At 45.3% G+C, this 265,289-nt stretch overlaps 2 protein-coding genes, 1 non-coding gene and 1 pseudogene across 9 annotated transcripts; 2 read left to right on the forward strand and 2 right to left on the reverse strand.

Annotated features, from left to right (window-relative positions):
- Positions 1-15,330: 15,330 nt before the first annotated feature.
- TRNAI-UAU (transfer RNA isoleucine (anticodon UAU)) lies at positions 15,331-15,423 on the reverse strand. The gene is given in 2 exon segments: positions 15,331-15,366; positions 15,386-15,423. It is a non-coding gene; the product is annotated as a tRNA-Ile (tRNA).
- Positions 15,424-36,178: 20,755 nt separating this feature from the next.
- HAAO (3-hydroxyanthranilate 3,4-dioxygenase) lies at positions 36,179-47,297 on the forward strand. Its single transcript, XM_004582766.3, has 10 exons — positions 36,179-36,332; positions 38,579-38,657; positions 42,616-42,699; positions 42,979-43,085; positions 44,948-45,037; positions 45,299-45,342; positions 45,602-45,747; positions 46,491-46,559; positions 46,705-46,787; positions 46,883-47,297. Exons 1-10 carry the CDS (start codon positions 36,253-36,255, stop codon positions 46,959-46,961), a joined length of 861 nt encoding a protein of 286 aa, XP_004582823.2. The 5' UTR covers positions 36,179-36,252; the 3' UTR covers positions 46,962-47,297.
- An 8,429-nt stretch (positions 47,298-55,726) lies between these two features.
- Positions 55,727-209,572, reverse strand: MTA3 (metastasis associated 1 family member 3). 7 transcript variants are annotated; one of them, XM_058668016.1, is made up of 17 exons: positions 209,442-209,572; positions 207,261-207,328; positions 199,576-199,669; positions 163,465-163,591; positions 142,463-142,526; positions 136,670-136,787; positions 128,575-128,677; positions 122,886-122,985; positions 105,313-105,501; positions 95,183-95,257; positions 91,070-91,128; positions 86,177-86,301; positions 81,282-81,430; positions 80,258-80,480; positions 72,931-73,017; positions 69,932-70,078; positions 55,727-56,627 (listed from the first exon to the last, which is right to left on the reverse strand). In XM_058668016.1, the coding sequence occupies exons 3-17, from the start codon at positions 199,595-199,597 to the stop codon at positions 56,602-56,604; spliced, it is 1,614 nt and encodes a 537-aa protein (XP_058523999.1). In that variant the 5' UTR covers positions 199,598-199,669; positions 207,261-207,328; positions 209,442-209,572; the 3' UTR covers positions 55,727-56,601. The 7 variants fall into 7 exon arrangements, with proteins under 7 accessions (XP_058523999.1, XP_058524000.1, XP_058524001.1 ...); XM_058668017.1 differs by lacking the exon at positions 209,442-209,572 and adding an exon at positions 208,278-208,409 and having other exon boundaries at positions 55,728-56,627; XM_058668018.1 differs by lacking the exon at positions 209,442-209,572 and adding an exon at positions 207,652-207,711 and having other exon boundaries at positions 55,729-56,627.
- Positions 173,652-174,038, forward strand: LOC105941675 (small ribosomal subunit protein uS19-like; annotated as a pseudogene).
- Positions 209,573-265,289: the final 55,717 nt, after the last annotated feature.

The raw sequence follows: 265,289 nt of genomic DNA on the forward strand, positions 1-265,289 counted from the left end.
TCCAAGCTACTTCCATGCCACTTGATGATGCCAGAAGCCCAGGGACCACTGGGAACTAGACACTCATTGCCTTGGGCAACCAGGCCAAGCCCAGGCAGACACCTTCTGGGGACAAATCTGGGGTCCTGCATCCCCTTCCATGAGAAGGCTGCACCCTGTGGGAGCAAGGTACAGAGGACTCACTCATAATGCAAAACCACAGTCCACAAGCTCCACTTCCTTCGTCTCAAGCTGGAAGCACAGAGCAGGATCGTCCACAAGCCTGATTATTTTCCAGGTGTGAGAGGTACCTCACTCTTGCTCTCACATCAACCAGAACCCTGGAAGCCATCCCTGCCATCCCCTTGCCATGCAACAAGTCCCAACTGACCTGCTGAGAGAGAGGACACCCACTGCCCTAGCACATGGCCCTGCCCTGTGCAACCCCAAACCCAGGCCCAGGAGGCCTCCGTGGGACCTGGGCTCTGTATGCTGCCTTAGACAAACAACAGGTCCCAGAGGGTGCACATCTAGCTCTCAGCAGCAAAAACTCCACTTTTCAGACTTTAGTGTAGGGTGTGAGCCCTCAGGGCAGCTGGCTCTGGGCTGAGACCAGGAGGTCACCACACACCACTTCATCAAGAACCACAGCACCCCCACTATTCTCAGTAGTGGAGCAGCAAAGAAGCCACAGGAAACCAGCAAATGTGTCCCGCTTGGCCGACACCAAGTTTGAGGATGGAAATGGTTACCAACAGGCCATAGTAGGCGGCTGTGCATATCAGTTCAGATCAGAAAATGGGTCCCCTGCTGCCTACCCCAGAGCCCTGCAGTTCTCCTGCTAAGAAGAGGCATGTCCCCAGTGCACGGAAGCTCAGTCCCCATCTCTCCCCCATTACACGCCCAACTGCAGAGTAAGACCTTACAGATCAACTTTCATCTGCCAGGTCCCTCCTGTCATCAAGTTACTTCCCTGGTTTCTGTGAGCACTGGAGTGTGTGAGTCCCCATTTGAGGACCTGAGAACAGCAAATATGGCTCCTGGCTGTGTATAGGCAGTGGACTCTTCCTCTCCCCAGCTTCCAGCGGTCAAGCTGAGTGGCAAGACCTTGGGATTGGGTGGGACAGCAAGATCTTGGGTGCAAAGAAGGCAGCTGTGTGTGGTAACTTACTGTGAAGCCTCACAGCAGCTGGGTAAGGCTGAGAGCCAGTAGCAAGGCTGGGGGCCAGTATTGGGGCATACTGAGTAAGGTGCTGCTGCTACATACCATGCTGCCATTCCAGATGGGCACCGGTTCAAGTCCCAGCTTCCCCATTTCTGATCTAGCTCTCTGTTAATGTGCACCTGAGGCAGACCCAAGTCCCTGCATCCACATAGGAGACTAAGATGAAGTTCCTGACTTTGGCCCAACCCCAACCATTTGGAGCCTGAACCATTGCATCAGAGAGCTCTTCTCTCTCTTTCTGTAATTGTGTTTCAAATAAATATGTTTTTTAAAAATATTTATTTATTTTTATTACAAAGTCAGATATACAAAGAGGAGGAGAGACAGAGAGGAAGATCTTCCATCTGATGATTCACTCCCCAAGTGACTGCAACGGCTGGTGCTGTGCTGATCCGAAGCAAGGAGCCAGGAACTTCCTCCAGGTCCCCCACACGTGTGTAGGGTCCCAAGGCTTTGGGCCGTCCTCGCCTGCTTTCCCAGGCCACAAGCAGGGAGCTGGATGGGAAGTGGAGCTGCCGGGATTAAAACCAATGCCCATATGGGATCCTGGAGCATTCAAGGCGAGGACTTTAACTGGTAGGCCACGGCGCCAGGCCCTCAAATAAATATTTTAAACAGAAAGAAAGTAGAGCTAGTATGTGACACAGCTGGTTAAGCCACCATTTGTAGTGCTGGCATCCCAATGAGCATCCATTTCTGTGCCAGCTACTCCACTTTGATCCTGCTCCCTGCTAATGTGCCTGGGAAGGCAATGGAGGATGACCCAAATTCTTGGACTCCTGCACCCATGTGGGCGATCCGGGAAAAGTCCCTGGGTCTGGTTTTGGCCTATCCAGCTCTGGCTGTTGTGGCCACTTGGGGAAGGTAAGTGGAAGATCTTTCCTTCCCTGTGTCTCCCTCTCTATTAATCTATCTTTCAAATAAATAAAAATAAACCTTTAAGAAAGAAAGCCAGACTGGTTAAGCTCAAAGAGGTAAGAACTGAGTTGGCAAGAGCTGGAGACTAGAATTTAACCCTTGCTGCAGGGGGTACCAGCCCTTTACTCTAGCGCCCTTGGCGCGCAGAGGGGATGCATGCCAGGAGACTCTGGCACCCTGGGAGCCACTGGCAGCTTCCTTTGAGGGACAACAGAGCTGCAAAGAAGCTTCCTGACAGCGGCTCTTGCACAAAAATAAACACAAGTGCAGCAAAGCGCAGTGAGAGGGCAAGCCGCACATTCTTGCTGTGAAGGCAGCGCCCATCAGGCCAGAGAGGCAGCAGCCAGAGCCACTCACATGCCACCACTTGGCAATGTCATGTAAACATCTGTGCATTCCCATAAACACACCCCCTTCCAGCTTGGCCCACCCATCCTCTGGGAAGGAGCAAGCGGGGTAGCGAGGGTCCCAAGCCCTCTGTTCCCCCAACCCCTGGGAGTCGCCAAGCACCCAGCAGCCATGGCCATCAGGCCCCTCTCATTCTCCATTAGCAGATGGAATGTGTTATGAGGAACTACAAACATGGTCCTAGACAGCAACACTGAAGGCGCTGGCCAGGACATAGCCTCGGGACAGAACACAATGCAGCCGGCACTTAATGCACTCACTGTTTTCACTTCCAACTTTGCTTTTATAGACATTATTTCATAGGCTGCAGCTGAAACCCAGATGGGAAAGATTCTGGCTTGGTAAGAAGAGGTGGCTCTGCCAAGCAGCGCTCTACTTTGTTGCAGTAAAGGCACGCCGTCAAGTCTGTAAGTGGGGCTGGCAGATGCTCTTATTATGTTTGCCCTTGAATCCAATGGTTCTGTGGACACTCCCAGCAGAGGAAGTGACAAACGCCCTGGTGGGTAAGGGATGGAGGGGGGACGGGCCAGCCTGGAAATGCTCTGCGGGCTATGGTGGACAGGCCATGCCCTGCAGCTTCTAAGAGACTTGACCCTGAGCCTTGGGCCTAGATTCGAGGGCAGGGTTGAAGGGAAGGGAACATGGTGGGGTTATACGACGGCATGGGGTCATCTATGCGGCTTTGTGCTGTGTGATTTGCATCATCCTTTTCCAAGAGCAGGGACATGGGATAGTTAGAAACCCGGCTCGTACCACCTCTGGTCCCTTCTGAGCTGCTGTTGTCCACAGATGAGGCAATGTCACAGGCAGCTTCATGTCCAGTATGCTCTTAGAAACATCATCATGGACCAGCACTGTGGCAAAGCACGTTAAGCTACAATACCAGCACCCCTATCAGAGTGCTGGTTCAAGTCCTGGCTACTCCACTTCCCATTCAGCTTCCTTCTGATGTACCTGGAAAGATAGTAGAGGGGAATCTCAACTGAACTTGAGCTGTGGTTATGCAACAAGGTGGAGGAATCCACCATGGTGGGAGGGTTTGGGGAGGGGTGGGGAGAACCCAAGTACCTATGAAACTGTGTCACATAATACAATGTAATTAATGAATTAAAAATAATAAATAATAAAAAAAGAAAGATAGTAGAGAATGACCCAACTTCCCAATTTAAAAAAAAGAGAGAGACAGAATGGCCCAAGTATTTGGGTCCCTGCCACCTACATGGGAAAACAGCAGAATCCCAAGTTCCTGGCTGTGATCTGTTCCAGACCTGGCTTTTGCAATCATTTGGAGAGAACCAATAGATAGAAAATCTCTGTTTTCCCTCTCTCTCTCTGCTTTTCTCTCCCTCATTTTGCCTTTTGAATAAATAGAAAAATAATAGAAAACTAAATTTAAGAATATTTTAAATAAACAAACAACCAAAAAAAAAAAAAAAAACCCCACACTCAGACATAACAGTGCTCAGTCGGATATTCCAAGCTTTGCACAACTAGCTTCATTTATAGGGCTTCACAGGGAATGAAGACTATGAGAAAACTGTATATGAACTTCAATTCTTGCTGGTGCCAAAGTAAAACTTCTTATTTCCCCTTTATTTTGAAGAGCTCTCATAGGTCAGAAAGAACAAGAGGAAAAAGAACAGAGAAGGGGAAAGGAGGAAGAGACAAGAGGGACATAGGACAAAGACAGAAGGCTGGGGAAGCCTCTCTGGATCAGAGCTGGGGTTGAGCCCCAGGGGAGAGGGCCCCACCTCGTGGGGCTGTCTTAATTCCATGTGTGGTCCCCCTACAGCGTGTAGACCCCCTGACCCAGCAGGCCTAGTGCAGCCTGGACAAGCAGCCGTGGGCTGGCCTCAGCAGACGGAGCAGCGTCAGCCATGTGCCCTGGGGACACAGGCAGAGGAGGGCACCACCGCCTCCAGCAGGTGAGTCCGTGGAGAGGAGAGGAGCTGCCCAGCTCTGAGGGTTGTTCCAGAGGTCTCCCTTCCCCCCTCGAGGACGTGGGACTCAGGAACGAATGCCCTGCCCACTGCCTGGCAGGCATTTGGCTGCACAGACATCTCAACATGGCACAGCTGCAGGGAAACTGCCTTAAAAGGTGAATTGGGGAAGGGGGAGAGTGGAGGTGGTCCTTGAATGTCTTAATAGATCCAAGGATTGGGAAACCTGTGCCCAGAAAGTCTCTGCCCTCCTGGGGGCCCAGCTGCATCTGTCATTCATCTCCTCTGCCTGTGAGTTGCCACACCTACTCCGGGGCCATGGGTGGCTGAAGCTTGAAACCCATGTGGGTGAGGACTCGACCCCCGACAGCGGATAGCTCTGGAAAGCTGCTGCCCAACATCTGAGCTTCTGGAGTAACCTGACCCGTGTCCAGCCCAAAAGGCTCAGGAGCTGAGTTCCTGGAGGTGTCACGGCCAGGTGTGGAGGACATGCTGCTTTCTGCCCACCTCCCTTCCTCAAGGGAGCCCCAGCGTCCCCTCCAGGAGTCTCAGGGGACCTCTGTCAGTCACAGCTGAACCTCAGATTTCTCCCCTTGCACTTCCCAGTGGCAGGAGCCAATGTGTTGCCATTTTTGCTCAAACCTCTGTAAAGTGGTCTTCTGTCACTTGCAGCTACAATCACCCCAACATCAAGCCAACAACTGAGACATACTGTCTGTTTCCAGCCAGAACCAAAGCGGCCTTGCAAGAGGAGAGAAGGACCAGAGATCTCTACCCAGGACTGTCGGAAGCTCCCCTGGCCTAGCATAGGCCAGAGAGACCTCTGCATTTCACACCTACCTTGCACACATTTGCACACGCATAGCTGCAAGGACGCACATGCTCAGCTCCAGCGTAGTGAGCCCTCAGACCCATGAAGCCAGGCTTTAGGCCCCAGGGCCATGCTGCACAGCTTTGTGTCCTGGATCCAAGGCTGGGAGCACCTGCGGAGCCTGCTCTGAAGTGTGAAAGAGACTGAATGGTGCTAGCCATGAGGCCAGGGAAAAGGCAGACCCACATACCAACCCCGTCCACGGCAGCCAGAACGCAATGCAAGCCTCGGCCTCTCCTTAGAGGTGGCAAGCATACCTCTCCTTAGTTCCCTTTGTGATGTGCACAGCTTTTGCTCCAGTTGCATATGGTAGCCTGGGAGTATTTTCCAGTGTAAACAATTCCCCATTCTCCTACGGCTCAGGACGTAACATACATGAAGCGTGATCCAGAGTCGTTGCATTGGCAACGAGACAGACATGGAACGATGCTGCGACTCTCAGCTGCTTGGTTTTTATAAACATATTTTTAACCTTTCATGAAACTTCCAAGACAGAAACTCAGATTTATTTACATATTTTATATAAATGTTTGCAATATCTTAAATGTATCACATTATTTGTTACATCCACCTTCTAAATTTAATAGGTATTTTTGAAGATTGTTAAGAAAAGTAAATTTTTTGAAGATTTATTTATTTTTCTTGGAAAATCAGATTTACAGAGAGAAGGAGAGACAAAAATCTTCCATCTGATGGTTCACTCCCCAAGTGACTGCAACAGCTGGAGCTGAGCTGATCCGATGCCAGAAGCCAGGAGCTTCCTCCAGGTCTCCCACGTGGGTGCAGGGTCCCAAAGCTTTGGGCCATCCTTGACTGCTTTCCCAGGCCACAAGCAGGGAGCTGGATGGGAAGTGGAGCTGTTGGGTTACGAACCGGCACCCATATGGGATCCTGGCGCATGTAAGGCGAGGACTTGAGCCACTAGGCTACTGAGCTGGACCCAAGAAAAATAATTTTTAAAAAATTCATGAGAAATAATGTGAAGAGGTGGGGTTTAGTACAGTGGTTAAGTCGCCATTTGGAACAGCTCATCCCATCTCAGAGTGCCTGGGTTGGAGTCAGTTCCACTCAGATTCTACCTAATGCACATCTGGAGGGTAACATCTGGAGGGTAGCAGGTGATGGACCAAGCCCTTAGGCCCCTGCCACCCACGCAGGAGACCCAGCTGGAGTCCAGGAGCCTGACAGAGCCTGACAGAGCCTGACAGAGCCTGGGCAGTTGGAGGCATTTAAGAAGTAACTCAGTGGATGTAAGATCTGTATGTATGTTTCTGCCTTTCAAATAAAATGAAAATAAATCTTAAGAAATAATAATTTTGATATTTTACTATTAAATCAGCATTTTTCTATCAAACATAATTTCATATTGGTTGTTTATCTATTATTGCAAACCAACCCCCCACAATCTAGTGGCTAATACATTATTATATAGTGGCTATACATTATTTTATCACTTACACTTCTCAGGCCTTGGGCATGGCGAGAGCCAGTCACGTGGCTGCAGTCCGGTGGCAGCCTGGGCTACAGTCAGATGGCGCCTCAGCTGGACTACCCAACCCAGATGGCGGCATCTTTGCTCACACCTGCTGCCATGGCTGGAGCAAGTGGCAAGTGACTGGAAACACGTGGCCTTTCCACATGGCTTCCTGGCAGCATGCCGGTCTCAGAGGAACTGGATGTATCATGCTGCAGCTGGTTTATCCAAGAACAAGCATTGTAAGAGACTCAAGCAGGTGCCAGAAGCTTCCCTGTGACCTATCCTCCAAGGTCATGTGGCCTTTAGTCACTGCCTTCCACGGGTCACAACCAAGTCCAGACTTACAGGGGGGGACCACTCAAGTGCAGGTACCTCGTCTTCCGGGACTAAATACCACAAAGTCAGGGCCCAGCACCGTGGCCTAGCGGCTAAAGTCCTTACCTTGAATGTGCCGGAATCCCATATGGGCGCCGGTTCTAATCCCGGCAGCTCCACTTCCCATCCAGCTCCCTGCTTGTGGCCTGGGAAAGCAGACGAGGACGGCCCAAAGCCTTGGGACCCTACACCTGCGTGGGAGACCTAGAAGAAGTTCCTGGCTTCTGGCTTTAGATCAGCTCAGCACCAGCCATTGCAGTCACTTGGGGAGTGAATCATCAGATGGAAGATCTTCCTCTCTGTCTCTCCTCCTTTCTGTATATCTGACTTTGCAATAAGAATAAATAAATCTTAATAAATAAATAAATAAATACCACAAAGCCTGCCACAGATCCCATGCCTTCCCAGACCTACCCCAAGGTCCCGGCCACTGAGTCACCAGGAAAGAAGGAAAGAAGGGTGAGGAGAAAGAGCTCAAGTTGGGGAGGCACCAAGAAAGGCAGACACACCCTTGTGGGCACTGTGCTGCACTCACGAGTAAAAATGGGTCAGCAGAGGCCAGAGTCCTGAGGACCCAGAGCAAAGCTGACACTTGATTTATTCACCAGACATGAAGACAGGACTGACTTCTGCCCCCAAACCCCTGTGGAGTGCAGGCTGCAACCCAGTGTCTCCTCTCTGCCGTGACGTCTGGGACCGGAGCCCCCACGTGGATGCCCTAAACAGGACAAGCAGAAGAGCCGCCGGCTGCCACGCTGGCACGAACGCCAACAGCCTTGGGGTAAATTCCAGGTTTCCAAATTATTCACTGGGTGACCTGGAGTTGCCCCCTGTCAGAGGACAAAATGACAACAATGTCAAGCTCTTTAATTGGCTTTGTTTTCCATTCTGGAGGCAGGCTACACTTCATTCCATAAAACAGAATCAATGAACCAACCAGAAGTAGATTTTATAGGCAGAAAAGGAATAGGGGAGGGGATGCAGAAAGCACAGGGAAAAAAACACACAAAAGGCAGGTCGGTCATTGCAAAGTGACTTTCCTTACAAGGCAGGGACAGACACAAAACAATGGGAAATAGCTGGTAGCTTAGGACCCGGCCACTCCAGGGTGCCTCTCCTTGTAGAAGGTTTTGGGAAGGGGCAATATAGGTAGGCCACCTGAAGCCAGCCTGTTGTGTTCAATTGGCTGTTGGCTCTTGAATCCTGACTTCTTGGATGGCACACTCCTTTCTGACTTTGCTCTGACTGGGGCCCAGTGCAGGAGGTAAGCCCAAAGCAGCAGCCTTCTAGAATGTTCATCTCACTCCTCCATGGCACTCAGTTCACCCGCGCCTGGTGGGTGGGGTGAATCATGACACCTGACTGGTTTGCGTGACGTCACAGCTGAAGCACTGCTTGGGATGCCCACATCCCATATCAGAGTTCCTGGGTGTGAATAATCACTCCACTCCCAATGCACCTTCCAGCTGGTGCACACATGGGAGGCAGTGCTGATGGCTCGAGGACATACATCCCTGCCACTTGCGTGGGGGAACCAGAGTGTCAACCCTCACTGTCATGGAAATTTGGGAAGTGACCCAGTGAATGGAAGACCTTTCTCTCTCTCTCTCTCTCTCTCTCTCTCTCTCTCTCCTCTCTCTCCTCTCTCCCTCCTTCCTGCCCTCCCCCTCTCACTGTCACTCTGCCTTTCAAATAGTTAAAAATGATACATACATAGATTTTCATAACACCTGCCATTTATTCTATGCGTTAGGCAAAGCTTTAAGAGTTTTACAATTCACTGTGTGTGTATACAAAGACAGCTGTGAGCACCTTTGAGTGTGTTCAGCCACATGTACTACTGAACACCCTTGAGTGTGCCCACCTACCTCAGATCTGTCCAGAGAGACCCCCGTCCTGGTAAGCTGTGTGAGAAAGAACTCTCCCACCATGGGCTACCTACGCTCTCCACCACCTGCCCTGACCCGCCCCCTGCACCTGTCCCCAGCCCTGGGGGAGACAATGAATTGTACTCACCACCCGCCCCTCCAATGGGAAAGAGCAAATGAGGGTGCCAGGACCAGAGTCACCAATCATAGCCTTCCCCTTGGTGTGTGACCGCCTCCTCTCACCTGGGCCAAGAGCCTTCAGCTTCAGGCAGTATCCCTCCTGGGCCAGACCATCTTCTCAGCCATTATTTATTTATGAGAGAGAGAGAGTCTTCCACCTGCTGTTAACTCTCCAAATGGTTGCACTGCCTATGGCTGGGCCAGATCAAAGGACCCAGAATTTCACTTAGGTCTCCCACATGGATGTCAACAACTCAAGCCCTTGACCATCTTCTATTGTTTCTCCAGAAACATTAGCAGGGAGCTGGATTGGAAGTGGAGCAGCCCGGACTTGAATATACAGGATGCACATGTCACAAGCAGTGGCTTAACGCACTACATCACAGTGCCAGCCCGTAGCGTATGTTTAACCCCACTCCAGGTGGCACCTGCCTTTGTATATTCATCTATTTTGTTTATTTGAAAGGCAGAGAAAGAAAATAGAGTGAACTCCTCTATCTACTGGTTAGCTCTACCAAAATGGCCACAGCAGCCAGGACTGAAGTCAGGACCCCAGAGCTCTTTCCTTGTCTCCGTGTGGGGGCCATCTTTCACTGCTTTCCCAGCTACTTTAGAAGGGAGCTGGGTCAGAAGCAGAGCAGGTGGAACGGCCATTGGCACCAGGAGATGGGATGCGCCATCCCAAGCAGCCGCTTAACCCACTGCACAGCACTGCACTCACGGTGCATGCTCCTAGCAAAAGCAGGGTGCCACAGCAGCAGCAGAGCACCGGCTCCCTGGGGGTGAAGCCTCCCCATTCTAGCTGGTAGGGGTTTCCTGGGGTTCCTCTCCAGCATTTCCAGCACATGGGGTCACCACGTGAAAACATATGTGTACACGTTTCTCTTCTGCCAGGCCAAACCCAGGACTCTCATCTTCCTAGACTCTCAGCCCAGGGAGAGGCTACATTTGATGCAGATGCCATTACGCATAAGGAGAACGGCCGGGCGGTATGTGAAGGCTGACTTGCAAAATCAGAAACCCTGTAAGAGGCTTTCCTCCCAAGGCAGGGGTCCTTCCTGGGAGCAAGCGGCATCCCGGCCTGCCCCAAATCTCGGCCAAGCCTGGAGCTAGAATGTTCCAGGGTGAGGCAGGTGGTTCAGACTTGACACGCCCCCTTCAGCTCCCACAGGATTGACTGGTGGGTTGTGAGAAAAGAGAGAGCACAGGGCCAGGGGAGACTGCTAGGGGAGGTGGGCACAGTGCAGCAAGGCCGGCCTGCAGGGGACCCAGAGAGGTGACCACCAGACCTGGGCCGGCTGCACTGTGAGTTACGCAGACTCAGCCACGAATCCACCAGAGCCTATGGAAGGCAGGGAGCTCTTGGCAGAAGCCAAAGGAAACCACAGCTGGGATGCCATTTTCTTCCTCCCACCGGATGTTCCACAGCGGCCCTGGCCCGTGCACGCAGCCCTGGGGAGCTGGGGAGGCTCTGTGAGAGCCAAGCACTTGGATCAGACAGAAAATACAGTCACATCACAACAACGTGCCCTTGTTTTTCTCACTGCTCATTAGGTAGGGGCAAGGAGAAAGACCAGATTGGTTACAGACTCAAAAACAAGGAAACAACTTTTTTTTCTCTGTGCAGTGCAGTCATGGAGGAGCTAAATTTCCAAACCTGGAGGCAGGCACTTAGCCTCGAGGATCAGATGCCCGCATCACAGGTCAGAGTCCCAGGGTTCAATTCCCAGCACTCGCTCCTCACTCCAGCTTCCTGCTAATGCAGACCCCAGGAAGCAGCCAGGACACCCAAGGCGCTGGGCTCCTGCCACCCTTGGAACATGTGGATTGAGGTTTCCCCACTTCAGCTTGGCCAAGTCCCAGGCTGGAATAGTTGAGGGACACAGGGGAATGAACCATAAGATGGAAACTCTTTCTCCCCAGGGAGAATTTTTTTTTAAATTATAGCTTCATATACACAACTAGAGGCCCATGATTGCCCTATATCCAACTAAGGACAATGACTCCAAGAGACCAACCCTGGCCTCTAGATGCCAAACTGCCTCCTCTGGATGCTGGGTGCTGGGTGCTGGGTGGTGACAGTGCAGAACAAGGTCTTCCTTAGCCTGGGCACTCAGACGCACCTGGCTCTTACCCCGTCTTCCACTGTGCTTTTTTTTTTTTTTTAAAGGGAGGAACAAGCCTTTTTTTTTTTGTAAGGAGTGAACTCTTTCCAGATCTTTCCATGCAGGAGTCACTTTCCCTGTTGCATGCCACTTGAAACCTGGGGCAGGTGTTGGAAACGAGCACACGCAGAGGACAATGCTGCCACCTGCTGGCCCCACACGGATAAACAACCAGGTGGGCAACCAAGTCGTCTTGATCTTGACCAGGCTGCATTGGGTCACTCGCACCTGTGGGCTTCACCATCTCAAGGGCTCCCTTAGTCACCTGGTGTGCAGGTAGCCTGATATGCCACCGCGTCGGCCTCTAAACTCTTTGAATTTTGCCCGTGTGAGTGCATTGCATTTTGATTTCTAAGTGACATTTTTGGTAGAAGTCAAATAAGATATTTTAACTCAACAACAGGCAGGTTTGAAGTTTTAATACTAAAAAACAAAAGCAGAGAAAGGAGATTCTGACAGGGTCCTCACCCCAGAGAGGAGGAGACGGCAAGACTGGAAGGTTGACTCAGTCTGTGCCTTAAGCAGCCCCCTTCTCCACGCCCGGAGATCCCTGCCTGCTGAGGAACAGGCCCGGAGCTGTCGCTGTGTGCACACCACGTGTGCCGTCTACACTGTGGGCAGTCAGTCTCCGCGCGGTACGAGAGTGGGCAAGAAGGAGGCTTCAAGCTGCCTTGTGGTGGCTTGTGCAAGGGGTGAGCCCCCCCAAGCAGAACAGGTGCTAAAGAGCCGCCCACTTGGAGTTGTTCCCTCACTCCACCCCGTGGCAGATACAGATGGAGGAGTGCCAGGTGTCTCCTGTGGTGGGGAGGACGCTTTGTGGCCAGCAGGCCGGCGGACGGACACCTGATGTCCCCAGCGTCATCTAGTCTCTGGTGGAGCACCCAGGACCCTGCTCTCCTTAAAGCCTTCACTTGGCAGAAACATTTTGCAAGGCAAAGCAAAAACAAAAAAAACCACAAAAATGCTTCTAGTCCCCTCTGTCCCCTGTGCCTATGTCTACAACAGGGGTGCCCCCACCCCCTTTTCCAGGCGCGTATTGTGTGTGCTGTGGGCTGCACAGGGGCTCCGGGGAGGCAGAGCCGCAGCGCCACCGCGTGGTAGACGGCTGACTTGCAGTCACGTGCAGTGACAAGACTGGCCCAAAGAAAGCTCAAGTAGCTTCCGGTGGCCGCCATCGCTGCTCTGGATAGAACGGTGTGGGGTTTTAGGGAAGCAGCTTTTGTCTTTCATCACTTTCATGCAGATTATGAGCTGGGCGATTCTGATTTGTAGCTTTATGGAGCCGGGAAAAAATGGAAATAATGTTGGGGAATAAATGCTGTAAGAAAGGCCACAGCGCGGTGGCTGGCCCCGTGGCAGGTGCTCTGGAGACCACTGTTCCTGTCCCTGCCGCTCGCTCTGGGATCCCCAGGAGAACTAGACTGACAATGAAAGCTGAAGACAAGAAACTTCTCCACCTCGGCTCCTGCAGGAAACCACAGCTGGCCACTGTGGCAGCAAGCATTTGCCTCTCCGAGCCTGTCTGGGGTATGTGACAGACATTGGTTGGCCAGGCATCCAGGAACTTCCTAGCCCTTGGTGCTAAGGTCAGGGGTGTCCAGGAAACAGCCAGCCCTCCATCTCCCTCACAATCCAGCTCTGGAAGCTGGTACACACAGCCTGGGTGACAGGAGTTAGCTCCCCGCCGCCGCCCAGGAATATGCACTCTGTGCAGGTGCCTGGAGACCAGCATGTGCCGGTCATGTCTCTGAGACTCAAGTCATAGTTGCTTGTCAGCATTTAGTGTGAGCCTGACTCTCTCGCTAACAGCAAGCCATCTAACAGGCGAGGTGTGGCACATGCTCAGTGGCAAGACCTCAGAGTGTGCACAACTTCCGGGGCTCCCGGCTCTGCACCTGTTGAGTCTGCACTCAGCTTCAGGGTTCTTTCCCCTGTGCCACTTCTCCGTCGCCTTCGCATCCATCTACTTAGGGTCTGCTGGGGGCACTCTGGGGCAACACAGTGGGGAGCTATAGCTTTGCGATGAGACAACCAACACCACGGAGACACGGCAAGTCTGGATGATAGTGACTCCTCTGAGGACGTGATGTCCCCATGTGGGTTCTGAAGGAAGGAGTCCCGGAAGGAATGATCATTGCAAAGGCCCTGAGGCAGAAGCCCAGAACAGAGGGGAGTGTGACAGTGGTGAACACACCTACACCCGCACAGGAGAGCCTGGGCTCAGGGCGGGCCTGCAGCTTCCTGTCCCTGCACACGCTGGGAGGCAGAGGTCATAGTTCAAGTAACTGTGTGCCTGCCCTGTCTGGGTTTATGAAGACACACCCCGTCATAAGCTGGGACATCTGCATAGCTTTTACGATTCTAAACAAATAAGACTCTTCACATCCCTCCTGATAGAAAAATCAGGCCTGGTACAATAGCTCAGTGGCTAAATTCTCACCTTACATGTGCTGGGATCCCATATAGGTGCTGGTTCTAATCCCAGCTGCTCCATTTCCCCTCCAGCTCCCTGTTTATGGCCTGGGAAAGCAGTAGAGGACGGCCCAAAGCCTTGAGACCCTGCACCTGCATGGGAGACCCAGAAGAAGCTCCTGGCTCCTGGTTTTGGATTGGCTCGGCTCCAGCCGTTCTGCCTACTTGGGGAGTGAACTAGGGGATGGAAGATCTTTCTGTAAATCTGCTTTTCCAACAAAAATAAATAATTTTTAATAAAAAATATAAACTTAATAAATTGCTCTGATCAGGTCCCACGGCCATCTCTGAACCAATCAGTGTGCAGTGTGGCCAGGGCATGCAGGTCCTATGCTGGCCCTAGACTGACCGATGTGTTCCTGTAGCCAGAGCTGTGCATTTTATCAGCAGAGGAAACGGAAAGAGGGACTGGGGAGAGAAGAACCAAGCATGCTACATAGAATACCATTAGCTAAAAACCAACCTAAGGCACAGGTGCTTGGCCTAGCAGGTAAGACCCACGCAAGAAGCCCTGGCAGTTAAGTCCCAATGTGGAAAACGTGGGTTTGAGGCCCAGCTCCAGCGCCTGATTGCAGCTTCTTGCTCATGCGCAGTAGGTAAGGACTAAAGTAATTGGGTCTCTGCCACCTGTTGCCTACAAAGGAATCATAGTTCAGTGCCTGGTTCAGCTTCTAGCTCTGGGCTTGGGCAGCCTTCACAGCTGTGTGGGCATCTGGGGAGCGAACCAGTGCATGGAAGATCTCTCTCTCTCTCTCTCTCTCTCTCTCTCTTTCTCTCTCTCTTTCTCTCTCCCTCTCTCCCTCTCTCCCTCTCTCCCTCTCTCCCTCCCTCCCTCCCTCCCTCCCTCCCTCTCCCTTCCTCCCCCCTTCCTCTCCTGCCCCTCCAGCAAATGATTTTAAAATCCTAATGCAGTGAAGAGTCTAGCTTGCTCACTAATTTCCTAAAAGGAGATTTCTGAATTAAACAAGGAAAAATTAGTTTAGCTTCCTTCCTTCCTGAACCATCCTTTTACCACAAAGAAAAAACGATAGTTCCTAAAGTCAGCACCATGGAAACGGAAGTGCACAGCACCCGGGAGCGGGTCTACCGGGCTGGGACCTGAGCTCGGACGGCAGAAAGGCGGAGGACCATACCGGGGGCTGAGGCTCACCCTGTAGATGGAAGATCCAGCCAGGTTCCCTACCTGCACGGTGCAGCGCCCCGGGACCTTCGAGTGCCACCCTGGTGCTGTGGCCCCATGTGGGACCAGTGAAGACTCCGAGGGTTCCAGCAGGTGAATGACGCGCGCGAACACCAGTAACTCGCAAAAGGAGCGGTCACAGCGCCTGTGGCTGAGCGGGGAGGAGGGCGGGTGAGAGAAATGCACGTAGGTGATTAGGAGGGAAGAAACGCTTATCTTTCCACCTCAGAGACAAAAGGGGAAGAGGGGAGCCGCGGCACCCAAAATAACTATGCTCCAGGTGAGGCTCGAACTCACAACCTCGGCATCGCTCTGCATGTACTGCTGTATAAGTACCGCGCGCTAACCGATTGCGCCACTGGAGCTCCGCTCAGCCGGCTGCGCGCCGGTTCTCACAGGGTTCACACGGCCCCACTGTGGGCCTCGGCTGAGCATGCGCGTCTGCGCCCGGCGGGTCCGTGTTCTCAGCCGCTTCCGGCTGGCTGCCGGTCCCGGGCTCGCGGAGCCGCCGGTCGACGTGCGCCCGGCCGCAGCTGAGGGGAAGGTGGCCGGTGGCCGGGACCGTGACGGGCGCGCCCCAAGGCCGCGGCTGAGGGGAAGGTGGCCGGGGCCCCAAGCCCGCGGCTCCCCCCGCCGCCGCCGCCCTGGCCTCGGTGGGGCCTGAGGAGCCGACCGGACGGCCCCTTCGCTGACGCGGGCCCCGGGTGCGGCTGAGCCGGGCGGCCCCGCGTGAGGAGCCCGCGGGAGCTGGGATAGCCTTGGCGGAGCCCTGGAGAGATGGCGGCCTCGGAGCCGGGCGTGGGGCCCGGGATGCCCGGCCTCCATCCGTGCCGCCGGCCCTGCGAATCACCGACTGAGCCCCGTGGAATATGAGGGGGGTCACAGAGAGTCCTAACAGACTTCCAATATGTAAAACAAAGACATCTGAACATTAAAAAAAAAAAAAAAATTCTAAACACCTGAATGATGATTGCCCTGGCCATGGGCACTTTTGTCTTCACTGGCACCTTTCCTCCATTAACAAAATAAAAATTTAAAAACCTTAAAAAGGTATAAAAGGCATATAATTCACGTTGGATGTCTAGTTATTCATTACCATATTTGTGGTCTTTTTCTTCCCTTTTTTGGTAAGATTAATTTTTATTGCAAAGTCAGATATATATATAGAGAGAAGAGAGACAGAGAGGAAGATATTCCCTCCAATGATCCACTCCCCAAGCGGCCACAACAGCCAGAGCTGAAGCAGTCCGAAGCCAGGAGCCAGGTTCTCTTCCAGGTCTCCTACACAGGTACAGGGTCCCAAGGCTGTGGGCTATCCTTCACTGCTTTCCCAGGCCACAAGCAGGGAGCTGGATTAGAACCGGCACGCATAGGGGATCCCAGCGCATTCAAGGTGAAAACTATAGCCTCTGGGCCCATTTTTTTATCTTTTATAATTATAATAAAGCTGGATGCTGTGGTGGGGTGGGGCCTGTGTTTGCAGTACCTTCCTGACTTGGCCCGGAACTGGGAGGGTAACCACAGCCACCTGCTCCAGATGCCCCCTGCCACCCCTGTCCCTTCCTCCAGGCTTGGCTCCCCCCATGGCATGGTAGCCACCTCTCTGGGTGACCAGTTCTAGAAGATCCAGGGGAGCAAACGGCAGACTGAGGCTGGAGATGGCGGGAGAGCCACCTAACCCGCAGGTGCAGGCCATGAGGTCTGAAGGAAGGAAGGTCATTGTGTGGTTTCCTAGCCAGTGACTAACCACAGGAACTGGTCCCCAGTGCCAAGCAGTAGGATGATACCAGGGTGTTGAGGCCTTGAAATCATTCCAAGTGGAGTTAGGTGACCCCATGGGCAATGATGAGACAATGACTGTCTCTCAGGGCCTGGGGGGAGGGAAGGGGTTCTAGGACGCTCACTAGCTTGAGCAGGCTGGATTAAACAGCTGGAGAGAGGAGCCAGGTGAGCCACCTCAAGGTGTGGCCATAAGCCACACGCAAGGAGAGCAGGACCCCAGACAAGAAGAGCAAATAACTGACCCCATCAGGCCCTGGCAGGGGACCATGTAGAGCTGTGTAGTGCCTGTTTGAGTTTGTGGTAACTGAAGAGCCTAAAAGAGTAACTTTAACTGAGCGATGTTGAATTTGATGAACATAGTTTTATAGTGGAAGACAGCAGAGAGCAACAGCCCACCTGTGTGCCAGAGGAAAGTAGCCCCTCACCGGCTGAACAGGTGTCGGAAATCCTGGCTCTAAAGGGAAGACCCTGGGTAATCCTGAAGCCTTGAGGTTTGGCTCAGCACAGCGGCTGCCAGATGTGTCCACAGCCAGGAGACCTCTCCTGTGAACTGTATCCCTTGGCCTCCCTGGGCTGTGCCTGCAGAGCCCTGAGCTAGCTGGGGTCCTTGAGGGTTATCCAAATTGGAACCCTTCCTCTCCCTGCACCTCGGTTTCCTCCTCCACAAACAGGAACCTATACCAGTGGAGAGCTTCCCAGCCTGTTTCTACTGGAGAACCCCTTTCACCATGCAACTCTTGCCAGTGCCTTGAAATTAATTCTCTAATAATCAGTATCAGAATTATAACAAACCATTTTTTCAAATAAAGCCTGTTTTAGAGCCATGCATAATTCAAAAATGGCAATACCTATAACACAAAAGACAAATTTCAATTCCTGTTTGCCAAGTAAAACAACGTGTTTAATTTATTTTTAATTATGTAAGGGAAAAGTATGCTTTGTTAACAAATAATTTTTAGAATAGCATATTTGGTATTGGGACAAATGTACTGTATATTAAAATGGATGAAACTTAATGACTCATTGGAGTGTCAGAAATAGACAGAAACTGCTCTCCTAAACGAATGTTTGGAAGTTATCCCTTTTGCACTTTAAAAAAGAACAGGGTTATTTTTACTACTTTCATGTTTTTGTGTCGAAATGATGAGATAAAACAGAAGGGTTCAGACTGCAGTATGCAAATATTCTGCAAAGAACACAAGGTGGGTGTGGCTGGTCTTAGTCCCTAATGGCAAGAGGCCAAGTTGGGCACCACAGGCAAGCCTTAAGATGCAAGCGTTGTTCTTAAAATAAGGGCAGGGAAGCCGCAGGTCAGTAGGGAAGGGTCACCAGCAGCCGCAGAAGGACTCAGGCAGACCAGCACCAGGCATCTGTGAAGGGACGCCCTGGTGCCCTGACAAGGCCCTGGTGGGTGAGGCGGAGCCCCAGGCAGCACACACTCCTCAGGTCACTGGGCACGTGTTCTGCTCACCTCCTCTTTCTGGGCATGCGACCCTCCAACCAAGGATGGGTGATTAGTCAAGTAAGAAAAGACTCACAGGTAAATGCAATTGACATGAAATATGGCTGTCCAAACAAGAAAAGCTGGTGGGACAGGCACGGAGCTGTTCCTCTGTCCTCTGGCTGCTGCTTTCAACAACTTCTATTTTGTCTGTTTCTCTTTCTTTTTAACCTTAAGATCTATTTATTTTTATTGATATACAAACAGAAGGAGAGACAGAGAGAAAGATCTTCTGTCCACTGGTTCACTCGCCAAGTAGCTGCAACAGCCAGAGCTTGGAGCCTGGAGCTTCTTTCTGGGTCTCCCACGTGGATGTAGGGTCCCAAGGCTTTGGGCCATCCTCCACTGCTTTCTCAGGCCACAAGCAGGGAGCTAGATGGGAAGTTGGGCAGCCGGGACATGAACTGGCGCCAATATGGGATCCTGGTACGTGCAAGGTGAGAATTTTAACCACGATGCTACTGTGCTGCCCATCCCACCCTTTTTAAAAGATTTATTTATTTTTATTGGAGAGGCAGATTTCCGGAGAGAATGAGAGACAGAGAAAGATATTCTATCCCCTGGTTCACTCCCCAGGCAGTCACAAGGACCAGAGCTGATCTGATCCGAAACTAGGAGCTTCTTCTGAGTCTCCCACATGGGTGCAGGGTCCAAAGGCTTTGGGCCATCCACAACTGCTTCCCCAGGCTATAAACAGAGAGCTGGATAGGAAGTGGAGCAGCCGGGACACAAACTGGCACCCATATGGGATCCCAGCACTTGAAGGGAGAGGATCGGCTAAGTGAGCCGTTGTGCTGAACCCATCTCTGTCTCTTTTCTCGTTACTACCCTCCCCCTTCAAACCCCTGGTTCAGGCTGCGTGGATCACAGCCCTGGGTGTGCTGAGGTCTCTGATAGATGATCACCATGAACCGGATGCAGTATGTGGGCTGGCGACTGGAGAGCTTCCGGATTCCTGTTTGCAAAGCGATCCTGCAATGGTCCTTGCTGACTTCTCCAACGAGTTTTTTATGTTACGTTTTTAGCCAGCATCTCTTGTTGGCTAGTTATTAAGCAGAACACGCCTTAAACAGGAATGTTGTTGTGGAGGAGTCCAAAATCCACATGAAGGGCCACCAGCTGTCATAGCAACACACATGGTGGCTGGGGATTGCTTGTGTGTTCTGGTCAACGTGCATGCAGGAGCTCTTAAGACGGCTCCATTTCAATCCGGAGGGGAGAACCCTAATCATTCTTTACTAAGACTTAGGACTCTAGAGCTGCCACCTTTCACAGTGCATCAAAAACTCCTTCAGGAACTGCCTGTGTCTGGCAGAGTCTGAGGTCCCGGCCTGGTCTCCCCAGCACCACGTGGAGAGATGACCTTTTCTCTTGCCTTCAGAGGAGACAGCTGTGGGGGAGCACCCACGGCCCCAGCTCCAGGGCAGTGGGACACAGACATGAGTGGATCGCACATGAAGTGGAACAGGGTGACAATTCGAAGAAGCAAAGATACCTTCACTCTGGTTGCAGGCAAAATAAGATGGCAAGAGCCGGTCAGATGCGATCAAGCAGAAAAGTTTGAAAGCAGCCAATGTGGATGAGAGGGGGAGGAAATAGACCCTGCTGGGACTGAACTTGTCTTTGAGACAGCTGATCAGAATCTAAGTTTTAAGTGCATATATCCTTCCACCCAGCAGTTCCTATGGGATCCCCTTCCACAGAAACACTCATATTTTGTCAAATCCATGGTGCCTTATATTGTTCAACAAACCATTCTTTTATGCAGCTCTAAGGAAAAATAGGCTACCATTTTAACTGTGACACAGTACTGTCATACCACTTAGAATTTTTATTTTGCACTTTAATTAAAATAGCTCTTTTAGACGGATGAGTCTTTTTAATCATATATTTCTCTTGAGAGCTGCTGCTTGCCACTCGGCTTTCCAGACTCGGTTTTTTCCACTTAGGAGGACAGATGCTCAGAGGCGAGCTCACCCCATGCATGGCTCTTCTCCCTGCAGTCTTGGCACCTGAGCTGGCTCTGGACAACCTCGGCAACTTCTTACTGCCTTCAGATTGGTGTGTGCACGTGTGCGTGTGTGTGTGTGTGTGTGCAGACTGTCCATATTGGGAACATCAATAGCTAGTGCAGCCACATAATTTATCCTCTAAACAGTCCATGTTGGTCCACTACTAGTAATCTTGGAACAAATGTGAACTATGTCTGTGCTGTCAGATAATCCTGGCCTTCCTAGGTATAGCTCACTTTTGTACCATTTTAAATACTTGAAACATCTGGGACATCCCTATTGTATTCATTAATTAATTAATGCATGTATTTATTTGAAAGGCAGAGAGAGATCTCCTACTTGCTCCCCCAAAGCCTGCAAAAAGCATGGCTGGGCCAAGGTGAAGTCAGAAGCCAGGAACCCTGGGTCTCCCTCGTGGGGGGAAAGGACTCAATTACTTGAGCCATCACTTCCCTGGGGGCTGCATTAACAGGAAGCTGGAGGAGGACCTAGACACTCTAATATGGGATGAGGGTGTCCCAAGCAGTGTCATAACTCTCACCATGCAGCAGTCCCTAACTACCAGAACATAAGTGAAGTGTATTGTCAACATGATGCTTCTCTTCTCCAGATACACCTGCTTTCCCCACTTTGCAATCCTGGGGCTGGACCCTGAAACCCATCTTTCTGATGCCATGGTTTGGAGGTGCTGGTTGCACTGCACGCTACAAAGCCTTCCCTGCCTAGAGCTGTTACCGGCTTCTGGCTCCTGCAGTACAGCTACCTGCCGCTAGGCGGCCTTCCCCGGAAGTTTTAGCAGCCCCCATTAGACAGCCCTAATGGCAGCTCCTCAGCTAGTGAGCTACAGGCACACCCTTGCCTAGGAGCTCCACATTTCAACCTTGGGCAAGGGAGTTTATCACTTGCTTGAGTTCCTCGTGACAGCCTTAGTGATTGGTCCTTGTTTGTGTCACTTCTGTGTTCTTTAGAGTATGCCATTTATTTCCGCTAGCAGTTAGCCCCCATTTACTACTTAACGATTCTGTTTTCATTTTTAATTCAGAAGTAGAGTTCCCACCCGCACGTTCACTTCCCAAATACCTGCAATAGCTGGGTCTGAGGCCACAGCCTGGGAATTTATCCAGGCCTCCCCTGTGAGCCACCCACCCTGCCTCTCACTAACAAGGAAGTGGCGTCAGGCCAGAGCTTGGAATTGAACCCAGGTACTGTGATGGCGGACACAGCCTCTCAATCACTGAGCTAGAGGCCCACTCCAAGTTAATAATTCTTCACACTTAAATTTTCCTGTTCAAATGAGGGGTGTGCTTACTGCATCCTGACTGGTCCTGGGGAAGGCAGGATGCATCATTGTTCCTTACTGCTCAACTGAGAAAAAAAAATCCTTAGAAGAATGTGAAGAACCTAGGCGTAGTTGGGCAAAGATCACACCTGTCTATAGTCATTACCATTTTCCAGGCACGACCTCTAGCCTTCTTGTCCACTGAATCCACACAGCAACTAGGGACCCAGGAGGACTGTCGCTGCCTTTCGGGCACAGTGGGGCTGTGGGATTACTGAAGACATCAGAAAGCAAAGATGCACAAGCTGACTGTACGCCCACAGGGCAACTTGCAAAGCCAAGGTTGCTCACTGCTCAGCCGGGAGAAGGAGGCAGGAAGGGTGCCTGGCACTGCGGACTGTGTTCAAGGGAATCAGATGGGCAAAGGGAAGATCAGCAACAGCAGCACCCCTGGAATACCTGTGGAAAGGAGGCCCAGCGCCCAGGGGTGCTGGGGGGTCCCAGTGCCCCAAGTCCTTACTGTGAACCAGTTGAGCTGGATCCTCTGTCTGCCGTGGCAATGACTGGATCCTTGGCCAGGAGGCTGACGCAGGCAAGCGGGTCCTTGGGATCACAGCACAGATAGCGCTGGGCACATCCCTTTAGGAATGGGGAAGGAAGCAGCCTAATGATATGGGGGAACCAGGCAGGAAAATTGGGTGGGAATAAATAAGCTGGAAGGCTTTCCCACCATGTCTGCACTGTCAGTGTACCCCTTCACGCGCGCTTTCCCAGCATGCCTGTCTCTCATCTGGGACCAGGAAGGAGGCGACATCATGTGGAAGCCCCATGACACCCACTAAAGCCTCTCCTACACTGACCCCATCCGCATCCTCTCCCACTGGTACATTCAGTTAGGGCATCCCATCCTATAAGAGGGGCTGTCACGTAGGGAATGGCCTTGGTCCCTTTGGTTTCTTGCTCTTGTTTGGTCCTTCTCTGGCCTCCTCCCAGACTCTGCCCTGTGGCAACGTGTGTGTCTGCTTATGTGTGGGGCTGTCCACGCTCTTGTGTGAAAGGACAGTCACTCTCTCTTTAAATGCGCCCTGCTCTCACACATGCACTGTGTGTCTGCCTCAGCTTGAAATGAGAGTGGAGAGACAGAGCTGAAAATGTTGACAGAGGCAGCCACACGGCTCCAGAGCGCACCCAATGCTCACAGTGGCCTGTAGCCTCAGATTAGAGGGGTGAGAAGGAAAACTCACTTTGTAGGGCTGCAGGCGAGGAACTGGGGTGAAGCAACCTACATTCACGTCAATGCTAGGTGAGTGACTACTTGAATGACTGCAGCAGATTGGGCCAGCACTGTGGTGTAACAGTTAAAGCTGTTGTCCATTATGTTTCTATGGATGCTGGTTCGAGTTCCAGCTGCTCCACTTCCAATCCAGCTCCCTGATAATGGCCTCAGAGAAGTGGTGGGAGATGGCCTGAGTACTTGAGGTCCTGCCAGCCACACAGGAGACCTAGGAGATACTCCTGCCGTCTGACTTCAGCCTGGCTCAGCCCTGGTTGTATGACCACCTGGGGAGTGAACCAGTGGATGGAAGATTCTCTCCCTCACTCTCTCTCTCTTTCTCATTTTCTCTCATTATCTCTGTAGCTCTGCCTTTCAAATAAATAAATAATTTCTTTTAAAAAATAATAATTTCCCATTGTACACAAATACTGCAGTTTGGACATTACTTTGATAGACATTTTGGGCTGTTTTTTGTTTGTGAGACATTTCGTTTTCATTTCTCTTGGGAAACCACAGGAATGGACTTCCTGTGTCATAAGGTTGATTTACGTGTAGTTTTCTGAGGTTTTTGTTTTGTGTATGTGGCATATTGTTTTTGTGGTAAATTATGCATAACTTGAAATTTTTCATGCTGACCAATTAGAAAGTGTTCAGTTCGATGACAATCTGACACATGTACAATGTTATACACCCACCACCACTACCTTCTTAGTTTTGTGTTGATGCTGAGACCTGGATAAAATCATTTTTGTATTATGATAAATTATGCATACTTACCATTATAGTCTTTTTTTCTTCAAAAAAAGTGTATATATATATATATATATATGTATGTATATTTATCTATTTATTTATTGAAAAGGTAGACTTACAGAGAGAAAGAGACACACAGAGAAAGATATTTTTCATCTGCTGGTCCACTTTCCAAATGACCTTAACAAAATGACCTTAACAGGCGGAGCTTAGCTGATCTGAAGCCAGGAACCAGGAGTCTCTTCCAAGTCTCCCATGTTGGGACGTGAGCACTTGGGGTGTGCTCTGCTGCCTTCTCAAACCATAAGCAGGAAGCTGGGTCAGAAGTGCAGCAGCTGAGACCACAGGTGGAGGCTTAACCAGCTATGCCATGGTGGCATGCCTTTCTTTCTTTTTTTTTTTTTTTTTGAATTTTTATTTTTCATGATACAGTTTCCTAGGCTCAGGGATTCCCCCTCCCACCCTTCCTGTTCTCCCCCTCCCCCACTGTTTTCCCTATATTATTACAATAGTGTAGTCCTTCAACAACAATCACAAGCCCATGATTCTGCTGTTTAAGTGTATCATGACATTGTAGGTACAGACAATGGTAGAAAATCTAGTATCTATAGTCAAGTTTCGATGTTTTAGTCATTTTTTAAAAGATTTATTTATCTTTATTGGAAAGTCAGATATACAGAGAGGAGGAAAGGCAGAGAGGAAGATCTTCCATCCACTGATTCACTCCTGAAGTCACTGCAATGGCCAGAGCTGAGCTGATCTGAAACCAGGAGCCCAGAGCCTCTTCCAGGTCTCCCACATGGGTCCAGGGTTCCAAGGCTTTGGGCCATCCTCAACTCCTTTCCCAGTCCACAAGCAGGGAGCTGGATGGGAAGCAGGGCTGTCAGGATTAGAACCGATGGCCTATGTGTGATCCTGGCATTTGCGGGGTGAGGACTTTAACTGCTAGGTTATCATGCCAAGCCCTGTTTTAGCCATTTTTGAGTGTATTACCCAGTGGCATGAAATGTATTTCCATTGTTGGGCAGCCCTAACCACTAACTTAGTCTATTATCTGTTGCTCTTGACACAATCCCCAGAACTGGGTAAATTTTAAACACAAAGAAGTTTGTTTGGGTCTGTAGTTCTGGGGACCCAAAGCCAAGGAGCCTTTTCTTGTCCTTGTCTTGTCTCTCAAAACCCCTAGTGTCCAGGTGTGGGGGCTCCACCCTGGTAACGTAAGCACTTCCCAAAGGCTCCGTCTCTAAACATGATCGTGTGACTGATTGTCCACCCCTCCCAACCCCAGCTCACAGTAGAGATGAAACACCAATATGAATTTTGGAGAGGACAAACTCTCTTCAGACTATAGTACTCCACCCCTGGTTTCTCAAAAATGTATGTCCCTCTCACATACGACTCTGAGACTTCTATTCATATGGTCCCAAAACCTTAACTCAGTCCAACAGATGTCCAAAGACACAGGGCAAACTCCTTCCAGCCATCAGCCTAGAAAATTAAGACAAATGTACTCCCACCAGGCAGTGGGAGGGTGGGTACAGAGTATATGTTCCCACTATGACAGACAAAAAGGAGTGAGTGGCTCAAAGCAAGACCAAACCCAATAGGGTATATGGTAAATTTAAAGGCACATATCCAGCACCCTGTGCATACCTGGGGAGAGGGGCAGGCTACAGGGCAGAATAGCCCAGCCCTTAAGGCTCCGCTGGGCATGGACCACATTGTTAATCTCTCGGGGTGCCTTTGCACCTGCCCTACAGTGCTCCCCAACAGGTGTTGCCCGTGGCTGGTACCTGGAGTCCCCGTTGTAGTCCCACTGGCTTGGCTTCCCTTGGCATCACCTTCCTGGGGACTCTTGCAGAGGCTCCAGCCATTTTGCAAATATCTGCCTTGCCTCTCAGGCTGGCCTTGAGTGGAGGCTCCCACGACTCCTTCACTATTGTTGCATGCACTTGCAAAACCTGCTCCACATGTACACCACCACGGTCTGTCCCTTGGGCTTGCTTGAACCAGGCTGCAGCCATGGAGCACTTGGCTGGGAAAACAAGGAGCTGAATATGAGGTGGTGGCCTGGCTGTGGCCATGGCAATGAGCCTATGGACAGTCCCCTTCCTGGAGGACCTCTGGTCTTAGTGGGCAGGGCTGCCCTCCAGGTCTCACTCATTACGGCAATGCAGAGCCACTGGCTCCCTTTTGTCTGTGCCAATCTCTCCAGCAGCTTTTCCCTCACTCCTTCCCTGGCCAGACTATAAATTTCCCAAAGCTTTCTTTTGGAGAGAGGCTCTCAGACCCTGCTGAAAGCAGCCAAAGGCACCCACACAGCTACTTCTATATTTTGTTTAGGAATTTCTTCTGCCAGTTTTGCATCATCCTTAAATGTGGGCTTCCAGAAAGCCCTGGGCAGGGACAGACACTGCTGAGCTAGAATTTTCATGCTTGGGTAACCAGCGTGGCCTTTCTCCCATTTCCTCTCCCCCTTGGGTCCCACAAGTCTCCTCCTCGGAGCCCTCACCAGAATCAGGTGTCAAAGCTCCTAGAACAGTCTTCTAGACTTTTCTCTTGAGTGCTTCCACACTCTCCTGCCCTCCAGCCTTTTCCAAAGCCACTTAAGGGCCCGGCGGCGTGGCCTAGCGGCGAAAGTCCTCGCCTTGAAAGCCCCGGGATCCCATATGGGCGCCGGTTCTAATCCTGGCAGCTCCACTTCCCATCCAGCTCCCTGCTTGTGGCCTGGGAAAGCAGTTGAGGACGGCCCAATGCATAGGGACCCTGCATCCGCGTGGGAGACCTGGAAGAGGTTCCTGGTTCCCAGCTTCGGATCGGCGCGCACCAGCCCGTTGCGGCTCACTTGGGGAGTGAATCATCGGATGGAAGATCTTCCTCTTTGTCTCTCCTCCTCTCTGTATATCTGATTTTGTAATAAAAATAAATCTTAAAAAAAAAAAAAAAACAAAGCCCCTTGTACCTTCCCAAGCACTCCCTATGCAGTAGCAGTTCTCAGTAGGCGTCTGCTTTCAGTTACTGTGACAAAGCCCCTGGCATTGGTGCTTATTAAGAAAGGAGGTTTGTCTATCTCACAGTTTCAGAGGCTGAAAGTCTAGCCAGGGCCCTCCTCATGAAAGAAGGCCTCATGGTGGGAGTATGAGCAAGAGGAACGCACAGACAGGAAGCTGAAGCATGGGAAGGAGCCTTCATGACAACTTGCCCTCACAAGAACTGACTTGGGGCTAGCTTTTTGTGGCATAGTGGGCAAAGTTGCTGCCTGTGATGCCAACATCCCATATGGGTGCTAGTATGAATCCAGGCTGCTCTACTTCTAATCCAGCTCCCTGCTAGTGGCCTAGAAAAAGCAGCAGAAAATGGCCCAAGTGCTTGGGCCCTTGCCACCCACATGGGAGACCCAAATGAAGCTCCAAGCTCCAGGCTTTGGATTGGTCCAGTCTTAGGTATAACAGCCATATGGGGAGTGAACCAACAGTTGAAAGATCTCTCTTTCTCTCTTTGTAGCTCTGACTTTCAAATGAGTAAGTAAACATTTATTTATGTAAAAAAAAAAAAAACAGAAAGAAAGAAATAACTCAGGGTCCTACTAGAACCACCCTAGTCTTTCTAAGGACAGCACCATAATTGACCCAGCCAACTCCCATTGGGATCTGCTTCTGTAGGTTACACCATTGGTCACATGCCATACTGGGGACCACACTTCCAACACAGAAAACTTTGGGGGGCTCTCTCAAACCATATCTAAACTATAGCAGTCATTGCCACAGGAACCCCAAAAAGTGAATGGAGGAGTTTTTATAGGACCACAAATCCAGCCTGCTTGCCCAGTTCGTGGCAAGCCAATCACTGACACCAGGATGGTAGTAAAAGGTAGGAATACATTCTTTACCCAGCGCAGAGCAAGGTGTTAGAGAGCTAAGGCTTCAGGCCTGGACCCCCTGAGGGATCAAAGGCAGTCAACCTCATAGCTCAGAGCAGTGTGTGATCATGATGGGCTCACTGTGGGTATACATCCTGTGGATTGGTAAGGGTCTGTCTGGTCTAAGGATGGACTGTGCACTACTTGGAAGTGCACCTGAGAGCACCGGCAGAGCTCTCAGAAAAGAGGCCAGCATTGAAGGTGGTAACTACAAGAGCAAATTATGCATCAGTGTCCCTTGTCTTTGTGTCATTCCCTTACCTTAAAGAGTTAGTCTTTACAGAGGAGCTCCGGGCTGAGGGAGCCATGCTGAGCCTTGACAAAGCAAACAGCAACGACGCTGCAGGCAGGGCCCATCACTACCCACTTCTACAACCTGCTTGTCATCCCAAGCAGAATCTCTGCACCCATCAAGCGACAGCTTCCCAGTCCTCCTTCACCAGCCCTTCATTATCACCATCCTGCGACCTGAATGCAGACTTGACTACTCCAGCCAAGAGTTCATGTAAGAATCACATGCTACTTGTTCTTTTGTGGCTGGCTTATTTGTTCAGCATAATATTTTTTTCGAAGATTCATTTATTTTGCTTGGAAAGGCAGATATACAGAGAAAAGGAGAGACAGAAAGAAAGATCTTCCATCCACTGGCTTATTTCCCCAAGTGGCTACAATGGCCAGAGCTGAGCCGATCCAAAGTCAGGAGCCTCTTTCAGGTCTCCCACGCGGGTGTGGGGTCCCAAGGCTTTAGACCAAACTCTAATGCTTTCCCAGGCCACAAGCAGGATATGGATGGGAAGTGGAGCAGCTGGGATGTGAACCAGTGCCCATGTGGGATCCCGGCATTCAAAGGGAGAGGATTAGCCAATTGAGCCTTTGTGCTACGCCTCAGCATAATGTTTTTAAGATCGATCTATGTGGCAGCAAAAGATCAGTAAAGCCAAATAACATTCTACTATATGTATATACCATTTCTTCTTTGTACTGTAATCTGTTGGACATTTGAGCTGTTTCCATCTTTGGGCCACAGTGAATGCCACAGTGTAGAGCTGGTGTACGCAGACTGTACGACACTCTCTCTTCCATTCTTTTCGGTACGTAAGTGGAGACGGAAGTGCTGCGAGGTGCTTTCATTCTGTTTAACATTTTGATGAGTCACCATCTTGTCTTCCACGGTGGCTGCGCCATTTGGAGTTCCCCTGACGATGCCCTGGAGTTCCAGTTCCTCTGCAACTTGCTCGGCACTTGTCATTTCTGTTTTATTTTGTTGTTCTTGTTTGTTGCTATTGTTCCTTATAATAGCCATGCAAAGTAGTCTGTCACTGGGGTTGTGATTTGCATTCTCTCAATCTAAGTACTTATTGGCCTTTGGTAAATGTTCTTTGAGGCAATATCTGCTCGAATCCTCTATTTCTCAAAATTGGGCTATTTGCTTTTTGGTTTCTGTTTTATTTCCTTTCTTCCTTTTTTTTTTTTTAAAGACAGATTTATTTTACTTGATGTCAGAATTACACAGAGAGGGTCTGGCACAATAGCCTAGTAGCTAAAGTCCTCACCTCGCAAGTACCAGGATCCCATATGGATGTCAGTTCTAATCCTGGCAGCCCTGCTTCCCAGCTCGCTGCTTGTGGCCTGGAAACGTAGTCAAGGATGGCCCAAAGCCTTGGGACACTGCACCTGTGTGGGAGACCTAGAAGAGGCTCTGGGCTCCTAGCTTCAGACTGGCTCAGCTTCAGCTGTTGTGGCTGCTTGTGAAGTGAATCAACGGATGGAAGATCTTCCTCTCTGTTTCTCCTCCTCCTCTGTATATCTGACTTTCCAATAAAAATAAATAAGTCTTTAAAAAAAAAGAATTAGAAAGAGATCTTTCATCTACTGGTTCACTCCCTAAATGGCCACAGTAAATAGAGTCAAGCTGGGCTGATCTGAAATGGGAATCCAGGGGCTTCTTCCTAGGTTCTCACACGGGTTCAGGGTCCCAAGTACTTGGGGCGTCCTCTGCTGTTTTCCCAGACACATTAGCACTGAGCTAGATTAGAAGTGGAGCAGCTGGGACATGAACTGGTACCCATAGAAGATACTGGTTTTAACAAACAGAGGATTAGTGTGCTATGCCGCCACACCAGCCCCACGTTTCTTTCTTTAATATTCTAAATATTACACCTTATCAGATACATGATTTACAAATATTTTCTTCCATCTTGTAGGTTTGGCATTTTTCTGTGTTAGTAGTGTTCTTCAGTGCATAAACTCTTAATTTTGACAACATCCTCTTGAAAATAGGAGGTATGACTTTCTTCATGACACTAAGGCTACCAAAAAAAGAAGAGCCATCCGTAGCCATTGCTCAGAGTGCCCTGGACTTGAGACCAAGCCTGTACCTAATGCTGTGGCTGTAGACTTAATCAGGCCTCAGCATCTGTGGTGGGAGGCTCTGGTAGGATGGCAAGGGGGATTGGCAAGCGGGAGCTGTAGCTGTCTCACCAGCAGGGAGGGTGTTGGGAGCATACTGGCCCTGCAGTAGGAGGAAGCAAAAATGTGGCCAATCTAGATGCTGAAGTGTAAGCTCAGCAGAGAGCTGGCCTGTAACGGTCTCCTGGGACCTTCTGCCATGAACTAAAAGGGACATATAGACAGCCTGTCTACTGCACATAGCCTGGAGGAGATGACCTGGTCTGACCCTGTCACACAGCTGAGCAGAAGGCTCTCAGCGGCCTGCCCCTGCCAGGAGGGTCTTAGCTGGGCTAGTAGGCTCCACCCCAAGGCCAACAACAATTGTCAACCACAGGGGGGCAGTGCATGGGAAGACACATCAGCTTTAATGCTTAATGTCCTGATCATAGAATCAAACCCACCTCCCCTATCAAGACACTCCCCTAAATAAAAATCTTAATAGAGAAGATTCAACTTATAAACATATGTCAAGAGGCAGAAATCATGCCGGTTATTTAACAGAGAGACTGTAAGAGAATTGCTAACCAAACAGGTGACTGAAAAGTTCAAAATATGGGCAAGTTGCTCACCAGGCCTGTTTGACCTTGTCCCTGGAGTACTCCCAGGCTTCCATGAGTTCGACCCAATGACAGACATACCTTGGGCCACTCTGTGACACTGAGCACCTCACTCTCTCTTCTCTCTGACACCTGAGTGTCCGTATCCAAGGTGATGGCATAAGTGACACACCATGAGGAAGACCTTTCTCAACACCCGTCCAATCCAAGCCCCACATGGCTTGGGTGGAGCAGTGCTGCTTGCATTGGTCTTTACAGGAATGAGAAGTGAACTTTCCTTGTTTCAATAGAGGGTGGGGTGTTCAGCTGTGGGTTGTTATGTTTTGCCCTGTTACAACACCCAGTGTTACCTTCAGGAATACAAAGTTTGCTGTTAAAATATTTATTTATTTATTTATTTATTTATTTATTTATTTATTTATTTATTTATTTATTTAACAGTGACAGAGAGAGAGAGAGATCTTCCATTTATTCCCCAAATGGCCACAACAACCAGAGCTAGACCAGACTGAAGCCAGGAGCCGAGAATTCCATCTGCATCTCGCACATGATTCGTAGAGGCCAGAGTACTCGGGCCATCACTCATTGCTTTCCCAGATGCATTAGCAGGGAGCTGGGTCAGAAAGAGCGTCCAGCCCAGATGGCTGTGCCCGTTCTGGCTCTTGTGCTTACCAGTGGGAACTACAACCCAGCCAGGGTATCTTCTTACCTCCCCAATCAGGCCAGTTCCCAGCCACAGATATTATGTGTGCTGTACCAAATTAAAAAGATCTCTGCCGTTTGTAGGCAGCCACGGTACAAGACATAGAACGGTCCCCACACACAAACAATTTATACCCTGACCAATATCAGAAGTGGAGAAGCTCTAGTTCCGGGGGTATCTGTGAGTAGTCGACTTGGTCTTGCTCAGTGAGTGTCAGTCAGGAAACTGCCAGCCCTGGTGACTCCTGGGGACCAGCCCTTGACCGCTCCAGGATTCATCCCTGAGATGAAGTGGACATGGCGGAGGGCCAACAGTGACGGCACTGGGGAATGACGCATCTCCCTCTGGACATCTGGTTACGAGAGCCTTCAAACCTCCTGTTGATGATGTCGTTCTTGACCTGCAGTCTTGTTCCTTGCAGCCCTGAGCATTTTCCTAGATTAGAATGGAGAGGAAAGCAGATTTAAGAAGAGATGTGTGATAAACAAAATAATACTACCCCCTCCCCCCCGCCCCGTCCACCACGATTCTCCATGTTCTAATCACCAACACCCATGAGTGTAACACTTTACATAATAAAGGAGGGCAGGTACTGTGATACAGCGAGTAAGGCCACGCACATAGGTGCTGGTTCAAGTCATGTCTGCTCCACTTCCGATCCAGCCCCCTGATAATGTACCTGGGAGAGCAGCAAAAGAGACCCGAGTGCTTTGATCCCTGTTACCCACATGGGAGACCCTGGCTCCTGCCTTTGGCCTGACCTGGCCCAGCTGTTACAGCCATTTGGGAAATGAACTAGTGGATAAAGCTCTTGCTGTCTCTCCCTGTTTCTCTATAATTCTGCCTTTCAAACAGATAGAAAATAAATTTTTTAAAAGCAAATAAATAAACCAAAGGAGGGGTTCACAAGTGTGGTTAATTGAAGGCATTGGAGAAGGGAGATTATCTTGAATTATCTGGGCAATGCAGCGCAGGGATTCTCATTAGGGAAAAGGGAAGCAGGAGAGTCAGAGATGTGAGGCAAGAAAAGCAAAAGATGAAATGATGTGCTTAAATGAAGGAGCAAGGGACCCTGGACCGAGGCACACAGGGGGCTTATGTAAGATAGAAGAACTTAGGAAACAGTTTCTTTGGGCCCAGCACAGTAGCCTAGAGGCTAAAGTCCTCACCTTGCCATATGGGCACTGGTTCAAGTCCTGGCAGCCCCACTTCCCATCCAGCTCCCTGCCTATGGCCTGGGAAAGCAGTTGAGGACGGCCCAAAGCCTTGGTTCCCTGCACCTGCGTGGGAGACCTGGAGGAAGTTCCTGGCTCCTGGCTTCAGATCGGCACAGCACTGGCCCGTTGCGGTCACTTGGGGAGTGAATCATTGGAAGAAAGATCTTCCTCTCTGTCTTTCCTCCTCTCTGTATATCTGACTTTCCAATAAAAACAAATCTTTAAAAAAGAAAAAGAAACAGTTTCTTTCCTAGAGCCGCTCTGATTTCAGCCTTGGAGGTTTACTTGGACTCAGACCTCTAGATTTTAAGATAATACATTTGTGTTTCAAGCCATTATGTTGGTAATCATTTATCATAGCAGCAAGGGGAAACTAACACTGCCTGGTATTTAGAAAAACTCAAAATCAGAAACAAGTAAAATATGTAAGGAACCATGGGTTTGGAGTAGGTAGTTACACTGGGCCCAACAGACTAAATCAATACAGGGTTAAGTGCAGTAATCTAGCTGGCATTGGTTGCAGGAAGCCTTTCAACCAGTTAGCTAAAAAAGCAATAATCAGTTGCCTGAATCCTCACCAAGTGGTAGCTTCATTCCCTTCGGTCTACAAATGTCAGATCCTGTTGTTACTAGAGTGTTTAGGTTCACTTTAGTCCTAGGAACTGCTCCCTGTACAAATTGTTTTTGTTCTGTTTCCTTTCTTTTACTTTGTTTTCTTTCTTCTGAAATAAACTCCACCTGATCCAATTGACCTAAAGGTTCTTTTTGCTTTTGATATATACTTTTTAATTTTTATTTTTATTTTAATATATACTTTTAACAAATATATCAATAATTAAATACATTTTTTTAAAAATGGAACAATACAGAGAAAGAGAGAATGTTCTGTCTGCTGGTTCGCTTCCCAAATGCCACAACACCTGGGATTGGGCCAGACCAAAGCCAGGAGCCCCCAACTCCACCCACTTCTTCCATGTGGGTGGCAGGGATCCAATTATTTTAGTCATCACCTGTTGCCTCCCAGGATGGGTAGGAGCTGGAAGTTGAATCAGAATCAGAGCAGGGACTCAGTTCCAGGTACTTGGATATGCTCTGCAGGTGTCCCAGGTGTTAACCACTGCACCCAACGCCCACCCCTAAACACATCTTCATATTTATTTCATGTTCCTTTCATGGATTGTCCAGCTGCTAGCTAACACAGGCTGCACACTGGATTTTCAAAAGCCCCAACTACGTGCCATTCATGAGGGTGTATCTCAAACAGTGACACAGAAAGCTTAGGGGAACGCTCCTATTCCTGCTATTGTCTGGTACAATGGAACAGATCACCCCTCAGATGTAGCAATGGAAAAGTAACAACTGCTGTATTTGTTCCTGGTTCAGTGGATCCATCTGCTTGTGTCCTCTGGCAGCTGTAGTTCATGTTACACAACTGTGCTGGCTGGTAGCAGGGCTGACCCTCCACATGGCACTCCCCCTGGGAGGCACACGGTGGCAGCAGCATTCCAGGTGATGAGATCAGCAGCTCTGAGACCTTCCAAGGTCCTAGGTCAGCTCTGCTGGCTTCTGAATTCAAAGCAGGACATAGTGCCGGCCAGGATTCAGTGGACCAGAAAAGCAGTTGGCTTCTACATGGGAGAGCAGCCATGCACAAGGCAAGGGCAGTGGGTTGGGAAGGAAACGAGTTACTCTGGCATCTTTTCAATCCATTTGTCACATCTGGAAAACACCAATGCACAAATCAGGTGTGCCATATTAGTTGAAGTCAAGGTGAAAAGAAACTAAGAGGAAATCATTCTTAATGCTAAAAGGATATGGTGGAACTCTCTTCATCTAACAACATAGAGTCAAAATGTGTAAAGTAAAACCTGTGAAATATGGGAGAAACTGAACAAAGTCTACAGAAGGATAGTTTAAGATGCGTCATTCAGAAATAAAAATATCGGGCCCGGCGGCATGGCCTAGCGGTTAAAGTCCTCGCCTTGAACGCCCCAGGATCCCATATGGGCGCCGGTTCTAATCCCGGCAGCTCCACTTCCCATCCAGCTCCCTGCTTGTGGCCTGGGAAAGCAGTTGAGGACGGCCCAATGCATTGGGACACTGCACCCGCGTCGGAGACCCGGAAGAGGTTCCAGGTTCCCGGCTTCGGATCAGCACGCACATTGGCCCGTTGCGGCTCACTTGGGGAGTGAATCATTGGACGGAAGATCTTCCTCTCTGTCTCTCCTCCTCTCTGTATATCTGGCTGTAATAAAAAATGAATAAATCTTTTAAAAAAAAGAAATAAAAATACCAAGCACTTAACTCTAATTGTCTTTTTATTTTTTTTAAAAAAGATGTGTTTTATTTGAAAGGCAGAATTACAGAAAAAGGAGAGACAGGGAGAGATCATCCATACGCTGGTTTACTCCCCAAAGTGGCTGCAGTGGTCAGGGCTGGGCTAGGCTGAAGCCTGGAGCCAGTGATTCATCATGGTCACCCACGTGCATGGTAGGGAACCAGAGACTTGAACCATCTCCTGCTGCTTTCTCAGGTGCACTGGCAGGGTTGAGAAGTGGAGCAACAGGGACTCAAACCAGTGCCCATATTGGAATGCTGGTGTCACTGCCACTGTAGATGACAGCTTTACTCAGTATGCTACAAAACCAGCCTCTATTTGAAAACCTTTTAGATAGAGAATGCATTCACAAAAATTGACCCTAGGCTAAGCTGCTAAGAAAAATCTTAATGCAGCCTTCCACCCAAAAAAATGATGCATAGGCTAGCCCTACTCACTGTAGTGCAACAAATTAGGAATGATAAACAAGAGACCATCTGCTTGGGACGACCCACATCCTGTAGCAGAGTGCCTGGGTTTGAGTCTCGGCTCCCTTTCCATTCCAAGTTTCTGCTAATGCACACCCCAGGAGGCAGCAGGTTATTGCTCAAGTGTGTGGTTCCCTAATACCTAAATGGGAAAGCCAGATTGAGCTATGGGCTCCGGCTTCAGCCTAGTGCAGCCCAGGCTATTGTGGGCATTTGGGGAGTAAACTAGTGAACCAGATGATGGAAGGTCTGAAATAAACAAAAACAAATTAAAAATTCAATTAAAACAGTCTGCCTTCCCCTGTTCTTTCTGCATCGCCAGACTTGGTTCTCACTCTCCCAACCAGCCGACTCCACAGCCTCCCATTTGTCCATTCGACTCCAGATCCCGCGGCCAGGATCCCAAGGGCTGGTGTCTCCACCTGTCCCGCTCCAACTGCTTCCTTCGCACAGACCAGGGGGCTGCACCCCATCCCTCTGGGGAAACGGCCATGCCTCCTTCCAATCAGGAGTGTACAGGCCACTAATATGAATCTACGCATCCCATTTTCCATGTGGGACAACTGAGGTTTAAACCCAGGGCCAGCACCACTCGTGTTCTTACCCACTATCTCCACTCCCTGCTGCTACACTCCCCGCTGCTACCACACAGCCTCCAGCGACTTTCCCTGGGTCCTTCTCCGAGACCCCGACAAACGACCAGAAAGGGTCGGGATGGTGTGGTTCACGCTTGGAGTCCCTAGGAGGTGAGGTGGCTCTGTGGGGGCGGGCCTGGGACTCCCGAGTCTGGGAGGGGCCAACCGGCCTTTGATACTGGGTCGGTGTGGCTGGTGAGCAAGGCGGCAGACCGAAGTGGAGCGGAGCGCATCTCTCTGACCACAGGGCAGAAGGCTGCGGTGTGGGGGAAGACGACTCCCGCAGGGTGCGCGGGCGACAGGCATGGAGCGCCCAGTGCCAGTGCGGACCTGGGTGCAGGAGAATCAGGCCTCCTTCCAGCCCCCGGTTTGCAACAAGCTCATGTGAGTCCTCTGTGCCGCACATCCCGCGCGTCCTGTGCGCTCTGCCACCTCTGTCTGCACCAGCAAAAGTGTTTGATCTTACAGATGGGGGAGGGGGCGCTACTCTCGCAGGGCCGTCGGGGAACAGAAGGAGCTGCTGTTCCGGCTTCCGCCAGTCCAAGTGTTCCTCTTTCTGCTACCGCTGCGGTGGCTCGCCCTTGTTAGGACTCCTGGGCTGCGACAGCAGGTGCATTTGTGCCCCACACCACCCTGAGACGCCGGGAAGGAGCTGCTGCGAAGCAGCTATCCCACCCCAAGCTGCTCCCACACATTTGGGGGAATCTAAGTTTTCAGTGGCTTAGAATGACAACAGAACATAAGTGTGGGAAGGAGCAGGCAAAGGATACTCATTGGGGATCTTCTGGTGCATTGCCGGCTCCATGGCCCCTCTTTGCAGACACACACAGGCAAGTCCCAGCACCATATTCTGCCCTAAGCCAGCAGCACCCCATGGACCTGCCCCTGCCACTGCATCTGTCCAGCGTGCCTATCAGGTCCTCCCCGGGCTCTGTTGACTGTATCTCCTCCCTCATCCCTGTAGCTGGGCCTCCAGTGTTCCCCAGATCCAAGCTCCCATCTGCTCCGGAGGATGGGGGCACCTTAGCTACACATCCCCCTCAGAGCCCATGCCCAGCATTCTGCAGCACCACCTTTAATCCTCACTATCCCCTATAAGGGGGACTTCATAAAGTACCTTCCCTAGACTTAAGCCCATGGAACAGTTTGACTCCAAAGTCCTCGTACGCTGTTGGTCACTGTGAAAGAGGGCCATGGTCGATGATCAGCATTTCCCCAGAATGAGATTTTAGTGAGTCTGAGCAAAACAAATGAGCTTCTGAAGCTCCCGACACCCGTCAGGCCAAGGGCAAAGTCCCTGGCTGGCGTCCCTCCTGATCCAGCCTTCTCCATCATAGCTTCCAAGACTAGCCCCACACCACCAGGGTTGGCCTCTGCACCCTAGGTACCTGGCGGCCTCCCTCTGCTCCTGTAAGCCCTGGGCAGCAGCGGGAGCCCTTCCCATTTCAGCCTGCCTGAGGGACCCTCTCCTCCCATCTCCTGATCTCATCTGTGTTTTCAAACACAGGGCAGGATGTGGCTTGCTCACTGAAGAAGGAAAAGAGACCATATCTCCCCTTGGTCCCCAATCCCCCTCCCAACAAAAGGACACCAGGTTGGAGGGAGAGGAAGGGCACAGTCCAGGCCCTCCCTCTACCATGTCCCATCATCACCAACACAGGCAGCCCCCACAGCCAGTGACCCAAGCCCACAGATGGTCTCTGTACCCAGCCCCAGTGTCTTCCCTGCTCCTTGGAAAGCCCTTGCCCTCCTAGTAGTGATGGGGTCACCTGATAAGCACCCCTGGGCACGTCCCACTGCCTACCAGTCCACTGGAGGAGACCCCATGTAGAGTGAGGCAGCAGGGAGTAGGGCACTGGGGGAAGTTCTTAGGAAAGGTGACAGGACCCAGCAGTAGGTGGGCTGGCTCTGTGCACCATGGATAGGGCGCTGGCTTGGGGCCAAGGAGGCTGGAGGCCGGCGCAGGGTCTGTCGTTACCTGGCGACATCAGCCTCTCTGGACTCAGCCACCTGTCAGAGAGCTGAGTTAGCTTTATTTTATCCAATGCTCAAATAGCTTTTGCCGACTACCAGTCAGGCCCTGTTGTGCAAGCTTCCAAATGTTAACTCATGTCTTCCATTTAACTCTACAAAATAACAGGTGAGAAGACCGAGGCCCACCCAGGTGAAGGAGTGTGCTCAAGGTTAAGGGTAGAGCCAGATCGAATGCTGGGCCAGGGCTGGCTCAGAAGCCTGGGATTTTAGCTGTGTGCCACACTGACTCACCGCCATCTGGGGCCTCTGCTGGGTGTCCTAGCCCATGAGTGTTCTGCAGAGTACAGGGGCTGAGTCAGCCAGCTGCCCGACAGGCCTCAGGGACCATCCTGTAACAAGATCCTGAGCACAGTCCCAGGGCCCCTAGGTGCTGGTGACAGATCCTCCAGCAAGCCACCCCCCGTGTTGGGTCACAAGACATAGGGGACCCATGTGTGGATGGTCAGAGGCACAGTGTGCACTCGGGGGGTCCGGGAGTGGGGTCAGGGACAGTGACACTGAAGCAGGTGCCCTCTTGGCCCACCTCATGCCCTGCATGTCCTTCTTCCCTCAGCCTCAGGAGCTGGGTCAGGACTCTCACTGTTGGCTCATTGCAGGCACCAGGAACAGCTCAAGATCATGTTTGTGGGGGGTCCCAACACCAGGAAGGACTACCACATCGAGGAGGGCGAGGAGGTAGGATCACCCCTCCCTGGCCTAACCCATGGGCTGGGCTGGCTGCTCCTGGTTGCAGGGGACACTCCCTGTGAATGGGCCAGAGCGCGCAGCCTGGAGACAGGGAGACCTAGTCAGTGGGGTGGGATGGTGGCTGGGGTAGCACAGGGCACTGGTCCAGGGCCTGAGCAAGGGAGCTCTGCTGGGGGAGCCCTGGGAAAGAGCCCGGCCCCCACGCAGTGAAATTGGCTCCTGCTGCCTCTGCTCTAAACCAGATGTCCTGATTCGTCCCGCCCCAATGCCAGGGGTACCTAGGTGCTCTTCAGATCCAGGACACACAATGTAGGGGTGGGCTGGGCTGAGGGGAGTGGGATGAGGAGAGGAGGCTGAGAGAAGCAAGATGCCAAAGGAGAGGGTGGGGAGGGGGAGGAGCAGAGGGAGGGACTGGAGCTGGGTGAGAGCCAGGAGCTGTGTGACTTGGCAGGGGGAGGGGAGGATTTGCACCAAGCACTCTTTTGTACCTTGACTTTTGAACCGTGTCTCCTCCACCTACCTAAAAGTGAGTAAGTAAAAACAAAATTAAAGCAGAAGTGTAGGAGCGACATAGCTGTGAGAGTCCCGAGAGGGGAAGGACCAGTAGCAGGACCCCGTCTGTCCATCTCTTGTTCCCTGGTTCCGAGGCTGGAGGTCCAGAGTGCAGTGCCGTCAGCCCGTAGCCCCCCCTCCCCACCCCCCCCCCGCCCCCGTTCAGCTGTCACCAGCCCAGACCTGCAGCCAGTAGCATGGCTCAGTAGCATGGCTCTTGCAACAGCTGCTCTGTGAGCACCGAGTGTGTGCGTGGGTTCCCCCGGGGGCAGTGTGGGCAGAGCCTCGGCAGAACTGGCCATTTCCTCTTATTGCTCCAGACCCCAGTGTCCTCTGTGGAAAAGCCACCAGAGGTGTGGGCAGAGAGGACAGACTGCGGCAGCACGCAGGGGGCGTGGGAAGGGGACCAGCCTCCCTAGTCGCTTCCCCTGGCCCCAGGGCCCACCCCTCCTGTCTACCTCTCGCCTTCCTACACTTCTTGCTCCTACCACCTTTGCCCTCTGCCCATCTCATGATTCCTGCATGCCACACAGGGGCCAGGTGTCCACTGAGGGACCAGCCAGCCCATGCCCTGGCTCAGCTGGTGGCCATCAAGCCTCTTACCTACGGAGACAGACATTTCCCATTGCAACAGCCCCCCAGTGGCTGGGCTTCGCTTCCCAACCCCTACACCACACATACTGCCCTGCCCTACCCCTTTTCCTGGGGGCACACAGGTGCGAGGGGCCCCTGGTTGGGAGATAGATGAGCCAGCCACTCACTGTTCGTATGATAGTTTAGGTGAACCACTGACTGTGTAATCTTTTTATTTTTTTGAGATTTATGGATGAATGTATGTAAAAGACAAAGCAACAAGGAGGGGATGGGAGAGGAAGAGAAATTTTCCATCACTGGTTCCCTTCCCAGATGGTTACAACAGCTAGGTCTGGACCAGGCCAAACAAGAGCCCCATTCTGGTCTGTCATGTAAGTGGCAGGGGCTGAAGGACTCATGCCATCATCCTCTGTCTGCCCAGGCCCATTAGTCTGGGCATTAGATGGGCAGCTCAGCATCCTGGTCTTGAACTAGTCTTCTTTTATGGGATGCCAGCCTCTCAAGTGGCAGCTTAGCTCACTGTATCCCAAGGTGGGCCACAATCATGTGTTTCAGACAGGCCATGTCACAGCCCCCATCTGAACCTTTCCTAGCAGTACCTGGGCCAGCATCCCCAGCCTGGTGGATGGGGTCGCTGTGTGGAGTAGGTACCTCCCATGCTTTGCTTGCCTGTGTGTCCTGCTGCCTGCAGGGCTCAGCAGCCAGATTCAATTCAATAACCGCCAGAGCGGTACAGTTAATCTTCCTGCTCGCCCAGGGCCCCAAATGTCACCAGTCCCAAACAAGCATAATTCCTTTTGGATTGCCCACGGCTGTTGGGGATTTTCTGCTCTTCTCCCATCTGTGTGTCTGCTCCCAGCCAGGCCTGGCCTTCACTACAAGGAAAGCCTCTGGGCAGCAAACAGGAGAATTCAGTTTCCATCTTATATTTTTGTTTCAGGGTCATGAGCACTTGGTAGCCTGCCCAGAATGGCTTGAATCTCGGCCACTCCAGACTCCCTCGACTTCCCTTGGTCATGGCCCCTTACCAGAACTCTTTCCACCACACCCCAAAAAGACCCAGGCCACACATGTGTACACACGCATACACACAACTGTGGGGAGGGGCTGGGGACATGCTGACTTGCTTTCTATAGGGAAACCTGCTAGGTTTTATTTTCTTATTTGTATTAAATAATGTGGCTGAGGTTTTAATACTAGAAGGAAATATTGTTCATTAGAGAAAACATGAGAAATATAGAAAAACATGTTTGTACCACTCACATTCCCACCCATCGGGTGCACCCCTATGAACACATGACCCGTGTCAGTCCGTACAGTTAGGACCCTGTGGATAGGGTCACGACTCTCACTTTAACATCGTCATGTCAGCATTTTTCATTATCATTAGCAGTCAAAGTAGCTTCTCATGGTTCCATTGCATTTCATATTTTTACTCTATTATTAAATATGTACATTTCCCTTGGCATTAAGTGCCACCATCACTCAGGCATTAGCTAGAGGCTCACAAGGACCTTCTAAGCAGATGCTGTCTTGCTGTAGGTGAGTAAACAGGCACGGAAAAGCTGGCCTTGTAGCAGCACCAGTTAAGCCACCAGCTGCAACGCCAGCATCCTATTGGAGCATCAGCTGGTGCCCTGGCTGTTCCATGTCCCATCCAGTTCCCTGATAGTGTATCTGAGAAAGCAACGGGGGATGGGCCAAATGGCTGGTCCCTTGTCACCCTGTGGGAGACCCAGGTGAAGGTGCTAGCTCCTGGTTTCCACCCTTGCAGCGATCTGGGGAGTCTGCCTTTCCAGTATATAATCCTTTAAAAAGGGCAAGAAGGTCTAACTGAATTGATCAAGGGCCCACAGTGGCCTAGCAGGGCTTGGGGAGAATAGCGTTGTCTTTGGTGTCCTGACAAGAATCTCTAATTCCTCTGAGTCCTTACAGAATAATAACCACAGATACTGTTGGGAACACTCTTTCAGCCCTGTGGGTGGGCCATTAACACCTCTGCGATGTGTGACCCGCAGGGAGTGTCCATGTCTGCCAGGACGTGCAGGAAACCAATAACCACACCCATCTTGCCATGCAGAAAGGCGCCTGGGAATCAGTGAAGTTGGGGTCAGAGCACAGCTAGGTTAAACCAGGTAGACATTGAGAAGTGTGGAGGAAAGGGTGGGGAAAGCCGTAGCAGATCATACGTTCACACAGGTTGCATTGCGTGCTCCAGGATGGTGGCTGCGTGGTCAAGGGAGAATGTATGGTTTCATGTGGTTAAGAGTCCCGGGGAGCTGTCTGGCGTGGTGTAGTTGGTCATAATTTTGGCTGCAGCTGGTTCTGATCCTAAAAAGACAGCTCAGCAGACATTTTAGCAAAGACAGTATTAGGGGCTAGCATGTTACCATGCTACAGACAGACACATGACCCACAGACAGTGTGTGTTAGGCAATGAAGGAAGCAAGCAGAGGGACACGCCTGATTGCCCGATCAGTCTCTGCAAACGCATTCGCTAGGGACCTTGGCTGGCACAGGAAACAGGCAGGCAGAGCTCCTTGGATCAAGCACAGTCCCCAGTCCACCCTGGACTAGACTCCTAGTCTAGGCTTCACCATGAGCCTCCGTTGTCCTTTCTGCAGAATGGGCTTCATATTACCTTTGGAGGTTGTATCAGGATTTCTGATCACATACATGGAAGTACCTGGCACAGAGGATGGGCGAGTCTCTCACCCACCGGGGGCCTCTACTTGTACTCACATGAGTGTTTGAGACAGGGTCTCTGTGTGAGGGGCTAAGGCTTTTTGCTGTCCCACAGGTGTTTTACCAGATGCAAGGAGACATGGTTCTCCGAGTCCTGGAGCGAGGGCAGCACCGGGACGTGGTCATTCGGCAGGGAGAGGTGAGGTCGGGAGCCCAGACATGCAGAGAATCAAGAACAGCCAGAAGGAATGGGCCCCACCTTGGCACCCAGCCTGGTTTCCGCAGATCTTGTCCCTGTTCTTCCCTTTCCTGCCCAACCTCGGGAGCCCTCCTTCAGGGTGGCCCTTCCTCAGCACAACCTGATGTTACCTTGGGTTCCCTGGTGAGAGGCAGGGCAGAGCATCAGGCCTGGGGGACGGGCAGTGCTGCTGTGGGTCAGCCTAGAGGAGCCTATGGGTATCAGGTTCTCCTCTTGCAGATATTTCTCCTGCCCGCGCGTGTGCCCCACTCCCCACAGAGGTTTGCCAACACTGTGGGGCTGGTAGTTGAACGGAGGCGGCTGGAGACGGAGCTTGATGGGCTCAGGTGAGTGCGACCTGCCTGGGGGGCTGGGGCAGGGAGCAGGCAAGCAGCAGAGCGGTGCAGCCCACACCTACAGCAGCTGGAGGCGGCATGCCCTGGAAAGTTCTTGCTGGTCACCAGGAGGGTGGGGACAGTGAAGGTCCTGTGTTTGTCCACCGGTGGGAGAGTGGGATTCCATGTCGGGCTTGGGGGTGGAGGGCAAGAATATCCTCTGGGACCCTCTGGGAGCTTGTCAACCCTCCAAGCTGGACTTAAAACCTGTGCTTTCTGTCTGGGGTTTGTGGGGTGAGGTGGGACACAGAAAAGGAAGTAGGTGCAGAATGCCACAGTCAATACCCCCTGTTCAACCCCAGCCTCTGCCTGCTACTGTTGGCAGCCCAGTTCATGCCAGCAGGAGGGGGAGAGCACGGCTCAGCTGCCGCCTCTGGTGTCCATGACAGTGTTTCCTATCTGACAGCATTCTTCCACAAAGAAGACACAGTTGGTAGATCCAGAGAGCAAAGACTTTCCCATGCACTAACCTGGTTTTTGAACTTTTTTTTTTCACTGAGACAGATGTCCCCTCAGGTCACTAAGATCAGGGAACCCTGGCTCACATCTTGGGCTCTTAGACACATGTACTCTCAAAGTGAAAATGGGTTCTCCATGAAAGGCCAAACTTTTATATGATGTGAGCATCTCAAGGAAACAAAATAATAATTACCGAGGCCAGCAAGCTGCCCTGCCGCCGTTTAAGCTCAGGAAGCACCTACGCTGTCACTTTGGCTGTTTCCTGTGTAGATCTGCCTACTGTCATGCAGGCCGGCTGCGTGAACGTTTGGGCTTTTTAATGACCTAGAGAAACTCATGAGTATTTATGAGTGAATCTTGAAAAGAGAAAGACAACTTGGCTAATGGTCGCATGATCATCAATGGCATGTCAGTGTGTCATGGAAATGGAGACCTCGTGTTAAATTCTAAGCGATCTCTTTTTTACCAGAGCCTTTCTTGGGGTGTCTTCTGTGAGGGGAAGGTCAGTGTCCTCAATAACATTTTACAGCAAATTCAAAACAAGCTTCCATCTGGCTGTTTTGACCTTTAATAAAAGCCAGGGACCTGACATGAAAATGCCACTCCAATGGCAGTTCCTGAGAGTGTTGCTGCCCAGGCAGGATGCTTTCGGTGGCGATGGAATTTAGGGTGCCTGCTGGGTGGTTCACGACTCGCGCTAGCAGGGACCATTGTGGTTTTCAATAGGAGCTGGATCTGAGGGGTGGGCACACAGGTTACAGCCATTCGTAGCACCTGCTGTATTGCCAAACATTCCCACCCCCACACTCATCCAGATCAACAGAGCAGCCGCTGAGCCAGGCAGGGGGTTGGGTGGGTTTCAGAGTGTGTGATGATTATGTGCCTTTCCCCAGGGCAGGGGCCCAAAGCTTTGCAGTCATGACCCTGAATCAAAAGGACTGCCACCTCTCTTCGTCCCCATTGAGGGTCCAGCCTCCACATGTTGACTTCTGACCCAAGTGCCACAGGCAGGCCCAGCACCTGGCCACTGCTAGTCCTGGGTTCAGGCTTCGCCTCAGCTCCCTCATTGGGAAAAACAGACACTCAGATTACTGTGTGCTCAGCTTCAGTCTTAACTCTGGCCCACTACTACCAAGGCAGATAGTTCCTGCCAGCTACCCCGCTTCCCTGAGCCTTGGGGAGGGATTTACTTGCTCTGTCAGTGGTCCAGAGGGCATAGGTGTGCTTCTGAAAGAGCCTGGTAGAGGGATCAGGGCTGGCCCCTCACGTGCAGGGTCCAGTCCAGGTGCCCACAGGTGGAGCAGTGCCTGAGGCACCCAGATGGGGAGCAAGTTTGCCATCCTTTGCTCTGGCAGGTATTACGTGGACAATACCACGGACGTCCTGTATGAGAAGTGGTTCTACTGCGAGGACCTCGGCACACAGCTGGCTCCCATCATCCAGGAGTGAGCCTCCAGCTCCCCACCCCCTGCCATGTCTGGAGGCTTCACCTTCTGGCCTGCAGCTGTTATGCCTGGGAATTAGGGAGAACATCTTCTGGGGAGGAAGAGGAGCACCCACTGGGGAGGGGAGATTGGTGTTCCTGGGGTGGGTATACAGTAAGCTGTGTGTGGGTGTGGGCACCGTGAATGTGTGTGATCGCCTGTGTCATGCTGGCAGCTCTCACAGGGATGCCCATCATTCCTGTCCAACGCTTGTCCCTATAGGTTCTTCCGCTCGGAGCAGCACAGAACAGGAAAGCCCATCCCTGGTGAGGCCACTGGGACCTGCATTGTCCCTCCCTGCTTCCCCAGACCACAATGGGTCCCAGCCCCGGGTCCTGTCCTGAGCACTTTGTACAGATTTTAGTTATTGAGGAGATGGCATCAAATAGCTACTTGGTCATCGAGCTGGGCCCAGACCCTGTTCTGGTAGTTGGGAGCAGCGGCCCCTGGGAGCTGGGCCTGCTCGGGCTGTACGGGCTGGGTGGGCTGGGCCCAGAAGACGCTGACCATCCTTGTCACGTGCAGAGCAGCTGCTCAAGGAGCCGCCATTCCCTCTGAGCACACGGCCTGTCATGGAGCCCATGTCCCTGGAGGCCTGGCTGGACAGCCACCGCAGCAAGCTGCAGGCAGGCACATCCCTCAGCCTGTTTGGGGACTCCTATGAGACCCAGGTAATGGAGTTCTGGCCACACATAGCATCTATCCAACGGCCCTCAGGAAATATGCCAGTGGGCTTTGCTTGCATGCTGTGTGCACACTCACACAGAAACTCAAATACATGCTCATGCTCACACACTTATATATATGCTCACCCTCACATATGCATGCTACACTCACACACACAGGTGCACATGCACATCCCATCCCGGAGGCTGGGGGACTGCGCACAGCCCAACTTGCTTCCTCCCTGACTCAGGCAGTGGCGACTATGCTGTAGTTTGTGGAGGCCATGTGGTCCCAAACCATCCTTTGTTTGCTTTCAGAGTAGGGCTGTTGCCCCATTCAACGACAGCTCCTTGGAGGTCTGAGATTTACCTTGTTAAGAATCCCTGGGTCTTTGATCAGTCTCAGTCTTGGAAGCCAGAATGGAGAGATCTGATGAGTGTATGTCCCTAGTGTGCCCTGGTGGGCGTACCTTCACGGGAGCACGTGTCAGAAGGAGCCCAGATGCATGCATATGTGAAAGGAGATATAGCAGATAGGCAGCACCTGCTTGCCCTGGCAGGTGGCAAGGAAGCCTGCAGCCCTGCAGCTTTCCTCTCTGAGTGCTGCTCTTTGCTCAGCATGCAGTGACAGGCTGTGCTACAGGCCTTGCCCCTGCCTCACTCGGGGCTGCTGTGTGAGAGCCAGGTTCAAGACCCTGGGTCTGTGTGGGGCAGGGAGCACCAAAAAAAACCATTTCATCTCCCCCCAGGTTATCGCCCATGGACAGGGCAGCAGCCGAGGTCCAAGACTGCATGTGGATGTGTGGCTGTGGCAGCTGGCAAGTGGGGCCCTGGACAGGGAGGGTGACACAACGTCCTGTGTGTGGGGGTCAGGCTACCCAGGGGCCCTGACCAAGGCCGACTGGGAGTTGTTCAGGTTGTGCCTAGAGCCTCCAGCCTCCTGATGTCCTGCTCCTCTCCCAGGAGGGCTCTTCAGTGGTGATCATGGGAGGCCAACGCCTGAGTCTGAGCCCCGATGATAGTCTGCTGGTGCCGGCTGGGTCCACGTGAGTCCTCAAAGAGGAACGCCTCTACCTGCCTTGTGGGAACACCCTCCCCACCTTGCCATGGGATCCTTGTGGGCCCATCTGCATCTCTACAGGTACAGCTGGGAACGAGCCCAGGACTCCATAGCATTGTCTGTGACCCAGGACCCTGCCTGCAAAAAGGCCTTGGGGTGACCCAGTCTCTGTAGGCACTGAGTAAGCACCGTCCCACATGCCAAGGACTTCTCTTCTGCTACCAAGCACCACACCCCTCCCCTGCCCTGACACCAAGTCCCCAACCTTGTCCTCCTCCCTGCTACATTCTTAGCCCAGGGTGCAATACATCCTCTTCTCTAACACCCCCACCCAATGCTCCTATGATCAGCTGTGCCCACAACCCCAACCCAACAGGCTCAGCACAGCACTCAATAAAGCCCTTCCTGATGAATGACCCCACTGTGAGCCCATGCACACAAGTGTCACGCACACACATGTGCTCCTATGACCACGTCAGAGCACAAGGTGATCATGTTCCTACGTGCACAGGTGTACCCTGCCACATGGGAACCCAGCCCACCCCTGCCCCCATGCTGCAGTTCAGCTGAAGTTCTCCCTCAGCCTCTTTCTCCACTCACATTTGGTCTTTCTTATGTAACTTTCAATAAGTCGCACCTGTCTTCTTTCCCAGTAACAGAAGTCATCTTGTGTTAACAGCAGAAAACTGCAAAATCTTCACAACCAGAGTTCCTGTTAACAGCCAAAGGCTGCTTAGCCAAAAGGGGGCACAAGATTTTCAAGAGCATGGTGGCAGGGCAAAGGGTGTTATGAGTCCCCAGGCTACCACCCCCTGGGGCTGCAAAGACCCAAGAGTGCTCCCTGGGCCTGCAGGGGAAATCCCAGAAGCTTGGGAGTGGCTGCCTCTGGCCAGAGCAGGTGCCTACTCCTGCTCAAAGCTGCTGCAGAAGTGAGACTGGGAGCCTAGCCTGGAGGCTCACTGCTTTCAGGTACAGAGAGAGCCCTGTCCAGGCTGGAAGGGCTTTCAGCCCTAAGGGTGGTGTAGACCTTCACCCACCTCTGCAACCTACAGGTTCTTCCTGCCCTGTGAGCAAAGAAGAAATGTCACCAGCTTCTTCCACCACTGTGGGCCCCAGGAAGCTTCATGCGCTGCTGTAGCGCGTGGCCCAAGGAGGCCCTGAGGTCAGAAGATGAGGCCGTGAGCAGGAGCTTATTCCTAGAGCCAGAGCTATGCCTTGTCCTGGCCAGAAGCAGCAATCAGATCTGCTGGCTTTTTGAGCGGGAGCAAGTTTTTACATGAATGATCCCATTTTATCTTCCCAGCTTTCCAGGGAGCTGGCGGCACTCAGCTCTGCAGGTGATGCTCGCGCCTGTCTGAGCAGTCACAGCCTGTTTGTCCTTGGCCTTTGCTGCACAGAAGCCCAGGGCAGGGGACAGGGTTGGAGGATCCATGGGAATGGGACCCCATAGCCACAGGTCCTGGAATTCGGAGGCCTGAGCAGCACACAACAGACTAGTCCACAGCTAGCTGGGACCTGAGACCTCTGCCTCCTTCAGCCCTGCCATGCTGATCAGCAGCCCATGGCCTTGTTTTGACCAATAGCTGGCCCTCTGCCATGAGTGCTGGGCACCCAGGGTGGTAGGGTTGGGGTGGGGAGGGTGGTGGGCAGGGAAAAAGGGTGGTTGTGTTTGGTCACCATGATAGTGGGAAGTTGGCAAGGCTGTCCTCTGCCTCTGGGACAGACATGATTATGCACGTGGATTGGGACCATGCAAGACTTCAGAACAGTGGGGAAGATTGAGGAGCAGGCCTAGGGGCACGGGGCTCCTGGCAGAGCACCAACAGGCCATGGGCAGGAAGGTCAGCCTCAACAGACCCCGCTCCTATCTCTCTATAGCCCCTGCAGTCACAGCACGTGGATGAGGGCATCTCAGAAGCCTCCACGGAAAATGAGAATTAAATACAAGTTTGTTTCCTGTCAACATGGACTCTTCCCAGGACTCATCCTGCCCACTCCCAGGCAGCTTGAACCTGAACACTTTTCTTGGTTCTTGTTTGTGTGTTGCTTTGGGTGAGACCTTTTCACGAGAAAGTTCACTGTCAGGCAGACAAGCTGGAGGTCACTGCCTCCTGCAGTCCTTGCATGATGGACGCTGGCCCTGCCTGAGTTGCACTCTCATAGCTCTTTGTGGTCTCAAGCCAGCGCTGTGCATCGTTCTTCCCTCCACCCAGCACATACCTGTGCTGCAAGACCCAGGGGGTTCCTCTCCCTGTCCACCCACCTGGGTCTGACCTCAGCCTTGCCTCTGGCCTGCGGATACTCTTTGTCCAGTTGGTTGAGTGACCTTGTTCCTCCAGGCAGATCCCAGCAATCCTCAGCCCGTGGCACTGCTGCCCTGTGGCAGAGCCTTTGCATTGGGTAGGACAGACCTTGCCCTGGGTAGAACAGACGTTGCTGGCACCTTCTCTGCAGTCCCATGTTTGTCCAGGTATGTGCCCTCCTGGGCCAGAGCAGCTGCAGGTGGGGCCCCATGTGCTTCTCCATGTGCTGTGCACAGAGCTGTGCACAGGGCTGACAGGAGCCCTCCTAGTTCCACAGGAGGCCCACTGAGGCCGACAGGCTGCACAGAGTGAGGTCCAAGGTGCCGTTGAAGTAAGTGGAAGCCAGGGGGCTGCGGAAAAGTCACAAGCAGATGTGCAAGAGGCAGCAGGGGCCATGGCAGCAAACTGGGAAAGGGTAGGCGAGGCCCGCAGCAGCCTTTTCGCATGGAGCGCTGTCCTTGCCCAGAGCTTTCGGGAGTCCTCAGTTTCCCTGAAGATGGAGTCGTTTCCTTGGGAGGGCCTCAGGCCACACAGGCTCTGGGTTCAAGGTCCAGGGCCCAGGGCCTGATGACCAGCCAGAAATCAACAGTGTCTCCCTACTCACCTTTGGCATTGTGATGCACCTGCTCTGAACCCCTCACAGTGTGGCCAGGGATGGTGCTCGTCCTTCAGAAGCTCCCAGGAATGGGAGCAAAGGCCCAGAAGTGCTGCCCATGGTACAGAGGGAGGTATGTTGGGGTGGAAGGAAGCAGGCCTGGGTGTTGTGGGCTGGCTGGATTTCTGCAGACTGGCCCCAGACTGCTTTCCTGGAGATTTCCCCCTCTCAGGAACCCAGAGATAAAAAGAAGGCAAGGGAAGCACTGACCAGGCCTGTGCCACCTGGACATCCTCCACGGTTGCTCCTCACCTGTTGCCCATGACGCCTCTCTCACTGCTGGCAGCTCACCAGGCCATCTACCACCACAGATAGCAGAAGGCCAAGCCAACCTGGGCAGGGAAGTCACTGCTTCCTCACTGGGAACACAGCACCTCTTTCTCGGGGCACCCCCTGCCCTGGTTGCTGGCACCTTCTCTGCAGTCCCATGTCTGCCCAGGTATGTGCCCTCCTGGGCCAGAGCAGCTGCAGGTAGGGCCCCATGTGCTTCTCCTCAGTCTCCCCTGGCCCCTCAGTGGCAGGCCTCCTTCTCCCCTGACCCCGTAGGACCTTGGAGAAATGCGCAGGTATCCTGCCTCCCCAAGGCCCATGCCTGTACTCTCATTATCCCCCACACACAGCAGCTCCTGGGCATTGGTCACGGTGCTAGGGGCACTACTGACCTGCCCTGGACTCTCACTGGCTCTCGCTCCCCTGACCTTGCACAACCCCTTCACAGCGCCTTCTCTAAAGGGGGATCTGAGGACTTCCAGCTGCCTCCACTTCCCCTGGCCCAGACTCCCTTTTAGGTTCTCCATCTGTGAAATGGGTACAGAGATCCTGGCCTGTGTCTGCCTCGGGGGTTGCAGGCAGCAAGAACTAGATGGCAGAGTGTGAGCAAGGCAGGCAGGAAAGGAGGTAGAAGAAAATGGTTGCAGTGTGGGGTGCAGGGTTTTCTCCAGACAGCAGAGTAGCCACCCCTTGGCGGCATGAGGCACACTGGGGGCGGACTGGGCAGACACCCCATCTCTTACATGCCAGTTCCAAACAGCATTTTGGTTCCTGGGGTGGGTGGCACTGTTCGGTGTGAAAGCTGGGCAGAGCTTGCCATCTTCCCTTTCTTGTCTTGCGGTCACCTAATGTAACCTGCTACCACTGAGAGGAGGACCCAATGGCATCCAGCATGTGACTGCAGGGGGTGTAGGGGAGGAATTGCAGGGTTGGCTGACAGGCCCACATCACTGACTTCCACCTGGACGACCCAGAACTACCATGGTACACGACCCTGCTCCAACCAGAACACTCCAGCTTGAACCCAGCAGGGACTCAGACGGATCCACTGCAGCCAGCCTAGGACACACGAAGGTCTTTTGGGTGGTAACACATCCAGAACGTAGGGGTGGGAGGCACTAACCCTACCTGGGACGCCAGGGGCGGGAGGCCTGTGCCCACGCAGAAGGGGGAGAAGGGAAAGGTGTGAACAGGTCATAGAGCTTCAAGAAAACACAGTGTGCAAGAGAGAAAGGAAGAGGCCAGAGAGAGAGGGGAGAAGACCTGGCACCATCAAGGAATGCATAAAGCCGAGTTGGGGGTTGGTCCTGCAGAGAGCCGAAGGCAACAGAGAAAGGCGAGTCCAGGAGGTTTTCAAGTGGAGGATATTTTCAAGTGGAAGATGGTGCTTGCTTGTGCATTTTTGCTTGGCTGCTCTGGTAATAGTGTTGGGGAGACCATCTGCGTAGGACAGGGTGTACACTCCCAGCAAAGACGCAAAGAAGGCCAGGTGCAGAGGTCAGCACAGAAATGCCCAGCTGAGGCAAACGAGGGCAGCAGCCTTGTGGGGAGCATGTGGCGGTGACCCAGTGGGGATGCAGGTGCGGGCATGGGTGAGAAGGGCCTCTAGGTAGACCTGCACAGGCATGCTCTTAGGGTTTCAGGAGAGCTGAGGCTCCAGGGCGATGGGCTCACCTGCTGTGAAGCAAGCAAGATCTGCCTTGAAAAAAAACCCTGTAAGCAGGGGGTGCCCAAAGACAGCGTTGGCCAAATGTTTCAGAAAAACCCTCAGGCAGGGGGAAAAAACAGGACCGAGGCAGGGGATGGCATGGGAGAAGTCACAGCAAGCTCTCTGCCCAAGGAAAGGGACGTCCACTCAAAGGAACAGAAAAAAAAAGCAGCCAGCTTTCATGAAGGTAAAAGTCACCCTTAAATTACCCGGACCGCTTGCAAAGTGCCTCACACGAAGACAGAGGAGCACTCTGCCAAGTGTCTCCCTCCAAGCTGCACGCTGAAGAAAGCGGATCTGAGAAGCACAGTGCGTGTGGACGCTGAGGACTCAAGCACCTCGGACAGATGCCTGGATGAACTGTGCAGCGTCCAGCACTGCTGCTTTTTTTCCTTTTTTAAAGGCTTTTAAGAAGCAACAGGCTGACATTTGTATAAAGTTTGACATGTGAAACACATACATGTGCATTAATCATATAAAATTTTACCCTGGCTGATAAACATGAAATTAAAGGGGCATCATCCTCTGAGAAGGAGGGAAATGGAGGCCGGTGCACAGGTGACTCTGTGGCAAAAGTCCTCTGTGTACGGAGATGTGCACAGGGAAGCATGCGTAGTACCTGGCTGGCACTCCTACTGTCCTGAGAACAAAGGGGTGAGTGCAACGCATGACAAGGATCTGGGGACCACGGCTTCCAGTGCTCATGAGGCCCCAGCCAGGGGTCGAAGGACAGTGGGGGACTGGTGATTACAGGGTTATTAATGACTGTGACCAGCCATTCCAGAGAGTGATTGGGGCAGGTGCAGGTTGGGAGGAGTCACTGCAAACTGCTGGGTGAGGAGGAGTGTCAGTGGACACCACGCTTCTCCCTTTTAACACAGTTGCCAGCAAAGAGCAATGAGGCAACAGCTGTGGAGGTGTAGCTGGGTAGGGGGACCATAGCTCAGATGTCTCGTGGACTGTACGAGGGGAGAGTTAGAGATGGTGGAGAAGGAGGGAGATGAGTGAGGGGGTTAGAAAGCAAAGATGGAATAGCAAGCAGTCTGGATGTACCAGTGTTGTCCTAAGCATTACACACGTGACTTCCTCAGTCTTGTAATGTAGATATTGTGATCCCAGTTTACAGAAGGAAACACCGAGGCACAGAAAAATTGAGTAACTTGCCCAAGGTCTTACATAAGCAGTAAGTGGCAGTCTGGCCTGAGCCAGGACAGTCTACCACAGGGTCCTAAGGGAAGACAGAGAGTCACAATGTTCCCTGTCACAGCTTGGGCATAGCAACTGAAGCAGTCTATACAACCAGGCAGACCATGATGCAGGCTGCAGCTGGGGTACAGTGGCCCCTCTCTGGGCACTATTGCAAGTACTGGGCACATGTCCCCAAGACAAGTACTACTGCAGTGCAGAGGCATCTTTGAGGGCTATTCATGGGGAATGCCTGCCAAGTGCTCCACAGACCTTGAATTCTCCATGTCCTTGGCCTGTGGCTTAGGAGGTAATAGGAGAAGACCTATCTCCTCAGATGCAGGAGAAGGGCCACTGGGTGGCTGCAGGGGAGACCACCTGGCCTGGCCTCTCACCTCCCCAGACCCTCAGCACCTGAAACGACACCTGCCTCAGGCCAGGAGTCTCACAGCTGAGCCACAGTCTCAGGCAAGGGCAGCACGGAACCAGGCATCATTTCCAGAATTTATTTGAAACATGAAACAAACCAATGCATGGATGGTGTGTCCTTGCCGTGCACACTGCTGTCACACTGGGAAAGGACCAGCCTGCAGGATGCACTTGAGCACGCAGCCATGCTCGGGGGTGTTCTCTGGCAGAGCCATGGTGGAGAGGGCCAGGAGTCAGAGGAGGGGTGCAAAACTGGGTCGCAATGTCCTTGCAGATGTTGGCAGGGGGGAAGATGGGGCGATGAGGGTGCTAAATGGGTAAATTCTCCCAAAGGAAAATGGAACGACTGTGGAAACAAAGGTTTTCCCTGCCCTCCAAGAACAAACTGCTTCTCTGGACTGATGGAGCCCACAGCAGCCCAAGACAGCTCTGACAAGGACCATGCCTCTGCCTGCATGGCTGTGCACTCTGCGGTCCCCTGTCCTGCCCAGCGGCCCTGGCCCCTGCCTACAGGCTCTCTGCTGTTGTTCCCCATCTCTGGGTTGTCCCTCACTCCAGTTTCACTGTTCAGCTCTTCTTATTTCTGTGTTAAATCTCTGGATTAAAACCCCTGGGTGTTTGTTTTTCAATTATTTATTTCTTTGAGAAGCAGAGAGACCTGCCATCTGCTGATTCACTTTCCAAATGACCACAACACCCAGGGTGGTGAAGTTGCAGGCCAGGAATGCAGCCCAGATCTCCCAATCAGGAGAGCAAGAGCCCAGTTGGGAGCAGGAGCCCAATCACTTGAGTATCCAACCTGGGGACTGAGAGAGGGCACAGGTGTCTTATTTAGCCTCCTCCTCACCAGGTCAAATGCTCACCCTGAACTCTTCTGCTGTATGTGCTTGGAGTGCTCTCTGCTTCTCTTAGGTGGCGGCAACTGGTCTGTGGATGCGGCAGCACTGTGAGAGGCCTGCTGTGAAGTCCCAGCACCACCCCCTCCAAGTCCTTTCTTATGCACATTTAGGAAACCTGGGCGGGCAGGGGAGGGCACAGCACCATGGCACGGCCCCATGGGCTGTGCAGGCTCACCCTGGCTCCTTCATGCTTGCTGAGAAACAGGGCCGCAGAGAGCAGCATCTGGGAACCCTTGGAGCAGTTGTGGCTCAGGGCAGAGGCTCCCTGGCATGTATCCCCCACTCCCTGAAGGACAGCCATGGGAACAGTGGGGTCTTATGGAGATGAGCCAAGCACACAGAACCCTAGTTCCCCAGGCAGCATCTTGGTGGGAGGAGGAGACTGCGGAACCTGGAGGGCTCAAGAACAGGGGGATAAAGAACCTACTTGGTACATGTGGCTCCAAACAAGCCACACTTGTCCCAAAGCCTCCTGTGACCTGGAGGAGGGGAGGAGGCAGACTCCCTGCTCCCCTTTGCACTCCCTTCGGGCTTCCTTCTCCAAATCTCTGGGACGTGGGGAGAGGGTATCTCCCAAAAGGCAGAGAGGATGAGCCTGGTGGCAGCGGAGCAGGCAGCTCACTGTGCCAGTCACCCTTTGGTACTGGTTAGCAGAGGGACGATGTGCAAAGGCCAGAGTGGGGGGGTGGCAGAATCTTCTTTCCCCTTCTTGTCTGTGAGCCATAATCAGGCCAGGGCAGGACTTAGACAGCTCTGCTGTGTCTTTCTCTTTAGAGAAGAAGGTACCACGTGACTTGTGGCATGCAATGCCAGCTGCCTTCTCTCCCCAGGGCTTAGCTGAAGGGGCCCTTGTGGGCACTGCTGGGGGATGCCTGCCGCCTGCTGAGCATCACCATTTCACTGAGCACCCTTCACACAAGCCCCACCCCCGGGGCCCCACGCCAAGACCCAGTATAGCTCCATGAGTTGGCAGTGGCGGGAACATCCCCCGGGCATCCTCACACAAACCTAAGATGAGAACCAACTCCTCCTTAGGAGAGAAGCTGGGAGACTTTACAGACCTGCAGAGGAGTCAGGCAGCCAGACCTGAGCTCCGGAGCATGACCCTTAGCCCTTGCACAGCACAGCTCTGAGGTCAGCATCACCTTCCTGGTTAGGTCCAGTCAGTCACAGCCATATGTCCTGCAACAAGCTAGCCAGCTGTGGCATCACCTTCGGTCCAGTTCCCTCCCAACTGCATGCTTAGGACACCTGGAGGGGCCATCTCCCTTGTCCTTCATGGTGCTGTAGTCCCATGCCCTGTGGCCTGCATCCTGCCACTGCTAACATCAGAGGGCAAGGAAGTGGCCAGTCCCATGCCTGCTTGCTAAGTTGATCGGGCACTGACTTGTTCCTATCCCTGTGATTTGGCTGTGATGATGTTGAGGGTGGAAGGACTGAGCACCAGCTGGAGGGGCAGACACACATACCTGAGCAACCCGTACCAGGCTCAGCAGCCACCCGGCTGTGGTTCCTCCTCAGCCAGTCTGCAAATGGCTCACCACTGTGCCACTCAGGCTAGGAATGGCTCACACCAGCTATTGCTGCAGCAGCCTGGAGCTGAGCAGAGCCTGGCACAACACCAGTGCTCTCCCACGACAAACATGGGTGATGAGAAGAGTTTGCAGGCTTACCACAGATGACCACTGCAGCTTCCTCAGGGAGTCAGTCCTCAGGGAATTCTGTACCTCGGAAAGGCAGGGGTGGAGGTGTGGGGAAAGGTCCAATACCAGATGGAGGGGGAAACGTGGAGTTTCCCTGCTTAAGAAAAATAGAGAAACCTACTGAGAAAAAGCCAAGCGACATTAATAGTGAGGCCAGGGAGACATCATCAACTGCATAAACACTGGCACATTCTTAAGAAAACTCCATTAGAATGAAGCCATGGCCCTTCTGTACAGAATTACAGAGCAGAAAACAGAGCGGAGCTGACACATGCAGGCAGCGGTTCTGAGCCCCCAGCAGCCTCCATGGCCCCCAAGGAGCCGTGGTTCCTGCTGCCAAGTGGAGGGGTGAGTGTGGGGGGTGGTTTCCTCACCCCGCACTCTGTTCCTCAGGCAGGTCCTGCATTGAGACAGCGAGGTCTCTGGGAGGAAAGCAAGGTGCCACTGATGCACACATGGAGATGCAGCCTGTGGGGTGCGCACTCCCCCAGCTTCTTCCCCTGCCTCCACTGCATCTTCAGGAGGCAGCGCACGAGTTCTCCCCCAAAATGTACTGCGGATGGGGCTGCCTTTGTCCCAGGCATGGGCTGTGGACAGCAGTGCAGGGCAGGGCAGCGAGTCTTGGATTGCTGGATGAGATAGGGAGGCTCAGTCTGACACGCAGCATGTGAGTTCTGGAATAGGGGAAAAAAAAAAAAAAGAAAAATGCATCCTGAGGGAGAGGCGGAAGTCTGTGGTCCCACCCATATCATAATATTTGGGGCAAGGAGAATCGGCACGAATTCAAACAGGAACTCACAAGGCAGTTTAGAGTTGGACCCAAGGGAAAGCCCAGTGGTGGCTGAGACACCATATGACTGATGTTGAAGTATCTTACAAGCTGAGTCTTGGATGCTGCCAGACAGCAGGCTCTCAGAACTTCCCTGATCTGTGCAAAGGGACTAGGGACATTCCTGCTGGGAGCAGGCAACTCTCCTCTGAAGCTGTCATCCTTCATTATCATCATGTGGCCATCAATACCCTGTTTTGTAGGAGGGGAAGGATGGGGAGTGAACCTCGATCCCCCTGACCCCTGTCATGGGGTCAGAAACAGCTTTGGTGCCCCTTCCTCTTACCCCTTTCCCAAAAACCTCAACTCTCCTGGGTCCAAGAAATGCCACCACACCAGCTCACCTGTACCTTGCTCTGCTAAGCCCTTCCTTGGGTTCCTAAGGAGAGTGCTGGGGAAGGGCAGTGGGGATGGGACAAGATGCTCAGACCTCCTCTATCCTTAGGCAGGCTGCTCTGCAGCCTGAACGGATGTGGGGCCGCTTACCTCCACAGCCTTGTAGCATCTTGGGGGAAGGCTGCAGGATAAAGCAGAGTTGTGCTGTGCTTGGTCTTTCTAGAACAGGGAAATTCCATGGGCACAGCCTCGTATTGGATACGGGCTCAGCAATTATGTGTTGAATTCAGGGAAGTTCAGTTTTGGGATCAGGCTAACCTTTGCTCTACTGAACTTCCTGTTGGTTACAGAACTGCCTTTTCTCACCTTTACTAGAACTCTGGAAGAATCAGAAAGGTGTGGGATTCAATCAAGGTCATAAAGCAAATTAAGTTGAGGAGTCAGGATTTGAACCCAGATCTTGGTTCAGGTTTTTCCTACTAGACCAAGTTGCCTACACTCCATCCAGTGCCATGGCTGTTAACAGCCTAATACAACCGTGCTGTCCTCATCAATGTCTAACTTAAAGGTTATATATTTGCCAGTATCTCTCAGAAGCCTTTCTCTCTTTTATTTGTTTGTCTAAAACCCCATGGCATGAAATCACCTGCTAAAAGAGCCACCTGTAATAGTCTGTAAAGTTTCTGACTCACCATGGTAAATTGTGCTAAACTTACCTGCCCCAGTTTTAAGTACAATCCTTTCCTACTAATGGCCCAGGATCTGGTTTGTCTAGGCTCATACGAGCCTGGTCTATAGCTTACCATGGCTTGAAGCTGAAATATGTCCCTTGTCCATGTTCCAGGCTAAAAAATGTCAGGGCTACCATCTGTCCTTCCTTAGGCTATCATGTCTTTCCCCCTGCTCAGGGTCTTCACAATCCCACAACAGCCACAGGGCTTGAGAACACTAGCACTAGCACAGGACCGCAGGGAGAGAGAACCTCAGTTCCCAGGTCTCCTTCTGGACCAGCATGTCATCCAGATCATTTCCTCCCTCCCCTCTCTCTGGTTATCTATCTATCTATCTACCTCTCCCCCCTCCCAAACACAAGACTCTACACTGGTCACTTTTATATCTACTTCTGAATAATCCTGATTCACACTTACTTACTTTGTTTTTATGTAAAATTTTCCCTATTGGTTTAGCCATCAAGAAGTACCTGAAGTTCATGGACTTTGAGATTTTGCATTCTCATTGACTGACGCTTTGAAATAAACCCCTTTAAGGTTTCTAGCTGCTAACTCCTGAGTCAGTGAATCTCCATTGTGAAAATCAGAAAAGAAATTACCATCACACTTTTAGAGGTCAGAAAGTAGACCAATGAATGACAATAGATCAGACACTCAGAAAACCAAGGAGAAAGCCAGGTTGTCCAAAGAATCCCCTCAGGGCTTACAAAATGATGCCACTGTGCTCAAGGCCCATGTATCTGAAACCCTGTACATGAATGTTGTGGGACTGAGAAGGCTCAGAAAGTGGATGCATGAGTGTCCAGCCACCTCCCATGGATCCCCCAGAATCCAGGTACCCAAATCTTTTTTTTTTTTTCAAAACAACATATTGTTTATTTTTATATAGTTTTTAAAAAAGATTTATTTATTTTTATTGCAAAGTAAGATATATATATATATATATATATATATATATATAGAGAGAGAGAGAGAGAGAGAGAGAGAGAGAGAGAGAGAAGAGAGACAGACAGAGAGAAAGATCTTCCCTCCAATGATTCACTCCACAAGCGGCCACAACAGCCAGAGATGAGCCAGTCCGAAGCCAGGAGCCAGGATCTCCTCTGGGTCTCCCATGCGGGTGCAGGCTTTGGGCTGTCCTCAACTACTTTCCCAGGCCACAAGCAGGGAGCTGGATGGGAGGCTGGGCTGCCGGGATTATAACCAGTGCCCATATGGGATCCCAGTGCATTCAAGGCGAGGACTTTAGCCACTAGGCCACTGCGCCAGGCCCCCAGGTACCCAAATCTTTACCATCTAGGAAAGAAACATCTGTGGGGAATCTGACCTGTAGACACTGGCATGTGGGGCATTCATCCAACTCTAACATAAATATTAGAGACCAAAACAAATAAGCAGAAGGGTGCCAGTTCAATTGTTGATGGAGAAGACTACTTAAAAAATCAAAAATCACTATCACTAATATCCTTGGTGATACAAGAGTATCAACAGTATATTATGTTTTTCTCCATTCCTCTCCCTCTTTTTTAAACATTTATTTATTTTTATTGGAAAGTCAGATTTACAGAGAGGAGAAACACAGAGAAAATATTCCATCCACTGGTTTACTCCTTAAGTGGCCACAACACCCAGAGCTGAGCCAATCCAAAGTCAGCAGCCAGGAGCTTCTTCCAGATCTCCCATGCGCATGCAGAGTCCTAAAGCTCTGGGCCATTCTCTCCCATTTTCCTGGGCCACAGCAAAGAGTTGGATGGGAACTGGAGCAGCTGGGACATAGGGGTCCTGGTGCTTTCAAGGCAAGGATTTACCCAGTGAGCCATCACACTGGGCCCTCTCTCTCCCTTTTTTAAAGGTATTTTTATTTATTTGAAAGGCAAGGTCACAGAAGAGAAACAGAGTTCTTTCATCTGCTAGTTTACTCTCCAAATGGTTGCAATAGAGATGGGGCCAAATCAAAACCAGGAGCCTGGAACCCCATCTAGTTCTGCCAAGCGGGTGGCAGAGGACCAAGCACTCAGGCCATCTTCTGCTGCTTCCAGACACATTATTGGGGAGTCGGATCAGAAGTGGAGCCGCCAGACTCAAACAGGTGCTCAAATAGGATGCCAGTGACGCAAGTGGCAGCTTAATTCACTGTGCCATCATGTCAGCTCCACATGATTTTTTTTTTAATTGAGAGAACTAAGGTGGAGGGTGGGAGAGAAGCCCATCCAAGGACCGAGGAGTTCTGCTTCTATAATTATTAGTTAATTTATATCAACTAAACACTACAGCCATAAACAATGACAAATTCTGGACAAAAATACTAAGAGCAACCGTTTGAAGGTACTGAAGAGTAACCCAAAACTGGCAAAATCTGGAAACGTGATGACCCTAGACCAAAGCAAAACAAGGCGAGAGCTGCTCTCGGCTGCCTTTCCCTGTGAAAACTTCCAGGCAGCAGAGGAAAAAACATGGCTCAGGCAGAAAGCTAGGGTCTAACTGGACCAAGGAATCAGTTGTGAGAGTGGGAAGCCACCAGGACACAGGTGGGAACTGAGGGAGAAGATTGCAGAAAGGAGTGAAACACACATGCAAACTCGCCTCAAATGATGGGTTGCTTTGTGCATCAAGCAAATAGCAGGATGAGCCTCCGGGGAAACATCGTTGGAAGGCTCAGACATTTGGGCAGTAACTTCAGCCGCTGTCCAGTGCAAGGGAGACGGGGTTTGGAGTTCAAGCTCTGCCAAGTTAACAACCTGGTCTTTCTATGACATCCGATAATATTAAGGATAAAATCAAAACCAGTGAGCTTTAACAAACCTTTACAACAAGATTCCACAGAACCTGCTAGAACAAAACATTCTGCGCAAGAAGACAATGGAATCCAGAGTCTCTATGACTTGTCATTCCCGGTGACCAGTAAAGAATTATTAGGCACAGGAAGCAGGACAATTCAAACCATAATCAGAAGAAAAAAAACGAACGACCAAGATGTTAGAATTGGCAGCTGTCAGTTGCAAATATAACCACAACTATGCTAAATAATCTGTAAGACAAGATGGCTACAATAAGTGACAAGATGATGTATTTTATAAGTACAAAGGAACTAAACAGAAATGCAAAAACTAAAAAAAAAACCACAAAATCTAAAACAAAAAATTTTTCATATGGGATTCACTACAGATTTGATCCTGCAGAACAATCAGTGACATTGAAGATAGGAATCTCAAAATTACTCAAATGCAGAGCACATAGTGTATGGCCCCATTTACATAAAATTATAGAAAATATAAACAAATTCACAGTGACAAAAATCACATGGCTAGTCCCTTAGGGAACAAGGTAGAGGACGGAAAGAAGAAGGACAGAAGACCACAAAAGGGTATGAGAAAATATTTGGAGGTAATGGATCAACTTACTATCTTGATTTTCCTGAAGGTTCCCTAGTGCATACATACATATGTTGCAACTTACCCAATCACACATTTTTAATATTTACATTCACTAAAAGATAATTACACTGTGTCCTAGGTGTTTTAAAAAGCACTGGAAATGGAAGCTATCTTTATGGGGTTTTAAAAATCTGCACTAGAACAACACGTGCCGGCTCTAGGGAGGCCTAAGAGTCATTCCATTTCAGGTTTAATAAAACTAGGGGAAAAGTTCATTAAAAAACAAAAAACAAAAGCAAAGTTACCTGGTATGACAACAATAATATTAAACAAAATAAATTCAAAACAAGGAGTAATACCAGATAAAGAGGATCAATTCACAATGACTGTATATATATGCCCAATAACAAAATTTGAATTAAAAGTTAGCAGAGAAATCTGGTTGGAAGGTAAAGATAAGAAAAGTCTTCTAGAAATTAAGAAGACACAGAGGTGGAAATGGAGAGAAAAAGTGAAGTCAGAGGGAGAGTCCAGGAGGCCCACACCATCCTGGGTCCCTGCTTTCACTGGGGGCTTTGTCACTGACTGCCCCAGGGAGACCCTCTCAGCGAATCAGCAAGCAGAATATCAGGAAGGGGTTTTCTCAGAGATCTCCATCTCTCACGCTCCCTGCCAAGTGTGCACTTCAATTTCACATGAACCACTTCTTCATTCATTCATATGTGGAACGTTGCTGATAAAAATAAGTATTTCATTGAGGGAGGAAAATGAATACATTATAACCCAGGTGTTTCCTGAGCATAAGGAGTACTCTGTCATTTGCAAGGGAAAACTGGCAATAAAGGAAGAAAATAACAATGAGCTGGTTTGGGAAGCTTTAAATGAGCCCTGGGTGTTCCCAAACCAACTGTGACTGTGACAGACAGTCCATTTCCATTGCCGTGAGCTCACTGAATCAGAGGGCTTCTCTTTACTCTGGTACACAGACACAGGACACAGGGACCACTAAGGTGGGTGCCCAGTCGATGGGCTTGTAAGGCTGGTCTTTATTCTCCTGGGGCATCAAGATCCAGGTATTGAATACCCTCCCTTTCTTTCCCCACCCAATCACCTTTTAAAAGAGACGGAGAGAGAACATGCTTTCATCTTTTAGTTCACTCAAATATGCATAACCACAGGTTCTGGGTCATGATGAATGCAGTAATCAGAAACTCCACCCAGGTCTCCCACATGGACAGAAGGGACCCAACTACCTGAACCCCATCTGCTACTTCCCAGATTACACGTTAGCCAGAAGCTGAAGGGGAAGTGGAGTTAGGATTTGGAGGCAAACACTCTCATAAAAGGATGTGGGCCTCCCAGCTGATGCCAAAATCATGAGGCCAAAAGCCAGCCCCATTGTTCTTATTCTTCTGATGGATGAATTAAACCTCTTCAACCCTCTGCTCAGGGACCTGCTCCCCTTTCTCTGCTGGTTTGTTCCCTTTTCTTTCCCAAACATCTTTCTCTGCAAAAACTAGAGACCCATATGATATTCTGCCAGCTCCACTTTCAGACCACGAATGGTCTCCAAATGAACTTATCTAGACAATAAGATGCTGGACTCTACGCATGGTACATGCCCACAACGAAGGAATCATGACTGGATATGAACTGTACTACTGCAACAATGTGGACGAATCCAACATGGGGGGAGGACCTGGGGAGGGGTTGGGGGAATCCCAGAGCCTATGAAACTGTGTCACAAAATGAAATTTAGAAATATATAAAAAATTAAAAATACAAAAAAACCCCAAAAAACAAACAAACAAAAAACTAGCGACCCAGGTCTTAAGTAAAAGGTTCACTTTCCTTCTCAGAGACCATCCTGAGGTGAGAGAACACGTATGGGACACACCACTGCTGCAGGTGGTGGCTTAACTTGTACGCCACAACATTGGCCCCATGGGGAAACGTTTCCTGGCTCATTTGGCATCCTTCCAGAATATTCCAAAAGTCCAAGTTATAGATGATTCATGCTTTGTTCCTCTACTGTTCTCCTGCATATGGTGTCATAAGCTGAGGGGACCTCAAACACCCTGTGACAATGCTTCAGTTGTCCTAGACCCTCTTGATGGGCTAGGTACTCTCCTATGCTGCTTCACAGTCAATAAACCCTGAAGTCATAATGATTCTTCATGAAATAACTTCCTAAAACTCTCAAAAGTTTGACTCTCAACCAGGTCATGACATTCCAAGCTGAGATAAAGAGACTGGAGGTGAGTCTAAGGACACCTGATGATACTCTTCTATAAACAATATTTCAGAAGATTTGAAAAACACTGCAATTTTTGGAAAGGACAGAACATTTCTAACAGAAGGCAGCCTGGGCCTGAGCATGCCTAACAGTGCCATCAGCTGTCCTTGTCAGTCTATTTTTACTGGAATTTGCAAAGACAGCAGGTGCATGCCCAGAGCTTGCTTACTGATACAATGGCCTTCACCATCTCCCATTTCCTGTGGTGGGAAGCTGACAGTTGGAAGTGCTGTGTCACCAATTTCGGAAACAAATCATCAAAAGGACACTCTCCACACCATAATATTGCACCTACAGGGGCATCCACATTAGATATCCTCTTCCCGGGGCAGCCAGAAAAATGACATTATTGAATGCAGAAAATAAATTTTTAAAAACTAGATTTCCAGTGTACTCAGAAGCCTCAGGGGAAATAAGTCAGAGGAGAGCAGATTAAAGTTTACTGGACAATCCATCACCTTCCCCAGCTCACATGCCCTGGTTCTGTCCCACTGCAAACTCATCTCTCTTCTTCGTGCCTCTTTACTTGGTTTTCCCAGCATGCTCTGTCCTCTCAGGACCTCCAGGATGAGAGCTGCATCACCCTGGAAAGAGCATATGAACCAATGCTCTGTTGATCCCTGTCACTCTACAAGCAGCAGTGCCTCTAGAGGTCCCGGCCCCCCCGGCCACCATGTAATAAAGACAGACTCAACAGGCATTTGCCTGTGCTTGCGCCATGGCATGGAAGGATTCCTGACCCACCCAAGCTCAGGCAGTCGACACTGCAGGAGGAACCAAGGGTGCCTTTGGAGGGAGTGAGGATCACACAAGAGGCTTCCATAGTCCACCTGCCCCTCTCTTTGCTAGAATTCCTTCTGATTCCGCCTGCATTCTGAAAAAACTGTTTTATTTCAAGGTCATGGTGTTCCATCCCCCATGCTTTCAGTTTTCTAAATACATGAGCTAAGGAAGCTAAGCAGGCCTGTTTTAGTTAGTTAGTTAGTTAGTTAGTTAGTTAGTTAGTTAGTTTTGCTTTTGTTATTGCTGTTGTTTTAAAGATAAAAATGTCTTTCATTTACTGATTAATTCCCCAAATAGCTACAATGGCCAGAGCTGGGTCAATTCGAAGACAAAAGCTTTCTCCAAGTCTCCCATACGGGTGCAGGGGCCCGAGGACTTGAATCATTACCCACTGTTTTTCCAGGCCATTAGCAGGAAGCTGGATTGGAAGTGGAGCAGGTGATACATGAACTGACACCCATATGGAATGCCAACACTTGCAGGCAAATGATTGTCCTACTCTGCCACCATACCAGCCCCCACATGCTGTCTTTGATGCTCCTCAAAATAACTCACACGGGGCAACTTCTCTGTATACCTCCTGGGCCCTTATGATGCACAAATACATACTAGCATACCCCTGGCTCACCTTTAAGCAAGTTGTGACTCGGTTTTTGAAAATCAGACTTTTAGGTAAGACACAAATACAGTTATAAGGAAGGTATTGACATCTTATTTATAAACAATTCACACATAAAAAATGGCTGATATCTTAGTAATTTTCCAAATAAAATGTAATAGCAGTTGCTCTTTTAAAATGTAGATAAAATTCTGACATTTAACGAATATCTACAACCTATGCTGGGAATAGTATAGGATTTGACTCAAACATGTTTTTGAATTTCTCCTTTCTTTCCCCCTCCTCCTAATGCTAATCTAGTTCCCAGGCCCCAGCTGCCAGAGTGAGGAGCAGTTTGATACGGCAGAGCAGCTTGGCAGAGCAGCTTGACAGAGCAGGAAGGGAGGTGAAGGGTTTTCATTCCACAGTGATAGGGGTCAGCACTTTGGCTTGGGGGTCAGGAGAGGTAAGTCACCTCTTGCAATGACGGCATCTGATGTTGAAGCTCCTGGTTCCAGTCCTGGTACTCTGCTTTGGATCAAGCTCCCTGCTAATGTGCCTGGGAATATAGTAGAAACTGACCAAGTGCTTGTGCCCCTGCTGCCCATGTGGGATACCCTGATGGAGTTCCTGGCTATTTCAGACTATTAGGGGAGTGAAACAGCAGATGAAATATCAGTATCAATCTCTCTGTTTAAAGTAAATAAATAAGCTTTTAAAATAAAAATAAAAACAATTTTAAAAAGTAAAAACTATTATACTTATTAAATCAAGTAATAAAAATACCCACCACATTTCTCTAAAGATTTGCAAAAACACACCCACCTCCCAAGCACAGAGACCATAAATGTAGTCCCTGCTGTGCTCCACACACAGACTGGGGCCTTACTCATTCAGCAGGGAAAGCAGTAGATTTGGAGTTGAAAGCTCTTCTCTGTTCCTTATGTGTCTGGTAAATCCCATAACCTCTCTGAAATTTGGCTTTCTACTTGACTAGCATTCAAAATGTTAATCACTGCAAAAAAATTCTGAAAGGCAAATGTGATCTGCACTTAGCAGATTTACAGAGGAGAAAGCAGGTGCAAAGGGATCCACCCATGCTTACTCAGGAAGTAATCAGGGACATCAGCAATCAGTCCTCTCTGACTCCAAACACTCAGACATCGTCCTTCCATGCCTCCTGCTCATAGCACAGACAAGTCTTGCCTCCCTGTTGCCCAAGTATTGGGGTCTCACACATGGAACAGTTCCCCAGGATGGATTCTTATGTCCCTGCTGAGGGACTTTGGAATCAACCAATTAGGCTATATGTGGCAGGTGCTTGGTTTGCTGGCAGTAATGATGTCAGAAATCTGTAAGTCAGAAGTGGAGGAGGCAGGTCTGGCATGATGGCTCAATGGCTAAATCTTGGCTTTTATATGTACCAGGATCCCATATGGACACCAGTTCATGTCCTGACTGCTCCACTTCCCATCCAGCTCCCTGACTGTGGCCTGGACAAGCAGCAGAGGAGGGCCCAAAGTCTTGGGACTTTGAACCCACATAGCAGATCTGGAAGAAGTCCCTGGCTTTGAATTGACTCAGCTTCAGCCTTGGCAGCCACGTGGGAAGTGAACCAACAGATAGATGGAAGATCTTTCTCCTCCTCCTCCTGTCTGTGAATCTGGTTTTCCAATAAAAATAAATAAAAATCTTTAAAAGGGGGGAGGGTGAGCAAGGAGGCAGGATTTGGAAACCATCATGGCAGCACATGGAACATGGCTGGATCAGCAGCTAAGAGAAAAGACTGAAGGGTAGAGAGATTAACAAGGTGCTATATCTTAATTTTGTTCTATAATTTCAAACCTTCGTTCTTCCTAATGATATGGTGTGAATAGGCAGGCAGTTAGTTATGCCTAGGTGGGCAGGAAACTTGTTATATAATAGTACATCTCTTCCTGTCAATCATAAGCACCCACTTTCCTAGGATGTACCCATGTCTCATCCAGGAGACATCAGGATGACCATACAGATATTAAACTCCTCACGAAGGTGCTACAAAATTTCCAGATGGCTTTACACATGCTAAAAGAGGCTGAAAATGAGGGACAGCCAGCTTTTTTTCTCCTGACTACAGGTGGGGGTGCTAATTTTTCCCCCTCCCCTCTAGGGATCCTTTGGTCCACCACTCATGACCAACATCTCTCCATGTGGGGCAGCCTACACTCATGTGTGAATGTTTTTTCTCTCACTTTCAAATAACTCCTGTTCTCAGTTGTATAGGCTATATGGTTGCATCCATTCAGAATTCTGACACCTGAATGAGGCAAGAACCTGGATTGAAAATTAAATCCCTCAAGCCCACATCACTGCCATTACTGATTCCCAGGACTGAGGCATCTTGTGTATGAAGATTTCACCTCCTGGTCATCAGAGTCTCTATGTTGCCCCGGGGCCATGCAGTTAGATTAATAGGCCACATAGAGTACAGAGACCCTGTCAGACCAGGTCTTCCCATGAGTTTGTGTCTGTTGTCCCATGAAAACTCATCATTGGGCAAACATTTTTTTTTCCCAGTACATTCAGTTTATCTTGGAAAATCAGCTTGGCCAGGATTCTTTATTACTCGGAAATAAGAAAAGACCCAGTATGTAGGGGAAAGGATTCATTAGGAATACAAGAGGTACATACTTTCCAAAATGTGTGTTTCTGTTACATTTTGGCTTCTTGGCTCTTTACTCCACAGACTCCTGATGGGAAGATCGGGTCCCAGAACATCCACTTCTCCTTTGCTGTCCTGTTCTATTACGCCAGTAGGGGTTGCTAGATGGAACCTGCAAGGCTCTAGAAGAGTCCTAGGAGGAACCTGTACTTTCCTGCTCCTGCAAGTGTGGTCCCAGGAAGCCACAGTTTGTCCCAGACCCAGCCTCATCATCTCTCCTGACAGATGACTGTCCAGTAACACAGGGCCCTTTTCTCAGAGTCCTCCTTGAACTTCTAGTTGCAATAACACCAGCTCCTTCTGTGGTGCTTTCCAACTCTGAGAACAGCACCTGCTTGCTACAACTTCCTCCAAGTTCCAGATTCACCATTTCTGTTCTTCAATATCTGACATGCTGATTTCTCATATGAAATCAGTTGTTAAAACTTATATTTTTATTCTGTTGACCTAGGACAGCATGCTTGAGAGCCACACTCATCTGGAACAGTAGTTTCCAAAGAGCAGACCAAATCAGTCACCCTCAAGTGGAAATCCCAATCCATCTATGGAGTACTTGGTAACTGTTCACAAGCTAATTCACCTCTCTAGGTCTCGCTTTACTCAATCACTTTCATTTATACAATTACTGTATGTGGGGACCTACTACATGCTAGACACCGTGAGAGGCTTAGAGATATAATGATATGCAACACAAACTCCCTGTTCTCCCCTAACTTCCTATCATGTTGATTCAATGAGATAATGTAGTTGAGGGCAGGTGTAGCTTTGCTCCACACACCCTGGCAGTCAGCCGAGACAGTTGGGTCTGAAGGAGTGTTTCAGTGCTGGCTCTTTGCAGATAAAGAGATAGGTAATTTTCCTGGCTGAGGCCAGATTCTTATTCCCTGTACTCCCATGGTCTTGGGCATGTGTTTAGCATGAGCATAAAGGCAGTAACATCCCAGCAACTTCCACTCAGAGGAACATGGCACAAGACAGTCCTGGGGAGGGAATATTTCCAGTTGCCATTTTAAAGAAATTCTAAGGAAAGGGGTTCCTGTGATTCTGAGTCAAGGACAATAGATGCTAACACACAGCCAGGATGGGCACAAAACAGCCATGTGGGTGGAAGAAGACACCAGAAAGCTGTAATGCAACATCAGTCGCAACGCCCTAAGGAGTATACTTATATATACATGTACATCAAAACAGCCAGAACTTATTGTATGATTTCAGCAGCAGCACTATAAAAAAGATTGCAGATTCCATTTAAGCCAGAATCCAGAGGCCCTAATCTGTGGGCAAGGAAAGGCTGGAAAGGAACCCAATTTCCACATTTTGATAGAGTCCCTCCTGAGTCTTCTGTCATCTGGAAACCAAGTACATTGTGGCTAGGGTAAACAGTGCTCTCATTAGCAAGGTCTGGAGCTAACTTTCTTGAAAACCATTGTGACAAATGCAAGCCAAAGTGCTCACCAACCCCTCCCCTCGATTTTTTTTTTTTTTACTCATTTAGAAACAGTTATGATCATCAAGAGTCATAGTGAACAGAAATGACCATAGGAAATTATTATTAGAAGGTCCATTCCACAGCTCTGCTCTAGGGCCTTTTTACAAACAATTTACTGTCACTGAAGGAATTTCAAGTGCCATAGGCATGACAAGTCTGGAGAGAGTTTATTCATAAACAAATATCAACACTTAAATAGTAAAGACAGCTTCAAACTCCAGAACTATTAAAATGAATAGCACTATCCAAGTGACTTAATATAGCTGTGCTTAGAGTTCAAATGGGAAGATAATTTAGTTCTACCTGAAGTCATAAGATGGCCAAGCCCATGAGAGGAGTAATTCAGTTAAGAGGTGATATTTCTCAGTGTTCCCATTTCCAACCAATTATTATTCTTGCACTTAGGATATCACCCAGGCAATTCCTCTCACAACCTGTAGCACTCTTGAGCAATTACAAAAATCCATAAAGTGAAAAGAAGCAGAGAAAAAAAATGCCAAATTCAGAATGACCAGAACCCTCAGAGAGAACTGCCACATCATGATGCTCAAGGCAACTTAAGCAAATCCCAGTCAGCACGTTATTAACCAGTGGTGTCTGGAGCCAGGCAAGCCTTCCTAGGGCAGTTCCACTGATAAAACCAACAGACACCACTGGGGAAAAGGTCTTCCCCCTGGCACATGGCCTCTGGCCTCTCTGCACCCCTCCCCAAACATTTGCATCCTGTAGCACACCTGTTTGGAACATATTCCTTGGACTTGAGAGGTGACACAACTGAGCGAACCAGAGCAAAGGGGCCCTGGCCCTGGGAGCGGCCTGTGGAAACCCCGGGCTGACATACCATCCAGGCCGTTGTGATGAGTGTAGTTTCTCTTCCCCAGAATGCTCAGAGACGTGTGGTTCGGGGTAGTTAGCATCCTCTTGGTAGTTGTGGTTTGCAGGCTTGGTGCAGATCGGATTACATTAGGTTTCTTCGCAGGATGGATCTCTGACAGGGGTGGGGGTAGGGGTGGAAAAGGTTTCTCACTCAGAACATCATATTAATAATCTCCATGTGCATTTACACTGGCTAATAGGCATACATCGTCTTAATGAGCTCAGAATCTGTTCCTTAGGAGGCAGCCAAGGACCTGCATAATGAATCAGCTTCAAGTGTTGTTGCCATGGCTGTAGGCCTCAAGGAAGCCAGGTCTTCCCCCTGTTGCCTGAGCTCTTGAGCCTCAGGTTGTGAGCACAAAAGGGCAGAGTAGCGAGCCACTTCACATAAGACTAACCGAGGGAGTAAAGCATCTGACTCTTCAGATGAACCAGAAAAAGGATGTATGCAGAGGTAGCCCAAGGGGTGTGTGTCGGGGGGAGCCACCTCTGCGCTCATCAAACCAGGAACATACATACAGCATGCCTCGTGTGTGAGTTTTCTGAAAAAGATTCCTTTTGTGGCTCTGCCACTCAGGGTGTGGAACTAGGGTCAGCCACGTCCAGCTCAGAACATTTGGATAACATATGCAATCTGAAATCGAAGTCCAAACACAATAGGCAAGAGACAGAGGAACTGCTTTGACCAAGGAAGTACCATAAAACTACACTGGGTGTGCGGTATATGTGAAGTACATTGTTGTCAGCCACGAAGCCTAAAACTGCTAGCACTTTCTGTAGATGGATGCAAATTCAAACAGTGTGGGAACAGGATTTAGGGATTTCAGTCTGTTTACTAACGTTAGGCCTCCAAAGCCTCCTCCTGCTCACTGAATCCCAGAGTTGTAGCCCAGCATGCCATCCATGCCCAAGCCATTCTGCCTTCCACTCTCTCACCACCTGAGCTAAAAGCAGACATCAGCTTGATTCACTGAAATTTAGAAATAGCCATCCAGATAGTTAGGATTACCATATAGCAGGCTGGTCAAAATCTTATACATGTCAATATTAAGAAATGGCTTAAGTACTACCCTAAAAAATGTGCATTTCCCCCGCCCCCCAGCATAGCATTGAATGCCTGCTAACCTTTTTTCATTGCATGCTCCACCCTCCAATGCTCTGTCCAGACCAGACCACCTGCCTTTCCTCAACTTCTTGGGTTCTTGGACTCACTGTGGCCTTTGTCTATCTGGTTCTCTTGACCTCATGCAGGGAGAAAATGTTCTTGTATCCTTCCATTGTTGAGATCAACTACTACTTTCTTAAGTCAGGCAGTCCTAATACTCAGTGGAGATAACTCCTGCTTCCTCTAAGTGCCTAGTGCATATTAAGACCTGGAACTCTACAGCACCTAATTCTCTTTCATTATTTATGTGTTTTTCTCAACAGACTAAGATCTTTGAGGGCAATGTCTTATTCATGTGGCTGTACCCAAAATCACTACAGTGTTTGGGTACAGTAAACATGCAGAAATATGTTGCATAGGAATGCAGTTCATGGGGCTTATCTTGTAGGAATAGAAACCAATTGGCCCACAGTAGAAATACACTGTCATTTTCATGACCAGAACTTTGCCCTGTAAGGTGGGAAGGGGCTTCCAGGAGTTGGTCTTGCTTGGGAATAAAGATGAATATCTTAAAGGATTTTATCGCTACGACCTAGATCATGCCCCTGGTAACCATGCCGTTACTTTAGGGGATATCAAAGCAACTCTTCTTCCTCTAAAAAATGAAACAAGAAACAAGGTCACAGGGTAACAGCAAGGGTGCTGTCAGCTTCAGATTTCTAGGACATGGATAAGGACTATATAACATCCCCAGTTCAAGGCCCTACTTTGATTTCTAAATGACTGAATGTCTGGATGCTACATTATCTATCAATCTTTCTGACACAGCAGTAAGGTGTGGAGCAATTCTCACTACATTTCACTTTTATTGAGAAAATGAAAAATATTAGAAGCATGAAATCATGCCACTTGTATTTCTAGGTATCGTGAGGGATTATTATTGTGTAAATTATTTAACTTAAAACTTTAAAAAATCAGAAGTCATCATTCGGTAATGCTATGGTATTCTTAGTTGTAGTATTTTCACATTAAATTGAGCCATCATCTTTGGAGATTTCTGTGTGAGATAGCATGATGAAATCAGGGAGTCATATAAAACATTCTTTCATGGCAATCTTAATTGGCACATCAAAACTGTAAATATTTTTTCAGGATAGATAAGAAATGAGTTTGACCTCATATTTTTATGAGAGAGTAGATAAGTCAGTCCTCTATTTTAAGGGAGAAGTGAGGGGACACATTGGGACAGGTTAAGCCACCACTACAACACCAGGATTCCATATGGGTACAGGTTGAGTTCCAGCTGCCCTGCTTTCACTACAGCTTCCCTCTAATAGCCTGTAAAAGCAGTAAAAGATGGCCCAAGTACTTGGGCCCCCGATCCCACATAGGAGACCCAGATGAAATTCCTGGCTCCTGGCTTTGGCCTGCCTTACCCCTGGCTGAAACTATGAGCTAAGAGTTTCATCTGGGTCTCTCACAAATGTGCAGGGGCCAAACCACTTGAGCCATCTTCCATTACTTTTGCAGGCCATTAGCAGGGAACTGGATGAGAAGTGGAACAGCTGGGACTTGTACATATGGGAATGCCAGTGCCATGGGCAGTGACTTAACCTACTGTGCCATAGAGCTGGCCCCTCAATGAGTTTTCTTGAAACAGTAAACATACCTCTACAACTGTGTATGAATATGTGTTGATAATAAAAATAAAAATTTCCAAAACACACTGACCATACATGTGAAAGTACCCAGTTTCACCTTTCTGAAATACTTAAACTTAGTATGTCCAATTACAATGGTCAAGTAATTATGACACACAGAAATTTCTTTGAGTTTTTCCTCGATTAGAAAATACCCACCTAAATACCCAATGATACATGCCAAAGGTTTCCTAGTGCTTTTGCTTTTCAGGGGACTTCCAGATAGTTCAGCATGTCTGTCTGCATCTGAGGAGAGAAAGAAACATGGAGACAACCAGTGAGGTGGATTCTCTACCTACACCACACACACTGCAGAAATATAAATGTGCAAGTGAAAACAATGCAAAACGTCCACCAGATTTCTGTATCATTTCCTTTTGGACTTGATAAAACCATTTCTAGCCCAGGTTCCCCAATCATTGAATTATAAAAAACACTCACCTCAAAGGCCCATATGTCTGTAACTATTAAACACTTCACATACAGGCTGTCTTTCTGTATGTGCTGATCTGAAAGGCAACACAAACGTGCTTCCTATCTGGACCCAGCATTCCTATATTATTGTGAGAAAATGTGCATGAACTACAGGATGGAGTCAGTTTATAAAATAAGATTCATCTAGCTTGGGTGATAATGACAGCTGACAAAGACAACATTCTCAGCAATCTCGGACACGGATGGAAAGGGAAGTTGCAACGTATTTTGGCAATACCCATTAGAAGAGAACCTTGCAAAAGGCCAGTTGGCTTTCATACTGGTTTTCCATCCCTTATAGACTACTAAGACATCATAAATGCTGAGGTTTTAAAGGATACCTGTATGCATAATATTTCATTCAACAACTAAAACAGTAAGATACTCTGAAAGTAGATGTTAGATCATATTTTTGTCACATTCCTCAGTTTATCATAAGACAATTCAGACAGAGAAAACAGACAACGCAGACACTTATAATTAATTCTTTAGATGGAAGAGTAGATGTGGAACATGGCTGTCTCTCACCCCAAATAGCTATATTCTAAAAAGTTTGAAGAGACAAAACAAAAAATATTGGGCATTGAAATATTCCTTTAATTTGCAGATACTGTCTTGAAGCTTAAAAGAGTAGCTTTAGCTGATATGATTCTATCCTGTTTATGTTTTTTTCTTTACCTGTGAGATTTTTATTCTACCAGAGAATTTTACCTTTTGCAAGCTGAGACCTACATTTCTAGACATGAATGCAGGAAATTTTCTGACACTCAGAGCAATATGCTAATGGTGTTAAATGTAAAATTTAATCTAGAACTTCAAATAATTTAAAATAGAACCTTTTGTATAAATTCTAGACCTTTTTTATACCAAGAAAAATTCTTTCCCCAATACTATTAGATAGAAGGTGAGAAAAAACTTAAAAAAAGAGAACACACAAGCAACAATAATCTATGTACCCCCATTATTGGTTAATTATGTAACCACTAAAAATGAAAAATGATCTGATTTCTTATCCTTTTTAATTACTTTTCTTTGAGAAAAATATTGTTTATGATATTTTTTCACCTGCTATTGAACAACAGCAAAGACAAGGGCAGAAATATCAGAAGCATCCTTTGGAGAAGTAATAAAAAATAATCATCAGGAAGAAACCCAAACACGACAAGGAACAAATACTTGTCAAATCCTTGAGTTATTACCATGTAATTCCTTCTTAATATTACTATCTCATCTAAAATTCAAGTTCTAGTTAGATAAGGACTAGGCAGCATTTTACTTCTCTAGCAACAAAGCTTGAGTGAATTGTCTTGGTTGTTTTCTTAATGTCTAAGACAACTGCTGTATTCCTAGGAATAAGGTTAACATGGCTCTTGATTTCAATGTGTGAGGTCCAATGGCAAACAGCTACCATGGTTCCAACTGATGAACACTGAGGGATATAACCACTGCTTTGATAAGAACAAATCCACTGAAGAGATCAACATAATATCTTTTAGAGATATTTCATTTTAGCCTATACTCATTTTGCTCTTAATTTCTCATTAAATCAGTAGGATTAATGATCAGATGTTCAAGTCAAGATTCACATTACAAGGCACCTCTGAGCTAAGATCAGAACTCCTCAGAGAGATCCATCATTTGCTAATATTCATGACATTTTAAAGTTGGTGGCAAGAATTATGTCTCAATTAGGAAGAGATTAGAGAGAAAGGTGCTAAGATTACAATCACATTTTACTCTAGAAGAACTGCAGCCACTCCCTGAGACAACAGCCATCATCCACAGGATGATCTGGGCCATATTCAATACCCTCAGGCCTGGGGTGCTACCTGTCCGTCCTTGCTCTCTAATCACTCAACTGGCTTGTCTAGCAGAAAGATATGCCAACAGAGAGAGTGCACAGATGAAGGCAGTGACCAGAGAAAGCCCGAAGAACCAGAAGAGAGGGAACATCTGCACCCAACCTGAGTCCCGGTTGGGCACAGGCAGGTTTTTGGCTTCTGTAGGGATAAGCCCTGCCTGCTTGAGGTGAACATGGAAAATGAGTCTTTTTTAATTTTTCAACTCACATTTACTTTTTTGCAAATTTTAGAAATACTGGGAGTATGGTTGAAACAGAAAAATTGCAAAATGTATCCATTGAATTAAAATTCATTAAAATACTTTACATGGCTTTCAAGACCCCTGCCAAAAAAAACACCATCAGTACAATTTGCTTGTAGAACTCTAAAAGCATTTCTAGACAAGACATAAAACCCAGATGCCATAAATTTTTTTTTGATAAGGATAAACTTCTGTTTTAAACTGCAGGGCCAGTGTAGTATAGTAGTGGGTAAAACCACTACCTGCATTGTTAGCATCCCACATGTGCAACAGTTAGCGTCTCTGCTCCTTCACTTCTGATCCAGCTCTCTGCTAATGCACTTAGGAAAACAGCAGCAGATGGCCCAAGTGCTTGGGCCTCTGCCAACCACATGAAAACTCTGGATGCAGTTCCAGGTTCCTGTCTTTGGCCTGGCCCAGCCACAGCAATTGCAACCATTTGAGGAATGAAACATCATATGGAAGACCTCTCTCTCTAACTCTGCCTTTCAAACTAAAAAAAAAAAAAAAAAAATCCTTTTTTAAAAGAACCTGCTTGGTTCTTTTAAATGTACCATTAGCAAAGTCAAATACAGAACAAGGGGAATATTTGCATTGCATATCACAGTTCAAGAGCTAACTCCATTAACAGAGGTTGTTTGGTTGTAGAGATCAAGATGTCATCTGAACTGCTGGGGTGTCCCTGTAGGAGTGCCTGTGTTAGAGCCCTGACCTCACACTCATGCCTGGCTTCCTGCTGGTGTGACCCTGGGTACAGCGGGTTGTGGCTCAAGCACTTGGGCCCCTGCCATAGCTGGGAGGTGTGGTCTGAGTTCTTAGTTCCCAGTAACATCCTGGCATTTAGGGAGAGAACTCTCTCTGCCTCTCAAAACAACAAGAAACCCACTAAGATGTTAAAAAGTCCCCAAATTTAGTAACACTTCATCTAGGGGCTAACAGGCCAGGGGCAAAAACAGTTAACAGAAAGGGAAATAAAAATGACTTTCAAATATATGCAAAGGTTTCTATCTCACTCAAAACAATAAATGCAAACTAGGTGTCACTGGTCTACTGGTGACAAGGTCCGAGAGAAGTGGGCATTCACTGGTCATGAACCACAGTTTTCCTGAGGACAACTGAGGAATAGCAGCAGAAATTCAAACGCATGTGCCTTGACCCAGCTCTCCCAGAAACTTTGCAGACAGTGCAAAATGACATTTGCATGTTTGTTGCAACATTATTTATCGTTGAAAATAACCTAAAAATTAAATAGGGAGGTTAAATTATGGGATAGAACAATGTATACAGAATGCTACTATCTTCACAAAACCCAAGAACACATCTTCCTAGATCCTTACAAATGCACAGATAATCATGCATACTTAAAAGACAGTTTGGCTACTTCCAAAATGGGTAAATCAGGAATAGGAAGGTAATATGTAACCACTTTTACACCTTTAAGCACATTTAAAGTATCTATTTAGAAATAAAATGTTACTGTAAGTAAAATAACAAAACACCAAAATAAACCAAAACTGTTCTAATGTTTAAGGCTTAAAATTTCAGCAAAGTACATTACAATTATTCATCACTTTCAATGAGAAATTACTAGACACACACTTAAAATATTCAACAAAATTCTCATGAATTGAGGATCCTGGGATTCTCTCAAATCTGTACTAATATCTTCAAACAGAAAACCGGCCTTTGGTAACTTTCAGATAACTCCATACAGGGGGATTCAGAGGCTGCTGGAGTCTGGTGTTAGCTCTGAGACCTGCTCATCTGTACAAGCTGCCAGGGCAACCTTTTTCTATTAACTGCTTCTATGAGTGTCTATCAAATATGATCCTTCTAATACAATTAAGTTAACTTCAGTCTCTGACATATGTGAAATCATACTTCATGCTCATCAGGTATTTGAATTTTTTCATTCTTGACAGAGTCATATAGGAAGTCTGAGATCCTAGCTCATGGCAGTGAGAAAAGACATTGTTGTCATGGTATAGCTTTACTGCTGCTGGGGTCGGGGGAGCATGAGGAAGAGACAGAATGCCTAAACTTAATGTGGTTAGATGTGCTATTTGGGCTCCAAGTCTTGTGAACAACACAGTACTTGACTTTATGTAATGTTTTGTGTTTTGGCCCACCAAGGCATTTTTATAAGCACTGTACGCATGGCAGAACGGGCCTGGGCATTTTACTGGGGGGTGGTAATTTTGGGCATGAACCTGTATACATACATATAAGGGCACATTATTTACATCTAAATGGGTATTTGGGGAAACTGGTTTTAAAATTACATACATTCAGATAGATATCTCAAATTTTAAACATATTGGTCATACTATTTACTTGCTTTTAAGTTATTTTTTTAAACAGGAAACATTTTCATGACTCAAAAGGAAAAATTTTAAATATTAACAGATCTCATCGTCTTCTTAACTTCTTGCAAAGACTTTTCTTTTTACCAAGTCTTTCAAAATACTTCTGGATGAAAATAAAGGCCAAAGAATGTTATGCCCAATCCAAAAAGTTTCCTCTCAACAGGAACTACTTCATAAATCAAGGATGAATAGTTGTGACCAATGCTTCTCTCAGCTGTTTGAGTCTGTCTCCCTAGCCTGCTATTTCATCGCTCTTAGGTAGTCTTACTTCATGAACTCTGCCTGCGTCACTGGGTGCCATACTGCTGCTGCTCCAAGTCATGGAAGGGGTCACTTTTCAGTGTGCTCACAAGAAAAACTCATTTCTTCCTCAGCATAATGATGAGTTATTCAAAATATGTATTAATTACAACTCTTAACCTATCAATATTTTTAGAATAACAAACTGCCAAAGGATTTAGAGGTACATTAATTTTATTGGAGTATTAGGTGGGGGCTGTCATCATTGCCCTTGGGAAAACCAAGCAAAATTCTTCTGGAAAGCAAAAACAAAACTACCTATATGTGTGGCCAGTGGATGACACGCATGGTTGCCTGTGGATACTAGGGCCTTAAAATCTAGTCTCCGTAACAAGCCAAGATTAAGAGACCTGACAAACAGATAACAACTTGCGTAAGAGTGAAGATGGGATAAGATTCAGACACTAGGAAAAGGATTAATTAGTTGACTAAAAAACAATGAATGAATAGATGCAACTGAAACATTGTCATTTTAGCTATTAGGGTAGCATTAATTATTATAACAATCTGATTCTCTGTAACCAGTGAAGATAAATACATAATAACATATGCTCTTTGAATCTCATCACAATAAATATTCTTTTCTATATGCTTACAGAAATAAAATACAGGTAATCTAATCTTGACTTTTTTTAAAGCACATGACCTTCAATTAAGGAAAAAAATTAGAATGAAGTGACAGAAAAACACACTTTGCTGAAGAATCAAAATAAAGATGACATGCAAATTAACCGAAAATCAACAGGAGACAAAGGTTTTCTCAGCAGCCAATTAAGGTGGGTGGTGATGGTTTCTTTTCCATTCAAAGGAACAAAAGATGATACTGGCTCCGGGTCAATTTCAATGCAGGAATTTCTTAATTTTCTTTCTCAAATGTTTTATTGTTCTTTTTAGTTAAGAAATTACATTAAAATATATGTGTTTTAAAGCAACAATTTGGTTAAATATGTTTATTTCCAGTTCCTCAAATGGGTAAGGAGATAAGCTAAGAACACTTAGCCGGAAATGCTAGTACAAGAACCTCGAGTTAAAAAGCTAAATTCTCAAATATCACTGAATCTAACATTCAATTTCCCCTCCATGGGAATCTGATACTGCTACCAGTTCCACTCTTCTTTTCACAAAGCACTTTTCCTCTATTACTGAGCTTTTACTTGTCAGTTGCAAAGCCTTTTGACTGTTCTGCTCAAAATTACCTTTGTGAAAAACTGAAAACCAAAAAAATGCATTCTCAGTCATCACTCTTTTATGAATCAAAGCGGAGCAACTTACGAAAGGAAAAGTAAAGAAACAGCATCTGACTGCCTTTAAGATTTCCTATCTATGCAGACAGCAAGCTTTCTGATCCCTGAGGGGAAGAACTGCATGGCTCTAACATACTAGCCAGAGTGTGACTCCAGAGTAAACACACAAATTATGTACATATTGCAGAAACATGGCTTTAACAGTAAAATCAACAGTTCACTGGTGCATATGGCTTGTGTTCTAATAAAATGAAGCATACGACTGAAATTGTTGAAAATAAGTGATGTCATGTAATGATATATATGTGATTATGAAATGGAAAACAAATAACACAAATAGACTGCTTTACCACAAATTCAGATGATGGCATGTAATAACCCAATGTGTACTTTCAGAAAAATCACCCAAAATGATTTAAAAATTTTTGTCATTTCCTAAACCCTTTAATAAGGAAATGTGCTATGCAGTGTACCATGAATCTCTTATGTTGTATGACAGTAAAAGGGTCATGTGAAAATGAGAGGTTTACTAAAACATACAATTTCTAATTAGTGTACTGGTAAATTTTATTCAAACCCAATGAATCCAAGTAAGTCTGGCCTGTGTTGCATCATACAGGATTTCATTGCAACACCATCCTCAATGGTTCTGTTGAGACACCATGAACAGGCAAAAATGTTTCAATCAGGGCTCTTTAAGCAATTCCATTACAAAACTCCAGGGACAGGATCACCTCCAACCACCCTTTTATTGGGCATCACTATTTGTTTGATAAATATTTATAGAAATTGTGATTTTTTTTTCTTTCAGGTTGGCATGATACAAATGGCAACAGACAAAAACAATGTTAAAAAAAAACAAATAAAAGGCTGTACACAGGAACTTATGTTTATTGCAAACAAACAAACCAAAAGGGGGGAAAAACACAGAGAAAAGAGTGAAAGAAGCAGATGGTCAGAAGCACAACAAGTAAGGTTAAGAATTTAAAAACGTCTTACATTCTGCCCTAATGGCAGCATAATTAATAGCAACAAATGGCCGTCTTGCTGCCTGCCGCAACCGGAGAGTGTTTTTGCAGACCTGACGTGCAAATTTTGTGAAATATGTAGTATGAAGGAAGAAAGCTTGACGCGTCTTCACTGCAGACTTTGGACTGCCAGTGTTTCGGACTGGCATCCCTTGCATGGCCTGGCGGGACATGTGACTTCTGACCCGGGTGTCCTGCAAAGTCAGAGACCAACAAACGTTAACAAACAGAGCATGTCAAAGTTGATACTACTTGCATCATGCTCAAAACACAGCACAGTTTTTAAATCTTCCACCAAAGTTTCTATACCTTACTACTCTACTCCCAACACAGAGAGCAGAGAAGTGTGCTCCTTGGGAAGAAGGTGAGAAGGGAATGCAATTGGAGGTGTAGTCTGTGCTTCTACGGAGCAACTCCAAATCACATTAACATAGTAAGAAATTGCTGAGGGAACTGTCCTTCTTTTTGATTTGTTTTCTAGGTCAAGGAGTCCTGAAACCCTGTGGGTGTTGGGAAACAACTATTGCCCTCTGGTACACAAAGGGGTTTAAACAGCTTCAATCTAGGAGGATTTTTACTAAAATCATGTATCAACTATTGTCTGTATCTTATCGTCCTTCCACAATAGCCTGAGGAAGAAGAAAATGCTTAATTTGCATTTATTACTTTATGTAAGAAGATGTTTAACAGTACCTGAAAGTTACAAACATTTAATTTGTCAACTCTGGTTGTGCTAACACCTCCCACTTATAGTACTCCTTTGTCTGAGTAATTGCATTATGATCATTCTTTTGAACACCTGGGAGGGAAAAAAACCTGCTTTCCACTTCCTCCTTCCACAACAACCCTGAATATAGAGGTACTATGTTTAGTTATAAAACTAGTTTTGCTCACTCTGACATCATCTTTATACTTTACTTTGGTTTTCAGGGAACAATCTAATCTCTGAATAACAAGACATTTTCAACACCAGAAAAGACTACTGCTCATGTTACCTCTGAGGTTGGGCTGGGAGATAACTTTTCTTCTGACTGGGTGGGCATTTTCAAGCCTCCGTATTTTTTCCAATAAAGCCAACAAGTTGCACATAATCTACACTGCATATTAGGTGGGCCCCAAGAATACCACTGGTGAGATTGTGTAGCTAAAGATGAGAGAAAAATAAGAAAAAAAATAGATTGCCATGTAATTTGTAACATTAAAACAAATATTATCAAATACTTCAAAAATGTCCCAAAGCATCTTTAAGTGTGTAGCACAACTTTTCTTTTTCTGATAAGCCAAATAAAAAAGTACAACATATACATGTATTTTTCATTAAACCATATATCAAGTGTCTGTGGTATTAACAGACTATTTGGAGCAGCATCCTATATTTTGCATTTTAATACTGAGCAAATTTTTGTTTCACTAATTCAAAATAACTTTGATGCACATTTCTCATGAAGATAGTATTTTTATTACTTATGCTTATACCCTAAATCAGTTTCCTTTTAAAAATTTTTTATTTTACTTTTAATATTGTTTCCATAGTTAATAAGAATGCTCATTATGCCTCCAATTAGGGTGGGGAGGGTCAAGTAAGGAGGAAGGTGGGTGGGACAAATGTTTCAGTCTTTTGTTTTGTTCTTCTGTGTTTGAAGAGGAGAAGGGGGTTGCTTCTTGCTGTCAAACAACATCAGCACCTGGGGATGGACAGAGTCATTTGATGATCTCACAGATCCCACTAGGGGAAGAGTGTTCCCAGGGTATTGCTTCAGTGGTTTAGACAGCTTTGAAAGGTTGTTAGTTTCATTGCTCCAGGGTTGAGAAAATCTTTCCAAGCAAGGTATATTGGCTGACAAAGCCCACCCTAGTGTATCCACAGACCCAGGAGCAGGCTGCAAAGTTTGGCCAGGAGGATTGTCCAACCTATTCAGTCAGGTGAGTTGTATGGCCCAGTCTGGCTCAGCTCGTCACCGTCCCTAGCTCTCTGTGTAAACCAGCAGGGATGCAGTACCACAGAGGTGAGCCTACAAGTCCCCTGCAGAGTCTGCTCCCAGGTTCCAGCAGTTTAACGTTTATCTTGGTACGGGAGTAAGTCACACTTCCTAAGGTCATGGTTCAGAAACTACCTATTCTTTTGATTTACAGTAATTAAGGTTTTCCAGTCTTCACTGGAAAGGTTAGGAATCTAACAGAAATAGTCTCTATTTTCCAATCAATTAAATATTTTTACAGTTCTCTTCTAAAAACAGAATCTTTTTCAAAAACTACAAATTCCTAACAAGTAAGCATATACAGCTTGTGGAACAATGTAAATTAAAACCCCGGGCCCAGCACAATAGCGTAGTGGTTAAAGTCCTCACTTTGAATGCGCTGGGATCCCACATGGGCGCTGGTTCTAATCCTGGCAGCCCCACTTCCCATCCAGCTCCCTGCTAGTGGCCTGGGAAAGCAGTCGAGGACGGCCCAGGGCCTTGGGACCCTGCACCCGTGTGGGAGACCCGATAGAAGCTCCTGACTTCTGGCTTTGGATTGGCTCAGCTTCGGCCGTTGCAGCAGCTTGGGGAGTGAATCACCGGATGGAGGATCTTCCTCTCTGTCTCTCCTCCTCTCTGTATATATCTGACTTTCCAATAAAAATAAATAAATCTTTTTTAAAAATGTAAATTAAAGACCCAAATATGTTGACTTTTCATATGGCTGACTAACACTGCTAGTCTGTAATGATTTTATCTTGCAGTTTAAATCACAGCTACGTAACATTTTTAAATATTCACATTCAAAATGGATCTGAAGTTTAAGATAGAAAACATCTATGTTGAAACAGTTACTTGAAGTGGAGCATAAAAATGGTTCTAATGCTACAAATCTGCCTTGGAATACTCTTCTCTGATCTGTAATAAGTTATCTTCCTCAGACCATAATGTTCAAATGGTGTATATTAAGATGCCACCCTACACCTCCCAATCCAACAGCAAAAAAGAAAACAGTGAATTACATTCAGGTTGCCTTTTACTCTACTAGGAATAGTATGTGTATTCGCTGTTATTTTTGGAGGGATCTTTATAAACAGAAGCATAAAAGCCTTCCCTCTTAAGTCGATTCTTTTTAAATAAAAAAATTTTAAATCCTAAATATTAAGTCATGGATGTATTTGGATTCAAAATATGAAATTTCACTTACATTTAAATATAAAATTTTACTGACACTAATGACAAGCCATAATTAAAAAACAACAACAAAAAAACCCCATATCTTATTTATTTGAGAGGCAAAGAGACAGATAGTAAAAGTAAGAGTTCCTATCTGTTGTTATCACAAGCAGCAAGCCCAGCTCTGACCCCAGGACCCAGGCCTTCCACAAGAGTGACAGGAACCCAATCACCTGTGCCATCACAGCTGCTTCCCAGGTAGGCGGTAACAGGAAGCTCATGTTAGGAGCAAGAACTGGTCATTGGGGCCTGGCGCAGTGGCCTAGCAGCTAAAGTCCTCGCCTTGAACGCTCCAGGATCCCATATGGGCGCCGGTTCTAATCCCAGCAGCTCCACTTCCCATCCAGCTCCCTGCTTGTGGCCTGGGAAAGCAGTCGAGGAAGGCCCAGTGCATTGGGACACTGCACCCGTGTGGGAGACCCGGAAGAGGTTCCAGGCTCCTGGCTTCGGATCGGCGCAGCACCGGCTGTTGCGGCTCACTTGGGGAGTGAAACATCGGATGGAAGATCTTCCTCTCTGTCTCTCCTCCTCTCTGTATATCTGACTTTGTAATAAAAATAAATAAATCTTTTAAAAAAAAACTGGTCATTGAACCCAAGAGACATCTTCACTGATATCTCAGCAGCTAAACATCCATCTTTTAACTATTATTATTATTTTATTTTATTGCAAAGGCAGGATCACATTTATGAAGAGAAGGAGAGACAGAGAAAGATATTCCATCCACTGGCTTACTCCCCAAATGGCCACAATGGCCAGAGCTGAGCCGATCCAAAGCCACAAGCCAGGAGCTTCTCCAGGTCTTCCACAAGAGTTCAAGGTCCCAACAACTTGGACATCCTCTGCTGCCTTCCCAGATCCTAAGCAGGGAGCTGGAAGGGAAGCGATGCAGCCAGGACATGAACCAGAGCTCATATGGGATGCTGGTACTTACAGGTAGAAGATTAGTCCATATAGCCATGGCAACGGCCCCAAAACACTGACTTCAAAAAGTCATTTCGTATTCATTAATAAATGTCTCTGCCTACAAATAACTCAAATTCAATGATAAAAACTATTCTTTAACAAATAGAAAATACCAAATTCCTATCATTAAAAATTTTTAAATGAACATCAATTTTCTAATCTACACTATATTAGTGCACAGCTTATGATATTTACTACTAACATATTGATCTCAAATAAAAAATTAAAATAACGTATTGCTCATAAACACGTTAAAAATGACACTACTTGGGGGCTGGTGTTGTGGTACAGTTGTAAAGCTGTCTCCTGCCAATGCTAGCATTCCATATGGGTGCCAGTTTGGGTCTCAGCAGCTCCACTTCCAATCTAATTCCCTGCTAATGTCTCTGGGAAAGCAGTGGAGGATGGCCTGAGTACTTGGGTTCTCTATCCACATAAGAGACCCAGAAGAAGCTCCAGACTCCTGGCTTTGTACTAGCTTAGCTCCAGCTGTTCTAACCAATTGGGATGTAAACCAGAGGATGGAAGATCTTTCTCTGTCTCTCCCGCGCTTGGTAACTCTTCATTAGAAAAACACATAAATCTTATGGGTTGCTCCAACTAGGCTGCAGCCCACATTGGTTTGTGTGAGGGCTTTGTATGTGCTGGGCAGAACCAGGCTGGACTGCGACACCCATTGGTTCCAGTGGAAGAACATCTAGTACCACAACAGAGCATGGAGGGCAGACTATATTGGACAACTCTCCCAGTCAAGCATTGACAGCCAGTATGTGAGTGAATGGAGACTGTAAGGTGGACTATGTCAGCCAATGGACCTTAGAGGATTTCCTCATTCTTGCAGCAACAAAATCAACAGCATTTCAGAACTATCAAAACCACTTGAGCAGAATGCTTGGAGCATGCTCCATACTGGGGACCCTGGCATGACAGGGGGCAACCATTCCCCAGTCCCAGGTACTAATGCAGCTGAGATGCTGAGTGTGGCTTCTTCCCCATTCCCCCAAATACATGAAGAATAAAAAGAAAATTAAAAACAAGGGTCTCCCCACTTTCCCCTATTCTTCAACCCTTCTGATTCTAATCAGTGGTCCACGTGGGCATGCATCTTTCCCAACTAGATAAACATCATCAAAAATTTTAGAAAAATTTGTGAAGAGATTATACTGGTGTTTGAGATTGTAAATAAATGCATAAAGTATATTACCTACTAAATACTAATTTGTCCAACTCTGTTTAACACCCAGGCAAATATAATAGAACACCATCTTATTGTGCCACAATCAAACTACAGGGCCCTGGGGCCAAAAGCAAGTACCACAGAATAGTGTCTTCTAAATTAGTGCCTGCAGGGAGCTGGTCTGAGGGTTATAAATAGCAGTGTGTCTTACGTGTAGGTCTTCCCTACAAACTTATGTGTAGCCTTTAATTTTCCAAAGTATACTGAGAAAAATCAGAAGGTGATTTGGTTTATTATGATGTGGGCAAAGCTGGCATAATTCTGAACTATAAAAAAACACAACAAACACAGGGACGTAGAGAAGAAATCATAGGGACTCTAAAGTCTAGCTAAGGTGTGGACCCAGTAAGCATCTAATTATTGCCTGCTGTCCAAATAGAAGGTGAGGAAGGGCATAGGTTCATTGCAGAAAAGCTACTCAAAACTCCCACCCTATTTCCTGAGGTGCCCACAGGCCTCTAAGAGAAGAGGCCTGGAGGAAAACACTTACCAAAGCAGCTCTCACAGGCTCGCCCTAGGAGGGGATTCTGAGGCTGGAATGTGGTCCCCACTGCTCCATTCACAGGCCCAGGCTTGCCATTGCTGGTGGATATTTGGTTGGGATTTGGTTTGCTGCTTCCAATGAAATGTAAAGTGAAGTGATAAAAATGATTTGGATAAACAAGGCAAAAAAGCTCTACATGTCATTTCTGATTTATCATAATTATGAACTCTTCAAAATGTCTGAATAAAAAGACTAGTAAAAGCAAGGTGTTCACATTGACCCAAAGCATTCATCTTGATTAAAAAAAAAAAAAAAAGCCATGTAAAACCCAGCTGCTTATGCCTGACATCACAAAGGAAACATGGCTGTATCTCTTTTCCAATCAACAGAAGTTCCTTAGAAGAACATCTAGGAGCCTTTGAAAAAGCTGTAATTAAGTTTCACCACTTAGCATTAAATTCTCCTGAGAAAAACAATTTTTGAGGGCCCAGCACAACGGCTCAGTAGCTAAATCCTTGCCTTGTACGCACTGGGATCCCATATGGATGCCCCGGCAGCTCCACTTCCCATCCAGCTCCCTGCTTGTGGCCTGGGAAAGCAATAGAGGATGGCCCAGAGCCCTGCGCCCCTTCACCCTTGTGGGAAACCCATAAGAAGCTTCAGACTCCTGGCTTCAGATCAGCTCAGCTTTTGCTGTTGCAGCCACTTGGGGAGCAAACCAGTGGACAGAAGATCTTTCTGTCTCTCCTCACTGTAAATCTTAACTGCCTTTCCAGAAAATAAATATTTAAAAAATGCAAAGGAGAGATTCAAACCAGGCATACCAATATGAGACTGACATCCAAGGTGGTGTTTTAACTACTGTGCCAAACATCTGCCCCAAGTCTAAGCTATCTTGGTACTTACTGGGCAAACATGAAATGACTAACTGGTCCAATCTATCACAGGTTAACACCTCTGCTTAAAAACCATGCACAAGAATGTTGCAAAATTGCACATCAAATGTCTTTAATAAACTAAGAATTCACTTAACATACATTTATTCAGTGCCAGATAAACAACATTCTTTGAACATTCTCTGAACCAATTAAGCTTTCTTTCTAAAGGATTATTCATGCCTATTTGCTAGACATGTATTGTTTTGTTTACACAACAACAAGAAAAGCAAATCTAACTAGCAATGATTTATTAGGAATACATACTGAATGGCTAAATGTTGACTATGTCCTGCATGCAGACTACATTCTTTTTTTTTTTAAGGATTTATTTATTTTTATTGGAATGGTAGATTTGCAGAGAAAAGGAGAGAGTAAGATCTTCCATCTGCTGGTTTTCTCCTCAAGTAGCTGACCTGAAGCTTCTTCCAGGAGATCCTTCCAAGTCTCCAATACAGGTGCAGGGTCCCAAGGCTCAGGGCCTTCCTCCTCTGCTTTCCCAGGCCACAAGCAGGAAATTGTATGAGAAGTAGAGCAACCAGAACATGGACTGGTGCCCATACGGGATCTCAGTGCTTGAAGGGCAAGGATTAGCCAACTGAGCCATTCCGCCAGCCCCCAGAATGATAAGTCACACCTACCAAGACACATGAAATCCCCAGCAGAGTGGACCCAAGGACTTGCCCTCTCTGCAGTTCTACCTAAGTTTGTTCTTTTTGGCATGATTACTGTAACAGTCAGAAGATAACCCCCAATAGGCACATAGATACAAAACAACCACACAAAGAAATCACTTAACCTCTGGACACTGAAACCTTGACTATATAAAACAGGGCTATTATTTACTCATCTATTGTATTAGCAATATATTCTGAAGGCAAATTTGTCTTAAAAATGCACTTTAGGGCCCGGCAGCGTGGCCTAGCGGCTAAAAGTCCTCGCCTTGAAAGCCCCGGGATCCCATATGGCCGCCGGTTCTAATCCCGGCAGCTCCACTTCCCATCCAGCTCCCTGCTTGTGGCCTGGGAAAGCAGTTGAGGACGGCCCAAAGCTTTGGGACCCTGCACCCACGTGGGAGACCCGGAAGAGGTTCCTGGTCCCGGCATCGGATTGGCATGTACCGGCCCGTTGTGGCTCACTTGGGGAGTGAAACATCGGATGGAAGATCTTCCTCTCTGTCTCTCCTCCTCTCTGTATATTCGGCTTTCCAATAATAATAAAAAAATTTTTTTTAAAATGCACTTTAAATGAGACAGGTAACTGTTCTTTGAATTCAAATGACTAGGCAGAGGATTCCCAGAAATGAGAAAACTTCTGACATTTAACGCAGGGCTAAATATATGTGCTGAAACAGCTCATGCAAATTTACAGTTGAACTGCCTGAAAAAAGAATGACAGTCAACACAAATTTTCTGAATGCTACTTGACTGGATAAACCACTGATTTTAAGAATCATAAAAGGAATGTGTGCCATGGCTGTGTACGAACATGCGGATCACAGAAAATGCTCTGAAAAACCAAGGACCCACAGATTAATCCTCACAGGAAAAGTGATATCATTGTGGCAATCTGTGTCTGGGAAATGAACATAAAGATGTCTTTTAAGGACACATCATAGGAAACCACCACTTCTTTTATGTAGTGACTCCCTCATCTATACACCAGAGTCTACAACTTCACGCACTTGATCTTTCTTGTATTCTCCTTATTACTATTCACACATATACAAAGATCTTAAAAGTGCTGGAGGGAAGGGTTTGCAAAATTATAACGTATAGGGCAAAACTGACTGCTGCCTAAAGGCTAGCACCCCATATAGGTGCCAGTCAAATCTTGGCAGCTCCAATTCCTATCCAGCCCCCTGCTAATGTACCCAGGAAAACAGCAGAGGATAGCTCAAATGCTTGGGCATCTACACAAATGTGGGTGAGCCAGAGGGAGCTCCTGACTTCGGCCTGGGTCAGTCCCAGCCATTTCGTCCATGTGGGGAGTGAAACAGTACTCTTTCTCTTTTGCTATGGCTTTCATGTAAATAAATACTTTTTTTTTAAAGTTCATGGTGGGGGATCCAGCATTGTGGTATGGTAGCTGAAGCAGTCATTGGTGATGCCCACATTCCATATCGGTACAGGTTCAAGTCTTAGATGTTCCATTTCTGATCCAGCTCCCTGCTGATGTCTCTAGAAAGCAGTGAAAGACAGTCCAAGTATTTGCATCCCTTCACTCACATGGGAGACCTGGATGAAGTTCCTGGCTCCTGGCTTCCACCTGGCCCAGTCATCGCCTTTGTAGCTACTTGGGGAGTGAACCAGCAGTTTGCAGATATCTCCCTCTGTGTGTGTCCTTCTCTCTAACTCTTTCAAAAAAATAAGCTAATTTTTAAAAGTTCATGGAAAATGTCATATAAAAACTATGCATGGACTTCAAAAATCTTTTGCACTAAAATAAACTTTTTGTTCAATTTTTATAAGCTTTTTGAAGTGTTCTTCTATAGTCTTGATGCCTAAGACCATTTACTTGAAAGTTTTTTCTGCAAAGGGAAAATACTAAATATTATAGGTTTACAAGTAATATAATTTCTGTCACAGCACTGAATTCTGTCACTGTCTACAAAAGCAGAAATAGTGAATATACAAATGAGTGACCATGCTGGTCACATCTCACTAAAATTTTATTTGCAGAAACAGGCATTAGATTTGGCCCACAGTTCCCTAACTTAAAGAATGCCAGATCAATGCACAGCAGACCAGAAATGCTGATCTGGATAACTTTGGTTAAAACTCGTGACATGAATCTTCTTTTGATGATGACAACACTGTGATATATAAGAAAGCTGGCATGTCTGCTTTTAAAATTCTAGAACACAAAGGTCACAATTGTATTTGTGGAGGGAGTTACTCTTAAAAGAAATCTGAAGATGGGATATCACAATTTTAAATTAAAATGATGTACTCTGTAAATTGCATACTATAAAAATTAAACAATAGCTTGTTGTATGAGGTAAAAGTTTAATATGAAAGATAACTCACTGCCCATGAAGTCTCCAATACATAAAAAAAAAGATACGTATCTACTGAAAAATGGCTAGGTATTAAAAAACTGCACATAGCTCAAAGAATGAGAAAAATCTTGCAGGAGCATATGAAAACTTGTAATAAATGTCATTTTAATCCCCCCCCCAAAATTAGGATAGCACTATATTTATGGTATTCAATAAACTAATTATTCTTCAATAATCAATATTTAAAACCTGAAGAAAATGAAAAGCATAGAATACGACCATAGTTTCTAAACTCATAATAACAGAATGCTACACCTGAAATTATTGTAATCAATGTTTTGATTAGTACTAGATGCAAGAAAACTACATAAAATCCTCTATCACATAAATAGCAAACTTAATCAGGAAATGCATGATGTCCAACAAAACCCATTCATTCAGCCAGCAGGCTTCAGGAGGCTCGCAAAATCATCTTGTCTGGTCCTGCCCAAGGCAAATGCAGCTTGGACTCAAAGATATCTGCAGCAGACTGTTATAACTTGATAATTTTGTGTGCCCAATGAATTTTATTATAAATATCCAAATGGTATTTAAAGAAGCAGCAGCAAAAGAAGAAAAACACGCTTCTGAGGTTTCAAAGACCCAGGTTTTCTCAAACACATCTGCTTCAAACGGTGTAAACCTTCATGGGTTGGTTTCGGAAACTTTCCCTGCAGCTCTGAATAGAATCATATTTGTGGTATTCTTTCAGTAGTTCTTATCTTAGTTAACTTTCAACTTCTCTCACTTGCTCCTTTTTCTTTCAAATTTGTAGTCATGAATTACAAAGTGAGTCACATGCTTTATAGAAGAAATGACGTACACAAAGAAATTCAAGATTAGCTGACACTGAGAAAAAGACATATCTTGTAATGACAGAATGAGGATCATGAAAAATATTTTTAAAAGATTGCTGTTACTTACTAAGTTGGGATGTAGACTTGTTTCAGCTTACTCTCAGCTTCTGCTGCTTTCAGACGTTTCTGATTCAAAAGATGGGTAAAATATTTTATATGTAGTGCCTAATAATTATTACCACTTCATTATCTTTAAAAATGCACAAGAGAAGAAACATTACAGCATAACTCAAAAATTGCCATTTCAAGACAAGCTCTCTTTTATCTGCATATTCTTGAGCTGCAGTAAGGAAAATTGCTGAATTCTGAGACAAACTAAAGTATTAATATTTAGACACAGATTTTTCAAATAGCACAATGAACAGCTCCATTCCCAGTTCCTTCATGAGTGAATAAACAGGACTTTTAAAGTCATATTTTTACTTTTCAAAAGTAGATTCTTCTTCATTTCTTACTTGCCTTTCTGGTAGGGAAAAAAAAATCATCTTTGCTTTTAGAAGAATGATTACATCCAAAAATCCAAGCAGGAGAAGAATTTGTGGTTATTCTAAGTAGAACTAAATACACATCTATCCTCAAATGCTGAGAGATATGCAGCAAACTTCAGATCTTGGCTAAACTCACTTAAGATTTTACCGGAACTAATTAGGAACCAAATGCAGGAAAAGGAATGGGAAGGAGATTATTTAATTGAATCCAGACACCAATCAACACAACAGCAAATGCAAACAGGAAAGGCAAACAACACACAGCTGATGTCCAAAAGTAAGACAAATGACAATATAAGGCTATTTTTCATTTGTCCAATTATGAAACAAAACCACTTAGAGGGACAACTTGTATTGACGTTGTTGGGAATACTGTCATCAAACACTTGAGGCCATCATCTCCAACACATGTACAGATGCTTTTGATTTCAGTAATACAGGCTTTTGGGTTTTCATTTCTATCTAAGTTGTCTGAAATAAGAATTTTTTTTTTTAATTTGTATGCCACTGACACTGGAAATTTTTCAATAGTTCCAGACTATCTGTTTATTATTCATAACTTCATAACTATACAAAAGTGATCCTTAAAATGTCTTTTTTTTTTAAAGATTTATTTATTTCATTACAAAGTCAGATATATAGAGAGGAGGAGAGATAGAGAGGAAATCTTCCGTCCGATGTTTCACTCCCCAACTGAGTGCAACAGCCGGTGCTGCGCCAATCTGAGGCCGGGAACCAGGAACCTCTTCTGGGTCTCCCATGTGGGTGCAGGGTCCCAAGCCTTTGGGCCATCCTCGACTGCTTTCCCAGGCCACAAGCAGGGAGCTGGATGGGAAGTGGAGCTGCTGGGATTAGAACCGGCGCCCATATGGGATCCTGGGGCGTTCAAGGCGAGGACTTTAGCCACTAGGCCACGCCACCGGGCCCCCTTAATATGTCTTTTCAAAGCATCCAACATTTGACACTGTGTAACCTCATAATTAGAAAAAATGTTCGTGTTAAAACATTTGCTTCTGACTTTGTGAGTTACAACACATGACCAAGGTAAGAATGTAAAACAACCATTGACTAAGATGACCGTTTCATTTCAGAAAACTGTATCTCTCCCCTCAGAGGCAATAGTATTCAAAGTAAGTAACAGACAGTTACATGAATTTAGAACATTTAGGAAGGTCTGAAAAAAATGATTCCCTGCTTTTGCAGAAAATTTGAGAACAATCATATGTATATCATGAAAAAAAAATCAAACTAACAACACTACAATGGTTAACATCAAAGATGTAGGGGACCTAACCAACACAAATATTACGAAAGAAAATTTCAGAAGATAATTTATATAAAATTATATTCTTGATGGCAGGGATCTAAATGTTCAAATCTGATAAAAATGAATGTTCCAGAAGCTCATGCTGATGCTGCACAGTTGGTACTTCTCATCAACACTCACAGAGGCCGGGCCCGGTGGCGTGGCCTAGCAGCTAAAGTCCTTGCCTTGAACGCCCTGGGATCCCATATGGGCGCCGGTTCTAATCCCGGCAGCTCCACTTCCCATCCAGCTCCCTGCTTGTGGCCTGGGAAAGCAGTCGAGGAAGGCCCAGTGCATTGGGACACTGCACCCGTGTGGGAGACCCAGAAGAGGTTCCAGGCTCCTGGCTTCGGATCAGCTCAGCACCAGCTGTTGCGCTCATGTGGGGAGTGAATCATCGGACAGAAGATCTTCCTCTCTGTCTCTCCTCCTCTCTGTATATCTGACTTTGTAATAAAGTAAATAAATCTTTAAAAAAAAAAAAAACACTCACAGAGGCATACAACAGTCACATGCAAGGGGCCTATATCCTTCCCTGACATCCTCAACTACCTGCCACAATGAATGCTGAAGTCAAAGATATATACATATTAAGATGATAATCCTAAAAATGGTATTTAAAAAATACAAAATCAGGTTAGCTCAAAAAGGTCTTGAAAGATAAAGCAAACAAAACATTCAAAATTAGTTCACTGGGACAGACCAAGCTGGGTCAGTTTACAGCACCCACTGGCTGACCTAAGAATCAGTTTGGGGTGCGGGACAGGCCAGGTTGGGCTAAAACACCAGCCAGTTTATATTAGTGCCCAGCTAGGGGCTGTCCAGGTTGGGCTAGGCTGTAGCAACCACCAGCATGAGTTGGAACTAGAGGAAGGTTGGGCCGAGCCAAATTGTAGCACCTGCTGGCAAATGCCGAGATGAGGCAGGCCATGCGAGACTGGGCCGCAGCACCCACTAGCACACATTAGATCCTGGAGGGAGGGGTGAGCCCGGTAGAGGGGCTGTGGGGCTGCATCTGAGCTGGGTGAGGAGAGCCAGGCTGGGCTAAGCAACTGTATCCACTGGTGCATGCATGAGCCAGAATAGGTGCAGGCTGCTCGGGCTTTGCCACAGCAGCAGCTGGAAATGCTGAGACTGGGGGCAGGTCCTGTCAGTCTGGATCACAGTACCATCTGGAAAGTGCAAGACTCAGGGCTGGGAGTAGTCCTAGTAAGGAAACTGAGAATGTAGCTCCCACCAGCAAGCATGAAAACCAGGGCTGGAGCCTGGCTAGACAGGCAGTAGGTAGCAACTACCAGTGTAAGGTGGATGGATGGTGGGGTTGGTCAGGCTGAGCTAGGCTGCAGGACCCAATGATATACACGAGAGCTGAGTGGGAAGCAGGATGGACTGGACCGGCCTGCTGCACATATCAGCATGCACAGGAACTGGTAGTTGGGGCAAGCCTAGAGGAGTTATTGGAGGTACCTCTGACTAGGCTGTAGTTCCTGTTGGTGTGCATGAGCGCTGAATGTGTGGTGGGTAGGATTGGGCTGGACTACAGCATCCACTGGTTTGTGTCTGAGATGAGACAGAACCAACTGGGCAACTGCAATCACCAGTGTGTTTGCAGGCTGTTGTGGGTCATGCACTGAGCCGGACCCAGTACTGGTTTCTTTGGGGATTCCCTCCAAACTGAACTGCTAGATTCCAAAACCCCAACCACAGGGAATATCACAGGATTTGTGGTCTGATTGTGGAATCCATGTCCGAACTGGGCCTCCTCAGCTGCTAAAGCCTGTGCTGTGGACAGCTTGCCCAGATGCACACAGGACACACGACAGCTCACTGAGGCCTGCAGAGGACATCTAATACTATAGAGGGCAGAACAAAATGGATAACTCTCTTGGCCAAGCTTCCGACAGCATGTATCTGGACAAGTGGAGACTCTGAGGTGGACTATGTCAGCCAAAGGACCTTTGAGGGGTTTCCTCAACCTTGGAGCAATGAAATCAACAGCATTTCAGAATTAACGAAACCATTTAAGCATTACTCTCAGAACATGTTCCACAACAGGGACCCTAGGGTGACATTCCGCATTCTCTGCTACTGGTGCAGTTAGGTTGCTGGGAATGGCCATATCCTCTTCCCCCAGATACAAGAATAACAGAAAGGAAGATTGGAAGCAGTTGTCTCACCCACTTTCCCCCATTCCTTGACTTTCACACCATAATCAGTGGTCCACATGGACACACACCATTCTCAACTATGTAAACATCATCAAAAGAAAATAACTCTACAATCAAAAAATAAATCAATAAAATTAGTGCACTGTTAAGTACTAAAACAGAAACAGAAAGTTCACAGTAATGAAATCATACTAGTAACAATGTGGGAAAAAAATCACCTGTTGCACGTATCTGTCAGTAGTCTTCCACATGTAATAATACTCAATGATGCTAGTCAGTGACTTCCAAGGAAGCTGGAAAAGAAAAACATGTAACATAATGAAAATAAGCTGCTTCAGGAAGTGATTCATTTAAAACTGCTTTCAAATAATAAAGCAAGTATCCATCTGGAAGAAGCACTTGAGAAAACCAACTAATTCTTCGTGAGATATCCCAAGTAAGTTATATTAAGAGGAGTTTTGGGCCCGGTGCGGTGGCCTAGCGGCTAAAGTCCTTGCCTTGAATGCACTGGGATCCCACAGGGGCACCAGTTTCAATCAGGGCAGTCCTGCTTCCTTGCTTGTGGCCTGGGAAAGCAGTTGAGGACTGCCCAAGGACTTGGGACCCTGCACCCACGTGGGAGACCTGGAGAAGATTCTTGGCTCCTGACTTCGAATCGGCTCAACTCTGGCCATTGCAGTCACTTGGAGAGTGAATCATCAAATGGAAGATCTTCCTCTGTCTCTCCTCTCTGTATACCTGACTTTGCAACAAAAACAAATAAATCTTAAAAAAAAAAAAAAAAAAAGAGTGAGTCTCTAACTGCACTTCTCACTTCCCATTTTTTAAAAATCACAATCTTTATGATTGATGATACTTCCTAACCTACAGGCTATAGGTAAGGTTATAGCACAGCTTTAGAAACTATAATTAAATTGCCTTAGCCTGCATTACTTTTACTTTCAAAGATGTCAGGGTGTCACTTGGTCTCTGGTGTATTTTTCTCTTCTTTTACAATCTTATTTTGTTGTGTAGAGTAAACACCTAAACTTTCAGTAAAGGTAGATTTGTCAGTTATGCAAGAGGCAAATGAGACAAGATAAAGACATGATGATATGAATGACCTGTAACACGATCCTTAACCATTGCAAACATTTGCACAGTGATTCAGCCTTGTGACTTCCACTAAGTTTGACCTGATGCAGTGTTAAGAACTAGAGCATTAAAACAGTGTTTTCATTGTACCCAGAGGTCTGCTTGTGATCCACATGTACATCCGTGTCATTCCTATCACCTCTCCTATTTAATTCACCTGTTTTGTCTGAAGGGGGGGGGAATACAAATAAATTTTAGAGCAGGTTAACTACTTTATGCTTAATTGTGCAATAACTCCTACAGTGGTATCATAGGCAGTCATCTTACAAGATCAGTTCATAGGCACATGATATGACCTATAGCTAAAACAATGTTTTTCAAATTCAACTTGTTCAGCTAACAAAGTTTAAACTACATGAAAGACAGTATAAGCAGCCTTCAGTGACCCTCACAGGACAGTCTTGGGATGGACCTCCAAGGTTTATAAACAAGCTAAGAGCTTTCAGCATATATTATTCTTTTACAAGAAACTGGCACTACAATTGGTGTTTATTGGTAAGCCTGAGAAAGGCTGAAATCATGTAAAATGAACTTCATCAAGAATCTTATTTTAGGGCCTGGCGGCGTGGCCTAGCAGCTAAAATCCTCGCCTTGAACGCCCCGGGATCCCATATGGGCGCTGGTTCTAATCCCGGCTGCTCCACTTCCATCCAGCTCCCTGCTTGTGGCCTGGGAAGGCAGTTGAGGACGGCCCTGCACCCGCGTGGGAGACCCGGAAGAGGTTCCAGGTTCCCGGCATCGGATCAGTGCGCACCAGCCCATTGCAGCTCACTTGGGGAGTGAATCATTGGATGGAAGATCTTCCTCTCTGTCTCTCCTCCTCTCTGTATATCTGACTTTGTAATAAAATGAATAAATCTTTAAAAAAAATCTTATTTTATCCAGTCCAAGGGGTGTTAATCAGTTGTGTCTCACAAACTACTCTCTTAGCAAAAAGAGGTAGATAAAAAGAACTTAAAGTTCTAGGCAGCTACTGTTGCAGTACCATTTCTCCCTCAACCCTCAACTCCTGGCTTTAGGGGAATTCTTTGAAGCATATTCATTGACAAGGAAAAAATGCAAATGCAATGGATGGCTTTTCATGATATTTTAGAATCAAAATAATGCTACCGAAGCAGTTCAACCCCAAGCAGAAGCAGCTTTGAAGCACAAGGAAGAAGAGAGACCCTACAGAGAGCAAAATACTAAAGTGAACATCCAATTTACCACTTGGAATACAGTGATGGCCTCTTTTATTTTTTATTTTGAATATTTAGTTTTACCCAAAAGGTGGGGTTACAGAGAGAAAAGGAAAGATAGACAGAGCCAGAGGTGATGTAGGTTACTGGCACCACAAGCAGAGGCTCAGCCTGATAGATCACAGTGTCAGCTCCAAGATGGCCTCTTTCAACTGTAACCTTAGTAGTCCAGCTTAATACTAACCAACAGGCAACAGTACAGATTCTTAAACCTAAGAAATGTGGCACTGATCGACAAGAGTCAAGAGAGAAAACTGTTGGGACGGGCAATAAATGCTGTGGAAGGGTTTCTGATAAAACAGTGCCAGCAAAGGATGAGGCCAGATTCTTGGCTTCACTTTACAGCACCTAAGCCAGGATTCCTGGCCCTCCTGGAGGCTCTCTAATACACTTTGATAAATTTCTTTTTTTTTTTCCAAAATATTTATTTATTTTATAGGAAAGGCAGGTCACATTTACAGAAGAGGAGAGACAGAAAGATCTTCCATCCACTGGTTTTCTCCCCAAATGGCTGCAATGGCCAGAGCTGAGCTGATCTGAAGCAAGAAGCCAGGAGCTTCTTCCAGGTCTCTAGGACCTAAATTCAGAATTGAATTAAGCAGGAATTGAGAAGGTAGTGACAAAGCATCAGTTTAGCTGGAGCTGAGCTGGCAGGCAAAAACTAGCTCTGGAGCCAAGAGCTCTGTGACAGCTTCTCTATTACAGGACCTACTGAGGTGCCAACAGCACACTTTACAGGTGAGAATTTGAAATCTGTGGTTGTACAACCACCTCCTCTTCACCCACAAGGGGGGGGGGGGAGATCCACTGCCCCCACAATAGTACAAGATGGCTGAACACACAACATGTATAACACATGGTACCTGATACCAAACCTGAGACCATATTGGCAGCTGATAAGCGACAGGTATGCAGCCTGGGGGAAGAGGACAGTGAACTCCATGCAGCGCCACGTGAGAACTGTGCTCAGGAGTAGAATGTACCAGGAGGAGCTTTGCAAGTAAGATTTAGAAGTAACAGGAGTGTAAGGTGTCCCGGGTTCTTGTAGAAGGTCTTATGGAAAAATGTGATTGGCTGCTGTGGGGGGATAGGGCAGGGGAACTCATGGATAGGCTTTGGAGGCCTTCTGGGGTTCAAACTTACAAAAGCAACACGTGAGAGGTTGGCCTTCCCATTCAAGCAAGATAGCTTTAACAGTGAAACCCAAACCAGTCACAAGTGAGGAGAAGAGATGGGCTCAAGTCCTCATGCATGCTGACAGCTTGAAGAGAGATAAGATAACCTCATTTCTAAGGATAAATAGTGCTTAACTCAGTCTCTGTTGCTGCTTACACAAGATACTCTATTTCTAATAAAAAATACAACGTGCAAAAAAAAAAAATCAGCAAGAAAACACCGGCAAATGACTCATTGTAGAGGAATAAAGTAAGTAATACGATGGAATCCTAAAATGACCCGAAATGCTGAAAATACTAGATAAGATCTTTACATAAAACGGGATTAATATATTAAAGGAACTAGTTCAGAAGATGGACAACATACATGGAAGATTACATGAACTGCAACAGAAAGACAAGTGAGGCTGAAAAGCAACATTCAATGACCATGTATGCAATTACCCTCCTACAAATGGAGGTGTGTGACTAATATCAGAGGAGAAATGGCTGAGAACTATCCAGAATTAATGGGAAATAAGAAATAACAGATATTAATAGCTCAGAGAATTGGAGTAATTACAAAGAAAACAAATTAGGTACAGTAAAGAAATAAAAATAATATACGTCAAAAATAAAGAGAATTGAAGATAAAGAAGCAATGCATCATAAAAACTCCTTCCCATACTGGTGGGTAGATAAGAACTAAAAAAAAAGAATATACATAAAAGAGTGTGTGTGTGTGTGTGTATAAAAAGAAGGGAGGGAGGGATAGAAAGAGGAAAGGCAAGGATGGAAACTCCCCACCAAAAGCTATTTTCATAGGAGAGGCAGCTTAAGAGTATCTATCCATAAAGAAAAAAGTGGATTATGTAAAGAATGAATTCTCTTTCTAGGGGGACAATAAAACAAACAAACAAAAAATCCCACAAAACCAAAAAACTACCTTGAATTCACTGTCAGTTAAAGATGCACTCACTGTAAATGAATACTTACATTGGAATAAAAGTTTCCAAAAACTAATGAAAGCTGCAGTCTTAAGATACTAGGGAAAGGAAAAGCAATTAAGTCCAATAAAATGTGAAGGAAGGAAATAATAAAAATACAAGTAGAAATCAATGAAATAGAATATACATGAAGAAAAGTCAATCAAACTAAAACCTAGCTCTTGGCTAGGTTCAATGATATTGATCAACTCAAGCTAGAGTGATAAGAAAAAACAGAGACAAATTACTACGATCAGAAATAAACAGACTGGACATAGGTCCAAATTCATCCCAGAAAACTTAAAAGGATAACAAGAATATTATAAGCTAATATGACTAATTTTGTCAATAAGCTATAAGCAAGTTAAGATAAAATGGACAGAGCCTTTAAAAAACAAATTCCCAAAGCTTGTGCAATAATAACAAAACATGTTTAATAAAATTACTTTATAGCTTAACAGCCTTCCTAGAAAACAGATGACTTCACCAGTATTTAAGGAATAATTCCATAAAAACCATTCCAGACACGAGAGAAGAAACGAGTACTTGAATACTTCCTTACTCTCCTTTGATGAAACCAGCATTAACCTGAAACGCTTGTAAAACTAAAGACATTGGAGCAGATATTTGATGCAGCAGTTAAGACATCACTTCAAACAACTGTCTCCCATGTCAGCACCTGGGTTCAAGTCCTGGCTCTGCTTTGGATTCCAAATTCCTGCTACTGCATGCCCTCGGGGGCAGCACAGAGAGGCTCAGTGCTTGGGTTCCCACTAGCCACAAGAGAGCTGCAGAGTTTCTGCCTCATGGCTTCAGCCTGACCTAGCCCTAGCTATTGCAAGAATTTGAAAAGGGAAGCAACAGATAGAAAGCCTCTCTGCCCCTCACCTCTATCATTCAAATAAAATAAAAGAAAACCTTTAAGAAAAAAGAGCTGTTGGGGACGGGGGGAGGCGGGGGAGGAAGGTGGTAAAGAAAAAACAGGGAAAACTATAGGTCAATATTACTGATTCACACATATGCATACTTCAGAACATGTTGTACGTGATAAACATAAATTTTACTTTCAATTCAAAACATTTTTTTTCCAAAACAAGATTTATTTAAAGATGCATAAATCCCTAAAAATATATTGGCAAACCAAACACAGTAGTGCATTAAAGAAACTACAAATCTCATGACCAAGCACAAGAGATAGCCAGGAAAGCAGGTGGGTTCAAAAACCAATACTTCAAGAAAGGAGGGTGCAGGGCATCATGGCATAGCAAGGAAAGCCTTGCTCCACTCCCTACTCAGCTCCCTGCTGATGGCTTGGGAAAAACCGCAGAGAACAGCCCAGATTCTTGGGTTCTTGCCACCAAAGTGGGAGACCCAGAAGAAGCTCCTGGCTCCCGGCCTCAACCTGGCCCAGCCTTAGTTGTTGCCACTCTCTGGATGGAACCCAGGTGCTGACATGGGAGACAGTTGTTTGAAGTGATGTCTTAACTGCTGCATCAAATATCTGCTCCAATGTCTTTAGTTTTACAAGCGTTTCAGGTTAATGCTGGTTTCATCAAAGGAGAGTAAGGAAGTATTCAAGTACTCGTTTCTTCTCTCGTGTCTGGAATGGTTTTTATGGAATTATTCCTTAAATACTGGTGAAGTCATCTGTTTTCTAGGAAGGCTGTTAAGCTATAAAGTAATTTTATTAAACATGTTTTGTTATTATTGCACAAGCTTTGGGAATTTGTTTTTTAAAGGCTCTGTCCATTTTATCTTAACTTGCTTATAGCTTATTGACAAAATTAGTCATATTAGCTTATAATATTCTTGTTATCCTTTTAAGTTTTCTGGGATGAATTTGGACCTATGTCCAGTCTGTTTATTTCTGATCGTAGTAATTTGTCTCTGTTTTTTCTTATCACTCTAGCTTGAGTTGATCACTTTCTCTCTCTTTCCTTCTCTCCAGCTCTGCTTCCAAATTCATACATGTTTAAAAAAGAAAAAATTTCATCAGGGTCCAGCATTCCAGCACAATTGGTTAAGCCATCACGTCTAACACCAGTATTTCATATGAACACCAGAAGAAGATGGTACAAGTACTTGGGCCTCTGCCACCCAGATGGGAGAGTCTGTGGAGTTCTTGCCTTCTGGCTTTGGGATTGGATCAGCTCCAGCTGTTGTGGCCATTTGAGGAGTAAACCAGTAGATGTAAGGTCTCTTCCTCTCCCCCCTCTCTCTATAAGTCTAACGTTCATTACACACGTACACACATACACATACATTTATAAATACATATTTTTTTAAAAAGTCACCCATAGTTTATTTCCATTTCAGTGGAGTTGCTGTTTATTATCTGACCAAATTATACAAATACCAGAACAGGTACCTTAGTTCATCCTTTTAATAAGTGTTAAAGTATTACAAGCTAAAACAATGAAAATATTTATTAGAAAAATACTTTATCAGGGGCAGCAAACATTTAACCTATGGTTAAGAAGCCTATATCCCTTGGGGCCAGTGCCATGACATGATAAGTTAAGCTTCTGCTTGCAATACCAGCATTATGTATGGGTGCCAGTCTGAGATCTGATTTCTACATTTCTGATTCAACTCCCTGCTTATGGCCTGGGAAATCAGCACAAGATGCCTGGGGTCCTTGGACCCCTGCACCCATGTGAGAGAACTGGAAGAAAATCCCGACTCCTGGCTTTGGATCAAGTCAGCTTTAACTATGGCAAACATTTTGGAATGGAAGATGTCTTTTCTCTGTCTCTCCTTCTCTCTGTAAACTAAATAAATAAATCTTTAAAAAAAGAGAGAAGAAACAGCAGCAGCAAAAGCCTGTATCCCACAATGGAGTTGATAGGTTCAATACTTGGTTCTGTCTCTTAATTCCAGATTCCTCAGGGCGACACTGGAACAAAGTGGTGATGAGTCAGGTCACTGTTATGGTCACCATATAGCAGACCTGAATTCAGTTACTGGATTCCAGTCATCAGTCCACTGATGGTCTATCTCGCTCAAAAAATAAAACAAAACACAACAAGACAAATATAAAATAAAATTAAAAGCTTACTATCACTCCCATACCAAGAATCAAAAAAGCAAAACCTTATGATAACAATTGATGCATATAATCTTCCTTAAAATCTTCAACATCCATTCAGAACAAGAATGCTTACAAACTTTTAATTAAGATTTTTCTCAGCCCAATAAAAACATATACAGAAATTTTATAACTGATGTCATCTAACAGTGGAAGAACTGTCAGGAATATAAGAAAAGGATGTCACTCTTTTCACCTCTTTTTAGCAGTTTACTGGATAACATAACTAGTGCAGAAAGGCAAAAAAAAAAAAAAAAAAAAAAAAGGAAATAAAAGGCAAACAGAAAAGAAACAGAATACAAGCTCCATATTTGGGAGTCAGGAGCCTTGGGCCATCCTTTGCTGTTTTCTCAGGACATGAGCAGAGAGCTGGATCAGAAGTGAAGTCACTGGGACTCAAACTGATGCATATACAGGATACCAGTGCCAAGAGCAGTGGGAGCAAAGGATTAACCTGAATACGACCATGTCAGCCCCCTACAACTGCTTTTTAAAATAATATTAACAAATGTTACTAAGGACAGTAACAACATTATGTTACAACTTTTATACTCATTTTCATATAGCGTTTTTCACACCAACACCATCTTCTATGTCCAAATATAATGCACCTTTATGTCCAAGTATATCACTGTCCAGGGTTATCTGCTAGTCTCATATTAAGTGCCAAGAGGTGCAGTCTGTACTCGACCTAACATCACCATCTGCTACATTACCTCTTTACCTTCAGAGAACCAGCTAAAATGATAGTAGCCTCAACAGGCCTCTCCAGATTTGACCAACACAACTAATTGTTACCAATATTCCCATAACACTAGTTCATCTTCCGATAAGCATTAACATCATCTGGGTGCACATGAGTATTTTTCAGCCTCTTGATGCTGACTAGGAACTAACTCCTATTGCAAGCCTGTTGCCTAACTGAGCATGTGGCATGTTGCAGGTGCTTAACAAATATTTACTGACTGGAACTAAGTTCAAAATAATCACTGGAACATTCTAAAGATGAGACTGCAAACACAATACAGGAAAAGGTAGTTTCATTTTGGTGTTTCTCATCATCTACTCCTCTGTAAGACCCGTACATCTGTCCCTGTTGGTTCATTGACCAAATGATCACATTGGCCGGTACAAGGTCAATCTGAAGCCAGGAACCTTGAACTTCATCTGGGTCTCCCACATGGATGGACAGGGACCCAAGCATTTTGCTGCTTTCCCAGGTGCATTAGCAGGGAACTGGACCCAAAGAGGAGCAGCCAGGACTCTCACCTACATCCATATGGGATGCCAATGTCAGAGGTGGCAGCTTAATCCACTATGTTACAATGACAGCCCCTATTCCAGCCATTTTCTATGTTGTGATGTAACTGCTTTCAGTAACACTGAAGTACTGTGTTGTTCTGATCATGTGAAGCTAACTTATCAGCTGCACAGCCTACAAATTTTAATCATAGCTTGTGACAATTTAGGAATAAAATAAAGTTTTGTCAGAAGAATATAGTTAGCTTTGAGTGGCTCTAACAGCTTTAATTACTGTATTTGAGGCTCAGTGTAGCAAACACAATGATAACTAATAACTTTACCTCATAAAAATTCAGAAAATACATAAGATAAAAGGGCAGCATATCTGGTTCTTATTAAATATATATATGATACTCAATAAAGGTGCTACTTTCATAAGTTAAAGTAAAATATAAATTCTACAGAGAGCTATTTATGAACTTCTGAAAAACATTTTCTGATTTCAAAGAGATCGTAAGCTTAACTAAAAACAGAAGGCCTATAAAGAGAAAAGGAAATACAATTAACTAGAATTCAAACGCTGAAGCAAAAAGTAGATCTTCAGTGTCACTGCCACATGTGTGACCTGATATCAGACCCAGTTACTTGGGCCACCATCACCACCTACCAGGCTCATTAGCATGAAGCTGGGATCAGGAGCAAAGCAGAACTCAATCCCATGTCCTCCAATACAGGAGTCAAGGATCAAAAAAACACATACAACTAGTAACGAAGTGTGAAGGTGGAAGTATTGATTTACCTGTGGTGACCATTTTGCAATCTGAGTTATTAAGTGATCACATTATAGATCCCAAATATATATATGTTTGTTTGTCAATTATACTTCAACAAAGTATAATTAAGTTAATTTACAGATGCAAGTAAATTATGTGTGATTAAGAATAATCAAGATAAAAAAATCCCATTAAGTCAATACTGCTCTGCTTCACAAGTTGTTTCACAAAAGTTATTTTACTTCCATTCTAGAAGTCTGCCTCAAATTCAGACTCAACAATTAGTGAGACAACCAGAATACATAAATAAGGTCTCAGATCAGAGAAGTGTAAAGAACATGATTAGAAGATGCTGCCCATGTAACTTAGAGTTCACAGAGACTGTGAAGTCACACTGCCAAAGTTGACCCTAAGATCTCAGGGCTGCTGACACTAGTTCTTACGACTAATCCCAAGAACAAATACCAGTTTTTCCTACTATAAAACCAGCCTTCTAGGGGAAAACAGTAGGGGGCAGGGTAAATGGCAAGGCAAGCAGGGCAAATCACTGAGCCTACAGATCTGTATCATGAAAATTAATCTTTTCAAAAAATTTTTTAAAAATGTAGAAAAAACAAGCCTTCATTCTATCCTGAGCACAAAGAACTGCTGTCAAATGCCTTCTAAATGAATACTAGAAAGTTGACGTTATTTCCAAAGTAAAACATTCCCAACCCCACTTTATTTTACTTACAAAGTCTTGACGTATGTCATTGAAGTCTTTCCCGTATTTTTCCAGTGCTTCTTCAAATAAGCTAGCTTCAGAGGCCGACCACTCCTCCATTTCATCTCTGCATAAAACAGGTCCACCAAGTGGTACTAAGACACTTATGGCGCTGCTTAAATCATAGCTGTGTCTATACAACGTATCCATAGCATGAAACTGCAGAAGAGAAAGCAGAGAAAACATCAACTGGACTGCAGAATGGGTAAGAACACAAATATTAAAGAGTATGATGCATTCTTGGGCAATACTAACTTACTGTTATTATTTTACTGTTTTTCTTATTTAAGTGAGAGACACAGGCAATCATTGGGAGTAAGAGTGAGATAAAGTGAGACAGAAAGAAACAGGTTCGTACAATTTCTACATGCCTCAAAATGGCTAAAGCCGGACCAGGCTAAAGTCAGAACCCATATGGGTGTCAGACCCACTTATTTGGGCCACCAGTGCTACCTACCTGGATCATCAGCTTGAAGCTGGGATTGAGAGCATCAGGACTCAATCCCATGTTCTCCAACACAGGAACAAAGGATTAGAAAACCATGGCCTATAACATAGTGCCTGGGTTTGATACCTGTTAACGGTCCCACACCCCAGCTCTCTGCTAGTGCAGACCCTAGCAGGCCTCAAGTCAAATTGGTTTCCTGCTACCTATATGGCATCGAGATTGCATTCCTGACTCCCCATATTGGCCCAGTTGGTCCTGGCTGTTTGGGAGGAAATAGGCAGATGGGAGTACTGTCTCTCTCAAATAAGTAAATTCAAGGCAAAAAATTTTTTTCATGCCAGTGTTACTTCAGTTGTTGTTCAAGGCTGGCATATCTTTTCTTGACCATATCTTTTCTTGTATTTCACAGCTAGAAAAAACATTCTCTGGTTGGATTAAGACAAAGTGTTAAAACTAAAGACAATAATGGAACAGAGCACGAGAGTTAAGACAAAATTTTACATTCATATTGAACAGACCAAACAAAATTTCCTATCTACATTAAACAGGTAATCTGACTAAGGTTCTGAAAGAGGAGGAACAGATGACCAGGCTTGAATGGAATAGCTAGGATGATGTCAATTTCCTATGTATTTCAGGAGAGAGCAACTTACAAGCTAAACTGAAAGGAAGAAAGCTAGATTGGGACAAATAATTAGCTTTTTGCAAAAACACCTTAGGTATAAATTATTTCAAAAGTATTTTCCATGAAGCATAAAACTGAATGAACTAGGTTCTAAGACATCAAAGCTTAATTTTTTTTACACTACACATTATTTACACTGATACATTAGCTAAGACACTGAATAAAGGCGTAGAATATCAATGTGTTGACAGACTAAAGGCAGTATTATTTGGAACAGGTCAACATGTTGGGATACAATAACTATTTCAACAAGGGTTAATATCTCACTTAAATCGTTGCAGCTCACAAAATGAAAGCTATAGTGATTTTGTTATCAATTTTCTAATTATAATCACATCTAAGACCACGGGCTATGTGTTATCTTTTGCTATCTTTGTTACAACTATAGAGCAATAACTTCCGATTGAATTTCCTTTCACCCTTCTGTAGCAGGGATTGCAGAAATGTTAGAACTGACTTTATTCTTTATGCTATAATTTTTAAAAATCAATTAAGTACTGTCTCATTAGCTAACCTCACTAAACACACTTTGCAGTTTAGCGTTTACTTTCATATATTCTTACATCGTCTCTGAAATTAAATTACTGTTTCTGAGTAATTGATCTATGAAAATGAAAAGAACAATATTATTTAGAGACCTCTTTATAACAGGATTATAAACAAAAATGTTCACAGGAAATGTCTATCACGAATCTCACTAAACTGTTATACATATCCAAACAACATCTAGTTGGATGCGTTAGGAAGGCTATGACGTATGGAATGAGCCCCCTAACAAAGCAACATAAATTCTTTAAAATCAAGATCAAACATCAAGCTAATTGAAGTTGGGAGGAAGAATGGGAAGTAAAACTAAAGTTTTATAAAACGTTTATGAAGACAATGTCTCAAAGAAACAATCACTTTTTTTAAAAAAAGATTTATTCATTTTATTACAGCCAGATATACAAAGAGGAGGAGAGACAGAGAGAAAGATCTTCCCTCCGATGATTTACTCCCCAAGTGAGCCGCAACGGGCCGATGCGCGCCGATCCAAAGCTGGGAACCTGGAACCTCTTCCAGGTCTCCCACGCAGGTGCAGTGTCCCAATGCATTGGGCCATCCTCAACTGCTTTCCCAGGCCACAAGCAGGGAGCTGGATGGGAAGTGGAGCTGCCGGGATTAGAACCGGCGCCCATATGGGATCCTGGAGCGTTCAAGGCGAGGACTTTAGCCGCTAGGCCACGCTGCCGGGCCCGAAACGATCACTTTTAAAAGAACTCATATTAAGAAAGAACAAGACGATGTCGAACATGAAGGCTGCAGCAACAGAGCATACACATCAACTGGTGAAGGAAAAAACTGTGCCTGATTAAAGAGGACTGACAATTAACAGCAGATGCGATAGATCATATCCTAGGATTACAGATTCTATCATCGTGGTTCATAGGTTAAGCCACTGACTGGGACATCTGCACCCCATATCCAAGTTCCTGTTTAAGCCCTAGCTACTTCACTTCTGATGCAGGTCCCCACCAATGTGCCTGGGAAGCAGCAGGTGACGGCTCAGGGGACTTGAGTCCTGCCACCCAGGTGGAAGAGCTGCTGAATGAAGTTTCTAGCTCCTGGCTCCTGGCTCCTGGCTCCTGAATCAGCGACTTGAAGATCTTTCTCTTTGTCTCTCTCTCTCTCTCTGTGTGACTCTGCTTTTCAAATAAATACTTATAAATGTAAATATCTCAATCAATTCAGCCTACACAGCTTTCACTGAAAACTTTAAAATGAACAGGCACCTAAACTTGCACCAGATTAGATGTGGACAAAAACAGAACTTTCAATGGAAATTTTAGTGGGATCAAGACACTGAAGCAATTCTAGTCCTAGCTGCTCTACTTCCAATCCAGCTTCCTGCTTACGGCCTTGGTGAAAGCACTGGAGGATGGTCCAAGTCCTTGGATCCCTGTACCCCTGGCTCCTGGCTTCAGATAGGCTCAGCTCCAGCCATTTAGGGAGTGAACCAGTGGATGCAAGATGTTTGTCTCTCCTTCCCTATTTAACCTGTCTTTCAAATAACAATAAATAAATACTTTAAAAAATCTAAAACAGGAGAAAATGTCTAGGTAAAACGGAGGTCAAGCCACTGCTTTTGACGTCAGCAATCCATACTCAAGTGAGTCCCAGCTGTTTTGTTTTCAATGAAGTTTTCACTAAGGTGCCTGGGAAGGCAGCAGAAGACAACCTAAGTGTTTGGGAGTCCTATTGCTCATCTGACAGACCCATACGGAATTTCCCAGCTCTGGCCTGGCCTGGCCCCAGCTCTTCTGGCCATTTGGGAAGTGAACTAGCCGATGGAAGATCTCTCCTCAATCTCTCTCTCTGCCCTCATCCTTAACATTCTGCTTTTTAAATTAAATAAATAAGTTATACCTAAATAAATATTTTAAAAATGAAAAGGATTTAAAATGAAGACCAAAAACATTGAACTATCCCTCCAGATACTTTTCAATTAAGAGATACAGATACACATTGCAAGATCTATTCAAGTCTAAATTTTAAAAATCCTAAGAACCCAGCACAAGCTGTTCTCTTTGCCAAAAAGCAGGGAAGGTGTTGTCATATTTCATCTCATTCATAACAGATGGGGATGACAAACAGAAGTATTTTAGGAGAAAGACTGACACGAAAATCTTGGCTATGAGATTATCTTTTGTTCATTAAGCAGTGTCACACTATGATAGACTGGACTGTTCAGCAAACATTCACTCCCTCCCCTGGACACACACAAGAAAGAGAGTGAGTACTCTCTACCCTGTGACACTGGGCTTAGACAGTAGCACATTAAGACTTGTGACCCAGCAGAGTGAAAATGCATTTGCGCTTTCTGTTTTTGTTAGCTCTTTCATGTCACTGACTTTTGTCCACATAGGAGGAGAGAGGCAGAAAGCCAATCTAAGTGCAACCTGCAGAGGCGTACCTGGATTAGCACCATACAGATCCAAGACAAGCTGCAGGTGAGCACATGAGACATCATCACTCCTTGCTATAAGCCACTGAAATTTGAGACACTGTAATGTTTGTTTCAGTCACTAGAAATGCTGTGAGCAGAAAACCCTCAGTCATTGGTTTTCTTTGCAATAAACTCAATCTAAGAAAGATTCATTGCCCAAAGTCATTCCCTATTTGTGGGGCAGTTTGTAGTAAATAATACAGAGGTGTCAAAGCCTGGCCTTTCACTCTGATCTAACACAGATCAGCACAGAGCCAAGAAGTTGGCAGAGACATCATATTCCACCTTCTTCTGAAACCTCATCCCACCTCGACCCTTTCTTTTCCATAAGAGTTGGTCATACAGAGGTTTTCCCCAATAACTCTGCTGATTGACAGTGGCCAACGTATGCTGCTGTCCAGGGAATTCAGGTTCTAGTATGTGGCATTACCATGACAACAGATAACTGATACACACATATATTAATACAAGCAACTGACAGGCCCAGTTACAAGTCTACAAGACTATTACACACATACAGCACAAATTACAGCATTCAAAACACACAATCTGTTTAAAACTTAATGAGCATATGCTTTTTTTCCAAGCAGAAGGTGGATATAAACCCATACAAGTCAATTTCAAACTGTGACCAAGGCATAATCTCTTCTATATAAAACAGAAGTGTGCCATTCATGTTCAGCTTTTCTTAATACATAATAAAAAATAAAAAGCAAAATTGTATCAATTACAAATCTATTAAGACTTTGTTGACATTCACTCTAATCAATCTTCAAGACAGCATAACAAATGTTCTTTTGTATTACTCAAACCTTTTGATTATTATTACAAGAAAGCCACAGAAGACAACCAGCCATGGTATAGCCATAAACAACACATACTCTCTCGCCCTGGCCGTGAATCTATATTCCACGCAAAACTAGACGCTTCAGGCAAGGAGAGATTAGGATTCTTCTGGAAAGAGAATGAGGCAGGAGATTTAGTACCTTAGGGGCATTTCTAGACTGCTACAGGCAGGAATGGACCATGGAAATGTTAAAACTCAGACCTTGAAGCTGCCACAGTGGGAAAGACGCAGGCAGCAAAACACTGCAGGAGATCACATTCCAGGCCTTAAAGGAAATTATAATGCAGTACCAGGACTCATAGCATACATATTCGCTGAACATAATATCCAATTGACACACACATAAGAAAAATACTGCTATGTTAACTACATAATTATTTATGTTAGGAAATAATAATGGTACCATGTTTTGAACAAAATACATAAATTATGGTCTAGCTGCAAATTAGAAATCTGTGTCTTCAATGTTATAATGAAAAAGGTGAAAAATAAAGATTAATGAGCTAAAAATGGTTTAATAAGCTGCAAAGAGTTATCAGAATAAATGCAAAGTAGATGGAAGAAAACAAAGAACAAAAATAAACAGAAAATGTACAATAAAGAAAATCAAACAAAATCCAAATTTCCTTCTTCTCAATAATTAATGACATTCCCCCAGCTATAAGAAAATAAAAAGGACAAACTGGAAATTATACATATAAAGAATACCATCAGCTGAATGAAAAGCTATTTTAACTAATGACACAGCAATTTTTTAGAGATTTATTTATCTTTATTGGAAAGGCAGATTTACAGAGGAGAGACTGAGAAAAAGATTTTCCGTCCACTGGTTCTCTCCCCAAATGGCTGCAACTGCTGGAGCTGAGCTGATCTGAAACCAGGAATCAGGAACTTCTAGGACTCTAGTGCAGGTGCAGGTTCCCAAATCTTTGGGACATCTTCTACTGCTTTCCCAAGCCACAGGCAGGGAGCTTGATGGGAAGTGGAGCAGTTGGGACACAAATCGGCGACATTATGGGATCCCGGCATGTACAAAGCAAAGATTTTAGCCACTAAGCCATTGTGTCGGACCCTTACAGCAATTTTTAAGCTTAAACTTATTATATAAAAAAAAGGGTAATAAGTTTGAAAACTTAGAGGAATACAACCTAGACTGAAAAAAACTAACCAAATTAGACTTACATAGAATAAAAACCTATTTTAATTACATGTCAGCTTACAGCCACAACCTAAATTGAGAGACATTCTACAAAATAACCGAACAGTATTCTCCAAAATGTCATGGTCATGAAACACAGAGGACTAAAGAAGACAAAAGAGATAATGACAACTACATACAGTGAGTCTCCAGGTGATCTTGGGCCATAATTTTTAAAAATCTTTTACTATAAAGGATAATACTGGGACAAACAGCATCTGAATAAAGCTTCTAGATTGAGTAATAATATTATGACAAATATATCTGATGGTTTTTTAAATAATCAGCTTCTTAGAAAATATCCTCTCAAATATGCAGTAGTAAAAGAACATACATTCCAAAACTTACTCTTAAACTGTCCAGAAACAATAACACATCTACAGCATTACAGTTTATGCAAGGTGTTACAGCCAACTGCACTTGTGACAGTGGCCCCGCACAGCCTGGATGTGCACTAGGCACAACCATCCAGGCTGATGCTAGCACATTCCATGATGCATTCACAATGATGAATCACTCACTGACACATTTTCAAGCTGTATTCCCATAGTCCAGTGACTCCTGATGATAACCATTTTAGACGGGGGTCATTATTGCAGACTGAGCTTCCACAGTAGACCCCATATGACTACAAGAATGGATTTGCTTCTGCTAAATGCCTTGTAATCAAACCTCTCAAGAAGCTCATAGCAATCAACCAGACAAGGTGGTTTACCTGAGCAAGTCTGAGATGATGTTCCCTCTCTTCTAACCTGTAAGCAAAGCATCTTTGATGAAACTAATCTGCTTCTTGCCCCCCATTTTGGTACTGACTAGAAAGTCTTCATCACTTCTCTGCTGAGCTCATCCGAATAATTTATATTTTATTGTATGAGGTGTTACCTGATCACAGAACTGCACATAAAAGCCAATAAGACCTCTAAACTAAATGTTTACATTTTGTCTGTTCTGTATTTTAACAAAGAAAAAAAGAATGATAAAGCAAATGAGATAAATATGAAGACAAAATGAGATTAAAATGGCACCAATTGGGGAATCTGGTTGAATGGACCACAGGAAGTTCTTACACTATTCTGCATTATCCCAAAATACAAAGTTGGTAAGTTTTAAGAAACTGTAGGAACTGGTATGGGGTAAAATATGCTAAGCTGTCACCTGCAACATCAGCATCCCTTGTGAGCATGTCTGTATCCCAGTTGCTTTACTTTCAACCCAACTGCTTGCTAAAAAGCAAAGGAAGGAGCCCAAGTGCCTGAATCCCTGCCATCCATGTGGAACACTGGGATGGAGTTTCTGGCTTGACTTCGGCTTAGCCCAGTTCCTGCCACTGATGCCATTTGGGGAGTGAACTAGGGGATAGAAGATAGGTCTATCTTTATGCTTCTATATCTTTATGCTTTGGGCATATATATATATATATATATATATATATATACACATATGTATGCATATATATACATAAATGTGTATATTTATACACACACACACACACATATATATGCTTTGGGCCATCCTCTACTGCTTTTTCAGGCCACAAGCAAGGAGCTGGGTGGGAAGTGGAGAAGCCAGGACTCAACTGGTGCCCATATGGGATTCCAGCACTTGCAAGGTAAGGATTTAGCCAGTAAGCCATTGCACCAAGCTCCTAATAAATTTTAATTTTTTATAATGTTTATTTTTACGTTTTTATTTTTTATTATGTTTATTATGTTTAAATAAGCTCAAATGTATCATGCTAGCCCCTCAAACAAATAAATCTTAATTAAAAATCACAAGCCTTCATTAAGTTGTATTTATAAATCCAAATCTCTTTATTAATAATCCTAAACAAAGCTGTTCAGTTAATACTGTATTTGCCCCAGCATCAGATCTACAGTGATTTCCTGAGATTTCCTGAATCAATTTTGCATTCACGTGGGAAAAAGTAAACTAAAAGGTAGTATTTACCTCTCTCCCAATCCCCAGCCCTCACAAAACAAACAAACAAAAAAACAAGCACACTGGGTTAGGGGCAGACCCATTGCCTATCAGCAAAGATGTCAAGATGCTGGTTAGGATGTCCACATCTGTTAGCCAAGTACCTGGGTCTGACAGACCCCAGGGGCAGTATAAAGGACCTGGATAACTTTGTTTCTGCCTCCACAAATCCTGAAGACTGAGATCCGTGATCCTGGCTTTGGTTTGGTGAGCAGTTAAGGAGAGAACCACCAGAGGGAGGTGTCTCACACTCTATTATGCCTTTCAAACAAGGTTTTTTTTGTTTTGTTTTGTTTTTTTCCCCCAAAGCATGCCTTATGTAGAATATTATTGCTTTAATGATACAGTTAGCAGGAAGGGAAATGGCATGTTTCTTGTTTTTCATCATTCCTCTGGTTCATTAGTAACAATTCTGGTTTTATATCTTAGGAGACTGAATTTTGTTAAAGTTATATGAAATTGTCAGTTTATCAATTTTATGATACATTTTATCATTTTGAACGCTAGATTTCTAATGATAGTTGATACACAATATGTTAGTCACAAGATTTTTATAATCTGCTGTTGTGTCAAAATGACCTTCAAAGTTTCAGTACTCTCCAGGCCCTAAAAGAAACATGTGATCTGAACAGTATTCACATATGAAGGAGGAAAACACCTTACTACTGGATAGCACTCCCACAGAATTAATATCTAAAACATAAAATTTTGTTATTGATACAGTTTTCTTCCTAAGTTACTTCCAATAAAAAACTTCTTCGTAAAATTACAACATGTTTAAGGGTAAATTAATCATCTTAAAGGAAACACTTCTTTGTTCAACCATTTTAAATCTTGCCATGACTTCCATGTAATATACTGAAAGGCATGGCTAACCATAGCCTAATCACCATTTTTAAACTGATTATCTACTATAATGACAATTAAATAGTATGATAAAATTTCTTTCAGACGATCAAAAATGCTATAAAATCAGAAGTGAGTCTCAACAAAGATTGGGAAGGGGAAAAAAACCACAAATACATCACAGCCACCTTCATCTTCTCAACAATTAGAACATTTGTAGACTTGGACACTGAGCCAGATATCATTCTCAGTGTTGCCTGATCATCACATCTCATCCTCAAGGTGATGCCACATGGGGCCTCAGACCAACTTCTGTGGTGGCTGGAAACAGAGTCCAGAGACTCTAGGCTCCTGGTTCTGACCCTGCCATTAATTACGCCCAAGTCCTTATGTGATTTCCTTCATTGTTTTCACCATCTGTAAAATAATTTACCCAAGAAGATGTCTAAGGTAACAAACAACTCAAAAGCCATTTTTTTATTATTGCTTCTAAAATGATTTAGTCCTCAGATCCAGGCAAAAGCAAAAAGCCAGAGCTCTCCAGTGTGAAGCTCTGCTCCAGCCATCATTCCTTCCCTAGAATGCCCAAATCAGTGAGCTCAAGCCACAGGGCACATCCTTGATCAGGCAGAATCAGGCTAGTACTTCCCCTAGCTAAAGAATTCCGTTCTTTATGTGTATGCAAGGGTGTTATGTTAGCTTTGTAAATATTTCCCCCCCATATTGTAGATGTATTTTACATTTTATGAAACAAAGGTGGAATTTATGAGGTCCCATGTGCTCAATGTTTTTAACAATTGTAAATCTTACATACGTTAGATTAATAGCAGTTGTAATTCACAGTTGACTCATTGTGGACATATTAATGTCTCAGAATCCAAAGAGGGTCTACCTACAGCTGGATGAAGTTTGAGTAATCAAAGCAACAACCCCCACACTAATAGAATCATATTATTTAGTGCTACTTCATCAAAGACAGACAACAACAACAGGGTGGAACAGTAGACTAAGCCACTTTTCGGGATGCCTGCATCCCATACTGGTGTTACTGGTTACAGCCCCAGGTTTTCTGTTTCCTATTAATGTGCTTGGGAAACAACAAATGATGGATCAAGTGTGTATATTCTTGCCACCTTTGTGGGCAATGGACCAGCAGATGAAATAGCTCTCTTTTCTCTGTTTCTCTTTCTTAGTCATTCCGCCTTTCAAATAAATATATGAATCTTTAAAAAAGCTTTTCCTTAAATCTGAGGCATTAACATGATAGCACATGTAGAAACTCCACACCCAACATCATATAATGGGGTAATAACCAAAACATAGGCATGTTAAAACACTGCATAAAACTACTTGTAGGCTATATGTATAAGGTATTCGTCCATTTCATGTTTAGATTTGGGTCCTATTCACAAAATATCTCATTATGAATACATAAATATTTTAAAAGCCAAAATACTTCTGGCATCAAAATCCAAACCATTTTAAATTTTCATTAATTTATTTTCATTTTATCTCAAAGAACAGACAGTGAGAGAAAGGGAGAGATCTTTTATCTTAGTTGGTTCATTTCCACAAACAACCACATCAGCTAGGGCAGAGCTGGGCCAAGCTGAAGCTAGGAGCCCAGATTTCAAATCAGGTCTTCCAGATGGGTGGCAGGGGACCCAAGAACTTGAGCTTTTGCCAGGTAACTCGAGAGGTGCCAATTAGCAAGAAGCAAATTTGTCATTTTAATGAGAATGAAGCAGAAGAATAGGTAATATATAAGAGATAATTTGATGGGGTAGAGTCAAGAACAGACCTAAATTCTATCCCAATGCCAGCTCAACAAATGTGGCAAAACACCATTTCCTGAGCTTCGGTCTACCTCTGCTTTAACAATTTACCACAGTACTAAATAATTTAAGAAGCAAAGAAATGGGCAAGCATTACAGAAAGAATATACAATATTGCATTTAAACTAGTTAAGACATATAGGTAGTATGCTCATTAAAAGTTTTTTTAGGGCCCGGCGCAGGAGCTCAGCAGCTGAAGTCCTTGCCTTGCATGGGCCGGGATCCCATATGGGTGCCAGTTTTAATTCCGGCAGCCCCATTTCCCATCCAGCTCTCTGCTTGTAGCCTGGAGAAAGCAGTTGAGGACAGCTCAGGACTTTGTGGCCCTGCACCGGCATGGGAGACCTGGAGGAGGCAGCTCTGGCCATTGCAGTCGCTTGGGAAGTGAATTATCAGATGGAAGATCTTCCTGTCTCTCCTCCTCTCTATATATCTGACTTCACAATAAAAACAAATAAATCTTTTTTTAAAAAAAGTTTTTTATACATAAGATTGACAGAAACAAATAGTAACTATTTCAAGCTATCCTCTTCAATAAAGAAATCCACTTGTAGTCCCACACATTTCCCAGTAGTGGGAAGCAGAGAGTTGCTACAGCTGCACACCAACAGCCATGCTTGAGCTCTGCATTCCCTATTCAACCTGGAGGAACATCAGCCCTAAACCACAAGGACACAGCACTATCCCAGCAACAGACTTTTCTCATTTTGTTCCTTGTACCAGGTGGAGAGATTTTGCTGGATTATCACAGACAGTATCTCCACTTACAATTTGAGAAGCATTATCTCAATATATTGGGAACCAAGTAATCAATGATGTATCTATAAAATACAAGATCACACATTAAAAATTACTAATAACAAAAACTTGGGGCTGGTACTGTGGCATAATAGGGTAAGCAACAGCCTGTGGTGCTGGCATCCCATCTGGGCACTAGTTTGCACTTCCCATCCAGCTCCTTGCTTATGGCCCGGAAAAGGATCAGAGGCTGAAACAAGTCCTTGGGCCCCTGCAAACACATGGGAGACCTGAAAGAAGCAACTGGCTCCTGACTCCAGATCAGCTCAGCTCCAGTGACTGTGGCCTTTTGAGGAGTGAGTCAGCACATGGAAGATCTCTCCCTGTGTCTCTGTAACTCAACCTTCCAAATAAAAATTTAAAAATAAATAAATATTTCAATTTAAAAAGCTTTCTAAGTTCATGATGACAGGAGACAATGTTTACATTATACCATCCACAAAACTGGGAGCGGGGACTACAGCACAAAACTATGTATTAAAAAGAAAGTTCACAAGTAATGACCTATCAGTTTTTAAAATCAATTAAATTATGGAATTTATAACTGAATCAATAGAACACAAAAGAATAAAAAGTCCAGAAGCATACCTAAGTATATCATGGACCTTGAAACATGGTTATAAGGGTCATTACTAATCATGAAGATGGGCCCAGCGCAATGGTTTGATTGCCTAATCCTCCTTCTTCTACTATAGGGATCCCATATGGGCACCAGTTCATATCCCGGCTGCTCCACTTCCCATCCAGCTCCCCACTTGTGGCCTGGGAAAGCAGTCGAGGACAGTCCAAAGCCTTGGGACGTTGCACCCACGTGGGAGATCTGGAAGAAACTCTTGGCTTCTGGCTCCTGGCTCCTGGCTCCTGGCTCCTGGCTATGGATCAGCTTGACTCCTGGCTCTGGTTCGACTCAGTTCCAGGCACTGTGCCATTCGGGGAAGGGGGTGTACTAAAATGGACAAACTCGGTGTGTTTACTAACATGACTAGATCTCAACAGGCCAATGATAAACAATATACAGCAAATTTAAATACATTTAAAACACTGACTGTGCTGGGTCTGGATATATAAATACCCAGAACTGTAAAACTACAGACTATTCACAGTAGGTTTGCAACAGTGGCCTTGCTGGGCAGCAGACAGAAGTGAAGAGGGTGGGAGGCATAGCTGGCACAAGGAGAGTAAGATTTTGTAGAAAATACTAAGGCCTTCAAAATCAACTATAATCACAAATTTTTTTAAATCTGGGCCCGGCATGGTAGCCTAGTAGTTAAAGACCTCGCCTTGCATGTGCCAGGATCCTCTATGAGCGCCAGTTTGTATCCTGGCTAATCCACTTCCCTTCCATCTCCCTGTTTGTGACCTGGGAAAGCAGCAGCGGATGGCACAAAGCCTTGGGACCCTGTATCCGCACATGAGACTCGGTAGAAGCTCCTGGTTCCTGGCTTCGGATCAGCTCAGCTCTGGCCATTGCAGCCACTTGGGGAATGAATCAGCGGACAGAAGATCTTCCTTTCTGTCTCTCCTCCTACGTGTATCTGACTTTCCAATAAAAATAAATAAATCTAAAAAATTTTTTTAATCTGAAAAAATGAAAACTTTAACATTTATTTGAGGTAAGATTATGTAGAATCATATTACACTAGGGCCTGGTGCAAATAGCCTAGCAGCTAAATTCCTTGCTTTGAACGCATCGGGATCCCATATGGGCATCAGTTCTAATCCTGACAGCCCCACTTCCCATCCAGCTCCCTGCTTGTGGCCTGGGAAAGCAGTCAAGGACGGCCCAAAGTCTTGGGACCCTGCACCCACATGGGAGACCCAGAAGAGGCTCCTTGCTCCTGGTCTCAGCGCCGCTTTGGTCATTGTGGTCACTTGGGGAGTGAATCTATAGGGAAACATAAGAGGCTAATATAATAAGATTTTTTTTTTCTTAAAGATTTATTTTATTTTTTATTGGAAGGTCAGATACACAGAGAGGAGGAGCGACAGAGAGGAAGATCTCCCATTCACTATTTGTTATTTTATTGTTTCTATTGCATAAAAATAAGCTGACAGAAAACCTAATGAAGGATAAAAAAATTTACTTGGGTAAGGAAAACAATGCTTTTTTACTTGCTGTACTACATTTTAATAATATAAGTATATATTAATTTTAAAATAGAGAAAAATATTTCCAAACAGAAAACATATATATCCAAGTGGTGAACAGAGTCCATGCCGCTGTAAATCACATAAATATCTGACTCTGGAAATCCTGACCAATGGTGGCTCGCACCCTTGTTTCTATGGTAAAATACGCTCCAACTTTTGAACAACCAAAAATACTCCTGAACTTCTGCATAAAATATGAATTCACCAATGGAGATAAAAATCTTTCTTCTATAAATAACACTTGAGTGTTTGAGAAAGGATAGAGACAGGGGCTCCATGACAGCTGCAGACCACTTATGTTTTATCCAATTCATAACTGAACAAAAATACACAGGAAGCATAAGGAACTAATCTGAAATTCCTTTCAGTATGTTTTTCTACACATCACAATGAACATTTCCTGGAAAGCATTTCAAATTGGTCTAAACAAGAAGGTAACATAACCTATCATAGGCATATTGCATTCCATCACAAAACAAAACTGAAGCTTGTATTGTACGTAACAGACAATGGTCAAATAAACTTACTAAGCTTCAATTCTCTCATTGGTAAAATCCGCATCCCTACCATGCTTATCACACATGGCTGGGCGAGCAAGCGGTAACAAACACACACTAGGATCAAAGCCCAGACTCAGAGGGTATTAGTGTTTAATTAAACTGAAAATAAGAAATTTTACTTCATCATAAAGTGAAAAAAGGATGTATATTTAGAAGACAGCTGCTACAATGTAATGAAATTTAAAAAATAGTAAAATGCAGGATCTCTTTTAGTGTAGACACAAAAACATTATTCATGCTGAATAATAACATGACAACAGAGTAACTCCTACTTCAACAATTTCAAGACATGAGACGGCTCTCACTTTAAAAAACTAAAACACTGTGCAGGCTGCACACGCATGTAAGTACGATAAACAGAACACAGAAAAATGGCACACCCTTGTTTTAGGCAGCTATGTAGGTTGTCTTGTACCTAGGCAAGTGTTACAGTGCTGGAAGAAAAGCAGCCAATAGCTGATACACATTCTGGGCTTGGTTAATGCCAAATTTGTGTTAACTATCCTAGTATGCCAGAGAGTTACCTGTTCTTTTTCTTTTTATTATTATTATTTTTTCTTTTGGTCTAAAATATGTGGGAGGGAGCCAGTTGGTCCTGTTGGAAGATGATCTGGCAGCCTACACCAGCAGAGAGGCTGTCAATTGCCTGAGGAAGGACTTTTGGGAATGTATGGAGTAGGGACTGCCAAGGAAATATTTTACAGGCCTGGAATGACTTCTGGGGACTTCTGAGAGCTTCTGTGGAATGTGCCACTGCACTGAGAGGTAAGCGAGGGAGTTGAGATCCAGTGGTTTAGAGAGGAGAAACCAGAAGGCATGTGCGGATCAAGCCAATGCACTTTCCCCATGGGAGACCTGAGTGGGGCTAGGTGGCATCACCCAACGCCTACCACACTCATGAAAACTATGGCTGTGGGCCACAGTACCCACAGTGAATGTCTGAGCAGTGGATGGCCCATGTAAAACTAGGCCATGACACCAACCAGCATACAATGCAACAGAACCAGTTCTGGGGCAGATTTTATAGGGGATATGTGGGCTCATCCATGTGTCAGCAGTACCAACTGGTTTGCACAAGAGCTGTGGGTGGAGATGGGCTGAAATAGGCATGACCATGGAATTCACTGACACTCACAGGAACTGGAGGTGGGAGCAGGCCAGACTGGCCCAGGCTGCAGCACCTATGGGTGCACCTGAGAATAGTGTATGGAGGCAGGCTGGACATAGCACCTGCCAGTACATGGAAAGATCAGGCCTAGTGGGACACTATGTCAGGCAGAGGCCTAGCACCCAATGGAACACATGAGAGCTGAGTCTGGGAGCAGGCCTGGTGAGGAAACTTGGGGACCTCTTCCACTGGACTGTTGCTCCCACTGGTGAGCATAAAAGCCAGGGCTGGGGAGATGGGCCAAGCCAGGCAGGGCTGCAACACTCCTCAGCATGAGTAGGCTGACACATGAGGGTGGAGGGCAGAGGGTGGTGGTGATAGGCAGGTCTAAGCCAGGACAATCTTTAGCATCCACTGGCATGTGCAGGAGTCAGGACAGGACAGAGTGTGGGTGGCACAAGGCTAGGCTACTTTCCCTGCCAGTTCACATGAGAGGCAAGGATGGGGACAAGCTAGACAAGACTAGGCTACAACACCCATCGGTGAGAGATGGGACTGGGGGCAGGCCAGGGGGAGCCAGGCTGCAGCACCCGCTGGTGAATGCCAAGGTGAGATGGGCCATGCTAGGCTGGACTGCAATACCTACCAGCAAGTGCAAGACCCAGAGCTGGCAGCTAGCCTGGTAGGGCAACTTCATGGGGTGGGCCAGGCTGGAGAAGGCAACAGCACCTGTTGGCATACATGTGTGCTGGGTCTGGGGGTGGGTTGGGCCTCAGCCACAGAACCCATGGAATCCATGAGATCCTCTCATGGGATCCACATGAACTGGATGGGATGTAGGCCAGGCCAGACCAGACTGTTGTACATGCCAGCACATGCAGGAACCAGGGCTGGGGATAACACTGGTGGGGATTATTGGAGGTTACCCCAACTAGACTGTAGTTCCCACTGCTATGCATAAAAACCAGGTCTGTGGCTGGCTTAGTTGGCTAGGTCACAGCACCTATTGGTTTCTGTGGGAGAAGGGGCTAGGGTGGAAATGACCAGACAATTGTATTCATCATTGTAAGCACAGGCAGATGCAAGTGATGGACTGAACTGGACCCACATTGGCTGGTGCACACAGAGTCAAGACTGAGGTCACCTCAGATGAGGTTTCTTGGGGAACTCCACAACTACTCTGTTGAATTCAAACTCCAGCCATGTGTGGTCCAGCTTTGGAGTGCACGTATCATGACTGGCCTCCTCAGTTGCTGATGTCTACTCAGTGGACAGTATGCCAAATGCACATGGGGGATATGATAGTCATCTCATCTAAGACAGCAGAATATGTCAAATGCCTTGGCAAAAGATAGGAAGCAGAACAAGTTGGACAATTCTCCTGGCCAAGCTTTGCAGCAAGTGTCTAAGTGTGTGGATGCACTAAGGTGGATTTTCAACTAAAAGACTTCGAAAGGATTTTCTCAAACCTAGAGCAACGAAACCAACAACATCTCAGAACTATCAAAACCACTCAAGTAACATCTTTGGAACATTTTTTTCCCATCATCAGGGACTGTAGGATAACATCGGATGATTGCCCCTATTCCTTGATACTGATGTAGTCTGGCAGCATGGAACAATTCCCTCCTTTCCCACACCACCCTGCCCTGTGGATTAAGGAGAAAAAGAAAAAAATTGTAAACATTTATAGCACTCACCTTGCTCCATATCTTGACCCTCCCCACCCTAATCAGATGCCCACATAGGCATACATCCTTTTCAACAATGTAAAAACACTAAAAATAAAATTTAAAAATTTTAAAAAATGTTTTAAAAACAAAAAGGTCACAAAGGCAAACAGAGATATTGGAATGGTGACCTATGTCCCCCAGCAGGTTCTCTGCCATTTCATATATGCTTCATGGAACAGAAACAGTCATTCTTACCTATCTCAACTCGCAGAAAGGGCAACTAAGGAGCTCAGTTGACCAACTAGTTAGCCAAATCAAACCAGCAACTAGTAGAGCTAAAAGCCAGAAAACTAGTCTCAAGCCTACAATATCGCTGTTACAACGTAGTAGCAGAAGTATAAATAAATCCCAAATATCAGAAGACAGCTTACCAAAGTGATGTCTCGTGAAGCTGCGGCGGCACTCATGTGTAAACTGGGCTGTCGCACAGAACTGCTGCAATCAAGGGCTCGGGCAAACGTCCCAACGGCCCTGAGCAAGCCACAAACACAGAAGGGAAAATTAAACACATTCGGGGAATAAGTAAAAAATTGTAAAAGAAAAGGCAAAACAAGCTGTTGGATAGTCGAGTGAAATATCAAATAAAAAATGCTTTTGTCTCTCTAAAATTTAACCATTGGCAATTCACATATGGTTCTATACAAATTTTGAAACTTAAAAAAAAATTTTTAACAAAATCTCCCATCTGTTGACTCACTTCCCAAATGCCCACCAACTGCTAGGAATGGGCAGGCTGAAGCAAGAAACAGAGAACTTTAAAGATGTATTTATTTCCATCAGAAAAGCAGATTACAGAGTGAAGAAGAGACAGAGAAAGACCTTCCATCTGCTGGTTCACTTCCCAAATGGCCCCAACAGCTGGAGTTGAGCTGATTCAAAGCCAGGAGTCAGGATCCCATGCACCTGGTCCATTCTCTGCTGCTTTCTCAGGCCGCACGTAGGGAGCTAGATGGCAAGCTGAGCAGCTGGGACACAAACTGACACCCATATGGGATGCCAAAGCTTTGCAGGTAGGGATTAGCCTACTGAGCCACTGAAGACCCACTTAATCTGGGTCTTCCAAATAGGTAGCATAAACACAAGTGCTTGAGCCATCAACTGCTGCTTCTTAGGGTACACAAGTGGAAGTGGAACTGGGACTTAAAACTATTCGGTCTAAGGCCCACCTTATGAATTCATAGAATTCTTCTGAGGGTGTTGTTGTTTTTCTGCAAATGTGAAATGATTCCTGCAACTGGCACAACACCTCAAACTAATCAATCATGTTATGATAAAAACATCTTTAGTGACATAAGGCAATGACACACAGCTAAAAGCATACAATAGTACAACTGAGTTCACAATGTCTCCAAACATCTTGCTATGTGCCCACCTTTGTCCTGACGCATTTTGGTTTCTCACCATGGAAAGCAGAAAGTATATGGGGCATCTTCTAAAGCGAGACAAATGTGAACCCCTCCCCAAATGGCTTAAAATTTCTACCTCATATTGGCACTTGTATTTAGGGAAAAGAAACAGTTTATAAAGATAAAAGTAAGTTTCTTGTAAAGGCCCTCTGTTTGTAGACTGGCTGAGTTGCCCTGATCCCTTTCACTGCCCTTTTACAAAAGAACAAAAAACAATTGAATCAGCACTAGATGAAGGTGGCGGTAATTAATGCATGATCGATTATAAGATTTAATAAAGAATCTATGTTATATGCTTTCATAAATTCCTTACATTTATGATCTTTTCTTTTAACTTTGTACTCTCGATATTTTAAGCAATATTAGTTAGTTTGTGTTTCGTGAAAATTGATTTTGGATATAAGTAAACCACTTGTCCCTATGTAACTGCATGTGCTGCCAACCATGGAGTTCCTGGCTTCAGCCAGGTCACTGCAGGTTTGAATGAGTAATAGCTTGCTGAAAATATTTTCAGCCAATCCACGCATTCTTTGCAAGTTCTCCGGTACCAACCCTGTCTTCCACTGGAAACGATGGGTGTTGCGGTCCAGCCTGATTCTGCCCAGTACACACTCAGTCCTCACATAAACCAGTGGGAGCTGCAGCCTAGTTGGAGCGACCCACAATAACCCCCAAAAGGCCTGCCCCCTGCCCTGGTTCCCATGCTTGCCAGTATGTGCAGACTAGTCCAGTCTGTCCCACATCCCATTCAGCTCTCGTACACATCAACGGGTGAAGGCATTTGATAAAATACAACACCACTTCATGCTGAAAACCCTAAGCAAGATAAGCATATATATTCTCTCTTATATAAGGAAACCAGCAAGGAAAGTGTAACTTCAATAATCTGATCCATACTGTTTTTGTTTTGTTTTGGCTACATCTCATGTGTTTTGATGTTTTTTATTTCAGTTTTATTTATTCCAAATACTTTCTTTTCTCTTGTCGAATTCATTGCTGGGTCATGGATTATATGGTAGAATCATTTTTCCCAAGATTTTTTTGTATCTCCTTTTTGTCACACATGTGTTGGATACTCAGTGGCTTTTTTTTTTAATGGAGCTGTAATTTGTTGTTGTTGTCATTGTTGTTGCTGAGGCTGTTGTTCTAACTCATACCAGTTGTCGACCTTGTTTAATGGCTTCTCAACTATGGTAATGTATAATGATGAAGTACTGGGGTCTACCATATCCAGATGTGGAGGTATAATGCAACATGCATCCCTACTTCCAGACGAAAGATGGATTCCCAACGAAACTGTTGGACAAGTGTAGACAATGGGATGCTGGACTGTCTGAACCTGTACCCCTGTCTCATTTATAACAGGCAATATGCCTTTGGGATAATGTTTTGTAAAGCTAGTATTTAACAGTTTCCACTTTATACTGTTCCTAAGAGTAAACAACATGGTAGCTCAGACCTAAGGCCTCCCCTAATATCCTCAGGATTGGGACGTAGTTAAAAGGAAACATCAAAATATTAAAGTTATGCTTTAAAAGTAGAGGGGGGAATATGCTACCCCTGTGAATGCATTAATTTGGCCTTATTCACATTAAATTTTCTTCAGATTTTGCCTTCTGGTGAGCACCAGCTGTGCGTTATTGGAGGCCACTTGCAGGCCCAACACAGATGTCTCTGGTTCGTTGGAGGGACCCAGCCACCCAAAAGTGGAGAGGTCCTGAACACTTGTTAACTATGGGAAGCGGGCTTGCTTGTGCTTTCCCAGAAGCTGAGCTGCAGCCCGTGTGGGTGACTGCTCTTTTTTTTTTTTTTAAGATTTATTTATTTTTACTACGAAGTCAGATATACAGAGAGGAGGAGAGATAGAGAGGAAGATCTTCCATCCAATGATTCACTCCCCAAGTGACTGCAACAGGCTGGTGCTGTGCCGATCCAAACCTGGGAACCAGGAACCTCTTCCAGGTCTCTCACGCAGATGCAGGGTCCCAAAGCTTTGGGCCGTCCTCGACTCCCTTCCCAGGCCACAAGCAGGGAGCTGGATGGGAAGTGGAGCTGCCGGGATTAGAACCGGCGCCCATATGGGATCCCGGGGCGTGTTCAAGGCAAGGACTTTAGCTGCTAGGCCACGCCACCAGGCCTGGGTGCCTGCTCTTAATGTAAAGCCCTGGACCTCATCCACTAGAGAAAACCCCTACAGTAAGACAATTTCACAACCTCATCCTAAAAGATCCATCACCATCAAGGAGACAATGGAGGAGGAAGAGGCCAGACCCCTCCCAACACCGGGTTACATGGGGAATTTAACAGATTGGCACATCAAGCACAACTGACACTGACCTCATGAAGTATTTGATAAAACAACTGAATGATTAATATTCTGGACTCTAATAATCCATGGCAAAGGTTATGCTCTCATCCCTAAAATTTCCTGATGGATCCTCAAAACTGTGGGTTTCCCTATGGCTCATCTGACCTCAGAAGTGCACCAACTCCCTTGAATACAACACTGCCTCTGGAGAAGATGGAACCCCCAATGGAACTGCCTCTAACAACTGAAAAACTAAATTTGTTGGGCCCAGTTCTCAATGTTCCTTTTTAGTTCTATGAAGTCATCTGATGGGAAGTTGGACAAGGATTGCAAGCTGTATGGGATAAAAACTGTCAGGCCACTAGCTTTAATAAACCCATCTGGAACTATTTTTAGGGATTCCTAAAAGAAGATTATGTTAGAGATCTATAGCTTAAAAAACCATACAGGAAGAAAAACTAAGAAAAATACACAGGTTAATGTTAAAACCAATGTAAGGCACAAGGCACAATGAGAGCTAACCACTTACTGATTAAAAATAAAACTGGTGCCAAATTGTGTCCACAAGAAATAGCAACCGCAGTCTGTCACCAGGTTATTAGAGAACAATCTTTTCTCAATAGCCCCACTTACCTCCCTGGAATAATTGTTTGTAGAAATGTAACCACATGAATAAACAAAGAAAATGTTCCTTTACAATAATCTATTATTGTATATAAGTTGATGCTTTCCTTTTGCAAAATACACTCAGATAAAACTGCCTTGAGTTGATACGTCTGTCACTCGCCAAATCCTTGCCCACCGTTCCCAGGGTCCTGCTCCCTTCGGATTGATTGCTCCCAACTGAGCTGTTCGTCGCAGTGGAGGACAGCCTAAGGCCTTGGGATCCTGCACCTGCATGGGAGACCTGGAAGAAACTCATAGCTGCTGGCTTCAGATCGGCTCCACTCTGGCCATTACAGCTACTTGGGGAGTAAACCAGGAAATGGAAGATCTTTCTTTCTGTCTCCTTCTCTATAAATCTGCCTTTCTAATAAAAATAAAATCTTAAAAAAAAAAAATGAAAACCTAACAACTGAATACAACTATTAATTCATTAAAATGAATCCATTACTTCTTCTTTTTTTTTTTTTTTTTTGCTTATTTTTATTTAAAAGGCAGAGATACAGAGAAAAAGACACAGAGAGATCTTCTGTCTGCTAGTTCATTCCCTAAATGACTACAATGTCCAAAGCTGGGCTGGCCAGAAGCTGGAAGCTAGGAGCTTCAACCGAGTTTTCCACGTGAATGGCAGGGCCCCAAGCAATTGTGCCATCCCCACGCTTTTCCAGGTTATAAGCAGGGAGCTGGGTAGGAAGTCGAGCAGCCGGAACTGCTGCTCACATGGGATGCTGATGCTACAGGAAGCAGATTAGCTTGCTATGCCATGGCGCTGGCCCCCATACCCAGCAACTTAACAGCTGCACAACACCAGCCCCTGGGGTTGTGTTTCAAGGAAACACATATTACATAATGTTAGAGTCCCGTTACACATTCCCACATCATTATAAATGAATGACTGAGTATATATGTCGTATATAAGAGGAAACTATAAATTCTTTTGCATACTCTAAATTGTTTGATTATAAGTATATGCATATAAATAATCATATGGTACACATGCTGACTTAAGATTTATCTCTACTATAGATAGCTCTAAATCATTCGTTTCAACTGCAGTAAAGTAATATCCCACTATTTGAACACACCTTCATTCATCAATGGCTTTCAAATGTACTTTGTTTATTCAACTTCTCTACTAAATGCAATGCTATGATAGCCTCATTTACAATCTACTTTGTGACAATCTTACTCATGAACATCAATTAATTTTAAAAAATGAAAATACAATTTTCTCAAGAGAAAAGGCAAGGCAGTAAGGAAGCCCAGCAGTCAGGCTGAAATTTATGAAATAAAGCCCTCTGGCTTAGCAATGAGTCTCACCCATCCACGCAGTAAAAGGATTCGAGCTGCAAATTCTTACTGATATCCAAACAATCTATGTCTGCTGCTAAATATTTTTCTGCTTTCATTAAAGATGCACATTTTCAGGTGTCAGATTTTCATCTATATCCTCTTCCTTTTTAACAGCAAAAATTAGTAAACCTACTTTCATTTAAAACAGAAATTAGTGACAGTATGGCATACTGTTTAGGAAGGAGCTTTACATCTATAAAGCTTTCCTCATATAACTAAAACAATAATAATGATACTTTTAATGGAAACAGAAATGGAATACAAAAAATATACACACATTTATAAATCTGCTAAAAGAAAAGATGTTCCATGACTCAGTGCCATACTCACCGTGCTACAACTAAAAACTGGTCAATCTGTCGATCTGTAAGTGGGCTATTTGGATCCCAAACTTTAACTTCCAGCTTTGACTGTTCCCTCTCATCTGATTCTCCTGCCCAAGAATAGAAAAAAAGGAGTCTTGTTACAAAGTCCACCGTCACACCCAGCTCACGATTTCAGCCGATTCTTTCGGACAGCAGATGTACAACGCCTTGTCTAGTGCACACTTATGACACCACGGCTAAACCCAGCATACGGGACCACCTTTACCACGAATTTCAGAACCAAACTTGGAGATATAAAGATGATAAAGAAAGTACCCCTGCTGCTGACGCTGAAACTATAATAAACTTGTGGATGGCTATCTATGGTACAAACCAAAGAAAGAGATGTGTCAACTGCAACACAGACAAGGCTATAAGAATCTGAACACCAGAGGAATCATTCCATGCTGGCTGGGAAATGATGGCATGAAAGAAAGAATATTTCTGCTAAGGACTGAAGGGCATAAATATACTGGCAGCGGCAGAATACTTAAAGAAATGAGGACATGAACATAGTCATGAGAAACAAAAGCTCATTATTAAATGAGAATGAAAGGAGGTAGCTATGAGTAGTGGATTAAGAACATATTACTCGGGCCCGGCGGCGTGGCCTAGCGGCTAAAGTCCTCGCCTTGAAAGCCCCGGGATCCCATATGGGCACCAGTTCTAATCCCGGCAGCTCCACTTCCCATCCAGCTCCCTGCTTGTGGCCGGGGAAAGCAGTTGAGGACGGCCCAAAGCTTTGGGACCCTGCACCCGCGTGGGAGACCCGGAAGAGGTTCCTGGTCCTGGCATTGGATTGGCGTGCACCAGCCCGTTGCGGCTCACTTGGGGAGTGAATCATTGGATGGAAGATCTTCCTCTCTGTCTCTCCTCCTCTCTGTATATCCGGCTTTCCAATAATAATAATAAAATCTTAAAAAAGAACATATCACTCAAGATTCTGCGTAGATTTCTTGAATAAATTTTATTTGGAGGTAATAGCATCCTGGTATTTGGGCTAAGTGAATGATAAGACCAGAACTAAGATATCAAATGTCATATTTAACAAAGGTATATAATCTACTCGGTAGAGATACCTGAGAAAGACAGAGAAGTCAAACTCCTCTAATAGTTCCACCTGGAAGTAATAAGAGATTGAAAGACAGTGCTGACAGTGGAAACAGAGGATTTAGGCATGCCAGTGGTAGACCAGATGCAGCAGGGTCAATTTTAAGTTTTCTGAGTGGCACAGAGGAGCATTAACAGAGATGAAAGCTGACAGTCTCACTGACAACAATACAGGAAGCTTTGTTTTAGGATATTTCACAGCAAGATTTAACTGTCAGACAGGGCTCAATATCACTTTAAAGGATGTAAACGGAAATAAACTTAGGAACTAACTAGAAGTTTGTTAGAAGCTGGATGTTTAGCTACAGAGTCCTACCAGGCTAGGAGTTCTTGGATGAGAAGGATTGGTTTGGGTTGGGTTTTGCTTTCAATCACTGCATCTTACCAGCAGGCAACATGTCTCCCACCAACAACACACCAGCAGGAGGCACAAAATCAGCATACCTCTAATCACTTCAGTTTGGAACTAACCAGAGGGCCAATTGTTAGCTCCAACAGAAAGTTACACACACAGAGTAAGTGCTAGGACAAAGAGATCTAAAGAGTTGGAAAAGATCTTATTTTTCATTGTTTCTTTTTTAAAGATTAACTGATTTATTTGAAAGTTAACAGTTACAGAGAGAGAAAGAGACAGGGACAGAAATAAAAGAGATGTAATCTACTATGAATTCCCCAGGTGACCACAATGGTCAGCCCTGGCCCAGGTTAAAGCCAGGAGCTTCTTCTGGTCTCTGACCAGGGTGGCATGAGCCCTAACATTTTACCCACCTTCTACTGCTTTTCCCAGGTGATTAGCAGGGAAGTGGATTGGAAGAGCTGCAGCCAGGGCATGTACATGCACTCAAATGGGACACCAGCATTTCAGGTGGCAACTTTACCTACTACATAAAACAGCCCACGATCTTGTTAACAATTCTTAGCAAGCTAAGCCAAGATATTCAGCATTAGGCTCATCTGTAAACAGCAACTGAAAACTGAAACAGCTTCACACTGCATGAAATTTCAAGATGGAGAATGAGACATATCCCTATTTTAGGGAGTGGGCATTTAGCCTTGCCATGAAGATACCAACATCTCACAAGAATTTCAGAATGAATGGATTTGATTCTCAGCTCCAGCTCCTAGCGCCAGTTTTCTACTAAGGTAGACCCTGGGGGACAGCAGTGATGGATCAAGTAATTCTCCTTTAGGACCATCAGGGCAATTCCAATCTGCTCAGTTTCCATATCATTGAAACAAGAGTCCATGAAAATCTCCATCAACACTGAGATCCTACAAATATAAATAACAACAAACTACATGTTTGTGTAAAGCTTCTTTGCTTCACATAATGTTGAAGAAATGTAGGCCCAGCAATATTTAGACTCATGCACTTGAAAGGCAGAGTGACAGAAAGAGACAGAGGGAGGTAATCTTCTATCTGCTAGTTTACTCCCAAATGCTCACAAGAGTCAAGGTTGGGCCAGGTGAATCAGGGAGCCTAGAACACCATCTGGGTGTCCCAAGTGGGAAATAAGGGCCCAAACTCCTGAGCCATAATATGCTGTTGCCCAGCATGCAAGAAGGACGGGAAGCACAGAAGGAGGGACTCCGACTGGCAGTCCAATTTAGGATATGCAAGTTCCAAACAGCAGCCTCTGTCTGCACCACAATACTAGCCATACTAGCCACCCAGTAACTATTTTAAATGTGAGCCCTAACTCTACAGTTATATTGTAAGATTTCTAGAAAACACCGACAAACTACTACTTCAGTATACATCCTAAGAGCGCTTAATGTTATTTAAATCCTCTGAAGAACTAAGGCTGTATATAAAACTGTCATGCTACAGGCCGCTTTCCTGCACAACCAGAAATACTGTTCTAAACACAATTCATGTTCTCTGCATCTGTCATTAGATTGCCACCGTACTTTTATGTTATCTTTAATTCAGAAACACACAAATGTCAGTTATTGTTCTTTACTCAATCCTGTTCTCAAATTTCTGGTCAATGTATTAAGTTATGAATCAAAAAAGTAACAAGCTACTAAAACAGCATCATAAAAATGAATATAAAAACAAAATGAGAGGGCCTGGCACAGTAGTCTAATGACTAAATCCTCACCTTGCATGCACCAGGATCCCATATGGGCATCGGTTCATGTCCCAGCTGCCCACTTCACATCCAGCTCCTGGCTTGTGGCATGTGAGGGCAGTCAAGGACAGCCCAAAGCTGTGGGACCCTGCACCCACACAGGAGACCTAGAAGAGGCTCCAAGCTCCTGGCTTTGTATCAGCTCAACTCTGGTCATTGTGGCCACTTGGGGAGTGAATCAGTGGATGGAAGATCTTTCTTTTTGCAGATCTGCCTTTCCAATAAAAATAAACAAATCATTTAAGAAAAAAAGACACAAAATGGCAGGTTCAGAAAGAAAGCAAACTGTAGCACATCCTAACTCAGTGCTACCGCTGCCACTTATCCAGTATATTAACTCCAGCTCTATAAGCCATGCCCATACAAACTAGAACATGGGTATTATCTTTCAGTCCTACACCCCCAGCCATACAAAGGGAAATCTGGCTTTTGGACTGCAGCAACTCCCCAAAATACGTCCTTCAAACTGGTCTCTAACTTCTCCTGTAACCAGATGAACTTCCTGTGATGACAATTACAAATTGACTTTTACTATTACAAATGTGACTTACCTACTGGGCATAGGTAAAGAAAAAAAAAATATTTTGTATGTGCTAAATCCTTTAAGCTTATACAGATCCCAAAATAATTTTTTGGTTATAATGAAAAATAGCATGTTTTCATAAAACCTATAGATATGAAATTTTTCTTGCTAAAGATGAACACTTACAAATACAGCTAACAAGCTATGGACTTAAAAATAAACTTAACAAAAACGTGTAAACCTTACATGACTAAAAGTGTATTAAAAAAAAAAAAAGACTCCCACTCTCACATTATCCAAACGTAGCTTTGAAGAATGGGGGAAGTGGTTCTGGTTAAGACTTTTTAATATAATCAAAAAGTATGTTCTCCTGCAATCGTAGTGAAAGTAAAAAGGACAATTTTCTCCCTTGTGATAATCAAATCAAAGATGCAGTTCACTTAAACATTAAACATACACAATAAGAAAACACTGAGAGTGCCTGGCACAACGGCTCAATTTACTAACCCTTCCTCCCTGCCAGCACCAGAATTCCAGATGGGTACTGGTTCACGTTCTGCCTGCTCTGGTTCCCATCCAGCAACGTGTTTGTGGCCTGAGAAAGCAATCGATAGCCCAAATCCTCGGAACTCTGCACACATGTGGGAGACTCAAAGGGAGCTCCTGGAACCTGACTTCAGATTGGCTCAGCACCAGCCATGGAAGCCATTTAGGGATTAAAGCAATGGATGGAAGATCTTTGTTTCTGTCTCCCCCTTTCCCCTGCCTCTCCAATAAAAACAAAAGTCTTTAAGGGAAAAAAGAAAAAAAGAAAGAAAGAAAACACACAGAGTTGGGGGGTGGTGATAGGTGTAGCCAGAATATAACACAGAACTCACTTAATAGGAACCCACTTACACTCCGGGAGCAGATCTAGGAGCAGGCCACATAGGCCAGACTGCAGCAACCAGTGGCACATGTAAGAGCAGAGACGAGGGAAGACCATTCCAAGATGGCTGCTACCACCACTCGCAGGCAAGAGATCTGGGGCTGGGGACATGCCTGATAGGGGAACTTGGGAAACTCCCTGACTAGGCTGCAACTCCTACTGGGGAGCACAACAGCCAGAGCTAGGGGTAGGCCATGCTAGGCCAGGCAAGGCCACAGCACTTACCAGCATTTGTGTGGACCAGGTCTAGGACAGGCCAGGCTGGGACAGGCCTTAGCACCTGTTGGCATGCAAGAGAGACAAGACAGGCCATACCCAGCTGGACTAGGATGTAATACCTGCCAGGAAGAGCTGAGATTACAGGCGGGCCAGACCAGGCACCATGGGGCTGGGAACAGGCCTGTTAGGGGAACTTTGGGTACTACCCTGCTGGGCTGCAGCTCTCACTAGTGAACGAGAGCTGAGGCTATGGGCAGACCAGGCTGAGCAAGGCTGCAGCACCCACAGGTATGCATGTGGGCTGGGTCTGGCAGCAGGCCAGAGTATGCTAGGCTCCAGCATCCGCTGGAGATCATAAGAGCCAGGATGGGTGTGGGAAAGAGCAGGCTAGGCTGTGGCACCTACTGGTGGTTCAAATTAGAGCAGGACCTGGGGTTGTGCCGTAGCACCCATTGGTGAGAGGTGGGAGGGTGTGGGCCAGTCAGAATAGGCCATGACATGTGCCAGTTCATGCCAGGATTGGGGGCCAGTCATGTCAGTAGCAGCGCCAGCCAGCACACATGAGATTTGTTACTGGAAACAGGACTAGTAGGGGAACATGAGGACCTTACATGGTAGGCCGCAGCTCCCACTGGTAAGCATGCGATAAAGGGTTGGGAGCAGGCTAAACCAAGTCTGGGCTATAGCACACATTGGCATACATGTGAGCTGGCTATGGGGGCAGGCTGGGCACTGTCAGTTCACAGCACATACTGGTACACCAAGAGCCAGAAGAGGGTGCAGGCCAGGTCAGATTCAACTGCAACACTTGCCAGTTCACATAAGGGCTGGAGGTGGGTCAGGCTGAACTAGGCTGCTGAACTCACTGGCAAGACTTGGGACTGAACCAAGACTGTAGTACCTACTGGCAAATGCCAAGACTAGGAGCAAGCCATTCCAGACTGGGTCATAGCCCCTGCTGGCACTCGCAAGAGCCAGGGCTGGGAGTAGGCCTGGTAGTGGAACTTCAGTAAATTCCTTGCTGGGCTGCTGCTTCCACTGGTGCACTTGACAGCTGGGACTACAGATGGGTCAGTCTGGGGGCAGACCAGGCTAGGCTAGGCTACCATACCTGTTAGTACACACGAGAACCAGAATAAGTGTCGGACAGCAGGGCTAAGCTACAGCACCAAGTGGCAAATACCTGGACTGAGTCCAAGTCATGTCAGGCTACACCATAGTATCCCTTTACTGGCACAAGATCCGGGGCTGGGAACATAACTAGCAGGAGAACTGTGGGCACTTTCCTAGCAGGTTACACCTAATGCTGGTAAGCACAGAAACCAGGTCTAGGGGCAGACCAGGCTGAAAAAGGCAGCAGTACCAGTTGGCATATTGAGGGCCAGGTCTGGGGTAGGGCTGGGCTGAGCTAAGCCACAACACCCACAGGTGTACATGAGAGCCAGATGGAGTATAGGTTAGATTGAGCTATACTGTTGCAGAGCCTGGCAGGTGCAAAAACCTGGGCTGAGGACAGGCATGGTAGGAGTTATTGGGGGTCATCCTGACTAGGCCACGGCACCTGCTGGTATGCACGAGGACTGGGTCTATGGTGGGATGACTAGACTAGGCCACAGCACTCACAACACCCATCCATTTGCATGAGATATGGGACTTGGGCAAAATGACAAGGACACTGCATCTACCAATATATGTGTTGGCTGCTGCAGGTGAAAAGACCTGACCCTATACTGGCTGGCACACACAGGACTCAAGTCTTAGGAAATCCCAGGCAGGGTTTCTTGTGGGATACCCTAACTAGACCACTGGACTCAAACCCTGATCACAGGGAAAATCACAGGTGGTCTGACCTTGGAGTACATGTACGAGGACTGGGCTTCCTCAGTTGTTGACACCTGTACAATGGACAGCATGCCCAGATGCACAAGGGGGACATGATGGCCAGATCATCTAGACCAGTAGGGGGTATCAACTGCCTCGTCAGTGGACAGAAAACAGAAGAGGGTGGATAATTCTCCTAGCCAAGCTTTGCAGCAAGTGTCTGGGTGTATGGATGTACTAAAGTGGACTTGGTTAGCCAACAGATTCTGGAAAGATTTTCTCAACCCTGGACAAATTAAACGAACAATTTATCAAAAATATCAAAACCACTCAAATGACACCCTCAGAACACATTTCCCAAAACTGGGATCTCAAAGGCATTGTCAAATGACCTCCCTCTATCCCTGGGTTCTGATAGTTTGATAGCAGGAAACACCACTTCCCCCTCCTGCTGTAGACACAACTCAAAGAAAACAAACGCCCACAAGGAAAGTGTATCCCTCTCAATCAGGTAAGTAATATAAAAAAGAAACTAAAATAATTTTTAAAATTAACTAAGTACCCCTCCCCCACCCACACACACAAAAAGTGATTGTGGGCCTGCACTGTGATATAGGAGGCTAAGCTCTCTCCTGTGGCATCGGATTCTCACATGAGTGATGGTTCGATTCCCAGTGGCTTCATTTTCCATACAGCTCCCTGATTATGGTCTGGGAAAGCAGTAGAGGATGGCCTAAGTGCCTGAGACCCTGCATCCACAGGGAGAGTCAGGTTCCTTCTTTGAACTGGCCAGCTCCAGATGTTGTGGCCATTTGGGGAATGAACCAGGAAATGGAAAATCTTTTACTTTCTCTTTCCTTATCTCTCCATAACTCTGCCCTTCTATTAAAATTAATAATAATAATATAATGTGTAAGTAAGGGTATAACACATCAGTTAGATGTCCACTGGGACACTAGCATCCTACATCAAAGCAAGTGTCCCCACTTCCAAGGCAGCATCATGCTAATATGCAACCTGGGAGAGAGATGGCTAAAGATTTGGGTCGCTGTCACATCCACCTAGAGATGCCTTAAGGTGTACACATAGGATACAAAAAAGAACTGTGCCATCTTATTAAACAGACTTGTGCATGTGCAGATTTTTGTATTCTTGAGGATCCTAGAACCAAAGTCCCAGGACATAAAGTGGGATGTAGATTTCAAAAACTAGAAGAACTTTTTATGTATTTTCCTAAAAATTGCTTCTTCCATGTAAAACAAGAATATCTAGGTTTCAAGATACCATTGTTTGCATAGGTCTTTAATTCTAAAGAAAAACATACCTTCTAAGAGCATTTCTGGAATGTCTGCTTGGTATCGGGGTCCCACTCTGATTTCACCTTTATCAGCTAGCAGTGTTTTCACTGAGGGGTCATAGACCAATGAGTAGAAAAAGGTATCCTGAAATGAATGATAGAAAGTACTTAAGTAAACTTTAATTTTCCCATTTTTTATAAAAAAAATCAAATCAATTCGATGAAAACAAAACCACAAAGAGAACATACAACATCATTTAGTGAATGCATTCATGAATCATTAACTAGAGGATGGCATTACTGTCATTGCATAAAATAATTCAAAAGTACATTATGCTAAAAATTGCTTAAAATAGATTATCAAGCTTGACTGTTTTAAGCTAAAATAAACCACTAACCTCTCTAAAATAGATCTTTGAAAAATTAGAAAGTTAAACGATAACTAAGACACTTCAAGTAATCTACTAAACTTGCAAAGTCTACCCCAAACAGCAGGGGTGCTAAGAATGTCAGGCACTATTACTTTTGAAATATTCATCACACCTATCTTTCTTTCTTTCTTTCTTTCTTTCTTTCTTTCTTTCTTTCTTTCTTTCTTTCTTTCTTTTCACTTAAAAGACAAATTTATAAAAAAAAAAAAAAAAAAACTAGAGACAGAGAGAAAGATCTTCTATCTGCTGGCTCACTCCTCAAGTGGCTGCAATGGCTAAAGCCGAGCCAATCCAAAGCCAGGATTTTCCTCCAGGTCTCCCACAGGTGCAGGGTTCCAAGACCCTGGACCAGCCTCTATTGCCTTCCCAAACCACAAGCAAGGAGCTGATGGGAAACGGGGCAGGCGGGACACGAACTAGCACCCATATGGGATCCAGCACTTGAAAGGTGGAGGATTAGTCAATTGAGCCATAACGCTGTAGCTGGACCCAGTGCTCATCACATTTTAATAAAAAAAAAATTAAAAAGCATGTCACACTAAATAAACAACACAAAAGTTGTACTTAGATGCATTTTACTAATTAATTTATCTTTGTAGATATCTAATTGAATATTTATTCATTATAATCCTTCAGTTCTTCAAATATTGAAGCAAAAGTATAGGTATAGAGAAGGTATATAAACATAGTCATTTGTACCAGCAGCAGCAGCCGCCAAAACCAACACATGTTTGGTGCAATGTGCTAAGCCACCATTTGGGAAGCCTGCATCCAATCCATATTAAAGTACCAGTTCAAGAACTGGTTGTTCTACTACTGATTCAGCATTCAGCTACAGTGTGTGCAAAAACAGCAGAAGTTAGTCCAAGTACTTAGGTCCCTACTAATCATGTGGGAGACCTGGATGGAGTTCCCAGATGCTGGTTTTGGCCTGGCCCTGCCGAAGTCATTATAGCCATTTGGTGAGTGATTAAGCAGATGAAAGCTATCTCTCTCTCTTCCATTTCCTTTTCTGTTACTCTGTCATTCAAATTAAATTTTTTGCTGAATTCTACATAATCACTGCACATGAGCTGAACCAGTAAAGTAAGGTTCTTGCTTCTACTTCCTAACATGATCCAACAGATGAAGTACATAGCAACCTGTATTACATCCTAGTAGGGGACTTCAAAAAAACAGAGACTAGTAAGCTGCAAACAAAGACATGCAATCTGTCAAACAGTAATGTTGTCTTCTCTTTGGGTTTTGAAAAGACAATGACAATGAGAAAAGGAGGAGAAAAAAATTTTCCAGGGAGAAATTCTGTGCCATATTTTAATGATAGGTCAATGTCAGAATAAAAAATAAATAAACTGCTAAAAGAAAATTACACGAGGGCAGCCACTGTAACACAACAAGTTAAAAAGCTACTTGGGATACCTGGATCCCTCACCCAAATGTCGGGGCTCAAGTTCCCAACTCTAATTCCAATACAAATTCCTTCTAATGTGCCTAGTAGGCAGCAGATAGCTGATTCATTCCCTCAAATGGCCACAATGATCACAACCAGACCAGACCAAAGCCATGCGCCCAGATCTCCATCCAGGCTTTCACACAGGCAGCAGGACACAGGAATATGAGCCATTCTTGTATTCCTCCATAGAGAGGGAGCTGGAAGAGAAGTGAAGCAACTGGGATTTGAACCAGCACTCTGAGATGGAATGCCAGATTTGCAGGTGGCAGCTTAGTTCAATGTGCTACAATGCTGGCCCCTAGATTTTTTTTTTAAAGAAAACCATAACAATGCATAACAATTAAAGAATCTATGTTAATAAAGAATATTGCTCAAGACACTGTCATGGGTTCAACATCACATTTAAAAGCACAGATATTGGGACTGGTGCACTAGCTGAGTGACTGAAGTCCTCGCCTTGCACACACCAGGACCCCATATGGATGCCAGTTTATGACCTGGCTGCCACACTTTCCCTGCTTGTGGCCTGGAAGGGCAGCTAAGGAAGGCCCAAGGCCTTGGGACTCTGCATCCACATGGGAGACCCAGAGGAGGCTCCTGGCTCCTGCCTTCAGATCGGCTCGGCTCTGGCCATGGCAGCCACTTAGGGAATAGGCCAGCAGACAGAGGCTCTTTCTGTCTCTCCTTCTCTGTAGATCTGTCTTTCCAATAAAGATAAATAAATCTTTTTTTTTTTTTTAAAAAGCAGATATCCCAAGCTACTTTTAATCAGTAAAATTTAATAGTATGGTACAAACCAAATTTTGTCATGCTCTACAGCAGAATTATATGAAACAATGATTCAGAGGCAAATAAATTGCTTAAAGTCTAGATTTGTATATGCTGCTATGAAAAAATACACAAAATGTGAGTGTTTTACAATAAAAGCTGCAATGAAAGAAGAAACAGTTTCAAGATCATTTAGTTGAGTCAACTTTAAGAAGAGTTAAAATTAACTGTTCTTTGAATCATTTCAGTATCTTACTATGAACACAAAACGGAAGATTTTTCAGGGATGGCAGCACACACAAAAAAAGTTCCCATAAGTGAGTAAAGTATACAGTGCACGTGGTTTTATTTATCCGAATTTGCTCCTCCATACAAAATGTCAAGAGTCACTCGGCCACCCACATCGGAGATCCAGATGGACTTTGTAACTGGGCCAGTTTCAGCCTGGCCCAGTCCCAGCCGTTGCAGTCCTTTGATGAGCCAACCAATAGATGGAAGGTCTCTCTCTCTCTCTCCGCCCCCTCAGCCCCCTTGACCCCTCCGGTTCTCTCAGTATCCCTTCCACCCAAATAAACAAAACAATTTGAAGGAAAGAAAGAAGGAATGAGGGAAGGAGGGAGGGAGGGAAGAAGACCTAGTGGCTGGTGCTGTGGTTAAGATGCCACTTGCAACACTGTCATCACATATGGAATCCCTCTGAACCCCAGCTGCACCAGTTTCAATCCAGTTCCCTGCTAATGAACCTGGAAAAGCAGCTAAGTATAGCCCAAATGTGGGTCTCTACACACATAGGCGAACCAGAAGAAGCTCCTGGCTCCTTGTTTTGCCTTGGCCCATTTCCAGCCTTGAGGCCATTTGGAGAGAGCACTAGCAGATGGAAGACTTCTCTTACTGTCTGTTTACCTCCTTCCCTCCCTCCCTGAGCCCATTCAAAGCCAGTAGCCTCTCTCAGGTCTCCCATGTGGATACAGGGTCCCAAGCTTCCATTGCTTTCCCAAGCCATAAGCAAGGAGGTAGATGGAAAGTGGAGTAGCTAGCACAGGAACTGGCACCAATATGAGATCCCAGAACTTACAAAGGGAGGATTAGCCAATTGCACCATAACATGGGGCCTAGGAGGAGTTTCTTAAGGGGATCCCCGTCTAGATCATTGAGCTCCATCTTCAACCTCAGGGAAAAGCACAGACATGTGGACCGATCCTGGAGCACATGTTGCAGGATGGGGTTACCTCAGTTGCTGACTCCTAAGAACAGAGCGCATACCCAGATGCCCAACAAAAAGACAAGATAGCAGGCTCATCTAAGCCAACAGAAGACTTTGAGTCCCTCTCCAGGGATGGAAAGAAGGACAGGCTAAACAACATTCCAGGCCAGGTTTTACAACTAACACCTACGTCAGTGGACACTTTGAGGCAGACATAGATACCAACAGGCCATAGAATTCCTTACCTCTGGTGCAATGAAGCTAACAACTCAGAAACTCAGATCAGATCACTAAGTGACATCCTCTGAACATTCTTCCCCACACTTGGGGACATCAAATGACCATCTCCATCCCTGTCACTGATGTAAGTCTGACAATAGGGAGCTTTGCACTTTCTCCACCACCACCACCACTCCCTACCACAGACACAAAAGGAAAAAGGAAACATTTATCTCACCCACCTTCCCCCACACAGGTACTCTCTCCGTTCTCATCAGAGACCCATATAGGTCAGCAAACCCCTCACCTTTATAGTAAAATTAAAACAGAATTAAATTTAAAAGATTTTTAAATAAAGTAAAATAAATGAGTATACTGCCAGAGCCTCTAGATTAACAACTCATAAAGCACTTAGTGAGTAAAATTAAGTGGATAGAGAGAAAATTCTTCAGATCTGTACAAATTACTAACAACAGAAAGAAAAATATATACTAAAAAAAAGTTTGTCTCTTAAATACATCTGTATAACTACTCAGAGCAAATTAGGCAGCCACTTGTGGTGTTGATATGCCATATCCAAGCACCAATTCAAGTCCCAGATACTCTGCTTCTGATCTAGCTCCTTGCCATTGTGTCTGCAGAAGATGGTCCAGGTCCTTTGGCCTGTGTCACTCATACACGAGACCTGGATGGTGTTCCAGACTCCTGCACTGGTCTGGTCCAGAAATGGCTGATGTAGAGATTTGGGGAGTGAAACATTAGGGAAAAGTTCTCTTTGTCCCTCCCTCTCTCTGTTTCTCCACTTTTCATAAACTTTTAAAAATAATATGAAAACTAAATTGGTAATAAAATATTCCTCCCATCATTTAAATGGTATTGTGCTAAAGGCCACTAAAAATTACGCATAGGGTAGAATGTTTTGCTCATAAGAATTCCTTTGTTCTTGTAAAATGCATGCCTCTAATTCAACTTGTTACATATGCTTCTTGTTGGAGTTTAATGAAAGAAACATTTATAAATGACACAAATTTATTTGGATTCCAGGAAAGAAAGTAGACCACCAATAATAAAAAATAGCATCCAGGAGAATCAAGAACAAAATTTACTTATTTAAAACACAAAAGTGCCAGAGGATTAAGTTCAGTAAATTAATTACTTCATACAGCCAAAAATCTACTTACTATACACTAAATCACGTGTTATCCTTATAAAACTCTTCCATCACCAACAGAAAAACAGAGGTCTTATCTTAGTTAACCATAAAAAATCTATCCAGGGCCCGGCGGCGTAGCCTAGTAGCTTAAGTCCTCGCCTTGAAAGCCCCGGGATCCCATATGGTCGCCAGTTCTAATCCCGGCAGCTCCACTTCCCATCCAGCTCCCTGCTTGTGGCCTGGGAAAGCAGTTGAGGACGGCCCAATGCATTGGGACCCTGCACCCGCATGGGAGACCCGGAAGAGGTTCCAGGTTCCTGGCTTTGGATCGGCACGCATCGGCCTGTTGTGGCTCACTTGGGGAGTGAATCATCAGACGGAAGATCTTCCTCTCTGTCTCTCCTCCTCTGTGTATATCTGGCTGTAATAAAATGAATAAATCTTTAAAAAAAATCTATCCAAATACAATTGAGAGTATGTTTTTACTACCATATTACCATAGCAATATAACAAAACTTCAGTAAAAAAAGAAATTAGTTCAAACATTTGTGTCACGTGAAACACAGGGGAAAAAAGTATGGTTATAAATTACCTCTTTTTCAAGATATGACAGCACTGATTCTGTCTCATTCAGAAGGGCAACACTGCATTTTCCCCTGTTGAAAATTTAAGAAACACATGTCAGGCAACAATGACATACACAATTAAGAATATCCAACATGTAGGAAGGGCTGGGATTGCGAACTCAGATGGCAGTTAGGCATATCTGGCTCACTTCACAGTCCTGTTGGTGGGCAACCTATTTTAAAAAGCTGTCTTTGTTGGCATTTATTGAGAAGCTCACCTGTGGGAAGAATTGTGTCAAGTAACACACGTCATTTTAGAGGCTACTTCCCAATTATTCAAGGAAAAAAAAAGAATACAATGAGACCATCAAAGTAAGAGTCAATTTCTAAAGCAATCAATGGGCATTATGATAATTTTACACAAGGAATCTTCAAAGAAATCACCATAAAAACCAACACCTGAAACAATGCACAGATCTCCTTACATCCTCTCTCTCCCCCATATACGGGAAGAAGTATAAACAATGGTCTCCCCCACTATCTCCCCATCCTTGACCCTTCCCATCCTGACTATGTGAACATCATCAAAAATAAAATTAAAAAATAATAATCATGCTCAGATCTTTTTCAGCAGACACTGTATATCAGAATCTATAGAAAATACAAATTCATACTAGGATATAACAAACCTACCTTCTCTGACACTGCTCTGAAGGCTAATTAAATTTTTTCCCTTTCTCTAAAAAATTTTTTATTTTCTTTTTACCTGTTTAAATAGCTGACTAGTTAAAATTTAAACCCAAAGAACTTTTACACAAACAGACAGCAAAATGAACACCTACAGACTCACAGACCTCAAGGTCTGAGGGCATCTACCTTCGATCATAGCCCCAGTGTGACAGTGGTAAACTGTTTTTAAAAGGCTTGTCTAGACGCCGAGAAAAATGAAAGTTATATAGTAGTTGACTTATTACAAGCACTTTCAAAATGATCTTCATCAGCTTGAAAAATAAAAAACTGCTGTAAACGTCACTGGAGAATTTTAGTAGATTATTCAAGTTCTCGATATTGGTCAAGGCTTATAAACTATCTTGAAAATGCTACAGTGTCATGTGATTTTTTTAAACAAAGTAACAACATCCCTAAAACCAACATACAAAACCACATGCATCACATTGCAAAAGAGCAAAACCATTGCATAAATATGCACTAGTGTCTGCTGCTGCATTAACACAGAGAAGTACAATTCAAAGAAAACAACTGCTAAAACAAAATACTGAAATTAAAATGCTAATACACTGCCCAAAAGTTACAGTATTAAAACATTCTGCAATTCTAAATTCAAAAAACAACAACCCTGTGATAAGACATCTTTCTCTAGCAACTCTATTAGGTTAATCATACTTAGGCTTCTCTGGGAGCATGCAGGATTTCCACATTATCTTAGCAAACCTCTAATTTGGTTACCAGAAGAGTTTCTGGTAAAAAATGTTTCTGCTTTTCTGATGTTTTTTTATTCATGGATATCAGTGAAGCAGAAAAATTTCATGTTATTACATCAGCACACATAACAATTCTTGGTCAACAATTACCTGACGTGCTCCAGGGAAACCGCTCTGCTGCCCCAAGTAATTTCTACAGCCTAGCAATACGTGGTCACACATGCAACATGCTCAAATAATAAAGGAACTTGCTAAAAATAGTCTTTACTTATTTTTCCCTCCAACATCAGCTGACAAGACAAGGCTCTTCAAAAACTTCATGGAAATGGAACAAAAAGGTAAATTCATTTCAGAATAAGAATTTTTTAAAACCTTGCTTGCTTATCAGAGGGCTTCAAAAACCTCAAAACCCATATCATGGGGGAAAAAAAAACTATGCATGGATTTCAGCAAATTTTTCCCACCTAAATAAACTTCTTTTAAGTCTATTTTTCCACAGACATTCTGAAGTACCCACATATGCAGCCAGCATTGTGGTGTAACAGGAAAGCTACCACCTACACCGCCAGCATTCCACAAGGCACAGCTTTGAATTCTGGATACTCCATTCAGATCCAGCTCCGTGCTGATGTACTTGAGAAAGCAGCAGAAGATGGCCCATGCGCTGCACCCATATGAGAGCCCTGAGTGAAGTTCCTGGCTCCTGGCTTCCAACTGGCCTAGGCCCGGCCTTTGTGGCTAGGGAGTAAACTAGTGAATGCAAGATCCTCTCCCCACCCTCCCCTCTTCCCTAATCTCTCTGGCTTTCCCTTTCTCCCTCCCTCACTCTTGTTCTCCCTCTCTGTAACTTAGCTATCCAAATAGATGACTAATCAAACCTCGTTTTTCAAAAGTTAGTTAAATCACCTAGAAGGAATTTGGCCTTAAAAGGTTCACTAAAGTCAGTTTATTTCCACAAAGGACCAAAACCTGCTGAGTATTGTAACAAAACCATTGTTTAGAAATTTTTGTAAAAATTTATTTATTTGGAAGGCAGAATAACAAAAGAGAGAAAACTCTTTCATCCACTGGTTCACTCCCAGGCGGCTGCCAATACCAGCATTGGATCAGTCAGAAGCCAAAAGCCAAGAACTCCTACTGAGTGTCCTACATTAGTCAGGAGCTCAAGCACTTGGGCCATCCTTCATTGCTTTCTCAGATGCGTTAGCAGGGACGTGAACCAGCACCAAAATGGATCCTGACATTTGCAAGGTGAAATTTAGCCAAATGAGCCACCATGCCGTGCTCAAGAAACAAAGTTTTAAAAGAAAAAAGTTTTTAGTTCGGTTTAATGTGGATACATTATACTTTTCCCAAAAATGAAAATCTTAACTTTTAAAATTTTCATGTACATATTTTAACAGCTAACAAAGTAAGAGGCTAAGTAGGAATTCTTTTATGCAGTAAATATGAATATGTAATTAACACATGCACTATCATGCCAAGAAGTGTTGAAAAAAGTGGTTTAAGGAGAAATGTAATGTTTCGGCTTCCATAATGCCAAGCCAATCATGGCTCACTGATTAGGAAAATGGTAAAAATAATTTTTTTTCTTTTTCTTTTGATTTAAAAAAATTTTTTAAAGTTCATTTTATCTATTTGGAAGGCAAGGGTATAGGAAGGAACTGAGGGAAGCATCGTCCAAAGTTTGGTTCATCCCTGAAATGGCCGACAACAGCTAGTTCTAGACCAGGCTGAAGCCACAAGCCAGGAGTTTGGGCTGGGTGTCAAGTATTTGCTGCTTTCTCAGGCACTTTAGCAAGCAGCTAGATTTCAAGTGGAGTAGTCACAGGACTTGCACCGGTGCCCAGACAAGATGCTGGCATCAAAAGCCATTGGTGAATTCTAAGCTAATCCACCTGAAGCAACAATGAATTAATTCAGAATTTAGAGAGACCAATTCCATCCTGCACTTCTGGCATCCCACATGAGCACTGTTTTGAGTCCTGGTTGATCTCCAATGCAACTCTATCTTAAGCTAAGCGTGGAAAGGTAGAGAAAGATGGCCAAGTTCTCAGGCCCCTGCCAACTACAAGAGAAACCTAGGCAGAGCTCTTAAGCTACAAGATTCTTTTGGGTCTCCAACACGTAGGGACCCAAGGACTTGAAATATCCTCTACCACTTTCCCAATTCATAGCAGGGAGCTAGGTTGGAAGTGAACCAACTGGGACTCACACTGGCACACATACAGGATGCCAGCACCATATCCAGAAGCTTAGCCTATTATGCCATGGTCCTGACCCCCCTACATCGGGTTTTTCTTCTTTTTTTTTTTTTTAAAGATTTATTTATTATTTTTATTGCAAAGTCAGATATACAAAGAGAAAGATCTTCCATCCGATGATTCATTCCCCAAGTGACCACAACGGCCAGTGCTGCGCCGATCTGAAGCCAGGAACCAGGAGCTCTTCCGGGTCTCCCACGCGGCTGCAGGGTCCCAAGACTTTGGGCCGTGCACAACTGCTTTCCCAGGCTGGATGAGAAGCGGGGCCACTGGGATTAGAACCGGAGACCATATGGGATCCCGGGGCGTTCAAGACGAGGACTTAAGCCGCTAGGCCACAGTCCCGGACCCTACATTAGGCTTTTCAAATCTGGGTACTATTGGTTAATAGTTGGGACCAGATAGCTATTTGCTTCCAGGCTGTCCTCCTCACTTGGGGGTTTAACAGCATGTTTGGCTTCTACCCACTGGATGATGATTAGTATTCTCTCATTCCAAACTGCCTCAAGATAAAACCATCCCTGGAGCCCGGCATGGTAGCCTAGTGTTTGAATAGATGAGCAGAAAAATGAAAAAGCCAATAATAGACAATTAGGGTTAATACAGCAGATTTCTGGATTATATAAAGTAAATGAATGATAGCAGTTTTGGGAAGCTCATTCTGCCCAAAATGTGTGGGCCTAAGAGACCATGATTCTGAATAGTTCTTTTTCTTTCCTTAAAAGATTTATTTTTATTTTAATTGCATAGGCAGATATACAGATACAAGGAGAGAGAAAAAGATCTCCCATCCACTAGTTCACTCCCCAAGTGGCCGTAGGGGTCACAGCTGAGCCAAACTGAAGCAGGAGCCAGGAACTTCTTCCTGGTCTCCCATGCAGGCACAGGGTCCCAAGGCTTTGGGCCATTCTCCACTGCTTTCACAGGCCACAAGCAGGGAGCCGGATGGGAAATGGGGCCACCGGGATTAGAACCGGCGACCATATGGGATCCTGGTACATGCAAGGCAAGGATTTAGCTACTAGGCTTTTGTGCCAGGCTGGATTCTGAATATCTGAAATAAATTTTAAAGAAACTGTCAAAGACGGGCTCAGCAGCGTGGCCTAGTGGTTAAGGTCCTCGCCTTGATCCCATATGGCCGCTGGTTCTAATTCCGGCAGCTCCACTTCCTCTCTATCTCTCCTCCTCTCAGTATATCTGACTTTGTAATAAAAATAAAATAAATCTTTAAAAAAAAAAAGAAACTGTCAAAGAGGAAGCAAGGGTGAAAATCATGATAGCCCCTTTTTCCTTTTCTGTGAACAGGTGGAATGTTCCAAGGAAGGCAGCGGATACTGGAAAAATTCTCTCCAGGACGAGAAGGCCAACTGTTCTGACTGTCAGACAAACTCCCTGAAAGTTCCCCGTGGAAAATATGTAGTGGAGACAATACATGAAATACAATTTGTAATTTCTGCACTGTAATTTTAGATGAAGAAAGAAACAACTCAACCCCTAAGTGGAGAGGTAAAATGGTCAATTCAAGAGGAAAATCGCAGTATAAACACGACCTTCAAAAACAGCATGCTACATATGTCAATATTCACATGTGAAACCAGGGTATGTATGACTTTTCTGCTTATTGTATGTTTACTTTGGCCTATCTTCTAAGAGCCTTAGCAAACTATGACATGAACTTCCTTATAATAACTCATTTCTTAAGTAGCATTACCTACAGTCATCAGGGATACTCTTTGGACTCATTCAACTTTTGTTTACAGATCCTCAAGAAACCTGTAAAATCCTATCCACCTTAAGAGAAAAATGCTGGCACATTAACATGTGAAGGAAAAAACTGTCGTCATTAGATGAGATTCTAAATAAGCTTCAACAGTAATGACCAGAGTGACTTAAGAGATAACCCACACTGCAGTTCTATTTTATTTCTTATGTGAATAAAGAAATTGAAAAAACTTGGAAAACTTAATTAGGTCTTTTTCAACAATTTTATGTGGCATCATACACACTCACAACCACACATCAAGTGACCTCTGTGCAAGATTTTTTGTGCAGTATTTTTTAACACCACAAGACTAAAATGAACCAAATAAATGAGAAATAAAAACCAACCATAAAAAGAAAAAGCAGATCTTTATGATCCCATATGGAGTCATCAGCAAGGTTCTTCATCTATAAAACACGATGTAACAGCACCATAACTTACACCCAGACATAAATACACATACTTCATTGCTTGTATAGGCACAGAAGGTCTCCAGAAGTATACACAGTAGACTAGAAACACTGAGGAACTGGGCAAACTATGCAGTTTATTATCCACCCCACTTTTGCATATTTTGATTTTTGAACCACATTAAAATTTCATGTTCTCTCAAACTCAAAAAAGAAAAAATAAAATTAAAAGGGGGTGGAGGGTGGTCAGAGGCCAGGGCTGCAGTATAGAAGGCTAAGTCCCAGTCTGTGTTGTCATCATGCCAAAGGAATGCCAATTTATGTTCCAACTGTTCCATTTTTGATCCAGCTCCTGGTCTGGGAAAGCAGTGGAGGATGATGGGCCAAGTCCCTGGGCCCCTACACACACTTGGGAAATCTGCAAGAAGTTGCTGGCTTTTGATCAGTTGAACTTTGTCCATCATAGCTATCCAGGAATGGGGCCTAGCAAAGTAGCCTAGTGGCTAAAGTTCTCTCCTTGCATGTGCTGGTATCCCATATGGGCAGGAGTTCTAATCCTGGCAGTCCCGCTTCCCATCAGCTCCCTGTTTGTGACATGGGAAAGCAGTAGAGGACAGTCTAAAAAGCTTTGGGACCCTGACCCACTTGGGAGCCCCGAAAGAAGCTCCTGACTCTTGCCTTCAAATCAGCTCAGCTCTGGCCACTGTGGTCACTTAGGGAATGAATCAGCGGACAGAATATTTTCCTCTCTGTCTCTCCTCCTTGGTGTATCTGGATATACATTTCTTGGGTGTTTTACCAATGCGAAATAACTTATTTAAGTCACTTTCAGAATAGTCTGACACCTCAGCTTCATAAAGATGGAAAGATAAATCTCAGTATTATATATTTTTATTCAGTGATGTATACATGGCATCCCAGTGAGGTGGAAAGGGAGTGACAGTTCTAGAATCGTCACAGAATAAAGGATTAAACAAGTGACGGCAATGCCCATCTCATTTTTTCTAAGATGCCTTTTAAATTATAGCAAGAAAAACAGTAACAAGAAACTAAAGCCATCATACAGAGAATCCAAAGGATCAAGGATGGACTCCCACTGAAACTGTTAGATGTATCTTGACAATGGGATGCTGGACTCTGCCATTGTCCATGCCTGCAATGACAGAGTTATCACTGTTTATGAGGAACTATACTGCTGTAATGATAGGGGGGAACACAGTGTGTGGGGAGGCAATCGGTAAGGGACTAGGGGAAATCCCAGAGCCTATGCTTCTGTATCATAAAATGATAATAATAATTTAAAAATGAAATAAATATGAAGCAGAGCTTAAAAGTCGAAGTGTTTCTAAACAATTTATGAAATATAATTAGGTTTTTACATTATTTAGAATTTTCCTGGATATCATTATCATTTGTGGGCAATGACAATATTTATTCCATTTTTTAGTATTTTTGCCTTTTATAGTTTTCTTTTACCGAGTTAGCTATAGTCTCTGGCAAATGCTAAATAGAAGATAGAAGTAATCTAGACTCAGAAGAAAAGGATGTTGTCTTCTAAAAATTTCATACATCAAACATGAAATCTTAGCACTGAATGTGAAGCTCTTTGGCTCTGAATGATAGGGAATGTACACATCAGTTTACTGCGCTGGGTGCGAGCACACCACATGGCTACCCTTGGCCCTTCGTCTGTCTTTTTACTGCAGATCACTTTATCTCTTATAGATAGCTATGTTTTTCATTTGCCATTTGGCTTTTCACTTTCTATATGACATTTAAGAAACATTTTATTATTGGCAATAAAGGAAGGAAAAAAAAAAGTCCAAGCATTTCACAGGTATTTCTAAAAACACTATCAGGAACAAGGCCCAAATGCCCACCATTTATATTTCTATTAAACATGACATTGGTAGTTTCAACTACTAATATTAGACAAGAAAAAATCAGAAAACAGAGTTCATAATACACATATAAAAGGAGCCAATGTTTACACAGATGGAGGTGGCACATCCAGCAGAGCGCTGGCCAGCTTTAGTCTGAGAGAGCAAGACCTAGGAGAGCAGCAGACAAAGTCCTCCCACGCAACTCCGGCCCTCGCTATTCCCTTGAATATTCCTTTGCTATTTTTTCTTGAGGATAAGAGTAGCACAGAAGATAATCCACTGATTGTGTAGCACACAGCTGACTAGGCAACACAAGAGAACAGATGACATTGTGATCACTTCAACAGCACATACAGTAACTGGAAGGAGAACTGGGCCTGGCACAATGGCCAGGTGGCTAAAGTCCTCGTCTTACATGCACCAGGACCCCATCTGGGTGCTGGGTCCTGTCCTGGCAGCCCAATTTCCCTAAAGCCTTGGGACCCTGCACTTGGGTGGGAAGCCCGGAGGAGGCTCCAGGTTCCTGGCTTCTGTTTAGCTCAGCTCCGGCCACTGTGACCATTTGGGGAATGATTCAACAGACAGAAGATTTTCCTCTCTGTCTCTCCTCTTCTCTGTATGTCTCACTTTCCAATAAAAATAAATAAATCAGATGAGACTGGGCCCATTCAGCATGGTATGGCCTTTACCTCCCCCTTTACCCCAAATACAGAAAAAAAAAATGTGTGGAAATGATAGTCTTACCCACTTTCCTGTAGCCCTTGAACCTTTGTGCCCTAAATAACTATGTAAAGATTGTCAAAAATATAATTTAAAAATAACTAACTAAATAAATAAATCATTGTGCCCCGGCACCACAGTGCAGCAGTGAAAGTCCTCACCTTGAATGCACTGGGATCCCATATAGGTGCCAGTTGTAATCCTGGCAGCCACACTTCCCATCCAGCTCCCTGCCTGTGACCTGGAATGCAGTCAAAGACAGCCCAAAGCTCTGGAACCCTGCACCCACATGGGAGACCTGGAGGAAGCTCCTGGCTCCTGGCTCCTGGCTTCAGATCGGCTCAGCTCCCACCAATGCGGCCACTTGGGGAGTAAACCATCGGACGGAAGATATTCCTCTCTGCCTCTCCTCCTCTCTGTATATCAGCATTTCCAATAAAAAAAAATAAATCTTTTTTTTAATTTATTCATTAATTACATTGCATTACGTGACACAGTTTCATAGGTACTGGGATTCTCCCCATCCCCTCACCAAACCCTCCCCCCATGGTGGATTCCTCCACCTTGTAGCATAACCACAGTTCAAGTTCAGTTGAGATTCCCTCATTGCAAGCATATACCAAACATAGAGTCCAGCATCTTATAAAAATAAATAAATCTTAAAAAAAAAAAAAAACTGCATCTCAGATACAAAGAAGACAAAACTTCAAAATTAACATGGTTGGGACCCAGCGGGATAACTAGTGGCTGTATCTTTGCCTTGAGTGTGCCAAAATCTCACATGGGCATCGGTTCATGTCCTGGCTACTCCACTTCCCATCCAGCTCCCTGCTTGTGGCCTGGGGAAACAGTAGAGGTTGGCCTGAAGCCTTGGTACTCTGCACCTGCATGGAGACCAGGAAGAAGCTCCTGGGTTCAGATCAGCTCAACTGTGACCACTGCAGCCACTTGGGAAATGAACCAGAGGATGGAAGATCTTTCTCTCTCTTTCTTATCTCTGTGAATCTTTCTAATAAAAATAATTAATAATTTATAAAAAATAAATGGTCTACCAAATACCCTCACTGCTGATACATTACCCAGAAATTTCAGAATGCAATAGAAGAGAGAATTATAATAACAGTTTAAAGAGGAAAAAAATGCAATGAGGGAATCTCAACTGAACTTGAGCTGTGGTTATGCAACAAGGTGGAGGAATCCACCATGGTGGGAGGGTTTGGGGAGGGGTGGGGAGAACCCAAGCACCTATGAAACTGTGTCACATAATACAATGTAATTAATGAATTAAAAATAATAAAAAAATGCTTGGGAAAAAAAAGAGGAAAAAAAATACATATAGTACGCAAAGCACGAAGGATTTATATGGCATAAAACTAATGTTCAGTGATGACAAATGTTTAATTACAATGGAATAATTCAGGGTTTTATTTATTTATTTAGAAAGTTTTATTAGTACTAGAAAATTTATTTATTAGATTTACAGAGAGAAGGAGAGACAGAGAGAAAGAACCTCCATCCACTGGTTCACTCACCAAGTGGCTGCAATGGCCAGAGTTGAGCTGATCCAAAGCCAGGAGCCAAGCAGCAGCTTGTTCTGGGTCTCCCACACCAGTACAGGGTCCCAAGGTTTTGGGCTATCCTCAACTGCTTTCCCAGGCCACAAGCAGGCAGCTGAATGGAAAGTAAAGCAGCTGGGATACGAACCGGCGCTCATATGGGTACCGGTACATGCAAGGCAAGTACTGTAGCCACTAGGCTACTGCACTGGGCCCAGTAATTCAAGTTTTCAGGAAAAAAAATCACTTTCAACTCACAGCTGAAAACAAAACCAAGCTATGTATCAAGTATGTGGTATTCAATTATCTCTGAATCTCATTCCAGAATAGAACAAATAATTTCATTAAACCATGCAAAAGAATGATTAAGTCTGTAAAACTGAGAACCACAGTGCTACGTGACCAAACATTAAAATCATTACACAGACCATTAAAAAGATTAAGTCTTTTAAAAATGCTTTTAATATCAGAAACAGAGCATTTTCACTTGCTGGTTTACTCCTCCTGAAATAATCGTGTGGAGGGCAAGGCAGTGGGAAGCGTATAGTCTGTCAGGAGGCTAAGCTGGGAGCTGGAAACTCAGTTCAGGTCTCAAAAGCAGGTTGCACAAATCCAACCAAGCTGAGCCAGGACCACCTTGATCCATGGCCACATTATCAGGAAGCTACAAGATGAAGTTCAGCATGTACTACAACCCAGGCACTCCAGTGTAGGATGTCTTAACTGCTAAACCAAACTTCATCTTTTCCAAGATTTATTCATTATACTTAAAAGAATGAGACAGACAGACAGACAGGTCTTATATCTGATGGTTAACTCCTCCAATGGCCACTACAGCCAGAACTGGGCTGGTCTGAAGCAGTGAGCCAGCGTGCAGGGGGCAAAAGATTTGAGCCATCTTTCGGTGTCTTTCCAGGCCATTGTCAGGGAGCCGAATCAAAGGAGAACAACCAGGCAGGACATGAAGCAGTACCCATGAGACTAGATCAAACTTCTACCCAAAAAGTGTGAACTCTTAAAGCAAGATTGAAGTGACGGTTGCACAACACTTTCAACAAGTTAAAAGCCAATAAACTGTACATGTAACAATGGGTAATGGTAGTTTAATGCTATGGGAATTTTACTGCAATTCTAAAATGAAGGGTAGAGATTCATTAAAATATATTGCAAACCTTTGTAAAAACATTCTTAAGTGGAGCTTGCATTTTTTTTATAAGATTTATTTATTTTTATTGAAAAGTCAGGGTCCGGCAGCGTGGCCTAGTGGCTAAAGTCCTCGCCTTGAATGCCCCGGGATCCCATATGGGCACCAGTTCTAATCCCGGCAGCTCCACTTCCCATCCGGCTCCCTGCTGGTGGCCTGGGAAAGCAACCAAGGATGGCCCAAAGCTTTGGGACCCTGCACCCATGTGGGAGACCCGGAAGAGGTTCCTGGATCCTGGCTTCAGATCGGCACAGCACCAGCCGTTGCACTCACTTGGGGAGTGAACCATCAAATGGAAGATCTTCCTCTCTGTTATTCCTCCTCTCTGTATATCTGACTTTGTAATAAAAATAAATAAATCTTTAAAAAAAAAAAAAAGAGGTCAGATATACAGAGAGGAGGAGAAACAGAGAAGAAGATTCTCCAACCGCTGATTCACTTCCCAAGCAGCGATGATGGCCAGAGCTTAGCTCATCCGAAGGCAGGAGCTGGAGCTTCAGGTTTCCCACATGGGTGCAGGGTCCCAAGGCATTGGGTCTTGCTTGACTGCTTTTCCAGGCCACAAGCAGGGAGCTGGATGGGAAGCAGGGCCACTGGGAACCGGTGCCCATATGGGGTCCTGGCATGTACAACGTGAGGACCTCAGCCACTAGGCTACCACACTGTGCCCTGGAGCTTGCTTTTTAAAACATACACTGAATGCACAGAGTTAGAAAACACAATGAGTACTACCACACTTGAAGCAGCTTACCTAATCTGTGCTCTCACGCCAACCATCTTACCCACTAGCAGTCTGACACCAGCAGTTTAAAACCCACACAGGGAAAGAAGAAAACGATATCCCCCGCTGTTATGAAAGTAGAACTGATTTCAAAAACCTCCCAGAAAGAGTCCTGGGGCACATTCAGGCCTTTCCAAACATATTTTGACATCTCACTCTCATTGTTCTTGGTCCTTCGCTCGTCTGTAAGTGCTGGAATCAGTTTTTCAATTAATGTTAATTTATACAGACAATCCCCTTGAGATGTAATTCAGAACTGTTTTGAGTCAACTTTGGGAAAATATATTCTCATGATTTACCTTTTATTTATTTCATCATCTCTAATATTTAATTCCGTGCCTGGCACGATGGCCTAGCAGTTAAATCCTCGCCTTGCACCTGCTGGGATCCCGTAAGAGCGCCAGTTTGTATCCTAGCTGCTACATTTCCCATTCAGCATCCTGCTTGTGACCTGGGAAAGAAGGAGAGGATGGGAGACCCAGGAGAAACTCCTGTCTTCAGATCGGCTCAGCTCCTGTCGTTGCAGACACTTACTGAGTGAACTGGCAGATGGAGGATCTTTCTCTCTGTCTCTCCTTCTCTCCATAAAATCTGCCTTTCCAATAAAAACAAATAAATCTTTAAATACATATATATTTAATTCCTCCAGAAATATCTTGTATATGGATTTTATGTATCTCTCTTTAGACTTATTCCCAGATTGAGGCAAGCCTTTGAGTCATTAGCATTTTCTAACAAATACTGAATCCAGCTTTCTGCTAATGTTCACCCTGGGAGGCAACAGTTCTCAAAGGTCAAGTCCCTGACACCTGTGTGGAAAATCCAGGTAGAATTCCTGGATGCTAGTTTCTACTGGCCTATCCTAAGATATGGTTGACATCTAGGGAGGGAACTAATGGATCTACGATTACTCTGTGTTGTATGTCTCCGTCTATGACTTTGAAATAAATGAAAGCAAAAATGGCCTGTGTTGGGCCCAGTGACATGGCCTAGTGGCTAAAGTCCTCGCCTTGAAAGCCCCGGGATCCCATATGGGCGCCGGTTCTAATCCCGGCAGCTCCACTTCCCATCCAGCTCCCTGCTTGTGGCCTGGGAAAGCAGTTGAGGACGGCCCAGTGCTTTGGGACCCTGCACCCATGTGGGAGACCCAGAAGAGGTTCCTGATTCCCGGCTTCGGATCAGTGTAGCACCGGCCGTTGCACTCAGTTGGGGAGTGAATCACTGGACGGAAGATCTTCCTCTCTGTCTCTCCTCCTCTCTGTGTATCTGACTTTGTAATGAAAATAAATAAATCTTTAAAAAAAAAAATGCCTGTGTTTTTGGGTCCCCTATGTGGCAGGTACTGGGCCTGTGAGCCCTGGAGGCTGGCAGGGCCTGAGTTGCCTGGTGTAGGTCCTTAGGCCCACCTGCACAATGCATGCTGGGCTCATGAGCACTGGCTGCAAGGGGTCTGGCACAGCCCAGGTCAGGCAGCCCGAGGTGCCAATGGTGCCAGATGAAGCCCACTGGCCATCCAGTGGCACACACATGGGGACTTGGTGTATGGGCTTGCTGATGGTCTGGGAAATAGCACAGGTAAGGGCGTGAGGGAACCTGGGGTCTCACATCCAGGATTGGTAGTCTGACTGTTGAGTACATATGTCAGAACCTGGCCTCCTCATTGGAAAAGACAGAGCAATGGAAGGCAGATCCAGAATCACATTGAGGATATGCAGCCCATTGAGGTCTGAAAAGGACATCTGATATCATAGCAGAGGAAGGAGGACAGAACAAATCAGAAAAACTACCCCAGCCAAAAAATGACAGCAAATATCTGGACAAATTGAGTCTCCTAAGGTCAATTGTGCCAGTCAATGGACCTTGGAAGGGTTTCCTCATCCTTGGAATAGCAAGATTGACAGCATTTCAGAACTACCGAAACAACTCAAACAGAACCTTCAGAGCACACATCACACTGGGGACCCCTGAGTCAATACTGGGTGGCCATTCCCTATCCCCTATCCCCTAACCCACCTCACACTAGACACAAAAAGAACACTCAGATACAAAAAACATGCAAATAAAACTCCAGAATGTAAACACAAAATGTATCCATGATCTTAAGATAGTGAACTCTGGGTTCATTGCAGAAAGTATGCTCTAACACCAATTCAAGGTCCATTCTGTTCCTTCCTCTAAATCAAATCTATCAGTCTGTCAACCTCTGAGGAATGGAATTTCCCCAGCTTTTCTTTAACTGTTTTCTTCTCCTGTTGTTGCATTGTTCCTTTGCAAATTAATTTCTCACTTATTTTAAACCCAATCTACCAACCTAGAACAAGTAATGATGACAGCAGCTGCACTATAGAACAACCCCTACTTTAACGAGAGGCAGCCAAAAAACACAGGTGGCTTAGCTCTACTGACGCTCCAAGAAAATTCCTGTAGTACAGGGTCTAAATCCAAATCCAGCGGTGAGAGTGTCCACAGAAAAGAGAAATGGCTGAAGCTTCTACCTGACACACCATCATCCCATAAGAGTACCAGTTTGAGTCCTGTCTATTCCACTTCCAACCTAGCTCCCTGCTAATGGTCCAGAAAAGCAGCTAAGCATTGCCCAAATTTTGTACCCCTTGCACCCACACAGAGACACAGAGAAGGCTCCCAGGTTTAGATAAGCCCAGCTCCAGGTATTGCAACCATTTGGGAGTAAACCAACAGACAAAAAAATCTTTCCTTCTCTCTTTCATTTTCTCTCTATAACTCATTCAAATAAACAAATCTGGGGGCTGCACTGTGATATAGTCGGCTAGGCCTCTGTGAACTGGGCCTTTCCATTTTCAGTGCAGTTTCCTCCTTATTTTTTTTTTTTTTTAAGATTTATTCATTTTTATTACAGCCAGATATACACAGAGGAGGAGAGACAGAGAGGAAGATCTTCCTTCCGATGATTCACTCCCCAAGTGAGCCACAACGGGCTGGTGCTGTGCCGATCCGAAGCCGGGAACCTGGAACCTCTTCCGGGTCTCCCACGCGGGTGCAGTGTCTCAATGCACTGGGCCATCCTCAACTGCTTTCCCAGGCCACAAGCAGGGAGCTGGATGGGAAATGGAGCTGCCGGGATTAGAACCGGCGCCCATATGGGATCCCGGGGCTTTCAAGGTGAGGACTTTAGCCGCTAGGCCATGCCGCCAGGCCCGCAGTTTCCTCCTTATGGCCTGGGAAAGTGGTGAAGGATGGCTCAAATCCTTGGGCCCCTGCACCCTCACAGAAGACCAGGATGAAGCTCCTGATTCCCGACTTCAGATCGGCTTAGCTCCAACTGTTGTGTAACTCTGCCTTTCAAATGAATATGAAATAAATCAGGTCTAATGCGGTAACCTAGCAGCTAAAGCCTTTGACTTGGATATACCAGGATTCCAAATGGGCACCGGTTCTATCCCAGCAGCCCCGCTTCCCATCTAGCTCCCTGCTTGTGGCCTGGGAAAGCAGTCAAGAACAGCCCAGAGCCTTGGGGCCCTGCACCTGTGTGGGAGACCTGAAAGAGGCCCCAGGCTGCTGGTTTCAGATCAATTCAGCTCCAGGCCACTTGGGTGGTGAATCAGCAGATGGAATATCTTTCTCAGTCTCTCCTCTCTATATATCTGACTTTCCTATAAAAATAAAATAAATCTTCAAAAAAATGAAGTAATTTTTTCAAATAAGTAAAAGGCAAAAAGAGAAATATGTGTTAATGATATAAATAAATAAATCTTTTACAATGAGAGGGAAATACACTAATGATACATAAAAAGTGCTTTTGGGTGGAAGAATTAACAAAAAGGGGTTTTTTTTGGTATTTCCTACATTTCAATAATAAATTATGTTGCTTTCATTATCAGAAAGCAAAAACTACTGTTGTTGCAATTAGGTGTTTTTAGTACACATTACAAATAAGCAAACAATAAACAGCATTCTCATAACATCTTGTGGTAGCCAGAGCCATGGCACAGTAGGTCACATATCCAACTGCAGTGCCAGCATCCCATAGGGGTGCTGATTTGAGTCCCAACTGCTCCGCTTCTGATCCAGGTCCCTGGAAAAGAAGTGGAAGATGACCCAAGTTGCTGGGCCCCTGCATTCAAGTGGGATACCAGAAAAGAGAAGCCAGCTCCCAGATTCAGATCAGCTCAGCTCTGGCAGCTGTGGCCTTTGGGGAGTGAATCAGAGAATGGGAGATCTTCCTCTCTTTCTCTCCTCTGTTTATTTGACTTTGTAATAAAATAAATAAGTCTTTAAAATAAAATCTGCCTTTCAAAAATAAATAAATAAATCCACAAATATAAAGAAAAACAAGGGCCCAGCGGCATGGCCTAGCGGCTAAAGTCCTTGCCTTGAAAGCCCCAGGATCCCATATGGGCGCCGGTTCTAATCCCGGCAGCTCCACTTCCTATCCAGCTTCCTGCTTGTGGCCTGGGAAAGCAGTTGAGGACGGCCCAGTGCATTGGGACACTGCACCCGCATGGGAGACCTGGAAGAGGTTCCAGGTTCCCGGCTTCGGACCGGCGGGCACCGGCCCGTTGCGGCTCACTTGGGGAGTGAATCATCGGACGGAAGATCTTCCTCTCTGTCTCCCCTCCTCTGTGTATATCTTTGTAATAAAGTAAATAAATCTTTAAAAAAAAAAAAAAAAGAAAAAGAAGCCCCCAGAATCACAATGCAGACAATAGAAGAGGAAGTTTAGAGATGTAATCCAAAATAAGGGCTAAATAATTAGTACATCAACTTTCTCCATTTGTATCTGTCTTGTCATCTCCAAATTTACAAATTTTCAAAGTACACTCATAGGGGAATGTACACGAGACATATGTGATGCCAATTTAAAGAGTCACTGAATATCTACTGTGTATAATAAAAATCTATTAATGAAAGTATTAGTCATACACACATTACAAAGACTAGTAAAATACATGCATCAAGTTGGCATAATAATAAACTATAGCACTTTCTAATGTAGGCAGAAAATAATCTACTATTAAGTGACCTAAGTGACTGCATGAATGAGGCATGCTACTGTCCTTCTCTCTACCAAGACACCACAAAGTGATTCTTGCTTGCTCCTCAAGCTCCATCTCGCACAGGAAAAGATCACTAACTGCACTTGGGAGGCTCCTAGGCCGTCTTCACACCTTACCCCTTAGTGGAATCATAGAGAGGCAAAGAGCTGCGGCCCACCACTTTGGGCAGCTTGCAGCATCCAGCATCACAGTTCACAGATCACAAAGGACCTGACAAATCCCTTGGTTGGGTTTTCTCCTATGCACCATAAACACCAAGGTAATGCTGGGCATCTGATAATGTCCCCGAGGGGGGAAAAAACTCAGCATTCACCAAATTACCCATCTTTGTTGCCAGAGAACCATGGGACTTCAGTAATTTTCTCCTCATACGCAGAAATAGATAAAGCATGACTTCAACATTAGCAAATGTCAGGGCCACTCCAATCGGCACTTGTTTCACAGCAGCATGTGAGCTGGTTAACATGGCTTCCGGCCTTGGCCAGAGACTGCCACTAACCCCATTTAGTTGTCTGCAAATGAGAGTTACAGATTACAGTCTACAATACTCCCCCTCAACTTAGAAAAAAAAAGAAAGCAAAAAGTCCCAAATGCCTGTCTGCTTTCCACAAAACAAATGAATCACCACCCAATAAACTTAGAACTGATGAGGAGCGACGGTTGTCTTTGTTACCAAGCACAGAGTAAGCTCCCTAACACAGAACACAGATGATATGTATTCAACAATCACTGAATGAGCATGTACATTATGTAGCTTCTGTGCTCAGCACAGGATTGTCTTGACAACTTTTCAATACACTATCTCAGTCCTTATGGAAGATCAAAACACTTCATTAGTTTTTCCATTCCAGGCAGTCTGTTAAAGGAAGCCAACATTACTTGTAAACAGACTCAAACTATCAGGAGGGTAAATTAAAAATACACTTGCATATGTTTGATACAAATTTAAAACCATTCGTCAGACTCTTGTTCTAGCAAAATTCTGATGACTGGTCCCATACTTTGAGCTTAAAATGAATCTTTATAATCTAGTACCTTCCAATTAAATAACACGTGTGGGTCTTTAGCATTTATAAGTTGTACATATCTGTAGAAATATCTCAAATTATGTTTTCATGTTCCATCTCTTTGAACAGAAGTTACTAACTTGCTTCTCTATTTTTCTTTCTTGAAATAGTCCTAGTGAGATGGGCATTTAGCCTAGCAATTAAGATGCTGATTAAGACGCCCACGTCTCTACATCAGAGTCCTTGGGTCTGATTCCTGGCCCTGGCTCCTGACTCCAGTGTGCTACTAATAATGCAGACCATGGGAAGCAGTGGCAACCGTTCAAGCATTTGGGCTCCTGCCACCCTTGTGGGAGACCTGGATTCAGTTACCAGCCATCGCATACATGTGCAGAGCAAACCAGATGGCAGCTCTCTCTGCATGTCTGTCTCTTCCTCCCTCTCTGCCTCACAAATAAACATGTACATAAAGAGCTATCCTTACTGGTAATAAGAAGAATGCTCCCACATTACCTGGCTAGATTATCTTTTCCAGTAAAAGACCTATGCCATGCAAAATATACTATCTCTAGCCAATCTAATGATGGATTTGCAAAAAAAATAATTCAGTATATCTGTCAAATACACTATGGGAGATATCTGGGTCCATTTATAGAATAAAAGAAGTTACTGAGGCCAGTATTATGGTGTGTCGGGGGGGGCTGTTGTATGAAATACTGGCATCCCATACAGGCACCATTTGGCGACTAAGCTGCTCCATTTACCATCCAGTTCCTTATAAACAGCCTGAGAAAAGCAGTGGGAGATGGCCCGGTTCAGCCTTGGCTCTTGAGCCATCTGGGAGTGAACCAGAGATGGAAAATATTTCTGCCTCTCCCTTTCTGTCATCCTAATTTTTGAAAAATAAATGCATCTTTATTAAAAAAAAAAAAAAAAGAAGCTATACACAAAGGTCTCTGGAGTTGTGATGTTTTAAGTATCAGGACCAAATGAGAGCTATGAGGGCCAACATTGTGGTACAGCAGGCAAAACTGCCACCTGCAACACCAGCATCCCTTATAGGCACCAGTTCATGTCCTGCCTGCTCCACTTCTGATCCAAGTCCCTGGGAAAGGCCTGGAAAAGCAGTAGAAGTTGATCTAAGTGCTTGAACCCCGGCACCCACGTGGGAGACATGGATGAAACGCCAAATTCCTGGCTTTGTCCTGGCCTACAGCTACCCATTGCAGCAATCCAGAGAATGAAGCAGTGGATGGAAGATATTTTTGTTTTTTCCCCTTTTCTGTCACTGTCCAAATAAATAATTAATAAACATTTTAACAAGGTTTAAGAAAAATTAAAAGCTATGAAATCTATAAACCTGCTGGAATCCAATCAGCTTTAGACTTTATGCCAACACCAATGGCCCAAGATTAAGGAACCAACTATTGAAACCACGAATACAACATATTTTTTTATATAGTTTTTATGAACAACACAACTAGTAAGGAAATGGATAAAAGATCATTAACAAATGTCAAAGAAATTTCTTTAATCTGCAAGCCTGTACACACTTTAGGCACCACATACTTACCATGCTCACCTCATACCACACTTGATCTTAGCTAAAGTGTCAAGTAGTGATACCATGCTCTCCTGAAATACACGGCATACTCTCTTGAGGCTGAGTAAATGTAACTCCATCTGAAACTTCCCTGATATTGAGGTTCAAAATGTGCATGTTTACTAAATTCAAACTTTTTTTATACCTCCACCATGTAGCAATTACAAACTACACTTAAAAAAATCATTTATGGGGAATGAATATTGTGGCATAGTGCGCTAAGTTACCACCTGCAGCATCAGCAACACATATGGGCACCCACTCAAGTCCAAGCTGCTCTACTTCTGATCCAGCTCCTGCTTACGCCCTGGGAAAACAGCAGAAGATAGCTTGATTCCTTTAGCCCCTGCAGCCCTGTAAGAAACCAGAAAGAAGCTCCTGGTTTCAGACTGGTCCAGCTCCAGTCTCTGTAGCTTATTTGGAGCACGAACCAGTCGATGACAGAAAATATTTTTTTAATGATTTCTTTTTATTAGAAATGCATGTATAAAGAGAAGGAGATACAGAGAGAAAGATCTTCCTTTTGCTCACTGATTCACTCCCTAAATGGCTACAACAGTCAGAGTTGAGCCAAACCGAAGTCAAGAGCCAGGAGCTTCTTCTCCGGGTCGCCCACATGGGTGCAGGGTCCCAACGCTTTGGGCCATCCTTGACTGCTTTCGCAAGCCACAAGCAGGGAGCTGGATGGGAAGTGAAGCAGCCAGGACACTAACTGGTACTCATATAGGATACCAGCAGATGCAAGGCGAGGATTTAGCCACTATGAAATCATGCTGGGCCCCATCTCTCTTTCTTGCTTGTTCTCTGTCATGCTCTCTATAACTGTACCTTTGAAATAAAAATAAAATAAATATCTTAAAAGAGATATACATATACATGTATATATAAATTTTATAACCATCAGTAGATAAGAAAACATTATAATTTCTACAATCACCAAAATTGTACACCAGAAACCAGATTTCCTCCACTGACATACACTATTAATGCACAGCCCTATCTATGGACTAGCCCAAGATCTGAATGACTTCCTAAGAATTTAGAGAAGGCTAAAATTTCCCAAAACATTGTCTGGTACTCTGCACAAAGTAACAGACTCAAGCAAACCACGAAAATCAGGACTAAAATAAACCTAAGTGGTTACTTTACTGCACAATTTTTGCTGTAGAGTTTTTATATGCCAATACACATTAGAAAGCTCTAACATATAATTTTTTTCTGAAGCCACTAATAAACTAGCTACGTCAAGATTCTGAGGAGAAAAGGGTATCAAAGAAATCCTTTTTTGTTTTTTTTTTCTTTTGATTTTTGATCTTCATATTTACTGAGTACATTAGCTTAGTTTCTAACAAACTCTTACCTGATATGTGTTGCAGGTAAAGATTCATACTGGCGTGACAAAAAGAGTTCCCTATGTTTCAACTGATGTTTCTGTTTATCAGTCAAGTCAGCCTCAACTGTTGTTTCAGATTCTTCCTCAATTTCCTCTGCACAAATAGAATTCAAATAAATCATTATTATAAAGCACATGACCTATCTAGATACTAGGACAAATCAACATTTCAGTCAATATTTTCTTCAAACAACATTTATTTTAAATTTCCATATTTAACTGCTCATTTCAATTACAATCATAAAATTTTCAGGGCTCAAAGGAAGAAGAAAAACTCCAGAAAAATGGCAGGTGGGAGCCAGAGTCATGCACAGCAGATTCAACCACTGCTGTCAATAGCAGAATCCCCATACCTGAGACCTGGTTTGAGTCCTGGCTGCTCCACATCTAACCCATCACCCTTTACCTACATCTGGTCTGATATAGGAGTGGTCCAGACATTTGGATACCTGCCACTCACATATCAGACCAGATGCAGTTACAGTTCTGGCTTCAGCTTGCCCTGATCAGGCTGAGGAGGCCACTGGAGAAATGATCTCACAAAAGGAAGATGCTCGCCATTCACCATTTCCCATTACATGTCCTTCACCTCTCTCAATCTCTATCAAAAAAAAAAAACAAAAACCCTCTGAGTAAGACTAATCTCTGGGGCCCGGCCCGACAGCATAGTAGTTAAGGTCCTCGCCTTCAACGCGCTGGGATCCATATGGGCAGGAGTTCTAATTCCGGCAGCCCCGCTTCCCATCCAGCTCCCTGCTTGTGGCCTGCGAAAGCAGTTAAGGATGGCCCAAAGCCTTGGGACCCTGTACCCGTGTGGGAGACCCAGAAGAGCTCCTGGCTCTTGACTTCGGATTGGCTCAGTTCCAGTCATTGTGGCCGCTTGGGGAGTGAACCACTGGATGGAAGATATTCCTCTCTGTCTCTCCTCCTCTCTGTATATCCACCTTTCCAGTAAAAATAAATAAATCTAAAATTAAAAAAAAAGACTAATCTCTGGAATTGTCTTAGCACACTTAATTTTTTAATATGATAAAATGAAAAGACTGTAAAAGTTTACAGAAAGGAAAAAAACTTGAATCCTAACATAGTCTACATTTTAATGGCAAAACTGTAAGTTAGACTGGTGGCAATGTTCTCCAAGAGAAAAAGTAATTTTCAATCTAGAATCAATCTGTTTGTCAAGTGTGACACCAGAACAATGACATTCTTTTTTTTTTTTTTAAAGATTTATTCATTTTAATACAGCCAGATATACACAGAGGAGGAGAGACAGAGAGGAAGATCTTTCGTCTGATGATTCACTCCCCAAGTGAGCCGCAATGGGCTGATGCACGCCGGTCCGAAGCCAGGAACCTGGAACCTCTTCCGGGTCTCCCATGCGGGTGCAGGGTCCCAATGCTTTGGGCCGTCCTCAACTGCTTTCCCAGGCCACAAGCAGGGAGCTGGATGGGAAGTGGAGCTGCCGGGATTAGAACCAGCACCCCTATGGGATCCCGGGGCTTTCAAGGCGAGGATTTTAGCTGCTGGGCCACGCCGCAGGGCCAGAACAATGACATTCTTTCACTCACTCAACTGTTATGTGTTAGATGCTGAATCAGGCACTACTCAGGGACAAGTGAAACAGCCACTAAAAATAAAAATTCAAAGTGTGGCTTTGGGAATCAAAGCTGTTAGGAAGATTTTCCGTAACACTGCATTTAATAATCTTCCTAAAAAAACATAACGCCGATTAATTTCAAATATGCAACTTCAAAAATAATATTTATGGAGGACAGCACTGTGTGTATGTAACAGGTTCACATCCCATATGGGCACTAACTCCAGCTGTTTCACTTTCCATCCAGCTCCCTACTAATACACCTAGGAAAGCAGCAGCAAATGGCCATAGTGCTTAGGCCCCTGCACCCACATGGGAGACCGGGAAGGGAATCCTAGCTCCTGCTTCAGCCTGGATCAGCATGCACTCTGCAAACATCTGGGGAGAAAACAGTGGATCAAAGACCTCTCTCAGTCTCTCCCTCTTTGAACATGTAACTTTGCCTTTCAAATAAATAAAGATTTATTTTTAGACATTTATTTATTTCACTTAAAGAAGTTAAAGAGAGAGGGAGAGACAGAGATCTTCTACCCACGATTCATTCCCCAAATGGTCACAACAACCATAGACAGGCTAATACGAAAGTGGGAGTCAGGAGCTTATTCTGAGTCTGTGGGTGCAAGGGCCCAAGACTTTGGGCCATCATTTGCTGTTTCCCAGGCCATTAGCAGGGAACTAGACTGGAAATGGAGCAGCCAGGAATTGAACCAGAGTTCACATGGGATGGTGGTGCAGCACATGGATGATTACCATCCTAGGCCACCACTCCAGTCTAAAGTCTTAAAATAATAATAGCAACACCACTGGTGACTACTGGATCCTTTGCAGCCTCCCCTGGAACAGACTGCATAGATTCAAGAACTTTTAGGACACAAGCGGAGTTCGGCTGGCTCCTCACATGTGAATATACTTTGGAAATCTTGATTTTCAGATACCAAAGGTAGCACACCCATAGAAACTTATTCACAATTTTTTTAAGATTTTATTTATTTTTTTATTAAATTTATTCACTAATTACATTGTGTTGTAATTACATAGAATCTGGGATTCTCCCCCCACCCTCCCCATTTTATTTATTTTTATTGGAAAAGAAGATCAGATTCACAGAGAGAAGGAGAGACAGGGAAAATGATTTTCTGCCCACTGGCCCACTCCCCAAGTGGCTACAACGGCCAGAGCTAAGCCAATCTGAAGCCAGGAATAAGAGATTCTTGCAGATCTCCCACACGGGTGCAAGGCTTTGGGCCATCCTCTACTGCTTTCCCAGGCCAGGAACAGGGAGTTATATGGGAAGTAAAGCAGCTAGGACATGAACCCATTTGGAATCCCAGCACTTGCAAGGTGAGGCTTTAGCCATTGAACCATCATGTCAGGCCACACATTTTTTATAAATTCTTATTTCATGTTTCAAGACTATAAAAGGGATTTTACCTATTCCAACATAATCCACCTGTAGCAATTTTTTTAATTGTCTGAACACAGCAAATGGAATAAATGTCAAATCACTTCTACGTTCAACCTCTCAAAACTCTGAATTGAAAACACATAGCGGAACCCGCAACGTGGCCTAGCGGCTAAAGTCCTCGCCTTGAACGTCCCGGGATCCCATATGGGCGCCGGTTCTAATCCCGGCAGCTCCACTTCCCATCCAGCTCCCTGCTTGTGGCCTGGGAAAGCAGTTGAGGACGGCCCAAAGCTTTGGGAGACCCGGAAGAGGTTCCTGGTTCCTGGCTTTGGATCGGCACAGCACCGGCCGTTGCGCTCACTTGGGGAGTGAATCATCGGACGGAAGATCTTCCTCTCTGTATATCTGACCTTGTGATAAAATAAATAAAGCTTAAAAAAAAAAAACCACACATAGCTAAAATTAATGCAGCAAATCTGAAGTTCTTAGAACCTACTTTTTCATGAACTCTCAAACAAAAACACTTTCTAGTCATTTACTTTCCAATCTAACAAAACTTCACCAAAGGAGATCAATGAAGTTACTGCTGTATGAGTATCACATACAAAATTGTACTCTCAGGGCCCAGCACATTGACTCGGTGGCTAAATCCTTGGATTCCAAGTGCCAGGATCCCATACGGGCACCAGTTTGTGTCCCAGCTATTTTACATCCCATCCAGATCCCTGCTTGTGGCCTGGGAAAGAAAGCCCAAAGCCATGGGGCCCTGTAAACACATGGGAGACTCAGAAGAAGCTCCAGGCTCTTGGTTCAAAATTGGTTCAACTCCAGCCATTGCGGCCACTTGGGAAGAGAATCAGATCTTCCACTTGGAAGATCTTTTTCTTTGTCTCTGCATCTCTCCTTCTCTCTGTAAATCTGTCTTTCCAATAAAAAAAAATAAATCTTAAGAAATACATACATGTATATGTATATATAATGGTATTAACAACCTTATCTATACAACCCCTTGATACAAGGTAAAAAGAACTAAAATCTTCAAAATTTAACTAAATCAAAACAACAATCAAAAAAACCACTTAAGTACCTTTCATTACAAAGTTCACTAATTAAACCCAATTTTTATAACTTCCTAGTTTAAATTTCATTCACACATCTCCAAATTTATACTGATTTCCAAGCAGGAATGAATGGATAATTCTCATGTCATAATGACATCCTGAAAACACAGAACAATAATGAAAAAAAAATGAAACTTGCAAATTACCAAATACTATTGTCACCACCAAAATTCATGTACAGGAATTGGGATTTAGCCAAATAGTTAAAATATGGGTTAAGACTGCCCCATCCCTCACCAGAGGGCCTGGATCCAATAAAAGCCTCCACCTATTAACTCCAGCTTCCTGTGGATGCAGTTTCTGGGAGCAAAAACGGCCTATGAGGTCCCTGGGATCCTGCCATCCACATGGGAGACCCAGATTGAGTTTCCACTGGCTCTGAACTGTCCCTAGCCTAGTCTGGCTATGGTGGGCATGCGGGAAGTCCATCAACAGGTGATGTCATAGGCTCCCTCTCGCACATTCTTCCAAACACAAAAATCAGTTAAATTGATTAGTTTAATTTGATTGACTGAAATGGGGCTGGCACTGTGGCATAATAAGCTAAGCTTCCACCTCTGGCACCAGCATTCGATATGGGCATCGAATCAAGTCCCAGCTGTTCCACTTTCAACCCAGCTCTCTGCTTATGATCTGGGAAAGCAGCAGAGGATAGTCCAAAGCCTTGAGACCCTGTGCCCACATGAAAGACCTGGAAAAAGCTCCTGGCTCCTGGCTTTGTATTGGCTCAGCTCTGGCCACAGCAGCCATCTGGGAAGTGAACCAGTGGTTAGACCTCTCTGTCTCTCCTTCTCTCTGTAATTCTGCCTTTCAAAAACAATATAAATCTTAAAAAAAAAAAAAAAAAACTTTTTAATTAAAAAAAGTGAACTTGTGGCCAGCATTCTGGCTCAGCTCCAGCATCCCACAACACAGTGCCAATTCAAGTCCCAGTCAGTGTACTTCCAGTCCACCTTCCTACTAAGGCACCTGGAAAAGCAGAGGATGATGGTGCAAGTGCTTGTACCCTGCCACACACACAGAAGACTAAGATCAGGTTTCTGGCATCTGGCCTCAGCCAGCCCAACCTGGTTAGTGGAAGACACTTGAAAAATGAGACAGTGGATGGAAGGTCTCCCTCTCCCAAATCCTCTCTCTCTGTATTTCAAAAAAATACATATTTATTTTTAAAGAAAGACAATACCCTTATACAATGAGTAAAGGCTATGAATAGACATTTCCACAAAATATATAATACAAATAACCAGTAAACATGCAGATATTCAGAACCAGTAATCACAAGGAGGATGAAAATCAAAACCATAATAAAATCATTTCACACCCTCTAGAATGAGTGTAATTAAAATAATTATAAACTATCCAACTATTAATCAAAACAAAAATTATTCCATTTATATGAAATATTCAGACTAGGCAAACCCAAAGAGACTGAAAGTAGATTTAGTAAATGTCAGGTGGAAATGGGGTATGTCTGTGAATAGATACAGCTTCTAACATGATGACAATCCCTTGGAATTAAATGAAGATAACATTTACACAGACTTGTCAATACATCAGGACATGGGATTACATATCCTTTTAAAGGAGTGAATTATACGGGACATGAGTTATACCTCCATTTTTTGAAAAGCTAATAAACAAACCCCCCAGAAAAGACAAAAAAACAACCAAACCCAGACGAATTTCGGTTTAGTCACGCAACTGAAAACATTCAGTAGCTACAAATAAGTAAGTTAAACCAACATGAGCAGATCAAAATCTTGAGCTTCAACATAAAAGCAATCTGTCAGACACATGTACAATACCATTTTATTAAATGTAAAAACATATCTACACACATGGTTAAAATAGAAAGCTATGAACAGGGAAAAAAAACACATAGCAATTCATGCATGGTAAAACTAACCAGGGTGTGAGGCAAGAGAATAGGGCACACAGCACTGTAAGAATCGAAGGCAGATAAAACCAAATACCCAGTGAAGGCAAAGTAGGCAAAAGGAAGACAGGCTCACATTCATCACTGCCCTCACTTTTCCTCTTCCTAAAAATACTCCAGCACAGTATCCAATAGAAGGAACGAAACAGCAGATGGCACAGGCCTCTGCCTCTCTGTGACCCTGCCCTTCAAAATAAGTAAAAAGTGTTTTTAAATGTCCACCTGGATCTTTAAAAAATAAAAGTGTCCCTGTATCCTGAAAACAATGATTCTTAATTAAGAAGGCAAATCATATTAAAATTAAACAAGTTAGCTAGTACTTTGCTGCTATGTTTGGTAAACAAATGATAACAGATATCCAGAGCCACACCAGCAAACCCAGATCTGGCAGGTCTGGGGAAATCATGGCAGTTCAGACTCACTGAGGAATCATTCTCACAAGCACTACTCAGGAGAAACGGTTCTGAAAGAACATCTACACCAGCTGTTGAAGAGCATTTCCGTCTGAAGTTTTATTTACACATCAAGTCCTATTATTGCCTATCTCAAGGAGTTTTTGTGTCTGCTGGCTCAATCCATATTTACTGCATTAGATATTACAAACAAAAGAAATCACAGGCATTCATTCCAATAGTCCAAAAGTGATGGTATTATCATGTGCTATATAGTCTAGGAAACTACAGTACACTCTAGAGAGAACGAACAATTAAATGACAGTTTATTATCACTACGAAAACTGCTGCAACCCCACAGACTCCTTCAGATTATTTCAAGGAAAAAAATGAAAAATGTATATTCACTAAAAATTTAACACAAAAAGAAAAACACTGGCTAAAGCAAGGCTTTTTCAACTTACCGGTTTTAAGAAACCTGGCACATGAAAAGGTGTAGTGGCTTATAACATTAATCATGTGCCTTCATCAGTGCCAGCATTCAAAATGGGTGCTAGTTCAAGACCTGGCAGCTCCAGTTCTGATCCAGTTCTCTGCTTATAGCCTGGGAAAGTAACAGAGGATGGCTTAGGTCCTTGGGACCCTGTACCCATACAGGAGACCCAGAAGAAGCTCCCGCTTCCTGGCTTTGAATCAGACTGTTGAGGCTATTCGAGGAGTGAACCAGCAGATGGAAGAGCTCTCTCTCCTTTTCTCTCTGTAAAAATCTACCTCTCCAATAAAAATGAACAAATCTCAAAAAATAAATACACAAACCTTTCACAGAAGTTTTATCTTCCAATTGTGACACACAATGACTCACTAGCTGTTCTGTGGCAAGTCAGGATCCCATCAGAAGACACTTAAGCTATTTCTGCTTTACATTTTATTCAAAGAACACTGCATCTGGCAAAAGCTGCTAAGCCTTGTAATATATTCAAAGTCCATCTGGAATTTTATATAGCCTTAATATGCCACCATGCAATTTTCCATCTAATAACAATTTTTAAACTTTAGAAACAAAAGAATTAGAAATAACAAAATTATCCAGTATTACCAGAACACCAGGCTTTCCAATTCATTACCAACAGAGCAGCCAACATCTCCTAAAATCAGCTGCAAGTTATTCTCTGACAAAAAGCCTTCAGGAGCTCCCAGCACTTAGCAAACACCAACTTTCTGTGGGCTGTAAAACTCTTAACTCTGCCCTGCTACATGTTTCACCAGGATTCACAGCCTCCCTTCCACCAAAGTTCAGGTTACTGCCAATGTGTTCTGGAGTATCAAACAGGCAACCATAAAGGCCTGTTCTGATTAAGCCTACAGTTAGTTCCATATTTCAGAAAACAGCTTACACATTCAGATGTCTTCAAGGACCAAATGTGGCGACTTGCAGCACACATTCACAAAGGTGTCTGAAGAAGCAGTCTATACTGCTATCTGAAGGAAAAGGGAAGCTGGCTGAGTCCCTGACTTTTGTGTTTCTTCTTTCAACTTTTTTATTCAATTATTTGAAAGGCCAAATGACAGGCAGATCTTTCATCCACTGTCTCATTCTGACACTGCTGCCATTAGACCAGGCAGGCTCTATCCATATTTACTATAACAGATATTACAAACAAAAGAATTTACAGGCATTCGGGCCCGGCACGGTGGCCTAGCGCCTAAAGTCCTCTCCTTGAACGCACTGGGATCCCATATGGGAACTGGTTCTAATTTTGGCAGCCCTGCTTCCCATCCAGCTCCCTGCTTGTGGCCTGCAGGCTGGACCAGGCAGTAGCTGGAAGTCAGGATATCAGCGACTCAGGTACTACAGCCATTATGTCCTGCCTCCCAGAGTGACATTAGCAGGAAGCTGGAGTCAGAAACAAAGCCGATGTCAAACGCTAATGGATGCCAGTATCCTAGGTAGTGCCTTAATAGCTGTACCAAACAGTCCCTGTTTTTTCAAATCACACAACACATCATCAGGGAAAGGATGGCAAAGGGTTCTGTGCTAATTTATGGGCCTTTTTTCTTTTCAGATCCCACTGACTAAATCAGGTTTTAAAATGGAGAATTTCTCATTTAGAGAATCCTTCAGTTCCAAACACATAAAGAAGAGTTGGTCACCTTGGCTCGCATTCTCCCCACCCAAAGTATTATGCTACAGTTCACTAAAAGAAATCCTGTGGCACCAGAATGGCTAAAATTGTTAAAACAGAAACATTGTGTCTAATCAAGAACCCAGCCCACCTGGAATTCTTCTATATTAACAGAGGATGCAAAAAATAAACTGTTAGAAAACTTTTTGGCAATATGTACTATAGTAAGTTTATACCTACCACAAGAGCAAACAACTTTACTCTTAGATATTTACCCAAGAGAAACAGGAGCTTAAGCACAGGAGAAGACTTACACATTAATGTTCACAGCAGATTTATTCACAGAAGCCAAAAACTGTGAATAACCCAAACTTCATCATTAAGAGATGACACTAAACACCACGCAAAACTAACAGATGGGCACAGGCATTTGGCCTAGCAGTTAAGAAACCAATTAAAACTCCCACAGAACTTATCAAGAGTGCCAGGCTTGGGTGCCTGGCACTGCTTCTGATTCCAGCTTCCTACTAAAGCAGACCTAGAGAAGCAGGATTGATGGCTCCAATAACTGGGTGCCTGTCACCCACATGGAAGGGCTGGATTGAGATCCTGGCTCCCATCTTCACCTCTGGTCTGGTCCCATCCAGGCAGCTGATGAGTTAAGCATGCCTCTCTCTGCACCTTGCAAATAAGTTAATTGGGCACCAGCATCATAGCATAGTGGGTAAAGCCACCTACAATACCAGCAACCCATACAGGCACTGGTTAGTGTCTTGGCAGCACTGGAATAATGCTAACACTCTGGGAAAAACAGAGGAAAATAATCAAACGTGAGCCCCTGCCACCTACATGGGAGACTCAGATTAAGTCTTTGGCTCCATCATGGTCTATCCACTGCGGCCATCTGGAGAGTGAATCAGCAGACGGAATATTTACCTATCTGTCTCTATCTCTGTAACTCCAACTTTCAAATAGTTTTAAAAACACAAAAGCTAGCTTTAAAAAAAACCCTAAAACAGGGGTAAGAATTGAGCCCAGTTTCAGACACTGTCACAAAGAATATCCATTTCCCATATCAGAGTACCATTTTCAAATCTTAATTTTTTTCCCAAGATCACATTCATGATAATATACCCTGAGAGGCAACAGGTAATGGCTCAATGGAGTTCCAGGCTCCTAGTTGCAGGATGCCCTGCCAGCCCAGCCCAGGTATTGTAGGGAGTCAACTGGTAGATGGAATACATTTTATCTGCTGTCTTTTTCTCTGCCACTCTGCCTTTCAAAGAGAAACTCTTATTAAATGAACAATAAGTTGGAAGAAAGGAAGAAACAAACCACCGAACATAAAAACTAGAAGTATACATCACAACAGTGATCAGCTGAGAAGTACTACAGTAGGTGGTAATGACTGGGAAGTGGCACAAGAAAACCTCAAGACACTGGGGAGAGAGCTTCAAGGGCCCATGGAGGATGGGGTGTGGGGGAGGTACTGAGCTGATCCAGCACAGGGGAGGCCTGCCACTCACTATCCCCCACAGGGCACCTCAGGCCTCCCCTGACCCTACCTCATGCAGGCAGAAGTGGAGCACAAAAAGAAACACACCTTCCCCAAATTCACCTACCGAGGTGTGGACCTCAGACAGCTGCTGGGCATGTCCTACAAGTAACTGACACAACTGTTCAGAGTGAGGCGACAGGGGCCGCTGAGCCGTGGCCTGCAGCAGAAGCAGCATTCACTAGTCAAGCAGCAGCCCAAGGCCAACAAGGAGGTGCCACCCACGGAGAAGCCCAAGACATAAACATCCTGCCAGAGATGGTGGGCAGCAGGGTGCACGTGCACAACAGCCAGACCTTCAGCCAAGTGGAGATCAGGCCAGAGATGATCAGCCACTATTGGGTGCATCATCCCCTACAAGCCCATCAAGCAGGGCCAGCCTGGCCTTGGTGCCTCACACTTCCCCGCTTGACACCGCTCCCCACAAATGGCTGCCAGCAATAAAGGGGCACTAACGCCACCAAAAAAAAAAAAAAAACCAAACTGGAGAGCTCCCTATCTTTTTCTTTTTAAAGATTTATTTATTTTTATTGCAAAGTCAGATATACATAGAGGAGGAGAGATAGAGAGGAAGATCTTCCATCCAATGGTTCACTCCCCAAGTGACCGCAACGGCCGGTGCTGCGCAGATCCGAAGCCAGGAACCAGGAACCTCTTCCGGGTCTCCCATGCAGGTGCAGGGTCCCAAAGCCTTGGGCCTTACTTGACTGCTTTCCCAGGCCACAAGCAGGGAGCTGGGTGGGAAGTGGAGCTGCCAGGATTAGAACCAGCGCCCATATGAGATCCTAGGGCTTTCAAGGCGAGGACTTTAGCTGCTAGGCCACGCCGCCAGGCCCAAGTTCCCTATCTTGATACAGTTACAAGTATATAAATACATTCATTGGGAAAATTTAAATTTACTGACTTCCTCATTTTGCTATTCAGTGTCTCTTTTATGCCGTTTCAACATTTAAAAACAGAACTGGAATCTAGACCAGATCACCCTCTAAAGTGAATCTAAATACAAAAAGCAGACAAAATTATTAACTGTTAATTAGAGCAATCTGAACAGCTTTCTCCACATTGGGAACACAGGACATCAGGCAATATTAATCAGTGATCCCGAACAGATAGGAATGCATGAGACCTAACAACAACTCTGCCTACTGCCTAGAGAGTTCCAGGAAACAGTGCAGTGAGCACAAACTGAGTTAAGCTCTGATGTACTCCCTAAAGATCGCCAAGATGAAAGCAACATATCAGAGGACAGTGAGCTAGAAAAGGGTTGAAGAGGAAGGAAACATGGAGTCCTATAGAAGGTGTCCCAGAACGCAGGCTACACCCTGCAAGTGTGGCAGATTCTCAAAATCACAGGAGAAAAGCATGAAGACATGGAGAACCTGTGCCTGGCACTCACTCAGGACTATGAGCTGTATTTGCTCTCAAACACTAACATTGGAAAAACACACAGTGTATGACATATCAAGTAGAGTGCATAAGAAAGGCTTTTCTCAATTCTGGGGAATAATTTTGTGTTAAAGATCTATATTTTTTTCTAAGATTTTATTGTTATTGGAAAGCTGGATATACAGAGAAGAGGAGAGACAGAGAGGAAGATCTTCCATCCGATGTTTCACTCCCCAAGTAAGCCACAACAGGTCGGTACGCGCCAATCCGATGCCGGGAACCAGGAACCTCTTCAGGGTCTCCCACGTGGGTGCAGGGTCCCAAAGCTTTGGGCCGTCCTCGACTGCTTTCCCAGGCCATAGGCAGAGAGCTGGATGGGAAGTGGGGCTGCTGGGATTAGAACTGGCGCCCATATGGGATCCTGGTGCGTTCAAGGCGAGGACTTTAGCCGCTAGGCCACGCTGCCGGGCCCAGATCTATTTATTTTTATTGAAAAGTCAGATAGGGGCCTGGCACAGTGGTCTAGCAGCTAAAAGTCCTCGCCTTGAAAGCCCCGGGATCCCATATGGGCGCCAGTTCTAATCCCAGCAGCCCCACTTCCCATCCAGCTCCCTGCTTGTGGCCTGGGAAAGCAGTTGAGGACGGCCCAATGCATTGGGACACTGCACCTGCATGGGAGATCCAGAGGAAGTTCCTGGTTCCTGGCTTCAGACTGGCTCAGCTCCAGCCATTGCAGCCACTTAGGGAGTGAATCAACAGATGGAAGATCTTCCTCTCTGTCTCTCCTTCTCTCTATATATCTGACTTTCCAATAAAAATAAATAAATCTTTAAAAAAAAAAGAAGAAGAAGAATAAAAGTCAGATTGTTATGGGGTGCAGCCAGTGATAGCCAGCACCCATTGACAGTGGGCAATGAAATTTGGCTGTGTTCTCTACCCTCTGTCCTGAAGGTGAGTCCTAACAGCAATGGAATGTTAATTCCATCCTCAACCACTTCCCCCACATCCTAAATTAGCCAGGATATTGGAAGTCCAATTAGTCTAGATGTTTTAGCTACAAACCCAGTTCCTGTTCCTGCCATCCCAACGCGCACTAATCAACTCCTTAGCCCACAACACTTAGGTATTCGCTCCTGCCCACCTGTGACTCACCTATCAACTGAGAGGGGACGGTATTGCATTGTCATGTAACCACGCCCCTCACAATCCCCTTTAAAACGCCCATGAAGCAGGGGCTCTCACTCTCTTTCTGACCAGGTGCTTCCATTACGTTAACACCTCGACTCTTGGCTGACCCAGGACAGGTAATCCCCTGAGCATGGTCCCTGTGTACTGCTTAGAAGAGGCAATGGTTATAATAATGTTGTTTCTGCTTTGTGTACTATCCGGAGTTCCAAGAAGGGTGAGGCCAAGCAGTAGTAGAATGTGGGCAGAGAAGTCAGGGAAAGGTGAATGTCTGCAGTTTTGTAAGTGTGTCCAGGTTCTTTGTAAGCATGTCCAGGTTATTCGCTGTATGTCTCTTAGGATAACTTACATTGCTAGGGAAGCTGGGACATAGGTCTTCAGCTTAATGGATGGACTTAAGGATGATGACCATTTGTTTCTTTTGGGATTATGATTGGTTGAATTATGACTGGTTGGGTTGGCGTATGGACTTGTGATTTGCTTTGTGCTCTATTATCACCAAGCTTGGTTAATAAAGATTCCTTAATAAGCCTCAGACATGTCTGGTATGATCTTGCTCGCACCCTGCAACATGATATACAGAGAGAAGGAGAGACAGAGAGGAAGATCTCCCATCTGCTGATTCACTTCACAGCGGTCACAACAGCCACAGATGAGCCAAATTAAACCAGGAATCTGGAGCCTCTTCCAGGTCTCCCAAGCTGGTGCAGGGTCCCAAGGTTTTTGTCTGTCCTCCACTGCTTTCCCAGGCCACAAGGAGGGAACTGATGGGAAGTGTGGCAGCCAGGACACAAAGATTTATTTCTTTTACTTGAGAGAGTTACAAAGAGAGAGGAAGAAAGATCAATCTTCTATTCTCTGGTTCAAATGGTTGCACCAGTCAGAGCTGGATTGGGCTAAAGGTGGGAACCAGGAGCTTCTTCCAGGTCTCCCACCCACGTGAGTGCAGGGCCCCAAGGCTTTGGGTCATCATCCTCTGCCTTCCAAGACCACCAGCAGGGAGTTGGATCAAAGTGGAGGAGTCAGGACTAAAACCAGTGCCCATACAGGATGCTCGCACTACCGGAAGAGGATTGTCTGTGATTGACATGACACCAACCACTGTAAATAAATCTTTTTAAAAAGATACTTCCAGAGCCCAGCACGGTGGCCTGGCGGCTAAAGTCCTGAATACACCTGGATCCCATATGGGCGCCGGTTCTAATCCTGGCGAACCGCTTCCCATCCAGCTCCCTGCTTGTGGCCTGGGAAAGCAGTCGAGGACGGTCCAAAGCCTTGGGACCCTGCACCCAGGTGGGACACCTGGAGGAGGTTCCTGGCTCCTGGCTTCAGATCGGCGCCGGCCGTTGCGCTCACTTGGGGAGTGAATCATAAGAGGGAAGATATTCCTCTCTGTCTCTCCTCCTTTCTGTATATCTGACTTTGTAATAAAAATAAATAAATCTTTTTAAAAAATAGATACTTCCAGAGACAATTCCATCCCAAATCAGAATGATCAAATTTGGGTCTCCTCTCCGCTTGCAGCCCTGGCTTCCTGCTAATGCATATCAAGGATGCAGCAGATGATGACTCAGGTATTTGGGTCCCCGTGATCCCTGTGATTCATGTATTTTTATTTGAAAGTCAGAGTTACAGAGAAAGAGAAAAACAGAGAGGTCTTCCATCCACCAGTTTACTCTCCAAATGGCCAGAACAGCTGGAGCTGTGCTTTTTTAGAAGCCAGGAGCTTCTTCTAGGTCTTCCAAGTGGGAACAGAGGTCTAAACACCTGGGTGGTCCTTTACTGCTTTTCCAGGCACATTAGCTGGAAGACAGATCAGAAGTAGAGCAACCAGTACTCAAACCAGTGACCATGAGATAGATGTCAGTGCTACAGGCAGCAGTTTTACCTGAAATGCCACAGGGTTGGCACGCTCAAGTAAATCTAATACTCAGACACACACACACAAAATTATCAATAATTCGTTTTAGGGATGTTAGCAGTGACCAAGACACTGTCCCTGCTGTTTGAAAACCTTCAGTCCTTTGAGTCACAGATATAGACTATTTTGCTACAGAATAGGAAGGCAGTAGTAGAGGCAACCATTTGAAGTATACAGCAAGGAGGTTGGGATTTGGCGTGGGACACGCCCCCACTGGAGCGCCTGAGTTTGATGCCTGTCTGTGCTCCTTCTGACTCCATCTTCATGCTGATGCAGGCCTGGGAGCTACTGGAATGGTTCAAATGACTGGATTCTGGTTACCCATGCAGGAAACACAGGCTGAGTTCCTGGCAGACACTAGCATTTGGGGAGTAAACCAGTAGATGGAAGGTCTTGTTCTCTGTTTCTCTGTCTGTCGAATAAACAAACAAACAAAACCCACAAAGCTCAAGAATGCTGCATGACCCTTGTCAAAATTAAAAAGGTGACCTTGAGAGCTATTAGAAAATGGTTGTTCACAGATCCAGGTACCCAAGTAACTTTTGCATTTTATAAAAGAGTCAAAAGAATTCTTTCACAAAAGTTTTTGTTTGGTGTAGGAACAGGACTGCACAGTTGGAAGCCTCTCCAGATAGAGAAGCAGGGGCCACTCAGAAGAAGAACCTCTTGGTTCTGCATGTCTTGTTGTACAGCAGAGGTGACACAATCGCTGATGACCCATTTATCCTTACCTGTAAGGCTTCCAGGGTCAACATTTTTTACTTAACGTGCCACATAAGCATCCATGGCATCAGTGGAAACTCTAGGCTGGAAGTCCAGTTATTCTCTATTTTTTCCTCCTTCATGTCTTTGCATTAAGATATAACAGGAGGGGGAAAAAAGTTGTAACAAAAGGGGCCCAGCGCAGTAGCCCAGTGGCTAACATCCTTGCCTCACATGTGCTGGGATCCCATATGGGCCGGTTCTAATCCCGGTGGCTCTACTTCCCATCCAGCTCTCTGCTTGTGGCCTGGGAAAGCAGTCAAGGATGGCCCAAAGCCTTGGGACCCTGCATCTGTGTAGGAAACCCGGAAGAGGCTCCTGGCTTTGAGTCAGCTCAGCTCCAGCCATTGCAGCCACTTGGGGAGTGAATCGGAGGACAGAAGCTTTTCCTCTCTATTTCTCCTCCTCTCTGTATATCTGACTTTCCAATAAAAATAAATATATTTTTTAAATGATGTAAGAAGAGGGCATCCTTCTTGAAAAGCAGAAAAACAGAGGCAGACATCTCCCATCCACTGACTCACGCCCCAAATGCCAACACTAGCTGGGGCTGCGTAAGGCTGAAGACAGAAACCCAGAACTGGTCTTTCCTTGGTACACCACAGGGCTGGTCCCCTCACATAAATGTAACACACACATACACGAAGAGAGCAAAGATCCCAGAGTATACAGGTTATCTTAGGGCAAAGATAACACCGAAAAAAGAAAAGGTTTAAAGGGATCACACATAAAATCTTTAAGGTTTTTAAGATTTGAAATACTAAATGAAAAGCAAACTCAGGGTATCTGAATAATGGTAAAACAAAGATACAAGACAATAGTAGAAAAGGAGGAGAAGGATACAGAGTTCAGTTTATCAAATATACTTCAACAAAAAGATAAAAGACAATACATTATGGATTAGATACTCAGACTATAAGTTTTTTTCAACTGGTCAATAACTTAAGTTCATATTTTTCCAACCATACAACTGTAGAAGTAATAATAAGACTTCTAAAAGAAATTTTGAATATCTAATTATTTCAATGCATCATTTAGTGATCAATAAGCAATATGACAATTTTAAAGCTCTTGCAAATGCTTAAAAAATTAATATTCAAAGGATATTGATAAGAAAATGTACACCATAAAACACAATTCACTTGTCAAGTAATACATCTTTCTAATATTTACAGCTGATAATAATTCACTTAATGAGACACAAACTTGTCATAACTGTTAATTATAAAATGTCATTCACAAAAACGAAAACATTATGGAATAGCAAGAGAAAAATTTTCTTTAAAATGCAACTTTATTACTTTGATGCCGTCACAAAAATAGATTTTATGGCAACTCCAATCTACATGTGATACTTCCTGGGAATGATCAAGCAGTGCCCACAGGGACATAGTTAGCACTCCTATCTTGGATCTGCCAGGGCTCTGGATTTGAAAGGACAATGCAGGACTGGCTCAGACAGACCAACAAAAGCCTTGTGGGCTGTATTCTCGAGTGACACCTGATTCTATATTGGAAAGCTGGTTCAATCCTGACTCCTGATTATGCACTCTGGGGAGAAATATGGATAATGCCTCAAGCACAAAGGCCCCCTCCGCCCAACGTGGGCAACGGAGTCTGGGACTCCTGGCTTCAGCCTGGCCTGCCTCTGGCTGTTGCAGGAGTTTGAGGGATGAACTAGGAGACAGATCAATCAATCTTTCTCCCTCTTTCAAGTAGATGAAAGTACATTACTAAATGTTAAAATTGAGTTTTCTTCCTTGGAGCCCCCCTCCTAAATGCCACAGCAGGTTTGTCACTTAAATAAATCTTGTTCTGCTCACTGTCCCTCTGAGTGTAAATTCTTCTCTGTGAGACAAGAACCAAGATTGCACTCAACATCCTATTCAACTGTGACTTTGATCCAGTTTGACTTTAACTCCAACCAGCACCCGAGTGCCTTGCCCAATGGGATTTAAACAATTAAAAGACATCAAATACTAAGCCAAGTCATGCTGCAGCCAAAACGGGGAGGAAGACAGACCATGCCAGGTTGGGTCAGAGCAATCACTAGCATGTGCAAGATCCGTGTCTGAGGCCAGACCTGGTAGTGGAGCTAAGGGAACACCCCAGCTAGAGTACAATTCCCACTGATGAACCTAAGAGCCGGGAATAGGGGCGGACTGGGCTGAACACAGCTACAACATCCCTCGGCACGTATGTGGGCTGGGTCTGCATGTATGTATGTTGGATGGGTCTGGGGATGTGCCAGAATGGACTACCCTCCAGCACCCACTGGTGCTCACAAGATCCAGAGAGGATGCGGGATGCGTTAAGCTAGGTCATAGCATCCATTGACCTACATAACAGCTGGGCTATGGTACCTGCTGGCATACATGTGGTTCAGGTCTTTGAGCAGGCCAGGATGGGTCAGTATGTCAACACCCATTGGCAGGTACAAGAGTGAGGACAGGGTGCAGGCCAGGCCGGATTAGGATGCAGCACATACTGGGTCACATTAGGGCTAGGACTGGGGGTTGACTGGGCTAGCATAGGCTGCAGCACCGCCAGCGAATGCTGAAGCAAGACAGGCCATACCACACTGGGCTGCAGCACCCACTAGCACATGCAAAACTGCAGGCTAGGAGAGAACCTGGATGGGGACAGCAGTGAGGGCCTACGGGGGCTCCCCTGCCAGGCCACTACTCCCACTGGTAAGCATTAGAGCTAGGACTGGAGGCAGACCAGGCTGGCAGGGCTGCAACAACCTTCAGCCTGCATGTGAGCTAGGTTTGGGGAAAAAGCCCGGGTTAGGCCAGGCCACTGCATCCGCTGACTCATGCAACGGCCAGGATAAATGCCAACTGCTAGCAAATCCCAGGACAGGGTTCAGGCCACGTCAGACTGCATTGCAGTACTCCATAGAAAGTGCAAGATCCAGGACTAGGACTGGGCCTAGTAGAGAAAGTGTGGACACTCCTCTGCTGGGCTACAGCTCCTGCTGGGTGTACGTGGGGGTGGGCCAGGCTGGACAAGTATCAGCACTTGTTGGCATATTTGTGGACTGGATCATGGGGTGGGCTAGACTGAGCTAAGCTGCAACACCTATAGATGCATATGAGAGCCTGAATGGGCACAGACCAGACTTGTTTGCTACACATACTGGCACACAGGAACCAGGGCTGGGGGCAGGCTGCTGAGCATTATTGGGGGTCGCCCTAACTAGGCTGCAGTCCCGCTGGTGAGTGCAAAAGCCAGGTCTGTCTGTGGTTTGGGCTGGGCCACAGCACGCATCCCTTTGCATGGGATGTGGGGCTGGGGACAGAACTAACCAGGCAACTACAATCAGCAGTGTATACACAGGATGATACAGCTGACAGACTGAACCAGACCCTACACTGGCAGGCATATGCAAGAGTCAAGTCTGGGGTCACCCCAAGGGAGGTTTCTTGGGGGACTCCCCAACTAGACAGAGAATCACAGGATTTTTGGTCAAATCTTGGAATGCATGTATCTGGATTAGATCTCCTCAACTGCTAATGCCTGTGCAATGGATGGAATGTCCAGAAGACATGATGGCCAGCAAACTTGGGCCTGCAGAGGACACCAAGTGCCATGCAAGAAGATGGAGAGCAGAACATGTTGGACATCTCTCTTGCCCAAGCTTTGGCAGCATGTGTCTAGGTGAGTGGATACACCAGGGAGGACTCTATCAGTCCAGGGACCTTGCAAGGATTTTCTCAACCTCAGAGAAATGAAACCAACAGTGTCTCACAAATATGAAAAACACTCAAGCAATACCCTCGGGACACTGTTCTCCACATCAGGGTTTCTAATATGACATTGTGCGGCTATCCCTCATCCCCAAGTACTGATGTAGTCTGACAGCTGGGAGCAGCCACATTTCCTTTCCACATTCCCTTTCCTCATAATTCCCCCACCCACCCACCCCCCCATCCAAGAGAGAAGGAAAGAAGGAGAAAATTGGAAGCATTTGTCCCACCCATCTTCCTCCATACTTCAACCCTCTCCATCCTTTTCAGCAGTTCTCATGGGCTGGCAATGATGCCAACTACATAAACAACATCAAAAATAAAGTAAATTTTTTAAAAAATCAAACACAAGGATTACTGAAATAAGTTAACAAGTGACTACCTTGTGCTCGCTCGTCAGCACGTGTACTAAAATTGGAACAAATGACTACCTTAACACATTGGAAACCAGAATATATGCAATTATTTCAAAGTTCTAAGAGGAAGCTGTTTCAAGGACAAAATTCTATAGTGTGAAACTAGCATTCGCATAAGATGGTAAAATAATGACAGTTTAACGATTTCAGACAGTGACTTCCCAACAACCAGTGAACATCTGCACTTGACGTCAAAGCAGACAACACACGCTCTGGCTGAACCTCATCGGATCAGCTAAATGACTCAAGAGCAAAATGAGGATTCCCCAAGGAAAGAATTCCATCTACCAGCCAGGGATTTCAGACTTGCCTAACCATAGTGACCAAGACAGTTCCTTGCAAAAAAAACTTGGTATATGAATATAGACACATACACACAAAGATACCTACTGATTCTAAATGTTACATGTACATTGTATAACAAACATATGTGTATATACACATATGTCTGTGTATACACATACACACACCTTTATGGATATATCACATAATCCCCAATTGGTTCTGTTTCTCTGGTAAAACCCTAACTGCTCAGAAATCCTCTGGCGAGATAGTGTAACGGTTAAGATCCTCGCCTTGAACGCACGGGGATCCCATATGCATGCCGATTCTAATGCCGGCAGCCCCACTTCCCATTCGGCTCCCTGCTTGTGGCCTGGGAAACCAGTCAAGGACGACCCAGAACCTTGGGACCCTGCACCCGTGTGGGAGATCCGGAAAGAGGTTCCTGGCTCCTGGCTTTGGATTGGCTCAGCTCCAGCCATTGCCGCCGCTTAGGGAGTGAACCATCGGATGGAAGATCTTCCTCTCTGTCTCTCCTCTTCTCTGTATATCTGACTTTCCAGTTGAAAAAAAAAAAAAGAAAAAGAAACCCTCTGGATGAAAAAATAAGGACAATAAAGTCATTGTCAGGTCTTATTAAAACTTTTCTAACAATGTGTCTCAGAAAAAAAGGACACTGAATGGCTGTAATAACTGTTTCCAAGTCAAGTGGCTTCCAATCCTCAGCTGCTGGAGCTGTTGGCTGGAGCAGGCTAGGGCGTCTCCCTGGAGCACCAACATCTGAAGTGCTTGCTGCTGCACTTCCGAACCAGCTTCCTGCTTGTGGTGTCGGAATGCAGTGCAGGCTGGGCCAAGTCCTTAGGCCCCATCACACATACATAAATCCAGAAGACACTCTTGGCATTGGATGAACTCAACTTGCAACCCAGATCCAGTCATTGGGGGCAACTGGGGAGTAAATCAGAAGATGGAAGATATTTCTCTAACTCTGTCTTTCCAATAAAAATAAAATAAATTTTTAAATAAATAAATTCTTTGTTTCCAGCAAAAAAAAAGAAGAAACAGGGGCTTGTACCGTGGAGTAACAGATAAAGCTGCTGCCCGTCACATCTGGATGCTGCAGTCACTTGGGGAAGCAAACTAGCAGATAGAAGATATCTCTCTCTTTGAGCAATTCTGACTTTCAATTAAATAAATATTAAAAAGAATAAAAGTATAATCTCAAAAAAAAAAAGAAAGAAACTAAGATTTCCACAACTCTTCAGTGCCTATCCCCAGTGATTAACAGGACTCAGTACAATGCAGCTCAAAATATACTCAATAGATGGATAAAAACATCACCAACCTAATCCTCTCATATACATAAAAATAAGCTCAGGAGCTACATTTGTAATCTGTGTTTTTTTGTTTTTGTTGTTGCTGTATTTTAAAGATTTAGTTATTTTTATTGGAAAGATGGATATACAGAGGAGGAGAGACAGAGAGCAAAATCTTCCTTCCAATGGTTCACCCCCCCAAGCAGCCACCACGGTTGGAGCTAAGCCAATCAGAAGCCAAGAGCCAGGAGCTTTTCCGGGTCTCCCACACGGGTGGCAGGGTCCCAAGGCTTTGGGCCATCCTGGCCACAAGCAGGCAGCTGGGTGGGAAGCGGGTCACCAGGATTAGAACCAGCGCCCATATGGGATCCCAGCGTGTACAAGGTGAGGACTTTAACCACTATGCTATCTTGCCGGGCCCAAGATTTATTTATTTTTATTGGAAAGGCAGATATACTGAGAGGAGAGACAGAGAGGAAGATTTTCCTTCCAGTGGTTCACTCCCCAAGCAGCCACAACGGCCGGAGCTGAACCAGTCCAAAGCCAGGAGTCAGGAGCTTCGTCCAGGTCTCCCACATGGGTGCAGGGTCCCAAGGCTTTGGGCCGCCCTGACTGCTTTCCCAGGCCACAAGCAGGGAGCTGGATGGGAAGTGGGGCTGCCGGGATACCAACTGGCATCCATATGGGATATGGGCACATTCAAGCCACGGACCTTAATCACTACGCTATTGCACCAGGCCCTACATCTGTAATTTCAAAAGTAACAATAGTATGCAAATCAAACCCTATCTCATTCTAGCCACTACATGCAGTGTGAAATTCTTCCACCTTAAAAGTTACAATAAAAATATACTTTTATGTTTAACAGTTATCAAAATTTTCCAATATTGATTTTCAATATTGTTTATTTATTTGCAAGTAAGACACAGAAAATGAGAAATAACTAAACTTTCAAATGCAAAATAAATTAGATTAAAATTCCATGAAGAGGGCTGGCGTGCTGGCTCAACTGACTAATCTTGCATCTCCAAGTGCTGGCATCTCGGCGCTGGTTTGTCCCGGCTGCTCCACTTCCCATCCAGCTCCCTGCTTGTAGCCTGGGAAAGCAGCAGAAAATGGCTCAGTGCTTGAGGACCCTGCACCCACGTGGGAGACCCAGAAGAAGATCCTAGCTCCTGGCTCCTGGCTTCAGATCTGCTCAGCTCAGCTCCAACTGCTGCAGCCATTAGGGGAGTGAACCATTGGACAGAGGATCTTTTTCTCTATCTCTCCTTCTCTCTGGAAATCTCTTTCCAATAAAAATAAATATATCATCAAAAAAAAAAAATAAAGTAAAATCCAGGTTCGGGGTTGTGGCCTGGCAGCTAAAGTCCTCAGCTTGCATGCCCAGGATATGGGCGCTGGTTCTAATCCCGGCAGCCCCACTTCCCATCCAGCTCCCTGTTGTGGCCTGGGAAAGCAGTCGAGGATGGCCCAAAGCCTTGGGACCCTGCACCGGCCTGGGAGACCTGGACGAAGCTCCTGGCTCCTGGCTTTGGACTGGTTCAGCTTCGGCTGGTGCGGCCACTTGGGGAGTAAATCAATGGACAGAAGATCTTCCTCTCTGTCTCCCCTCCTATCTGTATATCTGACTTTCCAATAAAAATAAATTTAAAAAAAAATCTAAGGAGAAAGCAAAAGAGAAACCAGCTCACAAAGATCCACTGATCTCTAAACAATAAAAGGACAACTCGTCTTTTTTTATTATTATTACTTTCATCTACTAAAAAGCAAAGTGACAACAAGATTTTCCATCGAATTGTTCACTCACTAAAATACTCAAAGTAGCCAGGTCTGGGCCAGGCTGAAGCCAAGAATCCAGAACTCCATCCAAGTCTCTGACAGGAGTGGCCAAATATATCAGCCATAATCTGTTGTGCCCCAGGATGTAGCCACAGGAAGCTGAACTGGAAGTAGAATAACTGGAATTGGAACTGGTGCTCCCAAATGGGAAGCAGGCATCGCAAACAGAAGCTTAACCCATTGCCTCAGAGTGCCCACTGCCATATTTGTCCTATGAAATCTATAATGACTGAGTAAGATTGTTCTCAGCCTCATCTGAGTCCTATCCCAACTGTTGTAGGCACTTGAGTGAACACCAGATGGTACATAGCTCTCCTTCTCTCTCCCTCTGTCTGGCAATGTGTATGTAAGGCACACGCAAGCACAGTCTCAAATAAGTAAGTAAAATAGAAAAAGAAGAAAAAAATGGATGGAGCAGTAAGATTAAGCAGTAAGCAGCAGAAGATGACATAAGTCTTTGTTGGGCCCCAAAACCCATGTAGGAGGCCCTGGAGGAAGCTCCTGGCTCCTGGCTGTGGATCAGCTCAGCTGGGAGTGAACAAAGAGATGGAAAATGGAAAACCTCTCTCAGTCCTTCTCTCTGCAACTCTGTGCCATCCAAATAAAATCAGTAAATCTTTAAAATACAAAACAAAAATATACCAATCAAAAGTTTATCTATTTACCTCTCTGATCTTTAAAACAACAAGACTAAACCAAAAAAAAAATTTATTAAGATTTATTATTTATTTTTTTTCGGAAAGTCAGATATACAGACAGCAGGAGAGACAGAGAGGAAGATTTTCCCTCCAATGATTCACTCCCCAAGCGGCCACAACAGCCAGAGCTGAACCAGTCCAAAGCCAGGAGCCAGGAGCTTCGTCCAGGTCTCCCAGGCCGGTGCAGGGTCCCAAAGCTTTGGGCCATCCTCGACTGCTTTCCCAGGCCACAAGCAGGGAGCTGGATGGGAATCAGGCTGGTGGAATTAGAACCGGCAGCCATATGAATTCCTGGTGCGTTCAAGGCGAGGACTTAAGCTACTAGGCTATGGTGCCAGGCCCTAAACAAAATTTTTAAAGCCCTACACCGGAGAGCTATTTTTGAAAATAAAACAAAAAAATAATAATCAGCTTCTTGTATAACTTCTACATTTCCTCCTATGTTACTTAATATTTAACAGTCTACATTTACTTTTTGCTTTTATACTTAAGTCCCTCTATGAGAAAAATATTCGTTTATTTAAAAGGTAGACTTATTGATGCAGGGAGAGACAATGAGCTCTCCCATTGGATGGGTTACTCCCCAAACAGCCAAAGTGGCCAAGGCTGATCCAGGCAGAAGACTGGAACCGCACACACGCAGGCACAAGGGCTCCATCAGTTGTACTGTGTCTTTCCGGGTTTTCTCAAGTACACTACTAGGGAGGCAGACAGAAAGCAGAACAGCTGGGACTTCAGTCAGTGTCCATGCAGGACACCAGCATTGGAGCGGACAGCTTAGCCCACTGAGCCACAATGCTAAACCCAATTTCTACTTTCCTTTCCATTTATCTTCTTCATATTCTGAGTTGGATGGTGAATTTTAATAATTATGATTAATCTTCTAAAAATTGTTTTGAAGGATTTAAATGTCCTTTACAGGTATTGTTCTGGTCATTTTTTTTGTCAGGTCTTTGAATTATCATATTTTCACTGTCATCATGTTAGGATTATCCATGCCTAAGGATTTTATCCTTTATTAGTTAAAAACTACTTTGAAAGCTTTTAATAAATTTTTTAAAGACTTAAATTAAGGTCCAGAGCAGTGGCTCAATGGCTAAACCCTCACCCTACAAGGGTAAAGATTCCAAATGGGTGCTGATTCATATCCTGGCTGCTCCACTTCCCATCCAGCTCCCTGCTTGTAGCCTGGGAAGCAGTAGAGAATGGCCCAAAGCCTTGGGATCCTGAACCTGCACAGGTGACCCAGAAGAAGCCCCTGGCTCCTGGCTCCTGGCTCCAGATGGGCTCAGCTCTAACCGTTGCAGCCATTTGGACAGTGAACCATGGAATAGAAAGTCTTTCTGTCTCTCCTCTCCACAAATTTAATCTGCCTTTCCAAAAAATATAAATAAATCTTAAAAAAAAAAAAAAGACTCGGGTCTGGTAGGATAGGTCAGTGGCTGAATCCTCACCAGGCACCTCCCCCATGTGGGCACTGGTTCATGTCCCAACTGCTCAACTTCCCTTCCAGCTGCTTGATTTTGGCATGGGAAAGCAGTTGAGGTCTTGAGGTCAGCCCAAAGCCTTGGGACACTGCCCCACACAGGACACTTGGAGAAAGCTCCTGGTGCCTGCTTCAGATCAGCTCAGCCCCAACCACTGGCCACTAGGGGAGTGGATCATGGGATGGAAGATCTTTCTCTATATCGTTCCTTCTCCTTATAAATCTGACTTTCCAGGGCCTGGTGGTGCAATAGCCTAGTGGCTAAAGTCCTCGCCTTGAACACAGGGGCACACACAGACATCTCGTCCTTAGCTGTCCCGGGCTCACAGGTGCATCAGGGGCACACACAGACGTCTCGTCCTTGCTCCAGAAACACAAAGCGCTGGCCCTGGATTACTCAGCGGCTCCCACAGCCACACGATGGTCACCTGGGCTCTCCTAGGAATATCAGCTTCAGCACACACACAAGGCCTTGACTCCTCACAATATGGCTCCTGAACTCCAAGCAGGAACATCCTGAGAATGAACATTACAAAAGCCAGGCAGAAGCTGCATGGCCTGCCTTGATCGAGCCTCAGGTCATACAGCACTGACTCCAGTGTACTGTGGAAGTCACATCCTCACCCAGTTCCAAAGGCAGGAGACACATGCCCCACCTCTAAAGGGAAAAAACGTTAGAGAATTTGCAGATCAAAAATTTTAAAACCAGGGCCTAGCGTGGTGGCCTAGCAGCTAAAGTCCTCGCCTTGAAAGCACCAGGATCCCATATGGGCGCCGGTTCTAATCCCAGTAGCTCCACTTCCCATCCAGCTCCCTGCTTGTGACTTGGGAAAGCAGTCAAGTAAGGCCCAAAGCTTTGGGGCCCTGCATCCGCATGGGAGACCTGGAGGAGGTTCCTGGTTCCCAGCTTCAGATCGGCACGGCACAGGCCGTTGCAGTCACTTGGGGAGTGAATCATCGGAGGGAAGATTTTCCTCTCTGTCTCTCCTCCTCTCTGTATATCTGACTTTCCAATAAAAATAAATAAATCTTTAAAAAAAATTTTAAACCAAATAGGCAGATTAATTCAGATTTATTTCCCTTGGTAAAATTAAGGGTACAAACATTTGTGAAGCAAATATAATAAACAAGACACACAAAGACTAGAAACACGGTAAAAACCATGCTTCTGGTTACAGCTTTCTGCTAATAGACATCTTCAGAGGCAGCAGGTTCCTATCATCCATGAGAAAGTCCCAAGCAAGCAAAGACTGCTAGAAGCATTAGAGGAGTAAACAAAAAAACCACTATGCGTCTCCGTGTGCATTTCTTTAATATATATGACATATCTATATATGATGTACATATTTATACACTTACGTTATACTTATATATTTTATATGTATTTATATGTACATATTCTATATTCATATGTGATTATCCTTTTTTAAAAAGACTTATTTCTTTTTATTGCAAAGTCAGATACATATAGAGAGAAGGAGAGACAGAGAGAAGGATCTTCCATCTGATGATTCACTCCCCAAGTGGCTGCAACAGCTGGAGCTGAGCCGATCCTAAGCCAGGAACAGGAACCTCCTCCAGGTCTCCCACGTGGGTGCAGAGTCCTAAGGCTTTGGGCTGTCCTCAACTGCTTTCCCAGGCCACAAGCAGGCAGTTGGATGGGAAGTGGGGCTGCCAGGATTAGAATCAGTGCCCATATGGGATCCTGGTGCGTGCAAGGTGAGGACTTTAGCTGCTAGGCTACTGCGCTGGGCCCGATTTATCCATTTTATTTGTGAGGTAGATTTACAGAGAGAGGAGACACAAAGAGATCTCCCATCCACTGGTTCACTCCCAAACGGCTGCAACAGCCAGGGCTGAGCCTGGCTGAAGTCAGGATGTAGGAGTTTCTATGGGCCTTCCTACATGAGTGTAAAGGCCCAAGTACTGCGTCCATTTTCTGCTGCTTTTCCAGGTGCATTAGCAGGGAGTTGGATTGGAAATGGAGCAGCCAGGACTGGAGCTGGCATCCATATGGAATGCCAGCCAGCACTGCAGTCAGTGGTTTTATACATTATACCAACAGCACCAACTCCACTGTGTTTATTTTCCTGTCTCTCTTTCAGATACAAGTGAAGTACTTGAAACAAGAGGTACCAAATCTTTTATAAACAAAATCCCCTTCCAGGGCAAGGGCAGTGGCAAGCTGATCTTCCACCTGCAGTTTCAGCATCCCATATGGGCAAGTCAGAACACCAGAAGATTCACTTCTGATCCAGTTCCCTGCTCAAGGCCAGAGAAAGTAATAGTGGATGGCTCAAACCCTCAGGCCCCAACACTTGATCATACAGTCATTTAGGGAATGAACAAGACAGAAGATCTTTCTGTCTCTTCCTCTCTCTGTAAATCTGATTTCCCTTTCCAACAAAAAGATTTTTTCTTTAAATCTTCCAACCACTGGTTCACTCCCCAAGTGACCTCAATGGCCGGAGCATAGCCAATCTAAAGCCAGGAGCTTCGTTCGGGAACCAGAAGTGTCTTCCAGGTCTCCCACACAGGTGCAGGATTCCAAGGCGTTGAGCCATACTCGCCTGCTTTCCCAGGCCACAAGCAGGGAGCTGGATGGGAAGTGAAGCATCCAGGACACAAACCAGTCCCCATACAGGATCCCAGCACATGCAAGGCAAGGAGTTAGTCACTAGGCTATTAAACCAGGCCTGGGGTACCAACTAGAGTCTTGGCTATACCACCTTTAATCCATGTTCCTGTTAAACACCTTGGAAAGGCATCAGAAGACAGCAAAAGCATTTGGGCCTCTACCACCCATATGAGATGGAGTTCCTGGTTCCTGGCTTCATTCAGCCTGCATCAGAACTGGCTGTTCCCATTTGAAAAACAAACCAGGGGATGGAAGCTCATTCTCTCTGTCTCTTTTGGTCTTCTCTCTCTCACTCCCTCCCTCTGCCTTTCAAACAAATAAATAATCGAACTTTTTTTCTAAGACTTATTTATTTTTATTTGAAAGGCAAATTTTACAGAGGAGTGACAGAGAGATAGAGGCCTTCATCTGCTGGTTCAGTCCCAGATAGCCACAAAGGCCGGAACTGAGCCAACCTGAAGCCAGGAGCCAAGAGCTTATTTCCACCTCGGCCACATGGGTGCAGGATCCCAAGGACTTGGGTTATCTTCTACTGCCTTCCCAGGCACTAAGCAGAGAGCTGGATCAAAAGTGGAGTAGCCGAGGCTCAAACCGGCACCCATATGGGACACTGGTGCTGCATGCAGGGGATTAGCCAGTTATGTCAGTGTGCCAGCCCCTAAATACTCTTAAAATAAAAAGTCCCCGGGCCCAGTGTGATAGTCCTCTCCTTGCATGCGCTGGAATCCCATATGGGCACCGGTTCTAATCCCAGCAGCCCCACTTCCCATCCAGCTCCCTGCTTGTGGCCTGGGAAAGCAATCAAGCATGGCCCAAAAGTCTTGGGACCTGCATCCATGTGGGAGACCCAGAAGCAGCTCCTGGATCCTGGCTCCTGGCTTTAGATCAGCTCAGCTCCAGCCGCTGAGGCCACTTGGGGAGTGAAACATCACATGGAAGATCTTTGTCTCTCCTTCTTTGTAAAATCTGACTTTGCAAAAAAAAATTACTTAATCCTAAAATATATATGTGTGTATGTGTGTGTGTGTGTGTGTATTTGTTTTCATCTACTTGAAAGGCAGACTGAGGGCCCGGCGGCGTGGTCTAGCGGCTAAAGTCCTCGCCTTGAAAGCCCCGGGATCCCATATGGGCGCCGGTTCTAATCCCGACAGCTCCACTTCCCATCCAGCTCCCTGCTTGTGGCCTGGGAAAGCAGTTGAGGACGGCCCAATGCCTTGGGACACTGCACCCACTTGGGAGACCCGGAAGAGGTTCCAGGTTCCCGGCTTTGGACTGGCGCGCATCGGCCCGTTGCGGCTCACTTGGGGAGTGAATCATCGGACGGAAGATCTTCCTCTCTGTCTCTCCTCCTCTGTGTATATCTGGCTGTAATAAAATGAATAAATCTTTAAAAAAAAAAAAAAAAAAAAAAAAAGAAAGGCAGACTGAGACAGATATCTTGCATATGTTGGGTCATTCCTCAGATGCCTACAACAAGCAGAGCTGGACCAGGCTGAAGATGCTGGTAGCCAAGAGATCTGCTCTGGTCTCTGACATAGGCTTCAGGGATCCAAGCATTGGGTCTGTCATTGGCTGCCTTCCACGACACATTAGTAACAAATGCAATCAGAGGGGCCCAGTGGCGTGGCCTAGCAGCTAAAGTCCTCGCCTTGAAAGCCCCAGGATCCCATATGGGCGCCGGTTCTAATCCCGGCAGCTCCACTTCCCATCCAGCTCCCTGCTTGTGGCCTGGGAAAGCAGTCGATGACAGCCCAATGCATTGGGACACTGCACCTGCGTGGGAGACCCGGAAGAGGTTCCAGGTTCCCGGCATCGGATCGGCGCGCATCGGCCCGTTGCGACTCACTTGGGGAGTGAATCATCGGAGGGAAGATCTTCCTCTCTGTCTCTCCTCCTCTGTGTATATCTGGCTGTAATAAAATGAATAAATCTTTAAAAAAAAAAATGCAATTAGAGGCAGAGCAGGTGGACCTTGAACTAGCACTCAGGTACAGGATAGAGGTCTCTCACGCAATGGTTTAAACACTGTTCCACAAGGCCTGCCTTGCCACTATCAAAATTTTAAATAACACATTTTAGGGTGTGGTGATATTATTTGATAATAAGGTTACGATTTATTTTAGATAAAGGTGTGGTAATTTGTATACCAAGTCCTTATCACATTCTGTTTTGAGTTATTGCGATATTACATAAAACACCATTTGTATTAAAGGTTTTGATGTCAAAAGGGAACTTTTGCTTTTATTTTATTTATCTTTTTAAAGATTTTATTTTTATTAGAAAGTCAGATATACAGAGAGGAGGAGATACCTGCCGTTTTCCCAGGCCATGAGCAGGGAGTTGAACGGGATGTGGAGCAGCCGGGACACGAACCGGCGCCCATATGGGATCCTGGCACATGCAAGGCAAGGACTTTCATCACTAGGCTCTCTTAACAAATATGTTTTTAAAGGTTTATTCATTTATTTGAAAGTCAGAGTTATGAAAATGCAGAGAGAGACAGCAAGAGAGATCTCCCATCTGCTGTTTCACTCCTCAGATAGCTACAACAACCAGTGCCTTTGAGGTCAAAGCCAGGAGCCAGCAGCTTCATCAAGGTCTCCAAGCTGTAGCAGGGGCCCAAACACTTGGACCATTTTCCTCTGCTTTCTGCAGGCCATTAGCAGGGAGCTGAATAGGGAATGAAGCAGCTGAGACACGAATCGGTGACCAAATGGAATGCCAGCATCACAGGTGGCAGCTTTGCCCATTATACCACAATACTACCCACCAAAAATACTTTTTAGGGAACAGTGGCAGCTCAGAGGCAGAGGAGGCGCCATGGCATAGCAAATTAAGCTGCTGCCTATAGTGCCAATATCCCCTATAGGAGTCAATTCGAGTCCCACCTGCTCTACTTCTGATCTTTCTCTGTGCTAACGCCACTGGGAAAGAAACAGAAGACAGTCAAAGTACTCAGGCCCCCTGCACCCAGATGCAAGTCTCAGAGGAAGCTCCTGGCTCCAGCCCGACTCAGACCCAGCCATTGTAGCCATTTGGAGAGTGAACCAGTAGATAGAAGATCTCTCCTTCTCTTCCTTTCTCTTCACTTCTCTTCTCTCCACTCTCCCTCTCTTTCTCTGTCTCATTCTACCTTTCAAATAAACAATTATAAAAGAAAAACAATGTCGGAGCAGTGTTGTGTAGTGGATAAAGCCACTGTATGTGACACCAGCATTCAAAACAGGCACCCATTCAAGTACTGGCTTCTTTTTCAGACAATTTTAAAGACAGAGCTAGAAGGCGGCGGAGTGGGGGGAGCTAAGCTAGGAAAGCCAAGAACCAGGAGTTCGCTGGGTTTCCACGTGGGTGAAAGGGCCCAAGGACCTGGGCCATTTTATCCGCTTTCTCATGCACATTATCAGGGAGCTGGATCAGAAGTGTAGCAGCCAATGAGGCCAACATTGTGAAACTGCAGGCTTACCTGTGACACGTGGGCACAGGCTTCAGATCTCGCTGCCACACTTTCAACTCACTTCCCTGCTAATGTTCCTGAGAAAACACCAGAAGATAGCCCAAGGTGCTAGAAACCCTGAATCCACATGGGAGTCTGGGAAGCAGCTCTGAGCTCCTGGCTTCAGCCAGACCCAGTCCTGGCTGTCATGGCCATTTGTACCTCTGCCTTTCAAATTTTTTTAAGTTAAAAAAAAAAAAATAGTGGAACAGCCAGGACTCCAACTGGTGCCCAGTATGTTATGCCAGCATTATAAGTGGTGGCTTAACCTGTTATACAATATTAACCCTAATAAATAAATCTTTAAAAAGAAAAATATTATTAATAGCACTTTCTGATCCTAGTTAAAACACTGACACACAAGGAATCATCACTAAACTGATAAACTATATGAACAAGATTGAAGTGAACACAATCAGCACCTTTCTCTCCCACAGCCAGCTCTTATTCCACAACAGTGCGTAGGCAGAAATACACCTTCTGGGCCTGGTGCAATAACTCAATGGCTAAATCCTCACCTTACAAGTACCGGGATCCTATATGGGTGACAGTTCATATCCTGGCTGCTCCACTTCCCATCCAGTTCCCCACTGATAGCCTGGGAAGGAAAACAGTAGCCCAAGTACATGAGCCTCTGCCACCCATGTGGCAGATCGGGATAGAGTACCAGGCTCCTGGTTGGGTCCAGCCCTAGCACTGCAATCTTTTGGAAAGTGAATCAACAAAGGAATATCTCTCTCTCTCTTGTTCGTTCTCTCTCTCTCTCTCTCTCTCTCTCTCTCTCTCTCTCTCTCTCTCTCTCTCTCCTTCCCTGACTCAGTAACTCAACCTTTCAAATAAATAAATAAATCTTATTGTTAGGGGCACATAGTTTGAGGGACAGGCATTGTGACACAGTGGGTTAAGCTGTCACCTGCAATTCTGCAATGCCAGCTCCCCAAATGAGTACCAGTTCTAGGGCCAGCTCCTCCACTTCGGCTCCAGCTCCCTGATAATGAATCTAGAAAAGACAACGGCACAAGTATACCCACATCCCCTCTCAGAGTGCCTGGGCTCAGTGCTGGCTCAGCTTCCTGTTAATGCATACCCTGGAGGCGGCAGATGATGACCCATGTAGTTAGGTCCCTGACACCCCTGTGGGAGACCTAGCTGAAGTTCCTGGTTCCTGGCTGTTGCCTTGCCCTGCCCCAAATACCATGGACATTTGGAAAGTAAACCAGAAGACAGAAGATCTCATATTCTCTCTCTGTGTCTCCTTTTCTGCCTTCCTGCTTCCCTGACTCCCTTCCTCTCTCCCTGCCATTCAAATAAACAAATAGACTTTTTTTTTATTTGATTAAGAACAATATAGTTACAGAGTTGACAAGAATATCCTCAAAATTACTTAATGAATGCAAGGGGACTCCAGGCTTACTAAGGTATCAGAACTAACATCACCAACATTAGACAAGTTCAGGTATTTGCCCCTAATACAATCATTGAAGAAAAGGCAACATCACAACATCACTTCCATGGCATCTGTCCAAAATACGCACACCACCTAAATCCAATCACAGGGAAATACTTGATAAAAACAGATACATAAGCTACAAAAAAAAAAACAACCCTGGCCTGTTCTCTTAAAATGTCAAGGTCAAAAACACAGACTTAGGAACTGTTCCAAAAAGAGATTTGACAAGGAATGCAATGTGGAAGCTTGAATTTGATCCTAGCCTGAGTAACTACATCTACAAAGAACACTGTTGGGACTAGCATTTTGGCAGCCAGTTAAGCCACTACTTGTGACACTGGCACCTTATACCAGAGTCCTAGCTGCTCCACTTCCAGTCTGGCTCCCTGCTAATAATCTATTTAGGAAAGCAGTAGAAGATGACCCAAGAGCTAGAATCATACTAGCCACACAGGAAACTGAAAGAAGTTCAGGCTCCTGCTTTGGCCTGGTCCAACCGAGCCTGTTATGGCCATTTGAGGAATGAACCAGTAGATGGAAGCTCTCAGGCTGCCTATCTCTCCTTTTCTCTGTCTTTTGTCCCTCGGTCTTTCAAGTAAGTAAATAATGGAATTTTTTAAAAATTTATTTATTTTGGGCCCGGCAGCCTGGCCTAGCGGCTGGGGTCCTCACCTTGAACGCTCCGGGATCCCATATGGGCGCCGGTTCTAATCCCGGCAGCTCCACTTCCCATCCAGCTCCCTGCTTGTGGCCTGGGAAAGCAGTCGAGGACGGCCCAAGGATTTGGGACCCTGCACCCGCATGGGAGACCTGGAAGAGGTTCTGGGTTCCCAGCATCGGACTGGCACAACACCGGCTGTTGCGGCTCACTTGGGGAGTGAATCATCGGACAAAAGATCTTCCTCTCTGTCTCTCCTCTATGTATATCTGACTTTGTAATAAAATAAATAAATCTTAAAAAAAAAAAATTTTTTTTTAAATAAAAAAAATTTTATTTATTTCAAAGGCAAGAGACTTAAAAAGAGAGAGAGATCACCTAATCACTATTTCACTCCACACATGGTCGCAGTGGCCAGGGCTGGGCTGGCCTGGAGTTCTCCCACATGGGTGCAGGACACCAAACACTTGGGCCATCTTCCATTTTAGACACATTAGCAGGAAGCTAGAACAAAACTGGAGCAACCAGGACATGAACTGGCACCCATGTGGGATGCCGGCACTGCAGGTAGTGGCTCTACCTGCAACAGCACAGTGCTAGTTCTAACAAATTAATCTTTCAAAAATAATAACGTAAAATAGCCAGATCTGAGCTGGGACGAAGCTAAGAACCAAGAATCCCATCCAAGTCTTCGATGGGGATACTAGAGATTCCAGTACTTGAGCTTCATCTGGTGCCTCCCCAGGCGCATTATCAGGAAGCTGGAGCAAAGTAGAGTAAGAGACTCAAATCAGGATGACACAAGGGTGCCCGAATTTGATTTACCCTGTTGCACCATAACACTGGTCACAAACACATTAAGTTTATAGACTCTGACTAAAACAGCTCAGTAGCATCATTTGAAAGAGCATTATTTTGGTCTCATGTGAATGACAAATACCAAATTCCTTGAATTCTTCAGTATATAACTTGCAATATTACAGGACAAGTCATATCACAATGAATACATTCAAAATATAAAAGAAATCAATAAATACCAAGAATTGTCTTTAAAAATACAGTAGGAAATTATTTATCTTAAAGATTTATCTATTTGAAAGGCAGGGTTATACACACAAAGAGATAAAGAGAGATCTTGCATTTTTGGTTCACCCCCCCCCCCCTCCCCAAGCAGCCACAACAGCCAGGGCTAAGCCAAGCGGAAGCCAAGGGTCAGGAGCTTTAGCCAGGTCTCCCACACAGGTGCAGGTGCCCAAGCACTCAGGTTATCGTCTGCTACTTTTCCCACGCTATTAGCTAGGAGCTGGATCAGAAGGGGAAGAGTCAAGACTTGAATCAGTACTCATATGAAATGCTGGTCCCAGGATGCCACAACACCAGACCCTCCTCCCCCCACCCTAATAGGAATTTAATTTATGAGATAAGTGATGCACTTGGTTCCTCACTGGGGAAATGACTCTAACGAAGAACTTTGGCAAGCAAACACTTCCTTTATCCCATTTGCAAAACACTAGGAAAACTTCAAAATCCTCAAGACAATGACAATAGTATTACAGCTCTAGTTAACCAGTAAAGATGCCTGTGTCCCACCCAGCAGGATAAGGGTTCACCTCCGAGCTCCAGCTCCTGCTTCCCACTTCCACATAACGCAGCTCCTGGGAGACATCAGGGATGGTTCAGGCAGTGGGGTTCCTGCCATGCATGCAGAACAACTGTACTCAGTTTGACCAAGCCCTGGCCATTGTGGGCATCCGGGGAAGGAAAGGGATGGGAATTCTCTGTCTCACCAACTTAAATAGGCAAGTAAAATACTTTCCATACATCTAGCCATATGTATGTGTAACACAAACAGCTCCCAAAAAATTTCACTCATCAGGGTCCAGCACGATAGCCTAGTAGCTAAATCCTCGCCTTGCATGCACCAGGATCCCATATGGGCACTGGTTCATGCCCTGGTTGCTCCACTTCCCAACGAGCTCCCTGCCTGTGGCCTGGGAAAGCAGTAGAAGATGGCCCAAAGCCTTGGGACCCTGCACCTGTGTGGGAGACACAGAAGAGGCTCTGGGCTCCTGGCTTTGGATCAGCTCAGTTCTGACTGTTACAGCAACCTGGGGAGTGAATCAGCAAATGGAAGATCTTCCTCTCTCTCTCCTTCTCTCTGTAGAACTGATGTTCCAATACAAACAAAATAAATCCTTAAAAAAATTACTCATCTAAAGTACATGGAAAACAAATCATAAACTTTCCAGAACCAAAAAATGTTTCCATGGGCAAGCATTTGGTCCAGCAGTTAACACATTAACTAGGACATGTGCATCCCATTTTGGAGTGTCTGGGCTAGAGTCTTGGGTCCACTCTCCACTCCAGCTCCCTGCTAATGAGCATTTTAACAGCCAGCAGGTGAAAGATAATGTAGGTACTTGGGTTCTTGCCACCATCAGGGGAGATCAGGACTTAGTTTCAAGGTTCTGGCTTCAGCCTGATCCAGCCTAATCCAGTATTTGTTAGGGGTAGGGTAAACCACTAAATGAAAGATCTCTATCTCTCTTTGCTTTTCAAATAAGTAAAAATAAAGTGTTATTAATAATTTTTTAAATCCATTTTTGCACCATATTAAAAGCACAACTGAAACATTCCTTTAATCCAAGACAAAAAAAAACTTACTAGCATGCTTATCCGCAAGCATTATAAGCGTGTTGGAAATATCTCGTCGTCTATAAAAGCACACTACTTTTGCTTCCACATTGCCACTTGCAGTCTAAGAAATGAAAAAAAATGTTTAAAAAGTTAGAATCCAAGAGTTCACTAAACAAAATGACCAGATAAAACACACCATGCAAAACACTGCACAATAACCAGGAAACTAAAAAATACAAACAAGGATGAGCAATATTTGTTCAGGTTCAAAATATAATTAGAATGTTAAACATAAAATAACTCACTGGTATCAATTAAACTAAAGTGGTTAGATCTGTTCAAAACCCAAAGTAAACTTAGAAGAATCTTTAAGAAGCTAATCCTAACAATTTTTAAAAGTACACGTTATAGAAGACATTTAAACTTACCTCCTACAAACCCATTCCTAGAAAGCATGGGCCAAGTATGAACTCGCCCACTCTCCCCTAAAATCCCATGCTCAACACACGGTATAGGTAGCCCGGGGAAGCCTACACTAGGGCCCTCAAAAGGATTAACTTCACCCTCAAACATCAAAGCACTAAAAACCCGGGATTTATGAATGCTGATGCCCTTATTTCTTTTTGACTACAGCCTAGAATACAATCAATATTCATTTAGGTTATAATTTACTGCAGCTGGGACTCAGGCTATATTCTGTGAATTCTGAGAGCTTTCAAGATGGTCATTCATTACAAAATTTCCTATAAAAACACATAGATCACAATGAAATACTACCAAGCTTTCCATTTTCCAACAAATTTGAGAACAAGTTTTCAGAATCTCTCTGGCTTTATAAGTATATTCAAATAGAAAGAAATGAATCTGTGTGCTGTAACAAATTTGTCAATTTTATGAAGTTCAACAGTAGTATTTTAGAGTGAGAAATAGTCCTGCAGAAACATTGCCCCTTAAAATTGAAATCATGTTATATTTGTAGCCAAAATGCTTCTATATTTCACAACATTATGATAAAAAACATCATCCCAAGGTAATGATCCAGCAATTTGCTAAATGAGCAGGGCTATAGTTCCATGTAAATAAAATCTATCAATGACTTCCACTGTACACCTCTTGTCATTTTCATCTTTATCAGATAAAATAACCAAACCAAAGCAAGGGTTCCAAAGCATTTGTTCTTTTTTGTGCAAGGCAAGGACTCTAGTCACTAGGCTATAGCACATGGCCCTCAAAGCATTTCATGCTAAAACTAGTGGAATTTCTCTAACAATGATGCTCTACAAAGCTAATTGCTTATTTATATATTTTTAAAAACGCTTATTTGGGCCCTGCTCAATAACCTGTATGCACCAGGATCCCATATGGGCACTGATTCATGTGCTGGCTGCTCCACTTTCCATCCAGCTCCCTGCTTGTGGCCTGGGAAAGCAAGCAAGGACAGTGCAAAAAGCTGTGGGAACCTGCACCTGTGCAAAAAACCTGGAAGAAGCTCCTGGTTCCTGGCTTTGGATCAGTTCAGCTCAAGCCACTATGGTCACTTTGGGGAGTGAAGCAGCAGACTAAAGATCTTTTGGGGCAGGTGCAGTAGCCTAGTGGCTAAAGTGCTTGCCTTGCATGCTCCAGGATCCCATATGGGCATCAGTTCTAATCCCGGCCGCTCCACTTCCCATCCAGCTCCCTGCTTGTGGCCTGGGAAAGCAGATGAAGATGGCCCAAAGCTTTGTGGCCCTGTACCCACGTGGGAGACCCAAAAGAGGCTCCTGGATCCTGGCTTCAGATCAGCACAACTCCAGCCACTGAGGTCACTTGGGGAGTGAACCATCAGACGGAAGATCTTCGTCTCTGTCTCTCCTCTCCAATAAAAATAAATAAACCTTTTAAAAAAAATCTTTCGGGGGCCCGGCGGTGTGGCCTAGCAGCTAAAGTCCTCGCCTTGAAAGCCCCAGGATCCCATATGGGCGCCGGTTCTAATCCCGGCAGCTCCACTTCCCATCCAGCTCCCTGCCAGCTTGTGGCCTGGGAAAGCACTTGAGGACGGCCCAATGCATTGGGACCCTGCACCCGCGTGGGAGACCAGGAAGAGGTTCCTGATTCCCGGCTTCGGATCGGCGCGCATCGGCCCGTTGCAGTCACTTGGGGAGTGAACCATCGGACGGATGATCTTCCTCTCTGTCTCTCCTCCTCTGTGTATATCTGGCTGTAATAAAAAATGAATAAATCTTAAAAAAAAAATCTTTCGGGCCCGGCAGCGTGGCCTAGTGGCTAAAGTCCTTGCCTTAAATGTGCCAGGATCCCACATGGGTGCCGGTTCTAATCCTGGCAGCTCCACTTCCCATCCAGCTCCCTGCTTGTGTCCTGTTAAGGCAGTTGAAGACGGCCCAATGCTTTGGGACCCTGCACCCATGTGGGATACCCGGAAGAGGTTCTTGGTTCCCGGCTTCGGCTCGGCACAGCACTAGCCATTGCGATCACTTGGGGAGTGAATCATCGGATGGAAGATCTTCCTGTCTCTCCTCCTCTCTGTATATCTGACTTTGTAATAAAAATAAATCTTTAAAAAAATCTTTCTATCTCTTATCTATTAATTTGCCTTTCAATAAAAATGAAATAAATATTTTTTAAAAATGCTTATTGATTTATTTCCATGTACTTCAAAAGCAAAGCAGATAGACTGAGCATCTTTCATCCACTGGTAACATTCCCCAGGGCTGGGCCAGGCTGACGCCAGGACCCTGGAACTCCACCTAGTCCTCCCACTAGATTACAAGTACTTGAGCCATCATCCATTGCCACCCAGGATTTATCAGCAGAAAGATGGATCTGAAGCAAAATGAGCGAGGCTTCCTTCCAACCGGGAACGTGGGCATCCCAAGCAACAACTCAACCCACCTCACCTCTAATTTCTTTAATCCTGCCTTGGAAATGGTGATACAATTAAAACTAAATATTCTATTTTCTTCTCTTTTCCATGCACATGGTTACATAATGGATAGTTTACAATTATATTTTGCCCTCTACAAAATACATACACACATACTACATCTATTAATAAAATAGGACAACGTCCCTTCTTCCCATGGTTTATCAGTGAGAATATGCCACATTTTTTATTAGGTTTACTTATTTGTTTGAAAGGCACAGTAATGGAGAAGAGATCTTTCAGTCACTAGTTCACTCCACAAATGGCTGGAACAGCCAGGGCTGGGGCAGACTGAAGCCAGGAGCCAAGAATGCCAACCTGGTCTCTCATGTTGGTAGGAGGGGCCTAAGCACTTGGGCCACGTGTGGCATTGCCTCCCCAAACACATTAGTAGAAAACTGGAAAGGAAGCAGATTAGCCAGGACATGAACTGGCTCACTGATGTAGGATGGAACAATCCACACTGCAAGCCCTTCATATACTTTTAGGTAAATTGTTTACATTCTCCAATTAAGTTGACTTTCACTACCTGGTCAATTTCACTTCTAATCTTCTCAAAGCTTTTATCCAGAAAACTCACATGGGCTCTTTTCACATCCTTGAGGAAAAAACAACTTCTGTCATTTCCTTTTGCTTAACAAGAAAGAAAAGATTTACTTCTTTATTTGAAATAAGATCTTCAATCAGATGGTTCACCTGCCAAACGGTTGCAACAGCTGGGGCTGACACAGGTGGAAGTCAGGAGCCCATCAGGCCTCTCAGATTGTGGTACGAGCCCAAGAACTCGGGCTCTGTTCTGTTGCCTTTCCAAAGCCACCAGCAGGAAGATGGATTGGAAGTGAAGCAGCTGAGACACAGGCAGTAATTTGCCGTGCAGAGCCACAACACTGGCTCCACCTTTGTTCTCCATGCCAAGGCCCTTGTTTTTTTCTTTAAAAAAACATTATTCAGGGCCCAGCATGGTGGCCTAGTGGTTAAAGTCCTCGCCTTGCACACACCGGGATCCCATATGGGTGCCGGTTCTGGTTCTGGCAGCTCCACTTCCCATGCAGCTCCCTGCTTATGGCCTGGGAAAGCAGTGAAGGATGACCCAAAGCCTTGGGACCCTGCACCCACATGGGAGGCCTGGAGGAAGCTCCTGACTCCTGGCTCCAAATCAGCTCAGCACCTGCCATTGCAGTCACTTGGGGAGTGAACCATCGAATGGAAGATCTTCCTCTCTGTCTTTCCTCCTCTCTGTGTATCTGACTGTGCAATAAAAATAAATAAAACTTAAAAAAAAAATTATTTATTTATTATTGGAAAGTCAGATTTTACAGAGAAAGAAAAGACAGAGAGAAAGATCTTCCATTCACTTGTTCACTCCCCAAGGGGCTGCAACAGCCTGAGCTGAGCCGAATTGAAGCCAGGAGCTTTTTCCCAGTCTCCCACATGGGTGCAGGGTCCTCAGCTGCTCAGCTTCCAATTCAGCTTCCTGTTAAAGGCCTGTAAAAAGACAGGCCAAGTGTTTGGGTTCCAGCCACCCACATGGGAAACCCAGAAGCTCTTGGCTCCTGATTTGAGCCTCAGCTCTGGTGCTTGTAACCATCTAGGGAATGAATCAATACATGCAAGATTTCTTTCTCTTTCAAAATAAATAAATCAATCTTAAAAAGGGGGGGTGGAGGGAAAACAAACACAGTAATCAATTTTTGAAGGTCATGATGAAAAAAAAAGCAATGTTGGGGGGCATGATAATTTTATTATAAAAAGGGGCCTCAGTGGTCCAGCACAGTGGCCTGGCACCTAAGGTCCTCGCCTTGCATGCACCGGGATCCCATGTGGGCGCCAGTCTAATCCCGGTGGCCCCACTTCCCATCCAGTTCCCTGCTTGTGGTCTGGGAAGGCAGTCGAGGACAACCCAAAGCCTTGGGACTCTGCACCTGCTTGGGAGACCTGGAGGAGCAACCTGGCTCCTGGCATTGGATGGGCACAACGTCAACCACTGTGGTCACTTGGGGGGTGAATCATCAGATAGAGCATCTTCCTCTCTGTATATCTCTTTGCAATAAAAATAAAGATTGGGCCCAGCGCAATAGCGTAGTGGTTAAGCTCCTCGCCTTGAACGCCCCGGTATCCCATATGGGCGTCAGTTCTAATCCCGGCAGCTCCACTTCCCATCCAGCTCCCTGCTTGTGGCCTGGGAAAGCAGTCGAGGATGGCCCAAAACCTTGGGACCCTGCACCCGTGTGGGAGACCCGGAAGAGCTCCTGGTTCCTGGCTTCGAATCGGCTCAGCTCTGGTCGTTGCAGTCACTTGGGGAGTGAATCATCAGATGGAAGATCTTCCTGTCTCTCCTCCTCTCTGTACGTCTGCCTTTCCAATAAAATAAATAGATCTTTAATAAATAAATAAATATTTAAGAAAGAAAAAGAAAAAAAGCGGGGGCCTCTGAAGGTGGGTTCAGGACCAGGAATGTAGTAGCTACTGTGCTTGAGCCAAAAGACAGAGCAGAGACCACCCGCCTGCTTTCGGCAACACCAGAAGAGGGGACACGCAGCCAATAGTGCAATACTAGGTCAACATCTCTGAATTCTAATTAACTTTCTAAATAGATATGGTGGACAGTTCAAAATAGCCTTAGGCCTTTTTCTGTTGCCTTCCCAAGCACATTAGCAGAGAGCTGGTATACAAGTGGAAGGGCTGGGAATCCAAGCACTCACCTCATACACACACACACACACACACACACACACACACACACCCCTCATGTTTTTACTTGAAAGGCACAGAAATGGAGCTCCATCCCACTGATTCACATTCCAAAAACCTACAACAGCTAGGGCTAGACCAGGCCGAAAGCAGCAGCTCGAAACTCAACCCAGGTCTCCCCCATGGGTGGCAGGAACACAACTACTAATTCTTCTCAGAGGATGTACCAGCAAAAATATGACATTAGGCATTAGACCTAAGCACTCGAATACAAAACAAAAGCATCTGAACTGCTAAGTTAAATGTCCATCCTCGAAGCTAGTCCTGGGGCAGGACCTGCCTGATACTTATCACACAGCAAAAACATCCAGGACAGGACTGGGCAGCTGGGTCTACCTGGACCCCTTGGCTGGCATGAAGACATTGGCTTAGGCTGAGCGTGCGGCGGACCACTGGTGTTATGGGAGTGGGGCATTTGAATTCTCTAATGTTTTCCTTCTCTGTGAATTCCAGTTTGTTCTCTTACTTCTGCTTATATAGAAATATGTTTGGGCCTGGCGCAGTGGCCTAGTGGCTAAAGTCCTCGCCTTGAACGCGCCGGGATCCCATATGGGCGCCGGTTCTAATCCCGGCAGCTCCACTTCCCATCCAGCTCCCTGCCAGCTTGTGGCCTGGGAAAGCAGTTGAGGACGGCCCAAAGCCTTGGGACCCTGCACCCGCGTGGGAGACCTGGAAGAGGTTCCTGGTTCCCGGCGTGCACTGGCCCGTTGCGGTCACTTGGGGAGTGAAACATCGGATGGAAGATCTTCCTCTCTGTATATCCGGCTTTCCAATAATAATAATAAAAAAAAAGTCCACCCTCAGTCTTAATTTTTTTATATATTAGGTCAGCATCATTAAAAAAAAAAAAAAACAGATCTAGAGGGCATCATGTTGTGCAGCAGGTTAAGCCCCAGCAAGATCATCAGCCCCAGACTGCCACCTGCTCTGCTTCGGATTCAGCTCCTGGCTGGTAAAGCAGCGCCCTGGCACCCACCTGGGGTTCCTGGCCCCTGTCTGTTCCTTCCTCCTGGGCTAGCCCTGGCTGCTGCAGCCATTTAGGGAGTGAATCAGCAGACAGAAGACATCTTTCTTCCACTGTATCACTTTCACTCTGCCTTTCAAATAATCATTTTTTTTAATTTGAAAAAAAAAAAGCAGATAACAATTACACTGCAACATGGCTGATCCCAGCCCAAGATCCTGATCTTCATTTAGTGATAGTCTCAAATACGGCAGGACTTTTTTTTAGTATAAAGTTTTGGGATATTCCAAAAGCCAATCAAGATCTCAAGGCGGCTCTATAAGTGAGTAATGACACAGGCCTTTCTTGTTAGGACTTAGACCTAGACCAGTCTTCAGGTGACATCTCAGGGGAGAGGTACTATCTAGGAAGCCCAATGATTAACACTACAAATTCTCAGAAGCCACACCAAGAGCGCTCAAAATGGTCCAGAGGATATCACAGCAGCGTCAGGAAAGCAACACCCATGACTGCCTTCCTGGGCCTCCACTGTGAGAGCTCACCCACTGCCAGTTACTGTGCTTCTGTCAGCGACCACACCTGAGTCAGGGACACACCTTCACTTACAAGTTTTATTTCACTTGGGCCAAAGGTACAAAATCATTGTATATTATCATGTCAAATTATATTCTTATGAGTTAGCCTAGTTCTAGAAGTTTACCAAGTTTTTTCAACACTGTATGTTCCAGCTTCTTCCTTCTAAAGCTGAAAGAGAAATACTCACTAACGAGAGAAACACTTTGATGACTATAAAAATAAAAAGAGACAAGGTTACACAGTGACCTGCTAAGAGGGGCTATCAGCAATTGGAAGAAGCCTACAGACTTGCACATAGCCAATAATAACATCTAGTATCAAGAAAAAAAGAAGTCACTTTAAAAAAATTTTTTTTTAAATCCCAAATCCTTCAGAATTCTCCACTCTACAATCTCTTACTCTCAGAACCTGAGACTGAAAACAAAACCACCTCTCCCGTCCCTAACTATCCTTCAGTGGAAAATGAATAGTTCTTAATATGAGACTAAGCAATACTCATACCTTGTTGAGTTCTTCTATCCTTCTGATTAGATAGGGATTGCTGGAGGAATTCTCAAAGTAGACATAATCTGTAATTAAAGCAAGTAACAGCACTTAATCTTTTCAACAGAAAAGTCACATTTGTCAACCCAAGACTTTATTAGGCAATTCACATTCAAAATTAAGCATGCAATTCATCCACTGGTTAAAGCAAACTTAATAATGCAACTTTAATATATTCACTCCTGTGCCCGCTATTCCCAGATCTTGATTTTCCTGACATCTTCATTTCAATTAACACTTTATCAAGGTCTCCTAGACTTTTGTCCCACACATGTCATCTGTTTAATAAACAGGTTTCTAATCCACTGGACCATCAGGGCTGGCAAAACATGTGTTTCCTGTATCTTACCTGCTCCCACATCTTTCCCCTCCAATTCAATTTGCCCAGGAGTACAATTCTCAATATAAACCTGTTGACCCACGACAAACTCAGAGCACAGAGAAAGGCTGAGCAGCCCAACCTACATTTCAATCACCACTAACTTAAAAAAAAAAATCAGGTGAACAGGACAGGTCAGAAGGAACATGATGACAAACTTTACCAAAACTCAACCTGCGGAAGACTGTGGAAAAAGGGGGCAAATGGGGTCACTTTCTGATAGGCAGAGCCCTCTGGAGGGGAATGACAGGGCCATCTACCCCAGCCCTTTATGATGTTTAGTTCAGATCCATGTGAGCTCTTGGTCTAAAGGAAACTGCTGCAGGCTTTCAGTAAAAAAGGAGAAAAATGTTCGAGTGTGGCTTCTCCTCTCATCTAGCAGGCTCCCTGAAAAGTTCCCACTGTGTGTCTAAATGCGAGGCTGGACTGCACTGTTATTGTCTAGCTCGGGAGGCCTCTCTCCCTGCTCTCCTCAGCAAAGTGGCCTCATTCAGCCAGGCCATTCCCACCACCATCCATCAGGAGCTCGGCTAATGAGCGGAGAAAGCAGAGCGTCTCACACACAAATACGCCACTTATCTGAATTATTATTTTACCAGGAAAGAGGGAGGAGGGCGTCGTGAGTAGGGAGAAAGTTTGTTTGACCTTATTTCTCTCTTCTGCAGAAGGCTGGCAAAGAGACAACCAGGACAGCGCAAAACGTCTGGGCAGAACTCGACTCCCCCACCTCTACCTGCGGTTCCCTGACCCTGCTCAGCCCCACTCTTGGGGTGCTGGACAAGAAACGCCAAGAGAAGAAATGTGCAGGGGGCCCGGCTCCGCCAACAGGCCTGTCCAACTGCTCCCCTCACTGGGCCCCCTCGACCCCACTGAGGGAGAGTGGAGGAGGACGATGTCCTCCCTTCCCGTCCTCCCCGGCCCCCAGTACCCAGAAGACACGCGAGGAAAAGGCCACCCACTTAAGGGGTTCGACGGATCCGACCCCCACGGAGGTCTCATGGAGTGGGGCGCCTGGTTAATTCATGCCCCCAAATATAGGCCTATTTCTAAAAACCTAGACAGGGAGTGGGGGGTGCTGGTGGGCCCGGGCCCCTTACGGGCCACCGTGGGGGGAGGGGTGGGGTAGGGAGCCCGGCCCCTCTGAGGGCCCCGGTGTCCCCGACCCTTGCGCCCTCAGCCCGGGCGCCCGGGATTCCCAGCAGTTAGCTTGCGCTCGCCGCGACCCCCCACTTCCCACAGCCCGCTCCCAGACGGGCCGGGTCGGGCCGAGCCTTCCTACCTCCGACCCGGTACATGTTGGCCGCCATGTCCGCCCGCCCGCCCGCGGAGCCCAAGCCGAGCCCCGCCCGCTGCCGCCGCCGCCGCCTCAGCCTCAGCCTCGACCGCCGCCGCCGCCGCCTCCTCCTCCTCGCCGCCTCGCCGCGGGGGGGGGGGGGGGAGGGGAAGAGAGAGGACAGGGGAGGGGGAAGTGAAGGGGAGGGGACGCCGAGGGCTGGGGGCTGGCGTCCGCCCCCAGCGCCGGGCTAGCGACGCCGTGTGGGCCGCGCCGGGGGAGGCCCCAACGCTGCTGGCTGCGGGCACTGTGGGGACGACGAGGGAGGTTGAGGGGCCTGGGAAGTGGAGGACCCCAGGGTCCGAGTTCTGGCCGACGCAGAAGCCTGCACTAGCAGCTGCGGGCCTGGGGCTCTTGGTGAGTGGTGTGGGAACCGAGGCTGAGCCTCTGCGGAGCGCGTCCTGCCCCACCCTGAGTATCCAGTCACCTGCCCACCGCGAGACAGGTTCCCCTTCCCGGTTTGTGTTCCGGGGGAGCCCCAGTTTGGGTGACCTCAAGCACGGCGGCACCAGTGCCAGTCCCGGGGTAAAGCCTTGGACGCAAATAAGGGCAGGCGGCAAGGACTGCTTCCTCGAGGTGAGGTTATTGCAGCAGGCGCCGGGCGGCGCGGGCCTGGAACCCAGCCGACCCCCTGGCGCTTCCAGTCTGAGGCCCGGTTGGGCCAGAATTACAAAAACCGGCTTCCTTCCAAGTGCACCCTAACTCCATTGGCAGGCCTGTTGTAGCTCACCCCATACTAGGGTGAGCCCACTTCCGGGCACCCTTAGACCCTGTTAGTCGGCTTATACACTGCCAGCCCTATAGGGTTGGGGGGTGGGAGTGGAGGAGAAACTTGAAGCGCCCTTTGTGTAAAGGGGAACACAGCCCTAAGTTCACCACCCCCATAGCACCCCAGAAGGAGATCCTGTGAGTCCAGCTTGCTCTTGATAGGCAGTTAACTAGTTACATGCCTAAAGCTTTTAAATGGTTATTTTACCAGGCTAATTCTCTAGACAACTTGTCTACTCCAACCTTCGTAGTCTCGGAAACAAACACGAAGTTGAATCTTAGCTGGCCATCCCCCAAATGAACATAAATAATTTTCTTGTAAAAAGCCAATCTACTACACTTGGACATTGTTGTCCTCACGGGGGTTGCTGGGAGTGTCTGCTGATGTGTATAGCTGAATGGCTGCTGGCTGTGACATCTACTCAGCACAGGAGGAAGGATCTCCAGAAAAGAAAGTTGTGTTTGTGTACTGGTCCCTTATCACAAAGTACTGCAGTGAAAAAAAAAATAATTATCTGGACAGCTGAAGCAAAGTGAAATAATAATAACAATATGCAACTTTGCCTGTGTTGCACTGTGTGACCTATTTCCTCTTTTATAAAATGGGGGCACTAACGCCACTTAGCAGGTGTGGTAAGGCTCCCTTGTGATGGTATCTGAAAATGCTTTGTAAACTAGAGCAGAAAGCACCAAACAAATAACAGGTGTCTTCCGCTTTCTTTTTAACCCCAGAAAGCCTGATTCCCAAGGGTTTATGCCATGTGTCAAACTGTGAGCCCTGTCTGCTCCTGTGACCCAGAGAAGAAAGCCAAAATGTTGTGCTGTGCACATGATAAATCTGTTGTTTATCATAATCCTTTTACTGGAGATACCACCAAAAATATAGTGTGACATATCTGACATCACTGTCTCTGGTTCGGAGCTGACAACGCAAGCAAATAGCTGGAATAATTCGGCTGGAGTTCACACAATGACCTGTTGGCACTGTGCAGACTGTAATTCAGCCCCTTCCTCCAACTAGAAAGCTCCGAGCCATAAAGCCTTTCTCCAAGGGAAAAGGTCACCTGAGCACTATACGCTGCAAGGAAAAAAAAAAAACCCACAGGCTTCAGGGTATTTTCACATTATATTTTTAATAAGTGAGCAATTTCTCCTTCAAAACATTTCTGTGTTTTTTTCCAGTTCCTTGTCTGCCAGTCTCACTTCCCCAGCTTCATGCTACTTACCAGGTGTTTGTGATGACTGTACCGACCACAGTAAACAGGGTGAAAAGGGCCAGGAGAACTCCCCACATCCACACCTACTTTTTACACATTGGTACAGCAGCCCCCAGGGGAAGGCCTTGGAGAACTTGGGAAATGGTGGCAGGAACCAGAACTCTTCCCTTTCTCCAGAATCTGTTCTTTGCTTCTTCTTCCTCTCCAATTCCTGTACTCATGTCCTGTACATTCCAGCTTCCCAATATCCAAAATAATTAATGCCAGTGAATGTCAGACACAAAACCAGAGAATCAAATGAAATGCTGAACGTAAGAACTTGGTCTATGGAACTTTTATACATCTAATAGCAAAGAGGTTTGCACAAGAGGGAATAAAACAGCTTTACATTGAAAGAAATCCTTTGGGACCAGCGCCATGGCTCAACCAGTTAGTCCTCCACCTGCAAGTACCTGTATCTCGTATGGGTGCTGGTTCCAGTCTCAGCTGCTCCATTTTCGATCCAGCTCCCTGCTGATGGCCTGAGAAAGCAGTGGAGGATTACCCAAAGCTTTGGGATCCTGCACCCACATGGGAGATCCAGAGGAAACTCCTGGCTTCAGACTGGCTCAGCTTCAGCAACTGGGACCATCTGGGGAATGATCTAGAATTAAAAGACCTCTCTCTCTCTCTCAACTCTTTCAAACAAAACCAAGTAAACCCTAAAAAAACATAATCAGATAAAGAAAAGCAGAAAAGCTAGCCTCTCTCTTCTTATGCTCTATAATGCAAATCACAGCCTTATCAGTAACATCAGCCCAAATGTTGCTACAAGTTTAATTGTTTATAAGACCTTGAGGAATATACTGAATCCCTTCAAGCCTCCAACTCTATCCAATATGACTAGTGATGGAGATCTACCTCAAAAGCTCATGCTATGATTTTAAAACAGAAAATGTTTTAGGTTGCATGCTTCATATTTGTGCAGTGAATTCTCTTTATTCCAGCCTGCCTTCTCACTAAGAGGCATCACTTAGACCCTGCCAGAATCCCAGGGCAATGCAGCCCTCTCACAGGTCCTTTACATGGTTGTGATGATTTAAGAAGCTTATAGAAGAAATTGTCTGAGGCCCAGGACATTCCTGGGGGGGATTCAGACTCCCACCAGTTAGCTGAACAGGTATGCTCTAAGAAAGTCACAGATGAGGAACCAGCATTGTGACACAGCAAATAAACCTGTGACACTGGCATCCTGTATGGGTACTAGTTTATATCCTAGCTGTTCCACTTCTCATCCAGCTCCTTGATAATGGTCTGGGAAAGCAGCAGAGGGCGGCTCAATGGCTTGGGCCCTGCACCTTTGTGAGAGGTCAGGAAGAAGCTGTAGTTCAGCTTAATCCAATGCTAGCCATTGTAACCATGTGAGGAATGAACCAGAAAGGATCTCTGTCTCTCCCTCCTTTTCACTCTTTCTCTCCTTCTCTCTCTCTCTCTCTCTCTCTCTCTCTCTGAAAGTCACAGATGAGGCTCCAAGCAGGTTACACTGCCATCACCAATGCTTGAGAAGGCTGTGGGCCAAGACCCAGGTATTTGGCCCCTGCCACATGGGACACCCAGATGGAGTTTTTGGCTCCTAACTATGGCTTGGCTGTTGAGGCAATTTGAAGAGTAAACCAATGGATGAAAGATCTACACTCTCCTGCCCATAGCACTCACCTGTACCCTCTCCACCTTTGTGCCTGTCTCCTCTGTCTCTCTGGCTTTCAAATAGATACATCTTTGAAAACAAACAAACAAACAAACAAAGATGTATCTTAAAAAGGTGGAGGGAGAAGAAACAAAACTATAAATGAGCCAGAGAGTTGGTTTTTGTTTCAAAAAATATACCAAAATATAAATAAATAAATAAAAGAAGGCTGGTGCTAGTTGGGAACTTTGTGATATTGAACCCAGAAAAGAAGCCTGAGGGTCTAGAATGTGATTAATCTGAAATGAGAGGCCAGAGCTTTTGGATAAGGAACTGCATCTTATTTGTATTTTCTATGATTTATTTCTCTTTTCCCACTATTTATTAACTTATTTTGTTTTTTAGTACAATTCCTTTGGAAAAGAACAGCCTGTCTCAGATGTTCTTGGCCAGAGGGCAGTGGGGATCCAGAGTTTTAAAGGTCTACAATTTTATAGCAGGAAAAAGGTAGGCATGACAATAAGAATCAAAGCAGAAGAGTTCCTAAGGGAAAGGAAACCACAGGTAAGATTTTCTAGGTCCAGCGTGATGGCCCAACTAGCTAAAGATCTGCCACATGGGCGCCAGCTCGTATCCTAGCTGCTCCACTGCTTGCTTGTTTGTTTGTTTGTTTAAAGATTTATTTATTTTTACTTGAAAGGCAGATTTACAGAGAGAAGGAGAGACAGAAAGATCTTCTGTCCACTGGTTCACTCCCCAAGTGAACCATGGGTGTCAATATGGGATCCTGGGATGCTAGTGCTTGGAACAAAAGGATTAGCCAATTGAGCTATCGTGTCAAGCAAATAAATAAATCTTTAAAAATTTATTTTAAAAGATGCTTCTCAGGGGCAGCGCAGTGGCTCAATAGTATAATCCTCCAACTGCAAACACCAGCATCCAATAGGAACACCAGTTCATGTCCCAGCTGCTCCACTTCCCATCCAGCTCCCTGCAAGTGGCCAGAGACAACAGTGGAGGATGGCCCAGGTCCTTAAGAACCTGAACCAGCGTAGGACACCTGGTTGAAGTTCCTGGCTTCTGACATTACATTGGCTTAGCTGCAGCCTTTGCAACCATTTTAGGGAATGAACCAGTGGATGGAAGATCTTTCTTTCCTCTTTTTTTTTTTTTTTTGTTTTACTTCACTTTTTTATTGGAAAGTCAGATATGCAGAGAGGAGGAGAGAGAGCAAAATCTTCTGTTCGATGATTCACTCCCCAAGAGGCTGCAGTGCCCATAGCTGAGCCAACCCAAAGCCAGGGGCCAGGAGCTTCTTCCAGGTTTCCCACGTGGGTGCAGCGTCCCAAGGCTTTAGGCTGTCCTCCACTGCTTTCACAGGCCATAAGCAGGGAGCTGGATGGGAAGTGAGACCACTGGGATTAGACCCTGACTGTGTCCCAAAGCCTTGGGACTCTGCACCTATGTAGGAGACCCAGAAAAAGCTCCTCCTGGTTTCAAATCAGCTCAGCTTTGACTGTTTGGGATTGAACCAGCAGATGGAAGATCTTTCTCTCTGTCTCTCTTTCTCTCTGTAAATCTGCCTTTCAAATAAAAACAAATAAGTCTCAAAAAAAAAAAAAATCCAGGGCCCAGCACAGTAGCCTAGTTGCTAAAGTCCTTGCCTCACCTTGCACACACCAGGATCCCATATGGTTGCTGGTTTGTGTTCCAGTGGCCGTGCTTCCCAGCTCCCTGCTTGTGGCCTGGGAATGCAGTCAAGTAAGGCCCAAAGCTTTCGGACCCTGTACCCACGTGGGAGACCCAGAAGAGGCTCCTGGCTCCTGGTTTCAGATTGGCTAACTCCAGCTGTTGGAACCGCTTGGGGAGTAAATCAATGCACAGAGGATTTTCTCTGTCTCTCCTTCTCTCTGTAGATCTGACTGTCCGATAAAAATAAATGCTTTTTTGTTTTAAAAATCCAAAATTAACCTTGAATGACTGAATTCAATGCAGATCATGCATTTAATTCATTAATAATCAATAAAATAAGGTGGCAAAAAGGGGGTTACAGAAATCAGCAAGATCTAGAGTTCCTTCCCTGTTAGACTATACAATATGTCGTACATATTGCCAGGTATATTTCACAACTCCATTCTTGATTTTTACAAAAGTCCTGTGAGTTTGGTATTAGTACTGTGTTATTATCTCTCACTAATGCAAAATAGGCTCAGAGAAGCTGATCTTTGTCCTCATGGTAACAAAGCGAGCAAGCAGCAAATACCATATTTGAACCTATGTGTATTTAATTTAAAACCAACACGTTTTCTACTATATTATGCTTCCACTGTCTATATAAGCCTGTACATCTGATAAGAATTGTTACATTTGTTACATTATCTTCATTCTTTTTCAAAAGGGTAAATAAATGCAATGTCTGGTTGTTAAAAAAAAAATCCAGAAAAACAGTAAATAAATTAATTAATTAAACAAATAAAATCCCAAGATCTTTTGGAAGGGTGGTAACAAGCACTGATATACAAGAACTGAAAGAGAAGCAAGCTAAGCTTTAATTTGGGAGGGTGGAGCTGTAAGGTTGTTGCCATGGATGGCATAGAGTAAAAGAGTGAAACCAAGCATGGAGGGAGGAAACTAAGTAGAGACCAGGGAGCATGAGGTATGAAGGAGGGGCTAGATAGAGAGGAAGGGAAGCACACAGCATCAGTACTGCACAGCTAGTGTTCGAAGCACCTTTGGAAACATTTAAGTAGATGTTTCCTTTTTAGAAAATAACTGGATGAGCCAGCCAGGAGATTAGGAGTGATGCACTGGGAATACACTCTCCTGTGACACCATCAGCCCAGAGTCCAGTCTGCCTGATCTGAGGACTGCAGCCAAACCTTCGCCCCAGGGGAAGAAGCAGGTTGCTTGCATTCTTCAGTTTGGGTGGAAACAGGTTTAGCAGGTCAGCTCCATGGGATCAGAGTCCAGCTCCAAATGTGCAAACAGGCAGGGCCTGGACAAAATCACTCAATTCACTGCCTGAGGCAGTTGATGAAGTCACAGGGGAATGCCAGAAGCTGACCATCTTGCTAAAGCTAGCAAGCAACCTTCTCAGCAAACGTTTGTTAGAGAGTTCTGCTTAACTCTTCAATTCTCCCCCACCCCACTCCCTCAACTGTGGTAGGGAAGATGGAAGGAGCAGAAGAGGAAGCAGAAACACAACTTGAAAAAGCAAATGTAATTCCTCCTACCTCACCATCTCACCTTTTAAATAGTGTTGGGGTTGAAAGCTGCTGCCACCACCCCAAAGTATGAATAAAATCTTACTTGGGAATGGGGTGATTGCTTCTTGGCATTTTGGCTAAGATCAAGTGTGGAATAGGGTGTCTGAAGGTATAATTAAGTTAAGGATCTCAAGATGAGATCATCCTGGATTAGGGTTGGCCCTGAATCCAATGACAAGGGTACAAAAAGAGAGGAGGAGGCCTTAGCTCTGAAGGTAGAGAGATAGAGAGGCAAGCAAGGAATGCCAAGGACTGCACACAGAGACGCCAGAAGAAATTGAACTTGCTAACCCCTTGCTCTCCAAGTTCTCACCCGTAGAGCTGTACAAGAGTGGGTGTCTGAAGTTTGAAGCCATCTAGTCTCTAGCAATTAATTGGTTTTTTAAAATTATTTTTTAATAATAATAGGGAACAAAGGGTCAAGGGCTACAGGGTGTAAGTGGGTAATACCATTGTTTCCACACCATTTTCATTTTTCCCTGTATCTGGGGTGAGGGAAGAAAACAAAGGGAAAAGCCCCACCCAACCTCCCACCCATTCCAGATCCCCAATGGGAGGCGCGCTCTGAGGGTCCTGCTCATACAGTTTTGATAGTTCATCAGTTCTGGATTTCTAGCAATTAATTGTAACAGCACTAAAGAGTAAACGTAGATTATTGTCTCCCACGAGATTTTAAGTAAACATCAATTCACTGAGAAAGCACAGAAAGTACAAAATGCAAAGACCAAGGCTATAGAAAGAGAATCAGAGAATAAAAAAGAAATACACAGAGAAATAAGGTAATCCATGACCAGTTCATCTCAGTCTTGCTCAACCCTTTGAAATAGCTTAGTTTATCTTGCCTTGCTTTGTCTCTCCTCCTGGTTGACATGGTTGACTTAGTGATAAGCAAAAACAATACCTAGATGCTACATGGCTTAGGTTAGCACCCCCGGGAGCATCCCAACAACTTTTCTTCAACATACCTGAGTGATGTCACACATTCCAATAAACAGCAGATTGCCAATATGGCGACACACCAGTGAATACCTTAGTCATGTTCCTTTTTTGGGAAGCACCCTGGCTGTTCAGATGCCAATCCATGCTTCTATGGTAGGGAGGAGGGGAGTCTCAGAGGGGGACCAAGGAAGAAATATGGAATGGAGGACAAAAGCCAGAAGTGAAGCAAAACAGGGAGGAGTCTGATTGTGACATCCTAGAGCAATCTACTTTTTCATTCGACCAAGTGGTGACCAGCCATCAGAGACCATCACTAGCCGCCTTTCCTTTGGTTTGGTTTTAAATTCTCTAGGTCCTGGCCAGTTGGAATTGAGCCAGTAAGGGGACTGACTCTAGAGAGTATGCTGTGGCTGCCTCTAAGGACAGGGAGTGGAGACTCATGAGCTCCCCACTCCCACCAGACTGAAGGACGGCCACTAGAACTTGCACCTTTCATCCACTCCTTTTATCTTTGTGTGTATGTTTGTAGCAGCTGCCATTTCCACAAGACTGAAGTTTATTTGCACTCTTGATTTCAAAAAGGACTACACATATTGGCGAGCTCAAAGCAAAACTTTGAACCCCTGGATAAATAAATAATTGTTTCTGTCTCCTTTTATCTCTGCAAAGTTTTGGAGGAAAATGAGAGTATGACAGAGCTGAGCTCAAGGAGTTACTTGAACAAAGCCCGACCAGGACCATATCATTAGTGGCAACAAAGGTGATGTTTCACATTTAATTACCCAGATCATACCAGTGAGGAGCTGATTGCCAAGGTGGGGCACCTGGAAGCAGTAGCCTTTTTTGTTTTCTTTTAACATGTATTTATTCTTAAATCAATCTTTAAAAAGGAGAGGAGGAGAGACAGAGAGAAAGATCTTCCATCTGATGATTTACTCCCCAAGTAACTGCAACGGCTGATGCTGCGCCAATTCAAAGCCAGGAGCCAGGAACTTCTTCCACGGCTCTCACACAGGTGTAGGGTCCCAAGGCTTTGGGCCATCCCCGACTGCTTTCCCAGGCCACAAGCAGGGAGCTGGATGGGAAGTGGAGCTGCCGGGATTAGAACTGGCGCCTATATGGGATCCTGGCGCATAAAAGGTGAGGACTTTAACTGCTACACCATCACGCTGGGCCCTCAGTAAGTCTTTTTTTTTTTTCTTTAAAGATTTATTCATTTTATTACAGCCAGATATACACAGAGGAGGAGAGACAGAGGAAGATCTTCCATCTGATGATTCACTCCCCAAGTGAGCCACAATGGGCCAATGTGCGCCGATCCGATGCCAGGAACCTGGAACCTCTTCCGGGTCTCCCACGTGGGTGCAATGTCCCAATGCATTGGGCCATCCTCAGCTGCTTTCCCAGGCCACAAGCAGGGAGCTGGATGGGAAGTGGAGCTGCCGGGATTAGATCCGGCACCCATATGGGATCCCGGGGCTTTCAAGGCGAGGACTTTAGCAGCTAGGCCACGCCGCCGGGCCCCAGTAAGTCTTTTTGAGGTTTTGTAAAGCATGTCTAGGACCTGTCCCACCAAATCCCACGGTTGGTTCCTTTCTGTAATAGAAAAGTGTCCATCTTCCATCTCAAGGAAGCCCCAACTTTCCCCTCCAGATTTTTCACATAATGGAGTAAAATCTGGAAGGGTAGAATACATCTTAGGAGTTAGGATTCTGAATGAAGGAGAGAAAGCTCAGTATTCAGTTTCCTTCTTGTGCCACTGAAGTTGGCTGTCACCTGAATCTGATGCTGGTCTCCCCTCTGCTTGACATTCACACAGATCCCTAACTAGACCTTATCAAAATGGCTCTGAAGAGGCTGACACAGTGGCTCAATATACTAATCCTCTACCTGTGCACGGCAGTATCTTATATGGCGCTGCTTCATGTCCCGGCTGTCCCACTTCCCATCCAGTTTTCTGCTTATAGCTTGGGGAAATAGAGAAGGCTGTCCCAAAGCCTGCTTGTACATGGGAGACTCAGAAGAAGCTCTTGGCTTCTGGCTTCAGATTGCTCAGCTCTAGCAGTTGCCGCCATTTGGAGAATGAACCAGCAAATGAAAGATCTTTCTGTGTCTCTTCTTCTTTCTGTATATTGGTCTTTCCAATAGAAAATTATGTTCACAGGCGCAGCGCGGAGGCTTAGCAGCTAAAGTCCTCGCCTTGAAAGCCCCGGGATCCCATATGAGCGCCGGATCTAATCCCAGCAGCTCCACTTCCCATCCAGCTCCCTGCTTGTGGCCTGGGAAAGCAGTTGAGGACGGCCCAATGCATTGGGACCCTGCACCTGTGTGGGAGACCCGGAAGAGGTTCCAGGTTCCCGGCATCGGATCGGCGCACATTGGCCCGTTGCGGCTCACTTGGGGAGTGAATCATCGGATGGAAGATCTTCCTCTCTGTCTCTCCTCCTCTCTGTATGTATATCTGACTTTGTAATAAAATAAATAAATCTCCCACACGGGTGCAGGGTCTCCCTTATGTGGGTGCAGGGTCCCAAGGCTTTGGGCCGTCTTCATCTGCTTTCCCAGGCCACAAGCAGGGAACTGGATGGGAAGCGGGGCTGCAGGGATTAGAACAGGCGACCATATGAGATCCCAGCGCATGCAAGGCGAGGACTTTAACCACTATACTATCATGCTGCGCCCAAAAATAAATAAATCTTAACAAAAAAAAAAAACAGCCCTGAGGTATCTCCACCAATGCAACACCCAAATAGGGCTGCACCGTTGGACTTTGGTCTTTTCACCTCTACCCACTCTTCCCCCCAGTTCATACAGGCCTTACATTCCCTCAAAGGCCCTCAAATCTGGGCTGCAGTGGGGCTCTTGCTTATCATAGTGATGTCCTCTAGAAGTAGTTTTAAAATTAAAGGCTTCAGGGCCCAAGAACGACTTGTCCAGCCTGGCCCAGCTTGCCCCGGAGCATGTGTGCAGAGTGCAAGTCCGGAGATGGGAAGAATGGAGTGACTGCAAGCCAATGGCTTGTTGCTGGGATCCCATAGATTATTTATGACACTGGTGTCAGCATGGCTCCCAGGCACCCCAGGGAAATGGAAAAGACTCTTGGGCCTGTGCTGATGAAACTAAATATTTAAACAGAAATGAGGAATTGAGGTAAAACCCATTTTTCTTCAGTAAGGAAGAAAGCACCGCAAAGAACATCAAGGCTGGTTCTTGGTAAACACTACCTGGATCATCCCGGAGGCTGGGGCCCCTGGTTTAAGGCTCTCCTTCCTGATGGGTTTCTAGTCTGAGGCAGAACTAAAGGGAGGGAGAAAAGATAAGCCTTGGGAAGGAGCCTAGGAGACAGGAGAACAAAGCCGGGCTGAATTTTTGCTTCTGGTGGCTTTTACTTTCCCTAGGGACCTTGTAGCCTTGTCTCCAAAGATCTGTGCCACTGTTTTTGTCAGCCTTCATGGCACTTATGTTGTGATCTTAGAAGGAAAGTGGTGGCTCATTGGGTAACCTTGAACCATCCCTCTTGTTTACATTTTGTCTACCCACCCAAGACCCATCCCATTGTGCAAGTCAATTTCCACCATAGAGGAGCAAAAAGGAGTTGCTGCACTGAGGACATCCTCCAGAGTAGAGGAAAGGATATCTCCAAAGGAAATTTCCAGGCGGGAAGGCACAGCTGTCATTTGGCCTGCTTCTCCTCCCGTGCTGTCCTGCACTTCCGTTGCTACAGCAGTCCCTCTCCTGGCCCCTAGGGATGTCCTTTTTCTCTGTCGCTGCATGAGCAAGTGAACAAGTGCCCTTTTCCTCCTTTCCTCCAAGGACAGCTGAGACAGGCTGACATTTTCCAAATTAACTTTTATGAGGACTTAAAGAAGAAAAGAAAATAATTGCAGAAAATACAAATGTGTAAGTTCAATTCAGTTCAAGGTGCAATGAGATTCTTGCATTTAGTGTCATAGGCTGGGTTACTTTGATACATAGAGTTCTGGAACTTGAGTTTACCCTTCAATAAAAGAGGTAGGCAAGAGTATCTAACTACTTATAATCAAGTTAGAAAAGAGTCATGGTGGCCCAGAATTAGGAGCAATTAATGCGACCTACTGGAGACTAGAGATGGCAGAGCTAGTCAAAAAAAATGCTATGAAAGAAGGCAATATCTTTTTTTTTCTTTTTTTAATGAACTTAAAAAAAGATTTTTTTTAAGTTTATGTGTTTGAGAGGGAGCAACAGAGCCAGAGAGGAGAGCTGCAACCCACTGGTTCAGTAGTCCACTCCACAGATTCCACAACAGCAGGGACTGGTCAAGGGCTGAAACTAGGGGCAGAAATGCAGTTCAGGTCTCCCATACCCACACAGATGGCAGGAACTCAATTACCTGAACCATCACCACTGCCTCTTACCAAAGGGCTGCATTGGCACTAAGGTGAAGTCAGAAACCAGAGCTCAGATCAAACCTTACTACTCTAAGGTACAAGGGAGTCACCTTAATCAACACAGCAACAGTGAATAGGTCATGGTTGGTGTTGTGAGAATGCAGCAGGGAAAAATGCTGTGGGATTTGTTGTTGTTGTTAAGATTTATTTCTGTTATTTGAAAGGCAGAGTTGGCAGGGTTGGGAGGGAAGATTTTCCATCTGATTCACTCCTCAAATGGCCACAAGGCTGTGCTAGGCTGAAGCCAGGAGCCAGGAGTTTCTGCTGGGTCTTCCATAGGGCTGCAGGGGTCTGAGTGCTTGGGCCATCTTCCACTGCTTTCCCAGGCACATTAGCAGGGGAGCTGGATCAGGATAGAGACGCCTCTGTTACAGGTGTACAAAACTTTTTCCTAGAGCCAAGCCAAGGGTTTTTTTGGTGGTAGTTGTTGTTTTTGTTTTTTCCTTCAAAGATTTATTTATTTTACATTAAAGTAAGAAATAGAAGAAGAGGGAAAGACAGAGAGTTCTTACATCCACTGGGTAATTCCCCAAATGTCTGCAATGGACAGAGCTGAACTGACCTGAAACCAAGAATCTAGAGCTTGATCCCTATCTCCCACGTGGATGCGGGGACCTAAGGCCTTGAGCTATCCTTTGCTGCTTTCCTTGCCACCAGAAAGGAGCTAAATCTGAAGTGGGGCAGCTGGCACTCAAACCAGTGCCCATATGGGATGCCCGCATTGCAAGTAGAGGATAATTGCTATGCCACCACACCAGCACCTACAAGGCTAAGGAGTTTGGGCCTAATTCTGTAGGGCCTTAAAAATTTGGGGAAGGCCTAGCATGATTGCTTAATGACTAATTCTCTTCTTGAAAGTACTGGGATACCATATGCATGCTGATTCCTATCGGGCTGCTCCACTTCCATCCAGCTCCCTGCTTATAGCCTGGGAAAGTAGTAGAGGATGACCCAAAGCCTTGGGAACCTGCACCCATGGGGGAGACCTGGAGGAGGCTCCAGACTCCTGACTTCAGAACAGCTTAGTTTGGGCCCGGCGCAGTGGCCTAGTGGCCAAAGTCCTCGCCTTGAAAGTGCCAGGATCCCATATGGGCACCGGTTCTAATCCTGGCAGCTCCACTTCCCATCCAGCTCCCTGCTTGTGGCCTGGGAAAAGCAGTCGAGGATGGCCCAATGCTTTGGGACCCTGCACCCATGTGGGAGACCCAAAAGAGGTTCCAGTTCCCGACTTCTGATTGGCACAGCACCGGCTGTTGCACTCAGTTGGGGAGTGAATCATCAGACGGAAGATCTTCCTCTCTATCTGACTTTGTAATAAAATAAATAAATCTTTAAAAAAAAAAAAAGAATCCTGTGGCTTGAAGGAATTGGAAGCTGGCAACAGGGTATATTGCCATCTCACACACCCTCACCCATGTCAGCACAGTGCTGTCCCCAACCACAAGGACAGTGACATCCAGCTAACCCAAGGGTCTCAAGTACACAACTTTGTGGTCCCAAGATCAAGACCATGTGAAGCTGCCTAATTCCTACATCACCCAACTTGTTGCCAAGCAGATTGAGTTTTTTCAGTTTTTTGTTAGTGACCAGCATAGAGGACAAAAACTCACAGCAGGCACCTGTTAGCTTACGCTCGTCCAACCCAAGGTTCTCCAGGTTGCAGCTGGGGAATTCCAGTGTGCTGCACAGCAGCACCCTCGTTCCCTAGGCTGTTGCTCCCAAGCTCCAGGCTCCATAGGTTTGGGTTGTGAATGATGGCTGTGCCAATGTCATGACAGATTTCGCTGTTGAAGAAGCAAGCGGACAGCTCCGACTCCCATATCATGCAGACCAGAAGCTTTAGAGGTATCAACAAGATCAACATGCCACTGTTCTGCAGGAAGTTCACACTCAGGTCTAGGTGTTTCAGAGTTTTGTTGAACAACATGACTGTCCCCAGGGAGCTACAGCACGCTTCCATCAGACAGCAGAAGAGCAACACCAGTGACTCGAGGGAACAACCTGGTTGGAGCAAGACATCACACAGTATTTTCACCCCATCATTCTTCAGCGGGTTGTTGGACAGGGTCAGCTTTTCCAGATTCCTGCTGTTGACCAGGAGCGAATCAACTTCACCACACTCACTGGCCTTTATATTGCATCTCATCAAGCGCAAGTGCTGCAAGCTGTACATGGGACTCACCAATGCCTCCCACAGAATGGAAAATACCGGGGACGAAAGTCACATCCCGTTGAGGCTCAGAAACATCAGACTTCTGATACTGACGATGGCCTTGAACAAGTCATCCAACTCAGAATCAAGGATGGCACAAAGCCTTGGGATCCTGCACCCACATGGGAGACCAGAAGAAGCTCCTGGTTCCTGGCTTCAGATCAGCTCTGCTCCAGCCACTGCAGCTGCTTGGGGAGTGAATCGGGCGATGGAAGATTTCCTTCTCTCTCTTCTCTTCTCTGTATATCTGAATGTGCAATAAAAATAAATAAATCTTTAAATAAATAAATAAATCTTGAAACAATAAAATGAAAGATCTGGTGTGGTAGCATAGTGCCCAAAGTCCTCCCCTTGCACATACCAGGATCCTACACGGGCACCGGTTCTAATCCTGGCAGCCCTACTTCCCATCCAGTTCCCTGCTTGTGGCCTGGGAAAGCAGCTGAGGACGGCCCAAAGCCTTGGGACCCTGCACCTGTGTGGGAGATCTGGAAGAAGCTCCTGGATCCTGGCTTCAATCAGCTCAACTCTGGCCATTGTGGCCACTTGGGGAGTGAATCATCGAATAGAAGTCCTTCCTCTCTGTCTCTCCTCCTCTCTGTATATCTGACTGCAATCGAAAAAAAAAAAAAAAAGACTTAAACCAGGGAAACTGACCTGTATTCTAATTCTCTGTGTTGCTGCCTCTTCCTGCCCTTCCCTCAAACACACAGCAGCTGTTCTGGCTCCTTCTAGAAGGACACACCATTCTGCTTAGTCCCCACACTCCTTCCTCATCTTCTTAACAATCCAAAGATCACATCACATCCTCCACGCACCCTTATTACTCATACTATTTAAGAGCTGCATGGAAAGTGGAGCCGCCGGGATTAGAACCTGCGCCCATATGGGATCCCGGTGTATTCAAGCCAAGGACTTTAGCCGCTAGGCCACCATGTCGTGCCCCCCCGCTTCCTTCTATTACAGACCCTGGGCAGCAGTTAATATTGCTTCAAGGAACGGAGTCCCTGCCATGCATGTTGAAGACTTGGTTGGAGTTTCTGACCCAGGGTGTGTGCCTGCCCCAGTCCAGTCATTGTGGGCACTAGCAGAATGGGAGATTTCTCTCTCTGTGCACCTCACAAATAAACAATTTATTAATCAAGCAAAATAAAGTAAAATTTGAACTGCTCAACTCTCCAGGACTCCATATTGTCCTCTCCTGTTTAGGCCCTTGCACCCAGGAGGCTCCTGGTTCCTGGCTTCGGAGCACCTAACTCTGGGCACTGCAGACATTTGGGGAATGAACCAGCAGATGGAAGATCTCTCTGTTTCTCCTGTGGCATGTTGATCTTGTAACTCGGCTTTCAAATTAAAAAACCAAAAAGAAAAAAAAAAACCAAAATTCTACTATGATAAAGCACGAAAGAGACCAAAAGGGAAAAAAAAGAAAAGTTTTACGTTAGTATTTTTTAATGACCTTTTTTCTGCTGCCTTTTGAACTGGGGAAATTTGCATTTTTATTTTGCTCTGGATCCAAAAATTATGTAGCCTTTCGATTTGTGTGTATACTTGTGCACTTGTGCAGGTATTTTTCTGTTAGTTCATAGAAATTTCTACAGCATAAAAAATGTGTTTTTGGTCATTAGTGACAAATAATTCTCCCCCAAAAAGCATACATAATAATTTACATTTACACCAATATTAAATATAACTTCCCTACTGGGACTTATCCTTATATGCCTATCTTTGCTAGTCCACTGTGTGGTACATTTTTCTCGTCATTTTTTTAAAAAATTATTCTTCAAATAATGATTTAAAACATCACAAGACTCCTTACTTGTTCTTCATTACTTACATCATAAAGTCCAGATGCCTAAGCACAAATCCCAGTCCTAACCCTTTATAGTCTTTTCCCGTTTCCTTTTCCCAGTGTCATGTCACCTCTTCTGCCATTTACACTCCACCAAATTGGCTTATTATGGAATTCCCTGCATCTCACCCCCTGTGCTTGCAAAATGGTTGGAGGAACTGTTATAGATCTCCCCAAATTGAAACTGCTCACAAGCCAATTAATGACACCAGCTTAGTGGAAGAAAGCAGTTTTTTTTTTGTTTGTTTTTGTTTTGCAATTGCGCAGAATCAGGAGTCAGGCCACTTAAGATCAGTTCCTAGACGGCCTGAGGGATTAAAGGCAGTGAGATCTAAATGGGTTTTGAGCAGTGCCTGATCACTCATGTGTGGGTGTCTCACTGCCCACAGTGCCAGTGGCCTTCCTTTGATTGGTCAAAGGTGGGGAGCAGCAGGTTCCTTTTGAAGTGGTGAAGGTAGTTCTCGAGTAAATTGGATTTTACAATTACTTGTCTCAGGGCCACATTTCAATGTAATATTGCATTGAGATGTCAACAATGAGGGACAGTTTGAGTTTCTGTGACTCAGAGTGTTGGCTCTGAGTTTATGGTCAAATCCTTACTTTAGTTTTTAAAGTTTGAGAGGCTCAATGTTGTAGCATTGCTAGTTAAGCCAATGCCTGTGATACTGACAACCCACATGACTGCAGCTTCAAGTCCCTTGTGTTCCACTTCCAACCCAGCTCTCTGCTAATGTGCTTGGGAAAGCAGTGAAAGATAGCCCAAGTGCTTGGGCTCCTACTGTTTCTAGAAAAGCTCAATGGGTTCTTTCTTCAGCTTAATATAGAAATAAAAAGCTGGGAATCTGTTGTAGAGTTTTGATTTGCAAAGTGACCATATGTATGTGGAAAGAATGGGAAATGGAAAGCTCCTCCCAGGAGAGCCAGGAGATGGGGTGTCCCTTGAAAGAACAGAGAGAGACACTGAACGTTTTCCAAAGGGTCTTGAGATTTTAAGGGTTCCCTGCCCCCTCTTTCTTGGGCAGGAACCTAAAGGTAAAACATTTCCCACAACATTGGTGGTCTCTGACACAATTAGGAAATGGCTAGGCAATTCTTTTTTTTTTTTTTTTTTAAGATTTATTTGTATTGGAAAGTCAGATATACAGAGATGGGGAGAGACAGAGAGGAAGATCTTCCATCCGATGATTCACTTCCCAAGCAGCTGCAACGGTCAGAGCTGATCCGATCTGAAGCCAGGAGCCTCTTCCAGATCTTCCACGTGGGTGCGGGGTCCCAATGCATTGGGCCGTCCTTGACTGCTTTCCCAGGCCACAAGCAGGGGGCTGGATGGAAAGCGGAGCTGCCAGGGTTAGAACCAGCGCTCACATGGGATCCTGGCGCATTCAAGGCGAGGACCTTAACCACTACACTATCGCACCGGGCCCGGCTGGGCAATTTTCGTGCCACCCACTTGAAGAATGGCAAGATTGTAGTGGACTTCGGTAGTCTCACCTACCACCCACATGCAGACTTGGAAGAAGCTATTGCGGCCATTTAGGGAGAGAGTCAGCATATGGAAGATATCCATTTCTCTGTTTCTCCCTTTCTTCCTGTCACTATGCCTTTCAAATTAAAAAAAAAAAGTTTTTAAAAAGTTTGTTTGAAAGGCAGAGAGAGTAAGTGAAAGAGACAATGATCTTCTACTCACTGGTTCATTTTCCAAATGGTCATCAGGACCAGAGTTGGGCCAGTCCAAAGCTGGGAGCCAGGAGCTGCTTCTGCATCTCCTATGTGGGTGCCACTTGGGGCCACCCTCAGCTACTTTCCCATGCCATTAATAGATGGGTGGTTGGAGGTGAATCAGCCAGGACTCAAACCAGTATCTATTCGTGGTGCCAGTATGGCCGTTGGTGACTTACTTCACTAAACCACACACCAGCCCCAAATAAATAACTCTTAAAACACCCACAGAGAGGGCCCCGCACGGAGGCCTAGCGGCTAAACTCCTCGCCTTGAACGCCCCCCGGGATCCCATATGAGTGCCGGTTCTAATCCCGGCAGCTCCACTTCCCATCCAGCTCCCTGCTGTGGCCTGGGAAAGCACTCAAGGACGGCCCAATGCACTAGGACACTGCACCCGCGTGGGAGACCTGGAAGAGGTTCCTGGTTCCCAGCTTCGGATCGGCGCGCACCGGCCATTGCGGCTCACTTGGGGAGTGAATCATCGGACGGAAGATCTTCCTCTCTGTCTCTCCTCCTCTCTGTATATCTGACTTTGTAATAAAATAAATAAATCTTTAAAAAAAAACACCCATAGAGAAAAACAAAAACAAAAGTCTCTAAAATGGTTCAGATAGGAACCTAAAGTAATTTGCAGTTCCATTTGCTTTGACTGAAACAAAAGATGACCAAGTATCTATCTACTTGTGAGGTTGGAGAGTTGGGGACAGCCACCCCGGGATTTAATTTTGCACATTATCCTGAAGCAGGCTCTAGGGTCACAAAGCCAATGGAAGGGGGCGGGGAACATTCTAATCCTCAACCAGAAACAGCCAGCCTGCCACACCGATTTCTAACCCAGCCTGAGGCCAGGCCACACCCTCGGCTAATTTCCCCTGTGGCCTTTGTTTGAGCACTGCCGCTTCAATAGCATGTAACAATGAAGAAATCCAAGGTGCCCTCCTGTTTTCCATTTACAATGTAAGTGCTCACAATCACCAGGCGCCTCCATTTTTTTTTTAAAGATTTATTCATTTTATTACAGCCAGATATACACAGAGGAGGAGAGACAGAGAGGAAGATCTTCCGTCTGATGATTCACTCCCCAAGTGAGCCGCAATGGGCCGGTGCACGCCGATCCAATGCCGGGTACCTGGAACCTCTTCCGGGTCTCCCATGGCGGTGCAGAGTCCCAATGCATTGGGCCGTCCTCGACTGCTTTCCCAGGCCACAAGCAGGGAGCTGGATGGGAAGTGGAGCTGCCGGGATTAGATCCGGCGCCCATATGGGATCCCGGGGCTTTCAAGGTGAGGACTTTAGCTGCTAGGCCACGCCGCAGGGCCCCAGGCGCCTCCATTCTTATTGCTATTAGCTGAAGCTAATGGTTTTTATGAAAATGGAGAGGTCCTCCTTTCTTTTTGCCTCCCTCCCCCCACCAGGTTATCTAAGCAGTGAATTCCCAGATCAGTCAATAGCCCTCTCTGGAGTGGCTCAAGGAAACTTCCATTTTTCTTAAATGTTTGTTTTATTTTCATTTTATTTGAAAGGCAGACACAGGGAGACTTAAAGGCATTTTCCATGTGTGAATTCACTCCACAAATGCCTGCACCTGCCAGGGAGGGGCAAACCTAGAAGTCAGCCTAGGTCTCCCCATTGGGTGGCAATGATCCTTGTACCTGAGCCCATCACCTGCTTCCTCTCAGAGTGTGCATGAAGCTGGATCAAAATCAGGTTCAAAATCAGGCACTGCGATGTGCTGGAAGATTCTTTTTAGTAGCATCACTGTGGTTAGTTGTTAAAAATGGAAGTGAGTAACCGGCACTGTCAGTGCTTGGTGCAATGGAAGACTGGGAGGTTTCAGCTCTGGAGGGCTGGTCTGGAATCTCAACATGAAACCTTTGGACCTCTACGTTCACCTGAGTTAGTTAGATCAGTTGATAGATATAGTCAGGTCCCTACTGGAATGAGCAGAGGAGTCTAAACAATACCAGATGCTGGCTTCTGCCTTGAAGGCGCTTTTAGCAAGACAAAGCGCCACTTTCCCCTTGTGAGTTTCTAATTTTATCATGATAATAGAAGTTACGGATCACATCCTTCAGAGGGCTTTTTCTGTTTAGACAAGATTGTTAATTCTGGCCTTCTGATGGGTTTTATCTCTCTCTTTCTCTCTCTCTCTCTCTCTCTCTCTCTCTCTCTCATATTATCACTTGTTCTGTTTATACACCACTTTCACCATTTTCTTTTTGAATCGCTCTGGAAAACCTTTCTCCTAACCCCTACATTGACCAAAAGAGCTCCTATTGACACATTCCCTGGTTCACTCCCCAAATGCTCACAATGGCCAGGGGTTCAAAGCTGATAGCTGGAAACGCAATGCAGGGTTTCAAACGAGAAGCAAAAGCCCAGGTACATAAACTTGGAATTAGCACTAGAGTCTAGCCTGGAATAAAGGCATTCTAATATGACAAACAGGTGTCTCAACCAGTGTCCTAGCTGTTATATGCCAATAAGACAGTAAAGAGGAGGAGACTTGGTAATAGCTCCTACTATTGCTGGAAATCACTGTTGCTCAGGGTTTTTAACTTTTTGCAAGGAAGAATTCAGAAGAGAGACAGAGAGTAGTAAGAAGCAAGGCAGAAACGTTTACAAAGGGAAATAATAGAGAGAACCTGGTAGGCTTCTCATTACACAGAATTGAGAGCCAGGTATGCCTCAGACTGCAGTCTTTTTGGCTGCTGGATGTGGGCTTCTTCCTCCCCCCCTTTCTGGGATACTGCAGGGTAGAGTTTTATGCCTCGGTAATCCTTCCCAGAAAAAGTTAACAGTTAAGTGGTGAAGAGCACAAGATTCCCTTAAGCTGCCCCCAGGGAGAAGGCTGGAACACACCCAACCAGGTTATTGAACAGTGACACAGACTTCTGAAAGATAAAAGCTGGTTTGCTTCCAAAGCTTGCTTCCTTCTCCCTTTACACAGAAATTCCTGTTTTCTTTAATTCCTCACATATGCATCAACTCATATCTAACTAGCTACACAACTTTCTCAAAAAACTACAGGGAGGGACTGTCTTTGTGATTCAAATCAGGTATAAGTTAAGCTTCTTGTGATGCCTGAATTTCCATATCCCGTATCAGAACACCCATTCAATTGCTGCCTGCTCTCTCTTTTTCTTTTCTTAAAGACTAAATTATTGTAATAATATGGGGAAAGTCAGTCAGGGTTTGGGAATTTGGGATTCCCAAATTTTGGAAGAGACAGGGAAATCCCATACCCTATGCAACTGTGCCATTAAAATATAATAAAATTAAAAATAGATTTGATTTTTATTGAAAAGACAAGTTTACAGAGAAGAGGAGAGACAGAAAGATTTTTCATCCTCTAGCTCACCCCCCCCAAATGCTTACATTAGCTGGAGCTGAGTTAATTTTATGCCAGGATCCAGGAGCTTCAGGGTCTCCCACATGCATGCAGGGTCCCAAGGCTTTGGGCCATCTTCCGCTGCTTTTCCAGGCCACAAGCAGGGAGATGGAAGGGAAGTAGAGCAGTTGGGACACGAAACCGTGCATTCATGGGATCCTGGAGGCTCTTGCCAACACTAGGACTTACCTACTGGGCCGTTGTGTAGGGCCCGACAGAGAAATTTTATTTGGGAAGTGAATACGTGAATGTGGAAATAACTGAGTAAATTCTGGGAGGTATCAAGGAGATCATTGCAAAAAGGAGAAATATAAAGACACACAAAGTTGTTTCCAGAAGTGTCTTCGGTGTTTAAGGGTTCTCGAACTCCTTGTCTGGTAGGGTGGGCAGGGGGTGGTGCAGAGGGGAGGGTAACCTGCAGGAAACTTTCCGCATTGGTGATCTCTAACCAATTAGGAAATCACTGGGCAATTCTTGTGTTGACCACTTGAAGGCCTTGTTTTACTGGTCACCTGGTCAGAGACAAATAGCTGACTGACAAATGGTAAGTTTCCTGACAGTGTATGTGCCAACATGGGGCAGTGAGATGTTGGCCCGGGGAAAGTGACCTCACACGGTTTACCCATGGGCCTCACACAAAATTGTAGTGGATGGCCCCGGCATGATAGCCTAGTGCAGGTCCCAGTCTCCCAAGGGTTAACTCCACAGCTTAGCTTGTTTCTCTAGGGGTAACAGGATGGGCAATCTTGGCCTGATACATTTAGCCCTTGGCTTGACTGCAAGTTCCCTCTTCCTTGCTTCCCCTTTTTAAAGATGCCCTTGGGGGATCTTAGGAGTTGCTTGAGCATTGGGAAAATACTGCGAGGAACTAGGCAGACTATAAAAGAGGCAGGCCAACTTCGAATAAACGGCATTTTCTTTACAAGAATGACCCACTGTGTGTTGTCTTTTTTGTAATCCTAGTCCCTCCACTCAGCTCGGGGTACACGGCAGCGTTATCTGGGCATTGTTGACAGCCTAGGGGCTAAAGTCCTTGATTGAAGTGCCAGAATCCCATGTGGATGCTGGTTCTAATCCTGGTGGCCCCACTTACCATCCAGTTCCCTGCCTGTGACCTGGGAAAGCAGTTGAGGATGGCCCAAAGCCTTTGGACCCTGCACCTGTGTGGAAGACCCAGAAGCAGCTCCTGACTCCTGGCTTTAGATTATCTTAGCTCTGGCCATTGTGGTTGCTTGGGGAGTGAATCAATGCACAGAGGATCTTCCTCTCTGTCTCTCCTGTATGTCTGACTTTATAAACAAACAAACAAACAAACAAATAAAAGATTGTAATGGGCTTAGATGGTCTCACAGACATCTGTGCAATAAATCAGGAAATAGAAGCTAGTTCTGACACACTTTCTTTTTAACTCTACCTTTCAATACATAGTCTGTTTTTTTTTTTTTTAAAGGACACCCTAGGGCCTGGCGTGATAGCATAGTGGTTAAATCCTCCTAGCCTTGCATCAGCCGGAATCCCAAATGGATGCCGGTTCGTATCCCAGCTGCTCCACTTCCCTTCTAGCTCTCTGCTTGTGACCTGGGAAAGCAGTCGAGGATGGCCCACAGCTTTGGGTCTCTGCACCCACATGGAAGACCCAGAAGAAACTCTTGGCTCCTGGCTTCAGCTCAGCTCAGCTCTGGCTGTTGCCACTTGCAAGTGAACCAGCAGATTAAAAAATCCTTTTGGGGCCCAGCGTGGTGGCCTAGTGGCTAAAGTCCTCGCCTTGAACGCACCAGGATCCCATATGGTCGCCAGTTCTAATCCCGGCAGCTCCACTTCCCATCCAGCTCCCTGCTTGTGGCCTGGGAAAGCAGTTGAGGACGGCCCAAGGATTTGGGACCCTGCACCCGCGTGGGAGACCTGGAAGAGGTTCCAGGTTCCCGGCATTGGATCAGCACAGCACCAGCCATTGCAGTCACTTGGGGAGTGAATCATTGGACGGAAGATCTTCCTATCTGTCCTCTCTGTATATCTGACTTTGTAATAAAATAAATAAATCTTTAAAAAATAAAAAAAATCTTTTTGTGTCTCCTGTTCTCTGACATTTGCTTTTCTAATAAAAAATAAAGGACTCCCAGCCTCAGCCAGTTTAGGAGGCTTGGATGGACATAGGTCGACCTACAACACCTTATATTCTCATGTAATACATTAGCATGCTGAATGGCACACCTAGCAGTGGCCATGACAGAAAACATGGAATCACATATGGAGAGGAAGAGGAATGGTGTCTATATTCTGGGAAATCTCTATCTGCTTCCCAGAAACCGTGAATATTCCTCCCACATAATAGAATGAACACCTCCCCTTTCGAGGAATGCACTGAATAATGTTTAACACAGCAGAGCTGGGGCCCCTGCCTTCTTAGTGGGCCCCACTCTCTGTAGTGTGCGTGCCTTTGCTTCTCTTCAATTTCTACAAAAGCCAACCATTCACTATTCTCTTCTTAGCTCCTAAATCCCTTCTTGAAGGGAAGTCAAGGGCCCAGGCCATGGGCACCCCTGCTGTCTGGCGCCACTAGGAAGAACAGTTGCCCTGTGGAAAGTCAGAGACCCCTTGTCCACTTGCTACATATTAGGGACTACACAGAAAGACGCTTACCACACTTTAAGGAGGGAGGCATTGCAGCTTTACTTTACACTTTAAAATACAGACTCCTCCTTTACACAAACACACATACACACACAACATTAACTGCAGTCCACAGATCCTAGGAAGTTCCCAATTTCACTGCCATCTCTGAGGCACAGCACTCATTACCCTAGTTCTTGCCCAGTACCTAGCTCTCCTGAATTACCGACAAAGCTTTGCAGTTTTTGCAGCTCTTTCTGTACTCCAGAAGAATATCTTTGTCCTACAAAAGATTTGAAGCTGCCATCTCCTACCCCCCATCCCAGATTTTGTTACACTGCGTCCTCTACAACTTAGGGATGAAGGATGCTGGGCTTTAGTCTCCTACTCCATGGCAACTCTGCTAAAGCACACCTCAGTGATGCTAACCGCTGTGCCTGCCAGCCTCTCCTTCCTTCTCCTGGCTTCTTCCTGCAGCCAGTTGATGTGTGTCCTTCTTCTGGGATCACAGCTCCATTATGGCACATTACACTTCTGCCCTGCAATCTAACTTCTGGCATCTAGGAAGGGAAACGCTTGAGAAATTGACATTAATAGGGTGGAAAGAGGTGAGGCATAATACCTGATACGTAATGAGAGATGAGGCTGGACAAATGAGTGCTAGAAAGTTCTTAAGAGTCTTTATTGTTAAGAAGTCATGAACGGGGACAGCATTGTGTATGATGGGTTAAGACACAATTTACGATGCCAGCATCCCATATCAGAGTGCCAGTTTGAGACCTGGCTGCTCTGCTTCTGATCCACCTTTGGTTTTGTTTGTTTTGTCTTACATTTTTAAAAAAAGTTTTACTCATTTTAACTTGAAAGGTAGGATCACAACAGATGCTCAGTCCTTCAAAAAGTAACTTTTTCTTCTTTTTTTTAGGATTTATTATTATTATTATTATTATTATTTTCTTTTTGGAAACTCAGTTACAAACACACACACACACACACAGATCTTCCATCTATTAATGCACTCTGCAAATGGCTGTAAAGGCTGTAGCTGAGACAATCTAAATCCAGGGACCAGGAACATCTTCTGGGTCTCTCACATGTGGTACAGGGACCCAAGAATTTAAACCATCATCCACTACTTTCCCAGGCTGTAAGCAGGGAGCTGGATCAGAAATGGAGCTGCCAGGATACAAACCAGTGTTCATATAGAATCCTGCACTACAGGTGGAAACAGCCCACCAAACCACAGCACCGGTCCTACCCCACTCTTTCTTTTCTTGTAAAAATACTTGGGATTGGGCCCGGTGGCGTGGCCAAGCGGTTAAAGTGCTCGCCTTGAACACGCCAGGATCCCATATGGTCGCTGGTTCTAATCCCGACAGCTCCACTTCCCATCCAGCTCCCTGCTTGTGGCCTGGGAAAGCAGTTGAGGACGGCCCAAGGATTTGGGACCCTGCACCCACGTAAGGGAGACCGGAAGAAGCTCTGAGCTCCTGGCTTTGGATTGGCTTAGCTCTGGTTGTTACGGCTGCTTGGGAGTGAGTGAATCATCGGATGGAAGATCTTCCTCTCTGTCTCTCCTCCTCTCTGTGTATCTGACTTTGCAATAAAAATAAAATAATAAATCTTTTTTTAATTTATTTTTTGACAATCTTGACATAATTAGGGTAAAAAGGTTCAAGTACTACAGGAAGATGGGAAGACAATTAGTTCCTTATTGTTTCCTTTTTTTAAAATTTTTTTTAATTTATATAATCTTTACATAGTTACGGTAAAAAGGTTCAGGGGCTATAGGGAAGTGGGTAAGACTATTATGTCCATATTGTTTCCTCAGTATATCTGATGTAAAAGGGGATTTTAAGGGAGAAGCCCCACCCAGTCTCCCACCCACCCCAGGTCCCTGATGTGGGGCATGCTCCAAGGGTCTTGCTCAAGTGGTTTTGAGAGTTCAACAGTTCTGAATTGCTGCCACTCTCACCACTCCAAGCACGATGAGGTTGTTGGAGAATCTACTGACTGACATAGAGTCATAGTCTCTGTTTGCCCAGTATTTTCATTGCCAACATATAGCTGAGGTGGTTGATTGACTTGTTCGGTCCTCTGTCTTTTCATGGTTAGGGTTCTGAGTCTGGAAAAAGAATACATCTTTTTTTTTTTTTAAAGATTTATTCATTTTATTACAGCCAGATATACACAGAGGAGAGACAGAGAGGAAGATCTTCCGTCCAATGATTCACTCCCCAAATGACTGCAACGGGCCGATGCGCGCCGATCCAATGCCGGGAACCTGGAACCTCCTCCGGGTCTCCCACACGGGGGCAGTGTCCCAATGCATTGGGCCGTCCTCGACTGCTTTCCCAGGCCACAAGCAGGGAGCTGGATGGGAAGTGGAGCTGCCGGGATTAGAACCGGCGCCCATATGGGATCCCGGGGCTTTCAAGGCGAGCACTTTAACTGCTAGGCCACGCCGCCGGGCCCAAAGAATACATCTTAAAAAAAAAAATTGGGTTTTACTTGATAGGTGGCTAGGCAGCTTTTAAGTAGGAAACAATATGGACTTACTTTTGACGAGATCATTTGGCCCTAAACTATGTATGTACTGGCTGCTAGAGAAAGAAAAAGAAGAGAGGCTGTTGTGGAGGCTGCTGAGATTGTCCAGGATATAAGCATGCTTGACCATAAGGTGCAGTTGTGGAGGTTAAGAAATAGGTCAGATGGAGAGGAGGAAATGAAGTACAAGCAGCCCTTGGCAATCATAAAATTGGACTAGTAGAGCAATACTTAGTGTTGTTGGAGATACATATCTAGTGCTGTGGATTTATGAATCTTTTTTATTTTAACTTCTTTTTAAATTATTATCATCATTCTATGATACAATTCTGTAGGCCCTGGGATTTTCCATGTCCCCCTTCCCAAAACCCTCCCCCCCACCAAATTCCCCTGTATTATTGCTATAGCATAGCTCTTCAATGAATGTTTTTAATAGATATGACAGTGAAAGTCATGGGCAGGGGAAGGACCATTGAGGAGAAAGGAATGTAGATTAAGGTTAAAACTCTAGCATTTTTTTCCCCCACATTTGTCTTCTGTGATTATAATTGTTAGGTTCATGGGGATTAGTTCAGGAAAAGAGTTTTATTAATCAGGGCAGAGTCTGACAGACTCTCCCTGGTGGGAGATGGCCAGGGACCAATTCCACATGGTGGGGTGACCAAGTTAGGGAAATGGTCACCCAGGGTATATACAGCACCGGGCTTTTATACATCTTAGACACAGGGATGGGAGATGGCAACAGCTCCTTGGTTAGCGCATGTGGGTGAGTATACTCACACACATGGCAGGTGTTGACCTTTTTTGCAGAGACAAGGCTAGGGTGATTTGGCATTCCAACTGTTCCTGGATGGGCTTGACTTCCGCAGGGTAGTAGAGTCATTTGTGCCCTGCCTAACCCAACAATAATGTCATAAATCCGTAAGTCAAGTGACATCAGTTAATCCACTTGAGGATACCCTTTGACAGCAAGATCTTTTATCTTGATAGCTTTCTGACCAAGTTGTTTGTTGCTATTCTCACCTCTTGGACATGGCATGCTTTGCATTGCTGCTCCCTAGGATACTCAAATCATTGTGTTGATCAAGGAATGGTCTGTTCAACGTTAGGTGTCCGTTGGTTGTCCTGGGTAGCTGTCATCTAATTGCTATGTAGTAATGGAAGACTGTCATTGACATTGGGTACAGCTTTTCATACATTCTGTCTGTAACAGGACATTATCCTGAAGATTCTAACAGAACATAATGTCTATACCCACATGAGAACTCACCCACACTCCTGTCCCCTGCTCCAAGTTGGCTCCCCTGACCTTAGCTGATTGGAATAGAGGAAGTGGGTCAGTTACTCAAGAGCCCAAGGTGGAGCAGATACTTGTGGGTCTGTATTTGATCTATCAGTACACAGACATTTTGTAATTGTGTGGGAGGCAGCTGTCCTCCTTCCCAGGAACACAGAACAAGTCCAACTGCAAAGACAGTAGAATGAAGCAAGAGGCATTGGGCAGGCAGTTTTGGGGACAGAGGGAAAACACATACATAAGTTAGAGCAGCAGACAGCTGCCTTGACACCCCAAATTTTTCCTCTTCTAGATAGCTTTCCCTCCAGAGGCTGGCTTGTGGACCCAAAGACTTCCTATTCTTTTTTTTTTTCCCTAAATTATTCTGAGCATGGCGTGACTCTGTCATGTACACTAAGGGGTCATTGCTAACTCACAGCAGCCATCTAGGTAAAGGTCTCCATGGGAGAAGTGGTTTGAATAGGCATTACCAACAAGACCTTGGGGAATACCTAAATCCAATCAAGAGGCTTTAGTGTATCCTCAGGATGGGCTAGGATTTAGCAAAAGCTGAAACCTAACAACTGTGACTGAAGAGAGGGAACTGGCAGGCACAAGAGTCTATCGAAAATGAGTGCTCTTGAAGGCCACTAATATTGGCAACTACCAAATGGGAAAAAAGTGTTTACTACAAAGGGGACAAAACAACTCTAGCTATATCATTTTTGCCTCTCAAATGTATCCACAAAGCTGATGCCCATGATGGGCTAAAATGAATATTATTTTGTCTACCTGCAATAGGACCGGTCTTGCTCCCGCAGCCCTGGTGACTGGTAGTTGCTGCACCAATCAGAGCCCTGCCCCCCAGTGGCATTTAAAAATTTCCAACCTAAGGAAGGAAGGGATGGAGAGAGAAGCAGCTCCTTTCTGTTGGTAGAGGAGAGGCTCAGAAGCTGATCTGGCACTAGCGAGAGCAAAAGATGCTACCATGTAGCAAGATGGAGATGCAGATGCTACAGAAAGCAGGTGGCTGTTGAGTGTCTGATTCTCTTGGTCCTGGAATCCAGCTGCCTCTGTCCCTTCCGAAGTTTGATTACAGGAGTTAATAAACCCCATCTTTTGCCTGAGCAAGTTGGAGCACTTGCAACCAAAGATACTGATGGATACACAGGCTGCTCAGTGAAACAGCACAGGGAAGGAATCAATAGAAAAGTGCAGAATTTTGAGGAAACAGCTTGTCAGTATTCATTCATAACAAATAAGCCAAGAGTCAGGAGCTTCTTCTGGGTCTCTCATGTGGATGCAGGGTCCCAAGGTTTGGGGCCATCCTACACTGCTTTCCCAGGTCACAAGCAGGGAGCTGGAAGGGAAGTGGAGTAGCCAAGATATGTACCAGCACCTAAATGGGATTCCAATGCATGCAAGGCAAGGACTTTAGCCACTAGGCTTTTGTGCTGGGTCCAGGGATTTCACTTCTTGTCTCTAAGAGTACACTTCAGCAGGAGGCTGGAGCAGGGCATGGGACTCAGGGTTCTTACATGGGACTAGTGCCTTCCCAAGTGGGTCTTAAATGCTAGGCTACTTAAGATGTGCAGGATAAACTTCCAATCACTTTTGGTAGGGCATTTTCAGCCTAGTTTGTGGCAAGTTTTAAAATGTTAAAGGGTAGGCCCAGCACAATTGCACAGTGGTTAAAGTCCTCTCCTTGCACGCGCCAGGATCCCATATGGGCGCTGGTTCTAATCCCGGCAGCTCCACTTCCCATCCAGTTCCCTGTTTGTGGCATGGGAAAGCAGTTGAGGACAGCCCAAGGATTTGGGACCCTGCACCCGCATGGGAGACCCGGAAGAGGTTCCTGGATCCCAGCTTTGGATCTGCGCATCTCTGGCCGTTGTGGTCACTTAGGGAGTGAACCATTGGACGGAAGATCTTCCTTTCTGTCTCTCCTCCTCTCTGTATATCTGCCTTTCCAATAAAAATAAATAAATCTTAAAAAAAAAATGTTAAAGGGTAGACATTCGGCATAATGGTTAAGATGCTGCATGGCTATGTCCCAACTTAGAGTGCCTGAGTTTGAGTCTTGTCTCTGTTTCCAATTCCAGCCTCTGGTATGCCCTGGTAGGCAGCAGGTGATGGTTCTAGTAATTGAGTGACTGCCATTCAAATGGGAGACTGAATTGAATATTCTGGCTCCTGGCTTCAGTACAGTCCAGCCTTGGCTGCTGCTGGCATTTGGGGGCAAACCTGCAGATGGAAGATCTTTTTGCCTTTCCATAAATAAAAGCAAATAAGTAAAAATATATGAAACTAAATTGAATTATACTAAACATGCATATATTAAAAAGAAAAAACCTCCCACAAAAGGGAGGTTTCCTCTCTGTCCTGTTGCTGGGATATACTCTTCTCCTGCCCTTGGACAATCAGAATTTCAGGCTCTCTAGCCTCTGTACTCCTGCACTAGAGCAAGGACTCCACCCTTATCTGCCTTCTCAGGCCTTAGGCCTCAGACTGGGAGCTGTATCATTGGCTCTTCCACTTTCAAGTCCTTAGGACTTTCAGCCATGCTACCAGCAATGCAGGTTCTCCAACTTGCAGACAGCTGTCAAGGACTTAGCTTCCAGAGTCTCACAAGTGAGTTCCTAATAAATCACCTCTCATAAATTAGTATCTGCATCATTGATATGACCATATCTATTCCCTACTCATTTCTGTGGGTTTTTTCTAAGATTACTTTTTATTGGAAAGGCAGATATACAGCGAGGAGGAGACACAGAGAGGAACATCTATTGTCTGTTGATTCACTGCTCAAGCGGCCACAATGGCTGGAGCTGATCCAATTTGAAGCCAGGAGCCAGGAGCCTCTTCTGGGTTTCCTACATGGGTGCAGGGTCCAAAGGCTTTGGGCCATCCTTGCCTGTGTTGCCAGACCACAGGCAGGGAGCTGGATGGGAAGCAGGGCTGCTGGGATTAGAACTGGTGCCCAGATGGGGTCCTGGCGCGTGCAAGGTGAGGACTTTAGGCACCAGGGTACCACACCAGGCCCCATAAGCTGATTAAGGCGACAGACTGTGCCGTACCCTGTACTGGCATGCACACACAAGAGTCAAGTCTGGTATCACCTTAGATGAAGTTTCTTCAGGAACCTCCAGCTGAACTGCTGATCTCAGAACCCCAATCATGAAGAAAAGTACAGGTTCCATGGTCTGACCACAGAGTACGAGTGTCAAAGCTGAGTCTCCTCAGAGACTCAGACAGAGCAGTGGACAGCATATCCAGTTGCACATGGAGGATATGGCAGTCCATTGGAACCTGCAAAGGACACCTGGTACCACAACAGAGGAGGGAGGACAGAAAAAAATCAATCAACTACCCCAACCATGTGTTGGCAGTGAAAATCTGGGCAAATGGAGACTCTAAGGTGGACTATGTCAATCAGTGGATTCTGGAGAGATTTCATCGTGCTTGGAATGCCAAAATTGGCAGCAATTCAGAACTATTGAAATATCAAAAAACCACTTGAGCAGGACCCTTGGAGCATGCCCCACATCAGGGACCTGGGCTGGGTGGGAGGCTGGGTAGGGCTTATCCTTTCATCTGCCCCCTTATCCCAGATACAGAAATAATAATAATAATAATGTGGAAACAATGGTCTTACCCACTTTCCTGTAGCCCTTGGCCCTTTGTGCCCTAATCAACTACGTAAAGATTATCAAAATAAACAAATAATTAAAAAATTTATTTATTTTTATTCTAAAGTCAGGTCCGATTTACGAAGAGGAGAGACAGGGAGAAAGATCTTCCATCCGTTGATTCACTCCCTAAGTGGCTGCATTGGCCAGAGCTGATCTGAAGCAAGGAGCCAGGAGCTCTTTCTAGGTCACCCACGTAGGTATAGGGTCCCAAGGCTTTGGGCCATCCTCTGCTGCTTTCCTAAGCTATAAGTAAGGAGCTGGATGGGAAGTAGAGCAGCCAGGACTCAACTGGTGCCCATATGGGATCCTGGTGCTTGCAAAAGGAGGATTAGCCAAATGAGCTATTGTGCCAGGCCCTCATTTTGTCTTCCTCTCAAAACCTTACAAAAACTGCATGGCACCAACTGGGAAACCTGTGCTGGAGTGAAATATGGGACCTGGGGAACTAATATACACTGTCATCACCAAATTGTCCTTGAGGCATGATTGCCTTGGAGTGGCCTCCAGCCTGACCTAGAACTGATATACTCTGTGACCCCTCTATTTGTCCTTAGCCTATTGGTAGGTCATTGAGGAATAAATGTTCTACAACTCCTCTTTTCCCTACATACCCATCCTGTAAGCTGCAGCACCACTCTCTGGGTCTTTTAGCTTCACCCAGATCACCTGCTGAGACTCAACAGGTACAGGTATGTTACTTATGCCAATATTTATTTCCTTCTTTCTCAGAAGCACAGCTCTGATTTTACTTAAGGCAGAAATGACTTCTATTTAAGGCATTTCTGTTGCCCCTCCTTTTAGGGATTTATTTATTTTTATTGGAAAGGCAGATTTACAGAGAGAAGGAAATACAAATAGAGAGATCTTCCATCTGCTGTTTCCGCAAATGGCCGCAATGACCAGAGCTAAGCTGATCCAAACCCAAAAGTCAGGAACTTCTTGTGGGTCTCCCACATGGGTACAGAGTTCCAAGGCATTGGGCCATCCTCAATTGCTTTCCCAGGCCACCGGCAGGGAACTGGATGGGAAGTGGGGCCACCAGAATGAGCACTGGCATCCATATGGGATCTCGGTGTGTTCAACACGAGGACTTATCCGCTAGGCCACAGCACCACGCCCTCTGGGGATTTTTCTTATGAGGAAGGGAATGGTTTGATTCTTCCACATTTCACTTTTCCACTGCCTGAAATGTAAGATCCTAATAGTTGTCTTGGACCATGGCACGGTAAGAGTGAGAGGATCTGGGTTCCTTCTAACTTGCTGCTCTGCCTTCTATCACTTGTGTTCTTAAGGGTCCAGAAAGGCCGTTGGAAACCAAAGAACATTTCAAGTTAGGCTCTGGGGCATGTAACAGATGAAATCCAAAATAACAGTAGCATAAACTTGACAGACATTTATTTATTCCAATGCTTTTGTTTGCTAGAGAGAGAGAGAAATAAAGTTCTGTCATATTTATTCTACTGTTATTTTGGGCTTTGTCTATTTTATGTAGTGGAACTTAATCATCCATCAAGTAACCAACAGTGGGCCACTGGACTATCTTCAAGGATTCAATGATGGAGCCAGAACTAGGCAGGCTAAAGTGAAGGCCCCTGCCTCATGGGAATCTGTTCCCTATGCTTAGAATCCTCCCTAACATGTTAGGGCTTTCCACTAAGGAAACTGGGAAAGAAATGCCATCTCAGCTATTTCTGGAAAGAAAAAGGCTAACTTTTGCCTCTTCATTTTCTTTAAAAACGGTTATTTCTTTATTTTCATTTCTTTAGAATGGCAGTCAGAAAAAAAACACACAGATGGACAAACACCTGCCATCTGCTGGTTCATTCCCCAAATGCCCACAGCAACCAGGGGTAGGCAAGGCTGAGTCATAAACCTAGAATGCCCTCCAAGTCTTCTATGCAGTAGCAGCCGAAACCCAACTGCCTGAGCTACTATGTATTGCCATGCAGGATGTACATTGGCAGTAAGCTAGAATTGGGAGGAAGGCTGAGACTGGAATTCAGGTACTCTGACATGCAATGTAGACATCCAGGGTAGCATCTTAACCATGATGTCAAGTACATACTCCCATGTATGTAGCTTAAAAGTTTCCAGTAAGGGCGTCTATTGGCCTAGTGGTTAGGACATTGGTTGAGACTCCTGCCTCACATTGGAGACCTGATTTCAACCTGCTGCAGCTCCTGACTCTAGACCTCTACTAATGCAGACCTCAAGAAGCAGCGGTGATGGCTTACGTGACTGAGTCTCTGCCACCCAGCTGTGAGACCTGGGTTGAATTCTGGATTCTAGCTGTGGCCTGCCTCCTATCTGGCTGTTGTTACAGGCAAATGAGGAATGAATCTGCAGATGGACAAAAGCTCTCTGTACCTCTCTCCCTGTGCCTTTCAAATGAAATACATAAATAGTCAAAATAAATAAAGTTTGGAAAAACAATTCCCTATAGACAGAGTAAAAGCACACAAAATACATTGGTGAAAATTAATTCTCAAGGACTGGAACTATGGTATAACAGGTAAACCCGCTGCCTGCAGTCCTGGCATCCCATAGGGGTAGTGGTTCAAGCCTGGGTACTATACTTTCTTTTCTTTCTCTCTCTTTTTTAAGGTATATATATTTTTATTGGAAAGGTAGATTTACAGAGAGAAGGAGAGACAAAGAAAGATCCTCCATCTGCTGGTTCACCCTCCAAGTGGCCACAACAACAATCTAGCTCTCAGCATCTGGGAAAAGTGTGGCAGATGGCACACAGTCCTGGCTCCTGGCTTAGGTTTGGCCCACCAATTATAATGTAGCCATTTGGGGGAATGAACCAACAGATAGAAGATTTAGCTCTCCCGCCCCTTTTAAGAGGATACTTTATATCTTAGTATTTTTCCATATTATTATACACTTTAGTAAATTTTTTAAAGATTTATTTTATTTTTACTGGAAAGGCAGATTTACAGAGAGGAGATACAGAGAAAATTCTTCCATCCAGGGCCGGCGGCTAAAGTCCTCTTCTCGAACGCCCCAGGATCCCATATGGGTGCCAGTTCTAATCCCAGCAGCTCCACTTCCCATCCAGCTCCCAGCTTGTGGCCAGGGAAAAGCAGTTGAGGACGGCCCAATGCATTGGGACACTGCACCCGCGTGGGAGACCTGGAAGAGGTTCCTGGTTCCCAGCTTCGGATCGGCGCGCACTGGCCATTGCGGCTCACTTGGGGAGTGAATCATCGGACGGAAGATCTTCCTCTCTGTCTCTCCTCCTCTCTCTGTATATCTGACTTTGTAATAAAAATAAATCTCTAAAAAAAAAAAATTCTTCCAGCCACTAGTTCACTCCCCAAGTGGCCTCAACAGCCAGAGCTGAGTCAATCTGAAGCCAGGAGCCAGGACCTTCTTCCTGGTTTCCCAAGTGAGTACAGGGTCCCAAGGCTTTGTGTCATCCTCCACTGCCTTCCCAGGCCACAGGCAGGGAGCTGGATGGGAAGTAGAGTACTTAGGATTATAACTGATGCCCATATGGGATCCTGGTGCGTGCAAGGCAAGGACCTTAGCCACTAGGCTACCGTCTGCCCCCCTTTTTAAAAAAGAATTATTATTATTGCAAAGTCACATATATAGAAAGGAGAAGAGACAGAGAGGAGATCTTCTGTCCAATGATTCACTCCCCAAGTGACCACAATGGCCGGAGCTGAGCCAATACAAAGCCAGGAGCCAGGAGCCTCCTCTGGGTCTCCCCTACGTGGGTGCAGGGTCCCAAGGCTTTGGGCCGTCCTTGACTGCTTTCCCACGCCACAAGCAGGGAGCTGGATGGGAAGTGGGGCTGCCAGGATTAGAACTGGCACAGATATAGGATCCCGGAGCATTCAAGGCAAGGACTTGCTTCTACGCCACTGCGCAGGCCTGGGTCCCCCACCCCCACCTCTTGATTTTACCTTCCATGTAAAGAAACATCTAAAAAAAACAAAATGAATTTTCAATAATACAGTTAATTTATCCAAAATATAGAAAATATTATCATTGTGAACATAATATATTCAATACAGATGGGATCATTATAATTGCAGTGTACCAAATACAATCACTATGACTTTAAAACGCATCCAGAGGTAGAAGAAAAGAGGGAGACAGATTGATTTTCCAATCATTTGTTTATTCCTCAAATGCCAAAGAAAATTCTGGATCCTATGAGGTCAGGCAGGATCCCAAACCCAGTCTCGGTCTCCCATATGGATGGTAAGAATGAAAGTAAGTGATTTATCTATCACCTGTTACATCCAAGGATGCACACAAGTAGGATGCAAAAATTGGTAGTGGAGCCTCTTCCAGACCTGCCCAACAAATGATACTTAAAGACGGTCTCTTGACAGAGAAAAGGAATGGCATCTACCAAAACCAAAGGCAAATATGGAGAACATCCCAGTAAAATGACCACAGAAGACTTAATCAAACAATGAACAAACCATTGCTAAAATGACAGGATCAAATTACCACCTATCCATATTAATCCTGAATGTAAATGGCTTAAACTTATCAATCAAACGTCATAGATTGGGCCCGGCATGATAGCATAGTGGTTAAAGTCCTCACCTTGAAAGTGCTGGGTTCCCATATGGGCACTGGTTCTAATCCTGGAAGCCCCACTTCCCATCCAGTTCTCTGCTTGTGGCGTGGGAAAGCAGTCGAGGATGGCCCAAAGCCTTGGGACCCTGCACCCACATAAGTGAGACCCAGAATAGCTCCTGGCTCCTGGCTTTATATTGGCTCAGCTTCAGCCATTGCAACTGCTTAGGGAGTGAACCATCAGATGGAAGATCTTCCTTTCTGTCTCTCCTCCTCTCTGTATATCTGCCTTTCCAATAGAAATAAATTAATCCTTTTTTTAAAAAGTCATAGATTAGTGGACTGGATCAAAAAAAAACTCATCTATTGTTGCTTACAGGAGACACAACTCACCAACAAAGGTCAGTGGAAACCGTATCTCATTTTTATTTTAATTCTTTTTTTTAAAGATTTATTTTATTTTTATCTCCTTTGCCTCTCAGCTGCCCAAAAGGTAGAAGATTCTTGGATATGGCTCTTTGTATCTAAGTAACAAGTAGGGTGGCCAGGACTCAACTGGCACCTGGCTTAATCCATTGTGCCATGCCAGCCCCTAGGTAGAGGTTGGGCTGCCTGGACACTAACCAGCGCTTATATGGGATCCCAGCATGTACAAGGCAAGGAGTTTAGCTGCTAGGCTACCACACTAGGCTCTCCAGATTGAGTTTTAAGTTCCTGGCTTTGGCCTGGTTCAGCCCTGCTTGTTGTAGGTATTTGGGCAGTGAACCAGTAGATGAAAAATCTCTACCTCCCTCTGTCTCTCTTTCAACCAAATACAAAGAAAGAACAATTAAAACAAATCCTCTACACCTCAACTGAAACTGGCTTCAAGGAATGAAGAAATTGACATTTGGAGATCACACAGGCAGTGAGTGGTAGAGCTAAGATTCAAATGGCTGGGTTACTCTTCTAAAGTGATGCTCCTGGGGCTGGTACTTTGGTGTAAAAAATTAGATCTCTGCTTGTGGTACTGGCACCCATTTGGGTGCCAGTTTGGCCCGTGGCTACTCTACATCCAATGCAACTCTTGGCTAACGGTGCTGGGATGGCAGTAGAAGAAGGACCAAGTCCTTGGGCCCCTGTATCCACATGGATGATCTAGAAAGAAGCTCCTGGCTCCTGGCTCCAGATGGACACAGATCCAGACATTATGGCCATTTGGGGAGTGACCCAGTAGGTAGAAGCCCTCTTTCTCGGTATCTCCTTTTCTGTATAACTCTGCCTTTTGAATAAAAATAAATAAATCCTTAAAAAAAAAAAAAAGTAGGCATGGCACAGTAGCCTAGTAGCTAAATCCTCGCCTAGTAAGTGCCAAAATCCCAGATGGGTGCTGGTTCATGTTCCAGTTGCTATACTTTCCATGTAGCCCCTTGTTTATAGCCTGGGAAGGCAATCAAGGATGGCCCAAAACCTTGGGACCTTGCACCTGCATGGGAGACCTGGAAGAAGCTCCTGGCTCCTGGCTTTGAATCAGCTCAGTTCCAACTGTTGAGGTCAGGTGGGATCTAAACCAGTGAACAGAAGATGTTTTTCTGTCTCTCCTTCTCTATGTAAAATTGGTCTGCCTTTCCAATAAAAATAAAATAAATCTTTTTTTAAAAAGGAAATAGGTAGAGTGATGTTCTTTTACAAGAGAAATAAACAAAGACCTTTCTGAAAAGACATATGACCCCAGAACGTTATGGAGGAACCATGGAGAAATATCAAACTATGTTACGGAAGGCCTAAGCCTAACGTGCAGATACCAAATTATGCAGAAAGAATTCCTGCTGGGAATGCGGTCTGACAAACAGCATGAACAATCGGGATTCCACAAAATCATTTTGACATTTTAATTGACCAAGAAATAGCACATTTTTATGAAAAAAAAAAAAAAAAACTGTCTGAATCGCGTAAGGAGCCCGAGTTTGAGTTAAACAATACATCTTCATACATCTTCACCAGGCTCTTCAGGCCTGGACCATCCCTTGTGTTTTTCTCTGCAACATCCTGGAGGTCAAAAGGGTTACAGTTTCCAGACAGCTCCAGGACCACAGCCAGCTTTCACACCGGACAATACAGCATGCTTTTGCTCTTAACGATGATTGGGAAGCAGACAGCAAGGCAGGGTGGAGGAAGAGGGAGCTGGTGGGGAGGAGGGAGGACACACCTCTGTCCATCACTTGCAGCCTACATACAGTGCTCTCTGTGACCTGCCTGGGGCTCCCTCTCTGATCCCCTCGCCTGGAGCTTGGCCTCAACTCTAGCCAGGCATGTCTCTTCCAAGGTGTTGGCCTCTGTCCAAGCCAGTCTGACTGTCTTCCTCCAGCATGCCAAGAATGCTTCTGCTGTCCCTTTTTGTGCTGCCTTGCTCTCACTCTGGAGAAAATCCCACACATAACTCTCTCTCTTTTTTTTTTTTTCCCAGAGTCCTTCCTGGTCTACCTTATTCAAAAAAGCATCTCTCTCTTCTCTTCTTTTCTTTTCTTTTCTCTTCTTTTCTTTTCTTTTCTTTTCTTTTCTGTTCTGTTCTGTTCTTTTCTGTTCTTTCTCTCTCTCTTTCTCTCTCTTTCTTCAGATTTATTTATTTTTATTGGAAATACAAATTTACAGACAGAGAAGGAGAGACAGAGAGAAAGATCTTCTGTCCACCGGTTCACTTCCCAAGTGGCCGCAATGGCCAGATCTGGGCCGGTCAGAAGCCAGGAGCCAGGAGCCAGGAGCTATGAGTCGCTTCTGTGTGAATACAGGGGTTTAAGCAAACCTGGCCATTCTCCACTGTCCTTCCAAGCATATCAACAAGCAACTAGATATGAAGTAGAATAGCCAGGACTGGAACTAGAGGCCATGTGGGATTCTGTTGCTTTACCCACTATGCCACAACGGTAGCCCCCATATATTTACTTTAAAAAAAAATTTCCATTAAACTTGTCAACTTGTCAAATGGAGGGGTGGGGCACTGTTCTGGTATAGTCAGTAAATCTGCTTCCTGCAATGTTGGCATCCTTGTAGGCATCAGTAACTGTCCTGGTTGCTGTACTTTTGATATAGCATCCTGTTTTTGTTTTCTTTATTTTTTCAGGTATATCATTCTTTTATTATTATTATTATTATTATTATTATTATTATTAATGATATGGCTGCATAGGCACAGGAGTTTCCTCCCTCTCAACCCCTCCCTTTTACTTTGTTTTACATTATTTATTTTATTTGAAAGGCAGAATTACAGAGGACAGACAGAAAGATCTTCCATCTACTGGTCCCCTCCTGAAATGACAGCAATGGCCAGAGCTGAGCCAATTTGAAGCTAGCAGCCAGGAGCTTCTTTCAGGTATCCTCTATGGGCACAGGGGCTCAAGGACTTAAGCCATCTGCTATTGCTTTCCTAGGCCACTAACTGGGAGTGGGGATTGGAAGTGAAGTAGCCAGGACTAAAACTGGTGACCATATGAGATGCCAGTGCTGTAGGCAGAAGCTTAACCTACTACACCATGGTGCCAGTGCCCAACTTCTTGTTAATGGCTTGGGAAGGCAACAAAGAACGGCTTAAGTGCTTGGGTCCATACTACCTGCCTGCAGAACCTGGAAGAAGCTCGTGGATCCTGGTTTTGAACTGGCCCAGTGCTGGCAGTTGTGGATATCAGGGGAGTGAGCCAGCAAACGGAAGATCTCTCTCTTGGGACTGGCACCATGGCTCAACAGGCTAATCCTCTGCCTGCAAGCACTGGCATTTCATATGAGCACCAGTTTGTGTCCCACTACTCCATTTCCCATCCAACTCCCTCCCTGCTTGTGGCCTGGGAAAGCACAGGAGGATGGCTCAAAACCTTGGGATACTGCATCCATGTGGGAGAACTGGACGAAGCTCGTGGCTCCTGGCTTTGGATTGGATAAACTGTCCACTGTGGTAATTTGAGGACTGAACCAGTGAATGGAAGATTTTTCTCCATAAATCTACCTTTCCTGTAAAAATAAATAAATCTTTTTTAAAAAGCTTTCCCTGGGGCTTGGCAGCGTGGCCTAGTGGCTAAGGTCCTTGCCTTGATCCCACATGGCTGCTGGTTCTAATCCCGGCAGTTCCACTTCCTCTCTATCTCTCCTCCTCTCAGTATATCTGACTTTGTAATAAAAATAAAATAAATCTTTTAAAAAAAAACAAAGTTTAAAAAAAAAAAAAAAGCTTTCCCTGGGGCCTGGCCCAATAGCCTAGCGGCTAAAGTCCTTGCTTTGAACGCGCTGGGATCCCATATGGGTGCTGGTTCTATTCCCGGCAGCTCCACTTCTCATCCAGCTCCTTTCCTGTGGCCTGGGAAAGCAGTCGAGGACACCCCAAAGCCTTGGGACCCTGCACGCTTGTAGGAGACCCGAAAGAGGTTCCTGGTTCCTGCCTTCGGCTTGGCTCAGCTCTGGTCGTTGCGGCCGCTTGGGGAGTGAATCAGTGGATGGAAGATCTTCCTCTCTGTCTCTTCTGCTCCCTGTATATCTGACTTTGCAATAAAAATAAATAAATCTTAGATAAATAAATAAATAAATCTCCCTGTGCCTATATGGGATCCTGGTGCGTTCAAGGCAAGGACTTTAGCCACTAGGCCACCATGCCGGGCCCAATATAAAGATTTTACTTGGCTTTATTTTGTAAAACAAAGTTTTTGTTTGAAAGGTAGAATGACAGAAAGAGACAGAGGAGAAGTCTTTTGCTTGTTCATTTATTTCCCAAGTGGGTACAATGGTCAAGGCTGGGCCAGGCCAAAACCAGGAGTCAGGGACTCTATTCATGTTTCCCATGTGGGTAACAGGGACCCAAACACTTGGGCCATCATCCACTACTTTCCTAGATGCATTGGGAGGAAGTCAAATTGGTAGCAGAACAGATAGGATTTGAACCAGCAATTTATAGATGAAGGATGCTGGCATCACACCTGCTTGCCACCAGTCCCTGGATTTCTTCTTGATTTTAGAATCAGGCAACACACCTTCTCTCCTTCCTTCCTCCTTTCCTTATTTGCTTCATTCCTTCATTCCTTCCTCTCTCCCTCTCTCCTTCCTTCTCTCTCTCCTCCCTCCTTCTCTCTTTCTATCTGAAAGGCAGATTTTACAGAGCAAGAAGAGGAGGCAGAGGGAGAAAAAGGTCTTCCATTTGCTGATCCATTCCCCAAATGACTGTAACAGAGATGAGCTGACCTGAAGCCAGGAGGCAGGAGCCTTTTTTGATTCTCCCACATGTGTGCAGGGACCTAAGGACTTGAGCCATCTATCCTCTGCTGCTGCGTTCCCAGGTCATAAGCAGGGAGCTGTATCAAAAATTGGAGCAGCCAGAACACAAACTGGTACCCATATGGGATGCCAACACCACAGGCAGAGGATTAGCTTATACTATATCATACCCTATATATACTATATATTATACACTATAGACTATATATACTATATGTAGTATTACATATATACTATATGTAGATATGCTATATATACTATACCCTGCCAGCTCCAAGACAACACATCGTTCTATAAAACAGAATAAATGTTCCCTTAGTGGAGCAGAAGAGATCGATTTTACAGATAGAAAAAGACTAAGAAAACTGAAACAGGTTAGTCATTTCAAAGTTATTTTAAAGTCAGGACAGGGAGACAGAACAACAGAAAATGTGACTGATTGGTTATAAAATCACTTCAGGTTACCTTTCTTTGAGTAAAGGTTATTAAGGTGAAGGGAGCTACATTATCAAACCAACTGAAACTGTTCTGTTGGGAAAATTTGGTTGTTATCACTCCAAATCCTGACTTCTTTGAAGATCAGATAAGCAGCTTACTTTCAGCTTTGTGACAAGAAACTTTAGCGTGAGTGACCCCATTTTGATTTTCAGCCTGGTCTGTGTTTGTGCAAACAATGGCCTCCCATAATTGAGGGATACTGGTTGGGTATTTGGCAGAATGTCTATATTGTCTTTTAATCCATGGTTGCCCTTTCTTCTTAGGATGTAATCTCCCAAGTTACAGATTCCATTGGTTTTGTCTAGTACTTTGTCTTCGGATAACACAATCTCAAATACTCTTGGATATCCGAGTAGACAAAATAAGCAAAATGCAGTCAAAACACAAGAGAGCTTAGAAACAAAGTCTAGGAAAGGGTGTCTTCCAGGGTGCCCAGATGAAGGTGAGGCCAGCTGTCCAGAGGTGTCCCTTTGGTCGTCTGAGTTCACAGCGCAAGCGCACACTGGCATGGTCAGGGTCAGTAGAAGCAGCAACAAGTGTGTTCCCCATGAAGGAGATACCCCACAGTCCTCTGGAGAAGTGCTAATGCTGACTTCCCAGAGGAGCAAACATGTAGCCTCTGCCTTCCTCGGGGACTGTATGTGGTTGGTGCAACATCCATTCTGGGCACTGATTTCCGGGCTGGGGTGGAGTGTCTATGAATTTCTCCAGGTGGCCTCTGGCATCCCTGAGGGTCTGGGCTCCTTAGAAAGGCATTGCTATGATACTTCTTTCTTTATGCAAAGCAGGGGTTGCCATACAAGTGCTGAAATAGCACCTGCCAGGCCTCAACTCTCAAAGTGCTTCAGGGATAAGAAAATTTTAATGTGTGATCCTGGAGTGTTGGGTCCCAGCCAGGCTGCCTTTCGGGCCTGGAAGGTCATCTTAGTGCTCATGGGTTTTTTTTTTTTGTTGTTGTTGTTTTTAAGTGTATATATATATATATACACACACACACACACATATATATATATATATTTTTTTTAAAGATTTATTTATTTTGTTACAAAGCCGGATATACAAGTGAGCCGCAACGGCCGGTGCGTCTATCTGAAGCCAGGAACCAGGAACCTCTTCTGGGTCTCCCACATAGGTGCAGGGTCCCAGTGCATTGGGCCTTACTCAGCTGCTTTCCCAGGCCACAAGCAGGGAGCTGGATGGGAAGTGGAGCTGCCGGGATTAGAACCGGCGCCCATATGGGATCCCGGGGCTTTCAAGGCGAGGACTTTAGCCGCTAGGCTACACCGCTGGGCCCTTAAGTATATATATTTTAAAGTTAATTAATAAATTAGCTATATTTATTTGAAAGGTAGGAGATCTGCTGGTTTCCCAAAAGTCCACAACAGCTAGGGCTGGGTCAAGCCACAGCAAGGGGTCTGGAATTCAATCTGGGTCCGCTACAAAGATGGCAGAACCCAAGCACTTAAGCCATCATCTGCTGCCTCCCACACACATTAGCAGGAAGCTGGTTTGGAAGTGGAGCCAGGGCTCAAACTCAGGGATTCTGATACTGGATGCAGGCACTGCACTGGACATCTAATTACTGAGCCAAACATCTCTCTCTCTCTCTCTTTCTTTTTCTTTTAAAGATTAGACAGAGGGGGCCAGTGGAGTGGCATAAGAGGCTAATGGGTAATCCTCTGCTCTGTGGCTCTGGCATTCCATAAGGACACCAGTTCGTGTCCCAGCTACTCCACTTCTGAGCCAGCTCTCTGTTTCTGGCCTGGGAAGGCAACATACAATAGCCCAAGTGCTTGGGACCCTGCATCCACATGGGAGACCTAAAGGAAGCTCCTGACTCGTTTAGCCATTGTGGCCATTTGGGGAGTGAATCAAAAGATAGAGGACCTTCTCTCTCTAAAAAAAACACAAAACACAACAACAACAACAAAAAAACAGAGAATGTGTGTTGTGTCCCAGGAGGTCATGCTGCTATTTGGAATGGCCCTGTCCCAATACCGGAGAGCTGGTTTGAGTCTCGGCTACTCGGTTCAGCGCCAGCTTACTGTTTATGCATTCTAGGTGGCAGCAGATGATGGTCTGGTATTTGGCCTCTGTAACCCTTGTGTGAAGCCCAGATACAGTTCTGGGCTCTTTGGGACCCCCCTTGATGCAGCAGTGTGGGAAAGCAAGGAATCACAGTAGTGGACAATCTGGAAAACCTGGAACTGCTTTGAGTCTTACTAGGCTTCTCCTTTTAATGGTCCCCCCCACCTCATATTTGATCCTATTACAATGGGAACTGTGCTCCTTGCACATGAATCTGAATAGCCACCTTTGAGGGAGGCAGCGTACCGTGGTTGACCATGTACCCCAGGTTGGCCACCTCATGTAGTAATGGTGTCTCTGTTTCTAGAAAAGCATTATTGATTGGTTGTGGGGACAGGAGTTGATTTCTCTGTCTTCCTTCCTTCCTTCCTTCCTTCCTTCCTGTCCCTCTCTCCTTCTTTCCTTTCCTTTCCTTTCCCTTTCCCTTTCCTTCCTTCCTTCCTTCCTTCCCTCCTTCCAAATGTATTTGAAAGACTTACAGAAAGGGAGAAACATATACAGAGAGATCTTCCATCTGCTGTTTCACTCTCCAAATGGCTACAGTGGCTGGAGCTGGACCATCCTGGAGCCAGGAGTCAGGAGCTTCTTCCAGTCTCCCATGTGGGTGCAGGGTGCTAAGCACTTAGGCCATCCTCTGCTGCTTTTCCAGGCCATTACTAGGGAGCTGGATCAGAAGTGGAATGGCCAGGACACAAACCATTGCCTGCATGGGATATTAGCATGTCCCATGGTGGCTTTATCATCTATGGTACAACAGTGGCCCCTAGGGGACAGGGGTTCCTAAGCTATTGTTCCACACCAAAATTCAGGGGGATGATGAACCAAGAAGCTGATGTCTCCCTCAAGTCATTTTATGTAACTCTACTTCTTGAGGTCACATGGGCCCAGGTTTCTTCCTTTCAAGGCTCTTCTATCCTCTTTGACCTTGGGTTATCACCTTGGCTGAGTCTGGGTCACTGCCTTGTCTGAGTCCCAACAGCAGGAAAGGAGGAAGAGAATCTAGAGGGTGACCCCTCTGACTTAAAGGCCTCAGTTCACAGCCCCCTTACCATTGGTGAGAATAGCTCAGACTTTTTGGCCACAAAAGATCATCCAGTGGGCCTGGTGCAATGACCCAGTAGCTAAATCCTCACTTTGCAATTGCCTGGATCACATATGGGTGCCAGTTCGTGTCCTGGTTGTGCCACTTTTTATCCAGCTCCATGTTTGTGGCCTGGGAAAGCAACAGAGGATGCCCCAGTCTTGGTACCTTGCAACTGTGTGAGAGACCCAGAAGAAGCTCCTGGCTCCTGGTTTATGATCAGCTCAGCTCTGGGTGTTATGGTCATTTGGGGAGTAAACCAGCAGATGGAGGATCTTTGTCTCTGTCTCTTCTTCTTTCCATAAATCAGATCTGCCTTTCCAATAAAAATAAATCTTAATAAATGTTATCCAGGATGTGTAGCCTCATCATAACCCTTGCCATATGTAGGGATGACAACAACCTCTGTATCCTCTGAAGACTGAATAAGTAAGTCAATGAAATAAATTGACAGCAGACAGATTAATTGAAGAAAAACCATTTTAATTATGTGCATACACATGGGAGTCCCACCAAATATGAGATTTGAAGAGGGGCCAGATAATGAAGAGTTTTTATAGCATCCTGAGCTCCAGAAAGGAAGGGAAGCTTAAGGGCTTCTTGGTGGAGGAGGGGGAGAAGGCAGTAGGGGAGCGAAGGCACAGTGGACAGAAGTTGTCCTGTGATGCAGATAAAACTCTTTTGAGTAGCCCTCGGAAGAGTAGGCAATCGCCTGTGATATTCTGTATACTGACCTTTTGTCTTGTCTCCTATGAGCCAGTTAATTTTTTCCTGGCTGATGAGATTCTCAGGGAAGGGGTATATGACAGTTGATTTCTCTTTGAAGTCTTTATTTTTAGGCAGATAAGGGTACTTCAGAGAATAGTGCTCTGTTGCATTTCCCTTTGGGGACACAAGAGGAGAAGGAAAAAGTCCAAGACCTTGGCTGTCCTTTAGTTCAGAGCCGTTAGCATGCCAAAATGTAATACTTTGGGATATCGTTCTCTGGGCCCTAACACTTAGGAAGAAAATAACAGATTTGGGAGGCATCTAGCTATCTGTCCCCTCGGTAGTGGCACAGTCATTCTGCATTTAGAACTCAGAGGCCATGTGTGAAGAATACAGATTAAACTACAAAAGTCCTTTGGGATAAAGATTGAAAATTCACCCTTGAGTCCATAAAACGCCACAACTCAGCATGGTAGTGACACATAAAAGGTGTCAACAAACATGTGCTAAAGCTTGCATTAGTTGAATTCTTTAGGTTGCAAGAAAAAAAAAATGATTGGGGAGGGGGAACCAGCATGGTAGCCTAGTGGCTACAGTCCTTGCCTGAAATGCACCAGGATCCCATATGGGCATCAGTTCAGGTCCTGGCTGCTCCACTTCCCTTCCAATTCCCTGCTGTGGCCTGGGAAAGCAGTGCAGGATGGCTCAATGCGTTGGGACTGTGCACCCATGTGGGAGACCCAGAAGAAGCCCCTGGCTTCTGGCTTTAGATCAGTTTAGCACAGGCCATTGCGGCTACTTGGAGATTGAACCAGCAGATGGAAGATCTTTCTGTCTCTCCTTCTCTCTGTAAATCTGATTTTCCAATAAAAAATTAAATAAGTAAATATTTTTAAAAAGATTGGGAATTTGGTGGAAGGTTTTTTTAGAAACACTCAGAATTGAAAAACACAGGAGATAAGCCATCACATTAGGAAAGGGCAGCACAGCCACACGGATCTTGGCAGAGTTCATGGATACTTTCTCCAGAGCAATCATCTGGACTCAGCTCCTCAAATCATCAGACTCTACTCAGATCCTCAGATTCCATTCACTGAAGGTGAGAGAAATACTGGGCTAGCTCTGAACCCCATCAGTCAGCCCAACCCAGGCACACAGACTAATCCCTTGGGTGCCACCTTAGTGTATTGTACCTGTTTCCAAAAAAGAGAAAACTGTCATGTGAATTATTATCTAAATATTTAATCAGATCCTGGTTCAAGGAAGCCTTCAAGCTTCAATTCGGAAGGTGGTAGAGCCCAGCAGGGGACATGAAGCAGCCAGAGGAGGACAGGCTGCTTGAAGTGGCCAAGTCTGGGAGGTAACTTTATCACATCCTGAAAATGGATGCAAGCTGGAAACAAAAACAAGGCGATGGTGATCTTGACAGTCACAACTTTCTTTTTGTGCTTTATAACTTTACCAGGAGGTTCTGTGAAGTTCTTTGAGGGCGCACTGAATTTTGATCCAAGTTGGGACTATGCTTGCCTTGGGAGGCCCTGACATTTCTGCCTTCTGCTTGGGACCCGGGGAATGAGTGGAGGCTCAATGCAGTCCACCTATTAAGACCACATTGTGGGTGGCATTTGGGATAGTGGTGAGGATGTTGTTTGGCACGCCTGTATCCACTATCAGGTATTTGTGTTTGAGTCCTGGCACTAGCTCCTGACTTCAGCTGCCTGCTAATACAGACCCTGGGAAGAAGCAGGTGATGGCTCAAATAATTGGGTCCCTGACCCCCATTTGGGACACCTGGATGGGCTCTGGGTTCGAGCTTGGCCCATCTTAGGCCATTGCAGCCATGTGGGGAATAAACCAGAAGATCTGTCTTTCTCTCTGTCTCTGTTTTCAAATAAAGGAATAATATAGTAAAAAAAATTAGTGTTATGAAAAAATAAGCATGGATTTCAAAAATTTTTGCTAATAAAATTTCTTAATTCCATTTTTTAAAAAAAAGGTTTATTTATGTTTATTTTTATTGGAAAGTTAGATATACAGGGAATAGGAGAGACAGAGAGGAAGATCTTCCACCTGATGATTCACTCCCCAAGCAGCTGCAATGGCCAGTCTGATTGGGTTGGGCTGACTGATGGGGGTTGAGAGCTACCCAAAGTCAGGAGCTTCTTCCAGGTCTCCCACAAGTGTGTAGGGTCCCAAGGCTTTGGCCCACCCTTGACTGCTTTCCCAGCCACAAGCAGGGAGCTGGATGGGAAGCAGAACTGTTGGGATATGAACTGGTGCCCATATGGGATCCTGTAAGGCGAGGACTTTAGTCACTAGGCTACTGTGCCGGGCCTTTTTAATTCAATTTCTATGAATTTTTTTTAAAGATTTTTTTTATTATTATTGGAAAGCCGGATATACAGAGAGGAGGAGAGACAGAGAGGAAGATCTTCCATCCGATGTTTCACTCCCCAAGTGAGCCGCAACAGGCCGGTACGCGCCGATCCGATGCCGGGACCAGGAACCTCTTCCAGGTCTCCCACGCGGGTGCAGGGTCCCAAAGCTTTGGGCCGTCCTCGACTGCTTTCCCAGGCCACAAGCAGGGAGCTGGATGGGAAGTGGAGCTGCCGGGATTAGAACCGGTGCCCATATGGGATCCCGGGGCTTTCAAGGCGAGGACTTTAGCCACTAGGCCACGTCGCCGGGCCCAATTTCTATGAATTTTTAAAAAGATTTTATTTATTGTTTTATTGCAAAGTCAGAGATACAGAAAGGAGGAGAGACAGTAAAGAAGATCTTTTGTCCGTTGATTTACTCCCCAGGCAGCTGCAATGGCCAGAGCTGAGCAAATTCAAAGCCAGGAGCCAGGAGCTTCTTCCAGGTCTCCCACGTGGTTGCAGGGTCCCAAGGCTATGGGCCATCCCCAACCTTTTTCGAGGCCACAAACACGGAGCTGGATGGGAAGCTGGGCTGCCAGGACACAAACCAGCACCCATATGGGATCCCGGTGCATGCAAGGCAAGGACTTTAGGTACCGTACCGAACCGTACCGTTCCGTCCCCTATTTCTATGAATTTTTTTAAGAATCCTCTTACATTACATTCTTTGAAAGGAAGTCATCATGGGATGAGAAGCCTACTGTTAAGGAGTGAGGAGTTGCTCCCTATGAACTTTAGCATGGGGTACTTATATAGGTATCTAGAATTACTAAAATACATTATATTATTTATTAAATAATTATTTTATTTTAAGGTCAGTTAGAGAGAGTGTGCATTTCTATCCACTGGTTCTCTTCCCATGTGACTGTAACATCCAGTGCTGGGTCAGTTGGAAGCCGACAACCAGAGCTTTATCTGGGTTTCCTGCATGGGTACAGAGACTTAAGCTCTTGGGGCATCTTCTGCTACTTTTCCAGGCATGTTAGCAGGGAGTTATATTAGTATTGGAGCAGCAGGGACTTGAATTGGTACCCATATGGGATACTGGCATCACAGGAAGAGGCTTAGTCTGCTATGCTATGGTGCTGGCCCCTTAAACTGTGTTTTCCTGCTCTGTTATTTCCCATACTGTTATTTCCCATACATATTAAAGTATGCTATATTTCCATTTTGCTTTCATACTTTCCTTGCAACAGCCAGAAATTAGGCCAGGCTGAATCCAGGGACTTGGAATTCCATCCAGGTTTCCCACATGGGAGGCAGGGACCAAGGAACCTGAGACACTACCTGCTGCCTCTCAGGATATATCTCAGCAAGAAGTAAAGACAGGACTTGAATTCTGGCCTTCCAATAGAGGATGTGTTTTTTGTGGGTGGTGGCCTAATCACTGTGTCACAACACTCGTCCCTCTTTATATAGTTTGTCATTCTCCTCTTTGCTTTCTCTCTACATTTCATATTTTGTGTAGTTTAAAGGCATATAGACAGAAAGACAGAATCTTTATCTGCTGATTCATTTCCAAAACATACACAAAGCCAGGGCTGGACTGGACTGAAGCTGGCAGCCTGGAACTCATTCCAGAGCTTCTGTGTGGGTGGCAGTAACCCAAGTACCTTAGCCATCACCTGCTGCCTCCCAGGGTGAGCAAGTAGAAGGAAGCTAGAGTTGGAAGCAATGCTGGGACTCTAATAAGGGATATGGTTATTTCAACATCTTCATTGCTGGGTCTTTTTTGTTTTAAAGATTTTTTTTTTATTGCAAAGTCAGATATACAGAGAGGAGAAGAGACAGAGAGGAAGATCTGTTGATGATTCACTCCCAAGAGGGCACAACAGCCAGAGCTAAGCCAATCCAAAGCCAGGAGCCCAGAGCTTTTTCCAGGTCTCCCTTGCAGGTGTGCAGGGTTCCAAGGTTTTGTGCCTTTCTCCATTGCTTTCCCAGGCCACAAGCAGAGAGCTGGATGGGAAGTGGGACTGCCAGGACATGAACTGGCGCCCATATGGGATCCTGGCGTGTTCAAGGCGAGGACTTTAGCCACTAGGCTACCGTGTTGGACCCATTGCTGGGTCTTATGGGAGTCAGACATTTTCCGGGCTCTCTCAGCTTGCAGCTCCTGGGCATCCTTAGACTGGCCTGGCAAACCTGGCCATCCTGACACTTCTCCAGCTCTCCTTTCTCCCTGGCTCACTGACTCCAGGACTTACTTTCTGGGTTACGGGATATTTGGGCACAACTTTGCAACAGCCCCTCGTGTGTTTTTGTTTTTAAATATTTATTTGTTTTTATTGGAAAGGCAGATATACAGAGAGGAGGAGAGACAGAGAGGAAGATCTTCCGACCAATGGTTCACTTCCCAAGTCACCGCAACGGCTGGAGCTGAGCCAATCCGAAGCCAGGAGCCTCCTCCGGGTCTCCCACGTGGGTGCAGGGTCCCAAAGTCTTGGGCTGTCCTCGACTGCTTTCCCAGGCCACAGGGGCAGGGAACTCGATGGGATGTGGGGTCCCCGGGATTAGAACTGGCCCCCATATGGGAACTTGGCACATTCAAGGCGAGGACCTTAACCGCTATGCTATGGCACTGGGCCCCTAAGTTGCATTTTAGCAGGAGGCTGGAGTCAGGAATCAGGAGCTGGTGACCAAGTTCAGCACTCCAATATGTCCCAGGATGACTTAACGGCTGGGTTAACGGCTTACCCCTAGTTCTCATTCTGTTCCTTTCTAACCTCTCCACACCCATACAAATTATTACAGTTGAACATCTAAAGTGAACCCGAAACATGTAATAAATGGCATGCCAGACAAAGATGAGATCAGGTGTTTGTGCCTTGTCAGAATAACTGGAAACCCCAGGCTCTCCTATGCCTGGTTAGTTAGCAAGTTAATCTGAGTAGAGGTAAGGGCAGGGTAAACATGCTCCTAGGGGACCCCATGGAAAATGATGCAAATGAAGTGGCAGCGTTACTTGTATTCTTGGCACTTTCATCATCTAGGAGAACTGATGGTTTCATTGGCAACATTGAAACTGGAGCTGCCTATTGGCCCTGTAAGTAAAAGGATGCCTCAGCAATGTTTGATCTACACAGAATATAAATAACAGTCTTGAGCTGGCTACCAGGGCGAAAGCGCAAGGAATTCCAAATTGAAAATCTGGATGAACACAGGCTCAGTGCAAGTCATTCACAATTTCTCCCTTGTTTAAGTATCTGTTGCTATTGAGATAGCCTACTAGTTCAGTCCTGGAGTGTTTGCTAATCTCTTGAAACTAAGTTGGAACAGCACTGTATTTAGAGGAGAAAATGCCTTAATCTTGTCACAGGAAAGCTGGCAAGCCTACCTTTTTCCTTCTCAGGAGCCTTCCACTGACATCTGCTCTAATTGTTCTTGCAGTTCCGTCCATCACAACAGAAGCCACTGGAAAGGGATAAAAAACTTCTCAGTTTTCTTTGCTACAAAGATTTTCCTTTGTGATTGCTTTCCTCTCAAAGGGAAAAATCCTACTTGGACGACCTAAAGTACTGGCTAATGTGAAGTAGCCAGAAGAAGGTTCTTTTTCAGAGCTGGGATCTGATGCTGCCCCACCAAAGCTGCGTGGAGTTAAAGCCCTGGAAGAGGAATCCCAATGACCTGGGAAGCTACCACAAGCAGGACGGCCCAGTTGTGTGCTGAGCCACGGGCTCTGCTTTCTGACTCAGGCCTGAGCCTGGTATAGCCCAAGCTAAATGCATCTCTGCAAACTGTAAAAACTGCAAATCTTATAGATTGCTGTACTGCTCCATTTTCTACCAAGACTTCTATTTTTTGCTAACCCGTGAGCATGTATGTCTCACAGCTTAAACGGAGGCCAATATATTAGGGTTTCTGACACCAAGGGTAAAGGGATACACCAGGATTGGATTATTTTTATCCCAGTGAAGAACTGCAATTCTTAAATCCAGCACTATAAAAATACTATTTTAAACCCTGTACTTTGGAGAAAAATGCAATTGCTGTTGAAGTGTGTATCAATTATTAAGTGTGGAGCCATTGCTATTTTGGGTGTTTCTACAATGGGAAGATCATTTCCAGGAATGCCACATGCTCCACTTCAGCAAACCCCAGCCCCAATCCTTCCTCTGCATTCGAAATGACAGCACTGGTCATCTGGGGAGGAGGGCTGAGATAGTGGGGCTGGGACAGAGAGAGTGAGACGGAAGGATCAGAACAGCAGGTGTTTTTGAAAGCTGGCTCCTAAACTTGCTTATTTTGCTTCATTAATGTTGGTAGAGGCAGCTCTCTTCTTGCAGAATGGATAGAACGCAGTGGGGGAACTATCATTCATTTGGAAAATGGTTTTGATTTTTCTTCTCAGCAGAATCCTCTCTCAGGATTTGCATGTACCCTGTGATGGGATAGGGACAAAGTAGATGAATTCCTCTCTGCACTCTCTCTGCCTTCCTTCCTGTCCGGGCCCCAGTTCTGCTTGAAGAGCTTTACCCTCTGATCTTGAACAGGAAGTTGGGCTACTGAGATGTCCATCTATCAGCAGGGTACTCACCATTAATTGCCTAGATTTCTTTCTCTATTTTCTACACTTCTTGAGCCAAGACCTCATGAATCTACAACCTCACGAATGCACATTCAAAACTTCTGGGACTTTTTTTGGGGGGGTAACAGCTTTATTGAGATGTAATTCACATTTTAGCCATTTGAAGTCTGCAGTACATGGATGGACAGCCTTTTCCTTGCAGCCCGCAATCTGCCTCCACATAATACATTCCTCCAGAGGTGGGACTGGTATGTGAGGGGACATGACCAGAGCTGACCTCAAGAACTTTCCTGTTAAAAGCAGTTGCTGGTTAAAGAATAACAAGGGGACTCAGACCCAGGGGTGCAGCCTGCTAAACAAACAGGCTTCTGCAATGCTTTTCAGTGCCAAGAAGCTGCCAGCCATTGCAGGTATAGAGGAAGGCTGTGCCAAGAGCTCTACCAATGTGCCAACCATTTAGGAAAATTGAAGTGGTTTTCCAACAAGAGCCTGGAATTCCCAAGTTGGTTAATTCCAGCCTCACTGTATCTGTACATACGAATATCCTTGGCTCAGCACAAAGAGAACAGCATTTGAACCACTCATTGCTTCATGGGACCAGGTACTGTTCTGGCAACTGGGGGAATCAGAATACCTGCTTTCAAAGAAACTGAACAGATGTGGTGGGAAGAGAGGGGAGCCTGAGCAGACCATTTTTTTTTAAATGCAGATTTTACTTTTTTTTCTGGAAGATTTTACTTGAAAGTTACAGAGAGAGAGAGAGGGAGAGACAAAGAGAGATATTTTTCCATCTGCTGGTTCATTGCCCAAATGATGGTGATGGTTGGAGCAGAGCGGATGTGAAGTTAGAATCCAGCAGCTTCTTCTTGGTCTCCCATGAGGGTGTTGGGTCCCAAGGCTTTGAACCACCCTCCAGTGCTTTCCCAGGCTGCCAGTACAGAGCTGGAGTGGAAGTGCAGTAGCTGGGGCCCAAACTGGTGCCCATAAGTGATGTTGATGCTGCAGGTGGAGGACTGGCCTGCAGAGCGTTAGCCCCAGACTTTGTTAAAAATAAAGTAGTTTTAGGTTTGCAGCAAAACTGAAAGAAAGGTACAGAGATGTCCATATCTCTTGCCCTTACCTCCAGATGCATAATTGATACTATTTATAATCAAACAGCTCTCATGAGAGAGGTACATTTGCTAAAAGTTGCTGAACCTACACTGGTATATCATGATCACTCAAGAGTCCATAGTTCGGGCCCAGCACCGTGGCCTAGTGGCTGAGGTCCTCGCCTTGAACGCACCAGGATCCCATATGGCGCCAGTTCATGTCCCGGCAGCCCCATTTCCCATCCAGCTCCCTGCTTGTGGTCTGGGAAGGCAGTTGGGGGCAGCCCAAACCCTTGGGACCCTGTACCCACGTGGGAGATCCAGAGGAGGATCTGGGCTCCTGGCTTCGGATAGGCTCAGCTCCAGCCATTGCAGTCACTTGGGGAGTGAATCATCGGATGGAAGATCTTTCTCTTTGTCTCTCCTCCTCTCTGGACATATCTGACTTTGCAATAAAAATAAATAAATCTTTAAAAAAAAAACACACACAGTCCATAGCTCACACTAGGGTTGTTTCTTGGTGTTGGACATTCTACAGGTATGGGCTAGCTATTATTGTTTTGTTGTTGTTGTTGTTGTTGTTTAATAAAGGGATATAGAAATTTGAAAACATCGATTGGGGTGGGTGTATGGCCTACTGGTTAAGATTTCTAGGTCTGGGAAAAGCATTTGCTAGAATAGTTAAGATGCTGTTTGGGATGCTGGCATCTCACATCAGAATGTCCCAACTTCTGGTTCCAGTTTCCTGCTAATGCACAGTTTGGGAGGCAGCATGTGATGGCTCAAGAACATAGAGTCCTCCCCACACATAGGAGACCTGGAAAGAGTTCTGATCTTTGGTTGGGCCCAGTAACGGCTGTTAGGGGCATTTGGAGAGTTAGCCAGCTTGCTCTCTGTCTGCCTTTCAAAGCAGTGACAAGAAAACCCTAAAAGATTTCTTTTAAATAAATTTTGATTTTTGAATTATGTGGTACAATTTTGTATATGCTGGGATTCCCCCCCAAACTCCCACCCCCGTCAGATTTTTCCCATTTTGTTACAATAGTGTAGTCCTTCATAATGAACCATAATTCTATCAGTCTCTTATTTAAGTGTACCCTGACATTGTTGGTACAATGTCAGACAGTCCAGCATCCCATTGTCTACACATGTCGAATAGTTTTATTGGGAATCCATCTTTCGTCTGAATGCAGGAGCCTGGGATGGAGTGGAGCCTGGAGACTAGAACCCAGGGACTCCATTGTAGGATGCGCTGTTCCAAGCACAACTTGCCTGCAGCACCAAATGTCTGCTTCTTTTTTTTTTTAAAGTATGATTTTGCTGAAGTACAGCTGATTTATGAAGCTATTCATATTTAATGTATAATTTTATGCATTTTGAAAGAAGTGTATACCCATTAAACTACACCCATATGCCATAAATATATCCATTAGCTTTGAAAGTTTCTTTTTAAAAAAAAAAATTGAAAGAACGATGGAGATATTTTACTTGCTGATTCACTCCCTAAATGGCCACAATAGCCAGGACCAGGCCAGGCACAAGCCAGGAGTCAGAATTCCATCTGGGACTCCCATTTAGGTGGAAGGAATTCGAATACTTGAGCCATCAATCACTGCTCCCAAGGCACATGAGTAAGGAAGCAACTTGATCAGAAGTGGAGAAGCTAGGACTCACACCGCACTCCAACATGGCGTGGCTTCACTTGCTATACCACACTGTTACCCTCTTAGCCTCCCTTCCTTCAACAACAGATAACATTAAGACGTTTAAAAAAAAAGGAAAAAAAGCTCTGTATTCTTAGAATTTTAAGTATACAGTATATGATTATGAATGAAAGGCACTGTGTTGAACTATAGATGTCTAGGGCTTACTCATTTTGCATAACTGAGGCTTTTACTACTTTCACTAATACTTCCCCATATCAGAATTGTTTTACTTTTTAAATTTTTATTTGAAAGGCAACAAGACAGAGGGAGAGATCTTCCATCTGTCGTTTCATTCCCCAAGTGGCTACAACAACTGAATGTTGGCCAGGCTGAAAACAGGAGCCCAGAATTCAGGGTCTCCCATGTGGGTGGCGGGGACCTCAAGTACTTGAACTAGTGCAGCTGGCACCCCATAGAGGTACTGGATAAGGGACACAGGCATAGTAACTGCGAAGCTAAATACCTGTTCCCAAAAGTGAACATTCACTTATTCATTCATTCATTAATTGAAAAGCAGAACTGCAGAGAGAGAAGCAGAGAGAAAATCAAAGATTAAATCAAAGGGTTACTCTCTAAATGGCTACACCTGCTAGGGCTGAGCTGGGATGCAGCCAGGAGCTTCTTCCAGGTCTCACACAGGTGCAGGAGCCTAAGAATTTTAGACATCTTCTGTTGTTTTCCTAGGCACATTAGCAGAAAGCCAGACTGGAAGCAAAGCAGCAAGCAATTGAAACAGTGTTTATATTGGGTGCTGGCATTGCAGGCCACAGCTTAACCCAATCAGCCTCAACACTGG

The sequence above is a fragment of the Ochotona princeps genome, chromosome 8 (assembly GCF_030435755.1).
Source record: "Ochotona princeps isolate mOchPri1 chromosome 8, mOchPri1.hap1, whole genome shotgun sequence".
Classification (NCBI taxonomy): domain Eukaryota; kingdom Metazoa; phylum Chordata; class Mammalia; order Lagomorpha; family Ochotonidae; genus Ochotona; species Ochotona princeps.

Excerpts from the sequence above, each read along its gene's own strand:
- HAAO (XM_004582766.3), top strand. The coding sequence starts at position 36,253 with ATGGAGCGCCCAGTGCCAGTGCGGACCTGGGTGCAGGAGAATCAGGCC. Across the intron at positions 46,560-46,704 it reads ATGTGTGGCTGTGGCAGCTG|GAGGGCTCTTCAGTGGTGAT; the intron begins GCAAGTGGGGCC and ends CTCCTCTCCCAG. Across the intron at positions 46,788-46,882 it reads CTGGTGCCGGCTGGGTCCAC|GTACAGCTGGGAACGAGCCC; the intron begins GTGAGTCCTCAA and ends GCATCTCTACAG.
- MTA3 (XM_058668012.1), bottom strand. The coding sequence starts at position 208,988 with ATGGCGGCCAACATGTACCGGGTCGGAG. Across the intron at positions 91,129-95,182 it reads CTGACAGATACGTGCAACAG|AAACGTCTGAAAGCAGCAGA; the intron begins GTGATTTTTTTC and ends CTTTTGAATCAG. Across the intron at positions 81,431-86,176 it reads AGCCTGTGAGAGCTGCTTTG|CTACACAATCTCACCAGTGG; the intron begins GTAAGTGTTTTC and ends TCTCATCTTTAG.